The sequence below is a fragment of the Clarias gariepinus genome, chromosome 10, assembly GCF_024256425.1.
Source record: "Clarias gariepinus isolate MV-2021 ecotype Netherlands chromosome 10, CGAR_prim_01v2, whole genome shotgun sequence".
NCBI lineage: Eukaryota > Metazoa > Chordata > Actinopteri > Siluriformes > Clariidae > Clarias > Clarias gariepinus.
In genome coordinates this window covers 28,081,778-28,317,226 of record NC_071109.1, presented here as the reverse complement: position 1 = coordinate 28,317,226, position 235,449 = coordinate 28,081,778, and the positions used below count along the sequence as shown (strand labels likewise).

Below are 235,449 nucleotides of genomic sequence, written 5' to 3'. Positions count from 1 at the left end.
CGGGTGTGATTCCCAACATGGAGTTTGCATGTTCTCCCCAGTGCTTGGTGGACCCAATAGCAAAATACCAATTGCTACATGTTTACTCTACATTCTTAAATTAATTTTCTCTTTGTTGTTTTTGATGATGATGAGGATGCAGTTGCAAAATTTTAAAATAGATTTCATAAAATGGGTGAAAGGACTACCTATGTTAAAATGTACCTATTTACAGGTCATTTAAAACTAGCTGAGCTTTGAATAAAATGAGACGTAGTCCTATCTGTTACACTGGACATTCAAATCGTTTTGCATTACTTCCTAGTTTTATTAAAATTGCAGTGAGAGCAGTCATTGATCTTTAAATAAGGAAATAAAAGACGTTCAAACGTGATAATGTGACTGACAATTTTACAGCCCATTCAAACAGGCCTAAGAAATGACCAAAGTCAAAAGTCTAACTGTCATGGTAGTTGATGGATATTTCAGTCACCGTAACCTCGGTAAAGTCTAAGAGATAATGTTAAGTAGATTCCAGAGATTAATTCTATAAAAAATAATTCAACTAATCAAATATTTGTCAAAGTTTGGATATTTATGATGATGTTAATAGTAATCAAGCTTTTTATTCTTAAATTGTCTAGTTGATTTTTTATTTACAGGTTGACCCATTTTTAAGTCAAGTGACCTGTCAATTTAAAAGAATGTCAGTACATCCGTCTTTAAGATTAAAAATCAATCTGAGGGAGGACTGTCACAAACATGAATAGCTAGGAATCTTGAAAGGCACTTTTCTATTATTAACAGGATTATAGTTAAATGTAGGATTGCATGGTGGTATAGTGGTTAGCACTGTTGCCTCAGGATTCGGGTTGGATTCCCAGACAGGTTTGATTCTCATCTCGGTGAGCATGTTCTCCCCGTGCTTGGGGGGTTTCCTCCAGGTTCGCCAGTTTCCTTCCACAGTCCAAAAACATGCAGATTAGGTTACCTCGCGTTCCCAAATTGCTCATTGTGTATGAATGTGTGTGTATGCCTTGTGATGGATTGGCACCCTGTCCAGAGTGTACCACGCCAAGTCTCCAAGAATAGGATCCAGGGCCCCTGCAACCCTGAATACAGGATAAAGGAGTATAAACAATGAGTGAGTGAGTGAGTGAGCTTAAAACACAACGCAATCATGACCTGGTTAACCTGGGCCTTGCAAAAGATACCTTTGTGCTGTTTGTGGGGCTCTTAAGAACTACACTCTCATTTTATACCTACGTGAGCTGTTGCTTTCAAAGTCTCTTAAAGTGCATCTTTAGAGATCCTTTCAAGACCCTTGATTCTAGATCAGTGGTTTATTAAGCATAGCTCTGGATTTTTATTTTGTATAGCTATTTATTTATAAATGCTTTAGAGATTTTTGTCCATAATGATATGACAGCATCTATAATGCAAACTTTCTGTCCCATCACATCTCAAAGGTGTTTTATTAGATTGACATCTGGCGCCTCTGGAGGCCATGTGAGTACAGTGAACTCAAAAAGTCAACAAAAAAAGTAAAAAAAAAAAAAAAAACTTAACAAGATTTTGGTTGTTGGTCAGCAAACATACTCAGGTAGGTTGTGGCATTTCAATGATGCTTAGTTGGTACTAAGGGGGAATATGCTTCACAAAGTGTATGAAGAAAATCCCCCCCTTACCATCACATCACCCCCAGCCTAAACTGTTGATACAGGCAATGTTTTTCCGATCTTCTATTGTGCCATTTTGGTGAGCCCATGTGAATTGTACCCTTTGGCCAGCCCTTGTGCTGTGGCTCGATGGCATAGTGTTTAGCATTGTCGCCTTGCACCTCCAGGAACCAGGTTTAAGTCCCACCATGGGGTCTGTGTGCATGGAGTTTGCATGTTCTTCCCATGCTTGGTGGGTTGCCTCCAGGTAATCTGGTTTCCTTTCACAGTCCAAAGACAAGCGGTGTGTGAATGTCCTACCATGGTCATGAAAATGGCAAAATGACAATGGTCACCAATGGCCTCGATGGTCCATAGTTAGACTACAGAGGTTCCTGGATGGATGGATGGATGGATGGATGGATATACATCGATCAGCCATAACATTATGACCACCCGCTTAATATTGAGAAGGTCCCCCATTTTCCCACCAAAACAGTAATGTGTGTTCTGACACCTTTCTAAGAAAATCAGCATCCACTTTTTCAGCAATTAGAGATACAGCAGCTCTTATATTGGATCAGACTCCAAGGCTTTGCTTTCCATGTGCATCAATGACCCTGTCACGGCTTCCTTGGAGCTTCCGGCCTTGCTTCCTTGGAGCACTTATGGTATGTCCTGACCACTGCAGCCTGGGATCATCCAACAAGAGCTGTAGTTTTGCAGTTGCTCTGACCCCGTTGTCTAGCCCTTCTCATAGTAGCTACATTTTTTATATCTTATTACAATGGCGGCTGGAAGTGGGTGGGATATATATATAAGCAAGTGAATCTTTTTTCCTTAACTTAATGTGTTGTAAGCAGAAAATTTTTTAATAATGTTATGGCTGGTCAATATATATATATATAATTTTTTCATATTGACTATATTGATAAACAGTAAATACTTACTTATTTACTTACTTACTTATATAATATATACTTCTATTATATATATATATATATATAAATATAAATATAATAGAAGTATATATTAAATATATATATATATATATATATATATATATAAAAAATAGAAGTATATATTATATAAGTAAATAAGTAGGTATATATTGTGTATCAATATCAATATAGTCAATATGATGTGTAATTATAGAATTACAAAAGGTACAAAGAGAGAACAATGGTTCTTGATGACGAACAATGACACACTGAACCTGTTCAGGTTTGTTTTCAGTCTCACTAAGGGCGGCTCCCTGACTACACAGCCATTCATTTCCCCTCATTTCATTTAAAATGTGTTTAAATATCACCGTGTTCTTACAAATACCGATGATATTAATCTAACCGTTTTGTTTTGGCTCATAATATTTAGGAACGGAAGAGTGAAAGTGTAATGTGAGGAAAGTTAGTGCGGACTGAGGAGGAAGCTGGGAGGCTGAGGCAGCGGCAGCGGCGGACCCTCCCTCTCACTCTCCGCCCAGGGAGGCGTTTCAAAGCCCGGCAGAGAAATGAGAGCACATCTCGGCTCTGGCTGAACCTCTGCGCCCCGTCTTCTTGTCCTCCTGTCCTCAAGCAGGTAACCTTTGGCTTAAACTTTTCAATATCCGGATTGAACATTTTTAAATGTCTTGTAGACGAAATAGCGTTTCTAATTGCTGTATTTGCTGCGTTTTCATGGCCTGGTCTCTGTCTCTGTGTGTGTGTGTGTGTGTGTGATATCTGTCAAACAATAAGTGTGTCCTGTTTAAGATTTATATTTATGACTTCCCTCTGAAATCCAGCATGCTAGTTCACTCTTATCCCCCTAAACATTTGTTCCTGACACTAAAACTGTTCATCTGGGTTAAATTTGTGGCGTTGCTAGGAGGATGCTATGTTGTGTTATGCTAAGCTAAACTACGCTAAGCTATGCTAAACTAGGCTAAGCTATGCTATGCGAAGCCTGCATTGTAGTGTATACTGCGTTATGCTAGCTAGCTACATCTTGAACTCTCATGTTAGCACGTTTTAGTCCCTAGTTTTATTTGGTCGTGTACGTTAAAACATTATTTACCCCATTTCTTGTTTTATGAGGGAGTATTTATGACATTTTTAGTTTTAGAAATATGTCTCACAAAATGTGCCAGCTGAATTGGTCGAAGCTAATATTAGAGCCAGAATGTTAATGTAGAACTCATTTTAGTTAACGTTAGCTTACTAAAAATCAATAAAATATAATAAAAAAAATATGCTGAGTAATATCTCAATAATGTCAATAACGTCTTGTTAAATATATCTTTTTAAACAGTTTATTATTTAAACCTAACGGGGTTGTGTGTGTGTGTGTGTGTGTGTGTAGAAGGGTGTAATAATAATTTCCAGTTAGTGTGTGCTACTTTTAGCATTAAATAGCACAGTATTACGTTTTAATTAACTAGTATATAGTTTTATATAGCTATGTGTTTTAGGTTTTTACCTAATTTTTAAGTGTGTTTAATGTTTATTTTAGTAACGTGGCTATTAACTAGTCCTAATTTTAGTGTATTATTTGTTTATTTATCTGGATACATGTCTAAATGTACTAGCTTAGCCTTTAAAACTAACTAACTATATATATATATATATATATATATATATATATATATATATATATATATAGTTATATATATATATATAGTGTGTGTGTGTGTGTGTGTGTGTGTGTGTGCGTGTTCAAGTAATAAAAACTAACTCGCTGATGTAACTCATAACTGTACCTTAATATTTCCACTTAGCAATGTTAAAAATGATTTGCTATTAGAGATAAGGGGGAAAATGTATTTGAGTATCGCTAGACTTACTGCAAAATAAAAAATAAATAAAATAGTCTTGTATGTGCTTGCATTTATGGTTGCAAAATGTTGTGGTCCCTCTATAATCCTACAAGTAGCGTGCTTTGAACTATTCACAAATTGGCCAGTGGCAAAGTATCATGTTTAGTAGGGTTTTTTGATTAATAAGAAAATCAAGAACATCGAATCAAGGTAAAATAGAGGCATTGGTGGCTCAGTGGTAGGTTTCATGAAATGCCCGGTTTTAATTTCCTCCCAATGCCCAAAGCCATGTCACTGGATGTAGTGCCGATCCCAAGTCCAAATAAAATGGAAGGGTTGTGTCAGCATACAGTTATTATTATTATTTTTTTTTTTTGGAGTCAGTCTGGCGATACATAAATTACTGCACAAAAAAAATCATGATGCCTTTGTGTGCGGATTGGATGGTCCGCTATGGACGACTCTTTGACGGGAGTAGCCGCAAGACTGCCATCAACAAGGATATTTAAAAAAAGTCATTATGCACAACACCAGTCGAATTGGTATCGTGGTAATACCGTATCTAGGTATCATAATAATATAGTATCGACTGGTGTCCCTTGAGAGTCCCATTCCTGCTTGTTATAGTATAGTTCTTTTGTGTTTTCTCAGCCCGGCCGTGTTGAAATGTTTTGTTTAAGATTAAAATGTAGCACCAAATAGCACCGTTACTACACTAGCAATGGGGCGTGATCGAGCATTATTAGCTGAGCAAATTGAGCAGGCTTTGTGTTTGTAATTTTGCAGAGGACAAAACGTGCATCGTACTTTCAAGAATGTTTGTTTGAGTTGGCTCATTTGTTTGAGTTAGCTCATCAGCACAAGCTCAGATTGTGAAGCTTGCTGCTGTAAGAGAAACATTGTATTTTTTTTATTTTTATCATAGGTCTATTGATGGTGGATCTTTATCCTACAGTGGTGGCCAAAAGTATTAGGACTATATATTATAGTTCCCCCGTGCGCAAAATGGTCACTAATTAGGTATAATCTATCACGCTGAAGAGTTGTGCTAATTAACAAAAAAAAAAAAACTAGTGAAAAAAATCATCTTTGGCGATGGAATTCAGTTCCTGGACCCATGGGCCTAGGTCATTTCCAGACCTAAACTCTAGGTCTGGAAATGATCCAGGTACGTGATCTTCAGGAGGAAGTCAAGCTGGCATAAATTGAGCACGTGATACCAGTACTGCAGGCATCTTTTTGTCTGTGTGTCCAGACAGATTTAGCAGGTTTTGAAGAATAAATGACTTTTATACTTAATACTGTATTTTGTATATCGGGACTATTTAAACTTAATATTCAAATCTGATTTATATTTACGGTCAAAGGTCTGGAAACAATCGGTGATGTGTAAATTATTTTATTGAACATGCTTCTAACTTATAAGCAATGTACATTTGTGTTTAAGACATACTGAGACAAAATACATTCAAACCTAGTGGAAAACAATGCAACTGAAAATAAAAAAAAAAATGCATTCAAGTTTCAAAGATACAAATGCGTTCCAGTTTGGTGCACAAAAAAAGGCACCCTGCAAATTGTTGCTTGTAAATAGCTTTAAAATGGTGTTTCAGAAGGAAAAAAGAAACTTTAGTAAGGCCCCTGCATATGAACATTTGAGTTATGAATTGTTCATATGAATGAACATTCGAACATGCATTCGCCCAGGTTAAGTCACGGAAGGTTTAATCGCATGTCTACTGTATGTTGTCACATGCATGCAGCCTGCATCCCAGGATGTCTGGGAGCAAGTGTAAAAGCAGCGGTGATGACGCTGGTATTGCTAAGAAGCACCAAGCAATAACGATGGAGACAAAGGTGAAAATAATGAATGAGAATGGAGCAAGGTGAAATGATGGCAGACTTTTTGGCTCGTTCTTTTAACATGACTCATTGGCACGATTCGTTCAACCATCAGCACAGTTCTAAAGAACAAGCACAAGATGACGGAACATGTCGGTTTTATACTGTGTATAGCCAGTTGTCTTAGTATCCTAGTACATAAACAATGTTTGTTGCTCTCGCAACAAACTCATTCGTATGTAGAGACTTGCTGTACAAAAGAAAAATCTTCATTGATCGCTTTTCATGCACTTATTTTAAATGGACATTCCCTTTATAAACCGATTAAACAAACTGACCTCATAGGACAACACAGCAGTAATATCTAAATGATTCTAAAGTAGAAGTTACATGTTTTTATAAGTAATTATAAAACAAAAATGCATGGAAATCAAGTCTGAAGTATGAAATAAGCTAACACGCAAATCAGAGAAAGATAGTCACGTGGCTGTCTCCATCTTCCCAAAGCGTGCCTCTAAAATAATTATTCTAACCAGCAGTGCACAAATATTAAGATCTGAGAAAGTATCATAAATTTAATTTTTATTTTTTTATTTTTTTGCAAGCCAACATTCTCTTCTATTGTTTTATGTAATTTATAAAAACTTCAATCAATAAAATAGTCTATGCAATGAAATTTTCCATTCCTTAATTACCTATCAAGCCTTTCTCACACACGCTGAAATGCTTATTTAAAATGCAACTGTCCTTGCTTGAAGTCTCGCGTATAACATTCAGCACATGAAACAAGGATGCGTCAATGAAAAACAAATCAAAACCTTGTACCGAACGTTTTTTTAAATAAACATGCACATCAAATCAAATTCAAATTTGACACAGTACGATATATAGTGAAATGCTTACACGACCGCCTGTGACCTTAAATTAAAGAACCAATTGACAAGAAATAAGAAAAAAATAAAAAGTTAGACCAACATATAAAAGTTTTCTAAAATATACAAGAAATATAAAACTTTTCTGTATAAGACAAAATAAATTTAGATGCAAATGAGCATTGTGAGTGCAGGTGTGCAATATGTGTCAGACACTTTGTATTTGGCAAACCAATCATGGCTACTCATGGGTAGGCAGCAAAGGGCAGGCATTTCTTTAGAAATATCAGAATTTCTGCATTTTTACGAGACTGTCTATTTTACTTATCCAGAATGTGTGCAGCCAAGCTGAATAGTCACTCATTGTCAGCTCGCGTGCACAGAGCGGTGAGATAAACCTGGGCTGCCTCGGCCAGAGCTGGGAACCGCTCTTTATTTCTGTTATTTTTGTAAAAAATGGTTTTAGCCTTTTTTACTCTCTTTAGAGTAAGGTTAAAGCTTTTTGAGAAGGTAAGTGAGGGGCTACTTACAAGATTTAGCTGCTGCCTTTAAGAATAACTTTTTATACTCAAAATATTTACACTGCATTGCTCTTAAGTGATGAATAAGGTTTTTTTGTTTTGGTCAGATGTTCCCCCATGTGGTTTTGCTTTAGAAAAACTTTGCATATTGCATTTGACTTGGTGATATTTTCACACGGGTGATGACATGTCGATGCAGCTATCGACTCGCATGTTTCTCATCACAATATCATCGGTTTCAGTGACACTTTCTCAGATCTTAATATTTGTGCACTGCTGGTTAGAATAATTGTTTTAGAAGCACGCTTTGGGAAGATGGAGACAGCCACGTGACTATCTTTCTGAGAGACAACTGATGTGTAAAAATGAAGTTACAATCTGACAAATGCTGTATATTAGAGCACCTCTGTACTAAACTATGTGACGTATCATGGCTTGGTGGCAACCTGCTTTAAGACCGTTCTTATGCTATGATTCGACAAATTTGTCGTTTTACATAATGTACCTACCAAAAAATATATATTAATACCCATTCAGTAGATTAGGCGAGTATCATGCTGATATACAATATTTGTTTGAGGCACTCCAAACCCCCCAACTTTTTAATCTTACAAATTTTTACTGGCCTGAAATTGAGAAATACCATGCAGAAAATAAAAACCATCTTCCACAAATACTCTTCTTGTGTGACAACACACTCTGGCTACATGAGCTCAGGTACCTCTGCAGTGGGGTAGTGTTTCTGTGATTGACGGGCAAGAGAGAGTATTTTATCCCTCATACGAACAACTTACCTGATTTACGAGCGTTCAAGTTGCGAGCTTTCGGAGAACAGATCGAGGAAGTGGCTCACGTGCATTGTGCAAAAAATAGGTACTGCAGTGCAGCAGATACAATTATATGCTATATTTTCATTGTGTAAGTGAACGTATAAAATGTCTAAAGTCCGGTATATTGTGTGTATATATGTGTGTGTCCGTGTGGGGGTGCAGGAGAAATTAGTCGACCTAACCTGTTTCAATAAATCGGTCTGACGCCATGGCTGTCCTCTAAAGCTGACCTGATGGCGGAAAATCTGAAGAGACCGGACTCGCAGTCCGAAGCAGCAGTGAGACAAAGTGGTGCCCGTAGCATGTAGCATTGTCCTCCCTCCAACAGGTTATCGGGCTCCCTTTAAACAAGGTCATTTTACTTAAGTTCGTCACAAGGATGATCGCCGCGTCGTCGCAATTTGGAGGCACAGTCTTATAAGGCTATAATGCGGAACCAAAACACTAAGCTGGCTTAAAAAAAAATATATATATGGTTTACATTGTACATTTGTGTCAAAAATGTAAAAGACTCCCTTTCTCCTACTTACAAATGAATTCGACTTAAGAACGTGCCCCCGGATCGGAACTTGCTGTATTTGGAAAACGTTTGTTTCCTCCGCTCCTGGCCATGGATGGCATTGGCACTCTTGATTTTAACCTTGGGTATAGTTGGACAATGGGCTGATAACTTTATTGAGTTTGTCCCCAAATGAGATTTTTATTTATAAATCTGTCAACAGGGTGCGTTGTTAATGCTGGATTATCCAGTTCATCAGTATGTTCAGGAGAGGCCATAATCCATTATGATTCTGCAAATCCCAATAGAGAATCGAGAGCCTTTGTTTCCGGCATGCTTTTGGTCATACTGCCTGTATCAGTTGTTTCTGAATAGGTCTAGGAAGCTTGATTACATTAACATCACAAAATGCCTTTCTGAGTGTATGGTTATCTTCAAGTGTCAGCTCTTTTCACACTCTGCTGTTACTCACTACAGCATCTCATTCTCTACAAATCTCCCAACATCCAGTTTTCAATGCCCCACTTCTGAACTCTGATTGGAGAAGTAAATATTTCGGTTTGTACCAAATCAAGTGGCCGTGATTAGTTCTGTAATGAAGTGTTGTTGTTTTTTTTCCATAGGCATGATGGGAACCGTTGTAGAGTTAGTGCTTTTCTGGCAGGAGTTCTATTTCATGATGCGAGATGTTGTTTTATAGAAATCAATATGAAATGTGAAACTTGACATCCCTCGCATATGCATTAAGAAACATTAAGCTCGTCCCGACTCCAGCGGACTTTCATGGTGTAGAGACATTTGTAAGCATCACGTGTGAGCTTCAGACTGAATGTAATCAGAGTTTTTTTTTTTTTTTAAATGATTGATGCTGTTCTTTGGTGAGTCACACTTTGTTGCTTGAAGTAACATGTTTACTTTCTCAAGCGTCACCCTTGTGTGAGTCCTGGATAAATTAATGTGTGTGTTATGCTTAAAGGTGAATATTTAGCCTATATTCTACTATACTATACTATTCCGCCTTTTGTCCATCTTTTTTTGTCAACACTGTGTCTTTTAACGCTAAGGGCGCACTTCACTTTTGTTTTCCGATAATAGCTGTGTTATCAGGATGTTCGATTTAAATCTCTGATCCTTTAAAATTGCAAAGTTTAAAGGAAAAGTTAAGGCAAAAATTTAACTATAAATATTTTTCATGCTACGAATGGTGTCAGTTGGCTCAGACATGGTTGTTTGTCTTTTTTTTTTTTTAAAACAAAGTTGTTTAACAAAGTCATAAAAAAAGCTTAAAGCATTGTGGGGGGGAAGTGATCCTGGTTTCCAGATTGCCACTGCAGAACTGTGGTTCAGTCCATTTGTATAGATGACGCATAATGGTGTGCCAAGCAGTGTCAAAAGCCAGATATGGAAGTCCTTACAGTTTTCTTTAAGCCGATATTATAAACGTTTTGACAAGGCAGGCTTTTTTTTATTATTTGGTATTATACAGCACTTTAAAATTTATTCATTTTTTTTCCCCAAAGAGCCACACCTTCTTGTATTTTTTATGTAGTTTTGAGGAACAGTTTTCCAGGCCTCCTGAAGGACTTTTTTTTGTTGTTGTTTTTTGGTGACCTATGAATCATTCAAGCATAAACAAACAACTGATTTACGGTATGAACCAGTGAGAAACAGGTGCAGATGATGACAGATGGATCAGGCTGGTGATTATTATATTGATGATGCTAAATGCCGAGTGGTTGGAACAGACGAGAGGGGAAACAAAGTTGCTGCTGAAGTCGTTAAATAAACAACTAATTTTTGCAGCCTTTCGCAGTCAAACTTTTGCTTTCATTTCTATAATATAATCTGAATTATTGATTTTTATTAAATTTAATATAAAGTAATCAGGCATGGCTCAAGACTTTTTTTTTTTTTTGCACAGTATTTGAGTTAATATGTAAAGTCCAGTCAGAACTAGCTAATGAAATCAAAACTTGTATAATCAGTTAGGATAAGCGTGGGTAATTGTTTGTGTTAGAGTTTTAATTCCATGAAAAGATCATGCCTTTCTCAGCAACGCCTTTGGAAGCGATACGTGCGTAAAGTAGTTGTGCATAGTTCCATGCTCCGGTTAGCGTTTGAGGTTTACTCTTGTCCATTGTGGTTACTCGTATTACTGTTATTGTTATTACTCTGTATTTTTGTTCTCGTTGTAATGCATGTGGCACTTGAGCCAAGCCTTGTTTAGTTTTGGCTTACTTTTATTCCCAGGACATGTTCTACTCGTTTTGAGTTCATCGGTTTTGCAGAACTCCTCATGACTGAATGAGCAAATAAATGAGCATAATAATGGTTCATTTATTACTGTATAGAATGACATCCAAACAAACCAGCATCATGTTTCTGTTGCTTTTTTTCAGTTGAGTAGATAAGGCAAAAAACGGAGCAGCCATCACCATGGGGGACGACAGCGAGTGGATGAAGCTGCCCATCGACCAGAAGTGCGAACACAAGGTAATCTTTCTTGTCTCTTTTTCTCTCTCTCTCTCTTGTGCTAAAATCATCCGAGACGTGTTACCCCAAGCTGCGTCTACATCATCAGTTTACACTGTTGGTGTTACTCAAATGTTCGCACCTCAGGGATGCACGAGGCAGTCTTGCACACAGTGTCTTTCCACAGTTTCCAACACCATGTGTCTATTTACACAAGTTTGAAGCAAGCATTATTGTTGTAATAGAACAGATGTTGTCATGGCGTCAAAGTCTGTTGGCTCGTGGCACCTTCAGTTCAAATAGATTCTAGATTTCTGGCATAAAGTGACCAGGTTATTCGATAACCAAGTTCACAGCACTGTTGCCTTGCACCTCCAGGGTCCAGGTTTAATTCCCGCCTTAGGGTCTGTGTTTGTGGCGTTTGCGTGTTCTTTCCTCATGCTTGATGGGTTTCCTCCGGGTACTCCGTTTTACCTATGATTGTATTTAACTACTTGGTTTGTTTTAGAACAGAATTGTGAGACTGAGGGTTTGTGTATCAGTTTTTCCAGTGTATTTCCATTGCAGCAACAACTTTTTTCTAAATTGAAACATAATAAAAACAAAAGTGTATGGCACGAACTCCAGAATTGTTCAGGCAGCAAGTTTTTTTATAAATGTAGTTTCTTTTTCTCTCTTAGCAAATAAACTGTTCAGTAATGTTGATAGAAGCTCTGTTTAAAATAGAGACTATTTTGAGAGTGTAGATCTAAATTGCTTTGTGTTTCATCTCTTTCATAGATGTTCTTTTCTTCAATACATTTCTTTTAATTTTGTGAATCTGCTTTGAGACAATAGCCATTGTTAAAAGCCCTATATAAATTGAATTGAATGTCTTCAAGTCATGTCTCTAATAATAATAATGATAAAACATTTCTGTCAAGGTATGGAAAGCAAGACTGAATGGATATGAAGAAGCACTGAAGCTTTTCCAGAGGATCACAGATGAGAAAAGTCCTGAATGGGGGAAATACCTGGGACTGATCAAAAAGTTCGTAACGGAGTCCAACGCCGTGGCGCAGCTGAAAGGCTTGGAAGCAGCACTTGTCTTTATCGAGAATGCCCATGTGGCTGGCAAGTAAGTGATTTCATATAGTGCATGTTGTGATGAATTCATTGTGAGTTATTTGCACATGGGGTGATTTTAGTGTACACAAACCTGGGTGTGTGGCATCTGAATGATCACTGAACTATTTACCCAGTGCACATGTGGGGGGGTTTGGGTATAAGCTTTAACGTATTAGGCCTTCTCCAAGACTCATTAAGCCAGCTGTCAGGCAGGACCTTTCTGTTCTATTGCATCACACATTAAGAAAGCACTATCCACCCTCTTCTGCATACATGAGCTCACACCCCCATGATTGGCTAGTTCTGCTGTGAAGGAATGAGAATGCCCCAACTTGAGGCACAAAACCTGAGCAACAGTTAATACATCTGTGTGAATAATTCCATTTTGGATTTCTTTTAAAAGGTTGATTAATTAAATGGAACAATTTGTCGGTTTTCACACTTGTTAAATAATTTGTCATTTTAAAAACGTCAAACCCTTTTTGAAATGCATGCTATACAGTGTAACCTTGGAGTATGAGCATAATTCGTTTCGGAAACGGGCTCGTATTTCAAAACACTTGTAATTCAAAGCCAATTTCTCAAAAAGAAATAATGGAAACTCTAATTATTAGTTCCATAGCCCTAAAAAATTAATACATAAAAATAATTAATAGAAAATATAAAAATAAACCAAATTAACCTGCACTTAAAAAAAAAAAAGGAAAAATAAATCCTTGTGGAAAACCTTTACAGAAGAGTTGCTGTTATAGATGCAAAGGGGTCAGGGCCAACATCATAATAAACCCTATGGATTAAGAATTGGATGTTATTGATGATTAAGTAAATAAATATAAACGCATATCTAGTCTGTGATGTCCATTTTTGCACTCAGATAAATACCTTTTGTTTTGAGCCACACCACCCCGCCCTCGGCTGAGCGTAAACCTTTTTACAGAAGGTCTAACCTTGTACAGCCTGAGAAACAGCCTTCTTAGCCATAGTGTGTATGGAAGAGTTCAGGAAAGACGAATGACTTAACTCTAGAATTTGTGTGCGGTTTATATTTGCATATGGTTTACTTATGATGTACTTATTTTCCGTACGTCGCCATAATAGATGTTTTAGGTTTAAACATAGACCATAGTGATTGTTCTGGCACATGGTTTCCCAGAGGCAGACGTGCTTGTTGAGCAAAACTGTCTGTTTATCCCAAAATAGCCACACTGGCCTGAACCCGACACTGATTGTTTCTATATCTGACAGCATTTTCTACCACAGGGGTTATGGGCTTCTAGTAGTTTGTTTGTTTAAGATCACAAAGAGGCTTGGGATTAAAGATATCTAGTAATTAAAGATATTTAAGGTAATTAGTATATGAAACTGGTTTCACTAATAATATAAAAAAATATATATGGAGAGATATGAAACATCTGGAACAGTAATTAAGTTTTTTTTTCATTAAGACATGCAAGGCTTCAGAAGGACTTTGCAGAGTTTCTGATCCAACTTTCCATTCAGAACACATCATTTAGTTTCAAATTGGAAAGCAGTTGTACTGGGGCAAAACTGAAATCCCATTTTCAGACAGTATCGCTTTTCATTTGTGATATTGCGTTTCTCTTACACCACTTGAAGTCTTCAGTGGAAACACAATCAGCGAATGACTTCAGGTCAGAAAAACAGAATTCTGCATTTTATTTACATTTATTTTGAATTTGATTTGAATTTGATTAGGTGTGTGTGTGTGTGTGTTCATGCGCGTTTAGTGGGTTTTCTCTGGCTACTCCGGTTTTCTTGAAAGACATTCAAAGTAGTCTAATTGGTGTTCCCAAAATTGCCCATTGTGTGTAAGTAGTGTATGCATTACTGTCCTGCAGTGGATTGGCACCCTGTTCAGGGTGTACCCTCCCTCGTGCCCAAAGTCACCCGGGATATGCTCCAGGCTTCTTGCGATGCTAAACAGGATAAGCGCTATAGAGAATAAATAAATTAATAAATGATTTTATTCTTTTTAAACAACAGTTTAATGTCCCAAAATGTTTTTAAAACATTTAATGTGTTTATTGATATGTATCACTTCTATAGTAACTGATAATTTAGTCTGCACCTAATCTATTAAAGACTGTAATGTTTAAATGAATGTATACAGGAAGTCCCTGACTTATAAACATTCGAGTTAGAAATTTCCACAGATACGGATGGACCGTGGTTTTACAAACATTCGGAATAGCCTTTGTGTATTGTACAAAAAGTAGACACTGCAGTGCACCAGATGCCAATATTTTAAGTGTGTAAGTGACGTATAAAATGTCTAAATGTCCGGTATAGTGTATGTGTGCTCCCGGACTCTTTGTTGGACTTGAAAACAAATCTGACCTACGAATGTGCTTCCGAACAGAATTTGTTCGTAAGTCAGAGACTGCCTTTAATCAATAATATGGCTAAGCTGTATCAATGGAGTAGTTTGTTTGAACATTTTTTTTTTTGTAAAATGAGTCTGTAACATTCATAGGTAAAGCAGTAACATCAGGCTTTCCACCTCAGGACCAAAGACATCTGATTTTTCTTTTACTTAGAAAGCTGCAGATGTTTGTCTTAATTTCAAGTGTGAGAAATAACTTTGGTTTGTGAGGAAATGAGTTTATTGCTGTATTAATGTAAGAATTGTTTACACATCAGATATAGTTGCAGTTGAATAGACATGACGCGTCACAGTTTATTTCCTGTAAAATTGTAATAAATGAGTAGAATAGGGTGGTACAACTCAAATGAATCCTTTATAACTATTGAATGTCAATCTTGTGTTTCAGGACAACAGGGGAAGTGGTGTCGGGTGTAGTAAGTAAAGTTTTCAACCAGCCCAAAGCCAGAGCAAAAGAGCTGGGGATGGATATCTGCCTTATGTACGTAGAGATCGAGAAAGCTGAAATTGTTCAGGATGAGCTCATCAAAGGACTGGATAACAAGAACCCTAAGATTATCGTGGCCTGCATCGAAACTCTCCGAAAGGCTTTAAGGTGAGCTGGACTGCTCTGTCACTTAAAAAAAAAAAAAAAAAAAAACTAGTCAAAATCTTCTGCAGGTGAATCAAGGTTTATTTGCGTGTGTATTCACAGTGAATTTGGTTCCAAAATCATAACCCTGAAGCCCGTAGTCAAAGTGTTGCCCAAGCTGTTTGAGTCTCGAGAGAAGGCGGTGCGTGACGAGGCCAAAATGCTAGCAGTAGAGATTTACAAATGGATCCGGGATGCTTTGCGAACACCGCTGCAGAACATCAACTCTGTACAGGTGAGATCTGAGATAAGAGCCTACCTGTTTTCCACTGAAATCACAGTCTAGGTCCATAACTTTGGTATCAAGCATGAAACAAATCATATAAAGAATCGTCACGGTAATTCCACCAAATGTCATTAGACTTAAGAAGTCTTAGAGATGCTCCCACACTTTTATTCTTATAAAGACATCAAGATTAAGTTTGTATGTAAATAAAAATACACCCTTAACTACCAAACCCAGCTTGAACACTTGGCTTGTTAAACAAGTGTTGTGTGGCTTGCATTTGCAAAATGGAATACGATGACCTGTTGTGTACTATACAGGAAAAGCTTGTGGACACCTGACCACCACACCCATGTGCTTGTTGAACATTCTGTTTAAGATTGTTGCGTTATAAAGAGCTCTACTCCATTGTACACTCGATTTTGGAGGGTGGCTGTAAGAATTGGTTTATTCTAAGTGTTTGTGAGACACTGAGGTTGGGTCAGGACTCTGTCCAGAACACTTGAGTTCTTCCACACCAACTTCAATATTTCAAGAATTTTGTTAATCTCGATGAGATTACGTTTGTCTGGTTGCTGCCGTTTACTTTTCAGGAAAAGAAAGGGACAGACAGACTGACGCAAAAGACAAATCACTTACTTACTTTCTTAACTTTCTTTGTCTTTTCCTTTTTATGATTCCTGGAGGACATTTCAAACATCCAGTTGCAAGGATAGTAACACAATAGCATGTAGTTGAGAATACAGTCATAAAATTTACACATGTAAAGAAAGAAATAAATATGTGCAAATATAGGCGACAAAATGGTGCAATTTGAGCTGTGCAACCACGTGACAGCAGTGCAAAAGTGAGTGGTGCAAGTTTTGTTTTGTTTTTTGGGGGGGCGGGGTTCTCTCTCTTGTTTCTTTTTACTTTTCCTTTCTTCAGCTTTTTTTTTTTTTTCTTTTTTAAGTGAAGTGAATGTAAATAGTGGATTGACATTGGGTATAATACATTTCTAGTCTAACATCAATATTGTGTGGTTGTTGTACAATATGAACAGTATTGCATGTTAATGTTGGCGATAAATTAAAATATAGTAGCAACATAGTGAGGGGAAAAAAGATATAAAAAAGACTAATTCAATCTGGGTGTCTTGATGAGAATAAAAGTATGGGAGCATCTCTAAGACTTCTTGTCCAGATGTTATGCAAAGGTGTGATATACTCTCATACTTTTGCCATTATGACTTTCACATGTTCAGTGTTCATCTTTTAAATGTTTTTAATAATGCCTAAATGCTGCCGCTTCAAGTAGTTTGATTACAAATATGTATTTATGTTTTATTAAGTATTAGTTGTGCCCAGAACTTCGTTCTCATGGAATTTAATTGCACACTCATAAGCGTGTATTAAAAAAAAAAAAGCTAGCGAAGAGTCTGCTTGGTTACTGATACGCTGCCAAAATCAGCTCATAGTCAGAGGTCTGACCTCCTTTTTTTTGTGTGTCTAGTAGATTTAATTTTGTTTCTGCCAAGTGCCTTATACTTTTAATAACTATTTTAAGCCATGTTGTGTCTGAATATGATGTCTCTATAACCCAGGAGAAGGGCAATGTGGTGCTTCTGGCTAGAAATCAGTTTGTAAAAGGTTTGGCCTGATATAGAAGTAATGTGTGTGTGTGTGTGTGTGTGTCTGTGTGTATATATATATATATATATATATATATATATATATATATATATATATATATATATATATACAGTTGAAAGAGTTGGAGGAGGAGTGGGTGAAGCTTCCCGCCGGTGTGCCGAAGCAGAGCCGCTTCCTGCGCTCTCAGCAGGACCTAAAGGCTAAGTTCGAGCAGCAGCAGGCGGCTGGAGGAGACGAGGCTGATGGTACTTTTGACAATTTAAGTACAATTAAATACAAATTAGTATTTATGCACTTTTATTTTTATTATAGACTAAATTTCTAATGATAATAAAATAAAAAAAAATCAAACAACATGATCGAAAAATCATCCATGCATAGCTTTCGAATGAATATTTAATACACATTTTTGTCTTCAGGTGATGATGATGGTGATGCAGATGAAGTACAAGTGGATCCATACGAGCTGCTGGAAGCTGTTGAGATCCTTTCAAAAATCCCAAAAGATTTCTATGAAAAGATTGTAAGTCCGAGATCATATTTTCTAGTACTTTAATATCTATTTTGACATCACACAATTTTTTTTATAATTATTTATTTATTTATTTATTTATTGTTCTTTTTTCCTTGTATAGGAAGCAAAGAAATGGCAGGAAAGGAAGGAGGCTTTGGAGGCACTGGAGGCCCTCACTAAAAACCCCAAGATTGAGGGCGGAGACTTTGGGGACATAGTCCGAGCTCTTAAGAAGGTGACGCTTTGTAGACGTTTATTATGGGGAAATTACAAAATTTTTCTAATTATAGCTGTTAAGAATATCATGTGTGACTTTTGTGTGTGTATTGCAGGTTATCGGAAAAGATGCCAACGTGATGCTTGTGATTTTGGCGGCCAAATGTCTGGCCGGACTGGCAGCAGGACTGCGCAAAAAGTTCGGAACGTATGCAGGCCATGTGAGTGAAGAGAAATAAACAGATCAATATTTCATCCAGTAAGCTGATGTGGATAATGAGCACATAAGGTTGTACAGTATATTTTTAAGACCTGTGTAGTCCTGTAGCTTTCTGACCTTGTAATGATTAAATGTAATATACCTTCAGGGCATAAAATATACATAGAATTACACGTAATGAATTTTTTTTCAATTTTCAAAGGTGGTGCCAACCATTTTGGAGAAGTTCAAGGAGAAGAAGCCTCAGGTGGTCCAGGCCTTGCAGGAGGCGATTGATGCGGTCTTCCTGACGGTGAGTATCCTTCTAACTGTGCAGTCTTATATTAATACGAGAAGCGTTCAAGTCACACCGCTACTTGAACCGTGATGAAATTTCTAGTGAATGAAGGCGTAAAGCCGATCGACGTTCGACAAGCCGGTAACAAGATTCTTAGCCGCAGTGAAAAACGTATGAATGGTGCAAGTGTTTGAAAGAATGACACGCGTTTAGGAATGACGATCCTGTCTAGGTCCTGCCGCAGTTGTGAACATTCAGCAAGTGAAACTCCTTGAAAGTCAACAGATAACGTCAACAACTTGCAGAAGACACCCAGCTGTCTGTGGGAACAGTACACACACAATCGCTCAACAAAAACACTTTCACATTACAGGAACTTATTGCCACATCCCTCATACATTCCTGACCTCAGTCCAAGCCACTTCCACATGTTTGAGGAGTTCCTGGGAGGCCAGCGTTTCAGACGTGAAGCAGGCAGTCTAATTATGGATCTGGCATACTGAGAGAACTTTCTGTGTAGATGGTATCCATAAGTGCATGAATATAGCACGGGATTATATAGAGAAAAAAAGGGAGATCATAAATCCCAGTTTGACTTGAACACCCCTTATGTAAACTTTTACTACTTTTATCATCTTACGTTTTATTCAAGCAGCGAATGTGTATTTGTTGATCAACCACTAATGTGAAATAAATATAATTAACTATTTCTTTTAAGTGTCTGGTTATTAAAGAGCAACGCCAAGGCAAATTTTCAGATTGTGTCATGTCTTGTGTGTGACTGAAACCCCATATAAAATACATCAAGTTTTTCTACTTTCTCCACTTTTAAATCCCTGAAATTATGACCCTTTAACATACTTGGTACTAAATTCTTAGTTTCTGCATTCTTAATTTTTGCTTCCAACTGACTGACAAGTAATACATCACATGATAGTTTAATGAGGTGGTACAGCAGGTAGCTGGGGTCCAGAGCTCTGGTTACCATCTGTTTAAGTTTGGGATGTCCTCACAACATCCAACTGTTTTCGTCTTACCTCTTCAAAACCAAGCTACTACAGTAGATGTTGCCTGCATTAAATGATCACCTGATGCTGAACTTATGAATATTAGTTTTTCCCGTGGCCCATGAGCTTACGTCCTAAGCTGTTTAATTCGTATTATAGTGATGCTTTGTTCATGCTACTGTAAATTAATTAGCGTGACTAATCCACTGAGTATGTAATAAAAACAGTTTCATACAAAAAATATTAAACAACAGTGTGGCCTGATCACAGTTACTGTTTATTATTTTCCAAGAATAGCAGGTTTCATATTCAGGACTGAGAATGAGGTGTTTTTTTTTCGGTGGAGAATGAAATTTAATGATTAATATTTTCTTTTTTCCCTCATTATGTGCAGACAACTCTACAGAACGTCAGCGAGGACGTGTTGGGGGTAATGGACAACAAGAATCCGTCAATCAAACAGCAGGCATCACTGTTCCTGGCCCGAAGCTTGCGTCACTGCACCCCTGCCACAGTGCCGAAGAGCGTCCTGAAGCCGCTCTGCTCTGCTTTAATCAAGGTATCATTCGTCACAATACACAGCACTCTCAGCACAGGTGTCAAAAGCAATTAGGTTCAAGCAGAAGTTAATCTGACACCCTTCTACTCTGATTCATAATGCAGTCAATCAGCCATTTTTAGTATCAGAGTTTCTCTGACTGCAGAGGCGCCAGAATCTACTGTACATGTGGTGTAGTCCTGGCTGAGCAGGTTTTTCACAATTACGCCTGATGTTTGGGGCAGTGGTGGCTCAAATGGTCTTGCTTACTGATTTAGAAGGTCACTGTTAAGGCTTGAGCAAGGCCCTTAACTCTTGCGCTGTATCCTAGCCGACCCTGCACTCTGACCCCAGATTCTTTACTGGGATATGTGGGGGGAAAAAGGTCACTTCCCTGTGCTGTATGGTATGTGTGACATTTAACTCGATCTTAATCTCTGTATTAGTGTCCAATTTGAGAAATCTGAGAGACACCTGAAAGCTGTACAGACGGAACAAATAAAATCAAGTACACTTAATTGAAAAATTAGGGAAAGGCAGGGAAAGGATACGGCATGCGAAAGATTTCCTCGTCGTTATATTCGCTTCAGTACCAATTAAATTCAATTATTTTTCACACGTTCCTTACAGCTTATACAGAATTTATTTTTTTTTTTTTGCAAATCACAGTAAGGAAACTGGGGCAGAGAGGGTCTGTGCAGGGTCAGTTATGATACCACCCCCTTCAGTCAAGAGCTTAACTTGTGGTAACATGGAGGTGTTGTGGCTTGAACTCGCGAACTTCCACGATCAGTAAGCAAGAGTCTTGTATTTGGTGCTTTAGACTTTAAGAGCTTAAAAAAAAAAAAAAAAAAGGAAGTTAAAAGAAAAAAAATTTAAATTAAATAAACAGTCCAATACCAAAACTTCACTCGTGTTAACATGAGACAAGAGTTAGCTAGTATGCTAGCAGTTAACTAGCTGGCTATCTATTCAAGATGGTAGGAAGATCATGTTTAAATCAGGTTTTTTTTTTTTTTTTTTTTTGCTTTAAGACTGTTTTTCGGTAAATGCAACTGTAAATAAAAATGTAAATTAATCTCTCTCTTTCAGCAAGTGAACGACTCCGCTCCAGAGGTGAGAGATGCTGCGTTTGAAGCGCTGGGCACCGCCATGAAGGTGGTGGGAGAGCGGGCGGTTAACCCCTTCCTAGCTGATCTGGATAAACTCAAACTGGACAAGGTAGCGTAGGGTTTTGTGTAGGGTAGGGTCATTATTACATCCTGACGTTGGAGTACAGATTTATAATTGTTTTTCCCCCCCTCCACGTACACACACACAGATTAAAGAATGTGCAGATAAAGTGGAGCTTGCAGGAGGAAAGAAGGGCGAAGGTGGTGGAGGAGGAGGTCAGAAGAAGGAGAAACCTGCAGCTAAAGCTCCAGTTGTGGAAGAGCCTCCTGCAAAACCTGCTGGTCCACCTAAAAAGGCTCCTGCACCCAAAGTAAGCATTAATAGACTTGAGGTTAAAGCATTAAATCAAATCATCGATGGCATGCAGGTTTCAGGTTTTAATGGAGCTGGGAAACGGTTAAGGATTTCTCATTTTTAATCCGAGCCGACGTAAGAGCAAACGTTTGTGGACAATTTTAGACATGGGCACCATGACATGTTTATTCAAATCAGCAATTAGGAGTTTAGGAGATTAATTTTTGGAAAGTTAGGGGATTTATAATTTAGATTTTATTACTTGTTGCAAGAGCTCCAGTGCTCGGCTGTGATCAATCAGTAGCAAGGAATCGCTCGTGACCATTTGGCTTTTTTTATTTTTTTTTTATTTCACAGGCTGCTGGCCCCGCGAAAAAAGGCAAACCTGCTGCAGCCGCCAGCAGCAAGTCAAAGAAAGCACCGGACACAAGAGAAGTTGCAGAAACTGAATTATCTGTAAGTCAAGTGTCCGAATGAATTAAATCAGTTGTAATAATTAAAGATTTTACTGTTTACTGTATTATAACACAAAGGTAAAAAAAAAGAAATGTTGAAAAGGAAGAAGCGGTGATTGTGTAACATGAAGCTTTTGTAATGTTAATGTTAATGCGTGTTTGTGATTTTATTTTATTTTTTCTCAGCTGGAAGTGTGTGAGGAGAAGGCTGCAGCTGTGCTCCCGGCCACCTGTATGCAGCTGCTGGACAGCGCTAATTGGAAAGAGAGGCTTGCTAGCATGGAGGAGTTTCAAAGGGTGAATGCTCACCATTTTATCTCGCTCTCTCTCTCGTATACGCCTCTCCAGCGGCTTTTTAACAGAGCCAGTGCTTAAAAGGACTCTTTTGTTAACAAAATTTAAAATGTTGTATCTGTTTGTGTGTGTTAGGCTGTTGAACAGATGGACAGGAGCGAAATGCCGTGCCAGGCTCTAGTGAGAATGCTGGCTAAGAAACCTGGCTGGAAAGAGACCAATTTTCAGGTGGGCATCGTTCATGATGCAGAAAGGGACCCTGGACTTCCGTCTTATCTTAATTTATTTACTTATTTATTTCTTTTTTACCCGATTCTTACATAAAGTTAGTCTCAGATTTGTTAATCCAAGTTTCGCACATGCTCAGGTGATGCAGATGAAGCTGCACATCGTTGGGCTCGTCGCCGGGAAAGGCTCCTTCTCGAAAACCTCGGCTCTCGTCGTGATGGACGGCCTGGTGGACAAAATCGGAGACGTGAAGTGCGGCAGCAAAGCCAAAGAGGCTCTGACTGCCATCGGAGAAGCCTGCTCGCTGCCTTGGACTGCCGAACAGGTGGGTCTAGTTTCACAGTCCCATCATAAACCATATGATAGAAAACATCTTGTTCATTTATTTTTATATCAATGCATATAGGCTTCATCGCCAACGACCGGGGTAATAATTTAAACCAAAGAGAGAGCGATGCATATTTTTCCTTAGTATACTTAAAACCTATACTTGTGGTTTGTCCTGGGTATGTGTGTGCGTCCTGTCTGGTGTTTTTTTTTTTTTTTTTTTTGGTTCTTTTAAACTGTTATGTTTTATTAACGTTTTGTACAGGTGGTCTCTTTGGCGTTTGCACAAAAGAACCCTAAAAACCAGGCTGAAACACTCAACTGGCTGTCCAACGCCATGAAGGAGTTTGGCTTTGCAGGGTGAGTCGTGTTTGTTCTCTGTCTCTGTCTCTCTGCGATGTAATCTGTTACATGTTCATGATTCATACATTGTTTGTTTACTGTTGTAATCCTGCAGAATTAACGTGAAGGGTTTCATCAACAACGTCAAAACCGCTTTGGGTGCCACCAACCCGGTGAGTGTGTGTGTGTATGTGTTTTTTAAGGTGTTTGTGTGTATGGCAACCTGATCCTTTGTTTGTTCAAATATTTGTTTGTGCGCTTCCTGCTTTCACTGTATTTGCACAAAGCCTTTAAGTGTGGATCAGGGAGTGCTTTCTGTTGAGTAAATGACGGAACGTTTTAACCGGATCTTGGAGCAGGCAGTGAGGATCATGGGTTAAGCATTAGTGCATTCAAACGAGTAATTAATGCCCATATTGGAGACACAAGGCTTCACAGATCAGCCCTGTCAGGGTTCTTCATATGAGCCAACTTAAACCGAGGAGGGTTAAATATGACAAGACCAACACCACTTCGGAATTCCAAAGTTCCACAAGCAGAATGGGAACAGTACCCAAACAACAAATTATTCGAAATAGATCCAGTGGTGGGAAAAAGATGCTTTCACCCCTTCGAATCCAGACACGACCAAGTCGTAAATATACAGGGTGCTGTGTAGGCCATGCAAATTTAACCCATGAGTATTTATTAAAGGGTGAAGAAGCTCCAAAATGTCAGCACTGTAGCACTACTCTAACCATAAAGCGTATACCAAGTTTTAATACCATAAGAAAACATTTTTACCAGAACAAGATTAAAAAACATTCTGCAAGACGAAACCAGAAAAACTTTTACAGTTCTCATCAAAAGTGCACCTAAAGAACGTAATGTAAAGTCTTGTTCTTCTGGCCATGTTATATTTATTTATTTGTATTTTTTTATTGACTTTTTCCACAAATCTCTTCTATTTATAACATAATATTATATTGGTTCGAAAAAAACGGTTTAATATGTATCTGCTATGAAATAGCCTGATAAGCCGATATGGCAATAAATCCCAATACAAACAAACAAACAAAAATGCAATATGACAACAGTATTATAGCCCTCTTTGCAAAGACATTTCAATAATGTGAAACCAATTAGTAACGGAACAGAACCATGGTCTGAATCTTTTTTTTTTATTCCAGGCCGTGAGGACGTCTGCCATCACCCTGCTTGGCGTGATGTACTTGTACATGGGGGCTCCTTTGCGCATGTTCTTCGAAGACGAAAAGCCGGCACTGCTTTCTCAAATAGACGCCGAGTTTGAGAAGGTTCGTAAACACACATTGCCGATAATTAAATCAAAGATTTTTGTTACCTATTATTGACATTTAAAATATTACTAGTATCTGTAATGTAACAGTTTGTGGCTCTGGGTTTCTCAGATGCAAGGTCAGTCTCCTCCTGCTCCCACACGAGGATCGACCAAGAAAGGAGCAGAGGACGACCAAGAGGAGGCGGATGAGGAGGACGCGGACGGGGGTGCCGCTGACATCATGGACCTGCTGCCCAGATCTGATATCAGGTCAGTTTTATTATTTAATTTTTTTCTTTTAAACGCACCATGATTCATATTTGCCGAACTTACTTGCAGTCAGCTTTAAATATATGCAAAAGTGGAAAGAGGTTATGAATAAGCTTGATTGTTGATATGGATTCATCTGTACTGTGGTTTGCAGTGATAAAATCACATCAGACATGGTGGAAAAGATTAGCGATAAAAACTGGAAGATCCGAAAGGAAGGGCTGGATGAGGTGGCGGCCGTCATCTCGGAGGCCAAGTTCATCCAAGCCACCATCGGAGAGCTGCCCATAGCGCTGAAGGGCCGCCTCGGTGACTCCAACAAGCTACTGGTATTTAATTTATTTTTGTAGTTTTATTCTTAATTTTACACAGGCCATGTTTTTGTGTTGAAAGCTTTCTTCAAGTGTAGTAAAGGATTAGACCTGTTGTGGCACTGAATGAATGATAGTTTTTAATAGTTTTCTGTATTTTAAATGTTTACACTCATACAATTGCATGTTTTGTGTGTGTTTAGGTTCAGCAAACACTGACCATCTTGCAGCAGATTGCCACAGCTATGGGTCCTGCTCTCAAACAGCACGTGAGGAATCTGGGCTTCCCCATCATTACCGTGTTGGGAGACAGCAAGGTAGAACTCTTATAACCGACCTTTAAACCTGATGTATAATCTTGTAAAATTATTATTATTAATTTTTTTTGTGTCCCAAAAAAATTTACATTATTTTATAGTCAATTCTCGCTCAAATGATCTCAAATTTTAAGATGATGTAAAAACTGTTTTACTGTTTTTACATTTAATTTGGTGTTGCTATGTAAAAGAAACTTGAATATTCAGAGTTCAAAAAGCATCTTATTTCCAGTGATGAGGACAATTTCGTACCAATGGCAAAGTCAACAAGCATAATGTTCGCATTTGCCAAAAGCTTTGTGAAATCGGTTACAAAATCTATATCTGTTTGAATATGATGTTGGAATTTTGATAAATAAATATTATATTTTTCAACATAAAGCCTGTTTTAGTTTTATTTGGCTAGGACATGTAGTTACATGTAGTGATAGATATTCATATTTCAAATAATGTAAGTTTTTTTTGGGACACCCTGTATATTAAACATGCATCTTAAACAGCCAGTGACTCAAAGCAATATGAATTTTTCTCTCTTTTTATGTAATACAGTCTGATTCAGTATTTAGTCATTTAATAGCTTTAATGGTTTAATTTGGGCAGCATTTTGAGCCTTCCTTGCACCTAAAATCCGATCTCTCAGTCTAAACACATATACACTTTTGTCCACTATGACCTTCTTGAGGTGAATATAATGTCTTTAAGAATATTTATCATGTTACAGCTTTGCAGAACTTAAGGTCGGGTGTTCCTGTGTGCATTGTTTTTATTTAAAAAACATCCAGCGCGATCTGAAGGTAGATTTTAAAAAAATATATTTATATATTTTTTTTATACACATATATAAGGGCATTTTCCATGTAAATTTCAAAGTAGCATATCATCTCTTCCTGTGGGCCGATTATGATGAAACAAAGCCTGTTACCCCAAGTTCGACCAAATACACTTGTAAAAATGTCATTAATATTCGTTCAGTATTGTTTTACGTGATGCGTGCACAAACAAAACGAACAAAAATTCCCCCCAAAAAAAAAACATCTTGATGTGTTTTTACCAAATAATTTTTGAGCAAATATCTTTAAGACACGGCAACTTTACAGTTTTTATTATATGTATATAGATGTCTCCTCAGTAAGTGCTTTATCCTGTTCAGGGTTGTAGTGGATCTGGTACACATCCTAGAAGCACTGGGTGTGAGGCTGGAATTCACCTAAAATTGCGCACACATTCACACCTTGAGGCAGTTTAAGGTAGCCAAGCCACCTACCTGCACACACATGCACACGCACGCACACCTTGATAACATTTAAAACTCCTCATGCATTAACTCCAACTCGGGATCAAACCATGCAGCTGTGCAAGGCGGAAACCCAACCGCTCCCCCACCATCTGTGCCCTGCGTGAGCAGTGTGTATCCAGTTGCAAATGGTTATCTGAGGACACACTTTCTATCGAAAGCACCATCTGTTTGTGTGTACATGCAACTAAAGCCACACCTTATGCTTGCAGGCCAACGTCCGTGCCGCTGCCCTGACGACACTAAACGCGTGGGTGGAGCAGACCGGCCTGAAGGAGTGGCTGGAAGGAGAAGACCTGGCAGAAGAGCTGAAACGAGAGAATCCCTTTCTAAGACAGGAGGTACGTGAACACAGTAAAATGAGCTCCGCATGTGTCTGATTACATCAGTATGCTTATTTCCAAGGTGTTTTGAATACAGCCCAATCAACACAAAACACCAATGTTTGATGTTTTAAACATAAAAAAAAAAAACTTATTTGAAGCCCGGATAGTTGGGGTTATACAAACATGACTGTAATTGTTTGTTTTTGGAGGGTACCTTTTGAGAATGGCTTTCTTTTCTATGATTTAAACTATTAATGAATAAATAATTGATGAGGCTGAGACAAGGAACAGCATTGGTTTTATTCCTTAAATAGTTCTTGTGTAATTAAGGCCACTCTTACACACACACACACACACACACACACACACACACAATTTTAAAAAAATAAATTTTTTTTAAAAGAGTTCTCTTTACTTTGCATATGCTAGGTTCTGGGCTGGCTGGCCGAGCGTTTGCCCAACATGCGCACCGTGCCCGCTGATCTCATGCTGTGTGTCCCAAACCTGTACGCCTGTCTGGAGGACCGCAGTGGAGACGTGCGGAAGAAAGCCCAGGATGCTCTACCCATGTTCATGATGCATCTGGGCCATGATAAGATGAGCAAGGCCACTAATAAACTCAAGGTAGGTACCTGCATCTTCTGCACTGTATATGGTTCTGTGTTGATCTTTGGGTTTCAGCAGTTCAGAAACTTGTGATTTCACTTTTTAATAATACTCTTGATAATTTAAATGAATTTTGTGCTTGCTGCTTTGTTAGCCAGCCTCAAAGGACCAGGTGGTTGCCATGCTGGAGAAGGCCAGGGCAGTGATGCCCGCCAAACCTGCTGGACCCGCAAAAGCCGCTCCATCTAAAGCATCTCAGAGCGCACCACCTGCAAAAGCAGCCCCAGGTACTGTATACATGTTTCTCTCTCTCTTTCTCTACATCATTATCTGCCGTGCGATATATATATATATATATATATATATATATATATATATATATATAGTTTGTTTCTAACAACCTCTCTCATTTTGCAATATGGATGACCCAGCTTTTAGTTCACTGGATCGTTATCTATAGCAGCACATCACGCTAAGTGCAGCTACAGCATGTTGAGGTTCAGTGAATCGTAGCTTCATCGGATGCGCTAATCGTCTCCGTTCTTTATCTCACAGCACCGGCTAAAAGCCAGCCTGTCATGGATGACTACAGCCCACCAGAACCCAAACAGGACACCAAGAAATCCAAAACAGCAGCGCCTGCTCAGAAAAAGGTCTGAATAATTGCATTTCTGTATTTTTCAATTTGTAAAATATACAGTACCGCTCAACAGGTTGAGATCACGTGCACATTTGTTTTTGTTTTTGTTATAGTGATTTATTTTTTACATTCTGCAACAATACTGGGGATTTTAAAACTATGAAATAACACGTACAGTATGGAATTAGGTAATTAGGTAACAGCAAAAGTCAGTTGTTATTTTAAGACACAAAGGTCAGCTTTTACTGGAATAGTCCTTACAAGAACAGTATTGTGTCAAGCACCATGATGAAAACTGATTCACTGATCAGAAGTGTGTATTAGGGCTTCTGTTGGAAGGTGAGTGGCACAAACAAGCGCAAACAAATTTTAGTAGCTAAATTAAGTCCAGCTATGCATAAATCTTGCTAATTCCTGTAAGTGGTGATTGTTATTGTGGTTATTATTATTGTTGTTTCTTGACATCAATAAGTAATTAATTATGGATAACTTCAACGTGTTTCATGCTTGCCCCGTCTTTTAGCTATTTTAAATTTATAGTTTCAATTCATTAATATACTGTCATGCTGAAGTAATAGGAAACACATTTATTTAGCACCTGGAATCAGAGTCACTTATTAGAGGTTAAACACATAATGGAAAAAAAACACTGTTTGTAACCGACTCAGTTTAATGACATTAAAATCTATTGGTAGCCTGTTTATATGTTAAGTCTATGCATGAGACTTGCCATTCTAAGAGCTTGTTATATCTGCATCATAAACGTCACTGTAAATGTATTTGGCTTTGTGTGTAAATACCATCAATGCTGACAGTTTTGCTCAAAATCTTGTTCGAATGGCCTGAAGAGTGAAGGCTGCTATTTTTGCACTAACTAGAAGAACGGCGTGGAGCAGAAAGCCAAGGTAGACAAAGAGAGTGTGTCTAAACCTAACAGACTCTCAGGGGGGAAACCCAGCAACCCACAGGTACGGGTGGATCAATAAACCTCCACACGACCCACAAACGGCGGGGGGGCACTCGTTTCTGTTCATCACGCTTTTGGGTGCACTCTGTGAATAACTGGCATGTCTCAGGGTCTGTCATGCATCGTCTTTTTCTTTTACTCTTTCATCTTCTCTTTCTCTCCCTCTCTTTCACTCGTCTCTATAAGCGAATAAGATTTGCCTTATGTGTGTCCTTCAGGGAGTGGTGGGTAAAAAGGCTCCAGTCAAGGCCGGTAATAAAGATGAAGAAGACAAGTCAGGCCCTATCTTTATCTTTGTGCCTAATGGAAAGGAGCAGAGGATGAAGGAAGAGAAAGCGCTAAAGGTAATCGTCACAAAACATTACTGTCTACTGCGTAATGTCATAAAACATATTTTGTTAATTAGTAGTGTTTTATAGATGAAAGATGGCAGCAAGTAGACAAACATCGACAAATTTGAGCTGGCGAAATTAGTAGGATGGAAAACACAGGGTTGTGTCCTAATAGCATTTATTTTTTTCCAGGTCAAGTAGAGTAAAAATTATGGAATTACTCGGTGGGGAAAAAATTAAAGGGGAGAAAAAAACGCTAATCAGCCTTAAAGTAAATAGAGTTTACTTATAGTGTTGGCAAACTAAAAGGAAACATGGCCTCAAGGAGAGAGAAAACGGTGAAAAGGATTCGTTTAAAAAAAAAAAAAGTCCAATATATAGTCTGGCTCAGACAGTTAAGGTTCTGGGTTACTGATCTGAAAGGTCAGGGGTTCGAGCCCAGCACTGCCAAAGTGCCACTGTTGAGCCCTTGAGCCAAGGCCCTTAACCCTACCTGCTCCAGGTATTCTGGCTGACCCTGCGCTTTGACGTCATATTCCTTACTGGGAAATATATATATTTATATATAATATATATTTCACTGTGCTCCAAGGTTTATGTGACAAATTTAATCTTATGTAAATAAAATAAATAAATAGGAAACTGGTCTATGTATAAACAAAACAGGAAGAAATATGTGGGAAGTGTAATATGCCTCGAAAATAGAAAATGCAGAGTAAATGCAAATGAGTAAAAACAATTCAGTGTTTCTGATAGGACTGTAAGAAATCAGCGGAATGAAACAGGATTTGTGTATAGAAAAGCCAAATGAAACCTAGCACTAATACCTAACCTGAAGAAAGCAAGGTCACAGTGGGCTAGAGAGAAGCAATCATGGAGTGTGGAGGATTCACAAAGGAAATGATATTCCATGATGAATAATATATTGCTGTTGACTGAGGTGATGATGCTGGAGATTTTTTATTATTTTTTTCCTGGTGGTGTTCTGAAGAAAACAATCAGTTTCACTCCCACTCATCTATGATACAGGGTTACATGTCCGGTAAAGGACCAATCATTATATTCAGCAATCAGTGCACAGGTGTTAAAAAAAAAAAACTTTGGTCATGATGAAGTCATGTTTTATTAAGATGATATTGACATAATAAGAGAGTGTTGAAACTGGCATAGCAACTCTGTAACATGGCCAGCAAACCAAGAAGCTCTCAACTGGACTGAAAATTTATAGTCAGCCAACTGTTTTTTTTTATCTTTGTATGTTATACATATAATGCAGAATATGTGCACCAAAGAAGCTTCTTCTAAATTCTAAAATATGCAACATCTAAAATATTAAATGAGCAATCTTGTTACCTTTCAATTTTTAAAATTTCAAGTTGATAACTTCGGCCATTTTTGATGATTTTATACGTGCCCTGAAAGTGGTAATTTTTCAGTTTTATACTCTCATTTCTAACAATAATAATTTAAAATGCATTTTATTCATATATATTTTTTGTATTGATAGCAAAATTAATTTAAGCTTCTAGAAGCATATGATCTATAAACATTGTAAAAAATTCTATAAAAATTCCAGGGCTACATCAGTGCGCTTTGCATGATGGATGGTTTTTGGTAAAATCTTAAAGACCAAAGATTCTGTAGTGTCTGTAACCATGTCAAATTTGTTGCAATATCTTATTAATTACACGTTTTCAGATTTGTCTTTTCATGTGAAATTTGAATAGGCAAAGTTTAATCTAAATGACAATAAAGATCATTGAAAGATTTGAATTTTTAAAAAGTTACGGACTCTACGGACATAAAAGGGAAGGAGGTTGTATTTCGCAAATGTAAATACAATAAAATATAAATGTGTAGCATATTTACATAAAAATAAAGCATGGATCAGGAGATGAAAAGCATTAAGTATTATGAAAAATGTTGTTATATGATAGTGCCTAAGAATTCACCTGGCAAAAAAAAAAAAAAGTGGCACACTTTTTAGCACCTTTTTTAGAAGTAGCTGATGTGGAGAAAGTTATTATATTTTTATCTCCATGCCTCAAAGAATTGAAGCTGTCAAGCATTAAATTACTAATTGTGATTTTATGTTATTGATTTTATGACTTTTTTTTCCACCTCCTATTTGAATTGGAAAACACCTTTCATTCATTTAAATTATGATTGAATTTGTTTGTGATGTGTTTTGCAAGCCAGAATGTTCAACTATTGAACAAAAATAGTTGTCTTGTATCTTCAGTTTGTTCATTTCAAGTGTAAAAAAGAAAAGAAAGTTTGAACTTTGATTGTTCTGTTAATCATTAGAGCTAATCAATTTGTATTTGAGCCTTTTATCAAATTTACACAGAAATTAACGATCAAGCATTGACTAATGTGAGACTAAACAAATTAAATTAGACTGTTTAATTTTTTTTTAGCCTTTTTAATGTTTGCTCTGAGCACTTCTTAAGAAGCTAGAGCACTGACGATAAGTGGTTTGTGATTTATAGATCCTGAAGTGGAACTTCATCACTCCACGGGACGAGTATGTGGAACAGCTGAAGACTCAAATGGCCACGTGCCTGGCAAAGTGGATAACAGATGAACTCTTTCACTACGACTTCCAGCGCCACGTAAAGGCCGTCAACGCCATGATTGAGGTAAGACACACTTTCTTTATAACGGTGTTTGTATTGTACTGTACACATGCATACTTGTCTTGCTTTTTAAAAAGTCGATTAAGGTTTGCGATGAGAATTTCACACATGCAGACCTGTCTTTATTGCTGAGGGCCACATTCGCCCATTCAGGGGCGGGGGAGGGCATTTTATTATTGAGTTAATAATTAGTTTATTACTGTTTGCTGCTATTATGGCAGCTGTTGGTGTAATACCCCTTTTTCTGGTTCTGTTTATAGTCAAACAGCACCCTCTGCTGGCAGCTTTCTGAACTGTGTACTTGATTAACAGTCAAATCATATGTATAGCCTGGACAAATCACTGGCGTGCCACCATGCAACAACTCATTGAGTTAAATTTTATTTGAATAGACGTTGTCACACCAGTTTTACAGAATAAAACGAATAATCGAGGAAACTTCCTGAGAGGAAAAAACCTTGAGCTAAAAGATGTATAACTCGTCCTCACACCTAATGCAGTATGCGGGTGTAGAAGATTAAAGGCACACAGTACTGAACTCGTTAAAAGGATATTGAGGATGTGTGTAGTCTTTATGATTATAGCAGCCGCATATCTCATCATCATCCTTCCCATCTCGCAGCACATGGAAGCTGAGGCAGAAGCTGTGGTTGGCTGCCTGGATCTGATCCTGAAGTGGTTCACGCTGCGCTTCTTCGACACTAACACCAGTATTCTGATGAAGGCCATGGAGTTTCTCAAACTCCTTTTCACCATGCTGAGCAGAGAGAACTACCACCTGAGCGAGTACGAAGCCTCGTCCTTCATCCCCTACCTCATCCTTAAGGTCAGAGAGTCGTCTTACCACACCCGCACCCGTTCTGATAAGAGTCCTAATGACTGTCTTACTGAAAAATCTAGCATAATTTAGAATTCATTAAGTTAATTTTTTGCTCCATAATTTTTTATTTTTTTTATTTTTTTTTTGCCTAACCTACAAGAAGTGATTTGGTTTTTCGAAATATAATCGTGCTGTTTATTCCTCCATTGTAGATTTTAAAGCATAATTTAATTCAAACATCTTCAGATCTTTAATTCTCTAAGATCTGTAAACCTGGCCTCATCCTGATTGTGCCATTATTTTCCGTTTTTTTTTTTTTGTTTGTTTTTCCAAGCAGGTCGGGGAATCCAAAGACGTGGTGCGCAAAGACGTCCGTGCCATTTTGACCATGCTGTGTATTGTGTATCCTCCAAGCAAAATGTTTCCCTTCCTCATGGAGGGGACCAAGTCCAAGAACTCCAAGCAGAGATCAGGTTTTGTTTATTTTTTTAATCTTTTTATATTTATTAATTTTTTTTTTTTTTTTAATTTTTTTCATTTTAAGAATTTAAGGTAAATTAGGAATATTTGTGTTAATATTGTGCATTTTTGCTTATGAGTAAATGTATTCAGACTGCTTTATCTTAAAATGCTAATTACTTGCTTAGATAAAAATACAACCACAAATTGCTTATTATATATACACTATATTGCCAAATGTATTCGCTCACTTGCCTTCACATGCATATAACCATGGGCGGGTACTCAAAGTTAGAACAGGCTGAATAACAACTCGCATTCAATCTAGAATTGCATCATACTGTATGACTGACATCAGGTGGGGACACATGCCTTACGAGGCATGTCTGGAATATTTGTTATTATTAGTAATAATTTTTAAAAATCGATACACATAAAACAGAAAGATGCACATGCAGTGCTTATTAAATGTTTAAACTGTAGAGATACAATAATTTTACTGCTGTAAAATCAGCATTATATCTAATTTGAAATATAAACCTAATATCATGTTACTTAATATATTTTCTTTAAAAACAGTTTTTTTCGCGCTGTTGCTCATTTATTTTAATACATTTGTTGTTATAGACTATAGTGTGCGCTGTACACCCTATTTATTGTTTTGTTGCAGTCTGCACCTTAAAATTTATTTTGCCTGCTTCTCCTCTAGCTCCGCACTACCCAGCCTGCAGAAAATGCGCGAAAATGCACTTTGCGAGCTCGTACCCAGCTCGTAACGAGCGTGCTCTGCTCTCAAGGGCGAGCATTGGTTAATGGCAGTCATGTGACTGATGCAAGCCAGATCTTTTTATTTAGCAAAATTGAGATTGATAGTTACATTTTATTGTTGAGGGGCAAAGACAGGGCTCCATACGCACATACACATTAAAAAACAACAACAACAAAAACAAGAAAAGGGCACTTGAGGCATTGTGGGGGAAAGGGGCGAGTGCTCAAGCACCCTCATCCCCCCTGCTGGATAAGTAAGTTTGATGTGAAGGAACTTGATCATATTGAATGGTATGGATTAAGAATTGAATGTTACTTAAATTTATATGCATGTGAAGACAGGCGAGCGAATACTTTTGCAATGAGTTGTGTATATGTTTGAGCTTCTGATGTGTCTATGTTGTCGAGACAGATTTCATTTTTTTTCGTAGTGACTTTCAGGCCAAAATTATTATAAAACTAAAATAATGATACGAATTGAAACTTTAGGGGAAAAAAATTTTACTCTATAATGTATAGAAGTGTTTCTAGTGCTCAAATGATCATATAATACGAAGGTAGCTAATTTCAGTGCAGTGGGGAAAGGGCTACAAGAAAGGCTTTTAAATTACAAACTAAGCTACGTTGGTTGAAATAAAAGTTATTTATAGGTGGTACTATAAGGCTGATTGTCTCACTCTGTTTAATTTTATTGACCTCGGCTTCAGAATGTCTCGAAGAGCTCGGGTGCCTAATCGAGAACAACGGCATGAACGTGTGCCAGCCGACGCCCGCCAAGGCTCTGAAAGACATCGCCGTTCACATCGGAGACCGCGACACATCTGTGCGCAACGCAGCTCTAAACACGGTGGTGGCAGCTTATAACGTCTGCGGGGACCAGGTCTTCAAACTCATCGGCAATGTAAGGCAACTTCCTGCTTTTGGAGCCTTTTAGTGATGGCTGCTTTGAGATTGTTCTCGATACTGAAGAACAATCTTCTTCAGTATCGAGAACGCCAGATAATGGCTTTCTGAATAGCTTTCACTACTGTGGCATTTCACAGTAATGCCTCAGCAGTGCATGGGTTAGTCTCAGAGGATCGCGTGTCTGTTGAGGGAGAACAATCTAGGGTGCAGAAAATTGCATTTGAAAAATTGACTTTTGTAATGGATATTTAATAAGTTGCAGCCCTGTTTAATGGTGTTGCTGTACTGCTGTGCTGGCACAATTAACTCCAGTGTAAAAAAATATTTTTTTTACCCTGAATAGAAAGTCAAAATACATATTGTACAAAATACAAAATATTGTATCAAAATACTTTTTTTTTTCTTCTTCTTCCCGATGTCACAACCGTCAGCTTGCCTTGCACATGACCCAAAAGAGTAGTGGGGAAAACCTTCAGCAACAAGGACATTCTAAGCTGCATTTTTGTCTCATTAAGTTCAAAAGAAAAAAAATGAGAAAAATGCAGCTGGCGGTTGTTTTGCAGCTGTTCCACAAAAATATATCCTAACTATAAAACGATAAACTGTATTATGTTTAAATTGCAATTGTTGTCAAATCATTAAGGTATAACAAATTTTATACTGTAAAAATGTTTTTTCTTACTTTTATTTAGCGTTATTGTTTTCCTTTGCTCCACAGCTCTCTGAGAAGGACATGAGCATGCTGGAGGAGCGGATCAAGCGCTCGGCTAAGAAGACGCCTGCCCCACCGACCAAACAGGAGAAAGCGCAGAGGGAGCCGCCGAGTAATCCTAATGGCACCTTCCTGCGCAAACCTGCCCAAGAGGAGGTGCCGAACAAACTCAAGTAGGTTTTCAACATCCAGGGTAATTTTTGCTGTGAACCAGTCCAAAAATCCTTCATAAAATGCTTTATGGAAAAAATGTACAGGCAGTCCCCGACATTTGGCTTACAAATTTTCGCAGATACGAACGGACTGCGGCTCTACTTCCAGTTCAATCATGGAAGAAGCTCACGTTTATTGTACAAAAAATAGACACTGCAGTGCACCAGATACTAATAGTTTCATTGTGTAAGTGAATATAAAGTGTCCAAAGTGATTGATAGAAAATGTCTGTCCTGCAAATCTGTCCTGTTGGTTAATAATACAAATTTTGGAAAATCCTTCACAAAACAGACTTCACTGTCCAATAAAGTGGAAAACAGCTCTGAGACAAAATGGCATCCTGGTATGCTTTTCATTGTTTATTCGTGTCGCAGGCGTATAAAACTCACTTAGTCGGACTTGAGAACAAATATGACTTACGAGCATGCTCTCGGAACAGAACTTGTTTGTAAGTCGGGGACAATCTGTATATGTGAAGATGAATGTAAACTTTTTCTTTTTTTTAACGCATCTGCATTAGGGTAGCTGGGTCAGGGTGGTGTATTTATATGTTGTGTTTAACTGTGGGATTTTTTTAGCTACATGTAAGGTTAATTATTAATAAGAAATGTTTTAGGCTTAAAAAAAGACCTACAGTAAGTAATAAAAATAATAAAAATCCACTTTACTGAATTATTAACAAGGCAGTCCGGTTGGGACTGTATAGGTTAAATTTAAAAGATTCAACAGACATTGCTCCTGTGTTTGATTCTGTCCTTTTGCATGTTTTGCCTCCCAGATCTAAGTTTCTTTGTCTCTCTTTTTTTTATGATTTCTTTTTCCTCTCTGCTCTCCTTGGACAGAATAATGTATCGCACGTATAGGATGTAAGTACTGCCGAATCGTCGTAGGCTCTTTTCCCACGAGCCACGCACCAACCCTTAGACAAATAACACAAGTAGCAAACTGAATTAGAAAAGTTTGACACCACCCTCATTTCCACTAATAACATCAGTTACTGATGTTACTGATGGATACTTTCCCAGTCCTTTTGCACTTAAATCCAACATCCCAGATCAATTAAAAGATTAGCTTCTGCTGAGCCTCAAGATGAACTCGCCTGTAAGAATTGTAATAATCAGTGTTTATGATCACAATAAGCTGTTGGAAAAGTGTACAAGGATTTGCTTTCTGTCTTAGTATGTATCGTTATTCAGTTAAATTGTGTGAAGGACATTTTTTTTCTCTCTCTCTTTTTGTGGTCCTCCACCAGTCAAGCTCGGTCACAGAATGCCCACTCCGAGCACACAGCACCATCCATCCCCAAGGAGTTCCAGCTCGACTTGGACATGATTGAAAACGACCACACACGCGTCAGCGACTTCCCTGATCTCGTGCAGCACAAACTGGATGAGCTCCTCGAGCCCGTGATGATCCCCGAACCCAAGTAAGCACACTGTTCTGATTATGATTAACCGAATTAAAGCTGCTGATGTGTTTTCACATTTCTTGGTGGAACGTATGGGCAGTCAGTTTGTAATGCCTAAAACAAAACTGCTAAAATCTGCTGAATGTTCACCCCTGAATTGTGTGTGTGGGTGGGGGGAACAACAACCTTGGATTGTGAGTAACTTGCAAGACAAGCTTTTTTTTTGTATTATAAATTTAAACTTTTGATAAACAAGCGTGGTTTTGCACTACAAGCAGTACGTATACGCTGTGTCTGTCCGCCGAGCGTCAAGTGATGAACTGAGCCAGTGGTTCTTCTCTCTCTTGCGCTGCGGGATTGTGGGTAATCGTGTCTTCCATGCTTGGTCCCAGTGCACATGCGTCTCTTGTATAGTCAACATCCATGCGCCTGTGTTTCCATGGAAAACATTAGAGAGAGTTTAGCCAACAGCAGTGATTCCGTTGATTATGTTGTCCACCACAATAACCCTCCTCGTCCTTCTCCTCTCTGTCTCCCTCACACCAGCTACGATTCTTTTCCTAGGTGTAAAGTGCAGGTGAATTTGTTTTATTTTTACCTAATATTTTGTATTAATAATTTTTAAAGAATATTTTTGTGTTGCAAAATGAATTGAGTTTTCATTATTTTTTATGGGGAAAATTTGCTTTGATTGTATGATGGCTTTGGATTACAAGCACGCTTTCCAGAACAAATTATACTCCCAATCCAAGGTTTAACCGTATTACACTTTGGGTACGAGCTTGATCTTTCAAAGCTGTTTTTAAATGATTTATCCAAATGTACGTGTCTACTTTCCTTATACAGGATTCGTTCCGTCTCTCCTCACTTTGACGACCTCCACAACAGCACAGCCTCCACTATCAACTTTGTCATCTCACAGGTGGCCAGTGGTGACATTAACACCAGTATCCAGGCTTTGGCACAGGTGCGGAGGTTGAGAACACTTATGTTTTGAGCTTCCTTCTGAATACAAGTTCTGAAGGAATTTTTTTTAACTGACATTATAAATTGTTTCTCATCACTAAGCCTACTATTACAAAAACCACATTACAAAAAACATTAAGGGTCTAAGATTGTTATAACCTTTAGTACACATTTTAAATTAGTTTAAATGTTTGGAGCAATAATGAATTCCTGTAATTCTTTTTTTCCCCACTTGGCAGATCGATGAGGTGCTGCGGCAGGAAGACAAAGCAGAAGCCATGTCAGGACACATAGATCAGTTCCTGATTGCCACGTTCATGCAGCTCCGCCTCATCTACAATACTCACATGGCCGACGACCGTCTGGACAAGAAGGACATCTTTAAACTGTACAGCTGCATCATTGGCAACATGCTCTCGGTGAGAGGTTCATCTGGCAGCTAACAACTAATAATTGTCATTGTTTTTAGGAAACCGCAAATATACTCCACAGTTTATGGCATATTGATATAATTTTTTATGCGTTTTAATGCCAAACTGTTAACAACAATACAATTAACTCATTTTGTAACATCAATAGCTAAATTTTCATATAAAATATAATACTGTACACATTTTTTTTACTACTGTAGAGCAAATGAACACAAAGCAACCGTAGAGCAAAGACATACCAAAGAAAACACACTTGCATGAATTACAGTAACATCGTTATTTTACATTCTAGCACTGCGGGAGACACAGCGGTACAGTACTGTACAGTATACGGGTTAACCTTTACTATTTATTTTATTTATGTATTAAGCTGAGTTTGATTATGCAAAGTGTTTTGAGAGTATATGTAGGGTTAAAACTATGTTTAAACATCCAAAATTTGCGTTCTTTCACAATTTCAGGGGTCGACACATTATGGTATTAATATCGTTCTTTGATTCCAGAAAACTCATCTTCAACTATGATTCTGTGGCTGTTTATAAAGAAAGTGTTTGTGTGTGTCTTTAGTTGTTCTCAATGGAGAGCCTGGCCCGGGAGGCGTCTATGGGTGTGCTAAAGGATCTGATGCACGGCCTGATCACACTGATGCTGGACTCGAGGGTGGAGGACATCGAGGACGGCCAGCAGCTCATCCGCTCGGTCAACCTGCTGGTGGTGCGAGTGCTAGAGAAGTCCGATCAAACTAATATCCTAAGGTGAGCAGAACCATACCTGATAGTTGATCAGAATTGCAGGTCAAGGACAACAAAAAAAATAAAGCACTGTTGATGTTAAATGTGCAATTATAATTAGTAAAAAGGTGTTCATTTTGGTTTTTTTTTTTGTTTTTAGCAGCAGCTCTAAATATGTGCATTTTAATAAGCGTCTATCATTACTTACATAGGGACGTGTTTAAAAAGTGCTCGATATTAACAGATTTAAAGTTTGTCATTTTTGATGTGACGTTTTCTGTTTATTTTTACTATTTTAGTAAGAGGTAATCCTGCATCATAGGACTGAAGTGGTGAAGGGAATGGCATATTTATTTACATTTACTCCTGATTCAAAACATGACTACACAGTACTTTCCTAACCATTTTTTTTTAAACGTTTCACAGGAGGAAGAAACCATTTACACTCAGTATTTTCATAGACGAGGCTGTTATTAACAGTATGATGATGATGATGATGATGATCTTTGTCGTTTTGCAGTGCTTTGCTGGTGCTACTACAGGACAGCCTGATCACCACTGCAGGATCACCCATGTTCTCTGAGCTTGTCATGAAGGTAAAGAAGACTCGCAGTTATATGGAATAAAAATGATACAGCCTTTATGCCCGGGTGTTAAACGCTGCTCATTTCTCTGCAGTGTCTGTGGAGAATGATCCGCTTCCTGCCCGAGACCATTAACAGTATTAACCTGGATCGCATCCTGCTGGACGTCCATAACTTCATGAAGGTTTTCCCTAAAGAGAAGCTGAAGCAGCTGAAAAGCGACGTGCCGCATCGCACTTTGAAAACCTTACTGCACACACTCTGCAAGCTCACTGGGGCCAAGGTACAGGACAGTACACACAATAAGGGCAACACCTGCATCAGTGTAGATCCCTTTAATATGTGTGGCAGCTGGTAATCATGTCTAGCTAGTTGACGTACCGCGAAGTTCTGCAAGGTCCGCCAAAAAAAAAAAAATGTTTAAACATGTTTTTAAGGCAGTTTAAACGTGTTTAATTTTTCACGCGGAAAGATGGAAACGTAATCGCAGCGCCAAAACCCGCGGTAAATCATGACGCATGGTATTTCTGGCCACCACATCAACGATATTAGGGGTATTAAAGTTGACTGAGATGAATTAAGTATATCACAGTGCCATACATTCTTATTTTAAAGCCTTTTCTCAGATGTAAAAAAAATAAAAAAGTATTTCAAATGACTTCAAGGATCAAAAAAAGGCACACATTAAAATAAATAATTATACAAAAACACTAAGTTGTGCAACTAAACTTTGAGGACTAGAAGTTTCTACTTTTGCCAGCCTTTACTGACGTGTTCTGTCGTTTTCTCTGGCTGGTTTCTTTTTCTCTTGGCTCGCTGATATTTTTATTGCTCCCTTCTATTTTGCAGCCCGCAACAGAACGCTCCCTCAAATCAATACACAGCTAACTCTTAGCCTCTCCTTCCGCTTTGTGGGTGACATAAGCGCTTCTTCTTCTGGTGTACAAATGTACACTATACACGCCTTAACATAAAAAAATATATGCCTTTCGATAGTCACGTGATGGCACAGAAATGGTGCAGCTACTGACATCTTGTGTCTGTGTGTATGTTTTTATATATGTATATATATATAAAATAATATAATGCGGTGCTGGATGTGTTGACACAGATACTGGACCATTTGTCGATGATCGAGAACCGGAACGAGTCTGAACTGGAGGCTCATCTGAGACGGGTGGTGAAACATTCAGGAAATTTCTCAGGCCTCAAGTCTGACCAGAACTCTGAGAAAATGGCCTTCCGATCTGTACGTCACCAAATACTTTAATTAATCTTTTACACTTCATAAGCTATAACTTTACTCTCAGCCCAGGGTGAGATCATTTATTTTAATAGGAATTCCTGGGGTTGTTAGCATGTTATATAATGATGTAATATATATAATGTTCTCTTAACTTTACTCTTAACAGGAGGATAAGGTGATCAAAGCAAAAGTGAGCGACATCCTCTCGGAGATCTTTAAAAAGATTGGCTCAAAGGAGAACACTAAAGAGGTTAGGACTCTGTTTATTTACACTCTCTTACACTAACCAGCTAGAACTTACAGTATAGTAACAGTAATTTAACTTCTCTTCCTCAGGGCTTAACAGAGCTGTATGAATATAAACAGAAGTATTCAGACGCTGACTTGGAGCCGTTCCTCAAAAACACGTCCCAGTTTTTCCAGAGCTACGTCGAGCGCGGACTGCGTATGATCGAGTCGGAGCGGGAGGGGAAAAGCCGCCTGCAAAGTTCTTCAGGTAAAAAGATAAAAACGCCCACACACACAGTCACTGATGGTGCTCCAAGTGTGTGTCTTGTTTCCCCCCTAAAGTTTAAAACATACGGAGCTCCTTAAGGCACATGAGTGGGGGTGGGGGGGGGGATCTAGGTAAGGAAAAAAAAAACAGGCCATTGCACATGGATAAAAAATGTATTTATTTATTTTTAATTTGGAGGAAAAAAAAGGTTACATTTTGCGAGATTTCACAAACTTTGACTCTTTGGCTTTACCGGTTTAGTTCAGCAGGTGGCAATAATGCCAAACTTGATTTTTACTGGGAAGGGTCATGTTACCGATCCAGTGCAGCGAGTGTCAGTAATGGACTTGCCAATCGCTAAAAAAATTAAGGAAAAAGAAAAAGCAAACAGTCATGACAAACCCCGTTGTTGCACGAGCCTTGTTAAACAGGCCTGGAGGAAGTTATTGTTTAGCTTGGCCTAAAATATAAAGACATTCAGTTTTTGTATTCAGAGTAATTTTTTTTTTTTCCCCGCTGGGGTATTGACCTCGAAGAATAAGTCACGTAGTCTCTCTTTTATTTAATTTATTTATTTATTTTTTTCCCTTCTATATTCCGATTTTTTTCCCCCCTCACCCATGTATCTCTAGATGATTCGTAACATCGGGCTATTGTTTAATTTAATTAAATGTTTTAAGTGTCATAAAAACCAGGGAGAACATTTTAACTATATTTCTTTTTTTCTTCTATGGTGGATTTGTTCCTTTGAATAGGAACTACAGTAAAGTACTGGTAGTAAAATATGTTTTTGGTAGAGAATAAAAGACTCTGGACATCATAACTGATTTGTTTTTGACTTGAACTATGACTGTAAGATGTCCCAGAACTATCAGCTGTACACAGACATGAATTGTAATGACTGGTTATTGTGCATCTCCACTGCTACACTTTGTGTGTGTGTGCGTGCGTGTTGTAATAATATATTCACGTTTCTTGTGTTGATCCAGTGATCCCACAGCACAGTGTGGATTCTGCGTACCCCTCCAACCACAGCTCCATGTCAGTCAGCAGTAATGGGGAGGATCTGAAACCTGCTGTGTACTACGAAAGACTGAAGATCCTCCGGCAACGCCACGGACTTGAGAACTCTAAGGTTTAAATCACATGCTGTTATCAAATATGATCATATTTAGGTTTTTTTTATTATTATTAAATTTAGGGGCAGTTAATAAATGTTAAGTGTTTGAAGGTTTTGCATTCAAGTTCTGAGACAATCCTAATAGACGTATATGATGTTTAGTTTAGCATACAAAACTGTACACTTTAATCATACCTTCTACACTTCATTTTACATATCATTAGTGTAATGTAAATATTACGTCAGGGACGGAGTTCATTACCATGTTAACTGACTCTAATCTACAGTCCTAAGGACCCACTTGTATAAAACAGTAGTTTTATATACTATATATTACCAGTCAAAGGTTTGGACAAACCATCTACTTGCATGGTCTTTATGATTTTTATTTCTTTATACACTGTAAACAATGCTAAAAGAATACAAAATGTACAGTAATCACCATTGAACAGTTGATATTGAGATGCATCTGCTGCTTCTGCTATGTAAATCCTTTATAACGGCTCTAATCTGAGGTGCCGTTTGTTAATTGGTGATTTCTGAGGCTGGTAACGCTAAATAAACTTCTCCTCTGCAGCAGTGGTAAGTTTTGGTCTTGCTTTTCTTGAGAAGGTCTTCATGACAGGGACAGTTTTATCATGGTGCTTGTTTTGCAAACACACCTGACAATACTGATCTTGTAAGAACTGTTGCAGAAACGCTGACCTTCATGTCTTATAATAACAACTGGCTGTTGTTGTTAATTACCAAATGCCAGGTGTTTATTTCATAGTTTTGAAAAAAATCCAGTATTTTTCTAGAATAAAGAAAATAGAAATCACTCAACAAAAATACATTGAATTAGAAGGTGTGTCCAAAATTTTGACTGGTACTGTATGAACAAACACTAAACACCTGAATCATATATATGATTCAATATATCAATGATCAGATTTATGATATCAATATCCCTGATTTACATTAAAGATAATAAAGTGATGCGTAATTGGTAATAAAAATGATCAGTAACATTCAGCTATGCACAGTCACAATGGTTTGTCTTTTTTAAAAAGTGGGTAAAAAAAAAGTGCAGTAAAAGTGCTTTATTAAACTTTGAGTCTAATTCTCATTTCATTCTCAGCAGCAGCAACAGCAGCAGCAGCAGCAGGAAGATGAGCGTCCTCTCTCCCTGCTGTCCAGGCCCCCACTGGCGTCCTCCACTGACATGCTTCACAGCAAGCTGTCACAACTGAAGGAGTCGCGTGAGTCACAGCTACAGCAAGAGCAGTCGCGCTCACACAGTCCGGGCCGCGCCTCCTCACCCGCCTCCAACCTCGATGACCTCAAAAAGAGGCTCGAGCGCATCAAGAGTAACCGGCAATAGAGACGAGCTCATACAAACACTCATCACCCACCCCGGCCCTTACCTTCTCCTGCATCTAGTTAACTACATCGAGCTAAACTGCTAACCTCCGCTAGTCTTTCTCACCACTCACAGCTCGGCCGGTTTTCAGGTCTGGTTTATGTATAGATTAACATATTGAAAATAGGAAATAAAAAAATAAAACCACAGGTTTGTCCAGCTGTATAATATGAAGTAAACTTTTTGTTTGTTTTTTTTGCTTGTTTAGTCTTGTGCACAATTGTTTGAGGTTTGTTTCTTTGTATATACTGACGGGTGTTAACCACTCCAGGCTTTTCTGTGTCATGTTTAGGAGTTACAGTGGATGTGCAGATGTGCTGTAATTTGTGTAACCTGGAGATCTTCACTCTTCCTCTGTCATCTCTTTTTTTTTATTTTATTATTATTATTATTTAAACAGACATTTTAGAATACACTTCAGGTCTCTCTCCAGGTCTCCACTGGGTCTCTGACCATCTAGCTTTTTTGTTTTTCTGCCACTGAAGCGCTTGAAGGATTTAATTTGTTAAGTAATTTAAGGAGCATGGCATGAAGTACTTGATGTTTTTTTGTAAATAGTTTGCATTACTAAGCCCTGTTTAATTAATAATTAATTAAAAAACTTTGGTTAATAATATTCTAACATTTTGCACTTGAGAGCAGAATGTTGGCAGTTCTGATGCATCATTTTTGTATTTCATTCAAGTAGTGGTGTTGCTATTGAGTTTAAGTGTATAATCTATAGTGAAAATGGCAATAAAGTTTTTTTTTATATAATGTAACAAACTATAAGATGCCTCTTGGCTGTTTGTGAGTAGATGCTGCAAAGTCAGACTGGTTTTATTCATTTCATTGTTTACGCCTGCAATTCTTACAGTTTATTCCACTTTTTGGGCTGTGGGAAATTGGTGGTCCAAGTTGCTGATGGACTGAAACCAGGCAGAACTTAAAAACAATTGAAATTCTTTCACTGGATGTGTAAAATGATGTATTTCTCAATTTGTGCTTTTGCTGGATTGGTAACTGGACCAGTCTAAATTGTGGACAAATAACCTAGTGAAAAAAGTTGTGGCCAAAAAATAATTACTGCAGTGACAACAATACTTCAGTGGCAACAATTTATTTAACTCTGATGCCGGAGTTGCTTTATGTTTGTTAAACAACCATGTCAGAAGAAATATCCTGTGGTCATGGCAAATATACGACTATTTCAGAATAATCAAATTACTGTACTGTCTGAAGCCAAGAAAACAACTAAGGAGACTGCTGAAACTACTTAATTGGGGTTAAAAAATGAAAATCACATGGACGGATGGATAGTGGTGCACCGTTATTGGGGAAGAGATGTGGTTGGAAAAACATCCTTAATGAGCATGATGGAGGATCACGAACTTTAAACACTTGAAATCAAATCGTACAAAAAAACACTACAACTCCTGGCTAGGTTTAATAGTGAAAGTAAGAACTTCTCCACAAGCACTTATTAGTGAGACTAATATGAGGGGCTTCAATTTGCTAGGAAGCATAAAAAACGGACTGTGGAGCGTCATGTGGTCTGATCAGTCCAGATTTACCCATTTTCAGAATGATTGGCTCATCAGGGTGAGAAGAGTGGAGGAAGAAGTGATACACCCATTCTGTGTATTGTGGTATTATGTTTTGGGGTTAATTATTTTGGGTTTCTTGTTTTAGCCCTTATTTTAATTCTTTGTTCTATCGCATGAACTGTACCGTAGTACCACAACGAACTGTAGAATTATTTATGTACTGTAACTATCTTTAGTGCAGTTTATATTATGCAAAAAAAAAGTAAACCTTTACATAAGCTTCTCGAAAAAATGCCATGGCTATTGTATATGACTTATTTTTTTGGCGGCCAGTGTAGAGTTTTAAAAAGGGAGAAATGAACAACCAAATGAGCAAATTAATGAAAAATAATTTAAAGAGTTTACGAGAGGGTGTCAGTCCAGATGCTGTACGAGTCTGAGATCTTGTTTCAGCTTCTTGTCCAGGGCCTGATACCTCTGTGGTGCGCTCTCCTTGTGGCTACAGAAGCAAAACAGAAAAGAAAAAAAAATCACATATTGGGACTAAATACCATTTTTTCGTGAGACTAATCATAGGGGGGAAAATAATGGTAGGGGTCGCTTCGTTAAGTGGCAAAAAATTAAGTCGGCTAATGACCTGGTCATTGAGTTTATTTAGGTCAGCATATCTCCTATACTGTATAAAGATAATATCGGAGCTCATTACAAAGTATAAGTGGAAGGCCAAAAGGACCAGCAACACAACAGGGAGCATGTAGGGAAGATAGGGGGGACTGAAAAGTCGACTTTAAAAGGCCAGGAAGAAGAGGAAGAGTAAGACCTTAATTGATGTGAACCACTGTTAAATAACAAGACGGTAAAAAAAAGAAGTAATTTGAAACCTTTTCTAGATTAGCATTGTAAATGAGGTAAAGTCCAAGTGTTTAGTGTTTACCGGCTGAGCCGCAGCTTCAGAATTTGGATTCTGAACATGGCTTCGGAGCAGTACGCCAAATACTTTTCCTCTTCCTCTTTTGTCAAGTTATCCTGGTTCTGCTGGTACCACTGCTGCTTCTGCAGGAGCTCCTGAGTCTCCTATTCTCTCATACACACACACACACAGAGAACAAGCTTCAGAAAGGAACGAGTTAGTTTTAATTTGCTTTAAACTGCATTGTGAAGGTCAGTACTGTCATGAGTACATGTAAGGGCCACCAGAATAAAATGGAGAAAGAGGACAAGGAGGAAAGTATTTGATGGTTTATTAATGAAGATCGAGACCAGAAGGTGGCGGTAATGCAACAAAGTGGATCCCAAACGCTGGTAAGCACCAAGAAGAAGCCAAGAGCTTCTAACTGTAGGTTGGTGCCTATTTGTGAAGGAGGTGTGGCCCCTTCTCTAAAACTGTTAGTTTTAGAGAAGGAGGTGTGGCCTCTCTGAATTTAAATTAAGGGGTGTGGCCTCTCTCCATCAGTCGCAGTGAAGGAGGTGCGCCCTCGTCAGTTTTAGGGAAGGAGGCATGGCCTCTGTCTGTCAGTCAATTTTGAGTGAAGGAGGTGTGGCCTCTTAATGTTAATTAGGGGGTGTGGCCTCAGTCTGTCAGTCACCCTGAAGGAGGTGTGCCCTTTGTTAGTGTTAGGGAAGGAGGGGTGGCCGATGTCTGTCAGTCACAGTGAAAAAGGTGTGGCCTCTCTTAATTTTAGTAAAAGGGGGGGTGGCCTCTCACTGTCAGTCATGGTAAAGGAGGTGTGGCCTCTATTACTTTTAGTAAGGTGGGATGGCTGCGGTCTGTCAGTCACATTGAAGGAGGTGTGGCCTCTTAATTTTAATAAAAAGGGGGGTGGCCTCTCACTGTCAGTCATGGTAATTTTTGTAAGGGGGGAGTGGCTGCTGTCTGTCAGTCACAGTGAAGGAGGTGTGGCCTCTCTTAGTTTTAGTAAAAGGGGGGGTGACCTCTCACTGTCAGTCATGGTAAAGGAGGTGTGGCCTCTATTACTTTTAGTAAGGTGGGATGGCTGCGGTCTGTCAGCCACATTGAAGGAGGTGTGGCCTCTTAATTTTAATAAAAAGGGGGGGTGGCCCATTACTGTCAGTCATGGTAATTTTTGTAAGGGGGGAGTGGCTGCTGTCTGTCAGTCACAGTGAAGGAGGTGCTCTTAGTTTTAGTAAAAGGGGGGTGGCCTCTCACTGTCAGTCACAGTGAAGGAGGTGCGGCCTCTCTTAATTTTAGTAAAAGGGGGGGTGGCCTCTCACTGTCAGTCATGGTAAAGGAGGTGTGGCCTCTATTACTTTTAGTAAGGGGGGGTGGCTGCTGTCTGTCAGTCACATTGAAGGAGGTGTGGCCTCTAAATTTTAGTGAAGGGTGTGGCCTCTGTCAGTCACAGTGAAGGAAGTTGCTGGGAGTTTGAAAAATGGGATGTCAGAAGTGGTAAGCTTCCTCACAGGAGCAGTGAAATGCGTCCAAGTTTCTAACATCTCCAGCTACACTAACACATTTCTAAACATCCTAGAGACGTCAGTTTCACCTTTTCAAACCGAGCCTGGATACAGTTGGCCCTGTCTATAAGTCTCTGCTTCAGGCTTTCGAGGCAGCTAGCACGGATCTGCATGGCCTGCTGTCTGGACAGGGACTTGGGGTTTCCCAGCTGAGCCAGGAACGGAGACAAGATGTCCACATCCTCGTATTCTTTCTTTAATTGCATCTCCTGGGCCAGGTGTTTCTACAGGAGAAAGAAAAAAAACCAGATGTCATCTTAATATGATAAAGATGCTGAAACCTTAACATTTGCAAGCGTACAGTATCTGATAAGAACAGACGCTTGATATTATTCACTGAAATTTGCCTCACCTGCTTTTCCACGTGCAGGCACGCCTTCTCGTTCCTAGCCATGTCGTAGATGGAGATCTTCAGCTTAATGGCACTCTCCTCTTGGCTTCTTACCTTGAGGATCTCCCTCACCTTACACACACACACACACACATTGTTTTACAGATCCTAATGTATTAAAAACAACAATTTTTTTTAAACATTCTTTAATATTCTTACTTCTTTCTTAGATTCCTTGATACTCATTAAGGCTTTCTCCTCCTTCTGTATCATCTCCATGAGGGTCTCGTACAGGTACAGTTTTGGGAAGGGTTTTGCAAACGGGTCCACCTGCAGGAACGCAGAGAGCATGAGGAGGAAAAAGATTGATAAAAAGGAAGTATGTCAACCCATGCAGTGCTAAATGTTAGCTAAACCTCTTTCGACATCCTAGGATATCTTCACTCTCTTCCACAATCAGATTTAAACACAGTTCGTATTTATAACACCACTTATGCGTTCCTTTTTTTTTTAAAGACAGACATCAAGCAACAAAACAGGAGAAAGTGTGCCTCAGTGTGCGTTTTTGTCTACAAATGTTTCAGTCGAACCTGAAAGCTGGAGGCCATGTCATCTGAGAAAGGGTGATCAAGGTTAGGAGGTTTATCAAAGATCTCAAAATTTGGAATGATTCTGTCGTCCTCTAGGTGATACGTGACTTCGATTCGCTTCTGCAAAATCTGGAATATTAGCTCGGCCACATCCTCGCCGGCAGGTTTGGATCGATTCCTTTGGAATTTCTCCACAACCTTCTGCTTAAAACACACACACACATACACATATATACAGTACCAGTTGAAGATTCTAGTTCATCATCAGATTAGAGTCATTATAAGTAGACGACACATGTCAATATCAACTGTTCAAAAAGAGATTATTGTATATCATGGACGCCTTTAGTATTGTTTTATAATGTAGAAGTAAATAAAAATCAGGAAAGACCATGGAGTTAGAAGGTGTGTCCAAACTTTCAACTCGTAGTCAACAATATATATTATTTATGTGCCTGGTTCATATGGTAAATGGCCATAAGGTAGCTCCGCTTTATCCTGCATTCGGTGTCACTGAGCGTACAAGGTGGGGTACAGCCTGGACAGGGTGCCAATCCATCGCACACACACTCTCACACACACTACGGGCAATTTGGGAATGCCAGTTAGCCTCATCTGCATGTCTTGGAACTGTGGGAGGAAACCCACCAAGCACGGGGAGAGCATGCAAACTCCACGCACACAGAGACAGGAATTGAACCCCGACCCTAGAGGTGCGAGGCGACAGTGCTAACCGCAGTGTTAACCACTACACCACCACACTGCCTCAGACAATATCAGTTAATGGTGTGTAATGTTGTTTACAGCAAGTGAAATTGTGTGTGTGTGTTTGTTTGTGTGCGATAGTGTGTGTATTCTGACCTGAATGGGTCGCTCATCTCCAGCTTTTTGTGCCAGCTCCAAAGGTCCATAGATGACATGTCGGTAACAGAGGAAGTCAGGGCGGCCCTGAAACGTCTCGATCATTTCTGTCGCCGTCTCGACTCGACTGAGCAAGTTGTCATGTCGTGCTTTACTGTAGAACTCCATAAGACGCTCCGACCCAAGGACAAGATCCATGTACCTGTGAGCTGCACAGAGCCAAGAATCTCGGTCAGTGACTGGGTTTGTGGATTAATGAGCTTTATCTTTGTTCAAAATGCAGCTAGATGGATAAATGGATGGATGGACAGATGCGAGAACATATGGATAGATATAAAAATTGATGGAGGAATGGATGGATGGGTGAACAGGTGGCTGGACTGATAGGTAAATAGACGAACGAATGGATGGATGGATGGATGGATGGATGGATGAAGGCTAATGGACTAAGTTGGATGGACTTACAGATAGATACAATGGATGCAGGTATAGACTTATGGATGGATGAAGGAATGGATGGTGTAATCCATAGTCTATACAGCTTTATCCTATGTACACATAATATACACAGGGTAATGAAGGTAATGAATTTACTTTTTAGACAGAAGCTCCTTCCTGATGAGAAACGCTCAGTAGTAATATTGGTGGCTTTTTTCAGTTCTCGCTCTTGAAGCTCATCGTGACGGTTTTCATACCACTCCTGGACCGTGTTGAGCTGAGTGCCTTCACGATGCACAAAAAGAGAGAGAAAGAATGAAAGAAAAGATGAAGGGCGACTGAAGAACAGCATTGAGTCCGCAGTCAATCAGAGACTTAATACAGTCTTGTATCAGCTGATTAGTGGAAATTTTGATCATAAAAAAAATGTAACCTATTATGAAAAAAACTCACAATCCAGGTCATCATACGTAGTGAGTCTTGTGACTAATCCATCGGGTTTGAGATAAGGGCAGAACTTCTCCAGCGTGGCCTTCTTGTAACGGATAACCTTCGACCCACCAGGGAAACGACTTTCCATATCTTTAAAGGCAAACAGCAAACACAGAAGGTCACTGCATCGAACGGTATGATCTATAGGACTGACCAGGTGTGCTGAGGTTATTAAAGGTCATGCACATTAAAAAATGACCTTTTTCTGGGATGTGGATTTGTGCAACCCAAGACGGAGGCATCTCGAAAAGCTTAGGCTCTTCTGGAGTCTCCTGCAGCCATAAACAGAGGATGAACATTACACAAAAGATACAGGGCCATATGAGGATCGATTTAAGACAAGCCTAAAGACAATGGGATGCTAATTCTTTTGTAGAAGGAAGAAAATAATGCAGAATGTTTAGGAAATTACAAAATTAGGAAATGATTTAATATTATAATTCTTATAAAACGATTATAAATTGCTTGATATAATACACTTTTGAATGATTATATTCTGTGATTAAATACTCCAGATATTCCAGACATACTTATCTTGGTTAAGTCCAAGGAGAAACGCCTTTATTGTGAAATCATTTGATAAAATCAATAATTCGGGAGATTTTGGTATTTTGTCTTGCGCCGGCTCATAACCTTAAGTTCATATGTGACATTTGTGACCAGTTGTTTAACAATATTTTATTTTATTTTATTTAAACCTGGCTAAAAAATGGCACTCTCCTATATGCATTATATAATATATAATATAGTCTCCACTGCTTTCACCAAATAGTAAAAAAATCTAGTATGAGAAAAACATACATTTAAATAAGAGATTCGTCCTGTGTATCCATGCCTAGAAAAGAAATGATGTAAAAACAAGAAAAAACATCCATACGTACATCCATTTGATCATCTTTATGTTCGGTTGCACCCGGGCTACTCAACATAAACTCCCACTTTAGCACATCATCCAGTTCATATATCATCTCCTGAAAGACACAAAGTCAAAAATAAATGGCAAAGGATTACCAGATTTTACAGTAACTTCCAACTTTATAGTTAAAACAATTTAATCAAAGCTTAATCGTTGTTTCATTTTAATACTAGATATGTGGGAAATGTATTGAGTGATATACAGTGATTCTTTTGAATTAATGTTCTAAAAGTATTTTTACGTTTATATATGTTTGCATTTGAGGTGGTAAAATGTTGCAGTTTTTCCATAATCCTACAGGTGTCAATTGTTACAGTTAGAAAAAAATCCCTTTATCAAATCTGAATAAGGTATAAAATCATGATATTTACAGAATCTTAATACAGATCGAATCGTGATAATATCGTATCGGGAGATCCCTGGTGATTCCCACTCACTTACTTATCTTCTATACCGCTTGATCCTGTATTCAGCCAATAAGCCTAACCTTAGCCTAGCATATCTTTGGACTGTGGGAGGAAACCGGCGTACCCGGAGGAAACCCACCAAGCACGGGGAGAACATGCAAACTCCATGCACACAGCGACGGGAATCAAGCCTGGCCGGAAATCGATCCCGGTGATTCCCATCAGTATTTAAAACCACTGGTTAAAATCGTGATCCACACTGACCGCACAGCCGAAGCGGCAGTCCTGCATGTTGATCCAGTAGTTCTCATGGTTCCAGAGGCTCTCGATGCCGAGGAAACACGGGCTGGACGTGGGATAGCTTTGGCCTGAGAGCGGGTCGATGAAGAAGTTATCCAATATGTCACGTTTCCCTGCCAGAACCAGAACCCAGCTGTGAACCCGTAAGCCCCACAGAGGATCAGCGTGACGCCCCTGCTCCTGTAGAAAAGTATACACACACACAAAAAAAGCTATTCTATTAAATTTCCAATATCCTAGAGAGAGTCAAAGCCATAACATAATGAGATTTGATTTCCACTACAGCTCGGTCTGCATGGATCCTAATCAGGGTGATGAACTCAGACCTCCTTTAGTCTCTCATCATCCTGCGGTTTTGCGGGCAATCCCTGACGCTCCTGGTTTTTTTTCTCCTCCTGTTTCTGCTCGAAGGTGCTCTTTAGTTCTCGTGCAGGTTTAACCTTGTACCTCATCGATTTCTCCTTCTGCTCGGACAGCTTCCCCTCAACCTACACGTACGCAACCCGGGACAACATGATCATTCCTGCTTATTTGATCAATTTTTCCGAATGGAATTCTAGGTGACTTATATGTACTTGATGAGGCTGTGTGATCACTCACCGTATCCTGAAGTTTGAGTAGAGGACATTCCTGGTTGCTCAGATCGAGCAGGCACATCTCTTTGGTAGCATATCCGCTGATGCAGTAGGCGTTGTAGCCAGCGCCCAGCAACAAACTGCAGAGCAAAGTGGAGAAATCGAAACACGTACCTCTCTGAGTCCGCACCACGTGCGTCGAAGAGTAGAGCTTTTTCGGCTGAACAAAATCACACAGTCGTAAGAAGCACGTTACCACTCTGTATGATAATCAGCGCACGTGTAATAGTCAGTCTGCACATTTATGTAAATGGATATCTTGTTTATTTATCACAACGCCATGCTGTTGGCATGAGACAGCCTTTATGATTAAATCAGCAATTTCTTTATAGAATATCCTATACTTAGTTTTCGGGAAGTGCGGTATTTAGGGTAGAAGCTGCAGAAGTCGCTCTCACCACTTCAGTTGGACAATCCAGCAGCTCCAAAGTCAAAAAGTCAGAGATGAAACTAGCACAGCCCTGCCAGTCATACAGCTCAGGGTGGGGTAGCAGCATGCGCCGCAGCGTGGTGCTCACAAACTTCTGTTACAACGAAATCAAGAACACAAAGCTTTAATGCGCATACCATTTAATGTCCTTAAGTACTGGGTGTTGGGAAACTAATGTACAGATCCTGGGGTGTTGTAAATACTGCACCTGTACTCCAAACTCATTGACTGGGCAAAGTAGGAGCGGTTTGCGATCAGGGAACATTAAGGAGTACTGAGAATTGAGGTTTTCCGCCATGGACAGCAACACCATCTCTTCGGCCGAGTTCTCTCTGTACGAGGCAGGACATTCCGACAGATCTGGTGCAGGCGTCTGGTCTGACCTGTAAGAAATGAGTCAGTCTGGATAGCTGATGTTTCGGTATTATACCAGTTTATAAACCTTAACTGTACTCTGGTATTAAACGTTTTTCTTGGCTTAGTTTTCCCAAATGGAATAGCTTCTAGTGCAATAATTCTAGCTTCTACACTGTTAATGGTGCATTTCATCCAACTTCAGGGAGATCACGAGTTACACAATCTGTATTCAAGGAAACAAAGCTGTATTTTCCTGTGAATCACTGCATACATACAGGGATGCTGCCCAGAGATGAAGCATGAGTAACACCTCGTGAGCAGACTTACAGAAAAAGAGGAGCATGTTGGGGATAAAGGGAAGGCTTGTCAATGCTTTGACTGCCAGTGCAGTTCACTTGGCAGACTGTAGAGGGTTTTGAATGCCACTCCTTTAATGGCTTAGTATAATCAGTGTATTCACACCGATCAGCCATAACGTTTTGGCCTATGACAGGTAAACTGATCAATATCCGTCATCAACTATACACCGGCAAACTGGTGACAGGATCATGGACACCCAAGGGTTACCCATGCCCATGTTAAACCAAGATCAGTCCAATCCCAGTCCAATCCCAGTCCAATCCCAGTCCAATCCTAATACAATCCCATTCCAAGGCCAACACAGCACAAATGGTAGAAAAAAGTCAATGCTGGCCATGATAGAAAGGACCTAGACCACTGAGTGCACTACAGCACACCATGCACATGCTCAGCAGGCAAAGAGCCCTATGCTACCGACCCGGCCTCCAAACTCCCCAGACTGCAATCCAATCTAGCACCAATGGGATGCACTGGTGAGTGCATCCAGTGAGGACCCACCCCGCAACCCACATTACTCAAATGATTCGCTGCAAACATCCTGGTGCACACCACCAGAGGCCAGATCTGCCCCCATAGCACAAGGGGAACCCAAAACCTAGGTGGTTTTAATGTTATGGCTGATCAGGGGAAAATGCAAAAATGTACAATTAGAAATGCCTAACTTACAGTCTCTTTGAATTCTACAGTTAGTCAGAACTAATTCATTTTTTAAAGCCAATTATTTTTTTAAAATTTGTTTAAAAAATACTTGCTTAAATATTGTTTCAACAGTCAAAGACAAAAAATAACAACATGTACAAGCTGTGATATAGATTTCAGTTAATATTTACAATCCCTATAGTGCCCTATTTTCCCACCAGAGGGCTACATGTCTGTAGGTAAACAAGTGAGTCTAACTGTTTTTAACATAAAATAAATATTGTATGTGTCCTTGCAAGTAATTGCAATTGCAAGTAAAATTCTGAGCAGCCACACGCTAAGAAGGTACCCGCTGAGATAATTTCACAATATACAATTTTACACCTCTACATCTCAACTTATACATTTATACATATTTATACGTGATTGTTTCTGTCCAGTTAATGATTATGTACTGTAAACAGCTGGGGTGTTTGTGAGCATCGTCTGGCGTAATAATTATGCTGAGCACAGAGCAAACACCAGTGAACTTTAGTAAACTCACCGGTGGGGAGATGAGGGGCTGATCTGCACTTTGTCTAGAGTCTGTTCCAGTTCTGTTAACTCTCTGAGGCCTGCATCCTCACCCTCCTTCTCCTCTTTTACTTTGGTTTCTTCCATTTCATTTATTCCATTCCAGCTTCAGGAAGCACCTTAAAACATGATAAAGTAAAGCATTACAGGTTTGGTGTTCATTAACATTGCAGCTTTGGTTTAATGGATGAATTTGTCCATCAGATGAATTGATGTAAAGTTTAAACGTAATTCCGGTCTAATTTTGGAGGAAATTACGGTGGTATGATATTAAAAACAAATCTTAGAAGAATAAAAATCATTTTAAAATACAATCTAGACTCCTAAAAATGTCTTCCTCAAGGATGGCTACTGATTCTAACTTTCTAAAGAGGTTTTTACATACAATGGGTGCTAGGTATCTATTTTTTTTCTATTTTTATAATAATTATTAGTAGTAGTAGTTGTATAAATAAAACACCTATACCTTAATAATTAAGATATGCAACACATTGCTGCTGAAAATTTATTATTAAGAATATTTCAACCTTCGTTTTTTCTGTCTATTTATTGATACATTAACAGTTACAGCTTTTTACCGTTCACTAACTTTACCTCTAATCGGCTGTGTTTGTCGGTTTCCATGGTGACAAGACAGCGGCACATGTTTATGACGTCAGGTCGATTAGTACTTCCGGGTTTTTCTTCATTAAATCTCATCATGTACTGTTTAAACAAGGTTACTTATTTTATTTAAATAATGTACACAGCGTTATACAGCATTTATACATTTTAGACCTGTAGTGAAATCTTAATTGCATTTTGTTGGATGGATGGATGTTATTGTAATAAACAATTGATTCTCATCAACATATCGGTTTTGAAAGAAGCAATTTGTGTTGCTTATTTCCATATATATATATATATATATATATATATATATATATATATATATATATATTTTTTTTTTTTTTTTTTTTAATCTTTTCTAACTAATTAAAGCCTCCAGGATGTAAAAAAAAATAAATAAATTTTTAACCACACACAAAGTGTTATTCAGGACTGACAGACTTTTAAGAGACTTTATTGTTATTGTAATTATACAACATTTGTTTGATAGCTCTCAGTGATTTGAATACAATAAAAAATAGTAGTCTCTTAGAATAACAATATAATTCACTTTTTTTTTCTCTCTCAATTTACAGTGAGTGGTGGCACGGTGGCTTAGTGGTTAACACTCCTAGGAAAGGCTCGAGCCCTCTGCTGCCCTGTACACAGGATAAGCAGTATAGCAAATGAATGAAAAATACATTGAGTATTTCTAACAAAACATCTACTCATATTGTAAATTATTGATTGAACAGCACTGGGAGGCAAGCAGCTGTACAAGGCCTCTTAGGATCAATAGACCCATGAACAAAGGTTTTAGATGTTTGGAATTGTGCACTTTTTTTTGACTTGTTGTGTGCCTCACATAACACAAAAAAATTATTTCAATTCAATTCAATTCAATTCAATTTTATTTGTATAGCGCTTTTAGCAATTTTCACTGCCGCAAAGCAGCTTTACACAGTCAAAAGAATTATTTAAGTTTGTAATTCTTTCCTTCCACCATGTGAAATTGTGAAATTTGGCATCTAAATATTTTGAATTTTGCACGCAAACTAAATTGCTAACTAGCTGATAGGAAATTTTTGTCAATTTTTTGGGAGAAAACTGGCTGGACAGAATTTAATGTAACTTTTGCAGTACTTTTTTATCTGCCTGAAGTTTATCCTGCACCATAAGTGAAATCAAAATGTCGAGTAAAAGCGATGTTGTGAGCAGTTATGCGGCAGATGTAATAATCAATTTCAAAATAAGATACTAATAAGCTACATTCTCAATGTAAACAAACACTTGCACCAATAGATATTCATTAGAAAACCTAAACTGAATAATTTTCCTGGGATTACTTCATATTTTCACCGCTGCAGTAACAGCGCTGAGGTGGTATAAGTGAATTTTAACATGCAATCTGTATGTCTTTGTACTGTGGAAAGAAACCAGGGTATGCGGAGGAAACCCACCAAGCACAGGAAGAACATGCAAACTCCATGCACACAGAGGCAGGAATCGAACCCCGACCCTGGAGGTGCAAGGCGACAGGGATAACTAATAAAAAAAAAAAATAAGAGGTTCATCTTTGTTACAGCCAGACAACTACATGGGCTTCAACCTGAAATAACAATATCAATAACAATTACATTGAAACTGATCAGATTATTTTTAGCTTTAACCTTTAAACTAGTTCTACAAACTCTGCTCCCATTAACAGTAACAGTAGAACAGACAGAGTACAAGACAACCGGTGCAGAGGAACCTGATCTGACACTGCACTGTTTACTTTGCAGGATGATGCCAAATGGCACGAGTTTAACTGTGTACAGCCGGTGAACTGACTCAGTTATATCACAACGCCCACCCCTCCACCCCCACGGTCTCTCTTCTTTCCTAAGCAAAGACAGGAGTTGAGTGCATTGACCGGAGAAGCAGCACACAGCAGACGAGACAGCGGAGATGATGGCGCCCTCGCACGCGCTCGCCGTCGCGCTCATCGCTCTGCTCGCGCCGCAGCAGTCGGCAGGATTCTGGCTTTTTAACGTCATCTTTCCTCCGAACGCCGAACCACGCGGGGGGAGCAACAGCACGCCGCCTCTGATCATCGGTAAGATCAAAGGAGATGAAACGCAGTCAGTGCGCGTGCTTCTTTAGAATGTTACAACGTAACTCTTTAACGCAAGTCTTTAACACTGTTAAAGTGTTAACAATAATATTAACTTTATTAAACCACTGCAATGCTGTTTGAACTGACATTGAAAAAAAATACCGTTGATTAATTTACTTGTACAATGTTAAATTATCTCTAGTACTAAACTGTGTTGAACCATTCCAATGCATGAACTTTTATGGTGTTCAATTAACACCATCAGTGAACTAATCAACCCCCACAATGCTGAATATATATTACTGTATCAGGCCCCTTATCTCCTGTGAAGAGCAATATTAATGCTTCAGCATACCAAGACTTCTTGGACAATGCTATGCTTAATGCTTATGTATATATATATATATGAGGAGAAGGCCCTGTTTGCATTTTTGGTTGCAGTTCATCCCAAGGGTGCTCGATGTGGTTGAGGTCTCTGTGCTGACAAGTCAAACTCTTCCACACTGAGCTCATCAAACTATATCTTTATAGTCCTTGCTTTGTGCACTGGGACACAGTCATGTTGGAATAGAAAAGGTCCTTCCTCAAACTGTTGCCACAAAGTTAAAAGCACAGCATTGTCTTCCAACTTTGTGGCATGGCAAGATACCTTGGTATGCTGAAGCATTAAGATTGCTCTTCACTGGAGATAAGGGGCCTGATTGATTGATTAAATCACCTGAATTCAATAATTAACAGGATTGCCCAATAACCTTTGCCCATACAGTGTATTTAACGGCTACAGTGCTGCATAAATATTTATAGTGTTAATTTTACACAAGGATGACACTGTGGTCTTGCACCTCCAGGATTGAGGGATCGATTCCCATCTCCCACCTGCATGTTTTACCCATTTCTTTTGGCTTTCCTCCTAGTTCTCCGGTTTCTGCATTGGTGGCTCTGTAGTAGGTTTCTCGTCTGTTATGCGGAAGGCCCGGGTTCAGTTGCCACCCAATGCCCAAACTCCAGCCACTGGATGCAGTTTCAGTCCCAAGGCTGGATAAAATGGGAGGGTTTGCATCAGGAAGGGCATTCAGCGTATAACCTGTCAAGTTGATTGCAGATCGGTTGGTCCACAGGAGCAAGCATAAAACTTAACAACTTTACTTCACAATCAAAAGACATGCAGATTAGGTTAACAGGTGTTCCCAAATTGCCTGTAGTGTGTAAGTGAGGTTCCTGTGATTGATTGGCATCTTGTCCAGGCTGTACCCCAAAGTCTTTCGGGATAAGCTCCAGGCCCCTCACGACCATGTACACAATAAGCAGTATAAAAGATAAATGAATAAATAAATATAAATAAATGGACACTTAATTTATCTTACCCCTACTGTGTTCTATGTACTTAAATTGAATCACACACTGTTAAAATGTTGGATGTTAATAACACACAATATTTATCCTATATAGTGTTGATTAAAAGATTTATAGTGTTGAACAAACACCAACAACAATACTTAATATTTATAGTACGGGATTAAACCTCATACCAGCCCCTACAATACTACACAAGCCTTCACAGTGGTAAATTAACACCAGATGTGATGAGTTAACCCAATAAGTGCTCAATTAACACCTACTGAAATGAACAGCGACAGTTATAAATGAACATCTGCAGTGTTTATTAACTTTTGACGCTGGAAAGCAGAAATGGTGCAAAATTCCACACTGCGGATTTTATGCTCATTTGACCTTTTGTCATATCGGTGTGATTTTAGTGCCGGGGAATATCGGCAACCGCCTCGAAGCCAAAATAGACAAGCCCACACTGGTTCACTGGTTCTGCTACAAGAAAACAGAGGACTGGTTTCCTCTGTGGATCGACCTCAACATGTTCATGCCCATTGGTCTCGACTGCTGGATTGACAACATAAGGTGAGGACACACTCCATAAACTTAAAACCTAATAGAACTGAGTAAATCCAGTCGTTTCAGGTGTTATACACAAATATGGTGGAACAAAACAAGGAGCCTCAGGTATCTGAACAGATGAAACGTGTATTGTGGACACACAGCTACACAATGGTAAAAGAACACAGAAACCCAAGCCCAAGACATTATTCATAGAGACACAGAATGCATTGCTTGTACAAAACAACACAGGAACATGGGCCTGGACTGGCTTTGCTCTGACATGTAATTATAAGTGACGTGTCCCTTGATATGGAAAAATAATCTTTGTCAATAATTTCATATTTAATATTGACAGAATTCCCTGCTATCAGTATATTATCTGTAAAAAAAAAAATGCACACTTTTACGATTAAATAATTGCACAGGTTCATATTGCTGTTTTGTGTTGAAATAATGTTCAAGACAAGCAGATTAAAAATAAAAGTCCTGGAATGAGTCTTTATGATTAAAGCATAAGCTCTATAGTGTCCAGTGTAAATAAAAATATGTATAGTATAAAACACTAATGCAAGAGGGAGATTGGGGCACAAACTTTAGGTTCTGTACAGTCAGGTCCATAAAAATTTGGACAGAGACACAATTTTTGGCTTTTTGCACTGCCTGTACACCACCACAATGACGAAAACGAAGCAGCTAACATTAAATTAAAGTTTAGGATTTCAGCTTTTGATATTATTAAAATGTTTTTTTAAACATTTTAGGCTTAAAAATAATAGGATAAATTAACACAATTATGAAGATAAGGATCATTTTCTTAAATAATGACAACCTTAAGTCTAGAATCCATGGAAATGACTCAAGTTCTCGAGCTGCTTTGCCAGGCCTTTACTGCAGCTGCTTAATTCGCGAGTCTTTCTGCCCTCGGTTTTGTCTTAAGTGACAAAAGTGCTTTTTTATCAAAGCAGTTCAGTTGGGTTGAGGGCAGGTTACTGTTCTGTTAACCTTCTGTTTCTTTGCTTTAAGAATGTCTTGGGTTGCCTTTACAGTTTGTTTTGGGTCATTATCCACCATCGTATCAGTTTTGTAGTGTTTTAATTCATTTGAGCAGAATAGCATTTTTCTGCTATCTCTCCAAATGGTTTGTTTTGTATTTTAAGCCTAACATTGGCTTTCTTCATTCGCGTTAACATTTCTTTGACTGCATATTCCTACCAAATGCATGGAATCGACTCCCTAATCCATCATGAAATACTGAGAAAACAGGACCACACCTTGCCATGAAACAGCTTAACCATTTGTATATTTACTTTTGAGCATGTGTGAAATAGACATGGAGATCACTTAAAGAACTTATTTAGGTTTTTCATAGTCAAATGTTTCTTTTGTTGTAGGATCGTGTACAACCGAACGACTCGCAAGACGTCCAACTCTCCAGGAGTGGAAGTACGAGTCCCTGGATTTGGCCAGACGCACACTGTAGAGTTCCTGGATAACAACAATCTGGCAGGTGACTGCTCCGACACTAATATCACTAATTTACAATCAGTACAAAGGAACTCATTGGATAAATTATTCTGTTTGGAAATGTGGCTTCAGATGAATGACACGGTAAATATTTTCACTGACACAATTTTCAACCTATGACACATCTGTAGTACACTGCTACAAAAGTGATGGAGCTAAGTACTAGAAGTCTATCTGCGTTTAATTATTTTTCCCAAACATATTCCTAGGTATCCCATAAGTTAATGTACTTAATTGTATTTACGATATAATTAAATATAAACACTTTACATAAAATTTAATATATACACACACGCACATGACTCTTACTCGCACAAGTGCGTGCATACACACAAATTAAACTGCTTTATACACACACATAGTCAAAGTGTTATAGTAAACAGTACACGTGCACACAGATGTTGACTATATGAGTGACGCACGCGCACTGAGGCCGAGCATAAGAGATGATTACCGACAATACTGCTCGTATTTCAAGACCTCGTTCGTTTACCGAGTTAAAATTCATAAAATTTTTGCTCGTCTTGTGAAACACCCGCAGACCAAGGTACTGTACTCCCAATCCAAGTATCCACTGTACATGGGACGAATCTTAAAGGTTTTTTTATTTTATCATCCAACCACTACGTCAGTCAGATGGGCTTAGTTTAGTATCATTAGTTTATGATTAGAATCATTTCATTGACTCATTCCAGTTTGGCATACGGTCAGGGCTCAACCACATAGAAAAGAAAACCCCAAGAATCACACCAACTAATTATTGGCCCATAAACTTTTTAATGTACATGGGTGTTCAAGTCAAACCGGGACTTGTGATGAAATTTCTCATATATAATTTTTTAACTTGTTTTTTCGTACTGAACAAACTTAATCCAACCACGTGACATGCTGGGATAAGTGCATTAGTGAAGCATTATGGGGATTATATACAGAAATAACAAGCGTTTGAGTAAAATAAGTTTCTAAAGTAGCAACTTTTACTTTCAATCGAGTATATGCTTATATAGCAGGATACCTCCTTTTTAATGGAGTAGGATTTTGTCACATAAAAAAATGCACTATACAATGTATGGTATGTCATATTACAGAGTCCAGAGATTGACGACCCTAAACCTAACTATATCATTTTTTATTTTATTATTATTTTTTTTTCCATATGAACCCTGGGGGGCTGCATATGATATTACTGACGAATTGTGGTATAAGGTAGATAATTCATCTCATTCAGCTCTCTCTCTCTCTCTCTCTCTCTCTCTCTTTCCTGCCCCTCTGATATTTTTATGTTTGTAGGTTATTTTCACACCATGGTTGAACATTTGGTCAGGATTGGCTATGTACGCAATAAGACTGTTCGAGCAGCTACTTATGACTGGAGGATTGCGCCAAGTAAGTCTCACTGTGTGTGTGTGTGTGTGTGTGTGTGAAAGTCGTCCTACAAGCCCCGCCCCTCTCAGTTATTCCTGCTGTTATACCCCTATCTCACCTATGCGGTTTGACTATGTGAGGACCGTCGAACGGAAAAATGGAAATGTAATCACAGCGCCAAAACCCGCGGTGAATCATGATGACCCGTACTTACAGCCACTGCGTGAAACCGCGTAGGTGAGATAGAGGTATTAGTAGTTAACAGATTATGGGCCAAACTTCGCTGAGTGATGATGGTAGAATAATTATAAAGGTCTTGACTAAAACAACATGCATGAGGAATCACAATTTCATTTTCTGCAGTACCTCGAACTAGTTACTTTTATCAGAAAGTAACGCTGTAATGTAACTGATTACTTTTAAAAGGCAGTAATTTTGTAATATTATGAGTTACTTTAAAAAGTAACGTTCCCCAACATTAATTAAGACCAATTAGAAGGTCTGGATAATGAGACCACATGGGCAGATATGACTCTATTTATCAAGTGTCCAGTCAAGCTGGCTGTTTTACTGACATCCCGCGTGACCTGATTATCTAACCGCTCTTTATTTGCATGCTCCTGACTGTGTGTGTTGTGTTCCAGATGAGCAGGCTGAGTATTTTGAACGGCTGAAGAGCCTGGTGGAGGAGATGCACGATGAGTACAAGCAGCCCGTCCACCTGCTGGGCCACAGCATGGGCAGCCTTTACATCTTGTACTTCCTCAACCAGCAAAGCCAGGCCTGGAAAGATCGCTACGTCAAGAGCTTCATTTCACTGGGAGCGCCGTGGGGTGGGGCTGTGAGGTCCCTCAGAGTTTTAGCATCAGGTGACTATTATTATTGTTATTATTATTAGCTGTATTTCAGGTTATAGGTTGAGTCTCAGGGATTTATTCATTATTGCCTGCCATTTCTAATGAGTGATAAATATCAGGACTCAATATTTTGATTTCGTTTATGGTGCAGGTTAAACTTCAGGCAGATATCTAAGTAAGAGTTTTATCTCAGTCCGAGACTGGTTTCGGGTCCTCCAATGTATTACATGTGAAGAAGATGTCATACTTTCCATTTTGCTGTGTCGTGCTTTTGTTTTTGTTTCTTGAGGATTGTGGTGGCTTGTACATGCACACGCCGTCTATACAAGGTAAACTAGCGCGTTGATTGGCTCTGTTGAGTGATGCATGTAGTCACGTCCACCTTGAGGGGAAAATATCCCTAAATTGGGGATTATAATGCTAAATTAGTAAAATATGTTTAAATATTTAACTTAAGCTTAAAATATGTAAGTGCTATGATGTAACTTCTCATAACTTTACTTCTATTTTTACTTTTATTCAATTTGATTAATTTGCAAATACCCTTACCTAAGCATTGCCAAAGCGTTATAAACTTCTGTCCAGCCTATGTTGTGTGATGTCGGATGGACGGGCAGACGGGCGGGCAGGCAGACGGGCAGACAGACAGGCGGGCAGGGAGACGGACAGGCGGGCGGGCAGGCAGACGGGCAGACAGACCGACAGACGGGCGGGCAGACGGGCAGGCAGACAGACAGACAGACGGGCAGACAGACAGACAGACAGACGGGCGGGCAGGCAGATGGGCAGACGGGCAGACAGACGGGCAGACAGACGGGCGGGCAGGCAGACGGGCAGGCGGGCAGGTGGGCGGGCAGACAGACAGACGGGCGGGCAGGCAGACGGGCAGACAGACAGACAGACGGGCAGGCAGACGGGCAGACAGGCAGACGGGCGGGCGGGCAGGCAGACAGGCAGACGGGCGGGCGGGCAGGCAGACAGGCAGACGGGCGGGCGGGCAGACGGGCAGACAGGCAGACGGGCGGGCGGGCAGACGGGCAGACAGCCAGACGGGCGGGCAGGCAGACGGGCAGACAGATAGACGGGCGGGCAGGCAGACGGGCAGACAGATAGACAGACAGACGGGAGGGCAGGCAGACGGGCAGACAGACGGGAGGGCAGGCAGACGGGCAGACAGACGGGAGGGCAGGCAGACGGGCAGACAGACGGGCGGGCAGGCAGACGGGCAGACAGACGGGCGGGCAGGCAGACGGGCAGACGGGCGGGCAGACAGACGGGCGGGCAGGCAGACGGGCAGACGGACGGGCAGACAGACGGGCGGGCAGGCAGACGGGCAGACGGACGGGCAGACAGACGGGCGGGCAGGCAGACGGGCAGACGGACAGACAGACGGGCGGGCAGGCAGACGGACAGATAGACGGGCGGGCAGGCAGACAGACAGACGGGCGGGCAGGCAGACGGGCAGACAGACGGGCGGGCAGGCAGACGGGCAGACGGACAGATAGACGGGCGGGCAGGCAGACGGACAGATAGACGGGCGGGCAGGCAGACGGACAGATAGACGGGCGGGCAGGCAGACGGACAGATAGACGGGCGGGCAGGCAGACGGACGGGCAGACAGACAGACGGACGGGCAGACGGACGGGCAGACGGGCGGGCGGGCAGACGGGCGGGCAGACGGGCGGGCAGACGGGCGGGCAGACAGACGGGCAGACAGACGGGCGGGCGGGCAGACGGGCAGACAGACGGGCGGGCGGGCGGGCGGGCTGGCGGGCGGGCGGGCTGGCGGGCGGGCGGGCGGACGGGCGGGCGGGCGGACGGGCCAGACGGACAGACAGTCAGAGGGGCGGGCAGGCAGACGGGCAGACAGACAGACAGTCAGACGGGCGGGTAGGCAGGCAGACGGGCAGACAGACAGACAGACAGTCAGACGGGCGGGTAGGCAGGCAGACGCGCAGACAGACAGACGGGCAGACAGTCAGACAGACAGTCAGACAGACGGGCAGACAGACGGGCACTAGTTTCTGGTCCTCCAATCTATGAAACATGAAAATAGCATTTGAAAGAGCGAGTTCTGACCAATATACAGAACAAACCTTTCTTTTATCCATATAGATTACTGTTTTTCGTTTTTAATCTGATCTTTTTGATGTCCCGTTTCTACCTGATATATCCCACTTTTAAGTAGGAATAAGAATCTGGCCAGACTAATGTTAGTATTTTTCCCCTGACTCCTTAGGTGACAACGATGGCATCCCATTCGTGTCCAGCATCAAGGTCCGCGAGGAGCAGCGCATGACCACCACGAACCCTTGGATCATCCCGTTTGAGCAGGTGAGGCCTGAGGATCATGTCTTCATCTCCACACCGTCCATCAACTACACCTACAGGGACTACCAACGCTTCTTTAAAGACATTAACTTTGAGGACGGTTGGTACATGTGGGAGGACACGAAGAACCTCACAGCGGACGTCCTCGCCCCCGGGGTTGAAGTCCATTGTTTCTATGGTGTTGGCCGACCCACACCAGTCACCTACATCTACGACGAGCAGTTCCCGGACAGCGATCCAGTGGACTACGTGTACGAGGATGGGGACGACACGGTGGACAGCCTGAGCATGAGCATGTGCAAGCGCTGGATAGACGAACAGGAGCAACCCGTGTACGTGACCGAATTTAACGGCATGCCTCACCTCGACATGGTATTCAACCACAACGTCCTTAATGCTATCCAGGAGATCCTAGAGGGAACGTTTCCGAAGGATGAGGCCATTCGTACCGTTTTTGTCAAGCCGTCTCAACCACGCAAACTTATGTCTGAGAACCCTTAAAAAGAGCTCAGCTTACGGTTTGATGTCATAAATGCATAGTGGTTCATTTTAAAGCTGCCTGAGAGAGACGATGTCCATTAAGTGTTGCAAAGAAAGTTCTTTAAGATTTGTACTTTTGTGTATATATCCACAAACATAATCAGATGATATGAAATGCCGTTGCAATTTGTACAGAATTTAAAGAATCCACAGAGGGAACAGATTAAATATTCCGTATATTATTAGTTGGAAGCGCATCCGTCACCTCGTCCTTCTTTAAGCCTAGGTTCTTCTATGACTCAGTGTCACCACCTGCTGGACAAAAAAACACACTGCTGGGCAATTTTAAGATTAATATCTTTCAATACATATAATTTGTGAAGTTTTGTTATTTTACCACATCTATTTTAGAATCGATGCTTTGGTAAACCTGGTATAAAAGTTGTATTTTTTTAACAGCACTAATTTATTTGTACACTGCTCCACCATCTGTACCTGAACGTACAGTTTGGATGTACACTCAATGTATCCACTAGCATCAAAAAATAAAGTACATTTATGGCAAAGAAGGAATTCACCAAGAATGCGTGTCATTTAAAAAAAAAAAAAAAGATTCTGCCGTATTTCTAAAGGAGTTCTGGAAGCCAAGTCAAGCATCTTTTGTTAGTTTTATGCGAGCAGAGACTGCAGAATTACAACAGTGTAAATATCAAGGCTCACCAGTGCTGTTATCACTCCTCCAACAGCTGGTGTGCTGGTCTGGTGTTTTTCAAGCAACCCTTGACCTGATGATCCGAGGGCTCAAGGTCTGGTGTACATGAGCAGAAAAGTCGATTTTTCACAAACATGTTTGGTACTGGACACACTCGAATGAGCAGATGGGACAGTTGAAGAAGGTCCAAAACATGCAATATAATAAAAATGATGCAAAAGGCCCCGGAATGTCAAAAGCAATGTACTTATTATATAGTTTTATTACATAATTTATAATCAGATCCAGACACTTTATTATTAATAATGATTAAGGTATCATTTGTATTGAATTTTTATTTTTTTTATTTTTTTATGGACATGATCCATTTCAGTATTGGTTAATGGTTTCTTACTTGCACGCAACCCTTTGCACTCCCTGTTCCACCAGCAAGATTTCAGCCTTAAGACAGTGATGCAGGAACACTTTAGTCCTTTTAGTCTGACTGCGTTCTCGCCTCCTTATCTGTAAATTCAGTTCAAACAAGACGCAAACCTTAAACAATACGGTTAAAATCATTTTATTAAACTTAGATTATATGGATTTAAGCTCTTACTATACTAATACAAAGGAAGTGGGTTAATATATAGGGCTCTTTTTTACTAGTGAGCTGCTTATTAAACAAGACACAAACCTTCGACATTCATACAAGAATTCTGTCATCATTCCCATCAAGATTTTGGTTTTATTAATAATCCGAGTCTCTGATGTAATTCTGTGAAAACTGGGAACATTGGGAAACATTTATTATCTTTCTACATTGGATTTCTCATTAATTTGACATTAAACATTGTTGGAAAATAGTAAATGATAAACTACACTGATGTCAAAACCTCATCAACATCGCATACAGAACACAGAAAGAATCTCCAGTCAGATTTAAAATAATGTGTTTTTATGCTGTTATGGACTAACTGCCATAAGGTTTGACCTGTTGAGTATTTTTGAGAAGTCTTTCTGTCCCACACTGGTGTAAGGAATGGTTAATGGTGTTTCGCCAGTCTTGGCATTCTTCTCTGACCTCTTTCATCAACAAGGCGTTTCAACCTGCAGATCTATTTCCACACTTCTGTTTGAACTCTACATAAAAAAATCCCTTTCATCACTTTCTAAAGTACAAGTACAAGATCACACTGAAGTTTGTCTGTATAAGATATAGCTTTTTGAACAGCACTACATTGCCTTACTGTGTGCAACAATGATTGTTTTTTTTTCCCATTAATAGAGTGGGATTAAGATTTAATGATATCCAGCCAATATTTAATAGATTACATAGTCATAGAAATTACAGATTATTTTTATTCAAATTAATTATTAAATAGGTTAGACTTTAAACCAGCCTTACTTTATTTGAAGTAAAAAATGATCAAGTAAAAGTAAAAGTTCCCTCCAGAACTATTCACAATTATGATTTAAATTAAGCATTAAATTGTTGTATCAAGTTTATTTAATTGTAAAATTAATATGAAATTAAACTACAGTTGTTTAAATAACATTTTTTGTTTTAGCCAAAATCACTATACAGTTTTAATGAGTATAACCACTAGGAGGCGTTATACACAAGTGATACACTTTCCCTCCCTTTACACTTTTTAATAACCATTTTTGGTACTTGTGATGATGAAGGAACACAAGTGAAATATAAGACATTTAAAATTATAATTTTAATATTTGCCCGTTTTGTTCAGGAGGTTATGACCATCATAACGTTACTGTTCTCCATTACTGTCAGGTTCTCCATTTATAGCCAAACTCCATAGTTTGGTTATAAATTATTTTCATAATTGCACAGTCTGGAAGTTATAATTTTACTTGTACGACATCAATTTGCCAGTAAGTACAATGTTCCATGTATTAATGTATAAAATTTTGAATGTTTTAAAAGTTTATAATAATTTTTGATGTGTCTAATATCTGTTGAGTAATTAAAAAAAAAGGAAATTCCCTTGTTTAATTATTAAATGTTACTGTATGTCGCCTAACAAAAGAACATCTCCACATCACTGATTATAGGTTGTGGTTAAACAATACAGTTAAATTAATTTTTATTAAACTTAGATTATATGGTTTCAAGCTCTTACTATACTAATACAAAATATATAAGGCTCTTTTTTACTAGTGAGCTGCTGGAATCTTTGTGTTCAATGCATTGGAGTTATTGCATTTTTGACCCAATTAAGATTTTTACATACACATAATATAAGACACCTCAAATGCATACATATTACAAAATACAAACATATTTTATTTTAAAATGTGCAAGACATTCAGCATTTCTAAATGAAACCAGAACTATTCTAATCTGCAAATGTATGCAAAGTGCCCGAAGATCATGTGATGACCAACTGTCAGACTGCTGTTCTGTTTGCACTTTGTTTTCATAGTGCTTGGTGCCACTGTACAGTTTTTTCATAGGAATCTACAGTGCTACTCTGGGAAAAATATTTTGTGGCCATGACTTATTAAGATGTAAGTAAAAGACACCACTTTTAGCTGTAGCTACCACTTACTAAGGGGTGGGAACAAAATACTGTAGTATAAAACATGGGCACGAGATACTATGTTGCGTCCATGTATCTTTCATGTCCCAGATTCTGCTGTGTGTCAGTGAGTAAAGTTAAGTTTTAGTTAGGTTATAGCTTTTATTCATCACATATACATTGCTGCAGTTAAATTCTTTATTCTTTGCATATCCCAAGTTTTTTTTGTTAGTAGACTGGAGTCAGAGCGCACCATCAGCCTAGGGCCTTGCTCAAGGGCCCAACAGCAGGCTTGAATCAGTAACTTAGAGCTTTAATACACTGGGCCACCTAATAAAAGCAATCATAAATCTTTATTAATATTAACAGTAATAAATTTAGTGGTTAGCACTGTCCCCCTGCACCTCCAGTGTCCAGATTTGATTCCCGCCTCGGGTCTGTGTGGTCGCTGTGTGAATGTTCTCCCCGTGCTCGGTGGGTTTCCCTGGGTATTTCGGTTTCCTCCCAGAGTCCAAAGACATGCGGAGTAGGCTAACTGGCATTCCCGAATTGCCTGTAGTGTAAATGAGTGTGTGAGTGTCCCTGTAACGGATTAGCACCCTGTCCAGCACCCCTGGATGGATTCCCACCCCTAAGTCTCCTGTGATCCCCGCAATGTTAAAACGGTATAGACTATAAAAGAGAGAGTGAGTAAGTGAGTAAATGCTATGAGGTTATTAAGTTATGCCACAACATAGTATCTCATGGCCAAGCATTAAACTATCTCATCTTCATGTGTTATTAAGTCGTGGCCATACATTGCTCTATTTTGTTTCCACAGCTTAGTAAGTCATGGCCATGACATAGTATCTCGTTCCCTCGCCGGCCACTGATTAATTTTTTTTACCCTAATGTGACCAAAGGGGTTCCACAGTTACTGTTTTTTTATGTTTCTTCCTTAAATATTATAGTAATCAAAAGTCACATGATTAAATATGCCTTTGGGAAACATCCTGAAATGTTCATGGAAAAAAAAAATACATATTAATCAAGGAATAAAATTATTATTATTATTATAATTATTATTATGCATTCATCTAAGTGGGAATTTTTCCTTTATATACATTGTTATAACTAGGCAAAATATATTTAAATACTCAGACATTTAGCCATTACAATGATTTATGATTTATGATTTATTGTGATCCCTGGTCTGGCTGTTCTCGTGGTTTTTGCGTCACCTTTAAACTAAGTAAATAAATGTCGGCTAAATATTAATCGATTCCGAGAGAACTCATAACCCCGCCCACTGGAATCGACGTCATCGATCAGATGTAACACAGCCCGCATTGAGCTCGGCGTTAAAAGCCTCACGAGCGCGCACGAGCCGCGTCCTTCCCGGTTTCTTGTTCTCCGTTTCCGCACTCTGCTAGCAGCTTGTTAGCTCGTTAGTCTTCCACCATGGCTTTGTTTCGTTACTGAATGACTTAATCACTGACGCAGAGGCGTCGTTTTCCTTCGGAGCCCAGAAATGACCCGCTGGAAGATGATTTCTTCGAGCCTGCTCGGCTTGTTGTTGTTGTTTTTAGCTTCTTTCGCCCAGTGCAGAAGTTTAAAATGTCCCGATGGGAAGCCGTGTCTGGACCGACCTCCTGTGGTTCTGAGTAAGTTGATGCATTAAAACAAGCAGGTATTTATCCACAACACGTAATAATCATGTTTACTGGAGACGACTTGTTGAGCTGTTTGTTTCAGCGCATAATGATGACGCATTGTGTTTTTAGTAGCGCGTGACTGCACGAGTGGTGTCTATAAATATATTTTTTATATAATATATATATATAAAGTAATCGTGTAGCACGGTTTCGATCTAAACGTTTAGTGAAATATAAGCTACAAAGATGTCACAATGCGCATGTGACACTGTCAAAGTCCATCCGTCACAAAACAAGAGGAAATTCTTAATGCTAGCATGACAGTTGCAGCTAACCAGCATTTTGGTTGCTATGGAAATTATGAATCTATAAATCCTTAGCGACAAACTGACCTACTGTGTGATATAAATATCTTAAACCTGGAAAACAGGATGTACAGAAGGTGATGTGGTTGTTCCTCAGGCTGCCTGGTGTGTGTGTGTGTGTGTGTGTGATGAGATTCATATGACATCCAGTCACATGAGAGAAGCACATTCTCACTACTGTTGCATAATGTAAAAGTTTGTGATTTTTATAAACAACCACAGATTTCAGGAAGCTTTTATCATAACACACAGAAAGGAATCACAGTGAAGCTAAATGGTAAAAGATGTTAGTGCTGGACAACAATTTATAAAAAAAAAGTTATTAGAACAAGTTCCACCTTGATAGATTTATCGTGGTCATAAAGTGTAGGTTTAAAGATAAATAATTAAATCATTTTGGTGTCTGTGTTCATATAAAGGGGTGGCACGTCGAGCACTGTTGTCTCGTACTTGCAGGGACCAGGGTTCGATTCCCGCCCATGCTTGGAGTTTGCATGTTCTCTCCGTGCTTGGTGTGTTTCCTGCCCCAGTATAAAGACATATGCCCGTTTTTGTGTTAATTGCTGTCTCAGCTACTCCCCTCAATGGGTATATTTGATCCACGCACAACTTTGCACAAGTTTTACGCTGACTACCCTTCTTAACGCAACCCTTTGGGGTTTGGGTATTGGGTGGGAAACTAACCCAGGTGTTGGCATGAATTGGCATTCCCAAATTGCCCATTTTGTGTGTGTGCCCGCCCGCCCTGCAATGAATTGGCATCATGTCCAGGGTGAACTTCGCCCTGTGCCCCAAGCCTACTGGGATTGGTTCCCAGTATTATTTTTCATCCAACATTCACCCTAAATGCAATTTAACTTATGTGCTTGTTACATGATTTTCCCCAATATTATATGACCACTACCACACAAACCCAACTTCTGCTCTTTTTCTGTATGTAATGTAATTTGCTTTTATGATTGCCTGGAGAGAGACGGTACACTAAGCTTCCTTTCCTGAGAGTCCGCATTTATTTGTCTCATGGGCCCTGATCACTGCATGGATGAGATCACCAGGCTTAGAATTAGCGATTAATGCGCTTGCTTCTCTGTAGCACCGTCGAATTGCACCTCCAGGGTCCAGGTTCGATTCATGTCTCTGTGTGCATGAAGTTTGCATGTTCTTACCGTGCTTGGTGGGTTGCCTCTCTGTACTCCGGTTTCCTTCTACAGTCCAAAGACATGTAGGTTAGGTTAATTGGTGTTTTCAAAATTGTCCGTAGTGTGTGATTAAGTGTGTGTATGTCTGTGTGCCCCGCGATGGATTGTCGCTCTGTCCTGGGTGTAAGTCTCCTGGGATAGGCTCCAGGTCCCTGCGACCATAAATACAAGATCAAGCGTTATAGAAGATAAGTGAGAGTGAGTGCATCTCTGTTGAGGCACTCGGGAGTCCAGTGAACATTTTCTCAGTCCTCTGGAGCCATGATCGGACTGCCTGTTTCACATCATCTTCACTGCTAAAACGCTAGCCTACCAGGAACCCTTTTAATACCATAAATGTATAGAAAGCACTTTAAACTCTCTGGGGGAATGTGGCAATAACTCCCAGACGAGTTCCTGTGATGTGCAAGTGGTGCGGTGAGCAGTATGAGGTCTTGCATTTGGTGATCAAACCAGGCTGCTTCTCTGCATTTAAAGGAAAGACCCATTAAAGGAGTTCCTGGGAGGCCAGCATTGCGGGCTTAAAGTAAGCAGTTTGATCATGGCTCCAGCTTATTAAGAGAACTTTCTATCTTGATGGTATCCAAGCACTAATGTAACACTGGGAAAAGTGCATTAGTGTAGCAGGAGATTATATAGAGAAATCACAGGAGTCATAACTGTGTTCTGTTATTCTGCACAAAGTCCTGGTTTGACTTGAACCCCCTTGGTATATTGTGTTGTCCTTTTTCAGAACTATTCCCTCCCTCAATTTATTTCTTATTGCAATTTATTTTAAAATGACTTATGTAAATTGTCCCGTCACATGTAACATTTATACAAAAGTATAAATGTTATATAAGCAAACAGCTTTCAAATAGATTTGCAGTTTTTGGAAAAAAGGAAAAGGCAGCACTGCTGATAAGACAGGACTCTGTGCTCAGAAGTTCAACCACAATGGGCTGTTTTAACCAAAAGTCAACTGGGATATCTTGAACACCTTATCTCTTAGGCCACTGTTCGAACACGTGGTAACATCAGGGGGAGTTTAAGCTTCATTTCTGATCCACTGCCTCAGCACACTGAGGAAAAACCAATACCCTGACAAACAACCAGAGGAAATTAAAGCTTGTGACCAGAATATGTAAATGGAAATGTGCTCTTATTTGATCATCAGTCAAAAAGAGACTCCTTATCAGACTCGTTTTATGATGACTTTAGATGTGAATAGACATGTATAGAGATTACACGCTGTTTACACCATGGTACTGATAAAGTCTTAATTCAGTTTGTTCAGAGGGTGTTGATTAGTTTTCTAGAACAGCAGCTCTGACAGTAGTGACAGTAACAAGGACAATCAGGAGTTAAGATTAAAGATTTCATTTTGGTATGATATCAAAATGACTTGCACAGGGACTTGTAGGATGGATGAACTGATATTATAATAATAAGTATTATTATTTTATTTATTTATTTTTTTAATTATAACTTTGATCAAGATTGGGGAGGTAAATTGGTAAATTGGTCTGGTGAGGGAATTGCAGTTATACCTGGAACTAGTTTGCTTCTCAACATGGAAAGGGGGGGGGGGGGGATTGTTTTTTTCGGCTTTTCTCCGTAAGTGTAAATTTCACTCAGTTTTTGTCACTCTGCAGTTCCAGGCGATCTTGGGAACCAGTTGGAGGCTAAGCTAGATAAACCCAGCGTCGTTCACTACATCTGTTACAAGAAGACCGAAGAGTATTTCACACTTTGGCTGAACCTGGAGCTGTTGGTGCCTGTGGCCATTGATTGCTGGATCGATAATATGAGGTGAGCAGCATCAGGTGAATCTGTTTCAGGATGGATGGCTAATAAATATTATTAGCTTTCAAGGCAGGTGTAGAAAAAAAGTCATCACCTGATCTTGGTCAGGTGTGATCACCTGACCAATCCTTATATGTGCCTATTAAAAACCACATTACAGATGTTATTACAGATTACAGATCCTCTGTGCTGTTATAATTAGCTTTACTTTTCTCAGAAGGCTTTTTATTAGAGAGCTAGGCTTAATTAAGGAGCGTGTGTGTTCATTTATCCACAAGAGCATTAGTGAGGTTGGTGTGGGAGGCCCAGGCTCTTCCACTCGTACCATACCACCTTAGCTTATGAGTCTGCATACTTTTAGCAATATAGTTTAGCACATATCTGTCTGCAGTTAAATACTTTAACCGGGGGAAAGTACAAAAAAAAATACATCACCTTCAACCCTGTGTTGAAATCGACATGGCTGTCTGATTAGGACTTGAATTCGATTAGGGAAGTCTGAGACACTTTCCCTGTCTGTGTTGTCTCTGCGAGAAGTGTCTTGTGTCAAGCCCACCTACTTTCTATTTATTTACTCGCCTCATTTCGTAATGACTATTATTAGGTTACACAAGATTACAATTCTCAGTTGTGACACGTCCACATATAGTGACCTCACACTCTCGTTTTGTGTTTCCTCTGTATTATTATGTTATATTTATTATATTTCAAGTTTACGTAGGCCTTTATTGCCATTTTACCCATACAGAGTGAAACGATTCAACATTCCTCTAGGACCATACAACATAAATTAACAAAAAACCTAATTAGCTGGCTAGCTGAGACAAGCCAGATTGACATTTTAAGTTATCCGAAAAACTATGTAGTTTGTTTGCACATTTGCACAGTGTATGAAACGTACAAAATAGATAAAGTGCCTGTCCAAATGTGCAAACAAACGACAAAGGGACAAAATGACATTTCAATACTTTGTGGTAGTGAGGTGAGGTGGTGAGAGGAGAAACAGTAAGCAGGAAATGACAATTTTATTATAACTTTATTATTATAAATTTTATTATCATTAGTTTTTTATTTATTCATTTATTGTTGCGCAACATATCATTAGTGGGGCAACATGATTACTATATCCACCAGGTTACTTACTGTGTATTTTTTTTTTTTTTTTTTTTTTTTTTTTTTAAACATATTTTTTTTCATCAGCTGTACAATATATTTATTAATTTTTACTATTACTTTTTTTACGTATTACTTTTTTAACTTACTATTTAACAATTAATTCAGGAATACAGGAATATATGTTTAATCAGTGCTAAAGGCCTAATATTTGTTTATTCTTTTTTTTCCGTATTTTGTTATGAATGTGCAATATCATTGTTTTTAAATGATAAAGTACTTATTTATTCATCTACATCATGCCACCAAACACATTTTCTGAAAAAGCTCATCATAGAATCTCTGTGCTCAGGCTTTGGTTTCTCAGAAAGAACTGAGTAACTACAGGTGGCTGTAACATCACTTATAGCAGCCACCTAGTGTTGTTTTTTAAATCTACATTTGATTTCCTCCCCTGCTGAATGTTTACGGTGTAAAGATTGTGTCCTAATTCTGGTGTTTTTATTTATTTATTTATTTTAAATCTGCCTCCTGTTTTTATTTAATGCTAACGGAGACACATTAAAGTGTTTTATGTTTTAAAAAAGTTGTAAAGAAAAAATTATAGTTTTACTATATATTTCAGGCTATACAGAACTGAATCACTTTAAATAGAAACCCTAAATATTGGCACCTCAGATCAAATATTTATCTTTTGTAAAAAAAAAAAAAAAAATTGTCAGTCTTATTGATACATAAATTATTTAGTTTTTAAATGTGCAGATTTTTTATCTCACTCACATTTAATACTGTGCAATACACGCGCACACACACACTACACAAGTCCTTTATGTGTATTTGCCTCATTGTGGTTGTCAGGTTGATCTACAATCGCACCACTCACAGTACAGAAGCACCTCCGGGCGTGGACATCCGGGTGCCCGGCTTTGGCCAGACGTTCGGCCTGGAGTACCTCGACCCTAGCAAACACAGCGTGGGTGAGTAACAGCTATACATCCCGCTGCGGCTCAAACACCTAGTAGCAGGATGCTTTTAAAAGATGTTTTTTTTCTTTTTTGCTTGCTGACTTTCAAAATGTCTAGAGGAACTGAAAGCCACTCCTGCCTTTCAGCTCACCATGAAATCTATGAACAAACATGTGCTGATAACCTGTTCAGTCGTCCTCATGCTTGTGCGGTTTGTTTTTAAATCCATTTCAGGAATGTACTTCTTCACTATCGTGCAAGCAATGGTGGATTGGGGATACACCAGAGATGGGGATGTCCGAGGCGCACCTTATGATTGGAGAAGGGCTCCCAGTGCGTAAGATTTTAGTATTTTGGCTACTCGTTACGGTGTCCTGCGGTTAAAAACTGGTTAGAATTATAGTCCCTAACAGTGGTTTCCAGACCTGGTCAAGGATTTTATTTTTTCCATTCTTATCCAGTGGTTCGATCCTGGGTGCATAATAACCGTCTGTGCAGAGTTCCCAGCATGTGTCTGCTGGCACTGATTTAGATCTAGTGCTGACTGAATATGAACAGTGAATAAAATACATTAATATCCCTTCATGGCACAAATAATTAAAATAAAGTATACTTTTTTTAAGGAAAACACCTGGATAAACAAAGTAAGAACCATATACTATATGTATGTATACGATATATACAGTAGTGTGTAAGATACTTTTTCTTCTATATATATTTATCATGTCTCCATTATTATGTTCAAATTCATTCACTATTTCCAAAGATAACTTTATTTAATGGATAAATAACATTACGGAAGAACATTTTCATGCCTGTAAAGAAAGCAACATATTACCTGACAGACCAGTTTTCAAATGGAAGAAAAAAAGAAAAAAAAAACCTAATGTAGGCTCCTGGATTTTGCATAAAAATAGTGACAAAGTTACCAAAAGTGATTCATATTCTCCTTCAAACAGCTGTTTTACTTACAGTGCTGTGCAAAAGATGAGCAAAGGTTATTTTAAAACCATTTCTACATAAAAGAAACTGATTTTTGCCCAGTAGGAGAGCTCGGCCAACCAGGCGGCGGGAGGTTACAACATTATTGGACAGAAAATTCTCTAAAGAGCAGTAAAGAGTAATACACAGTCAATATTTTGTGCGAAAACTCTTTGCTTGAAAATATATTAAACATGTTTATTTGTATTAAAAATAATTTGGTATAACTAAAACTCAGACATAATGCAATTGTTAAAGATGGTTGGTTTTTTTTTTTTTAAACCAACACAGTAATTGGTATCTTAATTTCTTTTCAGATGAGAACAAGGAGTACTTCCTGAACCTGCAGATGATGATTGAGGAGATGGCACAGAAGTACGGTGGCCCGGTGGTCCTTGTCGCTCACAGCATGGGCAACATGTACACACTTTACTTCCTTAACCAGCAGCCACAGGCCTGGAAGGACAAATACATCAAGGCGTTTGTGTGTCTGGGCCCCCCGTGGGCCGGCGTAGCCAAGACGCTGCGCGTTATGGCCAGTGGTGAGAAATCCTTTCCTGTATGGTAGAGGTCTCCAAAGTCCTTAGGGTTTAGTTAAAATTTTTTAATACGAAACTCTATAAAACAATTATTTATTATTATTATTAGATTTATATTTGTCCTGATTTATTTATTTTTTTGGTGGGAGGGGCATACTTTAGCACATACTGTCTCGCTTTCTATTTTGAATATTGATATTAAGTTAGTGTAAGCATCTAGAAGCATACGACCTGCAAAAATCGTTGCTTTAATTGGTTTTTGGTAAAAGATTAAAAAGCAAAACATCTGTAGTGTCTGTAACCATATCAAATTTATATTGAAATATCAATTTTTCATTTTAGAATAATACACTTTTATAGGTTGATGTCTTTTTATGTGAAATCTAAATTGGCCAATTTTCATCTGAACGACAGTTAAAATCATTCAAAGATTTGAATTACAAAAAGTTACGGACACTACATAAAAACGCGTGAAATTGTATTTAGCAAATATGTTTATCTGATAAAGATATAAATGTGTATGCGTATTTACCAACAAACAAAACATGGATCGGAAGATAAGAATTAAGTAATTTCAGATGGGTGAGACACTTTTTAACACCAATACCACCACGTTTTGGCCGTAAGGTTGTTTTAATATGATTTGTTAGTAGTGGTGGTTCTTTTTCTTTAACCGTCCTGCTCTTCCTGTTTAGGTGATAATAATCGCATTCCAGTGATTAGCCCTCTGAAGATCCGGGCCCAGCAGCGGACAGCTGTATCCACAGCGTGGCTCTTGCCGTACGCGCACACGTGGCCGAGCGACGTACCGCTCGTCTCCACACCCAGCGCCAACTATACAGTAAACGACTATGAGCGTTTCTTCAAGGACATCGGTCACGAGGAGGGCTGGGCCATGCGGCAAGACACGGAGCCACTAGTGCAGGCTCTGCAAGCCCCCGGCGTTCCTGTGCACTGTCTGTATGGGACGGGAATCCAAACGGCGCAGACGTACCGCTACACCACGTTTCCCGACGCCGAGCCTGAAGTGGTGTACGGCGAGGGAGATGGCACGGTGAACATGCTGAGTGCTGTGCAGTGCAAACGCTGGGGCACTCAGCAGAAGCAGCCCGTACATCTGGTGGAACTGCAAGGGAACGAACACGTGGCCATGCTGCTGAACTTCACGACCGTCACGTACATTAAAGGCGTGCTGTTCTCACCCTGATGCACACAACACTTTTATCTCCACCTATCAATTAGGAGACCTCAACTGAAAACCTCATCTCTGCTTTTATATTAAAAACAAAACAAACTTTTGCCCCTTTGAGGTAAATTACAGTACTTCTGTTTAGAAATTATGCTTTTTTTTTTTCCCCCCCCTTAGAAAAGCGCTTGGCCCAGATCGCCACTTTAATAAAAATCACTTTTTGGGGTCACTTTCCTAACTGAAAAGAAAAATGCAGCAGTTCTGCTTTTCAATACCAAATTCTTGCTCCTTGCAAAAAAAAAAACCTTTTTATCATTATTGTTTTTTTTTTTTTTTTTAAATGCTCAGTGGTTCTGTGGTTACCTGTATTTTGTAAAGTAGTTCGAGCTAACTACAGTAGTTAAGCTCTCTAATAGTGAATCCGTATGTATGTTCTTTGGCCACGATTAGCGATGGAGTGCAATTTTATATATGGGTTGTAAAAAATCTTACATTTTTAAATTATACACGTATTAATGTTGGCTATGTGTTTAGACCAAATGTTCTGTGCCATTTTTCCGCTGATACTAATGTGCCTCTGAAAAAAAAAAATTCTGTGGTGAATCATGCTCCTGCCATATTGTTAAATATACCAGAAATGTTTTATGGAATCTAGTCCAGATGATAATGTATTTTATGTGTATTTTGGGCTTATATTTACTCTAAAACATGTCCCCTAAAAAACACATCTGGGCATCTGAGCTTTGGTCATTCCATCAGCAGGAAACTCAATTATTCTGTCATCTATATAGCCATACTTCCCAGGTATAAACCATCATGTACGGACAAACTCAAGGTATAAATAGCATTATGTACCCGAACAGCATTCAATTTCATGAGAAGAGATTTCTCTTTTCATCTTAGTCTTCTTTTTGCTGTAAAACCTGCTTGCTCCAAATGTGTCCATAATGCATTTATGTGTTGCCCAAGTACCTGGCTAATTGTTGGTGTATGAAGCAAAAAAAATGGATTGTTCCGTTTCTGTAGCCGTTATTGTCATTTTCATTGTCATTATTTTTTGTTTTTATCGTTTTAATGAAGTAGGTTTCTCAAAGTCAATCAAGGGAATTGTGTCTAAGGAACACTAAGTAATATATATTTGGCATGAATTATATTACCATTTTATTAATTTGCTGTTTTATTACATTTGAAGGACTGTATACTGATGAGCGGCTTTAGTCAGCGCTGCTCTAGAAAGCCATCTACTCTGTTCTCTTGCTGGTAACGTGTTTATTTGCAAGGCAGTATTTTTCATTTTTTTTATTGCAAAGAAAAAAAAAAGCTCTTGTGGTGCCTTTAAGATTTGTCAAGAGTATTTGCATTATACACTGGTCAAACAATGTGGATTTTAAAAGGAACCTGTCGTGTCATTGACTTATTTTCTCAGTTGTTTTATATACACACAATACTGTATATACACTTGGGTCGCTCAGCAGGTAAACTGAGCTTCCAGCTACTAATCAAAATCACTGACAAAGTTCCCCAACAAGCACGATACTTAAACTTTAACTGGAAAGGTCAATTGTAGACTGCTTTGGATAAAATTGTCTGCAAAATGAGTAAATATAAATGATACAGACTAAGTTTCCTAAATAATGGGGTTCAATGACATTACTGGACCATTACCATTTACTTTTATTTGTTAACCCTCATTTTGTGTTCATTTTGTGGCTCACAGTCACTTTTGACCTGAAGATTTTATTTCATTATAAATCCACAATAATACATATCACCTAATGTTGTATTAGATCTTCTTATCAACTTCCAGCTCTTGTGTGATCATTAAGTTTTGAACTTGTCTTTGCTGTGTTTGTCCTGCAGGCCTTATTTACTGAGCTCATACCACTTGTTGTTTTAGGGGACAAAACATTATATAGATGTTATTTAGTAATACAGTACCAAGATAAAACCTATTGTATTTATCATAGAGTAATTCACTGAAAGGTGAATTACTCTATGATTATCCTCTGACTCCTTCACCACTAAACCCTCTTGACTGTTAATCTGGCTTCTCTCCTCCTGATCACTGCCATTGTCAAATATAATTCCAGAGCTTCACATGTAGTATATATCTTTTCCGTTTTGACCGGGAGCACCATGAGTGTATAAAAGTTCCATAGAAAACTATTCTAATTTATTTAATGTATTCAGCTGCCATGTGTGAACAACGTCATTAAACCTCATGAGAAATAGATGAAATTTACTGCACTTTTCTTTTTTAAAGAGGAAACATGTAAATAGGACAGATTTGACCAGAAGACAAAAATTTTAAGCAAGGGAATGGTTGACTACTTCTATGGATTACTATAATAGAACTCTTGAACTCAATGGACCTGCTCACTTTTCAGAAGGCAGTACTGTACCAGAAATCTTTGGTGTTTTTAAAGGTCCATGCCCAAGGTTTTTATAGTGGTTAGAAACCCTTATAGTAGCAAGACTGCAGCAGGGGTGAATAAGACTGGATAAGAAGTGTTTAAGGCACTCGCGAGGGGCATCTAAATACCTCTTCAATAAAGCATAGAAATAAAGCACGGAAAACCTTGATGGGGTCGTCCATTTCTCCACCAAAGGGTTCAAATCCCAGCTCTGCTAGTTTGCCGCTGTTGGTCCCTTTAGCAAGGTTCTTAACCCTGTTTCACTCACTCATCGTCTATACTGCTTTATCATGTATTCAGGATCACGGGTGGCCTGGAACCTATACCAGGAGCCTTGGGGCACGAGGCAGGGTACACCCTGGCCAGGTTGCCAATTTATCACATTGCACACACACTACGGGCAATTTGGGAATTCCAATTAGGCGCCTGCAGGTCTTTGGCCTGCGAGAGGAAACCGGAGTACCCGGAGAAAATGCAAACTCCATGCACACAGAGACGAGAATCGAACCTGGGCGGGAACCTGGACCCTCCGCCTTCCTGTTTCACTGTGCAGAAATGTACTATGTGACAATTAAAGACTACCCTTTAGTAAATACATTGCTTAGTATCTTACAAAAAGTATATTTACAAGGTCTGGAGAGGAGACTTTGAGAATTTAACCTGTTAAAACAACGTGGGGTCTTTCGAAGGCATGGACCAGGGGACCAGCTCGTTTAAGGGGTATAGGAGTATGGTCCATTACTACATGAATGTGAGATGTCTGGGTGGCTACTTCGCAATATCTGTACCATCACCATCCAAAGTTGTATTTCCAAATATTGGCTCAAACATTTGGCTGCTCAGTGTGAAGTTGGGCTGAATCTCTAAGTCCGAGCCTATGTTTCTCTCCAGGAAAACTAGGATGCTCCCTTAAGGTATACAGGTGTAGGCACAGACTGCTCTGGATGGGTGGACTTGCAAGAGTATTCATGAGTCAACATGATGAAAGAGCCAACGGTAGCAGTTATCTAGTCGTTGCACCGGTCTGAAGTGGCAAAACAGGTTTTTAGGTCTACGGGGCATTCTACATACTGTACTTATGTTTACCTGTGGTTTATAAGCCAAGCCATGAATAGTGATCTAAAGAACAATGACACAAGTACAGGCAGCAAATACTATAACGTTCCATTGAAAGGTATGTGGGTTTACTGTTCATGACTGGGTGAGGAGCTTGATAATCTGGCAAAGCCACTGGCTACAGTCACTCCTCATTAGAAATCAGATGCCAGTTGGGTGTGGGGCATCTTACAATAATGTCTCCTGCTAGATTGACAGTTGTCTTGGGATTGTCTGGGCACCCTGTAAGAGGAGATAAAGTCAACTGGAATCTGTGGCTGTTGTACAGATGTTCAACTGAACCTGTCATTAATGAAAAGGAACAAATCTTTGTCTCGGTTTCATTGTCGGATGTTGCGAAAAGTGAGGTTGTTGCGCCTAACAGTAGAGGAAGTAACAATTTCCTCTACAGTGAGTTTAAAACATAAAAAAAAACTGTGTCTATTTCTTGAAGCAGATCACGTACTGATATGATGAATATCTTGGTATTTGATTATCTAGTTTATGTGTCATAAAGTTTAGTAATCCAAGCCTCCAGTATGGTTTAGAACTGATTTAATGTCATGCCTTTATCCTTGAGACCGTTACAGAATATATACCTTCTTTTCTGTGACTGTTGCACATATGCAGGAGGGAGGAAGGTCATGTGGTCTGATGAGTCCAGACTGACCCTATTCCAGAGCGATGGTGTGTCAGGGTAAAAAGGGACACCCATCATGCATGGTGCTGACTGTACAAGCAGTAGTATGATCTGTATATTTTTTTGGTTTTACCTGATGGCACTGTGATACTCAAATTGAAAAAGAGTGGTTCTAGGAGCATGAAGAAACATTTTCATGAACTTTCCACCACATTGTGTGCTTTAATCAAACTTGCAGCAGCACGTCTCGTTTTTAACCTTCCCAAGTTCTCCCACACCACCCCACTCCTCCGCTCCTTGCACTGGCTTCCTGTAGCTGCCCGCATTAAATTCAAAACGCTGATGCTTGCCTGCAAAGCTAAAAATGGCCCAGCACCCACTTACCTCTCTGCTCTAATCACACCACGCACTGCACCACATTCCCTCCGATCCTCCAGCACTGCTCACCTCATCCCACCATCTCTCAGGAATCAAGGGCGGCATTCATCCAGGCTCTTTTCTGTTCTGGCACCTAGGTGGTGGAATGAACTTCCTCTAGGTGTCCGTACAGCAGAGACTTTGACTATCTTCAAACGATGACTCAAGACGCATCTGTTTCTCCAGTACTTGGACTACCCTCAAAAAAAAAAAAACCTTTTCCCAGTTGTGTTGGACTAATGGCACTTAGTTATTAACCTAGTTAACCCAATGTAAGTATGTATCTAATGATGTAATCTTTAAAGCAGTCGCTCTGGATGACTCTGCCAAATGCCTAAATGTAAATGTACAGATTTAGTTTTGATTATATATATGGAAACTATAAAAACATAATAGAAATCATCTGATTGTAGTGGCATCACCATGCCATTATTTACTTAACAAAAATAAAGCCAATAAGGGAAAAAAACATTATTTAGGCAATACTAAGTGCCCCCTTTCTTCTCATGATTTAAGATGTTAAGTTACAGCCAGGTGCTACTAATCACCAGCCCTTAATTAATTTATCATCAGCAGGTGTGCAAAACCCTATACTATAAGCAGACATTTTGCAGACATGCTGGTCTGGAGTGTTCAGGTTTGTGTCAACACAATGGCAAGAGGGAAAGACATGCAATAGTTTTAGAGAAGCAATTAGTGGAGTACATTATTCTAGAAAATGTTCAGCCCAAGGTCAGACTGTGCAGTGCTGACAGAAATCATAATAATAATAAAAAAAAACAATTTAGAGCTACATCTCAGACCCTACTGGCCTCACTGAGAATGTTAAATGGTAGAGTCTTAGAGATCACAATTAGAAGAAGACTGAACAAGTACAGTTGTTTGAAAGGGTTTTCCAGGAGAAAGTCTCTTCTGAATAAAAAGAACATGGAAGCATGACATTCACAAAACTGCACATGAACAAACCACGAGGCATCTGGACCAACGTCCTATTGACAGATGGGGCCAAAGTGTAGTTGTCTTAATGTTCATTGCCATTTTTGAAGAAAACCAAACAGCATTTCAGCAGAAACATTTTCAGCATACCTGCTGTCAAGCATGATGGTGGAGGGGGGATAATTTGGGCTTGTTTTTGCAGCCAAAGATGCAAATGTGAGGCCATCTGCCCAACAGTTAAAGCTTGGTCACACAACAACACCATAATCCAAAGCACACCAGTTTCTCTACATCACAATGGCTGAAAATTTTAATAATCAAGATTTGAAACCTCAATGAACTGAAGCAATGTTGTAAAGAAGCATGGACCAAAATGATGTGGGAGACTGATAATGTCATAAAGGAAATACATATAAAAACTAAAGGTGGATCTACAAGCTTGATATTGCCCATGTGATATATAAGGCGTATGAAGAAGGTCACTGTATTCAAATCTCCGAACTGCCATTAGTCATTGAAGTGGAAAGTGATAGAGTTAACTCCTTTTTTTGCAGTTTAGCTTTATCTGGAAAGGTCCATTATCTTGGCCGACCACGAGACTCTACAGAGACACAGAGAACCAGAGAAAGAGAGAGAGAGAGAGAGCAGTTCAGGGGTTATAAGAGTTCAGTAACCTGGGTAAAAGCCAGCTATTCTACTCACTTAAGTAACAACCTGATAAGGAAAACTGACACGGTCAATAGTCACATGTTCAATAAGTGGCAGATACTTTTTTAACTGCTTGTTTTAATATTACAGAGAGCTCTCAGGTGCTTACACGGTTAAAAGGTTTATCATCTACCAGCATCAGGCAATTATCAGAATAAAGTCAACTGTAAGGAGGAGATGAGCTTTGTTCCGTTCTACAGTGTAATTTTAAAGGTGCTTTCAGTGCTGACATCACTTCCTCCATGGTAGCATGACCTATTGCTGATAGGGTAAAAAAATTCAATCCATCCAGGAACCTCGGAAGTCCAACAAGAGACTATTTAAGCTAGAGGTGACCATCTTATTTATTCCCATTCTTACAACTGTGGTAGGACCTCTGGTCAACATTCACACATGGGCAGTTTGGGAACGCCAATTAGCCTAATCTGCATGTCTTTGCACTCACTCTCATTCACTTACCCATAGTCTATACCGTATTATCCTGTATACGGGGTTGCAGAAGCCCTGGAGGCCTATCCAAGAAGATTTGGGGGACGGGACGGGGGAATACACCCAATCCATTGCATTTACAGACTACAGGGAAATTGGGAACACCAATTTGGGAGGTCAGATAAATAAGATGAAGCCTGGCCGTGTAATGCTTTAAAGACGTTTGAAATCAATTCTCAGTTCGACTGGAGGCCAGTGTAAATTCTTTAGAATGCAAGAAATATGATAGAATTTACAATTACCCGTCGCAAATTTGCAAGTTTTAAAGCTGCAACATCCGGGACCATTTGAAGGCTGGTTTGCACCATCATAGAGCACGAGGAGAACATGCAAACTCCATGCACACAGATCTGAGGGGGAAACCGAACCCGGACCCTGTGGTAGTGCAAGATGACGGTGCTAATCACTTAGCTCCCGTGCCACTACAGAAATTAAATATTGAATATTTATTGAAACAAAAACTAATACCATTAGAAAATGTACAGTATACGATTGAAATGTGTATTATTTGTTAATACATTTTTTCGATTAATTTGCAAGATGTACAGATACCCTGTAAAATAAATTTTAAATTATGGTGCCATATACATATAATGTCATCCTCGATAATATTAATAATAGATATACAGTATTAATCGCTTTTCAAGCTCCATTGTTTTTCATGCCCACTTCAGTGATGATCCATTGTTCTCTTGTTCCCTACACCGTTAACAGTTCCCTTTGAACTCCGTGTGGTTTGGAATTGCACCTAACATGGCTGAACACCCTGTGCAGTATGCTTTGCAGGGAACGTCAAGAAACATAGCAGTTGAATCATAGCAATACTACGCATGTTTGGCTTTGTGTAAGGCCACATGAAGTTATAATTAGGACCTGTTAACCATAGAAGCTTCCGCCTCATCAGCATAAGACACACCATACAGTATGTCACACCTCACTGAGGTTTAATGCTTTCTGAGCGCCACTCTATTAGATTTTCTTTTGAAAGGACACATCCTCCACAATTTGCATATCAGTTGTTTAAGTGCCGCCACACATATTCAAAAGGTGTCGATCCACACATTTGTCTTGGCACACGTTTTATGCCGGATACTTTGGAACCAGAATTGTATTCTGTGTATTCTGAACCAAACCCAGCCACATACACATGGCCTATAACTAATCAACCAATGCCCCTACAATTTGCATATCAGTATTTATCATATGTGCTTTTTTATTTAATAAGATTAAACTTTAATCAACATAAACATATTCATATGCATAGTACAGTGCATGAGTCTTAAAAATTGGTGGTTTATATACCAACCTCATTGGGAAGTCTATATTATATATGGTGCCATTCTAAAAAAGTGCTATAAGTGGGATTTGCTTCACACTACAGTGGTGCTTTGTGGTCATTTAGTCTGTCCAGCTCGCTCATCTCTTCATCTGTACACTCTGCTCAAACATCTTCCAAAGCCTCAATTTTTATCTTGTAGCCTTTGCTGTAGCTCTAGAAAAATTCTGTGGGGATTGACCAAAAGGGTTAAACCTCTGGGATACCGATCAGAAGGGCAGTGGTTCGAGCTCCAGCACCGCAAGAGGCAGGTCGTTAGCCCTATCTGCTCCAGGGGTGCTGTGTCCTGGCTGTCCCTGCGCTCTGACCCCAGTTTCCTAACTGCGATACTTTACTGTGATGTAAGGTACATAAGAGAAATAACTGAATATTATATATGCATTCTGGAACTTTGAGTCCATTGTTTATTTTCTCTCCGTCACTTTAAATTAAGGGTTCTTTTCAAGGTTATCATGAGCATCTGTGGCTCTGTAGTAGGTTTCTTGCCTACCATGCAGAAGGCATGGATAAAATAGGAGGGTTGTGTCAGGACACAAGGTGTCTGGTGTAAAACCTGTGCCAACTGTGCGGATCAGTTGGTCAGCTGTGGCGACCCCTCAATGGGACCAGTTAGTCAACTGACTTAAGTGAAATTGTGGATCCTAGAAGACAAACAAGAAGTCAGTTGTTGAAAGCAAAGGAAAGCAGACTAACATGTGAGTTTTGTTATCAGTTGTACAGACCTCATAGTAAGAACTCTTTTGTGAGCTTGTCAATTCCTTCCATAACCTCCAGAAGCTGCATGTGACCCATAGAGATTTCTATCTGGAGAAAAGTCACAATTTGACTGATTTTTTACAAAATAAATGCTAATTTTTTATTATTTTTTATTATTATTATTTATTTTATCAGAGTCTAAAATCTAACTTAAAAGTTACAAATAAAACTGTCTTTTAAAGTTTATGCAGTTTGGGAGAAAAGTTGTTCTGGTTGTGCAAAATACACACCGATATAAAGAACTGCATGCGATTTTAAACTGCATGAAATTTTGCAAGATACTTATATAAAAGTAAGATAAGTTTGAGTAAGACAAAACTTTATTCATTTGTTAGCTGCATTACCTTCGTTGCTCTGGTTTAAAACACTCATCGGCATCATTTAAACCACTTTATCCTGTATACAGGGTCACTAGGACCTGAAGCGTATCCCAGGAGAGCACATGGCGCGCACCCCGTACACCCTGGAGGGGGTGCTAATCCATCACAGGGCACACACACACACGCTCATTTACACACTATGGGCAATTTGCGAATGCCAATTAGCCTAATTAGCATATCTTTGCACATTGGGAGGAAATCTGAGTACCCAGAGGAAATCATGAAAAACACAAGACATCAAATATCTTTTGTCTGATCCACCCCAAGTGCTTTAATTGTTTGAGAGAGGAGGCTTTAAAAGTGTGTGAGATCAAGATGTATTTCAAAAATGGGGGTCAGGATGGGGTCAGGTTTTTTAATTAACGAATTAATTGATTACTGGATTAATTAATGAATTAATTTAGTTGTGAATACCAGTAAACAAACAAAATTTGATCAGCAGCACAGGGCTTATTGGTTTGCACTGTGTCCTGTGTTGCACCTCCAGGTCCTGGGTTTGATTCCCACGTTGACTCTGTGTGCATGGAGTTTGCATGTTCTCCCCGTGCTCGGTGGGTTTCCTCTGTGTACTCTGGTTTCCTCCCACCGTCCAAAGATAGGTAGGTTAGGCTAATTTGTGATCCCAAATTGCCTGTAGTGTATGTCCTGTGATGGATTGGTACCCTGTTCAGGGTTTAGTCTCCCTAAATTAAGGATAAAGCGGTGTATAAGATGAGTGAGTTAGTAACTGCCAAATTTTTATTTATTTTTTTTGATAAAAAGTGAAATAATAATAGTTGTGGCAATCTGAGAGTGCACATACTAAATAAGACTAAAAGCTAAAAATGAAAAATCACCTCAGTTATTTTTTGGGCTCAGTGGAATACACCTTCATCTTTTCTGCCAGACACACAAATCTGTGAAAATCAATGTTGAGTGTAACATAGGTCATAAAGCGAGCATCAGGTCAAAGGGGTTATTTCAGAGAAATCACTTACAGAGCCTGTGCATGTTTCTCCAGGAACACGTCTTCAGAACCTGATTTTAAATGCAAACTGCAGATTTAGGCCAATATTCAGGGCTTTGAGTGTGATAACACTTTATGTCAGTGGTTCCCAATCCTGACCGAACCATCACACCCACATGTGCTCACCTAACATTTTTTCTTTCCACTTTAGACAATTTTTGCACTTTGTACAGAATATAAAGACTTAGCAGAAAGTACAGATTAAAAGTACAGTATTTTATTGGTTGGAAGCACAACCCTCATCTCTTTACCTTCTTTCAGCCTTGGTTTCATTATATCTCACTGTCTCCACCTGCTGGAAAAAAGCGCAGTATAGAAAGCTTAAATGAGATGATATAGAGCACTTTCAGATACCTCCCAGTTATTGGTGTTAATTAAGCACCAGATCAGTCTGGAAAACTAATCAATGTTGTCCTGCAGAGGCAGATATACTAAAGTCATTTAAAATGACGCCCTCTACACTTCCTACTATTTTTTTTTACATTTAACATTTTAAAATTACAGCTATTTTCATGCACTCGCCCATTTTTGGTGGCTCATAAATAATGGAACAAGCTAACATAATTACTAACATAAGGATTGCCTTTAATTGGTATTTGGTATTTTGGTTCGTCCATGTGGGGCAAGTGACACTCCTCACCCTGGAGATATACCCAAAATTTCTGTCGCAGTTACTTAAAGGGTCAAGTTGCCAGCTCGACACCCAATTGTCATTAAGGGGTAATTTGGAAACGCCATTTAGCCGTACCTTTATTTTTTCGACCGTCGGAAGATACTGAAATACCTAGACAATACCCACCAAGCACGGGGAGAACATGCACACAAACCATGAGGCAGAAATCAAACGCGAACCCTGGAGGTGTACGGTGACAATGCTAACCACTAAGCCACTGTGCCGCAGATTGCCTTTAACACTTGGATAGAAAATCCTTTCTAGTGAAATCTTGAACCCATGGATATGACCAATTGATGAGTTCGGTTACTTGAGTTGCTTTTCCAGGCTGCTTTCAGGATAAAGTGGTATAGAAGATGAGTGGGAGTGAGTAACAATAAACTAACAATAAACTAACCCAATTTTACTGGCATAAACATGCACCATGTGACAGAGACATCCTGAAATTAGAAAACAGGATGTACAGAAGCATATAGAGTTCATATTTTCCTCGAGTTCTCTGCCCGAGTGTGTCAGTCTGGGCGTTCATATGACATCCAGTCACTTGAGATGTAACACATTCTCATGACTGTTGCCCAATGTACCGCTTATTGTTAACAATCAACAAACATTATCGCCATAACCTCTGCCAGGTGAATCGGCTCATCCATGCCGGTGGGCACCAGAGGCTATCCTGCCTGTTTCGATTGTAAAGAAAAGCGAATGTAGCACAAATTTCTGAAAAAGGTTCTTGCTGGCTATGATAGAAAGGTATCAAGTTGTGGTATACAAATTGTTTTACTTAAATAAAAACCTTTATAATTGTTAAGGTTGTTTACGTGCTATAGTTTAAAAAAAAAAGACAAATAAATCATTTTGCTGATCATGCATTTATTGTGATTCTTTTAGGTGAAATACCTTGCTTATGGTCTCTACTTTACATATAAACCACTTTGCCAAGAACAAAATCCTAAATGTCCTCTAGGTATTAATTTTTTATAAGGTATTAATTCGGCTAGGTATTAATTTGAGAACTCATATGCTCTGGTATGTTTCTGAAAACAGGACCCATAGTCCCGCCCACTGGAATTGATGCCATTGGTATTTTTTGAGGCCATTTATTTTGTTCCTGAATGACTTAGTGACAGATGCAGAGGTGTCTCTTTTCCTGTATACTGGAGATGAGATATGATCTGTTGGAAGATGATTTGTTCGAGCCAGCTCGGATTATTGGTGTTGTTGTTTTTAGTTTCAATCGTCCAGTGCAGAAGTTTAAAATGCTGTGATGGGAAGCCTTGCTCGAACCGACCTCCAGTGGTACTGAGTAAGTTAATAAATTAAAAAAAAAAAGTTTTTACCCACAACTATATACAGTTTAGTACACAGTGAATCAAAACAATGTTCCTCCAGGACCTGTATATATATATATTACTTTTGTAAGTGAGTTTATATGCATAGTTGGGAATTTATGTAGTTTGTCAATCATTTTTTTTTTTTTATCATTTTGACTTAATAAATAAATAAATATTGCCAAACATCCTCTTAATGAGATCCTTTGTCCAATTATTTGGACGTTTGAATACAAAATGGTACATTTAATAGTTAAATATTGCATCTTAAATTCAAAAGAGACGCAATGTGATTTTATTTCATCAAATCGTGCAGCCATAATATAATGTTAATAAATAATAATCCTAAAATGTAGTGAGTCCTTCTACACACACAAATCAGACCTAACATTAACACCACCAAATAACATTATGAATTATATACTTCATACCAACAATTAGTTCTGAATGAGTAATCTGATTGGAGAGGCATTCAACAAGTGCTGATATAGAACACAACAGCACTGGGACGTTTTACCTACATATATACAGTATATATAGTTAATTGTCCTAGTATTCATGATCCTTCAGTATTCATTGAACAAGCAGTCTTGCTCAATATTCTCTCTGTCAATGTCCATAACCAAGTGACGTTGTTATGCAGTTCCAGGCGATCTCGGGAACCAGCTGGAGGCTAAGCTGGATAAACCCAAAGTTGTTAACTGCTTCTGCTGCAAGAAGACGAAAGAGTACTTTTCGCTGTGGCTGAACCCATTGGAGTTGGTCTTCCCTTTTGCCCTTGATTGCTGGATTGATAATATGAGGTAAATGAGTCCTATGATTATTAATATCTGTTTATAAGTTTTTGTAGGCAAACTTGCAATACCTCATCCTGACATACGACAGCATTCTGGACACTTCAGCATCACACCTACCTGTGCATATTCCAGATTTAGTCCATTAATTAAAACATTAATGTTCGGTGAGGAGTAGTGGCTGATCAACATGGGTTTTCTTTGGCCGATGCCGATCTTCAGAAATCAGCACAGCCGATGGTTATTTAAATTTTTTTTTACTTTTTTGACGATGTGTTTTTTCTGTTTTTTTCCTCCGTCCATCTGATAATGTGTAACACTGTAAGACAGAAACAAACTGAACAGCTTTAAAAGAAGTATTGAGATAAGGATTACAAGTGATATGACTTTTACTTACAGATATACTGTATCTTCTTTGAGGAACTAAAGAAAAGCAAAGGAGAACAATAAGAAGCAGAACAACAAGGAGAAAAAATAACAAACTAGAATCTTAATCTATTTTACTGGCTATGGTTCCACAGAAACAACACTGGGCCGCCCACAGACGCCTCACTTGTTAATCGGTTTAATATGCATTTGACCTTCTCTAGTGAGGAGACCTGTGCTGCAATCAGTGTTTCAGTGCACCCCTAAGGTGTTCATTCAGGTTTAGGTCAACTTTAGCCGTGGCTAATCATACAGTATTTATACAAAAGTATTTGGCCAAACCTGCAATGACATTGTATCCAAATACTTATGCTTCATATGGAGTCGGCCCCTTTTTTGCAGCTGTTACAGCATCCACTTACGTTGGAAGGCTCTCCACAAGATGTTGGAGTGTTGCTCCAGTTCATCTCAAAGGTGCTCAGTGGGGTTGAGGTCAGGGCTCTGTGTTAGGGCCGGTCAAGTTCTTCCACATCAAACCATGTCTTTGTAGTCCTTGCTCTGTGCATTGGGGCACAGTCATATCAAGGCCTTCTCCTAAGTGTTCTCAAAAAAATTGGAAGCATAGCAATGTCTTGGTATGTGGAAGCATTAAGATTGCTCTCCACTGGGGATCAGGGTGCTGATTGGAACACCTGAATTCAATAATAAGCAGGATTGGACAAATACTTTTGTCCATATAGTGTATCTTCCTGGAGTACGCTTTGTGCACAGGGGCAGTGTCATACAGAAACAGATCCTACAACATTCTGTACTTTGTGCCAACAGTTTGGGAAAGAACCATATAAGGTGTTGTGTTTAGGGGTCCACATACTTTTGGTTATATTGTCTTTTCCTAAATGCCAGGTTTTGTAAATGATGTGAAATCATGACTTGAATTTGATTAGGAAGGTCTGAGACTGTGTCTGTGTTGTGTCTCCTAGGAGTTTCATGTGTCATGTCCGCCTACTTTAGTATTTATTCACTTGCTGTAAATTATAAGGACTGGATTACACAAGAATAAAATTCTCAGTCGTGACACGATCACATCCAGCGACTTCACTCACTGTTCTCATGTTTCTTCTGTATATCATCAGACACATTTTCCAGATGTGGAAAGGCAATGCTGAACAGGATGCTTTGAACAGGAAGCTCCATCATGACCTCTGTGCTCAGTAGTTGGTTTCCTCAGAAGGAACTGAGTAGCTTCGAATGACTAAAAATGTGAGGTTTAGTAGCCACCTGGTTCCGGGTTTATATCTCCCTTTAATTTCCTTTGACTGATGATTGAGTAGGGTGGCCAATTTTACCGGTTAGATGTTATGCGCTGGCACGGTGCGTTTGCCTTACATCTGCAGATTACAGTATGGAGCCACATTAAGAGAATTTATGAATTTCCTACGAGTCTACCTGAGCCTCCAATAACTACCTGGACTCCATATTAACATCAATTATAACATCAACTGTTATAGCTGAACCGCCTGCCACCTAACACACAGTATGAATGTAGATCGATTCCTGCTTTCTGTTTGACCCAGATGAGGATGGGTTCCCTGTTGAGTCTGGTTCCTCTCAAGGTTTCTTCCTATTACCATCTCAGGGCCTTTTTCCTTGCCACTGTGGCCCTCAGGCTTGCTCATCAGGGACTATCTGACCACTTTGATTCATACACACTCACATTCAATACAAACTTAAAAAATCCTTTTGATTTTTGCGACAATGACAATTGTTAAAAGCGATATACAAATGAAATTGAATTGAATTGAATTAAGTCATATTATAATAACATCTTTAAAAAAGCTGTTATAACAAGTCCTTTATGTGTATTTGCTTCCTTTATATGTATTCGCCTCATCAGGCTGATTTACAATCGCACCACTCACAGTACCGAAGCACCTCCAGGCGTGGACATCCGGGTGCCCGGCTTCGGCAAGACTGTCAGCCTGGAGTATCTCGATCCGTGCCTACATTTTGGTGAGTACCAGCTATACTTCTGGACGTGGTGCAGGCACTTAGGGTGCGTTTATTTCTGTTTATTTGATGGTTATCGTATTCTCACTAAAAACTGGCTGGAGGATCTGAAAGCCACTGCCACCTTTCAGTTCACTGCAAATTAAGAGAAAAAAATTGCAAACTAAGAACGTGTGTGCTGAGAACCTATTTGCAGCCATCTTCATGTGTGTATGTGTGTGTTTTAATCTATTACAGAAAAGTACTTTATCACTATAGTGCAAGCCTTGGTGAAGTGTGGTTACACCAGAGGCGAAGATCTCCGAGGGGCCCCTTACGACTGGAGAAAGGCTCCCAGTGCGTGAGATTTTAGTTAAAAAAACAATTTATGGTGATTTTTATGTAGCAATTCATGTTTCGCCGAACTGACTCCAAAATGGATTTTTAAAAAAATTCTTTCTTACTTTAATTTTATTGGTGAGATGTTATGCGTTGATGGTCTTATTTGGCACGGTGTGTTTGCCTTCCATCCACAGCTTATGGAGAACATATTATTAAGTCTGTACTTAAAAAAAAAAAAAAAGTAATGAGGATACGGAACTGAATCACTTTAAAGAAAAACCAAAATACTGACTCATCAGAACTACTAATTAAAGTGAATTCATTTCATTTTGGAAATGTACTCTAAACTATTCACACAGACTGGCCATCCGGTGTAGTAGGATTGTAACAAAACCAGAACGGGATATTTATAAAATCATGAAAAACTTTTTAAAAATCATAATACAAATAGAATCAGCAATTAGGTATCATGATAATATCAAATTGGGTTTTCGCTGGAGATTCTCGTCCCTTCTTTTCACTAATTTTCACAATACATTTTCCAGATGAGAACAAGGAGTACTTCCTGAACCTGCAGATGATGATTGAGGAGATGGCACAGAAGTACGGTGGCCCGGTGGTCCTCGTCGCTCACAGCATGGGCAACATGTACACACTTTACTTCCTCAACCAGCAGCCACAGGCCTGGAAGGACAAATACATCAAGGCGTTTGTGTGCCTGGGTCCCCCGTGGGCCGGCGTGGCCAAGACGCTGCGCGTTATGGCCAGTGGTGAGAAATCCTTTCCTGTATGGTAGAGGTCTCCAAAATCCTTAGGGTTTAGTTTCAACTTTTAATAACAAGCTCTAAAATACATCCTTAACTGTCCTACTCTTCCTGTTTAGGTGATAATGATGGCTTTAAAATAATTAACCCCCTTAAGATCCGGGCCCAGCAGCGGACAGCTGTATCCACAGCGTGGCTCTTACCGTACGCGCACACGTGGCCGAGCGACGTACCGCTCGTCTCCACACCCAGCGCCAACTATACAGTAAACGACTATGAGCGTTTCTTCAAAGACATCGGTCACGAGGAGGGCTGGGCCATGCGGCAGGACACGGAGCCACTAGTGCAGGCTCTGCAAGCCCCCGGCGTTCCTGTGCACTGTCTGTACGGGACAGGCCTCGAGACAGAGGAGGCGTACCGCTACACCACGTTTCCCGACGCAGAGCCCGAAGTGGTGAAGGGTGAAGGAGATGGCACAGTGAACTTGCTGAGTGCCGTGCAGTGCAAACGCTGGAGCACTCAGCAGAAGCAGCCCGTACATCTGGTGGAGCTGCAACAGAACGAACATGTGGCCATGCTGCGGAACTGCAAGACCGTCAAGTACATTAAAGACGTGCTGTTCTCACCCTGATGCATGCAACACTTTTTTTTTCAGTTAGGAGAAATGATCAGTCGCACCTGAACGAAAGCCCTTAGTTCTTCTTTTATAAAAACCGTCTGCCACTTTTGAGGTGAACTACTTCTGTTTTGAAATGTTTTTTTTTCCCTAGGCACAGATCGGCACTTTAAAGAGAAAAGATTGGGGTCACTTTCCCAACTGAAAAATGCCTCAGTTCTGCTTTTTATACCAAATTACAGGAGGATAAACACTGTCGAAATGGTGTGAAAATGTCCAGTGGTATTGTGATTAGATGTACTGTATTTTGTAAATTCGTTTTTGGCCGCAATCACAAAAGGAGTGCAATATTATATTTGTGTCAGATATAAATCAGTTGCTATATTTTAAAGGCTTGATTTATTTTGTTCAATATTTTCTCTAGATCAGATGCTAAAGACAGGACTGCTTTTACAGACATAAAAAAAGCACAAGGATGTTTTTTTCTATTTATCAGTTTATATCCAGAAAACACTGTACGAGGAATGATTTTAAAGCGGCACATACTGTAATGTTGTTGAACCTAGATCTGACCTACTGAAGCAATCCGAGATCATAACACTGCCTCCAGACTCTTGTACAGTGGACACTACTCATGATGTAGGCATCGCTTCCTACCGTGACGCACACATCACTCTGAAATAGGGTCAATCTGGACTCATCAGACAACATGACCTTTCTCCATTGCTCCAAAATCCAATCTTTATACTCTTTTACAAACTGAAGCCTTTTTCTGATTAGTCTCACTAACAAGTAGTTGGCCACACTTTGGCTACTGAGATGTTTAGTCACAATCCTGTGGGTTCTCATTACATAGTGTGTGTATGGAAATGCCCTTATTTTCAGTATGGTTTTTACTGTTTACTTTTTTATTAACAACAAAACTTTTATCTTTTAACAGCATTAAAGTGACATTTCTTTTCCCCGACCACATGTTATCCACAGAGTTTCCATCCACATCCAGAATTTATGGCTAGGTATCATTAAAAAAAAAATTTAATACCTGTACGGATACCAATACCTTGACTTCCTGAGGGATACTTTTTTGATACCAACTTTATAAGATCTACTTTAATAAAAAGTGTAATATCTTTATCCTCCTCCTTGTCATGTTTACACATTTAAAGTCAGTCATATCATAAAGAAAGGTTTTAAATCGTCAGCACTAACAGTATAAACATTCATGATTTCCAAACATTAGTATTACAGTAAAAAAAATTAGCTTACAGGAAAATATCTGTAGGCAATAAAATAAAGCAGCATATTATGTAAAATTTAATTTTTTAGACCAAAAATAAAGAAAGCTTCTATGTTTTGCATGCATGAAAAAGAAGCAGCTGGCCTTTTGCAGAAAGAGTATATTCTTTTTTTTCCATATAAATCTGTATACAAATTGTACCTGAGACTATATATTTGCACCTATAATTTACACATATTATTGTCTGTTGTACAATAATCACCTTTAAACAGTTAATATTGAGATGTATCTGCTACTTATTCTTTGTAAATCCTTCATAATGGCTCTAATCTGAGGCGCTGTTAATTATTAATTGGTGATTTCTGAGGCTGGTAACTCTAAATGAACCAGCAGAGGAAAGTTTTGGTCTTGCTTTCCTGGGAAGGTCTTAATGAGAACCAGTTTCATCATCATGGTGCTTGATGGGTTTGACAACAACGTTCTTGCAAGAACTGTTCCAGAACAGCTGTCCTTCATGTCTTAGATAAAACAAGTGACTGTAGTCGTTACCTAATTACCTAATGTCATTTGTGTCATTTCATAATTTTGAAATCTCCAGTGTTGTTCTAAAATGTAGAAAACAAATCCAAACTTTTGACTGTTTATTATAAAAGTACATAAAGAAGCAGTTCGCTTTATAATGTTAAATAAATCCTAAATTCTGTGTTTCAGTTCCTTAATAAAAATATTACAGTAATAAAAAACTAATAATAAAAGGGTGTTAAAACCATTTCCTATGTTAAACCATATAAAAATATTTTAATTCAGTTTATTGTGCAGGCTCGAAGATTTGTAATGGAAATTCTAGCTTCTCTGATTTGATTTTCTTATCCTTGTAGGTAAAAAAATGTTATTAAATCTTTCACACAGTGCAATACTACATTTATCCACCTTCAGGATGGCGAGTCTGGATTTTCTAATCTGCCTGAAACTATCAGCATATATTCACTGTCCAATCCATCCTGCTGTTTGTCACTGAAGTGGAAAGCGATAGAATTTATTCCCTGTTTTGCAGTGAAGCTCCTTGCAGTTTAGCTTTATTTGGAAAGGTCCATCTTCATGGCCGTCCACGAGACTCTGTAAAGAAATATAAATAAACAGTTCAGTGGGTTACAACTGTTCAGTAAGCCAGCTGTTATAGTTACTCAAGTAACATCCTGAAAGAAAAAAACTTACACGTTTAATGGCCACAGTAAGTGGTTCAGTAATTGCCGGATGCTTATTTAACTGCTCGTATTAATATTACAAAGAGCTCTTAATGGGGTGAAGGCGAAACGGTTCATCATGTCAACAGCATCTAGAGGTTATCAGATAAAAGTTGGTTCTGTGTCAACTGAGAAAAAGAGAGATACCAAGCACAATGTGGCATCGTGCAAGGCTGCATGCAGTTTTAATTAGAACCTATTAACCATATGAGCATCCGCCTCATCGTTGTGTAAGACGCAGCACATGTTGCACCTTACTGAGGTTTTAACGTATGCTGTCTGGCTTTTTCTTGCGCCACGTTTTAGACTGGAAGCCTACCACTAAGACCGTTTATGAACATTTCCATATGAATTCCATAGATTCCTATATAAAACATGCTCACCTCACGTCATCTGTATACTCTGCTTACACAGAGCAAGTCTCAACTCTCATCTTTAAGATGGCTAACTAGCCTAGCTGAGTCTTTGCTGTAGCTTTAGAAAAAGCATGTGGTGTATCTGCATTATGGTTCAGTACTTCGAATCCAGTGTTTGTTTTCTCCACCACTTTCATAAGCTTGAAAGATTGTTTCAAATCAACATGATTCTCAAAATTTTTATTACATGTGTAAAACTGCCTAGTATGTTAAAAATAAGAAAAGAAAAAAAAAAAACAATATAGCAAAACAGTGTGTTGAATTAGTTAAACACAGTCAAGTCGAATCCAGTGTACACACACATCTTTGGCAAACGCGAATAAATATTAATGAGTATGCAAATGCAACGGTCATGTGACAAGGTGTCAAAACAAACAAGATGGCGGGGAAAAACCCAAACAAGTGAAGACTTCTCTCTACAGATTCCGTACAGATTTCCTCACGAGTTGGCTCTGTGTATGCTATGATGGTTGTTTTATAATGAGGTCTCAGATCATGTGATTTCAGTGCCATGGAAGGGAAGTTGGGCCTAATTAGCATACTAAAAAGTACAGGCTGCACAAAACAATTTTCAAAATTTATAATATTTTCAAAATCTAAGACAATAACGGTATCAATCATCATTTTTTATGAATATTTTTCTTATTTATTGTGTTTATAAGTTGTAAAACAGTCTGAATCAATATATAAATGCGGAGTCCTAACCCATTCATTAATCAATCATTCTTATCATGTTAAAGAAAAAGATGTTCAGTTCAAACATTCCCGTCACTACTTCATACACACTGTACCTGCAACTCCGATAAACACTCGGGCTGCAGTTTTTCAGCGACGTCCCCAACACACCAGGCCAGACTCAAGTGAAACGATGGATCCTAGTAGACAAACAACAAGTCATCATTTGAAAAAAAGTAGAGGTTGAGTCATCTGACTCAGGTTTGTTGTGAAATCTGCTGACCTCATAGTAAGTGCTGAGGTTGAACTCCTCCATGAGCTTGTCAACTCTTTTCACAACCTCAAGAAGCTGCATGTGACCCGTGGAGATTTCCATCCCGAAAAAAGTCCTGCAAAGAATGAGATGTCACAATGACTTGTACGTTAAAAAAAAATAATAAAATTATCAGGGTCTGAAATCCGACATACTAGTTACGATTAGAAATTAGTTTTAAAGGTTATGTAGCTGGGGTGAGGAGTTATTCTGGTTGGGCGAGATACATACACACCCGTGTGAAGAAATGGATTTTAAACAAGATTTTTTTATTAGCTACTTAACTGAAGTATCTCAACTAAAAAACACTTAAGGGGGTGTAATGTAGTGTCTGTAACTATATGTAGTGATCATAATATAAAAATATGTATTTGGATTAAAATTACTACTATTATTATTAAAATGAGAACTTACCTTGTTTTTTCTGGATTGGTGTATACCTTCAGTTTATCTGCTAGACACACAAATCTGAACAAAATAAAAATCAATGCTGACAGTTACTACAGGTCATGATGCAAGCGTCAGGTCAAAGAGGATAATTCAGAGAAAACAGATACAGACCCCAGACACGTCGCCAGCTCAGAACGGAGAGACTGAACAAACGGCTGGATCCAGTGGTGCCGCAGGACCACTGTCCGAGAAAGGCTGACGTGAAACTCTTCGGCTGGAGTCAAGGTGACGCCATGAGCTGCGGCGCAAACCCGTAGCTCGTTCAGCAGCTCCAGAAATGCGTCTTCGGGCTCGTCTGAAATGCAAGTGGCAGATTCGGGACAACATTCAGGGCTTTGAGAGTGATAATACTTTTATGTCTGACCTCAGTGACCCACATATAGTGCACAATAAAACTGAAGCAGGCGCTTAGTGTTTATAATTGCTTCCTCTACATGTTCCAGTCATACATATTATATGGCCAAAAGTATGCTACACCTATATGTGCTCACTGAACATCCCAATTATTCAGGAAGGATTTCTGCTAGGTTTTGGATTGTGGCTGTGGGGGATTTGTGTTCATTCAAAATGTCTTCAGTGGTGTTGAGGTCAAAGTTCTGTACAGGACACTCAAGTTCTCCCACTCTACCCCAAGAAACTGTGTGTTGCTTTGTTTACAGACAACTTATCACGCTGGAATGGGGCCCGGTGAAAGAAAATTTTAATTAGAAAGAATACAATGACATTCTTGTTTTGCAGTGTTTCTATTGTGCATACGTTCGATCATATAGTGTATATTAAAGTTTTTCTTGCTCCCAATACAACTGATTCATACATCAGCAGTTAAAGGAAGACAAAGCATTTTAATACACTTCTTAACAAATTCTGCAAATATCACCCCAATGACTGTCCATTCTGTGTGTGATCTAAATACGACCCAGTGTTCGTACACAAACTTTGCTTGACAAATGAGAAATAAGCAAAGAGGCACGCAAAAACTTTTTCAACCAATCTACAGCAGGGGGCATCAGTGGTCACTCTTACTCACTGATTCTCTTATAGCACTTATCCTGTACAAGGTCACAAGCCCCTGTTGCTTATTCCAAGGTAATCGGGTCACTAGGTGGGGTACACTGTGAACCGGTGTGCCAGATCATCACAGGTAACACAAGCTCAGGTTAATTGTGTGTGTGAGTGCAAAAGCAATCGCACTCTACGGGGGAATCCGGAAACTCTAATAAGCCTAATAAGCATAGCTTTGCACATTGGTAGGTAATCAGAGTACTCAGAGGAAATTCACCAAGCACAGGGAGAACATAGAAACTCCACGCACACTGACCGAATCAAACCCTTGACCCTGGAGGATCAAAGTGCGAACCATTACCATGACATGGGTTGTTTAAATTGCACATGTTGATGAAGTAAATTTTCCTCTATACAAAAGTTCTACTCGACATAGTCTACTACCATCTGATGCATCTACTCATCTGTGCCATCGCTGAATCTAACTCTTGAATCCTCTTAAAAAAAATATATACTTGATGATCTCACACTGTGTGGTTTGTCTTCAATGCTGGTTTTGCCTTCTTTAAACTTCTTGCACTTTATGCACACAGCTCTCGTCAATGGTGTCATCGCCATAAACATTCTGTAGAGCAGTGGGAGACCATCAACTTGCGACAAAGTAGATTTTCAAGGTGGATTTAAAAATAAAGGGTCAAGTTTTAAAAGACCCAAATAATGGTGTGACTATCAGGTCATATATATATATATATATATATATAGTTAGATAGTTAGATAGTTAGATAGTGTATATTAATGTTTCCCTTGCTCCCAATATACATAAGCAGTTAAATGCAGACATAGCATTTAAATCTTGACTAATGCAAACAATATCACCTCAAGGATATCTCTCGGTCCATTTTGTGTGAGACTATGTTAAGTTGTATCTTTGTATAGAGTACGAGTGACTCCAACATGTGAGATTTGAACAACCTGTGAATTATTAAAAAGATGTGTGCCCCTGTATTTTATTGGTCAGCCCAATTTTTAGTGTCGTTGAATTGGCAATGCATGACCATAAATGTTGGGGCAGGACTTCTAAGGAAGCACTGAAATGTGGTGTAGGGGTGTATTTGTTTGTAGCAATAGCAACGATCTTTCCCTGTATCACTGACTTTTACTAGTTACAGTTAAAAACAAGAGAATTTGGATGGGACAGGACCAATTTTAGAAATCTTTTTCCTTATGAATCATGCCAGAACTTTGTCTTAGATCACATGGCTTTACATAAGTTCTCATTCATTCAGCCATCTTTTATACTGCTTATCCTGTGTTCAGGATCACGGGGGGCCCTAGAGAGTCTCCAAGAAGAATTGGGACATAAGGCGGGGTACACTCTAAACAGGGTGCCAATCCATCGCAAGGCACTCACACACTCAATTAACCTTACACACGGCAAGTAAAATAATCTGCACGTCTTTGGACTGTGGGAGAAGACCCACCAAGCACATGGAACAAATAGAACCTTTGAGCCTGGATGCGTGAAGCCAAAGTGCTAACCATCTACGCCACCATCTACATTGTGTAGCTCTCATCATCCACGAGCCTTACATGGCAGATAGACATACGTAGCCCAGTTTCCTCTCTCGTGTTGGAAAGACCTGATCCGTCCTCCATGTTGACGGTGATCATCTATGTGCTGCTCTTCTGAGTCTCTGAACATCTCCATCACGGAGGGAGGAAGAGGAAGCCGATCCACAGAGTCCTGACATGAACCTTCAGCCTTCACTGCAGACACCACCCTGAGTAAAATTGTAAACAGTGTTTAGTTTCACTTTGTGAAAAACCCTCATGTACGACTTGTTATGCTTTGACGCACCAAACCTGGTCACGTTTCCTCGCATTTCTCCACCAGCTGGACTCACATCCTTCGCGTTAACGTTCAGTTTCTGGATCTTTCTAGAAGGAGACACAGCTTCATTTTCATCTTCTGAGCTGCTGCTGCTGTAATTAACAAGCATGTTTAAAAAAAACAAAAACACGTACACACTTTTAAAAAACACACACATATGATAATGTAGTTTCTTTAAAAAACGCTCCCAGATAATTAGCAGCATATAATAGCTGACATAACGTTTAAAATAAACTCAGAGGAAACGAAAACTTCATAAAAAAGGCTGAATGTGTCGCACTGTTATGACGTCCGACTTGCAACAATAAGCGTGAATGAATAGTTCCGGATGGATGAAATATTCAATAAATAATAACTGTGGTTGTTTTGTGTGTGGAAACAGTTTGTGATCAGCAAGTCCTGTCTGTGTTGAATGAAGATAATGTCATGTTTAAACGTCAAGTGGGAAAAAAAAACATGATGTAGAGATGCAATTATCTGTCTCTTTGAGGGAATGAAAGATATCCAGCCACATTATTATTATTTTTTTTACAAATAGCAAAAAAACAAGCACATGTCCAGAAGGGACGAGTGTATTTTAAATAAATAAATAACTAAACAAATTGTTTTGGCGTGTGTTTTTGCTTGTGAAGTTGTTTTAAATGAATACCTCAGCAGGTTTCCGGTGTGTCCTCGGTATGATGCCAATTATTTATTATTCAGGTTCCTGTTAGGGGGGGTTTGGTGGTCAAACTGAGCCTTGTGCTGCTGCTATTAAACTGGAATTAACTTAAAAATGCGAGTACACACGCCTTTCCACATGGGGAGATGATTTCCTCAGTTTTTTGGGAACGCGGGGTTTCATTTCTTCTTGTTTAGAGAGAGAGCGCGTCCCGAGTTTCGCGGTGCTTTTCACACCCGGGTTGTGGGAGCGGCCCGTGGCGTCCAGCGAGCAGGAAAGTCCGAGGATTGACTTGCGGCCTACGCTCAGTTTCGGGCTTGGAGTGTGTTTTAACATCTTTTAAAGCCGGGGAATTAATCAACTTCTAACGCATACTCGGTTAAGGGGAAACACTAAGGTATGTACAACTCTAACAAAGTCTTAAACATGATGTATTCTGAATTGGCGGTGCTAATATAGTTAGCACGCCGGTTGAAATCAGCAGTGTTTTCAGGTTTTGCAAATAAAAATACATGATGTTAAAGTGTAAGCCGGCCTGTTTTTTAATTTACCATAACCTGGTTGGTTTTGTTTGTCTTTTTCTTTATTCGTTTTTACAGAAAACAACCCCAATTTAGATGTCTGCTAATGCTAATGCTAGGTAAACAAGTGTGCGTGAAGGTTTAAATTAATTAAAGAAAAGGTGCAGGTTCCTGTTTTGCCTGATGAAATGTCTCTTATGGTTTATTATTTTTCCAATCCACATACATTTTACATATAAAAAAAAACTCGTGTTAAAGGCAGAGATGTTTCATTTCCAGGCAGAACAATGGGAGTTTCTGCACTACAGCAGCAGCATCTTCCTCCAGTCCATCTCCATCCCCAGAGCTTCCCAGCTTTACTCTTCACTCTTTCAGGGGTTTAATTAATTAGTAGTGAAATCTACCCACTTTCAATGAAATTGAGTGTAATATATATATATATATATATATATATATATATATATATTTTAAATAATGATCAGAAGTTTTTTGATTGCAGCAGAGCTTTAACAAAGAATACTCAGCTGCTTCATTCAGGATGTCCTTAAATTCTCACAGCATTAGGGATGGGAATCACCATCACCGCCTGCTGATATGGTATCATGGTACCTTGGTGCCGTTTCTATTAAAATAGCAATTCTATAAGTATGACAATTTTTATAAATATCCCGATCCGATATAACATTTTCCGTACACCTGATTTTGTTATAGTTTTAACCCTTAAAGTTTAATGAGTAATTAAGTCTAGCCCGTTCCTTAAAACATTAGTTTTCTCATTTAAAGAAACAAGTGTAGCGTTTAAACAATACAAAGTAACTTTTGTTAGTTTGATACGTACTAAGCAGCACATATCATCATAATTATTTCTAAACAAACTTGGCGAATAATTCACTTCTAAATGTGTAAATAGTTCAGAGTGCACCACTTGTAGGGTTATACAGAACCAATGACATTTTACAACCTAAAACACCTAAGTTTTTCTAAGTCCTAAGACTTGACGGTGAGTGTGTGAGTTAAGTGGCTTTTCGCCATTTTTCGACTAATTTGTGTTTTGACTAATTCGTTCACAGAGTTTGGAGAAAAAGGCTGATTGAAGGCTTTCAACATGCAATTTTTGATGATTTAATGCCGTAAAAATGTGTGTTTGTTGTACCACTCTGACGCTTCTGCGCAGTATTAAATTGGTTTTATCTGGTGCTGATCGGCCGATTACCGGTCATGACCAGTCAAACTGAAAACTGTTCATTTCTGGTCACTGGCCCATCAAACAGGTCATCCCTATTATAAACGTAATTTTTTTTTTTTTTATTATTATAGAGTTAGTGTGTCTACGTGAATCATCACACAAAAGAATTGTGATTTAGAAATAAGTACATTTCTTCAGCACAAAATATTTAGTTTTCTTTTTTTTTTTTTTTTTTTTTAAAGCAAAATGTTATAGTTTCTTTTCACTTTTACTTTTACCTTTCACCAGGTAACCTTAGGGAGTGTGTTTGACACAAGAACAACATATTGAAATGAATCTCGTGGTTGGATTAGTAAAGTGTAAATTTCTCTTCTGTGAAGAGATTTACAAGAGAGGATGTAGACAGAGTTAACAAGAGAACCAAATAAAATAACTGTATTATTGTTATTATTATTATTAATATGCTTAACATTCTGATTGAAACAGGGGTATTATTGGCAGGTTTGACTTATTCGATGTGTCGTTCCTGGAACTTCAACAAGCCGGTACTTGATCCTTAAATCTAAGTAGATCAGCGTGTGTCAGACGTTCAGAGGTGTATTAAGTCAATTATGAGCTTGAGACGTCATTAAGGGTGTTATTGTTTGAAAACAGTTTCACATTATGAAAAAAATATATAAATTCACTTTTTGGACAAAAAATTTTATTGGCTGGCCAAAAACAATAAATTAGGGCACCTGTTCAAATTTATTGGTTCTGACTTCACGACACTTAGCGTTGTTGTAGTCAGAATATACATGTTAAGTGTTACTCGATGTATGAGATCTAATGATGATACATAAAGAGATGATTTCCTTCTTCAATGCAGAGACTTTACTCCGTCGATTCCAATCGACTTTCGACTACAGATGAGTTAAAGGAAAAGTTGAACACTGAGGTTCGATCTTCTATTGGTAGTTCCAAAGCAATCTTGCGTCTGAAATAAAATGCTTGTTTCTTTTTTTTAAGTAGTTAAATATATGTAACATCTAGTTACCAAATTATCAATTTCCTTGTAAACCGTGCTTTTAGATTGTGCAGAATAACTAGTTCTCTTTATAATCCCTTGCTACACTAATGCATTTATCTTAGTGTTTCACTGGTGCAAAGTTTTCTCAGTACGCCTATGCCACGGTCGGACTACCTGCTTCACGTCTGAAACACTGGCCTCCCAGGAACTCTGTGTGGAAATGGCTTGGAGCGAGGTCAGGACTGTACGGAGGATGTAGCACAAAGGTCTTAGCAGAGTTCCTTTAATGCAGCTGCCGACAAGTTAGCTGTCTATTTTCAAAGATCAGGTGTTCCACTCGCTGAATGTTCACGGGAGCGACTGCAGTGAGCTCTGAGTCATCTCGGCCGGGATCGTCATTCACATCTTCTTTAAAAATGTTTGCCCCATTTAAATGTCTTACTGCGGCTAAGAGTATCATCACTGTACCTCTACAAGATGCAGGATAGGACACACAAAAGCAACACACACATTTTTACTGTCAGGAGAAAACCCACCACAATGTTCAACATGCAGGACCCAGTTGTCCATTAAACATATTTTATTTGACTGTAACTTTTTTACTCCTTTAAGGAACTTGTTTTACACTGTTGACACTTTAAAAAAAAGTTTTTAAGCAAGTAAATCCAAATATGGTTTTAAAATTCTTAGAAACATCTTATCTAGTTCTTGAATAACAAAAATGCTTCTCGCCATGAATATAGCCATAGAAGCTGGCATGGCGTTAAAAAAGAAAGAAAGAAAAGAAAGTATCATCACTGTACTGCGTCTAAAGTGTTCTGGAAATGTCAGCCGGTTTTACGCCTTCATTCATGAGAAATTTCATCACAAGTCCCAGTTTGATTTGAACATCCTTCGTATTTTTTTAGAATAACTTTTATACAACTTCTCCGTTTTTTTTTTTTTGTTTTGTTTTTTTTTTGCCTCATTTCTCTCAAATAGATTTAAGATAGGTGCAAGATATTTAACAGCAGTAGCATTCACACGGAAATTTTGGTTTCCTGTAATGCAAAAAGCTTGAATTTTACTCATGCTCATGAGTGTGTGTAAACTTTTGCATGAGAAGAATTACTAATCTAAACTTCGATTTTAAAGCATAGAACTTTCAATGAACTGCACTTCTGTATACATGTTATGCTGCCAAGTTTAAACAGTGGTGTGTGTATTTTTTAATTTTTTTTTGTAATGAAAGTTTTATGAAACCCAGAGGTTTATGTATTATGGTATCAACTACTGACATAATTAAAAAGGGAAGTCCTTAAGCTACTAAGACTGTTCTTTTTTCCCCTTATTAAGAATGCTGCCATCTAAAAGAGAGACAGGATCAGGTGGTGGGTCTGTCAGCTCTGTTTATCTTCATTCGACCGATAAGTGACGTGACCACTGCTATTGCCCTTCTGCTTCTGTAAATTGACATTTTAAGGGCATAAAAAAAAATTCTGAATTTGCATCAGCAAAGAATTTCACTTAGAATAAATAAAAACACAATTAAACAGAAGTTAAAGTCTGTGCAATGTGCTCGTTTTTTTCCCCATTTTAAGCCATCACTTAATTCACAGCTCATTTAACTTTTCTGCTGAGCCCGCTCCAGATTTTGGCCTTTTAGGTTCTGTTACACTTTTAAATAATGGATATTTTTATTGTAAAAGACATGGGTTTAAACAACTTTCTCTTCTGTTTGCTGAGAAAGTCTATTTTTGGCTTTTGCTCGCCATTTCAGCCGTGTGAACTTTGCCTTTTATGGTGTTTTTGTAGGGAAGCGTCACTGAAAGTAAATCAGCTGTGCCATGTACATGCCTGAAAAACTTACTGGCAACACGCGCGCGCACACACACACACACAAGTAGGAAGAAAATAAGCCTTTCTGAAAATGTAATCCTGGTGAACATTTTCAGTTTGGTTCCACAGACATTTCTTTTTTTAAAAGATTACTGAGACAGACGGCACCTTCAGGGTCTGGGTTTGATTCCCGCCTCAAGGTCTGTGTGTATGGAGTTTGCACGTTCTCCTCGTGCTCGGTGGGTTTCCTCCTGGTGCTCCGGTTTCCTACCACAGTCGAAAGACATGTGGATTAGGCTAATTGTCGTTCCCAATTTTTATACTCTCCTCTGACATGCTCCAAGTCCCTGGTCACCCTGTATACAGGATAAAGTGGTATAGACGGATGAGTGAGTGTCTAATAAATGAGGTCCAGTGTCAATATAAAACAACCTGGAAAAAAAAATCAAACTAACAGCGATGTGCTGAAAATAGATAGTTGTTTTATTTAGTTCTGTTTGGCATTCCCATGTTTATTTTGTGTACTTCATAACTTACCATGGTACTAGGAGAGGCAACAGGCGTTAGCACCGCAGCATGTGGAGGTTCGAGGGTCATGAGAAAGAGGTTTATTCGGAACATGCGCAGTAGACAGTGATTCTTGACTTATTTTCTTTCTTTTTCTTTCTTAGCTTGCTCGTTAAAGGAAAGGTCTGGCAGACACCACTCGCACTTCCCTCTTTTTTTTTTATTTTTCTTTTTCTCTGAGAGTCAGACTGATTTATGGCCATAGTGTTTAATGAAACCGATAAAACATTTCTGCGTCTTCTTCACCTGTAAATCAAAATACATGCACTTTTTAATGTCGGGAGCCGCATAAGGCTCTTTCATTCCTCTGCTGTGGCTCCCTGTGGCTTAAAAAAAAAAGTTTTTTTGGTAGTTTTTTTTAAATGTGAAGATTATAGTGATCTTATAACATTAAAATAGACAGTGTTTAATTTTTTGCTGCTTCAAAATATGTGTCACAACCGCCAGTGTGCGACATCCGCCAGAGCTTTTTGAGCCCCGGTTTTATTCAGGGTGACCGCTGACTGCACGCTCCAGTAGACGGCATTTTTGGTTAGCTGCAGGTGGATAATTTAAGTTCTGCCTTTTTCTTTCTTTAATACGAGAAGGACTCAAGTAGGACACATTGAGTATTTTATTTAAAAGTAACCTTCAACCTGGTGTCTTTTTAGTGCAAAAATATAATTGTTTTTCTCTGTAGCAGTTAATTTATTTCATTAATGCAACACACTCCACTTTTTTTAATACATGGCATAAAGGTAAAAAACGATATACGCAGTGTTATCTTCATTTTAGATGTCAAAGGGTTTTGTGGCTCCCGAAGTTTCCTTTTATTTTGCGGGAAACGTTCCAAATGGCTCTGTGAGTGTTTAAGTTTGCCGATACCCTGGCTTAGGAGGAGGACGGGCTTTCTAAAGTTCAGCTCATGTGATTATACTGAGTAAGGTTTTTAATCAGTAGATGGGAGTAAATAAAAAAGACCGTTTACTTAGTATTTTGAAAAAAGTAAGCTGGTCCAATTATACATAGTGACTCACAGTAGGACAACTGTGACTAAATAGTGTGTAATATCCTGGTCATTCTCACCATCCCTGTTAGCTAGGTGTGGTGAAACTAACACCCAAATTATAGAGCGGTGTCGATAAAACATGGAGAGATTCGTCATACAGCATACAGCATGAACGCTGTAGTCAGGTGGTGTTTGTGTAGATTATGTTTGGAAATAAATTTAACAGGAGAGATGTGATGATCCAGGCATGGCTTTATACGATACCCAGCGAGCATTTGGACGTTTGATGACTGTTGAAATGTGTCATAAATCGTCAATTATTTTTGCTTGGAGGGTATATGTTGAACAGCACTTAGCTAAAAGTCAAAGTAACGGCTGTACGTGCAACTCCAGACAACTGTAGATGTGTTCAAACGTCTTTGAATGCATTTTTAGGAAATGTTCTGTGTCACACATTTTAACAATTAATGACGTCCTACAGCGACTGTTTTTGGCCGGGGACACGACGTCGCCGTCAAACCAATGTTTGCTAGGTTATCATCATGAGATCTGGGTACTAATTCGATTTGCAATGCAAGGCTGTTAACACCGATTCAATTTTTTTTTTTTTTTTTTTCAAGAAATGAATATGTAACAGAAAACTTTTTTTTTTTTTTTTCTTCCATCTCTAGAATATATATATATATATATATATGGGTGATTCCATCTCAAATCAACCAGTGGGTTCCACCACATGATCACAGATTTTGCTGATTTTTTCACCAATTGTTGATATTGCCATGAAAATAAAAAAACCCAATTTTTTTGTCCCAACTCCCACTCGTTAAAAAATGGCAGCCATCTCAATTTTTGGCCTCAAAGTGCTTTTAGACATGCCACGCCCCTTTTTGAAATCCTCTTTTCCTTGATAACTCGCTTGCTTTATGTCATATGGAGATGAAACTGGGTATATTTATGTAAGTTTTTATGTAGATTCAGATTGTGCAATCGGAATTTGGCTATCTGCTGTGGTTATGGAGATATTTCTGAAAAACCGTTTTTTGGGGGTACCCCTTTTCGACCCCCCAGAACCCAAGGTCTGTATGTATATATGTTACTCAAAAAAATAGGGGTTACTTCACATCACCTTATCTTGAAAATAAATAAAAACCAGGGGTGTGTTATGCCCTGTTTTATAGAAATCATCAAAAATTAATTGTCCAGGTTTTGCAACATTAAATGATTTGACACACAGAAATGTACTGCAATATCTGTAGAATACTTAATGCATACTCATAAAATCTGCTCCTTTCAATGTAAAAGTTACCTCAAATTCTTCTGTAATGCATGTCTAGTCAAAGACTGATAATGACGTTATTCATCTCTCTACACTAAAAGGACTAATCACAGTTTTTTTTCATCACCCTGGGTATCTGATTCTGAAAGAACAAAGCCCACAAAAAAGAGTTCATGGAATAAGACAAAAAGGTACATGTACATGTACGAGACCTGTCAAGTTGCAGTGACACAAATAATATCAACTAGGAAAGGCATGCACTTTGTAGCTACCAAAGTCATTTTGATAGGAAATGCCTCCACAAATTTGTAAAAAAAAAAATTATAATTCTTGTACTGGCTGGCTGCACCATCTGAGAAGTAATGCACATGATTTAAATTTGGTAGAAGAACTTTCAGTGGATTCATGAGAACCTTAATAAACTTGTGAACAACAATAGCATTGTGTTCCCTTTCATTACTGACAACACAAAAACTTTTGCAACTTAGTGAACCATTGTTTTCACTACCACCCCTATAGTAAACCACGAAAGGATGCAGAATCACCTGGGATGTATCCCAATGAAAACCTTGAACAGCATCCTGACAAATAAAAAATAACATTCAGCAAAATCCATGAGGATAACAGCCTCCTTTCCAATGGGAAGTTTCTTTTTCAGTTCTTTCAAATAAGCAGCTTGGGCCTTGGCTGTATAGTGATGAGCTGTGCGGGGGTCACATTTTTCACAAAGCCTCATAATGAAATCCACTGCTTGAACTGAACAGTGTCATCTGGGTCCAAATCAGCATTTTCAAATATACCATCAAGATTAGGGCTGGGCCATATCATACCTTCCACGGTAATACCGGTACAATGTTAGGCAATGATAAGAAAATGAAATATCGCGATAGAATATGGGTAAAACACGCATGTGCAGTGCCTTTGTTTCCAAACGCTTATGGCGGAAAAAGCTTGGCGGCGGCGGAGAATAAGAAAGGCGAAAGCGGATCGTTAAATGAAACAGATGAACCAGAATTGGTTTGTAAAAATGGTCCAACTTCAGTGGTGTGGAATTTGCATTTGCACTGTTAAAATTTTATATAGCTTTAATGCACATACAAACAGCTGCTTTGTCTCGTGTCAATCATATCGTCAGTTATATCATTATCGCAAATATTTAAATATATATCGTGATAAATATTTTTGCCCATATTGCCCTGCCCTAATCAAGATAATCAGATAGTTTTGATTTAGGGGGGCACTGCTCACACCTGTGCAACATATAGTCACGAGAATCCAAAGAACAGACAAGCTTTGCCATCAGGTCTTTGTAATCAGATTGTGATTAAGATAACAAACTACATTGGAAAGCTTCAGTTAATAAATTAACATAAATAAAACACACTCACCTGCTTTTGTTTTTCTGCACTTAATTAGCACCAAGAAAAAGATGATGCAATCACCAAGTTCCTTAAGTGCGAGGTCACTCATGGAGTTGGTAATTCAACTTTCTGATCAGTATGAACCTGAATGGTTCAGTTACAGGATACTGTTTGACAGTGATACATGTATCTTACATGTACCACCATAAAATGACACATTTACTGGTAGATAAGGCCTATTGTGTACATCCATGTACATTCTCTGTATATAAAATGTGTATCAAATCGTAAAACATTTGCAAAACCTGGACAATTAATTTTTGATGATTTCTATAAAACAGGGCATAACACACCCCTGGTTTTTATTTATTTTCAAGATAAGGTGATGTGAAGTAACCCCTATTTTTTTGAGTAACATATATACATACAGACCTTGGGTTCTGGGGGGTCGAAAAGGGGTACCCCCAAAAAACGGTTTTTCAGACATATCTCCATAACCACAGCAGATAGCCAAATTCCGATTGCAGAATCTGAATCTACATAAAAACTTACATAAATATACCCAGTTTCATCTCCATATGACATAAAGCAAGCGAGTTATCAAGGAAAAGAGGATTTCAAAAAGGGGCGTGGCATGTCTAAAAGCACTTTGAGGCCAAAAATTGAGATGGCTGCCATTTTTTAACGAGTGGGAGTTGGGACAAAAAAATTTGGGGTTTTTATTTTCATGGCAATATCAACAATTGGTGAAGAAATCAGCAAAATCTGAGAGGTGATGGTGGAAAATTTCTCTTTCATTGGTTGATTTGAGATGGAATTACTCATATATTTGTGAATTTCTGTGGAGTTTTTACTCTCACATGCAATAGGGGGTGAAGCTCAAGTCAAGTCAAGTAGTCTTTGTCACTTCAGCCATATACAGTTAAACGAAACGACGTTCCTTCAGGACCAAGATGCTACATGCAACATAAATTAACAAAAAAACTAACTAGCTAACTAAGAAGCCTAATCAGCTGGCTATAGCTGGGACAAGACAGATTGACATTTAAGTTAACGTGGAACTATCTACGTTTTTATACAAAAGTCATTCATCACAAGTCCCAAATTGATTTGAACATCCTTCGTATTTTTTGAGAATAACTTTTATACAACTTCTCCGTTTTTTTTTTTTTTTTGTTTGTTTTTTTTTGCCTCATTTCTCTCAAATACGTTTATATGCAAGATATTTAAAAGCAGTAGCATTCACGCGGGAATTTTGGTTTCCTGTAATGCAAAAAAGCTTGAATTTTACTCATGCTCATGAGTGTGTGTAAACTTTTGCATGGGAAGAATTACTAATCTAAACTTCGATTTTAAAGCATAGAACGTTCAATGAACTGCACTTCTGTATACGTGTTATGCTGCCAGGTTTAAACAGTAGTGTGTTTTTTTTTTTTTTTTGTAATGAAAGTTTTATCTACGTTTTTATACAAAAAAGACAACATAAAGTGCACGTACAAAAGAGCGACTAGGGCTGCAATCACGAATCGATTAAATCAGTAAAAATCGATTACTAAAAGAGTTTTGTTAGTGTGTTTTTAAAAATTCCGGAACAAATTATGCTCGTAATCAAAGGTTCCACTCTGTATATTTCCTCACGCTATATAGGCAAATTGTGCAGATTGAAGAAAACGACAGCAAGATACAGGACCTGATTTTTAAATAAGAGTCATGAAAATTTTTTTTGTTTTGTTTTTTTGCAGGACTGACCAAATTGGAGGTAAACTGGTGGAACTGCCTCTGTTCCTTCACCTCCCATATCTCATTCTTCACGTTTGGAGGATGCCGCCCCACACGGGGCTCTGAGTGTGTTTCGGAGCCAGCGAGTGCTCCTGAAGCTTCGCGGTGTAATAATACATCTCCCATTCCTCACCTGTCTTGGTCCTACTAAGCTGCCAAAATGAGTTCCTCGTTGCCCCCCCACCTGTCGCACCGCGGGCAGTCCAGCAACCCCTTCCCCCTGGATTCGCACACCAAGCGCTCCCACTACGGCACCAAGCTCAATCCATACACGCGGGCGCGGATGGCAGAGGCGTGGCAGCAGCATGCTGTTGCCCCGCCTCCAGTCGTCCACACCCTCCCGCCAGGGGCGGAGAGCGCGCTCGGATGCGCGGTGTACGGCATCGTGTTGCAGCCGGAAACCCTACAGTCGCAGCAGCAACAACAGCAGCAACATCACAGCCAGCAGCACAGCCAGCAGCAGCAACACCCGTCTCAGGCGCAGCAGCCGACGCTGCAGGTGGGGAGCGAAGGAGGCCACAAATGCGGCGCATGCGGCCATGACATTTCGCACCTGGCCAATCCGCACGAGCACCAGTGCATGGTAAGCCAGGACCGATCGTTCCAGTGCACGCAATGCCTAAAGATTTTTCACCAAGCCACGGACCTTCTAGAGCATCAGTGCGTACAGGTGGAGCAGAAGCCATTCGTGTGTGGCGTGTGTAAGATGGGTTTTTCGCTGCTCACGTCGCTGGCACAGCACCACAACGCACACAATAGCGGAAACCCCATGAAGTGCTCGATCTGCGAGAAAACCTACCGGCCCGGATCTTCAGGAAACGCCACACCGACCTCGTCGGGCAGCAACACTCAGCCTTCCAGTGACGGGGCATCGGCGAGCAGCAGCGCAGCGGTCGGGGCTTCTGGGCAGCCAAATTTTGAATCCTCAACTCCTTACAGGCCCTATAAGTGCTCGGTGTGTTCGAAGGGTTTCCGGCATCTGTCAGAACTGACACGGCACGAGCGCGTGCACACGGGCGAGAAGCCGTTCAAGTGCGAGACGTGCGACAAGAGCTTCAGCCAGCATTCACACCTGCAGCACCACCAGCACACGCACAGTTCGGAGCGACCGTTCAAGTGTGCCGTGTGTGAAAAGAGCTTCAAGCACCGGTCCCATCTAGTGCGGCACATGTACGCTCACTCCGGCGAGCACCTCTTCAAGTGCAACGTGTGCGAGCTGCACTTCAAGGAGTCGTCCGAGCTGCTGCATCACCAGTGCCAGCCGCAGGGCGCGCGGCCGTTCCGCTGCGCCACCTGCGGCAAAGGCTTCAAGCGGCCGTCGGACCTGCGGCAGCACGAGCGAACGCATTCCGAGGAGCGGCCGTATCATTGCGACGACTGCCAGATGAGCTTCAAACAGCAGTACGCGCTTGTCCGTCACCGTCGCACGCACACGGCCTCCGGAGACCGACCGTTCAAGTGCAACTTGTGCGACAAGGGCTTCCTGCAGCCGTCGCACCTGCTTTACCACCAGCACGTGCACGGCATGGACAACCTCTTTAAATGTGCCTCATGCGGAAAGGGTTTCAGCCAGTCGGGCGAGCTGCTACGGCACAAATGCGGCGAGCCCTCGACCACCCCCACCAACCCGGACAAGCCGTACAAGTGCGACGTCTGCGGCAAGGCCTACAAGAAAGCCGCGACGCTGCAGCGGCATCAAACCACGCACTGCAACGAGAAGCCTCTGAAGTGCTCGCTGTGCGACCGACGCTTCCTCTCCTCATCCGAGTTTGTGCAGCACCGCTGCGACCCTTCGCGGGAGAAGCCGCTCAAGTGCCCAGACTGCGAGAAGCGGTTCAAATACTCGTCCGAGATGAACCGTCACCGGCGCGTCCACACCGGCGAGAAACCGTACAAATGCGCCAGCTGCGATAAAGGCTTCAAGCAGCGCGAGCACCTCGCCAAACACCAAAGCGTTCATTCCAGGGATGCTCAGTTCAAGTGCGTGTGGTGCGGAGAGCGCTTTGCCGATCTCGGGTTGCTTCAGGAACACACTGTCCAACACACTGCCGAGGGAGGCGGATACCCTTCGCTTATTCAGTAACCTTTGTGTTTTTTTGTTTTTTTTTTTATTCAAAAGTTGTTTTTAGATCCAAAAATACTAAACAAGAGGTATTATTATTGTTATTATTATTACTTACAAATACGTGACTTATTCCGTTGTATACCATTTCATCACGGACAAGCAATAGGTGCTGAAATTTTAGAAGCATCATTTCTCTTTTTAGCTTTGATTAAAGCTTCGTTTTTGTTATAACAAAAAAGGGAAAACAATGAAGGACAAAAACATCCAACGGTGAGAGAAAGGGTGCAGGCGTAGCTGTTTCGTAGCTGTCAGAGATGAAGAAATGCCTCACCTCTGGAGTCTCTATGCCAGTTTTTTAGTTTGGTATTCATTTCGATCAGTCTTTTATCCCTCAGAGTTATGGAGTTTATATTAAAAAATTATTTAAAAAAACAAACAAATAAAAAAAATATAGTCGGTAGGTAATGCATTTTTAGACGTAGTTTGTGTGCTTCGTTTGAGTTTCTTTTGCAGCCACAGATCGCTTTCTACCAGTCACGAATAAACCAAGGGGAGATCAGTCCGTCCCTAGCTAAGCTCTGAAATGAATGAAGAATACTGTATATATGTCCTCACCTCACTGTTTCAAACTGTATTGCCTGCTTTTAAACACCTCAGCTAGTCCAAGCTGAACAGATGTTTTGAAACAGAGGGTGGGTTAGCCTATATTACAATATACTGAATTATCCATGCTGTCTGTAAGTGTTTCGTCATATGTGTGTGTGTCTGTGTGTGTGTGTGTGCCCTTCGATAAGGCAGAAATTGTTTGTACCAAAAAAAAAAATAACTAATTCAAGTACTGTAAGACACGCCCCGGATGGCATGTCGTTAACCAGGTAGTCCATCACCGTCTCTGCATTTCACTGCAATATATTCTATATAGAAATATATATACATTAATCATGTATATATACATATAGCTCATATTCCCACAAGTGTGACTGTCCTGAAGCAGCTTTGTGTTACTGTAAATACATAGTTTAGTATGTATGTGTCATGTTTTCTAGTCCTGTCTTTAGTCTTCCTTTAAAAAAAGAAAATAAACTTTTATACATTTCTTTTATTATGTGGAACTTATTATTCTTATTTTTTTAAACGTTGTAGATTTCAAGGCATATGATGATGAAGATAATGATAATGGTGGTGGTGTTTAATACAAGTAGTTTTGGGCACCTTCTTGACTTTTTTGGGTTTGTTTAGTTTTTTCCCCTTATCCAGAGCCAGCTTTGAGAAACAGTCAACATCAAAACCTCGTTTAGTGTCAACCAAACTTCGAACATGATCCGTGTTTTTTTTTGTTTGTTTTTTTTTTCCCTGCTGTTAAGTAGCGTGTGTGAGATTTCTACAGCCTGTATAGATTTATTATATTTCCAGTTTACTTGCCTGCATTTAAAACTGTAAAATGACACCCCATGTTGCTTTCGGTCCGGTATGAGAGTCGTTCATTTTCTCCCCGTGATGTTGAAAGGGAAGGTGTGCTTGGAGCCCAGAAACGTGAATGCAATTGCTTTTCTATTTTATTTTATTAAATTTATTTTATTTTTCTTATATCCCCCCTCAACAAGTCATATTCCTTAGCACCCTAGTTCTTGTGAGTGTAAAAGAAATGTACGCAAATCTCTACGGCCCTTATTTTAAACTCCAAGGTGACTGTGGTAGTAGTGTTGCACAAGCGAGGTAGGGTAAGCCCTCTTGGTTTCCCTCCATTTTCATGTGGCTGTGATAGATGAGCAGGCCTCTGAGGGACATGCAGTATTATAATTAACATGTGCCGTGTGGAGGTCAGAGCTCTAGATACATTTGGCCTTAAAAGCATGAGCAATTCAGGGTGTATCCATAAGCCTCCATGTTTATATTGTGGTCTTTAATTTTTTTTATATACATATATATATTTTACATATACATTCTTAAACATTTGTGTATTGTTTAAAGAGGTGTTTTTTTTTTGTTTGTTTTTTTCGGTTCCCCCAGACATTTAAAGTTTGACTCAAAATGGCAGTCAGAATTTGAGAAAATATATTTAAAAAAGCTATGCCTTTTTATCTTCAACATTTGCATTGTACATTCGTTTTTTTTTTTGTTTGTTTGTTTTTTTAAATATTGTTTAAATTTCTATATAAATATATATTCTTGGTGGGAGGGTCAGGGCCACAGAGGAAGGGATATGCTGAGTACTGGGATTAAAGGAGCCATTTTGGGTTGGGGGTAAAAAGTGTACTCCGCGTTCCTCTGTAGTCCTGCACTCTGCCTTGTGCATGCCTGCTGTGTTAGTTCCTGTAATCTGTTTTTTAAAAATGTTTGTGCTCCACAGCACACTTTAACTCCTCTTTAGCTTTTTCAAATTGTAGATTGTGGTAAGTTAGTAAGAAAAAAAAATTCACGTGGAGATGGATGTGACATTCATGCTAAATATCTGTATGTAGCATTTAATATACACAGCACTAACTAATAAACTTTCTCATTAATGATGTGTACGGTTTGGATTTTTAATGTTTTATTTGGTCCATGGTGGTGGACATGCTGTAAATCCATTTTAGGAAAGAATAACAAAAATAAAGGTTCTCTGTTAGCCGATTCACTCGCTACAAGACACATTGTATGGGATATCACAAGGCAGGTAGCTCCCTCAATTACCACAGTTGTCCCCTGAATTCTTCACGCTATTTACCTTGCTAGAGACACGCTAGGGGTGCTTCTAGGTAATTCAGCATCCTCTAAGTTTAACTGTTCTTCCGGCCCAAGTTGGTGAGTCGTCTAATGGCAGAGTGCTGATTTTGAGTACATTGTTTTATGACCTTTCTATACATTTCTTGAGTTGGTTACCTTATGTTTAGCTGTGCTAACGGTGTGAACCACAATTGGTACGGAAGCTAACTTGGAGCATGGAGCGTGCCCCATTTGTCTGGAAATTCTCCACGCTAGGAGAGTCATGTGCGGTTTGCCAGCTCCAGCATTCAACCCTAGAACAGCAAGTCATGTTTATGCAGAGAGTGCTGGGGAAACCAAACGCAGACAACATGATCCCCTCCCCTCCGAGTCAGCAGCAGCTTTTTTCTGTCTGATGAAGAAGACTCTGGCAAAAGTCCCCGCTTTTGTCTTAGCTGGGCGGACCAGATGATTTATGCGGAGGGGTTGTAGGACTCTTCTGAGCAAGGGGGTGATACAGGTGGTTCCTCCCTCTGAAGCCATCTCAGGTTGGTAGAGCTGTTAGATTGTTGTTTTAAAGAGAGGGCAGACTGCGCTCCCCGCCCCCACCCCTGTCTCACGAAGTGTGGTCCGAGACGCTGTCTCCTTAAAGGTAAAGTACAATTACATATTGGTCTATCTAGACACCCGGGCTCTAATAATACGCTCCTGAGAGCAGGCAATCAGCGCTAGTTTTGTCAGGATTTGGGTTCCTTATTGAATGCACAGAAAAGTCCACTGACTCCAAGTCATCAGGCTTCATTTTTAGGTCTGGAAATATGTTCCGTTACCACACAGACATGGCTGTCAGAGCACAGAATAGCTGTTGGGGTCTGGTCATTGGAATAATGCAGGCTTCACATTAACCATCTGAAGTTGCCAGCTATGTTTTTGGCTCCGAGACATTTTGACTTGGTTTTGCTGAGCTCAGAAGTAAAAAGGAGTAAAAATGTCAGGACATGATATCCCATAAAATGTGTGTTGTACCTCGTTCCTCTTCTTCAGGGAACAGAAGTTATGGTCATAACCATTCGTTTCAGTTGATCAGTGGACTCAAGGTTAAAGTCATCATGGATTACTGGCCATCACTCCTACTGAAGCTTGACAATTCTCCTGGACTGGTTTTCTTAGCCTTAGTTCCCATCTGCAGAGTATACAAAAGACAACAGTTGTGTATTTTTCCTGTATTGAAAAATGTTAACACAAGTACTTGAAGTACAAAGTACTCTATTCTAAAACGTCTTCAGTGGATGTTACTGTTCCACAGAGACTCCTTCCCTACCTACTAAATAAATCCAGTCACAGCTCATGTATTAGAATAATCTGAGTGCACCACAGCCAGAACTGCTGTTACAGAAAATTTATCAACATTCTCTGGCCAATTAGTGTAGAGACAAAACATTCTCTGACCAATCAGAATTGGGACAAAAAAAAAACATTCTGACCTATTTAGAATTGAGACAAGAGCCCCCTTAGTTAAATCAAGATTGAGACGAGACCCCCGCTTAGTCCAATCAAGGTTGAGACAAGACCATGCTTAGTCCAATCAAAATTGATACAAGACCCCGCTTAGTCCAGTCAAGGTTGAGACAAGACCCTTCCCCCCTTAGTCCAATCAAGATTGCGACAAGACCTCCCCTTAGACCAATCAAGATTAAGACAAGACCCCCACCTTAGTCCAATCAAGATTGAGACAAGACCCTGCCCCCCTTAGTCCAATCAAGATTGCGACAAGACCCCCCCCCTTAGTCCAATCAAGATTGAGACAAGACCCCCCCCCCCACCTAATCCAATCAAGGTTGAGACAAGACCCCCCTTAGTCCAATCAAGATTGCGACAAGACCCCCCCCCCTTAATCCAATCAAGATTGCGACAAGACCCTCCCCCCGTCATCCAATCAAGGTTGAGACAAGACCCCCCTTAGTCCAATCACGATTGCGACAAGACCCCCTCCTTAGTCCAATCAAGATTGAGACAAGACCCCCCCCACTTAATCCAATCAAGGTTGAGACAAGACCCCCCCCTTTAGTCCAATCAAGATTGAGACAAGACCCCCCCTCCTTTAGTCCAATCAAGATTGAGACAAGACCCCCCCCTTTAGTCCAATCAAGATTGCGACAAGACCCCCCCCCCTTTAGTCCAATCAAGATTGAGACAAGACCCCCCCCCACTTAATCCAATCAAGGTTGAGACAAGACCCCCCCCCCTTTAGTCCAATCAAGATTGAGACAAGACCCCCCCCTCCTTTAGTCCAATCAAGATTGAGACAAGACCCCCCCTCCTTTAGTCCAATCAAGATTGAGACAAGACCCCCCCTCCTTTAGTCCAATCAAGATTGAGACAAGACCCCCCCCTCCTTTAGTCCAATCAAGATTGAGACAAGACCCCCCCCCCTTTAGTCCAATCAAGATTGAGACAAGGCCCCCCCACACTTAATCCAATCAAGGTTGAGACAAGGCCCCCCCACACTTAATCCAATCAAGGTTGAGACAAGGCCCCCCCACACTTAATCCAATCAAGGTTGAGACAAGGCCCCCCCACACTTAATCCAATCAAGGTTGAGACAAGGCCCCCCCCTTAATCCAATCAAGGTTGAGACAAGACCCCCTCCCCCCCTTAGTCCAATCAAGATTGTGACAAGACCCCCCCCCTCAGTCCAATCAAGATTGTGACAAGACCCCCCCCCCCCAGTCCAATCAAGATTGTGACAAGACCCCCCCCCCCACTTAATCCAATCAAGGTTGAGACAAGACCCCCCCCCCTTTAGTCCAATTAAGGTTGAGACAAGACCCCCCCTCCTTTAGTCCAATCAAGATTGAGACAAGACCCCCCCCCCCTTTAGTCCAATCAAGATTGCGACAAGACCCCCCCCCCCTTAGTCCAATCAAGATTGCGACAAGACCCCCCCCCCCCTTAGTCCAATCAAGGTTGAGACAAGACCCTCCCCTCCTTAGTCCAATCAAGGTTGGGACAAGACCCTCCCCTCCTTAGTCCAATCAAGATTGAGACAAGACCCCCCCTTCTTTAGTCTAATCAAGATTGAGACAAGACCCCCCCTTCTTTAGTCTAATCAAGATTGAGACAAGACCCCCCCTCCTTTAGTCCAATCAAGATTGAGACAAGACCCCCCCTTTAGTCCAATCAAGATTGAGACAAGACATCTTCTGACCAATCAGTCCTACACCTTGATTGTCCTTAGTTAATAACTAAAAGGCTTGGGCCAGTCTTTGTTTGAGTCTTGTTTCTCTGTGTCTCTTGTGTCTCTATCAAAGAGATAAAAAAATAAAAAGCTGGGTCCTCTAACACAAACAGCTCAGATTTTAATTGCAGACTTTGACAGTAAGACACCTTGCCTTTTTTTTTTTTGTTACCTCAGCAATCCTCGCCTTGCGCTCCAAGGCTTTGACGGTCTTCCTGAGCCGTTCTGTGGTGACCTTGGACTCGACGTATGTCATGACATCAGGGACATGGAAATTCTCCAACTGAGATTTCAGCTTTTTGTTCAGAGCCTCAGCCTGAGCTCGCTCCTGCGTAATGACCCACAGAGACATAGACCCAAGAACATACTTATATGCCGTGGTAAGATGTTAAGAAAAAAGGATTAAAAAAATAAATGTCTGAAAAGACATTCAGTGCTCGATTTAAAAAACTTAAAGTAGAAACAGTGGCTAATTAAGAAATATTAAGCAAATTGAACCGTACACTATACACTGTTCTGTTTATTCGATGATGGTTCTGCTTCACAGCTCCAGGGTGCTGGAGGTTACTTTCTACGTGGAGTTTCAAATGTCTACCTCATGTTATTGTGGGTTTCCTCTGTGTTCTCCAGTTTCTCATTGTCTAGCTAAAAAACTTGGATATTATTTAAATGATTTTGTTGATTATGTACTGGGAGGATTATTTGATAGATGCAGAACACCAGATCCACCTTGACCCTGACCAAGACAAAGCATTTTACTGAAGATACATGAATGACTAAATGTCTTTTAAAGTCGTCATTGATAATATTAGTGCAGAAATACCTCAGACATAAAGTATTTCAAGATTAACATTTAATTCTTACAAATTAACTTCTTACCAACTTGATAGACCTACATAACCATAATATAAATGCAATTCTATATAAATGCCCATGTTTTTGGAATGGGATGTCCATCAAGCTCATACCGGTGTGATGATCGGGAGTGCACATACTTTTAAGCATATGGTGTACAGTAAGTATTTTCATAAAATTTGGTGGATCTGTGAGATTATTGTGAAGATTTTACTTATGCACTAATGTCTCAAGGTTCAGTGGTGAATGGGTTCAGTGGTGAATGGGTTCAGTGGTGAATGGGTGAGCTGAAAGCATCCTGACCGTCTCGACCTTCTGCTGTTGCTCTCTGATCTTCACCAGCTTTTCCTCGTAAGAAGCGATTTTTCTGCTCAGCGACTCCGACTCATCCATTTCCCTCTTGAGTCGCTCCTGCAACCGAGGAACACCATGATGTAGCAATACAGCTCTCTCCGTGTTTCCAGTGTGGTGTTTGTATACAGCAGGAATTCATGAGGATCAATACAGGACACTGGTTTGGGGCTGGAACCATTTTTTTAAAAGTGTGTGATAAATGATTTAATATTATGTTTTGTGTACAATTGATGAGTTAATGCTTTGACAAAGAATTACATTAAAAGCTTCCTTCCACCAGGGAAAATGGGGATTAAGTTTTTTTTTTTGTCGATACTGGTTGATCAGATGATGATGATTAATATTATGTAAGAGACGCTCTGGCAGAATTGCCAGCTGTTAAAGTTAATAATGCACTCCTCTTCATAATAAACTTATCCACAGCGCTTCCGAAGAACTTTTAATGTTTTACGGAGGGGGTCTCAAGTAACTCGGTAACATTAAGTGAGTATTCAGGAGGGGGATCTGTCTTTTTATTGTCTAACTAATTAAAAACTAATAGAGGTTAAGGAGGGTAAGTGATAACCACTGGATATTGTGAATCATTAGGGTGAACACTGGTAAAGAAAATTAAGAAATCGCTGACAAATATACAGGTGATAGATATTAGGTTCTCAAAAAAAACAAGGAAAACACTTGTAGAACACAGGCTTCTTCAAGACTAGGGTTCAGTCAAACACTCCATAATGAAACTGCTGCAGGAATCCTTCAGGGAAATAATACACTGTATAACATAAGATCTTTGGGTCTGTGTTCTAGATCTGTACCTTGTAAACGTTTAGGCCATGCTGACTCTTTCGAACCAGCACTCTATGAGACCGCAGTAACTCTTGGTACTTTTGGAACAACTCCCTGTATTGGATGTTCTTTTGCTTCAGGTGCTCCAAGTCGATACTTCGCAGCTTTTCCTGCATCTGTTCCTTCTGATGCACAATGCGCTTCTGCTTGCAGGTTTGCGTCCGCAAAAAGGTGTTCCTCCTACGCATCCTCTCTGTCAGAGCTTTCTGAAAGAGAAAACAGAAATATTAATGATTCAAGTACACTATATGGACAAAATTATTTGGCCAAACATGCAATCACATGGTATAAAAAATACATATGTCAGGCACTGATGTTGGACGAGAAGGCCTGGCTTGCAATCTCCGTTCCAGTTCATCTCAAAGGTGCTCGATGGGGTTGAGGTTGTGGCTCTGTGTGGGCCAGTCAAGACTTTGTGCACTGGGGCACAGTCATGTTGAAATAGAAAATGGCCTTGCCCAAGCTGTTGACACAAAATTGGAAGCATACCATTGTCCAAGATGTCTTGGTAGGTTGAAGCATTAAGATTGCTTCATTCCTGGGGATAAGGAGCCTGAATTTAATAATTAACAGGTTTGGCCAAAGACATATTGGTGTAGTTAGCAGAATCCAGTGGTTGGTTGTCGCACCCCCTAATTTTGTCCATATAGTGTGTCAGGACTTTCTGATGTCATGGTTGACACCTCTCTGGTTATTTATTTTCTGGTAAAATTTCCAGATTTTAAGGTGGCATGGTGGTGTAGTGGTTAGTACTGTCGCCTTGCACCTCCAGGGTCCGGGTTCAATTCCTGGCCAGGAATCAGTGTGCATTGAGTTTTTATGTTCTCCACGTGTATGGCTGTGTCATTATTATACATCTTTCATCTACAGTACATGGAATGGCATAGAATTACAATTTGACTCAAAGCTTCACTGTAAAATTAACACTGTAACACTGGAAAACAAACACTCATATTATCTGGGACAGCTGAACTGTGATTTAGAAATGTATGTAAACTTGATTTTTGCCAAACAAGTATTTTAATCCAGTATATCGTTGGAGCAATTAGCTTCTAATTAGCTCCATCCTGTGGTGGGTCGTCCTCAATGCAGGTGTGGCAAATCCCCAACATACTATATACAACCGTCTTTGAACAAATATTTACTTTCTGTCTCATTCTTTTATATATATATATATATATATATATATATATATATATATAAAACTTATTCTGTACAGGATTGCAGGAAACCTGGCTATCCCAGGGAACTCCAGACACAAGGTGGGGAACATCCTGGACGGGGTGTCAAACCATGGCAGTGCACACGCACACACATACACACACTCTCACAGTCACTCACACACTACATGGAACATCAAAACACTAAGTATACTAACCTGCCTGTCTTTGGGACTGTGGGAGGAAACCGGAGTACCCGGAGGAAACCCACCAAGCACACCAAGCACATGCCAGCTCTATGCACACAGACCCGAGGTGGGACTCGAACAATCGAGCTTGGAGGCACAAGACCATAGAGGTAACCACTACACCAGCCTTCTTTTGAGTGACCTGTGATTTTGCTATTTGACAGATATAAGCCAATGTCCCACTGGATTTCTTGCCTTTCCCAAGTCCAGAGAGATACACTATAATTACATGTGATGGTCAGGATTGGAACTGCAACAAGCAATAATCAAGGCACTCTGGGGAAAGAATCACAATGTCCCATGTTCACTGTATGAATGACTCCAGTTTTTTGTTTGTTAAACCACACAGTGACCTAAAAATCATTAAAAAAAATCTAACTTAAGACATGAGACAGTGAGAAACAGGTATAGATGATGACAGATGATCAGGCCAGTGATTAATGTACTGGTGATGCTGAATGCTCAGTGGTTGGACCAGACGAGAGGGGAAATGAGGTTGCTGCTGAGGTTTTTACATAACCAATTCATTTTTAAATCATATCTTTAGGCACTTTGCAGTAAAACATTTAAATGAAAACAGTCCACTTTTTGGTGCTAATACTACGTAGTTTGGTTTTGGCACAGTGGTGTAGTGGTTAGCACTGTCGCCTCGCACCTCCAGAGTCCAGGTTCGATTCCCACCTCAGGGTCTGGTGTGCATGGAGTTTGCATGTTCTCTCCGTGCTTGGTGGGTTTCCTACGGGTGCTCAGGTTTCCTTCCACAGTCCAAAGACATGCAGATTAGGCTAACTGGCGTTCCTAAATTAGCCGTAGTATGAGAATATGTGTGTGTGTGTGAGTACCCTGAGATGGACTGGCACCCTTTCCAGGGTTTAGTCTCCAGGGATAGAGTCCAGACCCCCAGCGACTCTGTACACAGGATAAAGCGGGATAGATGATAGCTTACCTTCGCTTTTATTTTACGCTCCATGTACCCGATGGCCTTCTGAGCTCTCAGTGCCAGAGCTTGCACCTGTTGAGTTTTAGCGATGAAATGTTCAAAGTCGTGCCTTTCCCTTTTTATTTCTGCTAGCCGCATGTCAGAGTCCTCTATAGAAGCCTGAGAAGAAGGGAAAGCATTAGGGCAGATGTTATGATTTATGTTATTATTATTATTGTTATGTTATTATTATTTTATAACAATGTGTTTAAGGGCTGATCAATAATTAATAAATAATTGCTTTCTGTTGCACTTAATACAGTGACATGTGTAAGGCAAAGTATATACTGTATAAAGAATATATAAACCTGGTCCGAATTATTACTGTATACAGTAAATGGGAAACTGGATTTTATGCATGCGGGTGTATAATTAAACATAAAAGCCCACTCTCACTGTTACTTATTCTCTATACCGCTTATTAACTGCACAGGGACGTGAGATACCTGGTGCCTATACAAGGAGACCCGGGGCACTAGGAAAGGTACCCCCTGGATGAGGTGCCAGTCCTTTTTCTAGCTCAAACACTCGGTCACACACTTGGTCACACACTACAATTAGCCTACCCAGGAATGCAGCAAGCACCTGGATGTTATTTCTGAACATGACAGCAAAACTCCCATTTAATACTTAATTTCAAATCTTGAGTATTTATTCCTACAATGTAAAACATGAAATTTTTACATTGTCGGTTAACTATTTTGCTAATCACTAAATTCACATTTGCTTCAGAATTCAATTTCAGCCCTCACACACTCTCATTCACTCATCCTCTATACTACTTGTCCTGTATAGGGTCACAGGAAGCCTGGAGCCCATACCATTGAATCGGAACACTAGGCACACACTCACTCTGGGAAACGGCAGTTAGAATAATCTTTGGACTGTGGGAGGAAACCGGCCTACCCAGAGGAAACCCACCAAGCACGGGGAGAACATATTAACATATTAACTCCATGCAAAGAGAATTGAGGCAGGGATCGAACCTTTGATCCTGGAGGACCTCATAATACAAATTCAGAGTAATATTATTTGGATTTAGATTTTTCTTTTGTGCATTTATATTTCTTATTTCTACTGGCATGATATGAACACTGTGACACCAAGAAAATCTTCAATCAATCACGGATCATATCTTAAGATAAACTTTTCAGAAGTAAGGTTATTCATTCTGTAGATACTCTCCCTAATACATCACAATCTCCAATATATACAGTATATGTATGTTCAAGCAAATACAATTCACTGATTATATGCTAACCTTGTAATTCTCTGTATTTTTTGCTAAACTTAAACTCAGCTGCTTCAGTTCTTTCCTTGTCTCGTCCAGCATGCACACTGCAACGTAATACTTTTCTTCCAGAGTCAGGAGATTTGGTGCCTCCTGAGACACAACAAGCACAGAATTGTATTATTATTATTATTATTATTATTATTATCATCATAATTTTTTATGATTTATGTGCTATTTAAAACAGCAGAAGCTATGTACTACATTCAGCATCTGTATCTCCACATAAACTGCATTTATATATATATTCAACCGTTAACATTATGATCCATTGTAACTTATTCACCGCTTCCTTCTCCATCTCGGCATCGAGCTCTGAGGCCAGGCTGAGAGACTCCAGCTGACTGAGGAAGATCTTAAACACCTCGTTCTCTGTCTGAAGAGCTGCATTTGAGCGTCTGCACATGAATAAGACACAGAAGTGGCAAAAAATGAGAGAATTTTGGAACTGTCTTTAAAGACAACATCTATAATCTACCAAATTCAATGGACTGATAGCAAAGACCTGGGACTCATCCAACCATTCAATCAGTAACTTAGAGCCTTAACACACTGACCCGCCACCCCAAAACTCAATTACTAACTCTTACAAAGTGCTGCCTCCTGAGACTTCTTTATAAAATGTAAATTAAACATCTCTTGAAAAAAAAAACAATACAAATGGTTAAACATTTTTTTAAATAAATAATGTATTCTTACTTTGCTTATAATTAGTACATTGAGCTTTTCCTACATTTTTCATGAAATGTTTTGTGTGGCTGTAAAGATACAAATTAAATGATTCAGACACATGAGAGTAATTTGAAATGTTTCCAAATGTGCATAAACCTGGGAGTTTTGTATAAGATTCATTTATGCATAATTCTGCAATGTAACGTGATTGCCATCTTTCAAGCTGTCCTATTCGAACCCTACATTGCTTAAAAAATGTTTGATCCTAGATTATCTTCTATTTTTGTAGAATCTGTTTCTGTTTGCTTGTGTCTGACATGGTCAGATGTTCTGTAACAGTTCTTGTAAAAATTATTTTAATTTATTTTAAAAAAAGAATCCATAATTTTTCGACATAATCTCCTTGCTTTTCAATACACTTTGTCCATCAGTCAACAAGCTTTCGTATTCTCTCATTAAAAATCCACAAATGCACCACTGACTTCACTTTATCATCAGAAGTAAATCTTCATTTTTGTATGCCTACTTTTAGGAGCGAGATCAGAAATATACGGGGGTTTTACAACAAGATCACATCGTCCTTGGATATTAGTCCTCTGTGTTTAATCCGAAGTTTAGGCTTCAGCTCTTCAATAAGCGTCTGTTGACTGTTGAATTTTTTTCCTGTTAATGTTCCAATACTGGCCCTTGAGAAACCCAGGAAACCGTAAAAGCATTGATGAATTTTCCAGCTGATGGTTGACTTTTTAACTTTTTCTCGGTTGGTTATTGAGGATGTTTCCGTTCCATAGGCTGAGGTTTACTCTCACAGGTACACCCTCAGACCATGAAAAAATCACAAATCACTGCCAGCTGCTGTTCTTTCGTGGGAATCAGAAATAAAGCATTAATATTTACTCACACCGCAGTTACAAATGAACTGATGGAACACGTTTACACCAGCACAGCAGTGACCGGGGAGAGAGTAGCCTTAAATGAAAATTGCTGATAAGACAGTGAGACCAACAGTCTCAAGTATTAATATAAACGAAGTGCGAATAGTTTTCGACTCATCCTCGTATAAGGATGGATAGTCAAGTGATTTTATATATACTTTATATGAACATAAATAAAAAAATTAACATTTTAAGGAGAATCTGCCATACAGTTAGTGTTTGCTAATGAGAGGACAGTGTATTAAAAACTAATGCATTCTTATAATCATGTAGCTGCTGTTATAGTAAAAAAAAAAAAAAAAGAATTCGAGCGTGTGTAGCCGTAATGTCAGGATTATTTTGATTTGTGTCTCTTTTACCTCAACTCTTCCACTTGCTGTAACACTGTGTCTCTGCTCTCCGACATTGTTGCTAATGTAAACAGTGCGGTTGCTATGGACTGAAAAACTAACCCGGATGTCGCCGTATTTTTCCCCCCGAGGCCAGGCGGCACGCCATAATGCCAGAGGCGGATTATTATTATTATTATTATTGAGCAATACGGTATATAGAACAAGACATATGATATTTACAAACCAATAGCATGGTACAATAGGACAAAATACAGGAGTTTATAAAGTTCAAATGGTGGGGGGAGGGATGGAAAATTATAATAAGTGAAAACAAATGACTGACGAATTCTTGTGAAAAGTTTTTGAAAATTTGGTTTTGATTTAATAATTTTACTGAGAAAACCGTTCGCAAGAATAATACTATTTATTTGTATTTATTGATAAATCCCGACTTTTATCTTTCATAGCATTTTTTTTTTAGTTCTGTGATGTAAATAAATTAAGGAAATTACCTATTATGCGTGTCTTATCAAAAAACATTCACAAATGTACTTCTATAAAATAAATGTTCCGTTGTTTCAATGCACTCATCACAAAAAAGAACAACTATTGTGTTTCTACAGAAGGACATATAAATATAAACATAAGTGTACAGAAGGCCACAATAAGTGTGTACTGTACATATTTCAACATGAAAAACATATGCACAAAAAAAATCCCACAAGCATTGATGATGCTGCGACTACTGACAGATTTATAGATTCTAGATTCATTACATGTAATGTAAAATAGATTTTCTTTTTAATTTTTGAAACGTTTTTTAATAGAGGTTATCCAATATCTCAAAATATTGCAATATATTATTTTTATAATAAATATACAACGTGCATATAAAATACCATAAAATATCTATCTATCTATCTATCTATCTATCTATCTATCTATCTAAATCGCACGCTCACGAAAAATAATTGGTCTCCATGGTAACCTCTTTCGACCACTTCCGGGTAGTGAACGCTAACACTAAAATCTCCTTCCGGGTCGCTGTATTACAATCCGTTCGCCTGTGTTAGCATACACACTGTAGCTGTGTGGTACAGGCTGGCTGGGGGGTGAGTTTCAGCAAATCCTTCCAAAACCGTCATACAGGACGCAGTTCGGCGCCGGAGTTCAGAAATTTACTACAATTACATACCTAAATTTTTTTTGAAATGCGATTTTATCCTGTGCAGCGAAGTTAAAGTGCTAGCTAACGCAGTCGGTTGCTATGGCACCCCCTGTTTTTTTCCGTTAGTCGATGGAGCCGTTCCGTTATTCCGGATCAGGGGACTTATTCTGCGCGAGCCAACTTCGTTACTCTGGTCGTCGTCCTTTCGCTGTTAGCTTGTTAGCTTGTTAGCCAGATAACGTAAACAAGCTGCGGAACGAATGGTGTAAACGTTACACAAAAAAAACGAGGATGTAAAATTTAGCTAAATAAACCACCGAATGAATTAGAAATTGTAACTTTGCGTTCCTGAAAATAATAAAAATACTAATAAAATAACTCGAGCGGTTTCTTCTTCGCTGGTGCAGTACGAAAGAAACGCGGGTGGTTTTCTTCTTCTGTGGTGTGAGTAACGATAAATACAATTAAACAAACCAGAAAGTCAACCCAGGCGTTTTTTTTCCATCTATTCGTGCTTTATTTTCGATTTAGACAACATCTGCGTGTTTTTTGTGGTGCCTTTTGTTAATCTGCAGCCAAACACTGCCATTACACCCTGCGGGTTTTTATATATATATATATATTTTTGTATTTTTATCCCTTTATGTTGTGCAGCTGTGTCTCAGCCTGAGATCTCTTCTCCATTAAACCCTAAGTGGAAGTGTGAATCTGTGATTACAGTTTTTAGTTAAAGCATTAGATAACCCACACATATACACTCAAGGAAGTCAGGAAAAGCTATGAAAACCCTGAGCTGAGATCCCCGGAGCCTTGTGGAAATCTGCTGTAAGAGATAATCGCCCTTTTGGCCACCATGCCCGGCCCGGTGGCTGGCAGCACAGCTCGGGTCTATGCCGATGTGAACACCCTGAAGAGCCGGGAATACTGGGACTATGAAGCGCATGTGCCAAACTGGAGGTGAGTACCTAGTCTCTTTTTCTTTCTCGCTATCAATCTCGCTCTATCTAAGAGCAGCGGTGTCTCAGGGCTGCTTAAAGATCTGGCTTACTTAAGGTCGGAGATCAATCCCCGGCATCGGCATCGCCAAGCTGCCTCTGTCTGCCCCTTTTGCCAGACCTTTATTCCTATTCTGCTCCAGGGGCACTGTTTCATCTCTGACCCCAAACTTTTCAATTTTTCGGTCTCATCATTCTTCTTCATTAACAGGCCATGTCGAATAACTCGGACCAAGCAGGCTTATTTATCAGATCCAATCAATTAGAGTTTGATGGTTGAGTGCACTCACTGCGTTGTTGCATGTTAACTAGCAGCAGAATATCAATACAAGTCCACCAGGCAAAAAAGAAAACTTGCTTTGATTTTTTTTTTCTTTTTTATCTGAATCAAATATGAAATTATTTAGACTGATGTGGATCAGTCAAACCATCAGAAGACCGGCTTTGACACAGTTATTAGTCAGCTCACTTTCAAACTGGACAAAGTCTGCACAGACAAGATGGTGTTCGTTGTTGATCAAGTGTATATTTATTTTTCACATTCACACTGATGTCTATTGGTTAATGAGTTTAAGGCTAATCTCTGAGTACGTTAAGGAAAGTGTATTTTTACTCATATACCGTAACATTATGACCTGATATTGAGTTGGTCCCCGCCCGTCCTTTACCACCAAAACAGCGATGCAATGCATGTTCCTGTTTTTTTTTTTTTTTGTGAAGACCAATCACAATTTGTCACCTTGTCACCATAGCTACCTAGTTACAATGGCATCTGGAGGATATATTAGGTATCAAGTGAAGTTAATTTGTTATAAGCAGAAAAAATAGAGTATTGATTAGAGCGTTTTGGCAAGAGCCAAATTGTGATGGCTAGACGTCTGGGTCAGAGCAATAGAAGCACTACTGTAGGCCAAATTGCTGAAACAACAAAACAAATTGAGTGCACTTTTTCACTGCCCATTTAGCATTGACGTTTAGCATCATATTAATGAAAAATCTAGAGGGAATTGGATTTAAAGGCCAACAATGCACTCCAACAATATAACACAGAATTAAGGCGGAGACCAAGTTCAGCTAGTTAGTATTCTACGAGACAACTAACACGATGGTGGAAGTGTTGGAATAGGGCTCAAAGTTGGAGCCTCGGAAGCTGATTTGTTTGATTTAAGTGTAGAGATAATGAGTAGAAAGAGGGTACTGAATTAAAAATTTAAGTAGTCAATAATTTTTTTTCCATATTACTGCTTTTTATTATCACCTCGGTTTCAGAAACATGCGACAAACTGGTATGAAACTTCCCTCAGAAAGGATAAACGCATATTGATCTGTCCATTCATATTTGAACTTTGGGTTTTCGTAGTCTACACCTTATTTTGGAGTTAGCCTGGCTGTGTCGTGTGGTAAACTATCGTGGTGATTGGTTCTGTTGAGTGACTCGTGTAGCCACACCCACCTCGAGGGGAAAAGCTGCCATATTAATTTTTTTTATGTATCCACATCATCACATCTCTAATCGCTCTTTCTCATTTATGGCATTCCGCTCTCTCGTGTAATGTAGAGGCAGCCCTGGACAAGCTAATCAGTTTACTTGAGTGGAGTTGGAGCAGTATGTCGATATTTTGGTGTCGAAAACTTAAGCATAAAACTGTGTTTTGTACTCTAATTATATTTTCTAATTATATCTTTTAATTACTATATTTTACTTTCATATCAAACTTTCACTTGTATGCTCTCAGATAATATTTCCGCTCTCTATTGCTCACATTTTTAACATACAATGCCATACCTTAGCAATTTTCATCTTAAGATTGGCTAACTTGTTCATATTTCTTGAAGCCATTCTAAACGTGGTTGCATCAGTTTGTGAATTTTATTCTTTTCTTCAGTCAGCAAAAGTGATGGAAAAACGAACTGAAAAAAAAGAAACAACGTTGCCTTTAGCATGCGTTTAAGAACTATGATTTTTTTTTTTTTTGGTAATACTGGTAATATTTTTGTAGTTATTGCTATTTTATTTTAATGAAACAGCAATTACTTTGCACCAGTCTGATCTTGATGCAGGATCATAGGGAAACAGCAACATTTTACCACCTCAAATGCAAACGTACATGAATGTAAAAAAAATTAAAAAACTTATTTTGCAGTCGGTGTGGTTAGAAATTAATTGCCACACAAACAAATCATGAATCAACAATCAACCAACACTGTTCGATCACCAACCAGAGATGCGTAACTGAATCAAGTTTTTGTCCCATTTCTCTACTGATTATGCAGGTATAATACACTATACATTCGGAAAGCTAAGGAACTGGATTTACTGTTATTATGCATATGTCATGCCTTTACAGACAAAATTCAGCTGCCCATAGACTTCGATTGTACATAATGGAGTAACCGGGGTTTTCTTCCCTCAATACCAAGAAACGTGTCAGTTTTGTGGTAGTGTGTGAGGTAAGCACATACATAATCTGGCCAAAGAAATGTCACTGTTTCAGACCAGTCAGTTGATTGGCTTCATCATGCATAGAAAACATTACATTACTAGAATTAGGTAACGATCTGTGCAACACATTATTAAACCCTGAACTGTCAACTACACAAGAAATGTAGTAACAAAAAAAGTAACAAATTAAAAAAGAGTGACCGTTACTGGAAAAGACTTTTAAGTGCACAAACATGTTGCTCCATTAGCTGTTATAATAATAATTAAATAAAAATGAACTCAACACAAGAAACATACACATGTATGCTTTATATCTGCCAAATATATACTGTGGAACCTTGGATTATGAGCATAATTAGTTCCAGAAGCGTGTTTGTATTCCAAAACACTTGGAAACCAAATAAATTTTTTTCCATAAGAAATAATGGAAACACAAATTATTTGATTTATAGCCCAAAAAATGTAACACAAAAAAATAATTAATACAAAATATAAAGTAAAAATAAAACAAATAAACCTGCAGTTTTAATTAAAAAAAAAGGAAAAATAAAACCCGGCAGATCATTTTTTCCGTTTGTGTGCGTGCGTGTGTGTGAGAATCTAAAGTAAGCTCCCCTCTCCCCTTCTCATCTTACACAGTTACCCTTTCTTTAATGTTTTCACACACGTGCGTGCACACACAATGAAAACGCTGGTTTATCGGGAAAAAAAACAAGAAATCTTTCTAATGACGCTCGATTGAGCGCCACCCTGACCGAATCACTGCTGTAAAATGAAAATAAAACAAATTAACCTGCACTTTACCTTTGAAAAGAATTGGGACAAAGCAGTGTTTATAGTAAACAGTACACACGTGCATGGATGTTGATTATACCAGTAAGAGATGCGACACAACGAATCGATTATAAAATTTATTGCCAACTTTTTTAGTAATTGATTTTTATCGATTTGTTGTTGCAGCCCTAATTTCGATACACACATTTACATGATTAGGACTGAACAGCTGTGTTACCATAAAAAAATCATTTAAAAGTGAGGTTAGTTGGAGAAAAATATTAAATTTCTTAACGAAGGAATCATTTTCACACATGAACTGGTCACCACATTGTGGACTGTAATCAGTACTAAAAGTAGGCGAATTAAATCTTTTTTTCTTTTTCTTTTTTTTTTTGTGGCCAGGCAGTGTGCGCCACGGATTCCATGGATAGAGATTTGGTTGCGATCAGCCGCTGTGTAATCATATCCATTCTCTTTCTCTCTCTCACAGTAATCAGGAGGACTATCAGCTGGTGCGGAAGCTGGGCAGAGGGAAGTACAGCGAGGTGTTCGAGGCCATTAATGTCAGCAACAGCGAAAAGGTCGTGGTCAAGATCCTGAAGGTGAGTTAACACTGAGACCTACAACATGGAGACAAAATGTTCTCAGTTTATATAAAGGAGTGTGTCAAAGAACACTTCAGGCAAAACTGGCTTTTTGACAAAATGTCGATGCACAAATTCTTTTGTACTGTTTTACATTGGAGCTACAAAAGGAATCTGGCAAGTCTAAGGCTACCAAATTGCAGTCGTGGTTCTTGAGAGTACAGGTATTCCCAGACTAACGAACATTGATACGAATGACCACGCTTCTACTTTAAGGGAAAAATTCCAGAAATAGCTCACATGTATTGTACAAAAAAATAGACACTGCACTGCGCCAGATACCAATATTTACAATACATACACTATTATCAGTGTGTAAGTGAATGTATAAAGTCAGGTATATTGTATGTGTGGTGGAGGGAGGGGGGTGGGGGGGGTTGTTGAAATGAGTCAGTCTCACCAGTTTCAATGAATCAGTTCAGAAGCATGGCTGTCCTGTAAAGCTGTTCTGATTTGTTAATAATCCTATTTTTGGGAAATCCTCAACAAAACAGAGTTCACAGACCAATACAGTGAAAAACAGCTCGGAGACAAAATGGCATCCTGGATTCCCCTCGCAGTTTAAAGGCACAGAGACAACACTGTTACATAAATTTGAGATTAATTTTCTTAGGCGCGATTATGGTGCCACATGATGGCAGTGTGGGGGGAAAAGAGACCGATTTAGTCAAGTGTATTGGTATGCTTTACATTGAATATTTGTGTCAAAAGTGTATAAGACTTACTTTGTCAGACTTTAGAACAAATCTTGCTTACGAAACGTGCTCCTGGAACAGAACTCGTTCTTAAGTCGGGGACAACCTGCAATTCTCCTCAGCACATTGTGCATTATTATCAGAAGACTCGGAAAGGAAGTCTAAAGTTTGATTGTAGATTATGTTTATTAGTATTATGTTTTCAGCATCTTGATATTTTATTTGCAGCCTGTCAAGAAGAAAAAGATCAAGCGGGAAATTAAAATCCTGGAGAACCTGAGAGGAGGAACCAACATCATCCGGCTCGTGGACACCGTGAAGGACCCTGTGGTACATCTGCAACTCAGACACGTTACCAGACATCACTAACACAATCTCGCTGTTCTCACTACCAAGCAGAATTTGATAGAGGATTCCCAATCACATTAAAATCAAACTATGAAAGCTTTTTTTTTTCCAGAACCAGTTAGGTCCTTATAATTGTTTTCCTGCTTTTGCTGCTTAGCTGTTGTCTTATAATATGCATCAATGTTTGTAATTCCTTGTGATTTTTGACTGTTTTCTCCTTTTCTTTTTTTCCCCCATGTCTCTTTTTGCAGTCTCGAACTCCAGCTCTTGTCTTCGAGTGCATCAATAACACGGATTTCAAGGTAGAATTATCTCAGTGTTGTTTGTGTTGGAGAACATTGTGTGGGTTACAGGGTTAGAGGCAGAGATGTTCATGAGTAATTAAAAGAATGATCAAGTCAAGTCTCAGGTCTTCAAGAACCCTCAGTCCTCAGTCAGGAGAATCTACATGAAGAGTGTATGGGAACTGTGTAGCCGTGATGAAGGTGAAAAACGTCGTAGAGCAAGAGTTGTGTGAACGTTGCAGCTATATTTTTGGAAATATTTTATAACACTTCTTTTTATAGAAGAACTTGAAGAGCTGACTAAAATTATAAATATAAAGTCACCTTCAAAAAGTCCCTAGTTTTATAATGCAACACATCCCATTTAGACACCCAGATGTGTCTCCGTGTGCGAACCAAAAAAGAGAGCTAATAAAAAACCAAAATTCCCCTATTGTTACATCATAGAAGAAGATTTCTCTTCCCTCGGCTTGTTGCTCAGCTTTTCTGTTTGTTAACGCTACAGCTGAAATACACACACACATTTTAGAGGATCTCTGAGACCAGTGTTAACTTGATCAAGGAATATTAGTTCACACAGAGCAATCTGATTGGACGATAGGTTTTCCATGAGTGATGATAATACACGGCAAAACCACAGTGACGTTTAACTATTTGTATCAATCCACATCTCAGGTTTTCTAATAACTGTTTATTACACTAACTGTCAGAGGGTCTGTATGGTACACCATACTGAGGAGAGAGCTACTGCCTGCTGAAACCCACTATCAAATCCAATCACAGAAGCACTCTAAGCAGAAAAACACATCTAATAATAATGTTATCTCATTTTCAATAAAACTTTGACTCCTTAACTACTGCTAAGTCGTTTTGAGTCGCATCTGAACCCTCAGTGTTCTTTTATTACAGGCTACAAACCTAACTGGCTCATAACACAAGGCTGAATCCCAAAATATTTTAAAAATGTCCAATGCCATCTGTTGAATTTTGGAATGGACTAAAATTTTTACTTGGTACTGTGAAGTGCGTAGAATGAAGGTGTAAGATCACATTTATTAAGTAAATTTTAATTGCACACTCATAAACGCGTATAAAAAAAATGTACAGCGCCATCTGTTGAATTTTGAGATAAAGTAATGATTTTTCCAAGATCTTTTTTTATGATATAAGATATATATTTTTCATTTAAATTTCAAAATTTAGCATAGCATATCTTCTCTTTCCGTGGACCAATTGCAATGAAACAAAGCCTATATGCTACAATAAAGCCTACAGTATATTAAACTCGGTCAAATACACGTGTGAAAACTCCATTAAAATTCTTCAATAGTTTTTATGTGATGCTTGCACAAACAGACAGACAGATCAAAATTTCAAAAACCATCTAGATGAGTTCTATGATATAGTTGTTCATTGTTTTTTGACATTCGCATAATATCCATACTCTCCTCTTTGTATTTAAGTCTGTCTTTGTGTCTGTGTAGGAGCTGTACCAGAAGTTAACAGATTTCGATATTCGTTATTACATGTACGAACTACTAAAGGTAAGAATCATTAGCCATGAAGGTTTTTTTTTTATACTTATTTCTATCCTTTTTATCCTTTTTTATTAACACATGTGTATATATATATGTGTGTGTGTGTGCGTGTGCGTGCATGCGCAGGCTCTGAACTACTGCCACAGTATGGGCATCATGCACCGTGACGTCAAGCCCCACAACGTTATGATCGATCACCAGCTGAGGAAGGTTCGTTCTAGACTTTTTTCACACTTGGTCTAAACAGTTGTGTACATGTTAAAACAGCATGTTTTCTCCAGATTGCCAGTGACAAATGTTTTGTGTGTCACTAAATGGCTGAAGACATTATTCCTGTTCTGCTGCAGCAGTGGTGTGCAAAGCAAAGCAACACACATGATTTAAAAAAAACTGTATATTTAGTTAGTAACTCTGACCTTCTGTCAAAGCAAAGTTCGGTGAAAAAGCTTTGTGGCTCTAATAAATAAATCAAATATTAATTCACAAATGTGAAAAAATGTAATGCAGTGGAGAGGTTCTTAGAAAATATTTTATAGTTAAATTTGTCCCTGGTTGTAAAATGTTTTAGATCCCGTGGTCTATAGCATTCCGTAAATTATTCATTCCTAAGCTTGAGAATGGCCATTTATGCAACCAGCACAACGTCTTTATTTACACAAGATGAATCTCTCTATGACATATATCCCATAAATTATATTTATTATAAAAAAAAATCCCATCACTTTGTTTTATTGGTTATGATACTTTTTTACATATAAATATTACATTTCTAAATGAATTATTTTTATTTTATTTTATTTATTTATTATAAGCAATCTCTTGAAACACACATGCAGTACCTTCATGGCTCACCAGGAGGCATACTTAACAAAATAAATATATATAATATATAATTGTTTATTGCAAATATTATCAATAATGTATGTTTTTTTAAACAGTGGATTTGTTTTTGTTTGTTGTTTTATGGTATTAGTATCATCTACATAGCCAATGTGTAGCTTATATGTTTTATAATTGCTAAAATTTCTTTTTATTGATTTCTGCATAATTTCACAAAGCATAAAACAAAAATTTTCATTATATAGTTCATACATACATTATTGCCAAAGTGGCTGACAAATAAACATTCTAGAGCTGCTTGAGCTGTTTAATAATCACTTTAGTCACGGTAATGTCTTCCAGTCACTGAGATTTTACTGTATTTGATCAACAAGCTACACAATCATCTATCATCTTTAGTACCCATTTGATGCGATATATTTGATGCATTATAGCCCTGTTTGTGATCTGGGCACATGGGATTTTAGATTTTATTAACGTATTTTAGCAATTTAAGTGACTAAACGGATCTTAATCAGCCAGATGTATAAACATAATAACAGTATAACTGACAATAATTGACAACAAAGAGGTGTTGTGGAAATAAATGGGATTTCATGATGACTGAAAATTAAATGCTTTAAGAAACTGCCAGTTGTTAAACTATGATTTAGACTCATAAACTGTTCATAATCTAAAATAAAAATGCAATCAAGGTACGACTCCATTCCTATCTCTACTGTTTTCCAGTACTGTACCACTAATTAGTGGCATATTTCTCACAGTTCCTGTTTAGTATGCATTATGTGCATGCTTGCAGCTCTCGGTCACTTTTCCCAAAATCCAGGACTTTTCCCAGAGCTCCCCCCTCTGGTTATGAAACTAAACAAACCTTGTCATGTATGAACCTTCCTTCAGTTCTGTATATGTAAAAACCCTCCTACTCCTCCAGGCTAATGCTTTATATCATGTTTATTTATAATCATCCTTCTATGGGCTGACTACAGTATGTGCAAATGAAGTGGAAGGCAGGGAGGGACCGCCTCCTTCTAGGGAGAAAAAAAGTGATTTTTTGTGACAAGTTAAAATCTTGAGTCACTCATTCTAGAACAACTATTTAATGTCAGTTTCTCATTCATTTATACGTTTGGTGAAGTTGTCTAGACGAGCTTTACTTTAGCTTTACTTATACATCTGTATTTTCTGCCTTATTGTATCCTTATTTTATTTTTAATAAATTTTTCTGTCAGATGACAGTTCAGTATTTATCTAGTGTCATTGCATGCATCAGCCACCGGGTGGCAGTATGATGATGACTGGTTTGTCTGTTGTGTCTAGTTGAGGCTGATCGATTGGGGTCTGGCTGAGTTCTATCACCCAGCGCAAGAGTACAACGTCAGAGTGGCATCTCGCTATTTCAAGGGTCCCGAGCTGCTCGTGGATTACCAGGTAAGTCATTAACTTGCAAGTTAAATACGTTCACCGGCCACTTCATTAGGTACACCCTACTAGTACTTGGTTGAACTGCCTTCATTCTTCACAATATACAGCAAGGTATTGGAAACATTCCTTATAGATGTTGGTCCGTATGACATGACAGCATGACGCAGTTGCTACAGATTTGTCGGCTGCACATCCATAATGCGAATCTGCCATTCCACCACAGCTGCTCTACTGGAGTGTTCAAGAAACCAGTTTGAGATGATTATAGCTTTGTGACATGGCGTGTTATCATAGAGGGATGAACCTGGTCAGCACAATACTTAGGTAGGCTGTAGCATTTAAACCATGCTCGGATGGTACTAAGGGGCCCAAAGTTTGGCAGCAAAATGTCCCACAAACCCTTACACTACTGACAGCCTGAACAGCTGGTACACGGCAGTATGGATTCATGCTTTCATGCTGTTTTCACCAAATTCTGACACTATCATCCGAATGTCACAGCAGAATTTGGGAATCGTCAGACCGGGCAGCATTTTTCCGATCTTCTGTAGTCTCGTTTTTTTTTTTCCTTAGATGACCCTGGTGTGGTCGTCTGCTGCTGTAGTCCATCTGCTTCACGGTTTGACATGATGTGCATTTAAAGGTTCTCATCATCATACCTTAGCTAACAAAATGTTATTTGAGTTACCGTTACTTTTCGATCAGCTCGAACCATTCCCATTTTTTTTGTAAACCTTAGAGATGGTTGTTTGCAAATCTCAGCCGATCAGCAGTTTCATAAATATTCAGGTCTTCAAAATCACTATTTTTCTTTCATATGCTGATGCTCGGTTGAACTTTAGCAGATCATCATGACCATGTCTATATGCTTTGAGTTGCATTAATATGCAGATGTATAGGTGTACCTAATGAAGTGGCAATTGAGTGTATACATCTTAAAAAAAAAAAAACATTAATTGCAATTATTAAAGAGTTATTACTTCTGGTAATTATCAATTCAAATCTCTGATCATTTATGTGGAGATTTTTTTTTTTGTTAATAGTTTCTAATTGACCATGTTACTGTTAATATCGAGCAGCTTGCCAAGTGAATTCTCAGAATGTTGAATATTTATGAAGTATAAATTAGGGAGGGATATTACTTAATCAGTTTCCTGATCCATTCTTTTGACTTCAAAAATTCAGACTGGTCTAGTCTATGGCTCTGTTAAAACACCTTATTTTATGGCTTTCTGTGTTTGTACAGATGTATGACTACAGTCTAGACATGTGGAGTCTGGGCTGCATGCTGGCCAGTATGATTTTCAGGAAGGAACCGTTCTTCCACGGCCAGGACAACTACGACCAGGTAAGGAACGGGCTGTCAGGACTGATTTATAAAAATCTGAATACAAAAAAATTTTTTTTTATTTCTTAAATTATTTAAACCATGGTTCAAGAGTAGGTTTGTTTTTAGTAATTATCATAATGCAGGACAAAATTACTTGGTTGATTTTAGCAACTTCTATACATACAATTATATATATTTTATACAATTTTCTTTTTTATATCATAAAATTTGTATGAGGCTTTAAACTAATACAGGCATGCAACACCATAAACATGTTTATTTCTAACCTTTTTGTAAAAATCCTTATTATAAATTGTAATCGCTTGTAACACTTAATAAAAATACAGCAACACTTCTAAACTCGCGTGTTTTTGTTCTTGCTGCAGTTGGTGCGAATTGCTAAAGTCCTCGGGACCGACGAGCTCTTCGGCTACCTTCGCAAATACCACATCGAGCTGGACCCGCGCTTCAAGGACCTGCTTGGCCAGTAAGTACCAACAGGAGGCGCTTGAGCTACATCGCCGGTTTCATGGCTGTGTATTATTGCCTGAGGGTCAGATGGTGTGTGTGGAGCTGATTTAGAGAGAGACATAGCTTCATACAGTGTGTCAGGTTACAGGCAGCTATGTGAACTAAAGTGATTTGTTTTTGACATTAATTACTTTTTAATGCTGCCTGAATTAAAAGTTTAATTCTAAATACATGTGAAGGAAGTCATATTAAAAATTAAGTCACGCACACCTCATGCACATTTCTGGGAGGGGGAAGACTTTTGGACTCCTAAACATTTCTATACAGAAAGCATCACCGTATAAACAGTTTTCACTTGTCAAACCTGTTTATTTGCAGTTTATTCCCATACAAGGGGCAGTCAAGTCAAACCATCACCTTTGATTGTGCAACACAGTTATGAGAGTAAACACTGTCTTTATATATACTTTGTCTATATATAATGCAATTATCCCAGTGTTTCACTAGTGCTTGGATACCATCAAGGTCGATAGTTTTTGTCAGTACACTTGATCCATGATCGGACTGCCTGCTTCATGTCTAAAACGCTGGCCTCCCAGGACCTCTGGGTGGCTTGGAGTGAGGTCAGGACTGTATGACGATGTGGCAATAACTCCCAGCCTGGTTCCTGTAACATGCAAGTGGTGCTAATGAATGATTGTATGTACAGTTCATGCAGATAGGTTTATCTTTTGTCAAATTTGTGACATGTTATCAGTAGATTTTCAGAATCAGGCGTTCCACTCACCGAATGCTCTCAGGAATTATCCTGAAATTATCATGAGATGTCAAACTTAATGAACACATAGAAAAAGTGGCTGTTTGAGCCCAAAGGAAAGTTCATACCAGCTGTGTGGAAACACACGAGCAGGGAAAAAGCATACTGCCTACAGCTACTGTCATGCTGAGGCCTATTAACGTTACACAATGCGTATCATTTGAACGTTGATCCTAAGAGTTAGACACTAGATGCTTTAGATTCTTAGATGCTTAATAAAAATTATCATGTTGAAATTACACGTTGTGCAAGGTAGAGAACATTATTGTCTTTATTGTAATGTTTGTATACATTACTAAATCACACATTTTATATTAAAAATCGTTTGTGCCGTGGTGGTTTAATGGTTTCATGAGAACCACGGCCAAACTTACATTTTATCTCAGAAGTCTGAGCAGTTGAGGGCATTGCTAAAGGGCCCAACAATGGCAACTTGGTGGTGCTGTGATTTAACCCTTGGACATTTTGATTAGTAGTCCAATGCCTTAACCACCGAGCTACACCTGCCAAGCATGTATGTCGTTCTTTAAAATGTTTGCACCGTTTAAATGTTTTACTGCAGCTAAAAGTCTCATCATCGTACTGTGTTTGATGTCTGTAAATGTCAATTGGTCTTACGCCTTCATTCATGAGAAAAAGTCCAAGTTTGACTTAAACACCTCTTGGGGAAAGTTCTGTGTTAGCATAGAAAACAAAGAAAATATTAGAAATATTTAAAAACGAGAGCATAACCTTTTTATATAATATTTTCACCAATCAGGTTTGACAATTGAACCCTGCTGTGGTAAATTCAATAAGGGTGTGTATAGGAAAATATCCTAGCACCATAATTAGTTTATCCCTCTGTGTCTGTGCTGCAGGCAGACGCGAAAATGCTGGGAGCAGTTTGTGCAGACGGAGAATCAGCACCTGGTGAGTCCCGAAGCTCTGGACCTGCTGGATAAACTACTGCGCTACGACCACCAGCAGAGACTCACCGCCACCGAAGCCATGGAGCACCCCTACTTCTGTAAGCTAATGTCCCTAGCTTTGTAGATTTGCACCTTCTAATTTTATATAACGTTCCTCATCAGGAACATTGTGATATTAAATCAATTATGCAATTTATTGTCATCTCCAGTTTTTCAATTCAAATCTGTTTTTTTTTTGCATAAAGTACTGGGCCACATGAACATCGCTTAATCCTGAAATTATTATGAGGGGTCAATCATGGTGGATCCAAATTCATAAAAAGGAGGAAAGTGACTTTTTGAGTCCAGAGTAGAGTAAAAAGCTGACTAGCAGGGAAAAGCATACGACAGCTACTGCAATGCTGAGGCTTATTAACCTTACACAATGCATACTGTATGTTTTATAATTTCAATGCTTGATCCTAAAAGTTGATTAGATACGACATGCTTTAGATTCCTATGGTACAAAAAAAAACAGATTTTAGAAGGTAAAAATCTACTCAATTCGACAGTCTCCCTGTGAATTACAGCTTTAGCATGTTGTTTACCGGACCGGTTTTGTCCTGCATAATGAATAAGCGCTTACATTCCCAGGCTCTGATCAGTACTTCATTTAAAGCCTGTTTTATTTTTGGCAGTGTTCGAGTGAACACGAGAGGTGTTCAAGTCATACCGGGACTTTTAATGATATTTCTAGTGAATGAAGGCATAAAAAGGATTGACATTTACAGAAGACGTCGAGCACAGTACGGTCGAGAATGACGCTCCCAGCCGGGGTGGCTTGGAGCCCACTGTAGTCATTTACGTGAACATTTAACGAGTGGAAAATCTGATCCTTGAAAAACGACAGATAACTTGTCGTCAACTTATGGAAGAGACATCTGTCTATGGAAACCCTGCACACAATCATTCAACAACACCACTCGCACGTTACCAGCACTTGCACAACTGTTTCTCACTGGTTCATGCCTTAAGTTAGATGTTGTTTTTTTTTTTTAATGCTTAAATTATTCATAGGTCACTGTGTGTCTTATAATAATAATAATAATAATACTTCTGAAACTGCTCAGGGACACAAACTGGACTTGAGCCAAAAAGACCTTCAGGAAGCCTGTACTGAATATAATTTTTTTTTTATTGATTCATGTATTCATGTATTTTTGCAATATCATGCAGTAGAATTTTACCTATACACCTCAGTCTCCTTATAGTTCCAATTTCTGTCTACGTAATTATTTAAAATACGCATCAATGCTCTGTTATAGGCCGATATCATGCTGACAACAGACAGTATCCTGAGTTAGAAAAAAAGTATAAGCAAGTCAGCTCTGATTCGTAATGTTTTTTTTTTTGTTTTGTTTTGTTTTTTCCCCTCCCCAGACCCAGTGCTGAAGGAACAGTCTCTTAACAATGCGAATAACACTGTAGGATCAGAAGGATCTAATGCAGCTCGGTGAACAGGTATCTCATTATCTTTTATTATATCAGTGTGCTTTCATTGTGTGGTTGAAATGTAAACTGGTTAACCGACACGTTTGGTGTCGAGTTTTTGCTTCCTTAGTGTTGTACTGCAGCTACTGTAGGTCCCACCACAACCCCTCCCCTAAGAGATGACATAATTGTCCAGCATTTTTATTTTTAGATCTTGACATTTTGTAAAATAGAGGAAGCAGGAGTATGTCTAAAAAGTTAAAATTAAAGTTGAATGTGGACTTCCAATATATGTATTATTCTGTATTATGTTAAGCCCCGCCTCGTAAGGAAATTGGGATGCCGTGCAGATATGAAACGGTGATGCAATCACACTAGTGACTAAACATGACTGTTTTGACCCGTTTCTCCATTTAATTATTGGACATGTTTTTAAACTTTTATTAACGTATGTTTTCTTTCATTTTTTTATGCCTTTCAGATTTTCAGAAAGCTGAAAATAACTCGTTACCTCAGTTTACCCTTCGTGGCAGAAACCTCTCAATGTGTACAGATGAAGACGGGCAAAAGCAGTGTTGACCAGTTTACACATTTACACACACACACACACACACACACACACACACACACACACACACACACACACACAATGTTGTCCTTCTTCGTATCAGTGAAGGTCGGTCTGTCCCCTGTACCTCCATAGGCGCTGAAGCCATTTTAGTTTGAAGATCTTGAAGGTGCCTCCTGTTTTATCGCTAAGTGAGGAGTTGTTAGAGGAATACGGCCAGTCTCCACTCCCCCCTCGTACCGTGACCCTGCCTCTGTTTACCTTGACGTGAAGAGTGAAGCACAGATAATACCTTGCCCTCACCGTTCTCCTCACTGGTCTGTCTGTGTGTTCAGTATTCAGACCCCAGTTTGGTGTTTTTTTCGCACCACCACACAGAACAAGTGGCATATTGGACCTCATTTCTCTCTGCTCTAGGTAGAAAAGCATTAATGACAATAAATGACTTTTATTTATCCTGGTGTGTTGAGAGAGTTTTAATTATTTTACATTTTTCAATTATCTTTGGTGTACAAATTATAAAAGAAATGATTATAAGGCTGTGGAGGGAAATCAAATCTAGGAACATTTTCCTCTTAAAAGACTTGATATAAAATAAATAGATAGCACTATAGTGTTATTGGGCCAGCCATCTTGGTTAAACCAAATCCTTTTTTCCCCTCAGTCTCAATTTTTCTGACATCATGTTTGGATTATAGTTCCATTTTTCAAAGATTAAAATGCATGCAGGTAAAGAGTTTGATTTTTGGGTTATGCTACAGCCATTTATAACTGGAATTCCAGAGATCAGATTGGCCGGGCTCTCTTGGGTTGAGGGGCGTGGCTAACAAGAAACTGACCAACCATGAGCTCATGCACGATAGCATTTTCCTCATGGTGTACTATGCTGTCTCTAACGTTGCCTGAGTAGCAGGCCGAAAAAGATGTGATTGGCCGGTTTCACGTCTCTTAGAGGAAGCACATGACAGTGTTTGCCCTCACTGGTTCATAGTTGTCACCCTAACAGAGAGATGGGTGAGAACTGGCTACAATTAAATTAGGGAGAAAATCTTGAGGGGGGGATGGATGAAGTAAGAGTTAAGTGTAGTACACAATGTTTCTGAGCAACAGGGTGTTTCAGAAGAAAAGGCCCTGTTTCTTTTGTCAGGAAATGTTTGTGGAGTATGCATTATCTACTACATAGTTAAGATGTCCAGTGCTGTGAAAATAGTATTTGTCCGCTTCCTCATTTAAAAAAATGTGTGTACCTGTTACACTTAAATGATCATCAAACAAATGTTCATATTAAACAGAGATAACCCAAGTACATACAAAATGCAGTTTTAAATGATTTTCTTTATTAAATGCTGTGATCTAAAGAATTTGTTAAGGCTCTGTTTTTTTTTTCTTTTGTTTTTTCCCTTTAATAAATGAAATCATTTAAAAGCTGCATTATGTATTCACTCTGATATCTATTTAATGATCTGAATCATTTCAGTGAGTGCAAAAGAAAATAATAAATCGGTATCAAAAAACACTTTTTCACAGCACTTTAGTTATCTTTAAATAAATAATTGCCATGCTATTTCTTACCCATGTTTTTGCAATGTGATCTACACTGTTTTCAGACCTAGACTCTAATTGCATCGGTGTTGTGTTTGCATCTCTCTGAGCACCCTCATAATGCCCCTTTTGTTCCTCAGTGTAATGCAGCCTTCACCAGCATCACTGTAGCGTACAATCGGTTGAAGGTCTAAGTGTAGAGTCTAACCATGTGGGAGAAACCCTATACCTCCAACTCCACCCATGAACGTGTTGCAGGGGTTTGTGTGTTTTTTTTTCTGACGTCAAATGCTACATCATAACGTTGCCTGATTCTGGATGCCATCCAAATGTTTAAATTTTTAACGTATCCGTGCGATCAACAATGCTTGTATGGACGGTTCTGTTTGTAGAGCTTTGTTTTGAGCCTAGTTATCATATTTTTCTCAGTACATTTGGCTACACTGATCAGCCATAATACTGTCATGAAAAGAAACCACCTGCGAAATGTTGTTTAGATTCTGTTTTTGCCATCCAAACAGCTCTGATGTGGGATCTGGGACCAGGGTTTCCCAGCAGAACGTTGCACAGAGCATCATGCTGCATCAGTCGACTTCTTGTAGTGCATCCTGGTGCCATCTCTTCCCCTGATAAGCAACACAGGTTTGTCCACCTCATGTAAAAATAAAAAATGTGATTCAACAGACAGGGGAACTCTCTCTCCACTGCACCATATTCTAGTTCTGATGCTCTTGCGCCCATTGTAGTAGGACACAGCTCGGCATGGGCACCCTGACCTGTCTAGTCTGATGCACTTTGTGTTCTGACACCTTCATTAACCATCATTAACTTTTTCAGCAAGCTTCACTAGCTCTTCAGCGGAATCCAATCAGATGACTGTCGCCAGTTCATCAAATCAAATTCAAATTTTATTTGTCACATACATTTGAATTTGATTTGATGATCAGTCGTTCCTCCTTGGACCAGGAACACTCTACAAGACCTGCTGTTTTGAAGACCCAGTCGTCTAGCAATAATAAATTGGAGCTTGTCAAAGTCGCTCAGAAACCTTAAGCTTGCCCAGTTTTTATGCTTTCAACACATCAACTATGAGAGGTGACTCTTCACCTGCTACGTAAAATATCCCTTAGTCGATATTGTAACAATCGATTTTATTCCCTTCATATATCACGGGGTTTAACGTTATGGGTAATCGATGTACGTTTAGCTTGAAATTGTGTCACATTATGATTAGACAACTTAACCCACAAAGGAGTGCATGCTTAGTTAGCCAATTAGGTAATATGTATCCATATTTAATATTTATCCATATTTTATATATTTAACATTTTATCCAAAAAGCTAAGAATTTATGCTTTATATACTGCAGTTCAAAGGACTGAGACCACATGGAATTTAAACTAGAAATTATCCAAACATCTGGAACAACAACAAAAAGAGGGAAATGCTTTGATCATTCGATATTCTGCACTGTTTTTAAGTCCATATAAAATGTATGGAAATTTGTGCACCTGATGACGTTAACTGATTTGGACCAAAGTAGAGTGAGTCTTATCCCTTCTATTAATGCTGATGGTGCCTTAATGAATTTGATCTAACGTTGGTCAAAACAAACTTTTAGTTTAATTAATCAGCGCGAGTGCAAACTGGCATTAAAGCACATAGGTGGCAGTCCAAACCAAACTTAAAATTCATGTAAATATTTTCAAGACTCTAGTTTTCTGATAGATTTCAAATTAATGCTGATATCATTTATGATTTTTTTGTTCGAAATGCACCTTGCATTTGTATGTAAATGCCACAAACATCCATAACCTTTATAAATCATAATTATATACTCTTTTTAACCAATGGGTACCTTTTAGATGTCTCCAGACCCCCGTATGGTAGCTTCAAATAGCATACAAAATTAAATTATGCTTTAATTTTCCATTAAAGTTAATTGGTTGGTTTCACTAGAACCAAATCAGTAGATTAAAAGGATTAATAAAAGATCATATTTGACGGACTCCACAGGACTGATCTCCAAAAACTCCATGTGCATCAAGTTATATACACTAAAAAAAAAAGTACAGTATACACAGTTTATCCCTGTAAATTAGGTATACATATCCATGCCTAATAAACTGCCCTGTAGATGTGACACCCTGGTCATTCAGTGCATTCAGGTCGTCAGCTGACTTGATTTTATTGCCACATAACATTGCTGAGCCTAGACCAGAGCAACTGAAGCTTGTACAGTGGCCACTATGCATGATGTGTGCATCGCCTTATGTTCTTCCCCTCTTACTCTGAAAAGCCAGGTCTAAAACATGACCTTTTTCCATTTGTCCAAAGTCCAAGTCTTTCCACATTGAAGCATTTTTTTCCTAAGTGCTCTTTTATTTGATCCCTACTATAGAGTGGTTATGATGCAAGTGCACCAAGCGTTTAAGTGATTGCTGATCTTTGCTTGATGCAAAGATCCAAGCCTTACATTACCAAGTGCAATGCAAAGCATCGGATGTAGTAGTGTAAAGCATGCGACCATTGGACTCTAGAACAGTGGAGACGTGGTCTCTGGAGACAAATGACGCTTCTCTGTCTGGCAATCTGATGGATCTGTCTAGTGGTTGCCAGGAGAACCGTACTTGTCTGATTGCATTGTGCCCAGTTGTAAGCCAAGTTTGGTGGAGGGGGGATTGTTATGTGGGGTTGTTTTTATTAGTTAGGCCACTTACTTTTAGTGAAAGGAACTGTTAATGCTTCAGCATACCAAAACAATTTAGGACAATTTCATGCTTCCAACTTTGTGGGAACAGTTTGGGGATGGTCCCTTCTTGTTCTGACATAAGAGAGTTTGTGGTGTGGAGGAACTTAAATGGCCAGCGCAGGGTCTTGACCTCAACCTTATAGAACACCTTTGGGATGAATTAGAGCGGAGACTGCGAGCAGTGTATGACCTCACAAATGCGCTTCTGGAAGAATGGTCAAAAATTCCCATAAACACACTCCTAAACCTTGTCGAAAGCCTTCTCAGAAGAGTTATCACATTGGATTAAGAATTGGATGTTATTCAAGTTCATATGTATGTAAAGGCAGGCGAGCAAATACTTTCGGCAATATGCAGTAGTGTATCTTTATATATAGAAATTGAATCTTGTATTGTATGAAAAATGTGTAGTATACCAGTTTTGCAATTTGTCAGGAACCTATTAACAGGCTGAGGTTTGTGTGTCACTGATGTGAGATTAGCTTCCTGTGTAGAACTGACACTTGAGCTCATGCTTCCTGCTCTCAGGCAACATCATTCTCATTAAAGTTTCAGTTTCTTGATGTTAGAGCACAGACAGACGGTGTTTGGTCACCAGTGATCGCAGTCATGTCTGGCCTGCAAACTGTGTTTACCCCACTAAGCCGTGAAAGCCGTTCGAGATGGACTCTTAGTGGACACCTGGAGTGGAACAGTGTATCTACAAAGCTTGATGCACACATACTGTGGAAGCTGCTTATCAGAGGTTATCAGTTATGGGGACGGTTTAGATAAACAGGTTTACTATAAACGTGGGTAGTCTCTTGACAGAGTCATTAGTCAAGGAACTCATGATTAAAATTTTGTGTGATGGAGAAAAGTGTTGGTTTATTGTTTTACTCTGATTGATGGTCGTTTGATTCAAGGTTTAATACAACTTTCTGTTCTATTGGAATTCACTGATAGACAAAAACATGTCTGCATTATTACCATCCAGTGTGTTTTAAACATCTGGAACAGGAATGACTTTGAAAGAAACCCTTCAAAAGTTAAGCTTTTATTTGTCATATATCCCAGGATCACCCCATGATCCAGTTAAGTCAAGGGCCCAAAAACAGCAACCTGGTGGAGCTGGGACTTGAACCACCGACCTTTCAATCAGTAACCCAGAGGCTTAACCATCTGAGCCACCATTGCCCCTTAGGTCACTTTTAAAAAAAAAAAAAAAAAGGTTAATTAATTAATTAAGCAAATGTGTTGGGCCTCCGAGTGGCGCAGTGGTAAAGTGTTCGCCCTATCATCTGGAGATCATGAGTTTGATTCCCAGGTGATGCTGTAACCTCTTGCAGCCGGAGGTCTCGAGAGAACTAAATTGGCCGAGTTCTCTCAGCTGAGTGTGCTCCTGGCTGAATGTAGCCTTAATGTGGGAGGCCCACCTAGTGACGGGAGGGAATCAGGGGGGAAAAATCAAGCAAATGTGTTAGTGTTCCTTTGCCTCACAATCATTGTAAGTTAATATTATCGCTATATTTTGCAGTATAGCGGCTTGTATGAAGGTTTCGAACGTGCTGCTGAATTTTTTTTAAATCTCTCTGGCTTTCTCTTGTCGGACTGAATACCATTTTCTCTGTTTCTTTCCTTTTAAGCAGATCACCAAATCAGTGCCATCTCAAAAAAGATGTCCTGGTTGAAAAGTTTTTCAATAATTTACACGCTATCTTTTACAAAGTATAAAAAAAAAGTGTATCAGGAAGCGAATTTGAAGTTTAAGTTAAAATCATTTATTATATCAACTTATGTCATGTCAAAACACAGTAAAAGACATATGAAAGAAAGTCTAAAATCTTTTTTTTTTTTTTAATCCCCTAATCCTAATTACAGTGCTTTAGAATGCTGACGTGTAGCCTGCAGCGGTGTGGGTTTCAGCATGGTAACACACACCAGCTCTCAGGCTTCCATTACATCTTTAAAAGAGGAAACAAAGGACTTGAAACACTACCACACAAACTGCCATGTTGTTGTGAGGCTTTTCAGTCGGGTGAGGACCGATGACCAGACTTGTGTTATAATCTTCAACACCAATCAAGTAATGAAAGACAAATACGAATCCAAAGACAAGCGAAGATTTCACAATTTTACGGCATGGCTGCGAGCCACAGATCAAAGCAATACAGTCCGATTGAGGTCTAGTCTTGTTAGGGATGAATGTAAAGATGTGATCCATATAGTATGTTCCATTTCTCTTCTTCTCCTGAGCTGATGAATGCAGAACAGATGACCAAAAAACAAGGGCGTGTCATCTCTGTACCACTCCCAGTAATCTAGACGGGGGCTCCAGACTTAATAAAACATGCATCTCCTTGAGAAGGATCCGCAGAAACCACCGGGCTTAACTCACTCTTTTAATGTTTTTGTTCCGTCTGCGACGCAGGAAGCCTGGAAGGCAACGCTTCTCTGTGGGAGAGCTTGGTTCTGGCAAACCAGCAGCCTGCTTCCTGTAAAGCAGAGAAAAAGACAATCAGATTTAAGGGTTAACCTGTAACACCCCACTCTGTATCTGTCTGTAATGTGGTTTAACCCACAGTGGGCGTGGCTTTAATTTTGTTTATATTCTGTATACAGGGTCATGGCGGCCTTGCTAAACCAGATTGAATTTGCATTTGACTCTTGTCAAAGCAGAATCCTTATCAAAACCATGTCATACTGTAGGGGCCAGGGGTAGCTTAGTGGTTAAGGCATTGGACTACGGTTCGGAAGATCCCAGGTTCAAATCCCACAACCACCAAGTTGCCACTGTTGGGCCCTTGAGCAAGGCCCTTAACCCTCAACTGCTCAGATGTGTAATGAGATAAAAATGTAAGTCGCTCTGGATAAGAGCGTCTGCCAAATGCCGTAATGTAATGTAATGTAAATACTGTAAGCTATAACTCATCAAGATCTCTTTGAATACAATAACAAGAGACTTTAAACAGTACTTAATTTCCTGGACTGTCTCAGTACCTTTTCTTTTACAGTACGGAAGAAGATCCAAGATGTAGCTAGTTCTGTGGTTTTCTCAGTCAGAAATAATATCTGCTAGTCAAAGCATTTACATTATTGCATCTGGCACACACCCTTATCCAAGGTGACTTACACCTTTAGAGCATTATACAGTAGATCTGGGCAGTTGGCCCTTAAGGGCCTTGGTCAAGGGCTCAACAGTGGCAAGATGGTGGTCATGGGGTTTGAACCCACTGAGCTACCCCTGACATCCTCCTAAAACATCCTCTTAGGCTGAAGCAAGTCCTATCTTGACATTTGTCAATTGGGCAAATCTATATAGCCACCATTAACACACCATCAGGCAATGACAGCCAATGCTGGGCGCACCTTTGGTCAACACTGACATAAAGCCAGTGCTGGCCTGATGCTGGCAGGTTTGGTCTAAAACTAACTTTTTGCTAACCCGCACTCAAACATGTATAGAAAATGGTTATGTCAGATCAGCATCGGCTTGCTATCTCTCTAGGTTCCCCACCAGGTTCTGGACCCTTGCAGGGAAAGTCTCACCTTGGAGCTGCAGCTGCTGCAGCTGCTTCCCTGTGTCGCACTTGCCGCATCAACCGTAACATGTGACAGATCTGCCGCAGGGTCATATTTGGTGCGTGATTGGCAAGAGTGGGTGGGGGTGCCCCCCGGGGTCCATGATATCCCATCATGTCTGCTCCACCAGGACCTCTACCGAAGAAACCAAACTGCTGGACCCGGCGGCCGCCGTAGCAGGAAGCACACTGTATCAAGGTGTCAAAGACATGCAGAAAATTAATTGCGAACATGTGCAGAGCCCAACTGCCTTTATCTAGTACGGTAATTCATTATCTGTTTTCTGTGAAACTGAAACTCTCGCTCATTCACAAACACAAACACACACTTGGGCCGGTCAGAATACAGCAAGCTCACGTCAGTACGAAAGGCTCTATTACATACACGACACCTGATCAGTACAGAGCAGCGAAGAAGGAAATCACACCGCACAGGGTGAAAAACAACTCGGTTCAGCTAGACCAGGGGTGGCGAACCTGTTTGCCATAATGAGCCAAAAAAAAAAAAACTTCATAACTGCAAAGAGCCACACGACTTATACACCTTATTACATAACACGATAGTTTTCATGGATTTAAATAAGCTTACTCCTTTTATGTTTCTGACTGACATTTTACTGTCTTTACCTCTGCCTTTCGGAAATTCCCGGGCTACGGTCGAATGGAGTGAAGTGAAATGGCTCTCAAGATTTGGGGCCTTAAAATGCGACAAAGAAGTCTGGCATATCAAGCAGAATGGCTTTGCATTTCTTTTAACAAAAAATATGAATCCCCTCATTCAGGTAAAAATGTTCTGTGCTCATCTTCATATTTGCACTAAACCATGTGCTTCCCTGACTCTGCCATGATGATTGAAAGGCTACTAACGAACTTCACGTCAATCGTGTTCGTCAACTGGCTAACGTATGTTAAATCGCGCGAAAGGTTGTGTAAAAACAATTTTGTTTTATAATACGTATTAAAAATTCAAACACAGAACATGTGGATAGATTGAAGAGCCGCGGAAAAGCAGCGAAAGAGCTGCAAGTGACTCGTAAGCCGCGGGTTTGCCACCCCTGAGCTAGACTATAGCAAAGTGCCTGGCTTTTAAATATTTATAAATACAATTTAGCTTTTATAATATATTTATTTAGTAAAATTTAGGACAAATCTAATGCATGTCATGCGTGATGTTATGACTTTTAGATTTTTTATTCACTATAAGAATCTCAAAGACTTGTGATTTAATATATATATAAATAAAATAAAATATTTCTTATAATAAATATTTTATATGTTATATAAATACATAAATAAAATTCATTTTGTAATTAATAATAAAATAAATTAGGAGTTTTTAATTTTAAATTAAATATTTCAGTGTTATGTTTAGCAAATATTATAAGATTAAAGTACTCATAATAAATCAATTCATTTAAAGAATTTATCACATTAACATAAAAATGGCAAATAATACAGTAGGTCTATAACAGTAATTGGAAAATATTTAAAATATAATTAAGATCAAAACAGCCCCAGGAACCAAGTTTTTAAAGCAATTTAATGTTAAATTCCATTGATTAAAAATAACATTCATTAGTTTATTATGAAGCTTTATCTTCATCAAGATAAAAGAAAGTAATTATCCAGTACTCATTACACTTACCGGGACAACGGTGGCCATCGTGGGAGTCCCTGATCTGAATTGATGCTCTTCTCTCGGTTACGCTCAGCTTCTGCCCACTTTGTATCTGGAACTCTGGACTCAGTTTCATGCCTAGCACATCTACACCTCTCAACATCCATGTGACACGGCCCATGCCCCTCCCCTTTTGCCTACATCACCAGGTGACTTCGCGCTCTCGTCCTTGGCCACACCCAACGCACTGAAAAACGATGGTGTCAATTATTAAAGGACCTTCATTCTGTTAATTATTCACGCTCCTTTTGTCCCCTGCAGGTAAATTTAGATGTCCACAGGAGAGGAACAAAGCAGTCTTCTGGGAAGCTGACATGAATGACATCCTTTGGCTAGAGATAAATTACACGCACAATGTTGTCTTACTCAATGAGGTGGCCATAACCAACAGGTTCGAGCTGGATACAAGTGGTTTGCTAAATGAAGTGATGATTGTGTCACAATATCAGATTATAGCTTCTTTTATTAAAAAAAAAAATCCCAGATGTTTAATTGTGTATTTATCATTTAGATTGCATACATGCGACATACTTTTCAGAAATCAATGCCCAATGAGTGATTCAGCGTCTAAAGTGTCAAGAATAATCAGTTTAAACAGAATTAATGAGAACAAAACCAATACACTGTAAGACTTACTGTACCTCCTCTGGAATATTTGTAAAAAGCAGATACTCCATAAATTGTAGATTTTATAATGCATATGCATCAGCAGTGCTAAGTCTTCCTGCTTTGTCAAGAAGGGGTTATTTGAGATTTTTGTGGCTCTTTTATTGAATCACGAAATGTTTATTATTATTATTATAAATTATGGGTTAATAATAAGAAATTAATAAGGAATTAATTATTTTACTGGATGGACTTCCTGCTAATGAGATATAAGTTTCAAGTTGCAAGTCCATCAGAAACGACTCTATGTACCCTATGTCAATTTGCACCACATTGTGTAATTAAAACACATTGGGTAATTAGACCTCTGTAACTCTCAATTCCATTATTAATAAAAAAAAACTCAGCATCACTACCTCAGTTCAACTTTCTATAACATAACAGAAAATCTGTCACCTACGAGGTGGTATCAAAAGGTTTCGAGATTAGCTCTGTTTACAAGAAAATACTTCAGTATCTATGATTCCGATATTTTCGAGGGTTCAGCTCATTCAAGGCCTTCCTGGTTTTTTTTTTTGCCCAGTTTCACACAAAACTTCACATTCACTCTTTGTTCTAATTTTTTGTCCATGATAAAATAGCAGACATGGTGAGCATAGCACCAGTTGAACAGCTCCCAATGTACACAGGACAATGTCTTTTGGCACACTGACTTATGAAAGGGGTGTGCTGCCATCTGTTGGTGTGTCACAAAACTCGTCTCAAAACTTTTTGATACCACTTCATATCACAGGGAGATTATGAGTTTAAATATTGAAGATGCCTTGGCCAACTAGTTTTCTCTGGAGTTTAAAAAAAAATAAAGAACAGGGAATCAAGTATTGTTTTAGAATGTAGAAACTAAATTCAAACTCGTGTCCACACTTTTGACTGGAGAAAGGTGATGCAGACGCCAACTGACTGGTGCAGAGCCGACACCTTCGGGGATTTCAGGAGACCCTTGAGCGGCTCTTCTCCACTCATCAACGGTGTGTCTGTGGAAATCAGTGGTGGCTGGTGGGAAATTTTGTAGGTGGTGTTGTGCCACAATGACAAAACTAGTAGGTGAAATATTGAATGTAAATAATATTATAGTGAAGCCTTCTTGAAATTACCCAAACTTATCAATAATTTCTTATACCAAATGCCAAATGTTAGATTATGAAAGGTTACTAAAATTGTAGGAGAGAAGTTTGCTTCTTTTAATAACTAAATTCCATAAACTAGCAAAATTATTTGCAAATTAAGACATTTTTGCTTAAAACGTTTAGTAAAATTTGATTAGAAATAATGTTAATAATTTGATATTTGGTTTGTTTTAATAGAATTTGAAGAAAGTGTAGCTACAATCAACAATATTTCAGATAGATCATTTTTTGCAGTATAAAAAAAACAAATATCCTAATGTTTAGAGCTCTAACATCTGCAGATGAAACACAATAAAGTATGAAAATTGTGAACAACAGATATAGTCATAGCCATTTCTCTCATGCAGTTACACACAGCGTCCACTCTAGAGGTACACTGGCTGAGGGTTCTAATACTTCCTTTCTACCATTTTCAGCTATTGGCCTTATTATAGCTTTTATGTTGAATTGGACTGGACAGGCATAGATGAGCCTAGGGTCAGTATTATTCAAAAGAGTGCAGGCAGGGTGGAATGGGTGGAGAAGAGTAGCAGGAGTGATCTCCGACAAAAATGGAACGCGAACATTCACAGGACCTACAATGGTGACAAAAATGGACAGAATTAGGATTGAGTATATCAGAGAGATGGCTCAGGTAGGACACTTTGGGGCGAGGTTAGAGAGTCCAGATTATGGTGCTATGGTTTGGACAATGTGCAGAGGAGGTATGAGGTGTATATTGGGAGAAAAATGGCTGACCGGTGTATTTCCACAGAAAGTGGAAATAGTGGAGAGTTAATAGTGATGTCAATGATAACAACATCCAAACAAGTTACAAAAACAGAACAAAACTGGCCATTCCTAACAACTGTATATATTCATTCATCTTTATTAAGTTCTTTATCCTTTCATAGTACAACAGGAGAGCGCTGTAGTTTATATAGAGGTAATGCCTAGGGTGTTAGCATTGGCATGCTGCCCGGTCTGTGGCTACACAGCGCCATACACAGTGATCTGTGATGCATTGTGTGTTCTGACACCAATCACACCAAGTGTTAACTTTTCAGCAATGTCTACTCCAGTAGCTCTTCTGTGGGATCAGATGAGACAGGCTAGTCTCGTCAGTCACCCTTGAGCACCCCTAAATCAGTGATTGCCCTTCCTTGGAGTTTTGCGTACCTTACTGCGTAACTACTGCATACCTGAAATATCCTACAAGACTTGATAAATTCGCTCAGATTTACACTTAAACCTGCCCATTTGTCCTGCTTCCAACACATCAATTTCGGAAGCTGCCTGCCCCCGTGTTGCCTGAGGGATCCCACCCCTTAACAGGTGCCATTGTGATGACAGAATCATAGTGAAAGTTATTCACTTTACTTCACAATGGTTTAAATGGTATGGCTGATCTGTGTATTTACTCTCATTTGAATAGAAGTGTTTGCTAAATAAAGAAACTTGAATGTCAGCCATTTGTGGAGGTATGACTACAGCAGAGTCTGGTGGATGTAGTGGATTTTGACATGGTCTTCCCAGTGCTAAAAAAAAAAAAGAAGCCAGTAAAATTTGAAGCTGTAAAGAAACGTAAGCTTCTGACCGGGTGTGGGAAAAAAAGTTCCCATCGTGATCTGTTAGCTGTATCAACACAAATATGGTCAAACCCAAACAAGGGCATTGCAGGTCTTACTGTTTAGACCCAATGCAATAGAATAGTTAAAAACTAAGCCAAGCATGTTCTGGCAGACTTTAACATACAGGATTTACCAGCTTTCCTGCCAACTATGTTGTGCTCGAAGAAATTCAAACCAGTGAACCCAGTTTTAAAGAGTACTAGGTAGAAAAGCTAAAAATCAATGTACAATAATACATAGTGTACAGTGTATATATAATAGTATACATAGTGTATACTGTATATAATTACTTATATAAGTTTACACACACACACACACACACACCATATATATATATATATATATATATATATATATATATATATATATATATATATATATATATATATATTGTAATTGAACTGTCAATGTTGCTGTAAAATTAAAATTACTCATCTAATAAAATTTGATTGAGTTGAAATGAGATTTGTGTAACTTTACACTTTAATAGCAATCCGGGTTTTTAAGCTCAGAATTTAAAGTGCATTTTAATCATCATCATCTCATCCATGGTGCATTTTTTAACGTTTGTACATCATTACCCTTGCACGACTAAGCCTTGCCAAAAAAATAAGCTCTTTCAGCTATAAAAACTCTTTCAGCTATAAAAGGTTATTGCAATTTTTTTCATTATTTATTGATTAGTGTTTAAGATAAGATAAGAAATGTGTTCGCAGGAAGCAGTTTCTAACTTCAAATAGGCGTAGAGTTTTTCAAAGAACTGGTTATGTGGCATTTTGCATCCCACTTCAGAGTTGTGTGTGTATTATGATGCCATGCTCTCAACAAATTTGTTTATCTTTAATCTGTCATTCAGCCCCTGATCTTTCTGACAAAGACGATTGGTGGTCAAACAGACTTTGTGTTCTTATGGGCCTGTTGCATAAGAACACAAACCGTGAACACATGCTTGATGACACGGCTGTGCTCCAGGTTCTCTCTGGCAATATCATTTCACTGACCAATACTGCAGCCTGGAGGTGAAACTGGAGTACAGTGAGGTGTTGCACTGTCTATTCATATTTGAAAGCTGTCTAACTTAATGGAAACTATCAAACAAAGCCAGAAACTAAAAGTTACAGAACCTGTTCTTTAAAATGTACCGAATGATACCAGAGGTTGAAGGTATGCTGACCTTCAGCAAAGCCAAGTTGCACTCATGTGATTTTTAAGTTGGTTCATAAATGCATATGCAAGAAGGAAAGAAGAATGCATCACAAATGCATATGCAAAACAAATGCAAAACAAATATATTTGTGGTTTTGTCTAATAATTACAAATATATGAATGAAAAGTCGAAGAAAAAAATCTTAAATACTAAAAAAAAAAAAAATACTAACTCTTTAATCAACAGAGAGTTGAGTAGTTAATTATGAGCTGAATGTAGAAAGGGTACATATGATGATATACCTGTATGTTAAGGTAATTAACTTGAGAATGCCTGAGTTACATGCTTTACCAAGAAACTGGTATCTACTGTACTAGGGACAAAGGCTAAGAATGCTGTTAAGAATGTCTTATTTAGTTGTTTTTTTTAAAAGATGGAAACCTAATCACAGCCCCCAAACCCGCGAGGAATCATGATTAACTGTACTTATGGCCACTGCGTAGGTGAGATTAGTAGTTAACAGATTATGAACCAAACTTGGCTAAGTGATGATGGTAGAATAATTGTAAAGGTCTTGACTAAAACAACATGTCACAAAGGAGTTTTCATTTTTTTGCAAGAAGCAGTACTCTGAGTAGTTCCTTTTATTAGAACGTAACGCTGTAATGTAACTGATTACTTTTTAATGACAGTCCTTTTGTAATGTATTTAGTTACTTTAAAAAGTGACGTCCTCCAACACTGTTTATAACCAGTAAATCCAGCTGCCCCCCATTAACTCTACATTAGGGGTAAAAAAATAAATTCAAGTGTTACAGCCTAGTAATACAAATTAAGCCACGTGAACCGTGCAGCATGGGCTGTAATTTATTTTTACATTAAAGAAAATAAATAAATAAATAAATAAATAAATAAAATACATAAAAGAAATAAAGCAAATCAGTAAAAAACAAGCTGTTAGGCAACTATAACACCTTTAATGCACCACGGCACAAATTTTACAAATCTCTGGTGCAAGGAAAACAATTCTTACTTCTTCTTTTCTCTCGTGGTGGAGTGTGCATTCTAACCCATCACTTTTTTAAATACATTTTTTATAGGTGTCCAATTAGCAAAGGTCAGGTGAGTGCAAGGTCATAGCACAAGATTAACATTATTTTCATTCTGTGAGACCTTATGAGCTTTGGATAAAATAACTTATGATTAATTTGCAGTGTCCCTTTAAGGCACAGGTTCCCAGCTCTGGTCCTGGAGTATAATGCGTACTGTCCTGCTTACTTGGGAATTTGTTCTTGTTAATTTATGAAGAAGCAGGAAAACAGAAAAAGAAGGGAAAACGCTAAAATATGCAGAATAGGAGGTACTTCAGGACCCAAGTTAGGAAGTTAATTCCCGAGTCCTGCATGTTTGAATATACATAATGCATAAACACACCTCAAGAAAGGTAATAGGCAGGGGCGTTTCTAGGATTTTTAGTTAAGAGGGGCTCAGCCCCCATAGATGTTTAACACACATTTGGCTTGTTCAGAATAAGTAATCAAATGAGTCTTCTTGATCACACACACTGTTTACCGTATAAACACTTTTCTATGTACAGGTAAAATCAGAAAAATGTAATCAGAAAACAGCATATAACTTTACATTAATTATCAATATAAACAACACACTTATGAGGCTGGACAATTGAATAAACTGTGTGGGTGCCAATAATGGCAAACATTTATCTGTTAATTCTTTGACAATACTGCTGCTTTTTGTTGGAAACTGGCAAACATAAAAAATTTGAAAAATAGTGTCTGATGCAATGACTTTAATCAATGTTGGGAACGCAGTGTTAATGTGCCTGAGAGGCTGCGCTTCCAGAGTACTGTAGAACTGGAGATGAAAGGGTTTTATAAGTCACATGGGAGTAGGTCTCCAAAGAAGCAGCAGGTAAGAATAGAATATTTTCTATGTTTTTTTTTATGTGACTTGAAAAAACTTCCATCTACAGTTAAATATAAATATTAAAACTTTGATTATCATGTTATCTAGTATAATTTAGTGTTTTAGCTACATAAATAAAACAGTAGGTTCTCTATTCAACCTCTTAAATTTTCATAGCTACTAGGCTATTTATTCAAATTCATTAATATAAAAAAACATTGTTTTAATGTAATTAAACATCTTTATAATATCATTATTATTTTCTATTCATTAAAAAAGTAACTTTTTCTAAATCTAAGTGACAAAAACCCTACACTTTAAGACTCATTAATGTTTTTTTGTTTTGTTTTTTACGATTTGGGACATTATTTAATACAATACAATATTTATTACCAAAAAAAAAGTATTTTTCTATCTGGGAACTGGAGCCCTGAGCTACCCCTAATCCTGGAGTACACCTATCCTGCATGTTTCACTTGTTTTGACAAACATCCTCTATCAAGGAGATAGGCTCCATCCACATGCTATCCTGCATATTGGGCAACACATACTCTCCATCCTGGAGATATATCCAGGGGTTGCCAGTGGATCTATGCCCTTGAAGGACCTTGCTCTAGTGTCTAATAAAACATAACTGTGCCATCCTGCATTCTGGAGAAATTTGTGTCAGTCATGCTCGACTGGGGCGTGAAGGATGTTACTTAGTGGGGTCAGGGCTCGAACCAGGAACCTCCTGATTAGCAGTACAACACCTTAACCACCGAGCTACCCTCACTTCTCCACAACACTGTGCTGGTCAGTTAATTGATTGAGACATGTGTGTGGGTAGTATTGAAAACACCAAAACGCGCCGGATTGGGATTGGGAACAAACCACAGTAAGGTGTGATAAAACCAACATGATTTGTTCCTCCCCCCTCCCCGTTAGTCACAGGTCTAATATGTGTTCAGTCCTGAAGTGGTTGTTGTGGTCACGGGGGCGCTCGTGGCTTAAACATGAACTTTAATCTTGGTCGGTCAAACATGTTCAGCTGTCAAATATGATCTTTTTTTCTTTTTTTTAACCAAACTTAAATTAAATCACACAACCTTGAGTGAGCGGGTTTTTTTTAGGGGGGATTAGATCTGACACCAGCTGCTCAAACAGATACACATGAGGGTTTATTGCGCAAACATCAGGCAGAAGAAAGCGGAAATCCGGAAGTCGATCCTGCACTGGATATCGTTTTGAATATTGTTTGTTTGTTTGTTTAGAAAGCTGAAACATAAACAATCCCAAATTTAGAAAGAAAAAAAACAAAAAAGGAATCAGGTGATTTCCCCCCCGTGTTTGTGTAACAGGTGCCTGTCGTAAGACCGAATCCTCAACCTCCAGCTCATGTAATATTCATGAGATACTAATGAGCGGAGACGTGTGTGAGAGAGAGAGAGAGAGAGAGAGTGATAGAGAGAGAGAGAGAGAGTGATAGAGAGAGAGAGAAATCAGAGGACTGTTTAGGGTTTTAGTGCTGGACTCACAGCGGGGGGAGTCAGGAGAACGTGCTGTCTCAAAGAAAAATACCTGGATATATTTATATATATAAATAAAGAGAGATAGGGAGAGTTATATATATATATATTTTAAATATACATTATATAAATATAAATATTTAAAATGTCTTGCTCAGTATCCACTCGGTACTTCTCAGAGAAAGAAGTCGCGAGTCACTGCACGAAGGAGTCCTGCTGGGTGCTGCGGGGGACGCGGGTGTACGATGTGACCGGCTTCCTGCGGATGCACCCGGGCGGAGAGGCGCTCATCCTGGGCCGCTCGGGGAGCGACGTCAGCCGGCAGCTGGACGGACCTCCGCACCGGCACTCGGAGAACGCGCGGCGCTGGATGGAGCAGTACTACATCGGAGAAATGAGCAGGGACAGCGCACAGGCTCACACACAGGTACACACACACACACACACACACACACACACTGGGGTATTTACCTTTAATAAACCGAGATCTGTCATCTCTGAACCTGTCTCTTAAAGTTTATATATATATATATACACACACACACACACACACACTTATACAACTCATCCAATAATACATAAAATATGTATTATATTATATTATACAGTCAAAAAAGGAATTTCAGGAACACTTTAGAAAAAGAAAAACTTTTTTTTTTAATTGTATTTTAATACAACATTTATTGCTATATTTAATATTAGTATGATAATAATATTATTATGATATTATATCATATTATATTATATTAATAGAACCACTATTCATTTATTATAATACATTACTCTTTCTATATCTCTCCATCTCTCCATCTCTTCATCTATCTAAGATAGATAGATAGATAGATAGAACCTGTTTCACAAAGTTTGAATGAGTTTGATATGTGAACATGGCACTTTCTCCCAATGTCATTGTCTCTCTATATAAATTTTTGTATCATCCTTATATGAGAAATGTTAGGTATAATTTTTTTTTTGCCAAACTTCTTCCTAATTAAATCTACAGTTATCAGTCAGTCAAAATATACACAGCTGGAAGAGTCCTGGTCTCAGGACGATATATAAAATTACCAACTCATTCAAACAGGTCCAGTCCTAACAGATCTCCGTTTGTCAATACAAATCCAAAACCCTGGATTTAGCGCACTAGGTAGGGTGTGTACGCTTTCTCCATTCTGACCCATGCAGTGCGCGTATAAAGGAAGGAAGGAAGAGGTTTTTCAATTCGGCTGATGAATTGGTGCACCTGTTCCTAGCAATTTGTAAACTATTTGTTTAAACCTGTTTTGTCCATTTTCATTTTAAGCCTTGTAATGTCCTCACCACCGCTCCTGTACAAACTGAATAAGCCACCCCTATTTCTACCACACCTGATGTCATCTAGCTGATCAAGGTGTTCAAAGTGCATTTTGAGTTGGATCAGGTGTGTAAGGTGTGGGTGGAACCGGACTCTGGGTGTTGTAGGGTGGTGGCCTGTCAGAGTGTGTGTCAGTAGGGATATGCGTGTATGGCTGTGTTGCTATAGCAGACAGGGGGATATCCCAGAAAGGGCTAAAGGGTGTCTGAAATTATTCCTCTGGGAGTACAGAGTACCACTCATTTTGATTGCTATCAAGGTGGAGCATTGTATGTTATCTATGCTGATGAATGCTATTAGAATCAGGTAGTGTTTGACCCGTGTATATTGCTTATGTCTCGGGACAAAACTTTTTTCAAGACCCCTTAAAGAGACACAGGCAGCACACATTGTGAAATGTTTGTTTTTAACAAGTAATGGAATTAATTTCATCCGATGTGATACCCAGATTTGCTCTTAGACCCTTGGTGTACACTATTACGTTAACCAGATCTTTTCAGCAAACTGAAACCAAGACCCTCGTACAGTACGTATGCAAAAATATCTGATCAGTCACAAAAGTGCAATAGCTCTTCAAGTCAAAAGAAATAAAAATTATATTATATTATATAAGGAAAACTTTACTTCCGTAATATTATATAAGCACCATGTAGTTCTCATTAGTGAGCCTACAGGCTGTCTTGCTTTGGAAGCAGACTCCTGGCACTCTGCATTAGTGATCCTGAGGATATTATTTTTTTCAGACCAAGCGAGCAGGTTGGTACGGTGCCTACAGGAGTATGTACTGGTGATTCAGTCGATTATAAGCACTAATCTTCAGGGAATCATCTTACACCTTGTCACACCCTGGCATAGACTCCAGTCTTTTAGCGAGGCCATGGATGCTCGTTGTTAGTGCATGATAAGAAGCCTACAAGTGATCTCATTAGGGAGCCATCGCTGTTCCTGAGACTTCTGGGATCACGCCTGGCATCAGAGGGTTCTGCTTTAGGTAGCCTACAAGGCTTTTTCTCATGAGAGAGAACAGGCGATACACTGGGCTCTTCTTTCTAACACTGATCTGTTGTTTTGTTTGCACTTGGTGACGTTCTTGTGTCAGCAAAACCAAAACCCACATGACTTGAATTAGGGTTGAGTTATTGTAATATATACATATATATGCATTAGTGTCGCTGGGATGTCTTGTGACTTTTTAACTGCACACGTATTAGCAATCTAATGTGTATGAGTCTGTGTGAGAGAGAGGGAGAGAGAGAGAGAGAAAGTGTCAGACCGGTCTAGCTTGTCTGTCTATACAGAGAAATCCAGTCATAGCCCCAAAAGAAATGACTATTTTAAAAAGCTTTCCATTGTGCCCGTGGAACATGTGGGCAACCTGCTGTTGTTGATGGTTGGTCTTTAGCTCATGGTGTAGTTTCCACACCGCTTGTGTATGGCGTGGTCAGGGAACACAGATTTTGCGAGTTGGATTTGGAATATCATGATCTGACATGATAAGGCATGATGATGATATTTAAAGTGCATGCAAATAAGTTGATATTTTCCCTCTCTTTATCTCTGTGTGTGTGTATGTGTAGCTGTAAGGATGTGCATTGTCATCATGTACATGAAGCAGGCCCGGGTCTGCCGCATTCTTTACTCATCTCGGTTTGTTCATTGTTCGCAGTGGAAAAGCACCACCCTTGTTTAGCGCTCGCTTGTACAAGCTGCTACTGTGGACCTCATAGCCTTTAGCATAACCCCCTGTTTGTGTGTGTGAGGGAGTTTAGGGTTATAAACGTTCTTGCTTTGACCTTGCCAGTGCATGTGTGAGTTTCGACAGTGTGTATGGTTATGATTAACTTTACACCCATATAACATCCTAAAAGCGTCTATTAAAAGAGAATTACGACGCTTGTATCACGTGTCAGCTTGTATATATGCCACCAAATATATACATGCTTTTTTTTAATTGCTCTATTGCCTAACAGGTTTGTACAGACGTCTAGGCCTCAGTGCTAGTTTACACTTACAACTTCTTCTTCTGTTATGGGTGTGCACTGTCCCCTTTTTGTTTCTTTGATTTCTGGTTCGAAACACTCGTAGCAACAGTGTATACAGCTTATAAAACGAGCCAGTTTGGTAACCAGTGTTGGGTGTAACATCTTACAAAGTAACAGTACTTGGATTACTTTTGATGTAACGAGTAATCTAACGGGTTAGGTTCGCCATTTAAGTTATTTAGTTACATTTTTTAAAAATGTAATCCGTTATCCAGACAGCAGTGATTCCGTTAGTGTGTGTGTGTGTGTGTGTGTGTGTGTGTGAAAGTCATCCTACAAGCCCTGCCCCCGATAACCCCTAACTAGTTAACCCCAACTACTAACCCCTAGTTAGTACTCTAACTAGGTACTTTTATCAGAAAGTAACGCTGTAATGTAACTGATTACTTTTTAATGACAGTACTTTTGTGATGTAATTAGTTACTTTAAAAAGTAACGCCCCGCCACACTGTTGGTAACACACGAACCAAATAATGCACTAAATCAGACCAGAAGATTAGTCCAAGAATCTTTTGATTTTGTTGCTTTATTATGTGAATTAATTCTTACAAAAAAAAAAAAAATTTACTTGATGGTCTTTTTGGATTTTATGTCTTATTATATTTTCTTTAATTTTTTTACATCTCAGCTTTATGACATGCATAGACACAGAAAAGGAAGGCTTCGCCTGTTGCTTTATCGCTTCGCCAGTGTAAACGAAGGGCTCGGTCAATGTTATCACTACCATAGCACGATTAATCACATAAAAATTTTAATTGTGATACGGCCCTGTGCAAGTATATAATCACAAAAGGTGGCAATTTATTACAGTTAATATATACATAGTCTGGAATTTATGTAGTTTGTCGATAGTTGAACTTTTCTATACCGCTTTATCCTGTGTACAGTGTCGCGGGGGGCCTGGAGCCTATCCCAAGAGATTTATAGCACGAAGCAGGGTGCATAATTTTGAAAATTTATATATAACTTTTGAGGTGCTTGAAAAACATCTTCTTAATTAATTGTTCCCCGTGCTTGGTGGGTTTCCACAGTCCAAAGACTATTTGCCGTTCCCAAATTGCCCGTAGTGTGTGAATGAGTGTATGAGTGTATGTGTTCCCTGCCTCGTGCAACCCTGTATGGAGGATAGAGCGGTATACAATAAACGATCAGTGAGTGAGTGAGTGAGTGATTTAACAAATATAACTAAGCATTTTAATTAAATGACAAGCGATTGCTTCTAGAAATCCAGCGTGTAACGTTGTGTCATAACCTGCCTGTGTTACAAATTAAATGTTTGTTCAGACTGTAGTTGTATTTGCTCGCAGATCACGTTCCCTTTGCATGCTGTTGAGATTTTACTCGGTCGTACTGTATGTTACATGACGTCACTTTCCTGTCTGAACTCAAAGCAAAAATATGTTTGTTTTTTAGCCAAAGAAAAGTCGTCCTTCTTCCTTCTTTCATAAGCTGACTTGCTTTCATGTTGTTATTCTTGTTACATATTTCTAAAGTAAAGATGTGGCATGAACTAAACTTCTTTTTTTTTTTTTTTAAGTTTCTCCTGATCATTTCATGTTTTGGTAACAAAGTGACATCAAGTGGAAAATATTTGACTTCGTTCACCTCTCTGTCGCTTCCAAAGACCATCAGGTAGTGAAGTACAATAGTAATTATTCAAATTGTAAGACTTTTCACTTCAGCTGTTCCATTGTAAGTAAATTTCATTGTAAGAATCGTTGGTTGTGATTTTACAACACAGACCATTCACAGGTGTATCTAACTAAACAAGCTTAACTGGCCATTGTTAGTATTGTGTAAGACTAGAATAGTGCATTGGGATTGGGATCCTGTGGGATAATAATAAAAAAATAAAAAGGTGTGGGCGAGCGGATCGACGCTCGTGGGATGAAGAAAGAGCGTGCTCAATAGCAACACGGGTTATTCATCCTTAGTAACTGCCTGGGTAGGGCAGTGGTGGTTTATATTATGTTCTGTTAGAAAATAGCAATGATAAGGACAGACCTGCACCTAATAGAACATGTGTTGTCGGAATTATTATTATTATTATTATTATTATTATTATTTATTATAATTATTACTATGATTATTATTAATATTATTGCTCCTGCTACTAGTGCTAGTACTCATATCAGTAAAACCAGTGGGCCAGGGATAGCTCAGTGGTTAAGGTGTTGGATTGCTGATCAGAAGCTCCAGGTCCAAATCCAACCACCACCAAGGTGCCACTTTTGGGTCCTTAAACAAGGCCCTTAACAACAGTGGGTGCAAGTGCGGAAATCAAAAAGAAACATTCCCACGCAAATCTCTCTTTGAGTCTATTTTGGTGCCGCCGAGATTGAGGAGCTGTCAGAGCTTGTCTGATTTCTCACCAAACACTGAAACTGCTCTCATTTCTGTATGATTTTTCCCATTGTGGCTTTCTGGTATAAACCACACCCACTTCAGGTTGAAATCAGAACAGAGAATACAGACACAGATGTGGACAGTTAACAGTTGCAGGAACTGACAATGGCAATTTTTACACCCCAAATAAGGACAGACAGACTGACTTGTTGTGACAGCATGCAGCAACATACAAAGCATACACATAGTGTGCATAACTTATAATATACTTAACATTCTCACTAGACATGAGTACATTGTGTGACATAGTGTGCCATTGTCATGTTTTACAAAGGCCCTGTAGACGGGCAATTAGTTTCAACCTTCTCTCTGTCTTCACTTCCATATTTATAGAAAAGACAAAAAAGAAAGGTTTGCTTAAGGTTTAGTTTGTTAAGATGTTTTTATTTTTATTATTTATTTACTTACTTTGTTGAAAAACATCACCCCGAAATCAAAGTTTAAGATTATTTAAAGAAAAAGAAAAAAAAACCTGCCCAAAACCGAGCCTTGAGGAATCCCTTGTGTTCCTTGTGTTAAAATATACAGTCAGGTCCATAAATTTTGAAACAAGGATTTTTTTTTTGTCATTTGGTCGCTATTGTTGTTGGTCTTTCGGCTGCTCCCGACATGGGGTCGCCACAGCGGAATACCCAGTCCGCACTACAACTTGGCACAGGTTTTACGCCGGATGCCCTTCCTGATGCAACCCTCCCATTTTATCCCTGCTTGGGCACTGCATCCAGTGGCTGGGGTTTGGGCAATGGCTGGCAATCACACCCGGGCCTTCCGCATGGCAGACGAAACACCTATCACTGAGCCACCAGTGCCCCTCATTTGGTCACTATATACCACCATATTTGCCCGGAGGACCCACTACGGTGGTAAAAATGGGAATAAATACAATGGTTACCACTGGCCTACAAGTCGGACTACAGAGGTTCCCTAGATGGATGGATGAATGCCACCACATTTAATTTGACATGAAACACTCAGATGCAAATGGTGCATTTACCCTTCAGGAATTCAAGTCATTTTTATACACACACACACACACACACGTTCATAAATAATGGAACAAATGGCTGACGAGCAGTTGCATGGCCAGGTATGTCCTGTTCCCTCGTTACTCCATGACTAGTCAAGCAAAAAAAAGGCTGGGTAGAATCTCGTGTTTAATTTTTGCTTTGCTAGCTGTTTACTCAAACTCGAATATGAGGTCCAAAGAGGTGTACTGTACATAATATACCATAATGTATCATGGAGACATTTTATATTATGTAGAGTATAATATGTGACAGCGTATGCTGTCTGTGACGGGAAGATAATTAACAGTGGTGTTTCAATGACAGAAAATGCAGATGTTGTAATTCGTCTTCCGCAGGAATTCGGCACCACTAATATGTATTTAAATTAAGGAATATGTATATATTCTGTATATATAAACTCTAGATGTGTAGACCGTTGTGTGTGTATGTGTGTAAATCCCAGTGTATGAGAGGTACATGAGACACAACCATGTCACGGGTAAAGGCTCAGAGATCTTACTTTTTCCCTAATTCCGATGTGTGACCATTAACTGAAGCTTTTGACCTGTTTTACCTGATTGGACACCTGCATAAACGAGCAGCTATAAACACGGTTGTAAACACTCATTGCTCATCCAGCCTATCTTTTGGTCTTTCTCTTAAAGATAATAAGTCAGCCTGTCATGTTTCTAAGTAGGAGCAATGTGCCAAGATCTTCCTATTTCAGAAAACTTAAGTACAGACGTAAGCAGCTTCACGAGGTGAACTATAGACTGTAGCTTTAGACTTGAAAAAATGTGTTCCCTTTGCAAACTGTTACTACAGAAATGGCATATAACATACAGGAATATTATTTAGAGCAGATGAGTTTTATCTTGCGCACGGAACAGGAATTTGTTTGTGCAACAGCAATATTACCTTATTGCCTCTCATGCATTTTATTGTCTCCGTGCCCGTGACTATCTGCCAGTATAAATTACCATATAACCTTAGTCCTGGAGAAGGAAGTTAGTGGCACCACTCATAGTGATGGTGTCCTCTAGTCTAAACACTTTTTTAAAAAACAGTCGCATATTGCATGTCATCCGTTACACACCTGCATCTGGTAGAAAACGGAAAGCCTGCCATGTTATTTATTCACTGACTCACACACTATTCAGTCATGCACACTGGGTTCACCGGTACACGGGAGAATTTTGGCAGGTTCACAACGTCACACGTGTTTGTGCCCCAGCGGGCGTCGAACCTGCACAGGAATCATGGGGTCATGACTTCGGCTGCCAAAACTAGCAGTGTAAACAGTTTTCATTGTTTTCATTGGATGATGTAAAACGCTTTGCAATACACGTGCATGTAAAAGGCAGCGTAATGATCGTCATTCACTATTCCTGGTTTTGGAAGAATATTCATGAAGTTTTTAGCCGGATGAAATTTTAGTGCAGCTTGCTATATTAAGATCATTCTGAATGAGGTTGACAATGAACAATCCAGGTCTTTTATTATTGTGCATTACAAATTGTTTAGAATTCCGTGGTCATGCATTAGAGATGGAGAACCAGGCACGTCCGATAGTTCCTGTATAAAATAACTGCTATCTTGGGAACGATAGGAAACATCATAGGCTTGATTGATTAAAGAAAATAAGTTGATGCAGATGATTTCAACGAGGATCCCTCTGGCAGCCAAGTAGAGTTTTTCTTGTTACTTATTTGAATACCCTTAAAACTTTACATAAAACAAGAGAGTAGAAACCAGTTGAAGAAAAAAAAATGACAAAAGAAGTTTGATCACTGTATGTATGTTTCAATCCTACACATATTCATCTGTTTGTTTTTAAGATACAGCATCACTCTGAAAAGGAAGACGTGTTGGTGGCTCAGTGGTTGGTTTCTCTCCTGCCATGTGGAAACCCCGGGTTCAATGCCCAAGCCCCAGGTGGATCCTGTGGATGAGGGCAGAACAACAAAAATGTTTCATCATAGAAAAAAGATAATTGGTCGGAAGAGCTTTGTACCGATTAGCTTCCCAGCAAAAAGAAATGTCTCACGCAGCATAACAAGCCAGCAGTTATTTCCTTTAATTTGTAAGCCATCCCACAGAAAACTGCCAAAGCCAGGGATCAGCTCTCCTGTGGACTCCCTGGAATGCCCCTGCTGCATGGATATGAATCTCATTTATCAGTCAATAGCCTTTTTGTTCTCGGACGCCTGCACAGAGGCCGACATGCGCCCAAAGACTGTATAAAAAAAATAAATGGACAAACCCACTGAGACACAACCCGTAGGTTAAAATGTGTTTTTAGAAGAGCGGATTTGAAGCTCAACTCAAATGGAGCAGGCTGTTTGTTTGCCCACTTACCTCAGTTACCACAAGCTAGCTGGCTTAGATTTAGCTCGGCTAAAATGCTAAGGTGGTTAATGTTTATTTATATACTAACAATGCTTTCAATTTGACTGAACACTGTCGTCCATTTCTTGTTAGTTGTCCCGTGAATATGAAGGTCTAGTCAAGTTTACAGATTCCAGTTAGCTCAAGTGATGCATAGCAGCCCGTTAGCATCACCTGCATTGCAGTTATCGCCATAATTATGCACATATTTATTGTTTAATGCAGTTTTAACTGATTAGTTACATCAAAATCCTGTCACCCTTGTACAGTTATCAAGAATGCGAGAGACCAAAACTGTTTTCTGTGTACTAGGCTGCAAAGTTTCTGTTGTAAAGTTGAACCAAAAATTCTTTTTTTAACGAGTCTGTAACGTGATACAGAAGAACAAATAGTCTCAGAGAGTCATTCGTTCATTTTCTACTAGACTTGCATGAGCAAAGCATCGCAAAACCCCCGTCTGAATTGTTTGTTCTTTTGTCACCTGACTCTCATAGACGCTAATCGGGTTTAAAAAAAAAAAACGAACGACTCGAACCAAAAGATATGAGAGATGAGCTACTGTTTAATTTAATTTTGTTTATCATGCTATGCATTGTAATCTTTTCACTACTGGAACTATAGTCATAATTTGTGTATGTAATGTCTTTTTATTGAAAATGTAACATTTTATTTTATTTCTGATCAAAAGAACGAAATGACTCAAAAAATATTCGTTCATTTTGATGAACGAGATTCAAAGAACCGAGTCACTAAAATAATCCAAACTTCCCGTCACTAATGGATATTTTAACATGGGGTTTTATTTGGGGAATTTATTTGAGGAATTGCACATTTTGAAATTTCCACATTGGACTAATTTTCCAGATCAAATACATTAAATACTTTTGGATCTCTATCTTTCACTTAAAGTCCGAATTTATGAAAAGGTCAGCGTAATCGTTATACAGTATACCATGTGGCTGTAGTAAGGATATTGTTTGTACCATTTGTGTGGATGCCAACTTGCTGTAGTTGCGCTGGTTCACACGAGCCCGTGTGTTGTCCCTATGGGGTTCCCTCTGTACTCCTGGATAAGGGCATAAAGAGAAAGACCAGTAGGGAGTGAGAGCGGTTGGAAAGAGGGACAGGCTGTAATGCTGATCAGCTTAAACAGCATAGGTTGTGTGGATTAAGTGATGATTAATTACCACGTAGCACCAACACAGCTGGTACTCTTGTGACTGCTCTTCAGGGACTCGGAGCATCGCTGGCTCGCTAATTGCATCGCCGTCCTGCTGCCTCGTCTGGAGGATGGCGTGCTGGGTTAGCGCGTCAGGCAAAAGTCCCAGCAGAGTTAAAGGAATTGCCCGTGACTGTATCAGCGCTGATAGTTGAGTTTTTGCTTCCTGCCGAGTTCTTAATACCGGGGATGTTATCAGTCGCAGGAGATGAAAATGATCACTGTTGTGATTTTAACCTATATATTGCCTATTGTAATCATAGCCAATTAAGATTATCTACATTTTATTTTTCTGTACATGATGTTCATCCTTTAATAACAATAGTTCTTACACACTACAGGACAGGGCTGTATTAGCCAGCAGGAGATGATGCACATTGATGCACACTGCACAGAGCAACACAATGATGTTGAACATGGACAAATATTTGCACTTAAACAGGGAGCAGTAAAACTTTTAGTCACCTCATTTCTATTCAAACATGGTTCACATGCGTATAAGCTACGGACAACATCAAACGCCATCAAAACCTAAAGCACGTCAATAAATGGTTCCTCTAAAATCTTCGAAATCTATGATGACCTTTGTGTTCTGACACCTTTCTACTGGAAGCAGCATTAACTCTTAGTAGCGCTTCTATTAGCATGTGCATCAGCAAGCCTTGGCGCTTCTCACACTAGCTACAGTTTCAATATCTCATTACAATGGCAGCTGGAAGTGGGTGGGAAATGTAAGGTGGAAAGTGAACTTGTGATGCCGGTCTTGTGGGATGTATCCTGTCTGTAGTGGTCAGGACATACCAAAAGTCATCCAAGGAAGGAAAACCGCTGAACTGGCAACAGGGTCGTGGGTGGCCAAGGCCTTACCGGGTTAATGCTGGTTGTGATAGAAAGGTGTTAGAACACACAGTGCATCCCTGTGGGACAAAAGAGGGGACCTACTCAATATTAGGCAGGTGGTCATAATGTTATGGCTGATCAGTGTACAGTATGATCACATGCGCACTTCTTTGTGCACTTTGTAGTTGAAAATTAAACTTTTACTTTTGACATTTTGACATTCTTGTTTTCAAAGTAAAACAGGATTTAAGCTATTAAAAAAAAGTACTCTTAAAAGGTGCTCATAGAAATGTGTAATAAATGCCTATTTAGCGTGATTAAAATGTTTTCATGCGGATGTTACTAATTCCGTATAGTATTAGTGTACTTTCTTTATACTAGCATATGAAATCACACGTCAGCATTAAAATTCTCAGTCATTCTGAATGCAAATGCTGTTAGTGTCGTTAGTGGTTTCCTGTATCGCCAGAGGCTGATTACTGTGTTTACTGGTAAAAGTTGTGAAGGTGTTAGATCTCTGATCATGATCAAACAGTTCCAAAAATCTGTTTAAAAAAAAAATCTATAATTATAGATGACTAGGTGTGAACTGAATTAAGTGATTGTGTTCAGTTTGACAGTTTTGGATAAGAGTTTATAGTCTAGACCATAATTAGATTCATACACAGTGTCTGTTGATACACAGTCTGTGCAAATGTCTTGGGCACCTTCTGTGTTTTTTTTTTGTACAAACTTTGTTATACTTGTTTATTTTATGACTTTATTTTTAAGTCAGTACAAATAACATTTCTGATTTCCATTAACGTTAGTATTTAAGCAAAAAAAGACAGCGGTATATTATGTAAAATATGACTTTTACGACCTAAAAAGAAAGAAAGCTTAAAGGTTTTGCATGCACGAATAAAAAAAAAAAAAAAAGGACTGTGGCTGGTTCTGCAGGATGTTCAGTAAACTAATGTCCTATGTCCTATTTTGTAAAGCAAAATAGTACAACTTGTACCTGAGATTATATTTTTAGTAAAGCATCATCACACCAATTGTTGACTTTTGTTTCTTAAATTACCTTTATTGTCTTTTTTTTTTTTTTTTGCTCTGCAGAAGTTATTTGCATGTGAGTAGAACTTTTGCACAGTACATCTCTGTAACTATTAAGTTAATCTGCAAGGCCCGTTCAAATCAAACCGGGACATTTGACCGTGCAGAATAACAGAACACAGTTATAAGACTAAAAACCCCTTTTATTTCTCCATATGATCCTCACCTACACTAATGCACTTATCCTAGCGTTTCACTAGTGCTTGGATACTATTAAGGTAGAAAGTTTACCCAGTGTACACCAGAGCCATGATCGGATGCCTCCCAGTCACTGGCCTGTATAGGGGATGTGGTTATAACTCCCAGCCGAGTCCCTTTAACGTGCAAGTGGTGTTGGTGAATGATTGTGTGTAGGCAGACGATTTGGCGACAAGTTATTTTTTAGGATGAGATGTTCAACTCTCAGAACGTTTACGGGAACGATGGCAGTGGGCTCTGAGCCACCTCGGCCGGGACCGTCGTCCACGGAAATACTGTACGACGTTCTTTAAAACATTTTGTCCTGGGTCTCGGTTTGACTTGAACGTCCCTTGTTATTCATAGTGTTTAAATGATCAAATAGTTTATTCGTGCAGTTCGTGTATCATGAAAACGTCTTTAAAAAAACGTTTTTACTGCCAGTTTGTTTGGCTTCCCGAAGCCGATGATCTACAGTATAGTAATACCAGGCATTAGAGATGTTTCCATTTCCTGTTTATTTCAGCTTTTCTTTGTCTTTAGCTCTTGCAACTCAGTGGGTTTTGTGTCAGGTGATTTTCTTAATCTCACACCAAAACCACAGTTGAGTTGTGCTTTATTGCACTTCACCATGCTTCACAGCTCCGGCTCTTTGGTGCGTGTATATGTTTGATCTTGGCACGCCTCTCATTTTACCTCTTGTAAATTTTTCAGATTCTTTAGAGTATACGTCAGTGTTTGTCCTGGAACTTGACAAGCTAGAAAACTAATTTGGATGAGCTGAATGATAAGATCTTATAACAATACAACTTCTATATAAAGAAAATGAATCAGCACTTTTCGCTCACATTTGTCAAAGTGAGATTGAGATCATATTTTGTTCTGTTTATTTTTCTGTTTTGTTACCTTTAACCTGTGCCAGAACGGTATTTGCATAAATTTTCGCATAAAATTATTCCATAATCCAAGAAGCGAAATTTTCCATAAATTATAACTCCATAATCCAGGTAGCGATTACGGTCTCAGGATTTTCATTAAAAAAACGCCTGAGTCTGCCAGACATTTGTCATGTATTCAAAGTATTCCTGTACAGCATGCATTGAAATAAAAAACACAAAATAATTAATTCTTTTTTCAAACCATCATCAGCACGGTGGCTTAGTGATTAGCACTGTCGTGTTGCACCTCCAGGGTCCGGGTTCGATTCCCGCCTCGGGGTCTGTGCACATGGAGCTTACGTGTTCTCCCTGTGCTTAGTGGGTTTCCTCTGGGTACTCCGGTTTCCTCCTACACATTAGGCTAATTGGTGTTCCCAAATACCCTGCCATGGATTGGCACCCTGGGAGAGGATCCAGGCCCCCATGATCCTGTTATACAGGATAAACGATAAGTGAGTGAACCCAGCTTCAGATAGTAAAGCTGTTCCAGTATGTACGGTGTTGTACTGAATGTTTAAGAAATTGTTCCCATGTAAATTATGCACATATTATGCTGCTCAATCATCCCACCTGAACATCGCTAGGTGTGATTTCACCAGTAATCCCTGCCTGCTAGGCTTTGATGGACCAAAGCTACTGAGTTATTTCAAGAATTCTTTTTGGCATGTTGTATTCTTTTTTTTTTTTTTTTACTGGCAGATTTTTTTCCCCAGTTGCTCCACCCTCTGTCCTCCATCCTCATAATAAAACAGTAAGTTCCCAGGAAATTTCAGGTTTAAAAGCAGTTTTGGCTTTTCAGTGTTTTCTACTGTAGCACGACGGTATTAAGTTGCTGAACATGTGTTTGAAAAGGCGATTTTGTGAAAATAGAAAATGATGGGGAATTCGTTATACTGCACCAGGAGAACAAGCAGCTTTTGGGATTTTTGTGCAAATCGGTGCATGCAAAGGAAAGCTTTTTTGCATGCATTGTGCAAATTAAGTGCACATGTTGTACATGTTAGGCTTTTTGTCATGAAAATGTCTTCCATAATTTTATCAAATGTAAAAAAAAAAAAAAAAAAAGCTTATATTGTTGAAACATTGCCAAGCCTCGGAGAATCTAGTTTTAAAGCTAAACTTGGTGTTTTTTTTCTCTTCCTCCCCCACTTGTCTTTGTAGATCGACCACACCTTCCACTTGTCACACAGTTGCTTAGGCGATCAGTTACATTCTCTTAACGTTCACTCATACCTACTAGGTCATTCTCTGCCTTCGGCCCTAGGACAAAGCACAAATTGTCACCCTTACCATAGCAAAAAAGATGATTGCACATTTCATTTATGTTTTATATATACATGCATTTGTGTTCAATGTGTTTTTTGCTTGTACACTTTCACGAGTCGGGCTGACACACTGCAGTGTAAGACAGAGAGTTCCACAGAAACTGTGCACCGAGCTCTGGACTGAATGTTTAGTTTCTGGACAGGCAGGTTTGTTCAGATGCCTGAGAGCGAGCTTATGCAACACCAACATCCCTGTTTGCGGAGCGAAAGACTCACGCTGCCTCGCCCTCCGTCTGAAAGCCCTAAGCTGACCTGGGGTCAGTTTCACTCCCCGTAGAAACCTGGAATTTACATCGAAGTGAGAAGACGGATTTGAATGCCGTCCTGTGCACGCTGCACTCAAGAAACTTTACATTCTGTCGGGTTGTGTGACCACGCAAATGTGTGAGAGTAAACCACTCTGGCTTCTTCTCATTTAAGTTGTTCAAAACTTTTCTTCAAGGCTGAAAATTACACTTTTTATCTGAATATTTTTATCAGTTCGTCTTGTATTTCATTATTTCTTTTACATTGTTTCTATAGTTTTTTTTCCTTTAACATTATAAAAACGTCTTATTGTGTATTTATTATTAGCATAACTGAAATGTTGACTCCGAAGACCTGCATTATGTCACTAGTTAGAGTGAGTTTTAGGTTATGCATGGACCGATGTTTTTCATATTTAACACAGGTCTCAAAGGGAGTTCAAAGCGTGTCTGTTAACGTCCCGCTGAAACAACCCCTCGGATGATGCATTGCTTTAATACCTCAAACTCGCTTTATTTCAGGAGGAGGAAATCCCTTATATGAGGTCACATTGGGGGAAATCTAATTGGCTGGTTTAAACTCCAGCTAATAAAATAGCAAAATAGAAAAAGGTCAACATGCAGGGATTAAAAAAAAAATAAAAAATTTTATATGCCTTTCGGAGACCCACCCATGTCTAAAAATAACAAAAAATAACCTTTGCATAATAGGCCCTTTAAATTTTTTAATTTCTATGTCTTCTTTTTTTTTTTTACGATTTTTTTTTATTTTACAAAATGCATGTGGACAGCTGTGTATTAGTAGTACTAACTTTAAATGGCGCGTCCTTCCGAATGCTTATCCACTCAACTCCTTTATCAGTTTCCTGGACTCCCACGGTGTCTCATGGCCCCATTATGATGAAAGGTAAACATAGATGAGGATGAACCCGCAGTGGGTTTGTGTGAACTGTGGACGTTGAAAGCAGTGAGGTAATGTTTGTTGGTTATGGGATACTGGCTTCATTTTAAAAGAGCGTGTGTGCGAATAGGGTCATCCCCAAAGCATGGTGGGAAACGTTTCCCCAGGTTTCCCCAGTAATAAATATAGTTAAATATTGGCATAATATTGTAAAAATCACAAGAAGTATGTAGTGTTAGTGGTTTTACGTTGTTTTTTTTTTGGGTGTGTCGTGAGACTGGATGGAACAAGAATGAGATAAAAAAAAAAAATCCATGTGGGACAGGGAAAAGTATGTTTAGTCTGGATTTTGAAAAAGTGGAGTAAATATTTTATCAGTGACTAAACCTGAAAACGAACCCTGTTTAATATTAACGCGTAATCATTATATTAGCTTTTTTTTTTTTTTTTGTCTTTTGTCTCTTCCTCATCTCATCAGTCTCTCTGACCCAGTGTTTTTTTCCTTTCGATGTCACACTGAACTTTGGACCAATTGGTGATTTCGATATCGCTGAGCAGCAGTCGCAGGTCACCTCCCGTCCGCTCTCTCCACCCCGCTTCCACGTTACCGCAGATGCTTTTCTACAACACAACAGCTTTTCATATACTGTAATTCTCTTATCCTCCCACACCTTTGGATAATGCCATGCACATTCTGCACAATCACAGTGACTACTGTGTAAGCTATGCCATTCAGCCGGAGCGCTCCGATCCCACACTCATCTGGAAGACGGCTGTTGTCACGTCTGCCACGTTCATCCAGTTTAACCGCCATTATCTAAAGCAGGGTGCTGTTCAGATGGAGTAAAATGTACAGTAGTAATGGAAAAGTTGAAATGAAGGTTCGGATGGAAGATGTGCCCAGTTAAAATTCGAACCGGAAAATTGCTGATATTGGTTTTCTTTGGTGGATGAAATAAAAAATGTATTAAAACCCATCAGAGATTGCTAATTATTGGTATTGGTTCTTTGGAAGGAAGCTACTTCCAATCCAAAGGTCATACCGGTTGTAAACTTGTTTCTGAACAGCCGGTATAACCTGCATTTGCTCTCTGTTTGATGCCTAAGGAACCAGTTTAAGAGGGTTTAAATTTTAAAATCATCCTGGGTGAGGTGTATGGGAGATGCCGGGGGCAAGTCAAAAAAATGTCCGGTTGATTCATCCTGAAACTGAAGAGCTACGACTCTGGTAGTGTAGAAGGGATGGGAAGTACCAGGGTTGGTAATGTCCTTAGGCACCCAGGATCGCACTAACCACGGCAAACACAACCCTTGCACCATAACCCCTACTGAAGACCCCTCATAACCCCCCGCACACACACACTGCCAGCCCTGTTCTAGCTGTACCAGCCTGCACATAACTCCCTTCTTGTTCAGCCTTTGTTCAGTCTTTAGCACAGTTCTCTCTGCAAACGCACCCACCCACAAACCCCTCTCTCTCTCTCTCTCTCTGGCCTGGTGTTGATAAAGACCTGCTATTGTCTTGCCACCACACCATGATGGTTTTCTCAAATTCTGAGCTCTTTTTTTTTTCACCTTCCTTACTTGCATTGTAGTTCTCATTGCCATGCATCAAATCTTTGGAATTATTAACATGCATGCATGTTGGTTTATAAGGGCGTGGGAGTGAGTCAGCCCTAAATGTCAATGTTGGCTAATTGCAGAGCAACACCTCCACGCAGAACAAATGTGGCTGAATAACCAACTTGGATTTTTGAATTACTCCTAGACATTTTCATAATAATTTTTTTAATGCATGATACTTTTATTGAAAGGGCAATATTTGAAGTTCAGATTAACATCATCAACATCGAATGGGGCAATGGTTTGTACTGTATGGCCGGTCGGATGGGTGGGGCCGGTTTAAGAGGTATGTAATTCTATGTGCATGCATGCACGTGCGTGTGTACATGTGTGTAAATAGCATGGACTTCAGAAGCTGTGAACATTTGCATGCGTCACTTTGCCTTAAAGTTGTGAACACAGACATCAGCACTTCCTTTCTTGATGGCCCCAAGGTACAGTACAGCTCTGAGGTGTCCCATGTGGGCTACAACAGGCTCCTGCACCCAAGGAGTAAAAAACCTGTTCAACCTGCTCCACTCCACATGGGACACATCATTCTTGCAAAAGGGGATATTACTAGAGAACAATGAGCGAGTTTACCTTTCTCCTTGTTTTCCCCTCTGCCCTTCATTTGCTGTAATCAAACCCCTCCTTCTCCCAGATGGCACGTCACACCCAAAAGGTCAAGTAACCCAAACGTGAGATTAGTCCGGCTCTCTCATGCACTTTTTCAGTGGAATTCCAACCGGGAAGTTTTCAAGTTCATTAAAAATGTTTTAGATAAAATAGATAAAACATGTGCCGGAATCCGAACAATCTACAAACACAAAAGGTGAAATATATAATAGTTTATAGCTTATCTAAATATAGTTCTAGCGATCTACAAATAGTTTTATTTCCCTGCTTGATTTGAAATCGACGTGTGCACCATGTGCATGAACGGATCAGCCGTTTAAGCCGTTTAGCACGAACCACACTGCCAGGTGACGAGCAGTTTAAACAACACTGATTATCAATAATATACCAGTAAACTAGGAACAGGGTCATGGGCATCCATCTATGCCAGCTAGGACAAAAGACCAGCCACCCTGCCTGAAACCACAGAAAAGCCAATCCATGCCCAAATCCATGCTGTTCACAATAGAAGAGTATCAGAAGACCTCTTGCACCCCAGCCAGCCATGTTTGGGCCTTGGCACGCAAAAGGAAGACAGTTTTAATGGTTATAATTTTAAGGTTATGGCTGATTGATTTATGAACAGTTACACCAGGCTTTAGGATTAAGGGTAAGCAGTGACTGATTTAATATTAACCGGTCATATAAATTGTGCCAAGAAAACATTCCACCAGCCTGGATGCTTGACCCAAGGCAGATTAGATTCATCGATTCATGCTGTTGTTACCAAATTCTGACCGTCCCATGCATACTAGTGATGGGTCATGCATGAACGATTCGTTCGGAGAGTGATTCGTTCATTTTCCACTGGGTGCGCATGTGCAAAGCATCGCAAAACCTCCGTAAGTTATGTACAGGAAACAGAAATGAGTCTTTGGTCTGAATGGTTCGTTCTTTTGTCACGTGACTCCCATACACGCTATGCAGTGCAGTACATAGGAAACAGAATTGAACGGTTCTTCTCAACGAGTCTTCTAGTGCCGAGTCATTAGTTCTTTTGTCACGTGAGTCCCATAGACGCTATGCAGTGCAATAGATTCAATAGAACGACGGACTCGGACTAGAAGATATGAGAGGTGAGCTACTCATTCTGTTTATTATAATATGTCCTTAGCTGCATTGTAATATTTACACTCCTGAAATTATACGCAAAATTTGTGTATGTAAGGTCTTTTTATTAGGGATGCACCGAAATTTCGGCTGCCGAAAATTTTCGGCCGAAATAGCATTATCAGTTTCGGCCGAAACGTAAGAAAGCGCCGAAAATAAAAGCCGAAATTTTCGCCACGCCTCTCCCATCCTCCCGTCTCGTTCGCGCTGTCATTACGCATCAAACACGGAGTATGTCGGCGGTTTGGAAGCACTTTAAAGTTTCAGATGAGGACAGCAAAGTTGCAATATGCAAAAATTTTTTTAATACAAACAAAAAGAAAATATTTTAAACATGTTTTTTAATGAAGCCATTTTCGGTTTCGGTATCGGTTTTCGGCCAAGTGCATCCAAAAATTTCGTTTTCGTTTTCGGCCCAGAATTTTCATTTCGGTGCATTCCTACTTTTTATTAAAAATGAAACATTGTTTTTTATTTTAGAACGATATGAACTAAATGATTCAAAAAGAAAAGATTCATTCATTTTGATGAACGGGATTCAAAGAACTGAGTCACTAAGATGATCCAAACTTCCCATCACTAGTATGTATGACTCAGAAATACAGATTCTAACCTTACATGTTAATGGTTTTAAAGCTGGTTGGTGGTTGATTGGTGTACAAACAGGGTATATATTTAGGTACAGTACCAATCAAAAGCTTGGACAGCATTTCCAATTCAGTGTTTTTCTTTTTCTGTAGACGTCAAAACTATAGTTTAACATGTATGGAGTTCTGTAATTAAGTAAGAGAACGTCTTTAAGTCATTATGGTCAGTACATCGGGAAACAATTGAATGTATAGTGTATAGTATTCAGATGTTTTTGCAAAAATCATTAAAGACTAGGATGAACCTGACTCTCATAAGGACCGTCCCAGCAAAGGCCACAGAGTTCATGTAGACTTTTACCAACAGTGTTGGGGAACGTTACTTTTTAAAGTAGATAATTACATTACAAAATTCTTGAAAAAGTAATCAGTTACATTACTGCGTTACTTTCTGATAAAAGTAACTAGTTAGAGTACTTCTCCATTGCAAAAAAAATGAAAACTCCTTTGTGATTCCTCATGCATTATTTATTTATAATTATTCTACCATCATTACTCGGTGAAGTTTGGCCCATAATCTGTTAACTACTAATACCTCTATCTCACCTACGCGGTTTTGCGCGGTGGCCGTAAGTACGGTTCATCATGATTCACCGCGAGTTTTGGCGCTGTGATTAGCTTTTCATCTTCCCGCGTGTCGGTCTTTGCATCGTTTAAACGCATAGGTGAGATAGGGGTATAACAGCAGGAATAACAGAGGGGGGCGGGTTATCGGGGGCGGGGCTTGTAGGACGACTTTCACACACACAAACACACACACAAACACAGTAACGGTTAGCGTTAGATTACTCGTCACATCAAAAAAGGAATCCAAATACTCGTTACACCTAACGCTGCTTACCAAGTAATAGAAATCATCACCCTTGACAGCACCTTCGGGTCACCTGGGGACACATTAGGCCTGTGCTAATGCTTTTTCTTATCAACAGTTTAGAGGAGACAAAATAAAATAAGATGGTTGTCTTCAACGTCCTTCCTGCCCTTACTCATAAAGTTTTACAACGTAGAAAATAATCGAGACCATTGAATAAGTAGGTGCGTCCAAACTTTAAACAGGTACTTCATATACCAGATTCGTATTGTATCGTCAAGAGTAAAAACTTCAGAGTATTTAGCAATGTGTGTCATGCGATAAGATCAGATAAGCATTGTTTAGTGGGTTACTGATTTGTGACACAGAGCAAATAGATGAAGGATGAAGGGAAGTGAAGGCCTGAGAGGGAGTGGAGCACCACATCCCCTGAACGAGGACTGGAGTTTCCATGCTGAGGCCGACAGAAGCTCGGGGCTGTGGTTAAGAGGTGGAGCAAACCACCTGTTGTGTGGGTGTGTTTGGGTGTGCGTGCATGAGAATCATCTACCTCAGAGATTATGGCCTCTCACAACCTTTATCCCAGAGTCAGATCACGTGGGTACTCGTATGAGTGCATGACAAAGTACTTGGATTATTTTGGAAAAAAACAGATTTAACGTAAAATGCACATGAACTTCTGGAAACCAGTCGGGCCGGTTTCCCTAAAAGGACAAAGTCATTGGTACATATATTGTATGTTCAACACTTACAAAAGCTGCTATAGTGCTTCGTATCTTATTATCGATCTTATCATCTTATTTCTGCCTTTGTTTTGTAAACAGTTTACACATTAGGATTGGACGTACTGTATGTACTGTATATATAGTCTACCAGTCAAAAGTTTGGACACTCCTTCTAACTCCATGGTCGTTCCTGATTTTTATTTCCATCTCCACTGTAAAACAATGCTGAAGGCGGTGGTAACTCTAAATGAGCTTCTCCTCTGCACCTGGGATGGTCTTCATAAGAGCCAGTCTCATCATGGTGCTTGATGGATTTTTACAACAGTATATTAATACTGTTCTTGTTACAAGAACTGTTCCAGAACAGCCAGAACAGCTGATTGTCGTTGTTGTTGGTATTTAGAAACGTAAGGCCTAATGTGTTATTTTATAGTTTTCAACTAATCCGGTGTTGTTCTAAAAGAATAGAATATAAATCCAATCTTGTACCCAAACTTTTGACTGGTACTATTAAAAGGCACCATGTGTTTTTTAAGTGTACACTTTCCCAATAATTCTTTTCTTTCATGTTTTTTTTTCTTTTTTTTCGGACTTTATTATTGAATCAGTCTAAAAAAAAATGCAATTTTTCCAAATATTAGTATTCCAACATAAAATGTAATGTTACAAAAAAAAAAAAAAAAAGGAAGCATCATATTATATACAGTGGGGCAAAAAAGTCTTTAGTCAGCCACCAATTGTGCAAGTTCTCCCACTTAAAAAGATGAGAGAGGCCTGTAATTTCAACTATGAGGGACAAAATAAGGGGGAAAAAATCCCGAAAATCACATTGTAGGATTTTTAAAGAATTTATATGGTGGGAAAACTTGCACAATTAGTGGCTGACTAAATACTTTTTTGGCCCGGTGTAAGTAACCCCGTTTCAGACACACAAAAAAAAAAACGAAAAGGAAAGAAAGCTGCTGGGTTTTGCATGCAAAAAAGAAGCAGGTGCAACAGTCAAAGTCCTCAAAAACTAGGACTGGTTCTGCTGGATGCTCAGGAAAATGTAGTAGCTAATTTCCTTAGACTAAAAGGTCCTCAAAGCGTCGTCATGATGCATATTGCCTTTGTTTTAATAATCACTGTTTACTGGGCTTTTTAAAGGCATACTTGCTCTATAGCATTTATTTGCATGTGCCTAAGACAGTAGACATCCATATGCACATACATGTGCATGCACACATTCACACATATCCACTCATTGAACCACTTGAACACCTTTTCTCCTACCCACTTATACTACTGTATTATCTTATCATCCGTTCATATGGGAGCAGGTGTTCTGCATGAACCTTCACTACAATTTAATAATATAATCTCACTGGTTTGAACTGTGGCATGATGGACAACTGCTTTCAGTATTTCTATAACTGCTGATCCGCCGGGATTTACACACACAACAGTCTATACAGTAGTTTACACAATGTGTTTGCTAAAGTAGGCAGTACTGTATATATGTGTATTGACAGGAACGCCTTCTATGAGAGTTTTAAATGGCCTTTCTTTAAATGCAGTAAGGCTACTATTGGTTTCTTTTACTGAGCCACGTGAAACTGAACTGCAGCGTCACAGGAAAGCGCTGTCCTTCCCCTCGCACATGCGTGAGTTTACAGACGCATGCGATTGGATAGGGTTTCTAGGATGAGAGAGTGTACAGCAGAACCCTGCGCATTTCTATAAAGCAGGACTACAAGATTTTTGAGACTCACTTCTCACTTGAAACCACACATGACACACACGCAGACATGCAGACGGACTCACAGACATACAGAGGTTCAGTTTCTTCATTTCATATCGTCAGTCCTCTTTTTTCTCTCTCTTTGTGTGTGTCACTGCAGTAACTGCTGACGCTGCATTTATCTGTGCCGTGTTCTGTACAGTAAGGTAATGCCACTTTTACACTTAAATACACTGAAGATAAAATCTAAAGCTTGATCCGGTGTCTACTAAACTGTGGGTCTGACAAACACTACAGATCAAAGGTTATCACAGTGGAGATAGGATTACTGAAGCTTCGCCCTGAGAGTCTGTGGTTTTCAGTCATCCAGGTCATGATGGATGTTGTAACAGTAAGTTCTGCCAAATGGATGATCACGGCGTATTTAGAATGACTTAAGTTTTTAACTCATTATATGCATCTGAGCAGGTAATGGCTAAGAGCTTGCTCAATGGCCCAGCAATGATGGGGTTTAAACATAGGACCTTCCGAAACGTAGTCCACTGAGCTATCCCTGTTTCTGTCCCTGTGCTTATTTCCTAATTTGCAATTTCCTATTGGCTTCGTGGTTAGCAATGTTGTCTCGCACCTCCAGGTTCGATTCCGTACTCGGTTTGTGCGCTTGGAGTTTGCATTTTCCCCCTGTGCATTTTTGGTGGGTTTCCTCCCACAGTCCAAAGACATGCAGATTAGGCTTATTGCCATTCCCAGTTCGCCTGTAGTGTGTGTGTAGTGTATGTGTGTGCCCTGGGACAGTCTCCTGGGATAGGCTCCAGGCCCCCAGCGACCCTGCACACAAGGTAAAGCGATATAGGCGATGAAGTGTGTGTATGTGAAGTGTGTGTATGTACAGTAGGTTGCTCTTAGGATACCAATAACATTTCTGTGCTGTGCATCACTTTCACTTTCTCGCGCACTCATTGAAATTTAATATGCAATAACTCTACTCACTGTTACGTATGTAAAGAAGTCAAAATGCGAACTGAAATGTATTTTTGTAGGCGTCTCTCAATTCTAATAACTACACACAGAGAAGTGATACATTAAACGAAAAAAAAAAGTGATGTGAATGCTAAAGTGCATGCATGAGAAGGAAATATGCCTTGTGTATAAGACTGCAGTAAAAATACAGAAGTAACACTTTTTTTTTTTTTTTTTACAGATACAGATAGTGAAACGTTCGAGTCTCAGCTAATACACACTGGATATTTTGTTATGGTTTCCATAATTACTGCAGATTGAAATGATCTTTGAAATGAAGCACTTCAAAAAAAAATCAGGCAAGGATGTTGACAAACATTATTACAATACCAACGCATATACTCTGTGAGTGTATATATAATATATATGTATGTATACAGTTTATACCGAATTACTATATATACTCTGTGTGTATATGTACATTATATACTCACTGGCCTCTTCATTAGGTACACCTGTTCGACTGCTTGTTAACACAAATATCTGCTCATCCAATCATATTGCAGTGGTTTCCAATGAATTTATCTTGTAGACATGATCTAGATGATCCAAAGGAGTTTAAGAATGAGGAAGAAATGTGATTTTTTAAATGACTTTGAACGTGGCATGGTGGTGGTGCCAGTCTGGAAAAGAGAAAATATTCCAGTGAGTGGAGGTTCTCTGGGTGAAAATGGCTTGTTGATGCCGGACAAATAAAATGATGCTCACACCCGAGGTGTGCTGAAGAGCATCTCTGAACGCACAACATGTTGAACCTTGAAGCAGCTGCGCTCCAGCAGCAGAAAACCACACCAGGAGCCGCTCTTGTCAACAAACTAAGGCAGGCAATTTGCCAGGACTCATCAAAACTGAACCATAAAAGATTAGAGAAAAACATTGCCTGGTCTGATGACTTTCGATTTCTACCGCAACATTCGGACCTTAGGTTCAAATTTTGGCATAAACAACATGAAGGCATGGATCCACCCTGTCCTGTATCAACGGTTCCGACTGGTGGTGGTGGGATGGAAATTTTCTTGGCACACTTTGCGCCCCATAGTACCAACTGAGCGTGGTGGCTGACGTTTTCGTCCCTATATGACCTCAGGATAATCTCAAACCCGTTTCTTGAACATAATAATGAGGTCACTGTACTTGAATATAATAGGAAACACAGTAAGTATTAGTAATCAATATCATCACACCCACTGTCCAGTTCCTTAGAAACAAACGTGTACGGAGTTATCTGATCCTTTAGTCTTGTGACGTGCGTTGTCATGAGGTGGCGTCCCATCCAGGAAGCTGCTGCTCTGACCGGGGTTACTCAAGGTCAATAAATCAATCACCATTTATTATACTGTATATCAGTTTAGGACATTAAATCCATGGGGCGTCTACGGCGTACAGTACTTGGCAAACAGAATTAATTTGAGATTTAAAAATCGCACAACCATACCTGGTGGCTTAGTGGTTAGCACTAGGAGTGGTTAGAAGGTTCCAGGTTCCAGGTTTGACTCCCGCTATTGGGTATGTGTGCATGAAGTTTGTACTGTATGTTCTCCCTGTGCTTGGTGGGTTTCCTCCGGGTACTCCGGTTTCCTCCCACAGTCGAAAGACATGCAGGTTAAGCTGATTGGTGTTCCCGAATTGCCCGTTGTGTGTGTGTGTTGTGCCCTAAATCTCCTGGAATAGACTCCCCGTGACCCTGTCATTCAAGCTTTCAAGCTCCATGGTGCCTGATCACAGCAGTAGAGCTTTGTTCTCTTTCCAGCGTACACGTCTCACACTGTTCACATCACATACGGATTCTTGTTCTTCTGCCAAAAAGAGAAAGGAAGGACAGAATCGGATTAGGAATTTACACTGCATTAATACGGTACAAGTTTCAGGCTATCAAGCTGGACCGACTAGTCTGAGGAATGTTTATGTCGTGTGTGATGGTAAGATCTCGTGCTGTTTTGATGCGTAGTGGTTTCCCAGCATTTCATTCAATGCACAATGTGGATAGAGACAGTCACTATAACTACACGTGTTTGTTTCCATCTCGGTCCCTCAGAGACGCGGACTTGCGTGTTGCGCTGATTGTGTGTTTGCTTGTCTGCTCGTGTGCACATGTGTGTGTGTTGGGGCTGGGCGGGGGTGATCATGTGTGTGATACAGAGGTGTGAAGTTTTGTCTCGTTTCTGTGCATGACTATACTTAAGTAAATTAAAAGCGTCAAATCGAGACCAGTCAACGTACCATTCTTAATGTTTATGATCTCTTTAAGCACAGACATAGACTCGATGTATATTGACATCATGGTGTAAGACATACTATAGTGAAGTGTATAGCACAGCTCTCAGTAACACTGCGTCATCATTTACAAATGATAATTTAATTCAAAAATTATCGGCACTCGTCAACGCTTTCTGTTCCAGGGTACCGTCTCCCCAGTCACTTCCGTGCAGGTGTGAATGTGTTACATCAGTTCATTTGTATCTGCCGTGCAATACATGAATAAACGGATGCTGCCCCACTTGCGATTTGTGCAAAAGAAAAGCAGCATGCAGTGAATCGTCTTCTGTGGCTATGAGGATGTACCCGGTGCAGTTCTTTATCGAAGACTGTGGTTTGGATATCTGCAAACAGAATTTGGACCGATTCTCTAAGGAGGACGAAGGTTTAGAATCATTACTGGTGACGAGACACGGATTCATCACTATGAGTCTGAGAGTAAACGGCAGAGTATGGAACCGAGTCAAGCATCAGGTAGAAAATTCATCAGTGCTTATAGACTTCTGGGATTCTTAAGTGTCAGTATTGGAACATTATCAAAAAAAAAGTTCAACTATCAACAGTGAGACGTTTATTGAAGAGCTGAAGCCTAAAGTTCGGCTCAAACGTACATCCGCACACTTCTGCCCACACTGTCAGTGACACTCTGCAAAAACTTTGTTTTGAGGTGTTAAAGCGTCCTCCCTATAGTCCTGATCTCTCTTCATCAGACTTTCACCTGTTTGGTCCTCTGAAAGCAGCCCTACGAGGACGAAGAATCACTTCCGATGAAGAAGTGACAACAGGGGTGCATTCGTGGCTCGCGGCTCAGCCTGAAACATTATTAAATGAGAGAAACCGAAAGCATGTTGAGAGAAAATAAAAGCAAGCAGATTATGTCGAAAAATAATGTATTTGCCATTTTTCTTTCTGTAAAAAAAGATCATTAAAATAAATTCTACTGCTAGAGTGCGGTTAATTTTTTATTCAATTTTTGATACTTGAGGAATTGCTTTGGAATCTGTTTGTGTGACACATTCCTACACGTCAACCCAAATACCTAGGAAAACAGATAGGTCTTCCGTCATCCCTTTATGATTGCCAGTGACTCGGCTGTACAGACAACTAGAGAAAGTTCATTACAACACCAAGGAGCCAAAATAGAACACGGTCTAAATGTGTGTCTTCCTCGATTCGCGGGAATGCAGTGCAGTGGTGCTGGGTTAATAAGAGACTGTTATTGAGACATATTAAGGAGCTTATGATGAGACATTTAGACTGGGAACAGTTTTCTTCACATCACTCTCTGTGCCATCACCTGAGATCAAAGTCATTGGCATTTAAACACGATCCTGATCGCTTGTTTCTGTTCATGCTAACATCGGTGGAGAATTCGGGTCATCGAGACGTTCGGAAACCTTGTGCCTTGTCACGTGTACATATGGTTCAAGTGCAGGTCTCTGACCTTATGTGGTGTGATGTCATCTATAACAAGACAATCACAGTTAGCTCATGATGTTTAGGATTTGGATCGTATCTCTTGTAAAAAAACAAAGCAATAATTTCTTAGTTGAGTTGAGATGTTAAAATGTTATTGATCGAAAAAAAAAACCCTGACCAGATCTCATTAAGGATATCACAACATCTGACGGGCCTTTTTTTAGAGGCTTTCTTCTCGTGTTAGGTTGATGAACTGACACTTCACTAGTACGTTTTATTTCCTCGAAACAAGGTGATACACAATGACTCTCGCTCGCACTCGAATCATGTCCGTGACCCTCCTGTTCTGGAAAAAAAAAAGCCGTCGTTCCGGGTTAATTGATCAATTTTAAATCTACGAGAACTCAAGGAGAGTTTTCGCACTACAAGAACGCGTGTCATGTGTTCCAAACTTTCGCATGCACGCGTTACGTTACAGGAGAGGTGTGCGTGTTCCCATTAAAGGTGCGATAGAGTCGCGGTTAATTGTCTGTTAAGATGAGAGCCTAGCAGTCCTAGCCAGGGACGCGATTAATATTTCACCCGGTTATTATTCCAGTGGGTAGTGGTCTGTGAAGGGCATGATGTCAGTCATGTGAGTGTGTGTGTGTGTGTGTGTGTGAGAGAGAGAGAGAGAGACAAAGAGAGAGCATGTGAGTGTGTGACTTTTGGCAATGCTGCTTTCGAATCCCTGCCAGCGTTCTCATATTTGCGATTCTTGTTCTTAGCTACATCTTAACTTTGACAGGTGAACACTAGAGCCTTTTCTTACCGTTGATATTCTAGTCACACTGGTATGAAACAAACAGAAGGATCAAATCAGACTACATTGTCTCATCTATGTCCTGTAAGTCTGTTGCAATATATACTGTACATATCTTTTACATTTTTTTGTTTGACGCATCCTTGAAGGTATACATGAAGAACTCTTCTGTTTCTTTTTTTCCTCAAGCAGAATTAAGATTCATTTATTTGAAGCACATTACCCAGTTAGGAATCCGGGGTCAGAGTGCAGGGTCGGCCAGGATCATACAGCGCTCCATGGAGCAGATAGGGTTAAGGGCAGATGTGAAACGTAACAAATTACTGTACATCTACTCGCGCTCCTGTACTGTAATTGAGTAGTTTTATTGTGTACTACTACTTTTTAAAGTAGTTTTTAAAATCTGTTTAATTTACTTTTACTTAAACAGTGTTTTGTTTGAAGTATTGTACTTCGCTACATTTGAAATCATATTCGCTACTGAGTAGAAAATAAATGCATAAAATTGAAAAATAATAAAAATAATGCAATGGGTAAGGAAGAAAATTGCACCCCGGAGACCACTGCGCTGATTGATTGATGGGCGGGGAGAACAAACGCTTACTTTTTCAATTCAATTAAATTTTATTTGTAAAGCACTTTGAACAGTTGACATTGTCGCAAAGCAGCTTTACACAATCAAAAGAATTATTTAAGTTTCCGCCTCTGGTTGAGGGCCTTGTTCACGGGCTCAGGGGTGGCAGCTTGGTGATACTGGGGCTCAAACCGCTGACCTTCTGATTAGTAACCCACAGCCTTATCTGTTTGATCCACCAACTTTACTATTTTTTATCTACCATGCCATTACCTTGCACTATCTCCACCCACTATCTCAGTATATCGCAGTTTATTGCATTGTGTCGTGTTGCTGCTCGTGTGCACATTTGCACATGCACTTTTCTGTCTTTTGTAAAGTAATATTTGGAGGTGGGTAGTAATGAGTTACATTTACTTTGTTACATTTCCCTAAGTAACTTAAATGCAGCTGATGGATCTACCATGTGACTGTGTTCCACCAATAAGATGTAGCAATTATAACCACATGACTCTGTTTGACCAATCAGCCACAGGGGGTGGGAGTGGGGGAGGGGTTGGGGGTTGGGGGTTTGAGGGTTGATAAAATAGTCCAACCTGAGGAAACATTTAGCAGTTGGTTTAGCTGTTTTGTTTGCATTGTTGCAATGTTAACATACAGTATATAATTAGCAAATAAGCTAAAGGCTAAAAAAAGTTTCTAACATTTGTTCTGCTGAGACCTCTTGTACATACTGTATATTTTCTAATGTTATTTTCTGCTGAGTCATTCGGAGGGCAACTGAATATACAGTATATCTTACACAGGAAGTAGTTTACACTGTTCACATACGCATTTGTTTAAAAAACTTTATGTTGTGAAAGACAGTTCCATTGGAAATTTGTGTTTTTTGTTCATCAATTTGCTATTATGTAAAGAACTTTTTTTTAATTTTTTTATTTCATTTTATTTCTTTCATTTATTTTATTCTTTGGAAAAGTCAGAATGTTTACATTATTTTATCATTTTGTCTGGCTGCTTACATAATTAAAAAAAAATTTATAAATCGAACATTATGATGAAACAGTTACTCAGTACTTGTGTATCTTTTCACTGAATATATTTTTTTAATGACTATTTTGTATGACTACTTTTTACTTCTGCTTGAGAAATATTATTTTGAAGGACAGTTACTCTTACCTGAATACTATTTTTGGCTACGCTACAGTACCCACCTCTGGTCATGTCTTTTGTATAGTACTTTAGATTAGTTTTTGATAATTTATGGTGTAAAATTTAAAAAACAATTACATTTTGTACACATATGGTGTACACTGCCCCCTGGTATTAAAGGCGTTTGAATGGACCATGATATCGCACTAATAACTGGAATAATAGCTCGGAATAAAAACGCAAAAAACATAAAAACCACGTTCCAAGCATGACCCAAATCAGGATGAACTTTCAATAGGAATGAGAAAGGGGAGGGTTGTAACGCTTTGATAATCCATTCAGTAGGTAAAAATTCGGCTTGATCTGTTTGTTTCTCTCTTGTGGAAATAAACATATTCTTGCTGCACATGTTTGCCCCATGTGAGTAACATTCGATGACAGTTTGCTTCCATTTACGACCAGTAAACTCCGTGAGAACAGTGTCTTGTCTGTACACGTTCATCCTCAGGGTCTCTGACTGAGAAAGGAGCACTTTACAGTATCAGTAATCGGTAGTAAAGCATCCGAACGATCATACACGGGATTGAATTCTTGTAAGCCATCATAAAGTAGAAGGTGGGATTTATCGGAAAAGATGGGAAATCTAACCTAACCTCAATGTTGGAGAGAATTTCTTCTTCTTCTTCAGATTAATCGCTTCAGAACTGATTTCTTATGTCATTAAAGTTACATTTCTGATCAAATGCTTTGTGCATGTAAACACACATCTTATCGGATCAACATCCACAACACCAACTTCCACTCAAGATGGAATCTCTACTCGGAATGATTGCATGAGCTACAGAATCCGTGTGGAAAACACTAAGAAAAAACTCTTAAGATGCTGACTTGTGTGTGCATGTGTTTATTTCAGACACTAAGACAAAGGGGAAACAAGGCAGAAGCTCCAAACGCTGCAGAAGAAGAATCAGCCATCTACAAATGCAACAAAGTCGACGATGAAACAGTAAGTGTGTGTTTCTGCATGTGTGTGTGTGTGTGTGAATAGGGAAGTAATGGACTTAGTTGATGAGAATTTGCATAAGTTAAGAGATTAGATGACAGTCTGAGTGAGTATGCAAGGGATGATTATACATCCTATAGTCGTAAAGAATCCTGGTATCGACAGCAAGAAGGTAACACACTTTATTGCCAACCAATACGCATTCACCTGGTGGGCGCACCGCACTGTTGATACACGCACAGGAGAGCTGGGAAGATGAAGTGTCGCTGCTTGGAATGCTTATTCATATTTCTGCAAAGTGTAAACCGAGCCTAAAAACCAAGGGATTTCTAGGAATCAGTCCGAGGTTAAAATGAACTCTTGCATGTAACTCTACTCTGGGAGAAATACAAATTCTAAATGTGTTCATGATGTCATGTAAACAATATGTAAATTATGGTTTTGGGGTGTTCAAAACGTTCGACTGTATTTTGATAGAGATCTCCCTGTAAGAAAAAAAAAAAAAAAAAAAAAACAAGGCGCTAAAAATTATTTGTGTATAATAGGAACAATATTATTGTTGCCCTTAAGGCTCAGAGCATTTAGACATTATTTATTTTTGTAACGTATATTGGCTCAGGATTGTACAGTGTAGAGTAGCATATCTTTTTTATTATTAGTAGTAGTAGTAAAAAATAGGCATTGGGAATTGAATTAAAAAAATAAAAAATAATATGCTCATTTTGTTAGTCCTACATTTACATTAAAGTAGTGATAACTTTTGTTCCACCGGACATTTCCGAAAACCCAAATAACCAGTTTGAAGTCTGAAGCCTCCTTGTTAACACACTCCATATACTGTTTTTTTTTTTTTTTATCGTCACTGGCCTATGCCAATACATATCTGTGCCGCTTGAGTTTTAAAGGTTTTAAACCTTTAAACACATAATGAAAGTAAAAAAAAAACTAAAAAAAAAACTAATAGAAATGTTAACGTGGTATGTATGTAACATGATAGATATGATTAACCAGTTTTTCTTTGGACCTGTTTTTCTGCGTTTAAAAGTTTTCCATTACAATCTTCCAATACCAATCTAATTGGGTAATTATGTTTTGTATAAGACTTGCAGAAATGTTAGGTAGCTGCAAAGGTGATATGCACGAGCTTTGACCCCGAGCTGGATTGTGTGAGGACATCACCGAATAAAAATGATCAACACACAAAAAAAAAAAAAAAAAAAACCCACAATGCCAAAATAGGTCAAGGCCACAACTGTTGCTTTTTAGGGTTTGAAAGAGAAAAACTGTAGTAAAAGCCAAAGCAAGAAATCCAAGCAATCATAGATGGGACTGAATTCTTGTAAGAAATCATAAAGTAGAAGGTGGGATTTATGGAAAAAGATGTGAAATCAAACCTAACTTCAGTGTTGGAGAAAATAAAGTGTAAATAGTATGTGTGTGTGAGAGAGAGAGAGAGAGGTGATGGCCCTACAGGGTGCTGACCTTACTACTACCAAAACACTGTTACGTAATCATATGTTACTCTTTTATGTTTCTTATCACCAGCAAACACCCAAATAACTCATCGAGATAGTGGACTGATCGCATGAAACTTGATTTATATTTTATATTTATTATACCTACAGTACATAAAGGACGTCAGTGTACATTATATTATTTATTGTAAGGAGTGTCTGTTATAACCAAGCCGATAATCATGACTTTGTGCTATTTTGGGACTAGTTTTGGAATCTTACTGTCACTTTTAAAGCTGATCTTCAGCAGTACTGTGAACAGCATAAAGACGCGTTTCGAAAGGCCCGGGGCAACTAGGTCAATTAAATTGAACTCTAATTCTTTTAACTGTAAAAAACAGGTATTTCGAGATTCCTAGCTATTTGTGTTTGAGGCAGTCTAACCTCAACTCAACAACAATCCCACCTTTTTTCGAAAATCAGAAATCTTCACTTCTACGAATGATTAAAGATAGATATAATGCTTAGAGATAGATATAATAGATATAATGCTTAGGCATTATACGGTATCTACTGTATCCCTAAGCTTTATATCTATCTTTAAGCATTAGATATCTTTAAGCATTATATCCATCTTTAGGCATTTTATTATATATATATATATATATATATATATATATATATATATATATATATATATAATGTTTAAAGATAAATATATATAATGCTTAAAGATAGATATAATGCTTAAAGATGGGTATAAAGCTTAAAGGTAGATATATTGCAAATCCAAAAACAAATAGTAGTCATAATATTGGCAATCATTATGCTGCATACTGTTTAAGCATAAAAAACTATGGGTGTCTGTGTGCCTGTTGCATGATTGTGCATTCCTCAGGATGGATATGAGCTGTGTCTATTTGTACTTATTATATCTTTGATTTATTTATTTGATTTATTATATCATCACACTATGCGGATGGGTTTCCTTTTCACTCCGCTTCTTCTTACGTTTTTCGTCCTTATGTTGTATCAGGGAGTTTGTAAAGCTTCTTTGTGTCGATGTCCATTCCTTAAGTGCTACACAAACACAATTAAATTAAGATGGGTAAAGCATGCAGTTTGGACCGGAGCCAGGTCTAACATACGCACCTTGTTGGACACTAAGCTCTGTGATTAGGTCACATGGCATCTCTTACCACGGCACAGTTTCAATTCAGTTTTCTTTCCAAGTTTCAGGTAACACATACCGTACTGTATGTTTGTCTTTTTGATTTTTCTTCCTGGAGGTAGAAACAAAAATTTAAACCATAGCAAAACAGTACCGATCTACTACCTAGTGAAGAACTTCATTATCCTGGTCCTGTCAATCAAGATAACACTCTCACACCCCAGCTATAAAACCGAATGTGCTCCTAGATATCAATCTTTCCTTCTCAACTTTTTTCCTTCTCAAATTACTTGCATTGTCATTGTAATTGCACTGTAAATGTTATCTAATTTCCATGGATCAAATGGATGCTTCTCACCTGGTTCCTAATCTCCCAGAGTTCTCTCATGCCACGTACTGTATATATACAAAAAATAATTATATATATATATATATATATATATATATATATATATATATATAAACTTTACACTTTTTTAATGCGGCCTATAATTGACTGAGCAGATCGTGCTCCTAAACTGACTTGTGTTCAGCCTTTCTTTTGAAATCTCATCAAACACAGGAGCTGTGATGAGTACTATCTTTTTTTTCCTCGTGAAACATATTCACCTCAAATGTTCATGATGTCCTTTACCTCTCTATCCTGCCACTGAAATCCTTTGTCACCGTTTCCCTCATCTTTCCCTTTCAGTAGCGTGAAATTATGACAAATGTCGAGTTGGATAATATAATAGTCACACGAACAGCTCATCTGTTTTCATTCTGAATAGAGCTTCTGTTGTAAACTTCTTTGTCTCCTGGAAACACCACAGTAAACATCTAAATTGTCAGTGTCAATGTATATTAACCAGGTAGGAAGTTTCTCTCCTAAGGAAGTGGTCAGGTATACAATGGTGGGTGTAGGGGCGGTTGTGGTTCGGTAGGGGTAGTGCTGGCTCTGTGCGTTACTGATGCAAAGGTCGGCTGTTTGATGACTAGTCACGCCAGGTTGCTGCAGATGGACCCTTAACTCTTTCTGCACCAGTGGCGCTACATACTGTAATGACCCTATCCTTTTCTGCAATTTAGCATCCACCAGAAGTGCAAATATTAGTGTATTTACATCAGTGCAGATATGGGCATTGTGCAAATTATAAGATGCAGGTTAAGTAGAGGTTTATATATAATATGTGCATAATAAATATAATATATATATATAAAACATATATACAGTATGTAATGCATAATAATATACATATGCAACGTTTTTTTTTCTGCAATGCCGTCTATGCAAGCTAAGAGCAAAACAATCAGGAAACTTTTCAGCGCAGTTCTTTCATAGAAGTTCTTTGAAATTTCCTTTTTTGAAAATATTCTTCTATCTGTAGAGGAATCTGACTAAAATAAAATGTACATTGTTCCATTTCCACAACCAGGACAGTTTTGTTTGCTTTGAAATTGTGTTTGGTTTGTGTGTATTGTGTATTGTGCCTGAGTGCTACAGTATGATTGTGTGTTTAGGATCTGGTGGACTGGAGGAAGCCCCTCGCTTGGCAGGTGGGGTATTTGGGAGAGAAATATGACGAATGGGTCCACCAGCCTGTCGATCGGCCCATTCGTCTCTTTGAGTCTGACTTCTTCGAAGCCAACACCAAGACCTCATGGTACGAACACTAAAGCGAATTCACCTTCAAACACAATCAGATTCGGGTTTACATTCATTTTGTTAAAATTTGCATTCAGGTTAAAAATACTTGAAATTTTAAACATTCAATTTAGGTTTAGTTTAAGAGAACCGAGAATTATATCCTGTGACTAATAGCAGGAGTGTGACAGAATGTATTCATAATGAATATATTTATTCTAATGTTTTTCTTGGTCTTTGGGCTGCTCCCAACATCTACCATAATAATTAATTTTACTGTATTAAGACCCTTAATTCAGAGTAAATACCTCAAAGCTGACCAGTAAACCTGTTTTCTTGATAATAAAATGAAAGCTGTTAATTATACCGTATAGTCACACTACCTTCAATTAAAACAATTAATTAAATATTTTTACATAGTTTTTATTTTTACATATTCTATACATGTATGTTTATAAAGCCCTTTACTACTAAATGTCACATGGGTCGTTAAGGCAAAACGTTAATTAAATGCACATGTACAGAAGTTACTTTGAAACTTGAAATCAGTTAAATTAAATTATATTTTATTATAATACAGTTTTATTTTTTATCAGTTTACGTAATTTTGAGTGTATTTCCTCAGCCATACTGATAATACTTTACTTTTGTTCATTTGTAGGTACATGGTTCCAGCTGTGTGGATGCCTCTGGTTATCTACCTGACCTGGTATTGCTACAGCTTGTTGGCGCAAGGCAGCACTAAACTGTTCATTACACCAGGTAATGCAAATTCTATGTTTCTAACCCTCCTACTGAATCCAGTGTGAAACAGTGGGTTTAAAATTGCACATGTGCATCAGACTAGTTAGTCAATGTGCTGGAGATCCCCATAAGATTGGTATCAGTCAAGATGAAAGAATGGAATGGAAAACTGAAGCACCTTACAGCCTTAGGGTATAAATCACTGATCTAATGATCATTCCTTCCTGAGTGGTGACTTGCCAATGTAGGGGTACATGTGAGACCTTATGTCTAAAAATGTATCTGACAAACAACACTTGCTTCTGCAAAAAGTCGGATCAATCCTGCTTGTTCCCACAGAGTCGTCTTAATGCAGGACTCTCTCACAGAACGTTTGACCAATTCTACCCTCTCTGAAAGATTTGAGCTACTCTAAGAACGTCCTCCGAAGTTTTAACCAATCCTGACAACTTCACCAGAAGGTTTAACCGTTCCGAAAATTTCCTCAGGAAACTTGATAAATCCAGGCAGCATAGTGGCTTAGTGGTTCTCACTGTCGCCTTGCACCGTCAGGGTCCAGGTTTGATTCCCGCCTTGGGTTTGTGTGCATGTAGTTTGCATGTTCCAGGGTTTCCTCTGGGTACTCTGGTTTCCCCTCACATTCCAAATACATGCAGATTAGGCTAATTGACGTTCCCAAATTGCCCATAGTGTGTGAATGTGTGTGTGCTCTGGATTGGCACCCCCACCTGACAATTTCCTCAGAAAGTTTGACCAATCCTGACCATTTTTTTAGAAAGTTTGACTCTTCCTGACAACTTCCTTATAAGGTTTGACCAACCCTGATTACATCGTTAGCCGTTAATTGGTAAAACAATTTGTTTTACCAATTCTAACAGCTTCACCAGAAGGTTGTACCTTCTTGGTACAGGTTGCAGGTTGACAAATGCATGCAACCTTTGGTTTAGGCCAGTGAAGGTACTACGTACATCTATATAATAAAATAAAGATTTAGTCTGTACATTGATCAGAACTCGCACTTTTAATGATTTCATACATTGGAGGAGCACAAATCACGTCTTTATGTGTGTCAGTGGGTCTGTATGTCTGTATGTCTGTATATCTGTATATTTGTCGAGATGATTTTGTTACAGCATCACGCAAAACTGGCTAGACAGAATTTACTGGAACTTTGCCAATTCTTGGGTATCTGCCTTCAGTTAACTGAAGAAACCTGCGCCATAAATTAAATCAAAATGTTGAGTAAAAGGAATGTTTTAAAGCAGTTATAAAATACACAGAGTATGCAGAACACTCAGAAACGACTGTAATGCCCCTACAAATCCTTAACAAATGCGCGACACAACATGGCTTACTCCAAAAGTGATATGAAACTTGAATGAACACTGAATCTTCAAAGATGAATGGACAGATCATTATATCTTCCCTGCAGGAAGTTTAAAACCAGTTTGTCTTCAGTTTGTTTCGAAACCATGGTGCTAATTAAAGCAGTCATGTGAAGCGCCACTATGGGATAAAACACGACCCGTGTATCTGCAGCAAACATATCTGCAGCAGAGGTGAGGGCGTGTAAAATCCCCGAACTGAGAGTGTGAGCTGCTCAAATAAAAATGTTGAGTAGAGCAGTTGTTACTAACTGTTATGTGCCGGATTTAATCATCTATTTTAAACCGGGAGTGTATTTGTCTGACGACAAAAGAACAACTTGGCATAAACATGGCGTAAGATACAGTACTCGACCTTACAAAATTTCTTTGTATTAATAAGTTATGCAGAAAGTTCTGCCGTTCAGACAGACAGTTCATTCAGCGTTCTTCCTAGTTTGCATTGCTCTTTCCTTCCTCAAACAATTTGTTAACGCTGATGTCACCCAGCCTTAATTGCTGTGACTATTTAAACGAGCTAATTACACTGTTAAACATTTCAATGTTTTGTCTAGTCCGGCTGGGTGCTTGTGATTATTGACATATTCAATTATACAGCAGCTGTGTGCACAACCTGTATCAGTTCAATACAGTACAAATACAACTACGAATTATGTTGTTCAAGGTTTGGCTTCTAATAGTCTGTCACTTTTGTTTTCTCCAGAGTACTCGGTTGTGATCCACAAGCACTGGTTCCCTTTCCTCTTCCTTTTTGGGATGTTCATGTGGTCCTTTCTTGAGTACTGTATCCATCGCTTCGTGTTCCACATGCGCCCTCCAGCCCACAACTATTACCTCATCACACTTCACTTCCTCCTCCATGGTCAACACCATAAGGTGAGCTCCGGGCCAAAGTGGATGTACTGTACCTGCACCTGTTCTGTATTGTCTGGAGTATTTTATACTAACTGGCTAACGTTTCTTTCTCTCTTTCTCTCTGTCTCTTCCTTTCCAGTCACCATTTGACGGCTCTCGTCTGGTGTTCCCACCTGGCATAGCATCCATTGTTATAGGGGCATTTTACGTGCTTCTACGCCAGCTTCTGCCCGAGGGTTTAGGCACATCTCTGTTTGTTGGTGGCTTATGCGGTTACGTAGTCTACGACATGATTCACTACTACTTGCACTACGGCTCGCCACGCAAGGGCTCCTACCTGTATGGCCTTAAGGCTTACCATGTCAAACACCACTTTGAACACCAAAGAGCAGGTACCAATCCGTTTCTGCATCTTATTTGTGTATATGACTTAATCGGGGTGTTTCATTTTTTTTTCACACCTTGAACCGTGATAAGAATTTAAGTTAAGCCTTTATTTGTCACGTATACATTACTGCATAGGGAACTTTTCTTTGCATAGCTGGGGTCTGAGCACAATGATACAGTAGATAGGGTTAAAGACCTTGCTTAAGGGCCCAACACCTGGTGGAGCTCAGGCTCGAACCGTCAATCATCCAATCTGTAACTCAGCGTCTTAACCCCTTGAGCAGCCACGCCCTCAATTTAAACATCGTATTAAAGATAATTAAATCACAACAGGGTTATGCTGACTCTCTTTAACTCTGTAGTTGTGTGAAGCCTCTGATTAGATGTTTGTGTTTTCTCCCTACAGGTTTCGGTATTACCACCACCTTCTGGGATTATCCCTTTAAAACACTCATTCCAAAGCAGACATTTTAAACTCGCCCTCTGTCGTCATGCAAGGCCGCCCCATCTTCTTGAACCCCCACCATCAGTTGCTTTTCTTAGAACTCACACTCTGCTGCTTTATCCACAAAAATGTTCCAAGCTGCTCGCCATCATCATGGTAGTCATCATCATCATCATCATCATCATCATCCTCCGTCTGCCAGTTAAGAAGAGGGCACAGCCCGGACTCTGAGTAAATTTTGGGAATATATGCATGTTTGGGGATTCCTTTTAATATGTAAAAGAGATCTAATTTTAATCGTTTTGGATTAAAACTTTTTTTTTTTTTTTCTTTTCACTGAGGTGATCATGACCAGTTTTATGAATATATAGGTAGACAGATTAAGTTAAGTGCAAGAAGGTGTGTGAATGTGAGGAGAGAGTGAGTGGGTGAATGGTTTTTTAGCTGTAGAGTGGATTCGAATGGAAGAGAAGGTGGCGCTCGAAGTTAATGCTATAGAGGAAATACTCAGAATACTCAGTTTAAAATCCCTTCATGCTAATGCAAGCCTTGTCAGTGTTGCCGCTGTTATATAGGGTTTTTCCGCGTTATTCTTTCTGTTTGCATTTTCCCTTCCAATTTCCTCTTCATTATTATTTAAGCATCTGTGAATTATACGTCAAAAACATAAGCTTTTTAAATTCTGTGTCTTGTCCATTTCTTCCTTTCTAACTCTGGGGATTCATTTTGTGGAAGCCGGTCTGCTAGTGGACAGTGTCCTTCATTTCTTTACTCTCACTGTTTTTTGTTTTAATAAGATATGCCAATGATCCATCAACAGAACAATATCCAGGACACAAGGAAGGCCTTGTGTAACCCGTTATTAAAAACTCATTCAGAGACATTAATCTGTGATGCTTCCATAGAGATACAAGAAGCAAACAATTGCCCTTTGCCTTCCTGATCAGGAAACGCGAGTGTGCTGTCATGGTTGCCGAATTTGAACCCTCGGGGGGGCGTGAAGCCTTGTGTTCAGGGATCTCCTTCAGTGTGGGGGTTGCCTGGCACAGAGATTAGAGGACCGGGTAGACCGGAGCAAGGCAACCCCTTTTCTGGGTTGAAGATCGTTAGTGTTTGACCAGCCTGTGAACCAGGAGGCCCTGTCCCACCATGTCAGGCTGATCTCTCGTTGGTTCATACTTGTATCGATCACCCACTTTGTCCAGCATTGTCGCTCTCACTCTGTCTCGCATCCTGTCCCGATTAGCGAATGTGTTTTGGGTCTTTTTGCGTTTCGTAGTGTGTATTAGCCTCTTGTTGGGTTTTTGTCCTTGAGTGGGTGAAGTCACTATATGCCTGTCTGAATTCTTTCTGTTCAAGTCAAAAGGAGACTGTGGCCTGACTTGTGTACTTTATCTACTGCAGAACTAGCATCTAGCAGCAGTGGTAACCTGATTGAATGTTTTTTTTTAAGGCTACAGTCTTGTCAGTTGACGGCCAAAGACAACAGAGGAAATGTTGAATCCGTGTATTAAAATGTCTCCAATGTGCTATAAAGGGCATTCCCTACCTCCTTCCTAATTCCCCACCTCCTTCCCTATGTCCATATTCCTGAAATTATGTAATTAGGCAGTGGGATGTAAAGAGGTGGGCAAATGTTAAGCTCATGTTCGGAATGTTTTATTGGGCTATACGGCTCTAATATGATTTTTATTTTATTTTTTTCTTCTGGAAGCATAAATGTTGATTATAAAGTAGTCATGCCATGGCACCTACCTGTCTCTGATGAAATAGGTCACTCTGAAGGCGTCCCATAACTGGTGGGTGTCACTGGTTTGATTAAAGTAATAACAGTAGATATATTTACATGTGTTTACCAGTAAACAAAGTTTGAAGGTTTAATTCAGAGAAACAAATCTTTAAATTAAATGCTTAAAAGACTAAAAAAAATGTCTAATACAAATGAAAATCTGTTTACTACTACATATTTTTATGTTGCAAATTTCTATGCAAATGTACTTGTAAATAAATGTGTGTATATTTCTGATGAAGATGATTTACCTTACTTTTTTTGTCTTCTCTAAATTATAAGCTGTACAAAGATTTTGGTATTGTAACGTTATTTGTTCATTTTAGTAACACACCTTTGAAAATGATTTATGAATGTGTGTGTGAGTCATAATCTCCTTAAATGAATTTTTTATGGAAGAGGAAAGGTAAGAACTGTGCGGGTTTTATGGGTGCGCTGACGCCAGCTTTACCTTACTGTATATGACTTGTTTAAATCATACATTTAATTTTTTTTGTTGTCGACCCACTGAGGTCAGTATCTCCAAAATAATGGGTAAGCATCTATTTTTTTAAAATGTATTTATTATCAGATTAAATAAGAAACACGTTAAAATAGTCCAAAACTAGTGCGAATGAAAAAATAAAAAATTGATGGGAAACCTGCGTAGTATCCACAAAAAAAATTACCAAAAATACTTTATGCAAAGAAAATGCAAGGAAAAAAGTGGTAATACAAAAATGACCACATTTTGCATTTTATATTATATATATATATATATATATATATATATATATATATATTAAATTAGATTTCTCATTTTCCTGAGACGGAAGGCAAATAAATGACTTACATGTAGCTTAAGCCAGAGAATATACAACTGTTTATTTAAATTCAATATAATTAAATAATATAATATGTTTATAGAAATTTTAAGTAGAAAAAACAATGCATTGATAAACAAAATATCTGAAATTCATGAAGAGAATCCACAGTGAGTGGACAACTGTAAAATGTTGTTTAATTTCTAATTTGAACTTTGCTTTCACACTTTTAAACCAGGCCTGGGTATAAAGAATATTACACCCTCTGTATAATACCATGTTGAATACTAACAGCTATAAGATGTAGACTAGCGCCTCCACGAGGCTCCTGTATGTCATTGCAGGTGGAGGATTTGTCCTTAAGTTTAAAGTACATTTGCCCTCTAATCATTTAGCTTATAAAATCACTATAAACATTTTTCATTTAGACATTTCAATGTTACAAATATTAAATATTATGACTTAAAACTAAATTTAAAACATTTTTTTTCTTTAGCAATCGAATTTGCATGGATGCCAGGAAAAACTCACTTTCCCACCGGAAGCATTTTATTTTTATTAATGAAAAAGTAATTTTACAAAAACTAAACAAAGAGCAAGAACAAGTAAACATATATACATACTGTAGCATTAGGAGTTTGTGATAAATAAAAAAAATAAAAAATAAACAGGATGTAAAAAAAGAGAAGATCCTGGCTTTGTTCTTTAACACCTTACATTTATGAATAAAACATAAAAACTGTGCAGTCAGTTGTGCAATCAATTATACTTATATATTTATATATATATACTATATATAGTGTATATATATACATACTATATATATATACACTATATATATATATATATATATATATATATATACTTATATATATATATATATATATATATATATATATATATATATATATAGATATATATAAATATATAGTATAATTGACTGCACATCATGAATGACATTACCTCTCATATGTGAAACTTTCCAAATATAAGGGGTTCTGTAACTTAAAATAATGCAATAAATGAACTCCCAAAGGTCGGTGAGTTTCCTAATGGGTACTCCGGTGTCAAATTGCCATAAAGTGTATATATTTAAGTGTGTGCATGTACCCTGTGTTTGTTTAGCAACCCATCTGGGGGTTATATATTATGCCTTCTGCCATAAGTTCCCAGTGATATGCTCCAGTGCTTTTTGTGACCCTACACAGGAATAAAGATAATGGATGGATTAAATACTTATCTTTCCTGGTAGACCTGAGGTTTTACTGTTTTTAACCTTCTCAAAGGAATAATATAATGTTTTAGCTATTTAAATATTGAAGAAGTTACATTTTAACATTCATTCACTCATATTTTATTACGCTTTATCCTGTATACAGGGTCGCAGGAAGCCTGGAATGTGAAATTGCTGTTTAATTATTTTTCTTAAACTATTTTATTTGCTAATCTTGTATAGGTCGTTACAGCTCATTTTCCTCATAAATGAATATTTAATTACCTCTGTAGCTCACACACACACACACACACACACACACAAGAGTGTCACCAAGCACAGGGAGAACATGCAAACTCCATGCACAAAATCCAGAGCCGGAAATCAAACCCTTGACCCTGGAGGTGCAAGGCCACGTTTTTAATCCCTATGCAACGGTGCCGCCTAATTTATAATGTTTAGCATAAATGATATAATTGCTGTTCCATTTTTTTTCCTTACACTACTGCATGTGCTATTTATCTTGTTCAAGTCGTTACAATCCATTTTCCCTCAACTAATATTTAATTACACACACACACACACACACACACACAAACACACACACACACACAAACACACGCGCACACACACACACACACACACAAGATTGTTAAATGTATAATAACACAGTTATTGTTGTATCGTTCCTTTGACTAGATCAAAATAATTATTTACTGCGTAATTTCCTTAGTAATTACATATAATTCTGTTTTATTTTAGGTAAAAAAAATTATAAATTCAATAATTTGAATATTCAGTTATATAATAATATTCGAATTTAATTATAGTAATCCAATAATCGATCAAATAATTAAGTTCAATTTATGTTGCATGTTGTCAATGTATTACAAACATCACACACTGATTGTGTAATAAACATGCAGCACTAATTAGAGATTAACATTGTAATAAATCTAATGCAGTCTGTGGAACTGACTATTTTATAGTACGGGGGGGATCAAAAAGTTTGACATTTGATTTAACTTCAATATGATGTGAGAATTGAGTTATAGGAACACTAATAGTGACTAAGTAAGTAAAGTTAAATATTTAGGTATAAATATTTTTTAGGTTTAAAATATTTTAATAAATATTTGATTGATTTGTGGAGAATTTCTCGTAGTTTTTTCCCCTTAAAAGCAGAAGTGGTTTAACCCACCTCAGTGAGTTTATAAATAGGGTTGAAACGGTATTAACGGTAGTGTGGGCGTGTCTAAGGAAACACAAGCGTGCAGAAGCAACGAAACAAACCGTTAAACGCGCGTGATAAATAAAATATAAAGAAGTAATTAATTATACATTAAAATATGAATATATATTTATTATATATCTAGGTTGTTTAGGTTATAGGGTTATTTTTGTATCGCCAGCTAACAAAGCGTTTATGTTACCTGACAGATTAGCGTTAATTGGTTTACCTCAGATGGTCATTTCCTGATTAGCGTCATTTAGCAGGAAAGAAAAAAAATATGTAGGAATGGTAAGAAATAAAAATCAGTAAAATTACATTAAAGTATAAAATGCAGACATATACATTTTGACATATTTTTTTTTTTAGAACAAACCCAGGTAAGTTATTGTCTACAGTATTGTAACAATAACAATACAAGGTAACTTTAAAAGTAAAATGCAAATGAAGCTTGGCAACACTATTTTTAACACTTTTTTAACAACACTAATTTTATCACAAACATTTTATTTAAAAAAAAGCTTCGGTTAATTGAAGGTAACGTTAACCTTTTCCAACATATAATGTTTGTATATAGTTTTATTCAGATTGTAGTTTAATTAGTTGTAGATAGTTTATGTTTGTTTATATAAAATATAAAAAGTTTATAAAACACTAAACGTTTTTGGATTATATATATATATATATATATATATATATATATATATATAGTACTTGTCATTAAACTTTTTGTGTTCTATCCATTTGCATATTAAACCTACGTATTCAAAGTCATCAATACAAACAAAAGTCTAACAACCTACAAATATGGTCCATGAAATATTGCACAAACCTCGTTGAAACAGCCCAACAACAGCTTTCTTAAACATTACAAATATAGACCTTAAAACACATAAACCTTTGTAAAATGTTCCCACATTATTCAAAACTTTCCAAAAATGTCTCACTAGACAGTTTATACAGTATATTCTAGGAACAAAAATTATCATATTCTGATTCAGTTAACCTTAGCTTACCTAAAATTGTTAGAATTTTGAAATGTTTCCATTAATATTTTAATTATGAGAAATTTAAAGGGACCACAGAACACATTTTTCCTTTTCATTTTCATTCTTTCTAAGGGTACCAATTAAAAGCTTGGACCAAATGGGGCTGTACATGTTACATTTAGATCTGTGCCTCTAGTGTGATGGGCACATTTGGCCTACTGGTGGCACTATACTGCAGGCTGTTACCTGTTTGCTCATATATATTTTAAGCTATGAGCCATCCAAAATAACAATAATAATAATAATTTTTCACTGATTCCTGAATCATTGGATTCTGTATAGGCAGGAGGACAGATTTAAACCCCCCATTCTGGAGCTACCTCTGAGCCACGCCGCCATCATTTTAAGTATGTTATTTCCTCTTAAGTATAGTTAGCTCAGGTTGTTAAGGCTTTGGGTTGCTGATCAGAGAGTCAGGGTTTCAAGCCTTACCACCACAGGGTTGATAACTTTGGACTCTTGGGCAAGCCCCATAACCCAAAAACATTCCACCATTACCTGTTCCAAACCCTGGGATAAAAATGCCAGGGGTAGCTCAGGGGTTACAGCATTGGACCATGGTTCAGAAGGTTCCTGGTTTGAGCCCCACCACCACCAAGTTGTCCCTGTTGGGCTCTTGTGCAAGGCCCTTAACCCTCAACTGAATGATTATCATTCAGAGGTCATTTTTATATGATCTCTGCCTTACAAAAACTTTTAACTTTTTTTTTTAAATTAGGAATCACCACCATGATTCTACAGTACCACATGATCCTACACCACCATGATTTTCCATGAGCAGCCAACATACAGAACGGCGGATGGATAGTGATTATTCAGCACCATCCTATTTGAGTCATCCAAAACAGCATCCAGCAAAAAAAAAAGATCCTTATAAACACTCATTGGTAATGACAAAAAGATTCTGATTAGTGTTGATTGATGTGCAGGAGAAAAACATGCCCGTTTCAGGTGAAAGTGCTAATGCAGAGGAAAAAAATATAGACCATTCAAAGAAAAACTCATGAGATCTGGCAGTGTTCTGAGCAGGATAGACGAGAGTAATCAAACACTGACAAGCTGTACAAGCTGGTGTCATGCCAAACCACTGCCTACCAGTTTTAAGGGTTATCTCCTAGTACAGTATGCTCTACAATACGTTATCATGATAACACACACATCAGCACCGATGTTACTAAATACTGTGACTTTTTTTCTATAGTGTCTCTGAAAAAAGTTATATTTTGTGTCATTTTTAAATATATACAGTATATACTATAGTGTATATACACACACTGTAAAACTATTTACATTAAATATGGTCTGTATGTGTTTTGACAGGGATATGGAGGACTGTAGGACCCAGAGGATGCCAGCCATTAGGAGGAGGAAAGCTGAAGAACTGTAGGCACTCCTGACCCACCCCAAAGCAAGGGAGGAGAAGTTAAACTGCATTCCTTCCATCAAGAGTCCTGCTTCTGCCTTCTACGGTTTAAGAAGAAAAACTGCACTCCTGTGTGCTGCACATGTCGGTGTCTATGTGCGTGTGTGTCAGTTAAGCAGGACAGAGTGCGAGCTCAGTGAGGCGTGTGTGTTTGATTTCTCCTGCCTTCATGTTTGTTTTCAGAAAGCATTAGCAAGGTGGAGTCGTGTGATCAAATCAAACAAGAGCAGACGTCCAAGAGGAACGTCAAGTGAGAGCAGGTACTCTTTCTTTATCTCTGCCTTCATGCTGTCTATCTCTCTGTCTCTGTCTGTATCTCTCTGTCTCTGTCTGTATCTCTCTGTCTCTGTCTGTATCTCTCTGTTTCTGCTGTCATCTTCCTGGTTGCTCACGACTTGTGTAAGTTAGTGTGAATGTGGTTTCCAGTTGTTTCGGTTTGTTTAAACAATGAGCACGCATGCGCACCATTATATACAGCAGCATGTAAATGTGCACTTCTGTGAACATGCAAATATGCTTCTGTCACGTTCTTTTTGTTTGATCTCACTCTATCCTGTTGCCGGTGTTGCTTATTTTATTTTGTTGTCTCATGTAATTTGTAAACCATTAACCTAATAATTTATGTTCTGTTATAATATTTGATAGCGATTATATTGGGGTGTGCAATCCATGGCAGGGGGGCATTTCAGCGCATAACACCGGCTATTGCTTGCCCTACCAGTCTAATGCAAAATAATGAATGCATTATTAATCACAATTCAAACAAATCCAAGAAATTAGTGTTAATCGAACCCCGTAAGACCGCTGCTGTATAACTTACAATTATAATAAATTGTTCAGCAGAAAGTTGTAGTCGACCTGCCAAGACATGCTTACAGTATGTCGTTAGCGCATAATGAAAGTGTAATACAGTAATAGAACATTTAAGAGGGTTTAGCTATATTATAAGGTTTTGTGACACATATGTTTGTTTACAGTACACAATTTCATACCAAAATGTTTATCACACTCACTCACTCATCGTGTATACCACTTTATTCTGTATCCCAGGAGACATAGGGCAGGAGGCGGGGACACCCTGGACGGGTGCCTAATCCACTGCAGGGCACACACATCTCTACATTTACAGACACACTCTGACATGCTCATTCACACACCAAACACCACTTAGCTTAATCTGCATGTTTTTGGAATGTGGGAGAAAACTGGAAAACCCCGAGAGGAAATCCACCAAGCACGGGGAGAACGTGCAAACTCCGTGCACACAAAATCAATGCGAGAATCGAACCTGGGCGCTGGAGGTGCAAGGCAACAGTGCTAACCACTGAACCACTGTGCCGCCTCTGTTTATACCAGTTCATTACAGATGCTGTAGTTACATGCTGTAAATACATGGCATCATATCAAATGTTTTTGCTTATTCGCTTTTGTTTGAGCAATAAAACGAGGGTTGTTCAAGTCAAACCAGGACTTTTAATTGTGCAAAATAACAGACCACAGTAATGGGAGTAAAAACTACCTCTGTTTCTCTATATAATCCTCTTGCTACACTTATCTCAGTCTTTCACTAGTGCTTAGATACCATCAAGGTAGAGAGTCTTCTCTGTACACCAGAGCCATGATCAATGAACTGCCTACTTCACGTCTGAAACACTGGCCTCCCAGGAACTCCTGTAATGGCCCAACCATGTGGAAATGGCCCGTGAAGCAAGGTTAGCTACAGTACAGGAGATGTGTGTACAGACTCCCAGCTGTGTTTCCGTAATGTGCAAGTGGAAACCACAAGTTGGCAACAAATTATCCGTAAATTTTCATGGATCGTGCGTTCTACTCGCTAAATGTTTATGCAGATGGCTGCAGGATTGTACTGTACCTCTTTCTTATACACTGTTTTACTGTTTCACTAACAAGTTGAAACAGGTGAAATTTCATCACAAGCCTTAGTTTGATTTGAACGCCCCTCATATTAAAGAATTTCTTCTTATTTTAATTTATATGATTCATGAATACTCATGTCATTATATTATTACTATTATATTATTAATGTATATTTTTTTACAATTTCATTATCTCACTACATGTACATCAGAATGTCTTCTCCAAAGCAGCAGCAGGACACTGTCTCCAGCGTTGCAGCCACAGTGTCCCCTGAGTCCTGGTCCAAAGTTAGCTGTCCGTGTTGTGTGACATCTGAGATAGAGCCTCTGGTTCTGATTCAGCTAGCTGAGACTGTGGACTCCAGCACCAAGCAGTGGATCATGGCCATGATCTCAGCATCTCATAAGGCAGGAGGTAAGAGAAGCCTGCAGATTAATTCCAGCAAGTACAGTCAAATATCTAGTGGTATCTGTGTGTGTCTATGTTCATGGAAAATGTCCCCAGTAACAGTAATGTTAGAATTTTAATTCAATGATCTGACAGATGCTTGAATTGTGCGACTGATAGTGGACATGAATACTTGGGCTTGTGCTGCCTTTTTCTGTATCTGTATCACATCATAATTACACATTACCCTATAGTAAAACTAACACACCTCCTTTCTGTGTGTCTGTAAGCGGATTCATACCGCAAGCCGACATATTTTCAGCATTAACCAGCAAATTCTGTATAAATTCATGCACTATAGTGTTGCAGAGGAGTGTAGCCCCCTGGAGCAGTGCATGCTAGGTTAGGGATGTAAGTGTGACACGCGTTAGAAATGTGGCCAGTTCTAAACATTGACACAAAGAGTACTACGGTGAAGCGGGGAAAAGGCAACTCAAAACATCTTTCTTCCTGGCTGAACTGAAAAACAGCAATAGAAAATGAAAAAAGCCAAAGTATTATTTATCTTTTTTTTTAATAACATTTTCTCCGTTTTGTATTTGATTTCATTATGTTATTTATTTTTCTTTGTATATACTTCTGAGGTCCACCTTTTTTCTTATTTTTTCTTAATTCTTAGCTCCCCCTTCTTTTTTACTTCCCTTAATGTTTCTACTTTAATTCTGAGTTCCTTTTCTTTCATTTTTATGAAAGGAAATGTTTAATCTGATGTGACACAATGTTTAATCTTTAATCTTTTCTTTTTTCCTTTATTCTCTTTCTTCCTTTCTTTCTTTCTTTCTTTCTTTCTTTCTTTCAATTGGAGTAGGGTGGGGCCGCTTTACGCAGCCCAGATCTGTGTCGGCACACAGGTTTAGAGGGGAAGGGCCTGTGAAGAGGCCTCACATTTAGGCTACCATAGCATTCAGTGCCAGGTCTGTGACAGGGACTTGTCTAAGGAGGCACTCGCGGTGTTCTAGGTTGCAGAGGTTTATTAGAATCATTGAAGCAGACAAATTAGTTTGCCGTGATCCATTACTGACACACTTACAGTAGTACCTTACAGTACTAGTGAATAATTCAATTTCTACCAACAGTTTTTTACGATTTATAAAATATATCAGAAATAAACAATAACAATGGAACAACATGTTTTGTATGTACTAACAAACAGAAACTTTCAAATCTTCTCACTCACCTTCTATACCACTTTATCCTGTATTCAGGGTCATGGAGCCTATTCCAGGAAGCTTAAGGCACGAGGCAGGGTACACCCTGGACAGGGTGCCAATCCATCGTAGGGCACACACACTCACACACTAATTAGCCTAACCTGGACTGTGGTAGGAAACTCACCAAGCACAGGGAGAACATGCAAACTCCATGCACACAGAGACGGGAATCGAGCCTGGCCGGGAATCAAACTCAGACCCTGGAGCTGCAAGGCGACAATGCTACCCACTACACCATCGTCCCACCCTTACAAATCTTAATCAGTTAAAACAGCAAATCTGAAAATGTTTAGTTTGTAATATTGATTTTTAATCTTAAACTTTCCTTCGGCTGATCCTGTTAAGGGGTCGCCACAGCGGACCACCTAATCCGCGCACACAACTTGGCACATGATTTACGCTGGATACCCTTCCTGATGCAACCTTCCTATTTTATATGGGCTTGGGACCGGCACTGCATGCAGTGGCTGCGTAGTATGGCTTCTGACCACCGCGGAGCTCGAACCTCGTCTCCTCAGATCCCCAAATCTTTGAACTTTAACATTGACCTGTGTAAATAAGTATAGCATGGCTGTTTAACTTAAAATGGGATTCGAGTATTGTATATTTTCCCATCACCCAAAAACAAAATGGTGCTCTTTGACTTTTACCGCATCTGCTACAAACGTAGATATAGATTTATTTTAAGAAAAAGAAATTGTGTATCTAAAGACCCATGTGTTGTGTATTTAACCCTGTTAATATATTATGCTAATCACGTTAGTTCGGTAAATGTTTGAGCGATAACTTATATAGCTAAATTGTTACTGTGTCCCTCTGTCCGTTCTGCGCTGTTTGTTTTAGGGGCACATCTAATGGTACACCCTGGCGAAGATGCCAGTTGGGGTCGGATAGCGGTTGCGGCGCCTCGCTGTACTTTACTTAAGGCCACAGAAGAGCTGGGACTCTGCAAAGCCGACAAAGAGGGAAATATGATCGTGTTTACCTTTCATGACCGTAACAACTTTGATAACATCGGTAAGTAATGATTTGGGTTTAATTGTACTTAAGAGAACACCAGTAAACTTAAAAAGACTGAAATAGATAAGAAATGGAGTTACTGCTCAATGTAATATGGAACCGCCATAAGTTTTGTTTAGAATGCAGGAGAGAAGAGCAAGGTGAGGTGTTAACCACGTAGCCCCATGGATATATAATACATATTTAAGATAAGAATTGTTAAGAATTGTTGAATTATATTTTTGGAACTTATACCCTGATTTATACAGTACACAGAGATTCTGGTTACAGATTTATATTAAAACAATGCTGCGATGCTATAAATAACGCATTATACATATTTTTTGTATCATTTTGTATAGCCACAAGGCTTTTTGCATACAGTAGCAGGTGTGTTCTGTGTGTAGATAACATGCAGAAATTTCTGACTCTGGCTGAGAGACAATACATCGTCCAACAAGAGCTGGAGTCCATGAGAGCCGTGAAAGAGCAGCGCATCCCTGGAATACCTGGAGACAAGGGCATCCTTAAAGCCAGACAGAACATATGTGAGTCACAGCGAATTTGTGAATGAAGAGAGAATAGAAATATGGGGAAATTGACACTGAAGTTCACCTTGTACAGTACCTGAGGAAGAAGCCAAAAACAGGCAGTATATTTAAGGGAAAGTGAATTAAGCCTGGTTGATTTCATGCAGATCCCTTGCAAGGAAAACATGATTATGTGGATCCTGGGTAAATGCTGTCTGAGGGCTGCAGGTTGAAACAACACTGAGCAATTACTGGTAAAGGTCTAATAATATTCTGCCTTTCGAGCACTGAAATACTAGACTGCGTGTGTGCCTGGAGGTATTTTTCTGTCTCTGTCTGTTTCTGTGAATTGCATTACAGTACGTTTTTCATATGTGTCGACTGGAGACTGAAGCCGAAAGATACTGTAGAGTGTTTATGCAAAATCTATAGCGATCCCCTTGTCTCTCTTTTTGAATATGTTCAATTTAAAATGTGTATACGGTAGTTTGTTTGTTTATATAGAGAGTGGAGGAAGCCCGGGAAAGTGTGTATGTGTGACCTTAAGAGTCTCTCTCTGTCTTTCTCTCTCTCTCTTTCAATCTGAATTGCTTAGTCATGCTGCACTCAATCCCCCCCCCGCCCCTCAGTAAAGATAACATTGTATTGCTGTGGCTGCTTCTCTCTCTCTCCCTCTCTCTCCACTCTCTCTCTCTCCACTCTCTGTCTCTCTCGCTCTCTCATTCGCTCTCTCTCTCCCTGTCTCTCTCTCTCCCTGTCTCTCTCTCTCTCTGTCTCTCTCTTTCTCTCTGTCTCTCTCTTTCTTTGTCTCTCTGTTTCTCTCTGTTTCTCTCTGTCTCTCCCTCTGTCTTTCTCTCTCTCTCTCTCTCTCTTTCTGCTGTAGTTCAGAAGCTGAAGAAGGCTGGAGTGATTCAGGACGTTTTCCCCCTTTGTGATGAGAAGACGCTAAATGCTCTTGGCAAAGAGTGGTATTTGCAGAAACGTTTATGGGGACAGCCTTTAGGTACACACTCATGTTGTTTACTGACATTTCCAGACAGGATTCCATTTTGGTTCATCTAATCTTATATCTAACCCAAACTTAAACCTTATATATTGTAATTTGCAATAATTCACTAATTTTATCACTTTAGTTGTTTTCCTTGCTTGATGCAGGCCAGTAATTTAACTCTTCTAAAATGGTGACTTTATGTTTGGTCAGGCACTGTATATACAGTTCAATTTTACATACAAAAAATATTTTGAATTTGTACTTAAACATGAGCAAATAGGAGTGTATTCACAAATATAAGAGTAACATTTATGAAATAAAATAAAAAAATATCATAACGCAGGAGCAGCGGTTCCACAGAGAACATGATATGATATTATCATGATACCTAATGTAGGGACGAAAATCGATTTGTATTCTGTAAGTATCACGATTTTAGGTTTAATTTAGGATAAAGCGGTATAGAGGATGAGTGAGTGAGTGTTATATTTCTAATCGATCTGTATCCCTTCAAAAAAGGGCTGCTGTGCTGGCTGCCAACATGTGAATAGTTTAGAGTGTGTCACTTGTAGGATAAAAGAGGAACAGCAGTGTTTCACCACCTCAAATGCAAACGTATAAATTACAAATTACTTAAAAAAAAAAAAATAATAATAATAATAATAATGGAGTGTGGTGATATATGAAATACCATACAAATATTTTTTTTAATTCCTTTTTGTTTAAAGCTCAGCTTACGCCTTACATATTCCCACATATCTTGTTATTTTTATATATTTATATATATTTTTATATACTTCTATTACATTTGCCATGTGTCAAAAGCAATTTTAAAATGGCTCTTGAATGTTTCTAACATATTTACTCTAAGGAGATACTTGATATTGATAATTGATAATGATAATTATTATATTGCCAATTTTTTTTGTAATCAATTGTTTATATTGGCTCTCAGTCTTTCTTTCTCATCTCTAAACCACAGATGCCATTCATGCGTACTTCGGTGGCTCCATTGCTTACTACTTCAGCTTCTTAGACTTCTACACATGGGCTCTGGTACCTCCAGCAATTCTGGGCCTCTTAATAACGTTCTTCCTTCCCGGAACCCCACCACTTAACGAATCTAAAGCAGACAATTCAACCTCTGGCTCGAGTTCCTCAGATGATCATCTGTCTGTGAGCAGCCACATGGTGCAGGCTGTGTTCAGCATGATCTGGTCTACCGTGTTCATGGAGCTCTGGAAGAGACGAAGCGCCGTGTTATCATACCGCTGGGGAACACTGACCCTGACGGAGCATTTCCAGGACCCGCGGCCTGGTTTCCAGGGCGAGCTGGGAATCAATCCCGTGACCGGCAGAAAAGAACCACTCTTCCCCGATTGGCAGAGGCAGAAGCGGATTGGCTTGGTTTCCATGCCTGTGGTGGGGCTTTTTCTTGGATTTGTCGTCCTCGGCATGTGGGGATTTTATTTATGTGAAAGCACCATGGCTTCATTTCACAAGGCCTATGGATCAATTATAACAGCCACGTTGTCCTACCTGCCCTCCGTCATACACATCGTCTACACCAACATGCTGGGGAATGCCTACCGCACTGTTGCGCTGAAGCTCACTGAGTGGGGTAAAGCAGTGACAGTATATTCTTTCATTATTTCAGAAACGACGTCAAAATTAGATAAAGCATGAATTAATTGGGATTTTAACATTTTGGCGATCATGTCATTCAGCGCTCTGAGTGCACACTACACAACTTTCAAAATCTCCGAATCATGATTTTTTTTTACAAAAATCAAAATTAAAATAAAAATGTCACTCTTCATATGGATAAAAGCAAAACAAGGCTACGTTTACATTACCAGTCTGAAGTGACTCAATTCCAATTTTTACCTGTGTGTTACCCAGATCTGGGGTGAACACACAAATATGATGTTTTTATGATGATCAGATTGGATCAGGATCTATTTATCGTTTTGCCTCTGCATACAGTATATGCTGATCACTGATGTCATTAGTTAGCACAGACAGCGTAGGGATTTCATCTACAGTATTTTCAATATCTGCTAAAACGAGGTGTCTGACTTTCTTCTGGACCTCAACAAATACAGTTCACATTTGAGCATTTGGCAGATGCCCTAATCCAGAGCAACTTACATTTTCATGTCATTATACATCTGAGCAGTTTTAGGGTTAAGACACTTGCTTAAGGGCCCAACAGGGACAACTTGATGGTTGTGAGATTTGAACCGGTGACCCTCCAAACTGTAGTCCAATGCCTTAACCATAAATGCTGTTTCACTAAAAGGGCGACGTCACATTGGAAGTGGTTAAAGGTCGTTTGTAATTATGAACATGAACCACCATGGCATTTAAATCTGATCTGACCAAAAAAAAAAAAAATCTAAATTGAACAATGTGCCTTGTAATGTGAGGCGCACAGTGAGGGGCCAGGGAAATTGGTGCTAAAATTGTGTAGTGTGCATCAGATTTAAAGTGCCTGAAGGATCTGAATTTAGTTTGAAATTGTTCCTAAAAGCCTAAGACACATTCTGTGCTGGAAAGTGTATAAAATGGCTTTTAAAGGTAGCTGAGATCATTCGCACTGAGAGTTCAGTATGAAGTGAAATGATCACATTCACATCAGGTTCAATTCAAGTACTATATGTGGGTGCGAACCATAAAATATGTTAAAGCAGTTTGCTTATGATGTAATCAGGACAAATCTATCTTTTTCTTTCATTTCTCAGAGAACCACAGAGAAGAATCATCTTTTCAAAATCATCACACAGCTAAAGTTTTGGTGGTGAGTCACATCAATCTCTCTTTCTCTCTCTCTCTCTCTCTCTCTCTTTTTTTTTACACCCACCTCTCTGTAGTACTGGCTCATTTATACACATCCCAGCTAAAAAAACAAACAGATGCACACTCTAATATTTAATTAGACCACCTTTTGCTTTGATTACCTTCATGGCATCTTTTTAATAAGCTTATGCAATGTTACATTTATTTCCGTCCAGAGTCACATTCATTTCTCCCCAAGATCTTGTATGGATAAAGGGAGAGTCGGAACACTGTTTAAAGTCTTCTCTTGCACATCCCAAAGATTCCCGATGTGGTTAAGGTCAGGACTCAATTTGAGCCTGATAAATCCTAGCACTGTCATCTTGAAATATGCCCGTAAAGAAAAAATCCATTGATGAAAAAAACAGCTCATTCAGTAAATGGATGTAGCCATCGAATATTTTAGTAATCGAGTATTTTACCAAAAATGTAATCGATTAATCGAGTAATCGGATAAAATGTACTTTTGCTTAATTAAACAACAATGTAATATATATATATATATATATATATATATTAGAAAAATCTACTTTTATTTTTTTTTAAAGCATACAGCATTTTATCAAAAATAAACATTATTGTCTCACAATACAAGGAATAGCTTAAAGTTGACTGAGATGAATTAAGTGCATTACAGTGCCATACATTCTTATTTTAAAGCCTTTTCTCAGGCTAAAAAAAATGTTTTTCAAGTGACTTTAAGGATCAAAAAAACTAAGGCACACATTAAAATAAATAATTATACAAAAGTTTTAAGTTGTGCAACTTAACTTTCATTACTAAAAGTTTCTAAATTTACAGATCAGACATAACATAAGCCTTTACTAACAATTTCTGTCGTTTTTTCTGGCTGGTTTCTTCTTCTCTTGGTTTGCTGATATTTTTATCGCTCCCTTCTATTTTGCAGCCCGCGACAGAACGCTCCCTCAAATCAATACACAGCTAACTGTTTGCGTCTCCTTCCGTTTGTGGGTGACATAAGCGCTTCTTCTTTGTCTGTGTTTACTGGCGGCTTGCATCCGCATGCTCGCCATGTCACGCAAAACAAATAATTGTGCAAAAACATAACGCAAGCTTAAAAGTAGCTTTAAGGCAGAAGATTTTGCCTCGATAATTTTTTGTAATCGAGTTACTCGAGGAATCGTTTCAGCCCTAATTTAGTATTTTCAGGTAGTCAGCTGACATTATTTTTCTTTGGGCACATAACATTGCTGAACCTAGACCTGACCAACATAAGCAACCCAAGATCATAACACTGCCTCTTTAGACTTGTATAGTAGGCACTAGGTATGATGGGTGTATCACTTCATCCTCCACTGTTCGTACCCTGATGCAGCCATCACTCTGGAACTTGGTAAATCCAAGTGGAGTGACTGTTCCCCATGAAGAAAAAATAGTAAAAAGACTATAGCCGTGCGGAAGATGAATCTGTTTAAAGTAGTGATTCCAGTAGTGTGTGTGTGTGTATGTGTGTGTGTGTGTGTGCGTAGTGTGCAAAAGTCATCCTACACAGTAGCCCTCCCTGCTTTCCTTTTTGCTCTCGTCTAACACCAGTCATGATTCTTTTCAAAGGTAAAGGGCAGGTTAATTTGTTTAATTTTTTACTTTATATTTTGTATTATTTATTTTTATATGGGTATTTTTGGGAAGGAATCGTCAAAGTTTTCATTTTTTCTTATAGGGGAAATTCGCTTTGATGTACGAGTGCTTTGATATACAAGCGCAGTTCCAGAACGAAAGGTTCCACTGAATCCAGTGTTATTCTAATTTTAGATGTCAAAAGGGTTTTGTGGCTCCCAGTGTTTTCTTTTGTGGTCTAAATGGCTTTTTGTGTGTTTAAGGCTGCCGACCCCTGGCTTAGTTAAGTTGACTGGGCAGTGTTTTTTTTTTTCTATTTTATTTCACTCACTTAATTCCTAAATTAAACAACTTAAAGTTTGCATATGCTTTACGCTAACGCTAGATATCTTGTGTAGTCAGGTGATTATCAGCGAACTGTAGAATCTACAACTAAAACTAAACTGGCAGGGGCATTTAACATCGGAAGGAATACCTACCACATGTACAGTATCTTCCCCTTCCCTTATCTCCCATAAATACACACTTCTATTAGGAAGTTATTACCATAGCGGGAATTCTCTTTTAAAAGTCCCAGGTGTATTTTGAATGCAAACCCCAAAAGACATTCAGAGCTAGGTGAAATCATTTCCCACTTGTCCTTTTCTTCCAGTTTACCTTCTTCAACAACTTTGCGGTGCTGTTCCACATCGCCATCTTCAAACAAGACCTGCACCTCCTACGCAAGGTGAGCCGAGACCTCAGGCTCTTTAGTGCATGCATTATTAATGTGTGTTTTTAATTATCCATTTACACAATGTGCATTTCCATTCCTTTTCCCATGTGTGCAGAGGCTGTCATCACTGCTGATCTTGTCCCAGCTGGTGAACCAGTTCACGGAGGTGGTGGTGCCGTATATCGTCGACCGCTTCTACAGCTCCTCACAGAATGAGCTGAAGGAGGATGACCCAGCCGCTGATCACATGCAGGCTGAAGGCAGTCTGCCCCCATTTCCTGTAAATCCTTCTTCTCAACACAAAACTGTCATTAGGAACTTACATAGACATTAAAGGTTGCATATGTTAGTATTTCTTGACACCTTACACACAGCTCCCCTAAGGTGAGTCTTTTAATGCTCCAGCTGGAATACAACTCAGATAATTTTTTTTATATACCTTAAAATTCCTCTGTTTAACTGCTCTTCTGAACGCTCGCTTCAGTGTCTGTATGAATGAGCTACTGCCAAGCCACACCCACCATGCCCAGAACAGGGGGGTTGAAGAACAAGCTAGGGGAGGAAATGTTTTTTTATGAGGTCACATCAGGGGAGAAATTCTAATTGTCTTGTTAAAAAAAGCAATAAGAATGATTTTTCCAGCTGCCTTGTAAAAAAAAAAAAATATATAAATAATGAAACATAACTCTCACTCACTCATCATTTATGACGCGTTATCCTGTACTCAGGCTCGCGGGGGGCCTGGAGCCTACTCCAGGGCACAAGGCGGGGTATACTCTGGACAGTGCCCTGGACAGTGTTCCCCAGTGGCAGTCCATCACAGGGCGCACACACATACGCTCACTTATACACTACAGGCAACCTGGGAATGCCAATTTGCCTAATCTGCAGGTTTTTGAACTGTGGGAGGAAACCAGAGTACCAGAGTGTCTTTGCACATTTGTCCCCTCAATAGTTTGGTCTTCTCTGTTGCACATTTTATTTTTTAAAGGCTTTCGTCCTTGTTATGGAATTTTCTTTGCGATCAATAAATTATCTATCTATCTATCTATCTATCTATCTATCTATCTATCTATCTATCTACATCTAAAGCATGTTATGCTGTTGCATTTACAAAACTGTTGTTAATGCCGTATTATAGTGCAACTGAAAGCACTTAAAGTGTAGCACTGTGGTGCAGTGCGTAATAGTGCTGCTTCACAGCTCCCTGGTTCAGCCCTCAGCTCGGGTTACTGTCTGTGTGGATCGTCACATTTCCTCCATAAGGTTCACAGGGACTTTCTGTGGGGACACCAGTTTCTTTCCATTGTCCAGAATTTTTTTTTTACAGACCATAGTAAAGACATAGACCATAGGTGTGTATGAGCATGTAAATGTGACTGCATGTTGCCCTGCAGTGGACGAGGGTGAATTTTGTGGGGTGTATTCCATCTGGGGTGAATTCTCTCGCCTAATCAGTAGATACAATGTGACCCTGATCAGGATAAAATACGTACTGAATGTGAGTGAATAAAATCACTAAATGACATACATGATCTTACAGATACTCATGATTGTTTGGACGTGTCCTGTGCCCATTAGCAGAGAGAAAGGCTGTCCCTCCCACACACAGAGAGCACAGCAATTGTGCTCTTTTAGACTCTAAATCATAATCAGAGTTTTTAAATAGGGCAGATTAATGTTTCAATGCTTCTCGTCGTGCGTCTTCACTTTAGAAATTCTTAAGCACATGAACTGAAAATCAGCAGATTCTTTTTTTGTTGTACTGTATGTGAAGGATTCACTCAGGATCTTATGTGTGTGTGTGTGTGTGTGTGTGTGTTTCTAGGGTCTGTTCCTGGAGTACATTGAACTGCTGGTGCAATTTGGTTATCTCAGTCTATTTTCCTGTGTGTATCCGCTCACGGCCGTGCTTCTGCTAATTAACAACATCACAGAGATCCGCGGTGATGCCTACAAGATCTGCCGCCTCTTCAGAAAGCCCTTCTCTCCCCCTGAGGCCAGCATAGGCGTTTGGCAGGTGACACACACACACACACACACACACACACACACACACACACACACAAAGCCAGGCCCTAGGGCAACACTGCTAATTACTTAATTGGTTGGTGACGTACAGTACAAGTACAAGGGAATCCTGTATTCAAATCTGCCGTGTTGACTAAACTTGGGGAGTGATCGTATCTGTACAGTGCAAACATGGCCAAACCCCATTCTGGAACAGGTAAATAAAAAAGTCTGGGAAATTCAGGAAGCAACATGTAGAATCTTAAATAAAGCAGAAAATCTTTTCAAAAAGCAGAACCTGAACCTCATTCTAAACATTCATGTAGTGGATTGGACAATTAACAACACGTTTGTTTGAATTGGTCTCCCTCTGTGTATTTTTGGTGTTTTTGTTTATCTGTTTCTGTGTGTGTGTGTGTGTGTGTGTATGTCCACAGGTAGCATTCGAGACACTGGCATTTGTCTCGGTCATTTCGAACTGTTGGCTGCTGTTTTTAGCTCCACGAATCAGAGCGTTTACTCTGGACGCCGGACTAAACCTGAGCACTGTGCTGATATTTTTCATCCTGGTGGAGGTTAGATTTTCTCTCTCTCTCTCTCTCTCTCTCTCTCTCTTACACACACACACACACACACACACATACTCACACACATTTGGCCTGTCAAATGTTATTATACTTTGCGTTTTAAATACTCTACAGAAAGAACAGTACAAATATTCTGCATTAATAATGTATAAACTATGGATGATTATATCTATAATGGCGCAAAGATTCAAGATTCAAATAACTTTATTAATCCCAGAGGGAAATTGCTCAAAAACATCATTTTATCTTAAACTTGATCCTTCCCTTTATTCAATTATTTAACCATAGCAATCAACTCTTGTTTACTGATTTACAAATATGTCATGCACACTGATATCGAAGTGAAACCCATCATCAACTCACTTTCACCATGGTTTTCTTTTATTTAACCCTCGGCCCACAAAGTTAGATGCCTTGTTCAATGACCTATTCATGTTTTTCCAGGAGATAACGTGAAATTAATCATGTGTATTTGTTTGGAGGCTGATAGATGTCAGGCCCCCTGCAACTCTCTATACAGAATAGATGGGTGAGGACTCACTGGTTCCACCTTAGGATGCAAAACTGTATACACAGAGTAATTTGGCTTCAGGGTGTTTACAGGATCCTGATTGTTGAGCAACCTATGATTGCTGCCCAAGAGATTGGATTTTTGGATTTTTTCCCATTACCATCCACTAGATATGCAACATTTTGACCTTAAGGTAATAACATTAAACAGGGCCCTGCTTCCCTCCAGTTGGAAATCTGGGAAATCCTAGTGGAATATTGTTATATTTGATAAATATAACAGTGTTATATTTGTTAGCTTTTACTTTTAACTTTTAGATTTTGACAGAAACAATTATCTCATAAAAAATCAGCAGAAAAAAAAATCATTGAAAGTTATAATAATATAAGTTTAAATTAAGTAGGCATCTTAATTTTGAGTTAACAACAACTTTAGGTTTCAAGGTCACACAAGTGGTGATAACTTACTGAATATAATCATCACCAAAATGAGCTCGTTCAAACATGAACCACGACATCCTTTCTCTCAACACTAATCAGTAAGTGAAAGAAGCGAGCACTTAAAAACTGATAATTAGAAATAAATTTTTAATATAATCATATATTGATTGAAGACAAAACCTCCTGTCCCTCTGAGAGACTCACACACGCACATGGCTATGTAGTCTACAGTACACAGGCATACACACTCCATATATATTACACGTTTGACCCGTTAGCACTCGTTCATTAAAGTACCCGAGAAACAGGCGACGCTCATTAACAGTGTCATGTCTTTGTTTCTGCAGCACGTGTTGATTGTGGCAAAACTGATTCTGGCCTTTATTATTCCTGACGAGCCAGACTGGATCCAAATCAAGAAGCAGCAGATTGAATATCGCACTATGAAGGCACTGAAAGAGCAGGTGATGTGTGGCATGATGGCTTGAATGTGGATACGTGCCCTTGAACTTTTCCCCACATTTTCCACAGTCTACACCCTAACATCTAGAGACGTGAAACTGCTCTATAGTTAATAATAAGTATGAAGTCCTCGCTGGATCCGGAGAAAGACGTATGCAGTTCTCTGGTGTCACTCGCTCCATCCATGCCCTCTTGACTGAAGATGATCCGCTACAAAAGTTCGCAGTTTATTTTCATAGTTTTAGCCATTTTTGTGCAGAAGTGACAGAAAGTCCTGCTACACGTTCGTTTCATATACAGCGGAACCTCGGTTCACGAACATAATTTGTTTCTAAGTTCTGGTCGTAACCCGATTTGGAGGAGGTCCGATTCAGTGTTTTTTCCACAGGAATAAATTTTTCTTCATATTACAATAAATAAAATGAATCAGTTCTTCGTAAGTATGAACTATATTTAACTTTTGATCTATTTTGTTTGTTTTACAAAATATAAAACAAAGTATGAAAAAGCTTTATTATAGCCTTAATTATAGAAAAATAATACAGCACTAAATATAAATATATACTGTACAGGAGAGAGAGAACACTTAATTTTTATACGTATTTTCACGGACAAAATTCATGGACTGAGCAAAACTAATGCTGCGTCACGCACTCATGCCTTTGTTTAACTGATACAAACCAAAGCCCGGGATAGTCGGTTTCTGGTCGTGTTCAGAGGGAGGAGTTCGTGAACAAAGACAAATTTAGGCAATTTTTTGGTCGTAAATCGGTTTGTTCGTACATCGGGGCGTTCGTGAACCCAGGTTCCACCGTAGTAATTTAACCAGCTGATCCTAATTAGCAGAACTCTTCAGCCAGATAGACTAGAACTAATTAATGACATCACCTGTTATGTGCAGAGGGAGAACTACAATACAAGGCATGTGCTGTCTTAATACTTTTGGCCACCACAGTGTTTAAGATCCCTAGTATCGTCACTGATCCAGGAGGCTACTCCTTAGCTAATGTCACTTAAGTAACAATAGATATAATAGCATAATATATTTTTTTTATTAATACAGCAATAAGAGAGTTGCTTAAGTTTAAAAGAAGGACCAAGACATAATACAGAGGCACATTAAGATATTGTACGCATGTATATGGTACTGTAAGTGTTCCTGGCAGAGTAGTGCATTATACAGTATTATTATGTGCCTAAAGATCGTAGGCTGTGTATATAGTTTCAAGACCGAGTTAAGGAACAGTTGCTGATTTCAGTTGTTTCTCTTTTTCTTCCATTTAACAGAAAGTGAAGCATTCCCCAGTCGCTGAACTCCCTCCCTCATCACCCTGAGACAGCGGGAAACAGAGACACTGAGGTGTTGCATCAGGACCGCTAGTTCATTGCACCGTCAGCTTTAACGATTAAGAACTTTTTAAGTTTGCTGTTGAAACGCGAGGTATGGGGTGCCAGCTGGTACCACCTGTGGGAAATTTTTATTTTTTTTTAAAGAGAAAACAGACTGCTGTAGTATAGAAAAAAAGGGGGTTTTAAAGGCATGTGTTACAGGATATAAAATACAGAACAGGACAGATAGTCACAGTAAGTTAGTGAGGAAAAGTTATGGAAAGTGCTAAAGATAGTTTGCTAGCTCATAAACACAACTTTGTGCTTAGAGCATGCATAATACACATAAGCTCAGGTGTGGTCAAATTTTTTTTACATTTTATGGACAAATGGCACATACTGTACGCTCACGCATCATGCTAACACTGGCTGTCGACACTAAACGGAAGACAAGTCACACAACCCAAGTGGTACAATCATGTTTATCATAGTTGTGTCTCAAGTCACATCATATAACCTCATAGTGTACATAAAAAGTGCTTTGTGTTGATTTGTATATAAAGTAAGCTTTTAAATAAGTGTAAAAATGATTCAGGCTAGAACAGTTTTATTTAGGAATAAATTCTCCACACGCATCACTTTTAGCCCTATTCCATCTGTTTTATGGTTATCTATAAGGTATTTGTACGTTGCTCTTCATTTCATTTGATCAGTAAATACAATCCAACATCTGACTAATTTTACTGCGCTACGTTTCATACAGTACTTCTCAGAGTAAATACATTAATCTGTAATGCACTCATAACTAGTCTAGAATAGTATGTGATTCGAGACACACTGTGTATTTTGCACTTCAACCCTATTGCACCTTTATCATCTAGCAAGCGAAGATTTCTTTTTTCTTTTGCAGCAACGTCTGCTTAAACAGTATAAGGTGTGTAGCAGCCACTCAATGCCTTATTGATATCCAGTTACTGCTGAGTGATGCTTTATTGTGCAGCTATCATGAAAAAAATAAACCAAAGAGTGAGCATTATACCTTACCAAGATGTTGTGCACTGTACTGAAATAAATAAAAAAACATATGCAACACAGACATTCATTTGGTTTACGTTTTAATAAATAAATACAAAAATAAATTAATCTCATTGAGACAGAGTCATTGTTTTAATAAGGGTCAATGGGACTCTAGACATAGCCAGATGTCATTCTACCCCGTTCGGTAAACTGGAGACCCGAGACAATGAGAATGAAAATGAAAAAAAAGAAAAGAAATAATAATAAAATGGGGAATGAGTGAGGAATGGTAATCACGATGTGTACGTCTATCTCCCTTTTCTAAAGGTTTAGTCGAATGTTTAGAGCAGGCCTGCAGTCAGGAAGTGTCTGTGAGGAAGCGCAGTACAGGTTTGTGCTTTACAACCTTCTCCTATACACACTCTAACCATTCAATGAGGGGGAAAAAAATCTAATGTACACAGTTTGTGCGTTATCTGTATTTCGCTGATCCTCATATCCTGAATCTTCTATGTGAATGAATGCTCTAAATGTTTTTTTTTTATTTTTTATTTAAAGTGGAACTATATTATTATCCACGTAACTGCCAGCTTTCCGATACAGCATTTTCCTTTCAGGATGGTCCAAAAACATGTTTCAACATAATGACCTAAAAAAAAACCTGCACCAGATTTGAGGCAGATATCACATAGAAAGTTGAAAGCTTGAAAGCTCCAGTGCCTAAACACAAGAGGCGTTCAAGTCAAACCAGAACTTTGTAATGCACTCATCTCGAGAATGAAGACATACATTGATTGACATTTACAGAAGACTTTAAGTGCAGTGTGGTGATGAGAGCCTTAGTCGCAGTAAAACATCAACAACGGTGCTAACGTTTCAAAGAGGCCTGTACACCCGTAAATGACAACCTTAGCCGAAATCTGTCCGTGTGACAAAATCATTTACCAACACCACTTGCACATTACAGGAACTTGGCTAAGAGTTTTTGCTACATCCTCTGTACAGTCCTGACCTCGCTCCACGGAGTTCCCGGAGGCCAGGGTTTCAGACGTGAAGTCTGATCATGGCTCCAGTGTACTGAGAAAACTTTTTACCCTGATGGTATCCAAGCACTAGTGAAACACCGTGAAAAGTGCATTAGTGTAGCACAGGATTATATAGTGAAATAGAGTTTTTACACTCACAACTGTGTTCTGTTATTTTGAACAATCAAAAGTCCTGGTTTGACTTGAACGCCGCTCGTCTTAAAGCAAAGGTCAAAATATGCAAAACTGTGTGCATTAGTTGCATTTTTTCCCTTATTAACCATCCCTTTAGGTAATAGCTCCTTACACTTCATAGTCTCTAGAACCTTATGAAAGCGGTCATGAAGACTTCTACAGCCAAACATCAAACCTCTTTTGTGAGGCATTAATTAATGCATTGACCTTCAGTAAAACATTTTTCACTATAGACATTTAATTTTCTCTGAAACACTTCATGGCTAAAGGCCATAGTCACACTGGAGATCTGTAAAGACTTTAGATATTTAATGTTACCGAAAAACTTTCCTATCTATACTGCATCATGGTTATAGAATATATTAATAACAAAAAAAATGCAGTTGAAGTATTACATGGATTCTACTATGATTGTATTGTTAATACACCGTACACGTTAAAGATACGATGCTCTACACATTTGGACAATTTAGCATGAGCTCAGATCATCCTTTGAGAGCTGATGTTTGGTCAGCGTATCCATCGGGTTTATAGGAGAGGCTGTCCACACGTGACAGATCGACGTCTACAGTACGTTCCGACTGGATGATGAAACAGTATCGTATATTCAGGACTATAAGTCACACACAAACACCAGGTTTGGTCTTCTTGGAGAAAAATTCAAGTTTGCTGTATGATAATCAAATAAAGCCATTATTTAAATACGTTAGCTAAATGATAATGTTATTGAGATTTTACATGTACTTGTTTAGCTGCGATGTATTGTTTTGATGTATTATAAAAATGAGTAAACTTTAACCTACTGCAATGAACAGCAACGCAGCTATTACTGACATTTTTCCCCATAGTTTAACATTGGAATTGTTTTGTTACTTTATAGGAAGCTAAATTTCTAATTGAACCCGCCATCTAAAGCCCAATTAACATGTGCTGGTATTTAAATATACACCATCTCTATTACTACATTATTGTTATTATTTTTACAAACATTAGCATTAAATTGAAATATATCAAGAATATAATAATAAGAAAAATTATAGTGTAGAGTATAGAAACCATGTCAGTAATAGACGGTGCTGTATGATGGGGGGAAAAAGTGCCTTATAGTCCAAAAAATATGGTTGTCTCATTAGACTTCTTTTGTTAGAGAAAAATATTTTGTCTTTCATACTGCAGAGGAACTGAATCATCTAAGAACAACATCAACCGCTACTGCTTTGACTACATTACCAACGTTAGTGCGAACGTGTTATCTCTATGCGTATTATTTAGAATCCTACACGTGAGATCTTGTCCGATTCAGCTTTACGTGATAGCACTTACAAATAGCAAAACACTTCTGCGTCAGGAGAACATCTGCTCTAATCGTAGCCTGTTACTAAGTGACGATGTACTAGGCGATTAAAGTTCAACCTCACAACATTTTTAGGATGTTACTTGTCGTCTCATCACACTTTTTAGATGTCTAGAGCTAGTTTTGTTAAACGGTATGTAAGGTGAAAACACAATATCATGGCAATAGCATATACATAGATAATAGCACACATGCTCAAAAGAATATATACACACTGTACATGTCCAGATGTGTCCAAGAGCTTATACTGACAGACTGCTTGTTCAGCAGTCAACATGCACCCCGCCCCGAGGCAAACAAGCTGTAAATCGAGTCAGTCTCACTCTATTATGATGGTCCTCTTAAATAAAAATGTGAAGTGAAACAAGTAAAAAAAAAACAATAATGGATGATACGAAGTCACCATGTTTCCACAATCCCTCTAGTAAGACTCTGATATAACATTTTTCAGAATAACCATGTATACATTTGGAAAAAAACAAAACAATAAAAATAAAGAACATAGCTTCAGGAAGACCAGTCTTCTCTCATCTCGTCTTTAACCTCGGTCCGAGCTCTTGTATCTCAGATACGTTCTACATCGTTCCCTGGTCGGTCCAGCCAGCGCGAGGCTAGTAATACTACTTTGATCAGTGCTAATGTAGCATGCTCGTGAACTCTATATGTGGTCAAATGCTCCGCATGTCATTCGTGCTTCCTGAAACCTGACACACGCTCGGGGGGCCAGGAGGAGTGTGACACTTGTCATCGTTGTGAAAACTGTGAAATATTAGTGAGGCTTACTGCAGACCTTTTGTTATAAAGGTGTCTGTGGTGCTCTGAGGCTTTGAGAATATCCAGCTCGGTGCCAGACTATAAATCAGGTATTTTTTTTAGTACAGTTCCATTAAATTTTTTTAAGTTTATACAGAACGGAACGGCTCGCGGGTTCCCTGTTAGCAATATTTTCATTTGGTGTGCATGTTCCCATGCGAGGTAATCCTCCCAACTTGGTCATTTGCGAGGTAACTTACATCTGAACTTGAATTAAACAATCCAGTCATAAAGCAACTAGTAGAGTTGCCCAGTACAGGTATATCGGTGTAGTTCATATTAAGACCAGTGCACCATCATCTCCAACTGGTGGGCAACTCATGATTATAAACTCTATAATATATTAGAAAATGGCTTGCAATAGCAATAATAGCATCTTGATTTCTAGATACGTCATGAAATCTTTCTACACACAGCAACGTGAGGCCACTTGTATTCCAGTATCGTATTGAAGACATAGTCTGTGGTGAAAATGCAACTCAACATCCAGTCGTGGTAAGACATTTCACATATAAGAGTGTGTGCGTCTTAACTAAGGTTAGCTGGTGCATGCGAAATGAGCGTGAACGAAATGAATATGATACTTCGGACAGGAAGGACTCTTGTTACCGGTAAGTTATGCGCCTCCTTTGCCTATTTGGTTGTATTTCGTTTTCACATGGGAGTTTTTGCTCAAACCGGTTTAAACTGTTTTAACTTTTGCCCCAGGTAAACCGCTACACGCCTGACATCTCTTTAGCTAAAGCTCTACTCTAGAGAAGCTGCTACGGTGCAAAACAACAAGTTTTAATCACAGGGCTCCTACACTCTCAAGACATACGCTAGCTCTAATAAAAGGGGCACCGAGTTCTCACAAGTAGATATTGGTGTCTATATACACAGCAAGGCTACGATGTTAGCCGCTATACACGGGGAAAGCTGCAGGGAATGAGAACGTGTGAGTCTACAATGAATAGATGTGGATCTACTGTACTCTATGTGTAAGTTCAGCCAGAGCACCTCCGAGATCACAGTAAGAGTCAGGGATGTGCGATGTGCTTTTAAAAAAAAAAACATTAGTAAAGAAGGGAGGAAAAGCAGGATACGGTTGACAAGCTTTGAGGACATGGGTAGCTTCCGGACGTTTTGCCTATAGCACATGACAACAGTTATACTGAGCAAAGGGAAGCAGTTTCTCTTTGGATGTGGGCTGGATGTTGAAGGACAGAGCTTTCTCACAGAGCGGAAACTGCAGCAAGCGATCTCGCAGATTCACGTTCTTGTTCTTGTTGGAGTCCGTGCCGGCGTCCCTGGACCCCCGCTGACCCTGCTGAGGTTTATTGTACGTCTCCTCCGTCCTTTCGGTTTCTCCAGGCACCTTGCGGGTCTCCACTCCATCGGGTCTGAGGTCCACGCAGTGATTCTTGGGGAGGAACCGCGGAGAGACGCAGGGAGCCGAAATGACATCGGTGTCAAGCAGCTTCGGCTTAGACGGGGTGTTATTGTTGTCTTCTGGAGGATCATTGGAGAGTTCGCTCTGACCCCAGCAGCACTGGACAGGATCAAGCCTGGGTGGCGTTGAAAATCTGTCTAGCTTCTGAAAGCTTGGATTCTTATGGTCCTCAGCTTCAGCTTTGTCTGAGGTCTTTCCTGGTTTTTGGGGTTCTTCAATCTGTGCTGCTGGTAAAGGTCTGTCTTTCTTCAGAATGTCTTTGTTTCTTTCATCTTCACTCCTGTCTGAAGCTTTGACTGCATTGCTTGGTTCCTCAGTTTGGGTCGCCTCTGTCCTGATCACTGGAGAACGTCTGTCTGTCTTTTGAATGTCTCTCTGCCTCTCACTATTTGCTGTGTCTGGGGCTTTCACTGCTTTGCCTGGTTCCTCAGTGTCGGCAGCCTCAGCGTGCGTTGCTCTCAGAGGTTCATCCAGCTTTTGAAGATTGTGGTTCTGTTCTTTATGTTTAGCTGTGACTGACACCTCAGTGTGGTTCTTCTCTTCAGTCCTGCCATTCACTGGAGGCCCAGCTAGCTGTTCATGGCCTATCTGCCTCTCATCTACAGCTCTGCCAAGGACTTCTTGTACTTCTTTTCCATTTTCCATAGTGCGTTCCTTCTCAAACTGGACT

The 235,449-nt window shown here is 39.0% G+C and overlaps 12 protein-coding genes across 19 annotated transcripts in view; 8 read left to right on the top strand and 4 right to left on the bottom strand.

Moving 5' to 3' along the window:
* The first annotated feature begins 3,103 nt into the window (after nt 1-3,103).
* Nucleotides 3,104-45,380, top strand: ckap5 (cytoskeleton associated protein 5). 3 transcript variants are annotated; one of them, XM_053505575.1, is made up of 45 exons: nt 3,104-3,215; nt 11,395-11,488; nt 12,391-12,584; nt 15,367-15,573; nt 15,673-15,844; nt 17,579-17,711; nt 17,886-17,989; nt 18,102-18,215; nt 18,313-18,417; nt 18,619-18,708; nt 20,095-20,259; nt 21,331-21,459; nt 21,560-21,721; nt 22,063-22,161; nt 22,347-22,457; nt 22,590-22,682; nt 22,822-23,007; nt 23,275-23,369; nt 23,467-23,524; nt 24,521-24,646; nt 24,761-24,900; nt 25,055-25,229; nt 25,415-25,528; nt 27,035-27,163; nt 27,578-27,772; nt 27,909-28,041; nt 28,310-28,407; nt 29,580-29,705; nt 32,186-32,335; nt 32,955-33,158; nt 33,490-33,625; nt 35,087-35,280; nt 36,004-36,170; nt 37,053-37,076; nt 37,463-37,636; nt 38,465-38,585; nt 38,824-39,003; nt 39,583-39,770; nt 40,267-40,342; nt 40,425-40,613; nt 41,442-41,579; nt 41,743-41,826; nt 41,913-42,072; nt 43,062-43,207; nt 44,313-45,380. In XM_053505575.1, exons 2-45 carry the CDS (start codon nt 11,432-11,434, stop codon nt 44,553-44,555), a joined length of 6,084 nt encoding a protein of 2,027 aa, XP_053361550.1. In that variant the 5' UTR covers nt 3,104-3,215; nt 11,395-11,431; the 3' UTR covers nt 44,556-45,380. The 3 variants fall into 3 exon arrangements, with proteins under 3 accessions (XP_053361550.1, XP_053361551.1, XP_053361552.1); XM_053505576.1 differs by having other exon boundaries at nt 44,316-45,379; XM_053505577.1 differs by lacking the exon at nt 37,053-37,076 and having other exon boundaries at nt 44,313-45,379.
* A 260-nt stretch (nt 45,381-45,640) lies between these two features.
* Nucleotides 45,641-56,544, bottom strand: ccdc135 (coiled-coil domain containing 135). Its single transcript, XM_053505578.1, has 18 exons — nt 56,519-56,544; nt 55,896-56,043; nt 54,204-54,378; nt 53,964-54,089; nt 53,531-53,725; nt 53,257-53,418; nt 52,895-53,110; nt 52,189-52,278; nt 51,507-51,579; nt 51,269-51,397; nt 50,972-51,100; nt 50,378-50,586; nt 49,517-49,717; nt 49,146-49,256; nt 48,948-49,058; nt 48,625-48,819; nt 47,055-47,194; nt 45,641-46,619 (listed from the first exon to the last, which is right to left on the bottom strand). Exons 2-18 carry the CDS (start codon nt 56,009-56,011, stop codon nt 46,535-46,537), a joined length of 2,463 nt encoding a protein of 820 aa, XP_053361553.1. The 5' UTR covers nt 56,012-56,043; nt 56,519-56,544; the 3' UTR covers nt 45,641-46,534.
* Nucleotides 56,545-58,391: 1,847 nt separating this feature from the next.
* Nucleotides 58,392-67,629, top strand: lcat (lecithin-cholesterol acyltransferase). The gene is made up of 6 exons (XM_053506111.1): nt 58,392-58,610; nt 60,368-60,524; nt 61,895-62,010; nt 63,318-63,413; nt 64,037-64,261; nt 66,489-67,629. Exons 1-6 carry the CDS (start codon nt 58,463-58,465, stop codon nt 67,079-67,081), a joined length of 1,335 nt encoding a protein of 444 aa, XP_053362086.1. The 5' UTR covers nt 58,392-58,462; the 3' UTR covers nt 67,082-67,629.
* Nucleotides 67,630-71,510: 3,881 nt separating this feature from the next.
* On the top strand, nt 71,511-81,458 carry LOC128531956 (phospholipase A2 group XV-like). The gene is made up of 6 exons (XM_053506148.1): nt 71,511-71,934; nt 75,124-75,280; nt 77,246-77,364; nt 77,587-77,685; nt 78,651-78,875; nt 79,568-81,458. The coding sequence occupies exons 1-6, from the start codon at nt 71,802-71,804 to the stop codon at nt 80,077-80,079; spliced, it is 1,245 nt and encodes a 414-aa protein (XP_053362123.1). The 5' UTR covers nt 71,511-71,801; the 3' UTR covers nt 80,080-81,458.
* A 10,589-nt stretch (nt 81,459-92,047) lies between these two features.
* Nucleotides 92,048-98,234, top strand: LOC128531915 (phospholipase A2 group XV-like). Its single transcript, XM_053506100.1, has 6 exons — nt 92,048-92,214; nt 92,883-93,042; nt 95,294-95,409; nt 95,644-95,742; nt 96,273-96,497; nt 96,611-98,234. Exons 1-6 carry the CDS (start codon nt 92,079-92,081, stop codon nt 97,120-97,122), a joined length of 1,248 nt encoding a protein of 415 aa, XP_053362075.1. The 5' UTR covers nt 92,048-92,078; the 3' UTR covers nt 97,123-98,234.
* A 365-nt stretch (nt 98,235-98,599) lies between these two features.
* Nucleotides 98,600-104,605, bottom strand: usb1 (U6 snRNA biogenesis 1). 3 transcript variants are annotated; one of them, XM_053505077.1, is made up of 8 exons: nt 104,470-104,605; nt 104,308-104,382; nt 104,035-104,225; nt 101,554-101,737; nt 101,407-101,460; nt 100,963-101,068; nt 100,796-100,879; nt 98,600-99,460 (listed from the first exon to the last, which is right to left on the bottom strand). In XM_053505077.1, the coding sequence occupies exons 1-8, from the start codon at nt 104,538-104,540 to the stop codon at nt 99,356-99,358; spliced, it is 870 nt and encodes a 289-aa protein (XP_053361052.1). In that variant the 5' UTR covers nt 104,541-104,605; the 3' UTR covers nt 98,600-99,355. The 3 variants fall into 3 exon arrangements, with proteins under 3 accessions (XP_053361052.1, XP_053361053.1, XP_053361051.1); XM_053505078.1 differs by having other exon boundaries at nt 104,303-104,605; XM_053505076.1 differs by having other exon boundaries at nt 104,308-104,605.
* Nucleotides 104,606-105,034: 429 nt separating this feature from the next.
* On the top strand, nt 105,035-119,804 carry znf319b (zinc finger protein 319b). The gene is made up of 2 exons (XM_053506463.1): nt 105,035-105,393; nt 115,465-119,804. Exon 2 carries the CDS (start codon nt 115,662-115,664, stop codon nt 117,582-117,584), a length of 1,923 nt encoding a protein of 640 aa, XP_053362438.1. The 5' UTR covers nt 105,035-105,393; nt 115,465-115,661; the 3' UTR covers nt 117,585-119,804.
* A 1,347-nt stretch (nt 119,805-121,151) lies between these two features.
* Nucleotides 121,152-131,226, bottom strand: ccdc113 (coiled-coil domain containing 113). The gene is made up of 8 exons (XM_053505207.1): nt 131,180-131,226; nt 129,500-129,611; nt 129,184-129,306; nt 127,890-128,042; nt 125,505-125,741; nt 124,648-124,755; nt 123,662-123,817; nt 121,152-121,434 (listed from the first exon to the last, which is right to left on the bottom strand). The coding sequence occupies exons 1-8, from the start codon at nt 131,224-131,226 to the stop codon at nt 121,366-121,368; spliced, it is 1,005 nt and encodes a 334-aa protein (XP_053361182.1). The 3' UTR covers nt 121,152-121,365.
* Nucleotides 131,227-132,213: 987 nt separating this feature from the next.
* On the top strand, nt 132,214-148,328 carry csnk2a2b (casein kinase 2, alpha prime polypeptide b). Of its 2 annotated transcripts, none has more exons than XM_053506205.1 (12): nt 132,214-133,277; nt 137,026-137,137; nt 138,103-138,204; nt 138,474-138,524; nt 139,991-140,050; nt 140,171-140,254; nt 142,202-142,312; nt 143,553-143,654; nt 144,023-144,123; nt 145,785-145,933; nt 147,255-147,335; nt 147,787-148,328. In XM_053506205.1, the coding sequence occupies exons 1-11, from the start codon at nt 133,174-133,176 to the stop codon at nt 147,329-147,331; spliced, it is 1,053 nt and encodes a 350-aa protein (XP_053362180.1). In that variant the 5' UTR covers nt 132,214-133,173; the 3' UTR covers nt 147,332-147,335; nt 147,787-148,328. The 2 variants fall into 2 exon arrangements, with proteins under 2 accessions (XP_053362180.1, XP_053362179.1); XM_053506204.1 differs by having other exon boundaries at nt 145,782-145,933.
* A 17,056-nt stretch (nt 148,329-165,384) lies between these two features.
* On the top strand, nt 165,385-206,914 carry fa2h (fatty acid 2-hydroxylase). The gene is made up of 7 exons (XM_053505142.1): nt 165,385-165,815; nt 196,755-196,847; nt 200,970-201,112; nt 201,755-201,855; nt 203,926-204,098; nt 204,217-204,469; nt 204,871-206,914. The coding sequence occupies exons 1-7, from the start codon at nt 165,534-165,536 to the stop codon at nt 204,936-204,938; spliced, it is 1,113 nt and encodes a 370-aa protein (XP_053361117.1). The 5' UTR covers nt 165,385-165,533; the 3' UTR covers nt 204,939-206,914.
* Nucleotides 206,915-212,238: 5,324 nt separating this feature from the next.
* ano10b (anoctamin 10b) lies at nt 212,239-230,214 on the top strand. Of its 3 annotated transcripts, none has more exons than XM_053505042.1 (14): nt 212,239-212,501; nt 212,601-212,677; nt 214,507-214,709; nt 216,797-216,970; nt 217,360-217,500; nt 218,366-218,485; nt 219,456-220,094; nt 221,218-221,273; nt 223,542-223,616; nt 223,720-223,884; nt 225,433-225,624; nt 226,052-226,189; nt 227,500-227,616; nt 228,902-230,214. In XM_053505042.1, exons 3-14 carry the CDS (start codon nt 214,508-214,510, stop codon nt 228,947-228,949), a joined length of 2,067 nt encoding a protein of 688 aa, XP_053361017.1. In that variant the 5' UTR covers nt 212,239-212,501; nt 212,601-212,677; nt 214,507; the 3' UTR covers nt 228,950-230,214. The 3 variants fall into 3 exon arrangements, with proteins under 3 accessions (XP_053361017.1, XP_053361016.1, XP_053361015.1); XM_053505041.1 differs by having other exon boundaries at nt 212,239-212,513; XM_053505040.1 differs by having other exon boundaries at nt 212,239-212,677.
* The window catches only part of snrkb (SNF related kinase b), a 37,670-nt gene continuing 32,266 nt past the window's right edge, over nt 230,046-235,449 (bottom strand). The window contains exon 6 of the mRNA XM_053505039.1: nt 230,046-235,449. This exon is cut by the window's right edge and continues 663 nt beyond it. Coding sequence (XP_053361014.1) covers nt 234,477-235,449 — 973 coding nt within the window. The 3' untranslated portion in view covers nt 230,046-234,476.

Coding starts and splice junctions, on each gene's coding strand:
- LOC128531956 (XM_053506148.1), top strand. CDS start 71,802: ATGACCCGCTGGAAGATGATTTCTTCGAGCCTGCTCGGCTTGTTGTTG. Junction 77,365..77,586: donor CCCTAGCAAACACAGCGTGG/GTGAGTAACAGC, acceptor AATCCATTTCAG/GAATGTACTTCTTCACTATC. Junction 78,876..79,567: donor GCTGCGCGTTATGGCCAGTG/GTGAGAAATCCT, acceptor CTTCCTGTTTAG/GTGATAATAATCGCATTCCA.
- fa2h (XM_053505142.1), top strand. CDS start 165,534: ATGTCTTGCTCAGTATCCACTCGGTACTTCTCAGAGAAAGAAGTCGCG. Junction 165,816..196,754: donor GCGCACAGGCTCACACACAG/GTACACACACAC, acceptor TGTTTATTTCAG/ACACTAAGACAAAGGGGAAA. Junction 204,099..204,216: donor TCCATGGTCAACACCATAAG/GTGAGCTCCGGG, acceptor CTTCCTTTCCAG/TCACCATTTGACGGCTCTCG.
- usb1 (XM_053505076.1), bottom strand. CDS start 104,540: ATGCTGCTAATTATCTGGGAGCGTTTTTTAAAGAAACTACATTATCAT. Junction 101,738..104,034: donor TACGTATGTCTATCTGCCAT/GTAAGGCTCGTG, acceptor CTTGCATTTCAG/ACGAGCCCGAAGACGCATTT. Junction 99,461..100,795: donor AGTGTTTATCGGAGTTGCAG/GTACAGTGTGTA, acceptor ATTTCTTTACAG/AGTCTCGTGGACGGCCATGA.
- LOC128531915 (XM_053506100.1), top strand. CDS start 92,079: ATGATCTGTTGGAAGATGATTTGTTCGAGCCAGCTCGGATTATTGGTG. Junction 92,215..92,882: donor CCGACCTCCAGTGGTACTGA/GTAAGTTAATAA, acceptor GTTGTTATGCAG/TTCCAGGCGATCTCGGGAAC. Junction 95,743..96,272: donor CGACTGGAGAAAGGCTCCCA/GTGCGTGAGATT, acceptor TACATTTTCCAG/ATGAGAACAAGGAGTACTTC.
- ckap5 (XM_053505575.1), top strand. CDS start 11,432: ATGGGGGACGACAGCGAGTGGATGAAGCTGCCCATCGACCAGAAGTGC. Junction 18,709..20,094: donor TTGATGCGGTCTTCCTGACG/GTGAGTATCCTT, acceptor CATTATGTGCAG/ACAACTCTACAGAACGTCAG. Junction 42,073..43,061: donor CCGCCTGCAAAGTTCTTCAG/GTAAAAAGATAA, acceptor GTGTTGATCCAG/TGATCCCACAGCACAGTGTG.
- ano10b (XM_053505042.1), top strand. CDS start 214,508: ATGTCTTCTCCAAAGCAGCAGCAGGACACTGTCTCCAGCGTTGCAGCC. Junction 214,710..216,796: donor AGCATCTCATAAGGCAGGAG/GTAAGAGAAGCC, acceptor TGTTTGTTTTAG/GGGCACATCTAATGGTACAC. Junction 223,617..223,719: donor ACCTGCACCTCCTACGCAAG/GTGAGCCGAGAC, acceptor CCATGTGTGCAG/AGGCTGTCATCACTGCTGAT.
- ccdc135 (XM_053505578.1), bottom strand. CDS start 56,011: ATGGAAGAAACCAAAGTAAAAGAGGAGAAGGAGGGTGAGGATGCAGGC. Junction 54,090..54,203: donor TCAATGAGTTTGGAGTACAG/GTGCAGTATTTA, acceptor TCGTTGTAACAG/AAGTTTGTGAGCACCACGCT. Junction 48,820..48,947: donor GCCTGCACGTGGAAAAGCAG/GTGAGGCAAATT, acceptor TTTCTCCTGTAG/AAACACCTGGCCCAGGAGAT.
- znf319b (XM_053506463.1), top strand. CDS start 115,662: ATGAGTTCCTCGTTGCCCCCCCACCTGTCGCACCGCGGGCAGTCCAGC.
- ccdc113 (XM_053505207.1), bottom strand. CDS start 131,226: ATGTCGGAGAGCAGAGACACAGTGTTACAGCAAGTGGAAGAGTTGAG. Junction 125,742..127,889: donor AGCGTAAAATAAAAGCGAAG/GTAAGCTATCAT, acceptor TTTCTCTTTCAG/AAAGCTCTGACAGAGAGGAT. Junction 121,435..123,661: donor GCAAGGCGAGGATTGCTGAG/GTAACAAAAAAA, acceptor TATACTCTGCAG/ATGGGAACTAAGGCTAAGAA.
- lcat (XM_053506111.1), top strand. CDS start 58,463: ATGATGGCGCCCTCGCACGCGCTCGCCGTCGCGCTCATCGCTCTGCTC. Junction 62,011..63,317: donor GGATAACAACAATCTGGCAG/GTGACTGCTCCG, acceptor TTATGTTTGTAG/GTTATTTTCACACCATGGTT. Junction 63,414..64,036: donor TGACTGGAGGATTGCGCCAA/GTAAGTCTCACT, acceptor GTTGTGTTCCAG/ATGAGCAGGCTGAGTATTTT.
- csnk2a2b (XM_053506204.1), top strand. CDS start 133,174: ATGCCCGGCCCGGTGGCTGGCAGCACAGCTCGGGTCTATGCCGATGTG. Junction 140,255..142,201: donor TCGATCACCAGCTGAGGAAG/GTTCGTTCTAGA, acceptor TGTTGTGTCTAG/TTGAGGCTGATCGATTGGGG. Junction 144,124..145,781: donor TTCAAGGACCTGCTTGGCCA/GTAAGTACCAAC, acceptor GTGTCTGTGCTG/CAGGCAGACGCGAAAATGCT.